The sequence below is a fragment of the Dendrobates tinctorius genome, unplaced genomic scaffold (genome assembly GCF_039654945.1).
Source record: "Dendrobates tinctorius isolate UK_male_01 unplaced genomic scaffold, ASM3965494v1 ptg000211l, whole genome shotgun sequence".
In the NCBI taxonomy this organism is placed as follows: domain Eukaryota; kingdom Metazoa; phylum Chordata; class Amphibia; order Anura; family Dendrobatidae; genus Dendrobates; species Dendrobates tinctorius.
In genome coordinates this window covers 4,494,897-4,783,254 of record NW_027361878.1, presented here as the reverse complement: position 1 = coordinate 4,783,254, position 288,358 = coordinate 4,494,897, and the positions used below count along the sequence as shown (strand labels likewise).

At 43.0% G+C, this 288,358-nt stretch overlaps 1 protein-coding gene across 1 annotated transcript; it reads left to right on the top strand.

The window, feature by feature from the left end:
- The first annotated feature begins 154,876 nt into the window (after positions 1-154,876).
- On the top strand, positions 154,877-280,712 carry LOC141058132 (uncharacterized). The gene is given in 106 exon segments (XM_073554291.1): positions 154,877-154,957; positions 157,365-157,463; positions 157,650-157,712; positions 158,198-158,459; positions 158,556-158,670; positions 158,800-158,890; positions 159,484-159,590; positions 159,931-160,147; positions 160,317-160,442; positions 162,032-162,149; positions 163,188-163,326; positions 163,563-163,673; positions 163,773-163,842; positions 163,929-164,066; positions 164,150-164,314; positions 164,420-164,514; positions 164,681-164,807; positions 165,938-166,193; positions 166,291-166,337; positions 167,169-167,269; positions 167,784-167,935; positions 168,041-168,179; positions 168,262-168,372; positions 168,722-168,901; positions 169,040-169,279; positions 170,015-170,171; positions 170,323-170,451; positions 170,606-170,750; positions 170,903-170,949; positions 174,984-175,178; positions 175,544-178,270; positions 178,365-178,540; positions 178,723-178,897; positions 179,266-179,516; positions 179,744-179,927; positions 180,041-180,236; positions 182,071-182,255; positions 182,589-182,658; positions 183,406-183,506; positions 185,150-185,350; positions 185,538-185,578; positions 185,677-185,805; positions 185,910-186,005; positions 186,326-186,494; positions 186,863-187,113; positions 187,337-187,520; positions 187,624-187,828; positions 190,132-190,316; positions 190,643-190,712; positions 191,400-191,500; positions 192,641-192,672; positions 193,316-193,493; positions 193,577-193,681; positions 193,833-193,873; positions 193,971-194,099; positions 197,246-197,344; positions 197,665-197,839; positions 198,206-198,456; positions 198,684-198,867; positions 198,981-199,176; positions 200,475-200,659; positions 200,990-201,059; positions 201,825-201,925; positions 202,574-202,614; positions 202,713-202,841; positions 202,946-203,044; positions 203,369-203,534; positions 203,903-204,153; positions 204,383-204,566; positions 204,678-204,873; positions 206,170-206,354; positions 206,689-206,758; positions 207,503-207,603; positions 209,665-209,705; positions 209,803-209,931; positions 210,035-210,133; positions 210,457-210,622; positions 210,994-211,244; positions 211,472-211,655; positions 211,768-211,963; positions 213,272-213,456; positions 213,793-213,862; positions 220,523-220,623; positions 220,945-220,976; positions 221,617-221,794; positions 221,878-221,912; positions 222,381-222,450; positions 222,597-222,634; positions 222,729-222,857; positions 222,962-223,060; positions 230,535-230,654; positions 251,524-251,622; positions 251,909-252,028; positions 252,197-252,234; positions 254,981-255,041; positions 256,907-257,026; positions 257,593-257,691; positions 258,007-258,126; positions 258,296-258,338; positions 263,340-263,422; positions 265,011-265,130; positions 274,887-274,985; positions 275,262-275,381; positions 276,979-277,018; positions 277,411-277,528; positions 280,508-280,712. Coding segments are annotated over 106 exon segments (16,476 nt in total). The 5' UTR covers positions 154,877-154,896.
- The last annotated feature ends 7,646 nt before the right edge of the window (positions 280,713-288,358 follow it).

Sequence of the window (288,358 nt, the reverse complement as noted above, 5' to 3'; positions counted from 1 at the left end):
CTTCAGAGTTATAAGAGTTGAGCTCTAGTGCCATTTATTGAAGGTAGCAATCCCAATAGTCAATATTGACCCTTTAACAATCCTTACCAGATGACTTAAGGCCCCGTCTCACATAGCGAGATTTTTAGCGAGATCGCTGAAACATCACAGATTTTGTGACGTAACAGCTACCTCGCCAGCGATCTCGCTACGTGTGACACATAGCGGCAACCGGGCCCCACTGCAATCTTGCTGATCATGCTCGAATGTTCTGGGCCATTTTTTGATTGATGGTGTCCCACTGGCCAGCATGCATTTTTGTTTTTAACGCCGACGAGCGACCTCGTTGGCGACGCAGAACTGAGGGACGCAGGAGTGAGTCATCAGAAAAGCTGCTGTGTGACAAGGTCCCAACGACCGCCGAGGTCTTTATATGGATTGCCGGATCATTGCTGCATCATTGAGTAGATCTGTCTGTTTGACAGCTTACTAGCGACCATTTAGTGACATACCAGCAATCCTTTCCAGGTCGCATCGTTGTCGGGATCACTGGTGCGTCGCTTAGTGTAACGGTACCTTAAGAATAAGGAGCCAAACTAGACACTCCATTTGCAGACTGGTGCTTTGTGGGAGTTTGACCTTCATTAGTGCAAAATAGCAGGTCTGATGTTTCTAAATGGGAGGCCTCTGACAGGAATTTTAAGGGGAGGCTTCTTCATGTAGAGCTTGACAAGCTGGCATAAGGAGACCTATATGTCATGCAAAGCTTCCATGGGAATTTAAATATGCAAACAGACTTTAGAGAGGAAGAAGTGAAGGAAGAAGACTTGCACTCTAGTGCCACTTATTGGCAATAGCAATCGTAAAAATCAATAGCAAACTTTTAACTTGCCTTATCACATGATTTAAGATGAAATGCCAAACCAAATATTCCATTTGCAGTGTTTTAGGGAATTTGACCTTCACCAATCCAAAGCGGGAGCTCTGATTTGGCTGCGTGATAGGTCTCTGATAGGATGTCTAAGGGGAACATTTCCTCTTGTGGTGAATGCCAAGCTGGTGTAAGGATATAGATATAAATATATCCTTATATTTATTAATAGATATTAATAATAGATATAAATTTATCCTATAAATATATAGGCCATCCAATAATCCTCTAGGAAAGCTTCAATAGGACTTTAAGCAAAAAGCACCTTCAGAGAAAAAGAGGACTGGAACTCTTGTGCCACTTACTGGGAATGGGAATGCAGAAACTGGGAGACAAAAGAGTGCACTGGGAAGTCAGTGAGGGATCAGTGACCTGTCATAAGCCATACTGGTGAATACCTAATCAGAGCAGCACATGAGGACCCCCACAGACCACCCCGGAGCACGAGCATATCATTAACTGAAAATAAAGATTAAACAACCACAAGATGGCTTTCATCAACCAAGGTATCATTGTAATCAGTATAAGGGGACCGACCTGACACTGTCTGTAGGTTACTGTGCACAATCCTGGCGACAGGTTCCCTTTAAGGTTACTTAAACATTAATAAAGCTGTATTTGTGTTAAAGCTTTCAAAAAGGGTTCAATATGGTCCTAGAAGACCTCAGAGTGTTATACGGCATGTTTCCAAGCAATTAGAGTCTTTGCAGTTTTGCAATTTGTGGGTAAAATAAATTTGGAGGAAAATTCAGCAAAGCTGGCAAATATTAATTTAAAAAGAACAAACAATAAATAGTAAAGTAAATAAACAAATAAATATATAAACATATATATAAACTTACCATACCCCTCAGGATCAAATGACTATACTGGAAAAGGCATACTATATTTTCGTTCAACCTAATACTAAAATGGAAAAAGAACATACGAAATAAATAAACATTTGTTTTATTAAAATTTCTGTAAAACTGCACAGAAGTACAGCTCAAACCATTGATTCTTTACTCCTTTGATTGTATATTTCTTGTCTGCAGTTTTACACATCAGTAAACGTCTACAACTTGAAAAAGTATTTGGTTTTGCCCTAATCCTTACGTCATGTCACTGTTTACTGATATCGCCGTCCTACTATTCATTGCTAATCTAAGTTTTTTAGAAAAGCTGCCAAGCACAATGTCTCAGTCAACTACTTTGTATGACATTTGACGTAAACTGGAAAGATAACCAGAAAACACAGCTGGCTTCCAAAACTCTACTGATATATAACAATGGAAACGTGAATCACAAACACCCAACAGCCTACTGGGTTTACAGAAAACTCCCCTATTGTATTTTGTGACTGTAGATTTGCTATTATGATGGTAGACTTCATTATGGGGTCAAGTGGTGTAATTTTGAGGTGGGGCCATAGGGGTGCTGCCACTGGGAGCAAAATTCGTAGGGGCACATAATTTCATAAGGATAAAAATAAAGAGTAGCAATGCTATCAGTATCATCAGAGAGAGAACATTGCACACAATCCATACTTTTGGCCAGGTGCGCGAGACTTACAGGCAAGCACCATGAGATCAATACAGTTGGATCCTTTGGTAGAGCAAGGAGTCAAAGGCTCCCTTCCACACCACTCTCTACTCTGCCTATGGCCTACAAGACTTTACCATTACCTTGATGGCTTGCTTTGTGTAAAAGGGAGAACAAAATTCAGTAGCTCGGAATAGGTGAGTATATTCTAGAATTTTTGTGAGGAGTGGCATAAAGGAGTTTTTTTCAATGTTGGAGGGCCAGTAGCGGACATCATTACTATAATGGAGGCAATATGGTGGCATTAATACTTTCTAAAGGGGGCACTTATGGGCAAGGGCAATAATTGTTTCAAGGGGGAACTTTGGGGATATTACTGAGTTATAGAGTGCAATAAGTGCCCTTCACTGACAACGATGGTTATGCCACCGTAATATGACCATCATGCCTGAGCTGCTTTTTCTTACAGTATTTAGAGACATAATTTACAGCAACCTCATGAACCATAAAAAACAACAAACAAATAAAGTTGTACTATGTAAGGCTACTTTCATACTTGCGTTTTTTTGCGCTGCGCTGCGTGCGCAGTGCAGTCGCGCATAAAAAATGCATCATGTGTTTTGTATGCGTTTTCTTGCTTTTTGCCCATGGTTTGTGCAAAAAAATGCATGCTTTTTTTGCACTGATGTGCGCATGACTATGCGCACGTCAGCGCTCCCATAGACTTTAATGTGTTTTAGGGTTAATTTGTGCGCATTGCGTGCGCATGCGTTTTTTTGAGACAGGTCGGATGCACAAAAAATGCAACAGGATGCATTTTGTGCGCCCGGGCGCACACTACAAAAAAAACGCATGCGCATATGGGTCGCCCTCCCAGGGCCGTGAGGTACTCGGTACCGGGCCGGTGTCAGGGGGGATGTGTCACAGCAGCGGTGACCCGGTCCATGGCCCTGGGTGCCCAAGTAATTATGGGTGTTGAATGGTGGTTTGTAGTTAATAGAATAGTTTGTGACGCCATCTGTGGTGTTCGGCAAGTGGTATGTTGGGCTGACGCTGCATGCAGATCCTCTGGGGCTGGTGGTGTGTTGCAGCCAAGATGGTGAAGCTCCCCACAGGTGGAGCTGTAGCCCCAGGGCAGTGTAGATGTAGGGGCAGAGGAGAGGTGCAGGCGGTGTAGAAGCTGAAACCCAGATGTAGTGGTACAGGGTGTGTTGGCGCAGGAATAATTGGAGGACACCAGGGCGTGCAGTTCTAAAGCTTTACTCACAGTCTGTAGCACACACAGATGCCTGCCTCCGTGCTGTGTCCTCCGGGTCAGGGACTCAGTCAACCTCCAGATCAGATGGAATGCTCCCTTCCAACATTCTGCCAACCTGTGCCTTTCTGAACGTCTCCTCTTATAGCGCCTTTAAGTGTGAAGTACTCCTAGTACTGAGTTAGACAGGAGTGCCTCCTGACAGATGTTCCTAAGAACTCTACTTGTACGGCAGACATAAACAAGGGAAATGAAACAAACACACAATATTTGTATATAATGCAATAATCTCAACAGAGTATATAATAATAAAAATATCAAGAGTGTGATAGAACCAATCCCCTAAACAAAGGATGGCAGACCATCCGGATATAAATAAGAAAATTCAAAGATGGATTGGAATAAAGAATCCACAGGATAAAAAAGGTGTAACAATGATGGTAATAAAATAATAACAATAATAATGATAAATAACACAATCTGTTAAAAATAAAAATGCCTTTATTGAAATATTGGCACAACAATTGAGTGCATTAAAAATGTATATATGTATATAATAAAATATACAACCACATAAGCAATATATTTATGGACAATGGAAAAACCAATCCATAACAAAAGGCTTAATTAAGAATCCAGGTACAAAAAGTGCATAAATAAAGTGACACAAAATATCTAATAAATGTGCCCAAAGTGCAAAAAGTGCTGTTGTGCAAAAAAAATTTTTTATATACAAATCGCCATGAGGCGTGTGCAAGACACAAAATATAAAATACCTGTGAGCCAATTGGCGCTATATGGGTTGTATAAGAATGCGCCCCGACGCGCGTTTCGGAAATAAAATCTCCTGCTTCCGGGTATATAGTTTTTAGACGCCGTTACCATGCAAACCAACGGCATTAACAATAACAGATGCATACAATTCAAATGCTTGCTAATCAAAATTAAAATGACAATATATGCAACGGCACACAGATAATCAAACGACGGCATACGCCGATGGCACAATGTTTATGTGATGAGGGAGAACACGGGCAGAGAACATAACGGCGCATGCGCAGACGTGGCAACACAGATCCTGGATGGTAGCAAGCAATGAAGCGCTGCCGCCATACAAAACACCGATGCCAAGAAAGCGCATGCGCACAGTCAAATGCCAATGACTGCCTCAAACAATTTAGAAGGGGAAAACAATTAATAATAATAATAATGATAATTATACCATATGCAATATTGTATGGTCACATAATAATTGTGATATAGTACATATGAATGTGACAAAAAATAAATAATAAATAAATAATCAATGATAAACGGACATATAATGATAATACCGTGAATGCATCATACATGCAAATTACATTTGTGAAAGCAACAGTGCAAGTGTATATAGTGAAATATGTATAATTAAATAAATAATGCCACAATATTGAGGTAATTATAAATGCACAAAAATATATAAAAATATACAAAAAAAAAAAAAAAAATAAGTAATAAATGATAATAAATAAATAAATAAATAAAAAATGTGAACATGTGAAAAAATCTTCATTGTTTCCTCTTTCCAAAATGAATGCAATGGTCCTCATGAAAACACATCCGACATAACACTAAGAAAAGAATAAAAAAAGAAAATGATTAAAATGCACAAAAATTATAAAAATGGAATAAACGAAAGACTCTCATTAAGACCAAGTGGAGACACAGTGCCTAGTGTCCATATCCACTGTGTCTCAAGTTGCGCAAGAAGTTTACTGACATTGCCCCCTCTGTCACCCGTATACACCATATCGATGCCAATTACCTTCAATAATGAGGAGTCACAATTATGGTGTGTTTTAAAATGTCTAGGCAGGGTTTTTAGTGAGGCAATATCTTCAACATCGACAGCTGCCCTTATGCCTAAGACATGCTCCCGCACCCTCACCTTGAGCTGGCGAGTGGTGAGGCCCACATAGATGAGGGGGCAGGGGCAAGTGGCACAATAAATGACAGCCGTTGATGAGCAAGTTATGGATTTTTTAATGTCAAAGACATGAACATTATTGGAGCTATTAAATGTGCGTGCTCTGACAATGTTAGGGCAGGCTATACACTGTCCACATGGTTTACAACCCGTGATTTGTTTAAACTGTGTAATAAAATTATTAACCGGTTTCTGAACATAGTGACTTTTTACTAAGCAGTCACGCAAATTACGTGATCTCCGAAACGTAATGTTTGGATAATCACCAATGTACTTGGCAATAATGGGATCTGCCTTCAAAATTGGCCAAAATTTATTCAAACAAGATTTAAGTTGTTCATTTTGGCCATTGAAGTTAGTAATGAATCTAACTACTTCCTTGGAATTTGATTTCACTTCATTATTGTCATAAAGCACACTATGCCGAGATTGATGTCTTGCTCTATTAAAAGCCCTTTTTACAGCACGTCGACTATAACCCCTCTCAAAAAATCTTTCTTTCAACAATTCTGCTTGTCTTAAAAAATCTGTCTCTGTAGAACAAATGCGTCTTAAGCGCAAAAATTGCCCAATTGGAATGGAATTAATTAGGTTACGAGGGTGTGAAGATGAAGCATGAAGGAGAGAATTAACTGCTGTTTGTTTTCTGAATAAATCAGTTTGCAAACAATCATTACTATCCCTCACCACACGGACATCCAGGAAATCAATAACCTCACAGCTACACCGGAAGGTGAGATGCACATTGATATCATTCAAATTAAGTGTTTCAATAAATTTAAATAACCTGTCGGAGGAACCTTGCCAAATGAAAAACACATCATCGATGTAGCGCGTCCAGAATGGGACGCTCTCAATCGATACATGATTACCAGATAAAAAGAGGTCCCTCTCCCACAAACCCAGGAACTTCTTGCGCAACTTGAGACACAGTGGATATGGACACTAGGCACTATGTCTCCACTTGGTCTTAATGAGAGTCTTTCGTTTATTCCATTTTTATAATTTTTGTGCATTTTAATCATTTTCTTTTTTTATTCTTTTCTTAGTGTTATGTCGGATGTGTTTTCATGAGGACCATTGCATTCATTTTGGAAAGAGGAAACAATGAAGATTTTTTCACATGTTCACATTTTTTATTTATTTATTTATTTATTATCATTTATTACTTTTTTTTTTTTTTGTATATTTTTATATATTTTTGTGCATTTATAATTACCTCAATATTGTGGCATTATTTATTTAATTATACATATTTCACTATATACACTTGCACTGTTGCTTTCACAAATGTAATTTGCATGTATGATGCATTCACGGTATTATCATTATATGTCCGTTTATCATTGATTATTTATTTATTATTTATTTTTTTGTCACATTCATATGTACTATATCACAATTATTATGTGACCATACAATATTGCATATGGTATAATTATCATTATTATTATTAATTGTTTTCCCCTTCTAAATTGTTTGAGGCAGTCATTGGCATTTGACTGTGCGCATGCTCTTTCTTGGCATCGGTGTTTTGTATGGCGGCAGCGCTTCATTGCTTGCTACCATCCAGGATCCGTGTAGCCACGTCTGCGCATGCGCCGTTATGTTCTCTGCCCGTGTTCTCCCTCATCACATAAACATTGTGCCATCAGCGTATGCCGTCGTTTGATTAGCTGTGTGCCGTTGCATATATTGTCATTTTAATTTTGATTAGCAAGCATTTGAATTGTATGCATCTGTTATTGTTAATGCCGTTGGTTTGCATGGTAACGGCGTCTAAAAACTATATACCCGGAAGCAGTTAATCACATGACCTGGATTGGTCTTTGACTTCCGGGTCTTGGTGACGGCGCATGCGTCGTTGCAGCACCTCGTATGCAATTGATTCCTCTATAAATAAACCGTCTATCCACACTACACTGTATCTATCCCCCTGACGAAGGAGATTTTATTTCCAAAACTTGCGTCGGGGCGCGTTCTTATACAACCCATATAGCGCCAATTGGCTCACAGGTATTTTATATTTTGTGTCTTGCACACGCCTCATGGCGATTTGTATATAAAAAATTTTTTTTGCACAACAGCACTTTTTGCACTTTGGGCACATTTATTAGATATTTTGTGTCACTTTATTTATGCACTTTTTGTACCTGGATTATTAATTAAGCCTTTTGTTATGGATTGGTTTTTCCATTGTCCATAAATATATTGCTTATGTGGTTGTATATTTTATTATATACATATATACATTTTTAATGCACTCAATTGTTGTGCCAATATTTCAATAAAGGCATTTTTATTTTTAACAGATTGTGTTATTTATCATTATTATTGTTATTATTTTATTACCATCATTGTTACACCTTTTTTATCCTGTGGATTCTTTATTCCAATCCATCTTTGAATTTTCTTGTACGGCAGACAGCTGTAGCCTGCTTCGGGGACTCTTCTCTCCTGAGTCCCGGCTCACTATTCACGTTGCTGTTGTGCCCCCAAGTCTTAGATGGGAGTAGTGCATTTACAGCCCACTACTCCACTGGTGTCTGCTGCAGGACCTTCAGTATCCATACAACCTCGGGGACCGGGCCCCGGCTTTGCGCATAGAACTTCTAGGCAGGGTTCTCCTCTAACCCACGTCCTCTCTGTTCCCTTTTACTCCTTCGTTCTGTACTAATCCCTCGCTCTCATAGAAGATCAGGTTTCAGTCCAATGTCTTTCTCCTTCTTTCCTTTCCTGTGCCAGCTGGCTCAGATCACTGAGGCAGCTGCAGCACTCCTTCCTCCATCCCTCTTCCAGGGATCCTCACTCCTCTCTGAGTGACTCTCTATCTCTCACTGACTGACTGACTGACTGACTACCTAAACTTTCCCGCTCTTTATATATTCTAAACTCCACCTGTTTCGTGTTCCAAGCAGGGAGCCACCAAAGGTGCTCTGCTACACTCCAAGCAGGGAGCTGCAATGTGGCTTTGCTGAACTACCATGTTGTGTGGGATGCGAGTGTTGGAGCATGTTAAGGAGCCTCCAACTCACCTGGATGGTGGGGTACCACACCTCAGGAGGAGGTGCAGTACCTCTGTGGCAACTGAATCCTCAGGGGCGCCACACATACAAACGTGTACAAACGCATAACAATGCGCACCCATGTTAAGTATAGGAAACAAAACGCATGCGCAAGTATGCGCAAAAATGCAGCGCAAAAAAACGCAAGTGTGAAAGTAGCCTAAGGCATATAATTATAAAATTATATGAAAACTTGAAAATGTAACTATGAAATATGAATAGCATTACCGCTCTAGATAATAAGAAAAAATAGAGATGCTTAGCACATAATTTGGCCAATTCATTAATGCCCAGTAGCCAATGTCAAGGCGATTTCTAGTTTTGCTGGGAACCTGCATAGAGTGAACACCTCTCAGGCTAAAGCCTAAATTTATGGGTAAGTTAGATCCTGACACAATAATTATTTTTTTGTCACGTATAGAGATGGCTACTATTAATTTGCACCTGTTCACTTCCTGATGAAGTTTTAAACGAAACGTGTGTTGGGGCGACGGGGAGCATTCTGACTGATATTACACTGGCCAGTAAGTATCATAACGTCCATATGTGTACTGTGATTTTTTGCATGGTCTTTGTTTAAGCCTTCGAATATCTTGATCTAGATTCCTTTATTGTTGGCCACTATTGTGACTGATTATATCAGTCTCTATGTATAAGTGTACCGTAAAACGAAAAAAGTGTTAGCCAGTAGAATAAAATATATAAAGTGCTCTCAGTGAGAGAAACAAAATAGGAATCTTTTGGGTATGATACCTTTTAATGGCTAACAAATAATAGTAAATGATGTTACAAAGCAAGCTTTCGAGACAGCTTACGTCTCTTCATCAGGCTGATATAACAAAATATTTGAAGAAACCTTATTTATATACAGGTTAAAGCACATGCTAGTGTGATACATGTGTAGGGAAGGTGACCTGGCGGACGGACTTGTCAGTAAGTAGGAAGGAGGGTTTGCACATTTTAGGCAGATAGCAGTTATGACAGTGGGGAAACAGCTAGGAAAGTGTAGGTGACGTGCAGTACATGGGGTTGACCACAAGATGGCAGGGAGGAGTGTGAGTTCAGGACTTGACAGCAGCTTAGGGCTTTAGAAACCGTTGGTCATGGGGGGCGGAGTTACAGGGAACCGGGAAAGTTATAAATTTGACAGGAGGGTTCCAGAAAGTTCCAGTCCCCGGGAGGAGCTCAAGAGGGGAGGAGCCTGTGGCAAAGTGGGTGTTGTGAGGAAAGCTCAACCAGGGGACTGACGAGAGAAGAAGTCAGGGGGGTGGTCCTGACACGAAGTACCGCAGTACAGACGAGGTCCCGAGGGAAAGCATACCGAATTTGATGACGACAGCTGACCAGTAAAATTACTGTTGGTGTACAGGCCTAAGGCGGCCACAGTGGCCAAACTGGCAGGAACATCACTAAGCTGAGAAAGGGATGGTGTGTGTATCTACGTCCCAAGTGAAAGTACGGTGTGTGTGTACCGGGGCCCGGAAACGGAGGGCCGTGAAGGAATTGCGGTGTATTGTCAGAGCCGTCAGTCGGACGGCGGTAAATAAACTTGGACCTGTTGCACCCGAAAACTGCCTCCATCTTGTGTCTGTACGTTACCGCGTTATACTGCGCGGTATACAGAGGGACCACCCCCCAGTCCGGCCCACCGACCCTACACATGGACATTTCAATAAACAAATACTGAGCTAGAAGAGAGAATCCTTAATTAGGTACGATCACATAAGTTGTGTGAAAGTTCTGTGAGATCAAAGGGCTATTTGGAGGAAATAGCTCAGATATGGTAATGGGCCATAAAACCTTCTGACAAATTGAGTCCTGTGTGAATAGAATCAAAGATTGTAATGAATTTGTGTTTCCACAACCTTCGATGCATCTGTGATTTAAAATTGCCTTTTAAAATGACAACTTTCATGTTGTCTATGTTGTGTACTGGATCACAGAAATGTTTAGCAACAGGTAAATGGGGTTTTTTTGTCTGTAATTGTATGACGATGAGACCTCATCCTTGCTCTCAGTCTCTGTCCTGTTTCTCCAACATAGAGGCGACCCACAGGACATATATTGCATTGAATTAAATACACCACATTGGAAGAGGAACATGTGAATGTCCTGGGGATCTTATAGCCCTGCTGTGTGTTGGGAATTTGGATTTTGTCTTTGGTCTCTATATGAATGCAGGTTTTGCATCTTCTCCCATTGCAAGGATATGCTCCTCTTGGTGAATCAGAGGGCATTGAACTTCAGATAATGATGTTTCTTAGATTGGGAGGTTGCCTGTAATATAGCTAGGGGGGTCTTTGAATAGTGTTTTAACCGGTCATCCTTGTGTAGGATATGGTGAAGTTTCTTTGCCATTTTTCTCAGTATTTCAAGCTGTGGGTTGTAGGTCACTACCAGAGGTACACAATGATTTTCCTCTTTTTTTCTGTATTGAAGTACTTGACTTCTAGGGATCCTTGTGGCCCTAACGATCTGATCATCAATGGAGGTGGGATGGTAACTTTGATTTAAAAATGACATTTTCAGCTGGGTTAGGTGTTCACCACTGTCCTTGGGACTGGAACGCACCAGCACCGCTATGGGAAGTAAAATGCACCCCAGTGCGCTACGAAAATATTAGATAGGACTGCTCCGAGAAGGGTATACCGTGATGTGACGGAGTGGCTTAGCGTACATTTTTTTGCAAAAAAACGTATCAACAAAATACCCTGGTTTTGTTAACATCTCTTACTAGCACTTGCTGCTTACTGTTACATATATTTTACAACAGAGTATTTATGCACGTTTGTCATACTGTGTGTTTTTTATGTGTCTTAGTTCTTGGGTAGTGTGAACAGGGTCTTACTGACCTGTTCATTTTCTGTGCATGTGTCATGTGTTCTGAATCTATTGATTTCTTGCTTATGCAACCTTTGGGAGATCCCCACCTCTCTCCTTTGGGACATGCACATAAAAAGCCATTTTGCCCAGCGAGTACGGTCACCACAGTGGCATTACCTTCCTCCTAGGGACTGTGATGTCATGCTTGGGAGCAACGAAGGATCTCTCTAGCAGTTAAACCAACACACAACACAGTTCCCACTCCAGGCCAGCAGGGAGACCTCTGAACCTGACTGCTGAGGAGCTGCTCTCTGCGGTCGGGAGGAGGTAAGTTAGGGAATTCTGTGAAGGGAAGGGGAAGTGTGTGAACGTGAGAAGGGGAGCTGGAGGATGAGCAGAGTTAAGGCTCACTCCTAGCTGGAGCGCATGGTCGGGATTTCGGTCTCCGAGATTGTAGGGACACTGACGGTCCTGCAGCAGAAACCGGAGGAAGTAGCAGCTGTAAATGCTCTGTTCCCAACCAAGGCTCGGAGGCCCCAGCAGCGATGTGTGTGAGCCAGAAGGAAAAGGCTATGGCTGCCTGCCATATGAGAAAGTTCCAAAAAAGAGTCAACAGGGGGAGCTTCAGTGAACTCAGTACTGCGAGTACCTCAGATAAGCGCTAGAACAGAGGCCACGCTACCTATCTGCAGAGAGAGAATTCCTAATTTGCTTCCAGGCTGACCAACTCCTTCTCCATCTGTACTCTGGGTCCTGGACGGCACTTACCAAGTACAGGTAAAGGAACTGCACGACTGTGTCTGTCATCTTTCTCCTGCGCCTGGTGCACGGCTCTGCTACATCCTGCACTGCACACCATCTACCAACTCTTTCATCTGCCCTGCGACTATGGCCCTACCTGTGCAGGGCTTCTACATCTTAGCTGCACCACAACATCTGTCCCAGAGAAGCGACAATGCAGCGCAGGTCAATCTGATCAGAAACCACAGGTGGCGTCATGTATCATTCACCTACAAACGTTATTCACCCTTTTGCATGGACGCCCAGGGCCACGGAACGGGTCACCACCACCAACGTGACACATCCTTCTGAGACACCGGCTCGGTACCGATTAACCCCACTGCCCTGGCTGGCCACCCACACTCCATGTCAGATTCATCTTGGACTGGGGAATTCACGATTTGACTTGATAACCCAGGCATGGTATGATAGAAAGAGCTACATGGACTAATGTGAAGTGTGGCCTGTTGCATCATTCACTTTTGGTGGGGGTGAAGGACACAAGGAAAGGAGTTCTTCCTAACCAGGAGCCGGCACTTGACGACTCAGTGCTTGCATTTTTTGAAACTTCAGAAGAGGAAGGCATATTTGCTGGAGTCTGTTTCAGCAATGTAAGCCAAAACCAGTTCCTGATGCTCCGGCTTTAAAAGTGGTTAACCTACTCCCAGAAAAGGTAGCCTTCCAGGCGTTCCGGAGCCAGAGTATGACGCAGGCTCAACACCTCCTGCCTTAGCTGCTATTGTATTTTTGCCACTACCAGCAGATGCACCACCACCATCAGCACTAGCTAGCCCCCCCCACGCCCATGCCGCGGCCTCTTCCACCAAACTTCAAAATGTTGTAGAAAATGAACCCAAAATAACATCAGATATATGGTACTGTATCAGAAGCGTACAGCTCTATACAGTCAAAGGATGATTGTCAATCTCCCTATATATACCATCAGTCACACAGAGAGGGTCACAGGCTCAGTATGGATTAGACAAGAATATAAAAAGTAGAAAAAGTGTACAGTATCATCAGATAGCAGGTATATATAGTATAGTTTAAACATTCTAAATCTTTTTGAGGCTGCAGACACAGACGCTCTCAGGCTCAGTATGGATTACAACACAATATAAAAAGCCGTAAAACGGTAATGGATCTGAAGAGTACAGCTGTACACAGTGTAGGGGTCATTGTTGTCAATCTCAGTATTTATTTCCACAGTCAGAAAATAACTCTCACTTGGTCAGTTTGGATTAGACCAGAATATAAAAAGCAGTAAATGGGTAATGTATCACAAGCGTAGAGCTGTTTACACTAGTGTTGGGGTCATTTTTAAATGTACATCTAAATTACAGGAGTAACCCACAGACTGTCACATGCTCAGGATGGATCACACGACAATATAACAAGAAGATCCGCAAGAAATAATCACACATGTGGGACAATGTTCCAGGTGTCAATGATACACTTAGAGTGGTGGGTGGAGGAGTACTTCCTGGCAGAAAGGGTACAGTATCACCAGATACCAGGTATATATAGCATAGTTTAAACATTAAAAATGTACGTCTATATATTCAGGAGTAGTGTTGAGCCACCCCGCTAGTGTTCCAGTTCGTTTTGGTTCATCAAACACGAGGCAAGTTCGTTGAATGTTTGTTGAACGTTCGACGAACAACGTCGAACACCATTGAAAACAATGGCAGGCAAACACAAACACATACAAACACATAGAAAACAATTACATAACACCTTAAAACATGTCCCAAAGCAGACAAAATGCTCAGAATACAAAAATAACATATGGAAAACGGCAACTACAGTACATATAGAAAAGAGGTGGAGGAGTAAAAGGAGGAGGAGGAGACACAGATATAGGCATGTCATGCCCTTATGAAGTCAAGAAAGGGTGGAATAAAAATGTAAAATACCAAAAAACAGTAAAAATCTGAAATCGAAGACGATCATATACCGTCGGACTTCCCACCATAAATTAGCCCAACTGCTGATCGGGCGGCGTTATTCCCACGAACCTCCGAACAGCGTCCATGAACGCAAAGTGTTTGGTTTCCAGGGGCAGTATGGTTGCAAAGCTGAACCTTAAAGGAATGTCCAGAAGGGCACCACCAGGAGTGGAGCCTGCAGCTTAATTCGACTCCACCCAGGAAACCTCAACCATGCCAGATACAGAAAGGTTTGACAGATTTCAAGCTTTGTTGATTCTGTGGGTGGTGGTGGATGTCTGTTTTTAGTTGTGCTAGTGATTTGTCAGCTTAATTCTATTAACGATCGAGGCTCCGGCATGTCCCCGCAGTACGCATCAAGCTTACTAGAGGGACACGCGAGGCTCTGGCATGCGAGACCGATCAATAACAGGTCTGTCATGCCCTTACATGTCCGGGGCTGCATGCGAGCTACACTGAAAGGTCCAGCATGTGTCGCTTACAAGTGCAGATAACCCGCTGAACCCCGTTAGTGATGGGGATCTGGGATAACAATTCTTCCCCGCGAACGAGGATTTCCCTGTAAGTGCAGGTCAACCGGAATTCCGGAATTAGGCCTAACCGGCATTCCAGAAAAAATGAAAAAATTAAGTGTCCAAACCACAGGTGCTGTAGCTTGCTTAACAGCTGGGCTCCTATGCTGAGTAGCACGCAGTTCTTACATAAACAGGCGGCATAGCTTGGTTCACTGGTGGGCTCCTCTGCTGAGTAGCAGACAGTGCTACAAGGCCCAAAAGGATTTTCTGGACAAGATGTGGTAAAAAATAATTAGAAACACACATAGTGTAGCTCCTTGACAGGTGTACTACACCGCTTTCTACCACACACCGCTACTATGCCATGAAACAGTCTATTAACATTGAAAACCATTATTAATGTGAAAATGAAGTTACGATTTTGGTGAACAAACCGTTCTCGAACGGAACCTCGAACAGCCGAATTTTAAGCAAAGTGTTCAAGTTCGACAAACGGTTTACCAGAGTTGCTTGTTTGTTAGCCAATATTAGCTCTAGGTTCTCCTGTGGCATGATGTTTTGGAATATGCCTTTATAGCGTGGATCCAGGATGCTGGCCAACCAGTAGTCGTCATCGTTCATAATTTTGGCAATGCGGGGTCCCTTTTTAGGATCTGCAAGGCATAATCAGACATGTGGGCCAATGTTCCAGGTGTCAATGATGCACTGCGAGTGCTGGGTGGAGGAGCACTTTCTGGCAAATCCACATCCCTCCAGTCATACACAAACCCTGTACCTGACCTTGCCACGCCAACATTTTTTCTTGCCCCCTGAGAAGCATCCTCCTCCCCTAAATAATCATCCCCATCATCCTCCTCCTCCTCCTCTTCCTCTTCTTCCTCCACCTCGTCCAGGAGAGTTCCCTGAGCAGACAATGGCTGACTGTCATCAAGGCTTCCCTCCTCCACTTCCTCCTCAGCTGCAGACGCCTGCTCCTTAATGTACGTCAAAGTATGCATGAGCAGACGCATAAGTGGGATGCTCATGCTTATGATGGCGTCGTCTGCGCTAACCAGCCATGTGCATTCCTCAAAACACTGAAGGACTTTACAGAGGTCTTTCAGCTTCGACCACTGCACACCAGACAACTCCATGTCTGCCTGCAAACTGGCTGCCCGTGTATCCTCCCACAAATGAATTACAGCCTGCCTCTGTTCGCACAGCCTCTGAACCATGTGCAGGGTGGAGTTCAAGCTTGTTGCAACGTCGATAATTAGGTGGTGCTTGGGAAGGTGGAGCAATCGCTGCAGCTTCTGCATACGACTGGAATGTACAGGCGAAAGGCGGATGTGCGAGCACAGTCTTCACACCTTTTGGAGCAGGGGTGCTAACTCTGGATAATTATTGAGGAAGCACTGCACGACCAGGTTCAAGGTGTGAGCCAGGCAAGGTATGTGTCTGAGTTTTGAAAGGGCTATGGCGGCCACAAAATTCCGGCCGTTATCACTAACTACCTTGCCTGCCTCAAGATGTAGACTGCCCAGCCATTACTCAGTTTGTTGCTGCAAGTAGTCGGCCAGTACCTCCGCAGTGTGTCTGTTGTCTCCCAAACACATCATCTTCATCACAGCCTGCTGACGCTTACCACTAGCTGTTCGATAGTGGGACACCTCGAGTGCAACACTGGCAGCTGCGGATGGAGTGCTCGTGCGACTGCGCTCTGTGGATGAGCTTTGGCTTCTGGAGGAGGAAGAGGGTCGAACGCCTACAGCCAACTGTTTCCTATACCGTGGGCTAGGCAGCTCTATCCCACCGCCGCTGTCCCCTGTGGACCCTGTATCCACCACATTAACCCAGTGCACAGTGATGGACATGTAACGGCCCTGGCCATGCCTACTGGACCATGCATCTGTTGTGAGGTGCACCTTTCCACTCACTGATTGCTTGAGTGCATGGACAATGCAGTCTTTCACATGCACGTGGAGGGCTGGGATGGCTTTTCGCGAAAAGAAGTGCCGACTGGGTAGGTAATAGCGTGGTACTGCGTAGGCCATGAGCTCACGGAAAGCTTTGCTTTCAACCAACCGGTAGGGCATCATCTCTAACGAGATTAGTTTGGCAATGTGGGCGTTCAAAGCCAGTGTACACGGATGAGAGGATGAGTACTTTCTTGTCCTACTGAGAGTTTCTGGTAGGGTGAGCTGGACTTGAGAACTGCATATGGTGGAACTAGCAGTGGACATGGCGGACTGAGAGAGTGTTAGTGATGGTGATGGTGTTGGTGGTGTTGCTGATGGCCTAGATTCAGTCTTTCGTAGCAATAACATTGTGATTCCATGACTGCTTTGCCCTTTTGACGACATCTCGACATTTGCTGCTGGTGGTGTGCTAACCGGTGGGCTTACAGTGGGGGAAGCGATGTATCGTTGCTGACTACCTTAATTCAGAGCAGGTGCACATGTGGTATGTGAGGTTTGGTAGTCCGTCCACGCTTGCAAATGCATGGTGGTTAAATGTCTAAGCATGCAACTGGTATTCAAATTTCTCAGATTTTTCCCTCGGCTAAAGGTCTTTGCGCACTTCTTACAGATAACTTTTGCCTGATCATTAGGATTTTGTTCAAAAAAGTGTCACACTGCACTCTTCCTACTATGGAAGACATTTTGAGACCTTGCACGCTGTGCTAATTTGACCGTCTTGCCAAGCTGTCCTGCAACTCTTTTGTTTTTGTAACACGTTTTTGGACTGCTACGGTCCTGGCAGATAACAGCTGTTGCGATGTCGTTGCCTGCTGCGGATCCTCCTCTTCCTCTTCTGAGCTATTGGCAGCGGCACCCTCTTCCCCCAATGGATGCCAATCTGGGTCAACAACTGGGTCATCCATCACCTCCTCTTCAATTTCATTTGCACCTTCCTCTGTGTCACCGTGTAAGGTGGTATAGTATGCGGGAAGGGGCAACTGAGTTTCATCAGGGTCTGATTCTGCCTCAGTACACTGCGAGGACAATGTAGTGCTCTGAGTGAATGTACCAGCAGAAAAATCTATCAGTGGCTGTGCATCAGTGCACTCCATGTCAGATTCATCTTGGAATAGGGAATTCACGATTTGACTTGCTAACCCAGGCATGGTATGTGAAAAGAGCTCCATGGAGTAGTCGGTAGTGTGGCCTGCCACATCCTTCACTTTTGGTAGGGGTGAAGGACACAAGGAAAGGTTTGGTTCCTGACCATGAGCCTCCAATGACGACTCAGTTCTTTTATTTTTTGAAAGTTCAGAAGAGGAGGCGATAGAGCTGGAGGCTGTGTCAGCAACGTAAGCCAAAACTTGTTCCTGAAGCTCTGGCTTTAAAAGTGGTTTACCTACTCCCAGAAAAGAGAGCCTTTGAGGCCTTGTGGAGCCAGACGATGACGCAGGCTCAACACCTCCTGCCTTAGGTGCTATTGTGCTTTTGCCACTACCAACAGATGCAACACCACCACCACCACCATCGGGACCAGCTGGCAACCCCCGCCCACTTCCATGGCGTCTTCCACCATACTTCCTCATTTTTGTGAAAATGTACCCAAAATACCACCAGCTATATGGTACTGTAAAACAAGGTAGAAGGTGTATCTACTATTGGTGAGAATTTGAATCTCACTATAGATTTGAGGATGCTGAACTATTGTCTCAGGCCCAGTAGAGATTACACCTCAATGTAACAGGCTGAAATTGGATGGTGTATGACAAGGTGGAGGGTGTCTATAGTATTGGTGAGAATTTGAATCTCACTAGAGATTTGAGGATGCAGAACTATTGTCTCAGGACCAGGAGAGATTACACCTCAATGTAACAGGCTGAAATTGGATAGTGTATGACAAGGTGGAGGGTGTCTATAGGATTGGTGAGAATTTGGATCTCACTAGAGATTTGAGGATGCTGAACTATTGTCTCAGGCACAGGAGAGATTACACCTCAATTTAACAGGCTGAAATTGGATGGTGTATGACGAGGTGGAGTGTGTCTATATTATTGGTGAGAATTTGGATCTCACTAGAGATTTGAGGACGCTGACAATGATGCTCTCAGTCCAAGTATGGACGCAGGCAGCCTAATAAGCAGGACTGCTGCACAGTGCACACACAAAAGGGTGGAAAAATGAACGCTTGGTAACTGTGCAGAAAAGAGGAAGAAAAGTAGTTTTGCTTTTAAAAAAGCAGTTTGCACAGCAGTGTGCAAACAGCAGTACAGCTATCACGGAGCCTTATAAGGCAGCCTAATAACCAACAGAGCTGATGCACAAAAATAGAGCCTCCTCTGTCACTGCACACAAAGTGTTGTGTTGTAAGTGGAAATCGCTAACAGCAGTAGTTTTTTTTTTCTTCTTCCCTGCCTAACACTCTCCCTACAGAATCAGCAGCAGCAGCTCTCCCTATGCTAAGATCGGCATAAGTAAGATGGCCCTCGGCATTCACGCCCTTTTACAGCCCCTGTGATGCCACACAAAGCCAGCCAATCACTTGCATGCCTTTCTCAAAGATGGTGGTGACCGATGCCTATGTCATCGCGTTGCCCACAGTGTGAGTCCTCCATCATTGGCTGAGAAAGGGCGCTGGAAGCATCTTTTGAAACGCGACTTTGGCACTCTGGTCGCCGACCTCGTGGCCGACCTCACGCTATGGTTGGGTTTCGTTTCACGAAACCCAACTTCAGCGAAAGTCGATGACTTTTGAATATGACCAACCCGTTTCGCTCAACTCTACTTAGGACATTCGTGCACGATCAGTGATATCCAGCGGGGGGGCCACCTCCATTTCCTCTGAGAAAGCCACGCTGAGGGTGGCGATACGTGTGGGGTTGTTACCCCCTTGTCTTGCTACACCATGCGGGTATTTGGCTCTATTTTAGGACCTATGCAGGACTCATAATTTTTGTGTCTGCAATCTCTAGGCATTTGGGCATTTTTTTTTTTTTTTTTACATTTTTTTGCATATTTATGTCTCCTATTATAGAGACATTTTTTAAGCCTCTTTTTAAGAGGCTTTGATGATGTATATGAAACCCATCATGTTAATCATAGGTTGTTTACTGGGCTACATACTTTATTGTTTGACCTAGTTTTCTAAAGGTACTGTCACACTTAGCGATGGACCAGCGATCCTGACCAGCGATATGACGCGGTCAGGATCGCTGGTGCAACGCTAAGTGGTCGCTAGTGAGCTGCCACACAGGCAGATCTCACCAGTGACATAGCAGTGGTCGGGGGTCGCTACTTACCTGTCAGACGAGGCAATCCTGACGTCCTCCTGCCCGCGTCCACGCGTCGTTCGCTAGCGCTACAGGAAACGCAGCAGGAAGTTGATGACGAGAAACGGTCCAGGATGTTCTCGCGCGATCAGCGATAACCAGCGGGGAGCTGGTCGGAGGTAAGTATCAGACTTTAGCGATATCGCTAGCAATATCGTTGCTACGTCACAAAAACCAGTGACGTTACAGCGATAGTGCTACCGATATCGCTTAGTGTGACAGGCCCTTAAGTACTAAGGTCTATTTATCTATGGTCAATTGAAAACAAACTCATTTGATTGGTTTTCATGATATGCAAATTATCTATCTTTTGCATTCAATGCCTTGTCATGTTATATCATTTTGTCTAATATATATAGGTCTTAGGCTGGTTTCACATTTGCGTTTTTTAGCGCTGGAAAAAAACGCACATGTGCGCATGCGTTTTTTCCCCTATATTTAACATGGGTGCGCATACCTGCGCGCTTGTAAGCGCATGTATGCGATTTTCATGCGCTGCGTTTTTTTGGGGTGTGCGATTGGATTTTCCAGACGCAGCATGTTGCATTTTTTGGCCCTGCAAAAAAGCGCATGCGCACATATGCACACGTTTTGCGCTAAAAATGGCCATTATAGCCTATGGATGCGCATATGTGCGCACTGGCATGCTCATGTATGCGTTTTTTTGCATATGCGTTTTTTTTTTTTAACCATGGAATTTAGGGGTTTGGGTTAGAGTTAGGGTTAGTTAAGGGGGTTTAGGGTTAGGGTTAGGGTCAGGGTCAGGGTTAGGGTTGGGTTTTGGGTCAGGGTTAGGGTTAAGTATGGTTTGGTTAAGGGTTAGGGTCAGGGTTAGGGTCAGGATTAGGGTTAAGTATGGTTTTGTTAAGGGTTAGGGTCAGGGTTAGGGTTAGGGTTAGGGTTAGGGTCAGGGTTAGGGTTAGGGTTAGGGTTAGGGTTATGGTTAGGGTCAGGGTTAGGGTTAAGTATGGTTTTGTTAAGGATTAGGGTCAGGGTTAGGGTCAGGATTAGGGTTAAGTATGGTTTGGTTAAGGGTTAGGGTCAGGGTTAGGGTTAGGGTTAGGGTTAGGGTCAGGGTTAGGGTTAGGGTTAGGGTTAGGGTCAGGGTTAGGGTTAGGGTTAGGGTCAGGGTTAGGGTTAGGGTTAGGGTTAGGGTCAGGGTTAGGGTTAGGGTTAGGGTCAGGGTTAGGGTTAGGGTTAGTTAGGGTTTAGGGTTTGGGTTAGGGTTAAGTATGATTTGGTTAAGGGTTAGGGTCAGGGTTAGGGTTAGGGTCAGGGTTAGGGTTAGGGTTAGGGTCAGGGTTAGGGTTAGTAAAGTCATGGTTTGGGTAGTGTGAGGGGCCACCTAAAAATGTTGTAAAAAAATGCAAACGCGGTAAAAACGCACTAAAAACGCATACAAACGCTTAAAAACGCTGCGTTTTTTTCATGCATGCTCATAAAAATGCTTGAAAAAAACGCAGCAGTTGTATGCTTTTGTATGCGTTTTTTCAATGCGTTTTTTTGCGGGAAAAACGCGCTGCAAAAAAAAGCAAGTGTGAAACTAGCCTTATGCATATATTTGTATTTTCTATGTATTTTCTATGCATTATTGTATGGTATGCCTTTGCCCAGCATATTGGAGGGAATAAGTATTAGGTTCTTATTGTAGAACCTCTTTTTCTGGAGTGTTATCTATGGCTGATTTGTTTTGGCCTTTTTAATTGTTTTTAATTCGATTCTTGTCACTTGTGCGGCTCTTTTTTGTGTATGCTAATAAAATTTATTATATTTTTTCATATATCATGTTATATCTTTGATTTTGGGGTTGATCGCGTCCATTTTACACACTTCTTCCTCTCCAATTTTTTGCTCTGCTTAATCATGTGTGTGGTCAGCACTCCCCAGTAGATATTCTGTAGTGCCCTCAAGCCTCCTTTGTTTTTTGATCCAGCGGGGGGGCCGGTCGCCGCCATGTGTCACACGTAGCGAGATCACTGGCGAGGTCGCTGTTGCGTCACAAAACCTGTGACGTTCCAGCGATCTCGCTAACGATCTCGCTATGTGTGACGGGGCCTTTTTCCTGTTCACACCAGTTTTCTGATTTGGAAGTTCAGTCAGTCTTTTGTTATTTAACTCACACAATCCAAAATAGCGGCAATGATCCGCCTAAGGAAAAAATGATTCCAGCAATGTATATTAAATCATGAATTCTTAACAAAAATGATAAAAGTTGACAATACATGACAACAAACAGGGTAGGAATAAGCCCCCAAAAGGATGTGGAAAATAAGTCAGGGTCAACTACCGGTTCATGGTTTAAAGGAAACAAGGAGTTTATATAGGTGTCACACCAAAGTTGCACACTAAAGCATGACAGCCAGTCAATGAAGTCTGTACATGAAAAGGCTAATAAATGCTTTTTAGTGAAAAAAAAGGAGCTGATCACTATTTATGAACTGGCTGTCATGCTGGTGCACAGTGGTGTCCTTGCAAGATTACTAAATATATTACACATTTATATAGCGCAGTACAGATGCCAACACATGAAAAGAGGATTGCATCACCTGAACTGGACAATGATCAGAGGATAACCAATGGAGGACCAGGACCGCCGCACAAACTCAAAACCCTACGCCGTTTCTCAAAAGCTTCTTCCGGGAGGTGTGTCATAGGGCAGGGAAAATGCTTATTTTATGTACACAGTTATCTAATGGGAACCGATCTCAGAAAGAAGAAATTTATTAAAATAAATGTCATTGGAGGAATGGGAAGTTGGGGACCATCACAGTTTTTATTGGCGCAACGCGCACTCGCATCCAACCTCAGATGGAAAGGAGCTTCCGCAATGGCGCCACCATGGCACACATGTGGAAGGCATGCGTGTCACGTGATGCAGTGTCACCGGAAGTCCAGAGTAGTGGTGGATTTCCTGCTATAATGAAAATTTTTTAAAGTGATCCTGGATTAAGTAGAAAGAGTAAGTTCACATGGAGTTTTACTTATGTAGATTTCCCTGCATGAAAAATCCACAACAAAGAAGCATAAAAAAGTATGCGTTTTGGTACACTTTTTGGTCAGGATTTTGTAAGGTTTTTTTTGTGTGTGTGTGTGGGATGGTTTTTCAGTGCACTGGTTCTTAATCATAGTTCAGAGTGTTCCTGAACTATGATTAAGAACCAGTCGGTTTAAAACGCGTAATGCCATGAGTTTCTCGGGTTACTTGCCTTTTTTTCTGAACTAATGGTTTTATACCATAATTTTAACCATGTTAGACGATATATTAAAGATTTTTGTTTTTAATTAATTATTCACCAATAGTGTTGAGCTTTCCGATACCGCAAGTATCGGGTATCGGCTGATATTAGCTGTATCGGAATTCCGATACTGACTTCCGATAATTTTTCATATCGGATACCGGAATCAGAAGTTCCCATAATGCTATCAGCCCGCTCGCTTTGATTCAGCCAATGGGAATCCTCAGAAGTGTGGGCACATCCTGTTAGGCATGTAGGCATGTTAACTATTGGCATGGCTGTGATTGGCTGCTGAAATGATGTCATGATGCACTATAAAAGCCACTGCCGCCGCCATTTCTGGTCACTCTGCTGTGAATTCAGTTAGGGACAGGCTGCTGTTGAAGACTGTGAGGGACAGTTAGAAATAGCGATTCTCAAAACAATATTGTGCTTTACCCAGGCTACATAAACCACCACTGTAGCTTTCTTTTCCCTAGCAGCAGTGTTCACAGCTGTCTGCAAGGGCTGTGTGAGTGCAGCTCATGCTGTGGAGTGGGTCCTGCAGCCACGTCTGGTTGTAGGCTGCCCAGCGTGCCTCACTGCTGCCTCATACATATTTTTCTTTTTGAGCTGCTTATTTTTAAAAAATTCTATCTAGTGTGCTTCCATCCGTATCCATATACGTTGGTTGCAAACACTAGTAGTAGACAGTGGAGCCTTTCTGCAGCCTTTCAGTGCTAGTGCCCACTTAGCTGCACTGTTCACGGCTGTCTGAGAGGTCTCTGACTGTGTGTGAGTGCAGCTCACGCTGAGTAGTGTGTCCTGCAGCTACGTATGGTTGTAGGCCACTCAGCGTGTCACTGCTTCACACATTTTTCTTTTATTGCAGCTCATTTTTTCTCCTATTAGTGTGCATCCATCCGTATCCAAATACGGTGGTTGCAAACACTCTAGGAGTACACAGCGGAGCCTTTCTGCAGCCTGTCAGTGTTAGTGCCCTCTTAGCTGCACTGTTCACGGCTGTCTGAGAGGTCTCTGACTGTGTGTGACTGCAGCTCACGTTGTAGTGTGTCCTGCAGCTATGTCTGGTTGTAGGCTGCTCAGCCTGCGTCACTGCCTCACACATATTTTTCTTTAATTGCAGCTCATTTTTTCTTCTCCTATTGGTGTGCATCCATCCATATCCATCTACATTGGTTGATTGCAAACACTATATAGGAGTAGATAGAGGAGCCTTTTTTCAGACTTGTGCCCTTCAGCTGCAGCCAGATTAGTATTACCCAATTTTTTTGGAGCCTCATCTTTTGCATTGTAGGTTACCTGCCTGCATTGTAATAGCTCCAGAAAGTTGGTGATACTCTCTCTTTCAAATCTTTGGTCACATCATTTTAGTTTTTTTTCCCCAAAAAAAAAACAACAAAGTTCATCAAACACTACATTTGAAAGTTGTGTAGGCCACATTAGCTCCCATTAAAGTGTAGTCGACACACACACTTCATAAAATTAGTGTTTCTTATACCTGTAACCAGCTGTTCAGGAATAAGCACACTAAGGCCTCCTTTGTACTTTTCTGCCTATCTTTCTCAGTCTAGCAAGATGAAGATGGCAGGGAGTAAGGCACGTGGGCGTGGGCGTGGAGTTTCAGCAGGGAGAGGACGTGGGGATTCTACAGGGAGAGGACGTGGGGATTCTGCAGGGAGAGGACGTGGGGATTCTGTGCCTGCTGTTGGCACCAGTGAGTCAGCATCCCCCAGTTTTAGCATGTAACAGTCCTTTATGCGCAGCTTTGTAGGACCTCACCGTACCCCACCGTTACGGGAGGAACAAATTGAAGCCGTTGTGGGATGGATGGCAGCTAACGCATTGACTTCAATTACTTCCACATCCTCTCAGGGCCAGAGCACCGAAGAGCAACCATCTGTCTCTTCACCACCTGCCAAAGTGCCCAGGCAGTCAGAGAGCACTGGACAGGAGCCATCACAGTCTCTACTTCTGTTCTCGGAATCTGTTGGTTTGGAAAGAGGGGGCCAGCCAAGCAGCATTCCAGAATGTGAAGAAGAGGGAGTATGCAGTGATGCGCAACTTCTTTGTCCCTCTGAATCTGAAGAGGTGGGTGGGCCAATGCCTATGGTCAGCACACCTCAGTACGCATCAGATGATGACGAGACACAGTTGCCACTTTCTGTTGCGTACGATGCTGGCGAGACAACCCAGGAGAAGCAGGTGTTTGAAGAGGGGAGTGTAGATGATGAGGTCCTTGACCCATCATGGCGTGAGGAACAGGAAGGTGGTGGGAGCAGCTCTGAGGAAGAGATTCCCCAAACGGCCAAAACCGGAGGGAGAGGGAGGGGGCAGACTTGGTTGCCTGTAGCCTCCACTTTGGCACCCGTTAGGAGCATTCCACTTTCAAAAGGCAAAACGGGCGCTCCCAAGACTTGCAGTGCGTGGTCCTTTTTTGACACAGTTGCAGATGGCATTTGCTTTGTCAAATGCAAGCTGTGTCATCAGAGAGTCAAAAGAGGGAAAAATGTCAGCAACCTCAATACCACTAATATGTGGAAACATGTGCGGACCAAGCAAGCACGAGGTGGAGTTACACAGACACAATGAAGACGTAGGCCAACGTATAGCACCACCTACCACCTCTTCAGCTCGTGTTGGGGCCTCTTCCTCCAGCTCACACACAGCTGGTTCGGCTTGCTCACAGGATCGCCAAGGAAGAACCTCTGGCACTGTTGTCCGGAGACCCTGTGGCATTCCACCCACAGCACCACGTTCCAAGTCATCCTCACACTCCCAGGCCACTCGACAGCCATCGGTAGCACAGGCATGGGAGAAAAGGCGGCCATACTCGGCAAACCATCCCTGAGCACAGGCTCTGAATGCTGGCATTGCCAAACTACTGGCACTTGAAATGCTATCATTCAGGCTGGTGGAGACTGACACCTTCCGGGACTTCATGGCATTGGCAGTCCCACAATACACCGTGTCCAGCCACTTTTATTTCAGCAGGCGAGCCGTCCCTGCCCTGCAGAAACACGTGGAGGCAAACATAAAACATGCGCTACTAAACGCCATCAGTAGCAAGGTCCACCTGACCACCGATGCGTGGACCAGTAACCATGGACAGGGATGACACCTTTCCCTCACTGCCCATTGGGTCAATGTTGTGGAGCCGGGTACAGATCTGGAGAGTGGCGCTCTACGTGTTCTGCCAACTCCACGGATTGCAGGAATCCAGTCTGTACACATTGACTCCTCCTCCTACTCAAGTTCCTCTGAAACAGCGCAGCAGGAGCCTGTTATGACCGATATGAGCACAGCCGTGGCCAAACGTCAACAGGCCGTACTGAAATTAATTTCTTTGGGGAATCGAAGCCACACAGCGCAGGAGCTCTGGAATGCCATCAAGCAGGAGAGCGAGGTGTGGTTTCTGCCAGCGAATATCCAGACGGGCATGGTAGTGTGTGACAATGGCCGAAATCTGGTGGCGGCTCTTGGCCTTGGCAACCTCACTCACATCCCATGTCTGGCACATGTGCCCAACTTGGTCGTGCAGAGCTTTCTGAGGGACTATCCGGATCTTGATGCACTGCTGCACAAGGTCTGCATAGAGTGCGCTCACTTGCGGCGTTCTAGCACGGCAAGGTCGCGCCTTGCTGCTCAGCAGCGCCGATTACGCCTTCCGGAACATCGCATCATATGTGACCTACCCACCAGGTGGAATTCTACGTTACATATGTTGGAGCGGTTGTATGAGCAGCAGGCAGCAGTCATGGAGTACCAGCTGCATCAGGCGCAAACAAGTCGCACTGTGCGCCGGTCACACTTCAGCACCACTGAGTGGGCCTCTATGAAGGACATCTGCCTCGTTTTGCGTGCCTTCGATGATTCCACGTGGATGGCGAGTGCAGATGATGCACTAGTCAGCATGACTGTCCCCCTTATCTGCCTGCTTGAAAAAACACTGCAAGCACTAAGGGATGAGGTTTTGGAAGAGGTGGAGGATGAGGAGTCCCAAATGCCATCTGCTTCTGGACAGTCTGTGCTACGTGCTTCTTCACAAAGGCCTAGACAGGGGACACTTTGTGAGGAGGATGAGGAGGAGTCAATGGAGGAGGAAGACATCTCTTCAGAGGAGGGAGGTACACAAAGCTCTAGTCAGTATGTACAGCGAGGGTGGGGCCTGGATCTCCCCAGAATTTGCCAGTCCTCTTCCCGACTAAATAATTGGTTGGCAACTGTTTCCAGGTCTCCTGTTGTGTTCATGTTTCTACCAGCTGAACTATAATCCCTGAGCTTCAACACAGCCAGTTGTCACTCAGATGTGTCATCTGCACAGAGAAAAACACTAGCTCCTGTGTTATTGGGGTTCAGTAATGCCAGCTACTCCCCTGCTGTGTGGACTGCAAAGTCTCCTGCTCCATCCACATTCAAACTACTACTGATTTTTAATCTTGCTCCACTTAGGCCTCTGGCTCCACTGTCTCTAGTATTTCCCCTGGCCTCCAACCCCGCCAGTCGCTGCTCTGAAATGACATCTGCACAATCCACACTTGTTCCTAAGTTACTGTGGCTCAGTCACGTCTGTCCACATTCCCATTACTAGTAGTGGGAATGTGGACAGAGCAGGAGACCTTGCCGGACACACATCAGTGGATCAACTGACGTGACTGAGCCCCAGTCACACAGGAACAAGTGTGGATTGTGCACACGCCACTTCAGAGCAGCGACTGGCGGTGTTGGTGACCAGGGGAAATACTAGAGACAGTAGAGCCAGAGGCCCAAGTGGAGCCCGGTTAAAATCAGTAGTTGTGTACAACCAATATAAAACTAGCTCCAAGTAGGCCTCAGCCTGCTGCGTGATTGACCCCTGGGCTCCAACATCGCCAGTTGCAGCTCAGAAGTGTCTTTGGCACGGGTACTCCCTCCTGCCCAGCCTGGTTCCAGCACCGTCAGCTGGTTCCCGGCAGAGCCTTTGGCCTAGGTGCCTCCTTCTTGGTATCCGAGTTCCAGCAACGTCTGCTGGTCCTTGGTAGTGCTTTTTAGCACAGGTACCTCCTGCTTAGAAACCATGTTCCAGCACTGTCAGCTGGTCCACGGTTGTGCCATTGGCTCTTATTCCTTCTGCTGCCCCTCTGGGTTCCAGCACCATCAGCTGGCTCTCGGTAGTTCCATTGACTCTTGTACCTTCTGCTACCCATCCGGGTTCCAGCACCGTCAGCTGGTTCTCGGCAGTGTCTTTGGCACGGGTACTCCCTCCTGCCCAGCCTGGTTACAGCACGCCTGCTGTTTCCGGGTAGTGTCAACGTCACTTTGCCACCGATACGTTGTCCTGTCCTGTTGCGGTCGGGTTCGCCGAGTCTATGGTGCCTGCAGTTTTGGTGCTTCCTATGTGGGCTGCGGGTTCTGGTAATAAAGGCTGGTTCTGTAGTGCCAATAGGACAAGCACCCCCTGCTGGACTGTGGGTTTCGGAAACTGCATCCTGCTCGCGGCCTTGCATCTTTGTTGATCATGGGTACCTTCTGCTACCCATCCGGGTTCCAGCACCGTCTGCTGGTTCCCGGCAGAGCCTTTGGCATTGTTGCCTCCTTGTCGGTATCCGAGTTCCAGCAACGTCTGCTGGTTCTTGGTAGTGCTTTTTAGCACAGGTAACTCCTGCTTAGAAACCGTGTTCCAGCACCGTCAGCTGGTCCACGGTTGTGCCATTGGCTCTTGTTTCTTCTGCTGCCTCTCCGGGTTCCAGCACCGTCAGCTGGTTCTCGGTAGTTCCATCGAGTATTGTAGCTTCTGCTACCCATCCGGGTTCGAGCACCGTCAGCTGGTTCTCGGCAGTGTCTTTGGCATGGGTACTCCCTCCTGCCCAGCCTTGTTACAGCACGCCTGCTGTTTCCGGGTAGTGTCAACGTCACTTTGCCACCGATATGTTGTCCTGTCGTGTTGCGGTAGGGTTAGCCGAGTCTATGGTGCCTGCAGTTTCGGTGCTTCCTATGTGGGCTGCGGGTTCTGGTAAAAAAGGCTGGTTCCATAGTGCCAATAGGACAAGCACCCCCTGTAGGACTGTGGGTTTCGGTAACTGCGGCCTGCTCGCGGACGTGAAACTTTGTTAATCATGGGTACCTTCTGCTACCCATCCAGGTTCCAGCAACGTCAACTGGTTCCCGGGAGAGCCTTTGGCCTAGGTGCCTCCTTGTCGGTATCCGAGTTCCAGCAACGTTTGCTGGTCCTTGGTAGTGCTTTGGAGCACAGGTACCTCCTGCTTAGTAACCATGTTCCAGCACCGTCAGCTGTTCCACGGTTGTCCCATTGCTCTTGTTCCTTCTGCTGCCCCTCCGGGTTTCAGCACCGTCAGCTGGTTCTCGGTAGTTCCATTGAGTATTGTAGCTTCTGCTACCCATCCGGGTTCCAGCACCGTCAGCTGGTTCTCGGCAGTGCCTTTGGCCTAGGTGCCTCCTTCTTGGTATCCGAGTTCCAGCAACGTCTGCTGGTCCTTGGTAGTGCTTTGGAGCACAGGTACCTCCTGCTTAGTAACCGTGTTCCAGCACCGTCAGCTGGTCCACGGTTGTGCCATTGGCTCTTGTTTCTTCTGCTGCCTCTCCGGGTTCCAGCACCATCAGCTGGTTCTCGGTAGTTCCATCGAGTATTGTAGCTTCTGCTACCCATCCGGGTTCGAGCACCGTCAGCTGGTTCTCGGCAGTGTCTTTGGCACGGGTACTCCCTCCTGCCCAGCCTTGTTACAGCACGCCTGCTGTTTCCGGGTAGTGTCAACGTCACTTTGCCACCGATATGTTGTCCTGTCGTGTTGCGGTAGGGTTAGCCGAGTCTATGGTGCCTGCAGTTTTGGTGCTTCCTATGTGGGCTGCGGGTTCTGGAAAAAAAGGCTGGTTCCATAGTGCCAATAGGACAAGCACCCCCTGTAGGACTGTGGGTTTCGGTAACTGCGGCCTGCTCGCGGAGGCGAAACTTTGTTAATCATGGGTACCTTCTGCTACCCATCCGGGTTCCAGCAACGTCAGCTGGTTCCCGGGAGAGCCTTTGGCCTAGGTGCCTCCTTGTCGGTATCCGAGTTCCAGCAACGTTTGCTGGTCCTTGGTAGTGCTTTGGAGCACAGGTACCTCCTGCTTAGTAACCGTGTTCCAGCACCGTCAGCTGTTCCACGGTTGTCCCATTGCTCTTGTTCCTTCTGCTGCCCCTCCGGGTTTCAGCACCGTCAGCTGGTTCTCGGTAGTTCCATTGAGTATTGTAGCTTCTGCTACCCATCCGGGTTCCAGCACCGTCAGCTGGTTCTCGGCTGTGCCTTTGGCCTAGGTGCCTCCTTCTTGGTATCCGAGTTCCAGCAACGTCTGCTGGTCCTTGGCAGTGCTTTGGAGCACAGGTACCTCCTGCTTAGTAACCGTGTTCCAGCACTGTCAGCTGGTCCACGGTTGTGCCATTGGCTCTTGTTCATTCTGCTGCCACTCCGGGTTCCAGTACCGTCAGCTGGTTCTCGCCAGTTCCTCAGCCTTCTTGTAACTTCTGCTACTTTTCCAAGTTCAAGCTTGTGGAAATGGTTTTTGATTCTCACTCTGGATCTCCATGACAATGACCCTGAAGACGACGACCCTGAAGACCACACAGAAGAATACCTAAAAGATGACCCTGAAGAAGATGACCAAGAGGACAAAGAACAGGAAGACAGCCACCAAGATGAAGAACAACAAGAGACAGAAGACCAAGAAGCATAAAAAACAAAAGCAGAAGAACATTAAGCATAAGACTAAAAATCTGAGCAAATGATATTATCAAATTTATTAGCAGAAGAAGACTAAGCAGTGTATGGGGGTGAGTCCGTTCCTCCTCGTGGTGCCCCTGGAAAAGGCCTGCTACTGCAGGCCAAACTGAACGCGGACAAATCCTGTTGTAAATCTTTTGTGACAGGCTGAACGGAAGGTATAATCTTCAAACTTTTATAGATAACAACTACAGGAATGCCTGACACAAATAAGAATATGATGAAGAAGAATAGGAAGAAGATGAAGAAGTAGAATATGAAGAAGAATAATAGTTGAATAAGAAGAATATGAAGAATGTAAAAAAGAAAAAAGAAAAAGAAGAAGAAGAAGAAGAAGAAGAAGAAGAAGAAGGAGAAGGAGAAGAAGTTGATGAAAAAGATGCTGCTGCTGCTGAGGATGATGAAGGAGAAAGTGTGGGAGAAGTAAAAAAGAAGGTGAAGAGCATGGAAGTAGTGAAACATACATATTTGACAAAAAATTAAAGACTTTAACATAGTCAATATCTTTGTAACTACGAACGTCTTTAAAAAAAAAAAAATCCTGCTATTCCATTTGATTGGGCTAAACCTCTATGGCTTTAATGTCTCCTACACCTCCCACAATACATTCTACATTATTATTAGTTGTTTTTCTTCATGTAGAATTAACCTACAGGGAAAGAAAGGGTTTTTTTTAATTCCGATATTTCTGTTCCTTTGACTTGAATGGGACTTCCGGGATCGGAATCGGCGAAACTTGATACTTTTTTTAGATCGGCCGATCCATTCCGATATAATATTTTTCAGAATCGGGTGGTATCGCTCAACACTATTCACCAATGAATCTGTTGCTGGATACATTTCTTTCTTTGATGTGTGAATAAGGTCTGTCCTGGTGATGGGTTCTTTCTTAAGACTTAATTGAAGACCTTGAGCTATATTGTTTGTTTGATGTCTGTCATTTTGTCATCTTAGCTTTAAGTCGTATGTAAGGTACTTTCCCTGTTTTTCTTTCCTTATCAACCAAATAACAAATAATTTCCGTAGTTGCCACATTCTAATTGAATGCTTCCTTGGCAGTGCCTACTCTGTCTTTTCAGCTAGGCGGTTTGTGAATCATCAAATAATAACATTTTAGTATGTATTATGCAGTACGTTGCGTATTCAACGTTGTGTGGGATTAATACCATACTCCTTAATTGTAATGAAACTGGAAATCTAAATGCCAAAGGTTTGACTTGTCATCATAAATGTTTCTTCCCAGAATCTCATCTATCTTCTGAATATTTTTGTTGATATCATTATAAAGTGTAGAACTGAATTAAGTGACTTTCAGGAATTGTAAAGACATTAAAGGATATGTCCACCTTTGAAGTGTTTCTTTTTGCTTCGATGGATTTATGATTTATTGGAAGCTAAGAAAACCAAAGAAAGATTAGCTTATTTTGGACACATTTTACAGAGCCAATTAATTGTTGGAGAAAGACATCATACTTGGATCGGTCAGTGGTAGAAAAAGAGGATGGCCAAGAACTTGTTGGATTGACACCATCAAGAACGACATGGGAATAAACTGAAAGAAGCAATGCGGGATAGAAATGCCTGTCAAGCAATGATCCACAGAATGGCTAAGGCAGGGTTCAGATTGCGTTATGGCAGTCCGTCTAATGGACTGCGCTACACCGCGGCATTAACGCGATGTAGCACATCCGTTAATGCTGCCATAGATGAACTTCAAGCTCAAGGAACATCAGTGTCAGATTGCATCATCCGTCGTTGTATGAGCCAAAGTGGACTACATGGGAGACGACCAAGGAGGACACCATTGTTGAAAAAAATCATAAAAAAGCCAGACTGAAATTTACCAAACTACATGTTGACAAGCCACAAAACTTCTGGGAGAATGTCCTATGGACAGATGAGACAAAAATAGAACTTTTTGGCAAGGCATATCAACTCTATGTTCACAGACAGAAAAATGAAGCATATCAAGGAATGAACACTCTCCCAACTGGAGGACGCTCTGTTATGTTCTGGGGCTGCTTTGCTGCATCTGGCACAGGGTGTCTAGAATCTGTACAGGGTACAATGAAATCTCAAGACTATCAATTCTAGAGAGCAATGTGCTGCCCGGTGTCAAAAAGCTTGGTCTCAGTCGCAGGTCATGGGTCTTGCAACAGGATAATGACCCAAAACACACAGCTAAAAACACCCATGAATGGCTAAGTGGAAAACATTGGGCTGGTCTGAAGTGGTCTTCTATGAGCCCTTACTTAAATCCTATTGAGCATCTTTGGAAAGAGCTGAAACATGCCGTCTGGAAAAGGCAACCTTCAAACACGAGACAACTGGAGCAGTTGGCACTTGAGTGGGCCAAACACCTGTCGAGAGGTGCAGAAGATTCATTTACAGTTACAGGAATTGTTTGATTGCAGTGATTGCCTCAAAAGGTTGTGCAACAAAATATTAAGTTAAGGGTACCATCATTCTGTCCAGGCCTATTTCATGAGTTTTATTTTTTTTTTAATTCTGTGGAAGTATGGTTGAAAAGCAATGTCTGACTTTCATTTGTTCATTTTCATAGATTTTTTATTCATTATTACTTTTGTCAGATTCAAGTTTTTTCTGTGACCATTATGGGCTTTTCTGTCATTAAACGAGGGGTACCAACAATTTTTTCACCACGTGTGTATATGCCCCCATAGTCACATGTTGCAAAAGAACTACGCAGATGGTGTTGAGGCCAGTAAACGTGTGTTTGCTATCCATATTCTGACAGTTTTTTATTCACACACAGCACATGGACACATTATATCCCATAGGGCTATTTTTAAGTCTGGTTCTTTTTCCAGACCAAGATTAGGTTAAGAAAAAGAGGACATGTCTAACTCTGGTCACTTTTGCAACCGGGAATTGTCCATGCAAGTGAACTTGTCATTAAAGTAAAACAAACAGTGTCACGTCCTCTACCGGTACTGATACTAACCTGCGCGACTCCGTGCGCACCTCCCGGTGTGCATCCGCTCCACGGCGCACTCCCGCTCCTGACATCCAGCCTCGGTGACATCGGACCCGCGCTCCTGCGCTCAACACTCCGTCTAGTTCCTGTGACGTGGTGGCTCCGCCCCCAACATGGCGGCGCCCACCATCTATTTCTTCCCGGCGTCTTCCCTGGTAAGACGCCTGTGTGGTCTCGTTGTGGTCTCGCTGTCTCTTTGACCAGCATTCACTACTCTTCCAGGCCCATTGTCTCTTCCTTATCTGCTTTGCTTGTGCCTTCTTTGGTAGCTGCTGCACGCGTTACCTCGCTACCGCCTTGTCCCTGTTCCTGTCTCGCCTCTGGCTCCTACTCTTGCTTTTGTCTCTGGTGTCCTAACTGTGTACCGCCTGCCCATTGTTCTCTTAGTCCGTTTTACTTCTAGTCCTAATCTCTTTTGTTACTTCTCTCTCTTACAGTCTCCTGCTTTCTCCAGTCATGAGTGCTCCACGTCCGTGTCCCTCTCCAGCTCCGTGTTCACTGTTACCCCACTCTGCTGCTCCGCTGATTCTCCACCCTACTGTCCCTGGTGCTCACCCAGTCGCCCCTTTGGCTCCGGCTGTCATGGTTCCATCCCTTGTGGGCCTGCCCCTAACACTCCCTGTATAGGGGGTGGCTCCACCTGGTCAGCTCGCCCGCACGGGCTCTGGAGCCATGGCCCAGAGGGTCCACTCCGGGTTGCGATAACCTTATCTACCATCCTAGCCCAATCTGTAACAAAAAGCACACTGACACTGACAGCATCCTAGTGCTGTCGAGTGCCGACTGCATTCTATTATGGTCAACAGTTTTTATTTTTTAAGTATGAGAAAAATGTATGATACACAGTTGGTACAAAGACCCTAAAAATGAATGAAGAACAATTAGAACCATGATGGCAAAAGCTACGATGGCAGAAAAATAGGTTCTGAGGCCTGGGCTGTTAGCTTGAAAAACGTTACCCACCATCCAGTACTCTTCTTTCTGCGTTAAGGACTTCTGGCCATGACTGAGGCCTCAGAGGACACTGCACATTTTTGGATCCTGCCTTCACGACTTGTGACACACTGTGACTAAGAAGGAAATTTGAGAATTGGATGGCGGCCAGTGATCAGCGGAGAGGCAAGGCAGTTGAGATGGGAAATGAGTTTGTTTTTGCTGTTCACATCTTACAGCTATCATGATCTGGTGTCTGAAGAGATCTCAGAGCATAATAAATGAAATTCAATTTGCGGAAAATAACTTTGATGCAAATTGAATTTCCTAAGATAATGTTTTGCCTGATCCACTCACAACTAGAAGTAATTTATTAAACTATTGGCACTAGATTACGGTATATAACTCATGCACCATATTGTTTTTTATATCTTCTAATTTTTATGCATCTATAAAATCTCAACAACATGTTTGTCTCAGCTCCTTGCTAGTTTACTGGGCAGTTTCGGAATGTGAAATGACGCTTGCAGTCCACGTTAGTCAGAAGATGAAAACATACACAGCTGGGAAGAGCAAACAAGTGACAAACACAAAAGATATGATTTCTGATGGATTAACCCACTACGCAGTCACTCCCAGCCCTCTGTGGTGTAATGTTAACTCTTCATCTCAAGCCAAAAAAGTAGCTTAGAAATTCCCACACCTTAATTACAATGTGCACCAAATTTCACATTCTTCTTAGGAAGTACTTCAGATGAAAAATAAAATTAAGGGCATAATAGAAATTCCACATAAATAACATTTTGTTTAATTTGCAGTAGTAATACCTGACATTCGCCCTTAAGTTCTAATGGCGGAAACAGAAAGAACAATGTTGTCTATCATTTAACCCTTTCATCAATGCTGAGGCTTGGTGTTCCTGTCAGACTGAGGCCAGAAAAAGATTCCAAAGTTTGTCGTAAATCAGTAAATTTCACATTTTTTTGTATTGTCGCTGACCATCATTCTCAACATTTTCCTAGCTTAGCACCAATTCATACTTCCAAGGGTGGACAGTTGCTAAGAAAAAGTATGGTGAACTTTTTTCTCTGGTTTCCCATTCATTTCAGGGAATGTCCAAGATCAAATTTTTTTCTTAAAAAAGGGAGTAGTAAAAAAAATTCACCTGTATGTACTTTACATCCATGTGACCGCTGCAGACAATCAATGGACTCCACAATTATTCCTTTATGTATTGCATAAGACCACAAAAGCCAGTGATTTGCTGCAGTGGTCAGGTGGATGTAGGGTACATGATTACTCAAGTAAACAGATACTGACGAGGCCCACAAAAGGAGCAACATTCAAGGCGCAAGTAATTTAACAGATGTAGTACCGTGTCTACAGCCTGCTCTAATTTTATATAGAGCCACTCAGAGGTTTCTCTTTTTGGCATACTTTTAGAGGTTATCTAACTTTTACAAAGTTGCCAATACTGTAAAATAACAAAATCAATAGTACTCACCTTTTTTCTCCCACAGCGATCAGACAATAGCCTATTGCAAGGCTCCTGGTCTTTTTATCGAAGCAGGTAGCATATGACTTTTTTAGTTAATCAGTGGCCCCATTGGGCGTATAAGGTACAACTAGAGTTACTGGTCAGTGATGTGAGTCATGGTGCCGGTAATATGGCACATGGCCTCTCTGGCCACTGATTGGCTGAAAAGGTCAAGGACTCAACTGTTTTCATTTAAACTAAGACTGGGAGCAATGCTGGATGCCCATCAATAACGGAGAGAATAGGTAAGTATCAATATGTCACTTAAAAAACAGTTCTTCAAATTGTTAAATAATCCTCCAGTCTCTAATAACCTAAACTGAAGAGCGTTTCAGGTTGCCCAATTGTGAAACAGTGGCAGGATTGGCAGAGACCATTCGATTTGAAATAAATAGCTTGTTGGCTTCCACAATTTCCTCTTTCACTATCATGCATTGAATACATCATTTACAATATGTTACAACATATATATATATATATATATATATATATATATGCTTCATTCTGGTAGCCAATGAGCTACTATTATTCAGTATTACAGCGTCCATGATAATTAATTCTAAAAACAACTTTAATCCAGAATATCTCTTGAGTCATGAGTCATAATTTGAAGGTTATGTGCACCTTTACAATACTTGTCTTTCATGGTTAATTTCCTAAATGCAAACTTTATTGACTTTCTCAATACATTACATAGTTTTCATTAATATGTCCTACCTTTTTACTGCTGTAGATTTTGTCTAACTCCTGTACATAACTGACTGTACGACTCTCAACTCAATATCATAAAAAAAGAAGAAAAAGATGAGCACTAGTGCTAATATATACTCACTTCTTTTATAGCTGCATACTTAGAAGCAGCCTTTGCCCTGATGCACACGGTACCATGTCCAATGGAAAATGAAAAATAAAACTAAATCTGAGATGTGCTCACTAGGGATGAGCGAGTATACTTGTTACTTGAGATTTCCTGCGCATGCTCGGGTGATCTCCGAGTATTTTGGCGTGCTTGGAGATTTAGTTTCTGTCGCCGTAGCTGCATGATTTGCAGCTGCTATCCAGCCTGAACACATGTGGGGTTTGCCTGTCTGTTAAGAAATCCCCACATGTTTTCAGGCTGTCTAGCAGCCACAAATCATGCATCTACGGCGACATAAACTAAATTTCTGAGCACATCCAAATACTCGGAGACCACCTGAGCATGCTCAGGAAATCTTGAGTAACGAGTATACTCGCTCATCACTAGCAGTCACCAGAATTATCAAAGAATTTTCAACAATATAGGAAAGGATAGCCTCAGTGGCTTCCTAACCTGTTTGTGTTATGCTACGGTGATGATCCATCCCAGATGTTGTCACAACAAGTTAGGTGCAGGGGATCCTGCAGCAGTATGATGTCTAAAAGTTTTCCTGATCATGAGAACCCATAATTCTGGTGAGCACATCTCAGATTTAGTTTTATTGCTCTCATGTGAAGTTTATGTTGTTTGCTTTTGGTTTCTGTTTCAGTTTTTGCACTCTGTGAAAACAAGGGAGCGGCCTCCCTTTTCTTTGAGCTGGACATTACGTTTTTAAAGCTCCCCGTTACCTAGTTACTGCATGCCCATTAGATAGGACCTCTGTCCTTCTCAGTCCTTATTGACACTTATGTCATTAGACACAAGGTAAGGTTTTAATACAAGAGGTTATGGAGTGCCCGGGCGCGCGGCAGCATGAGAGCACGCGCGTGGTGCAGGGCCGTGGGATACTCGGTACCGAGCCTGTCGACTTCAACTAGGGACGGTGTCACGCCGTGGCCCTGGGGCGTTCATTAAATGAATTAAATAGGGGAAAAAGGGGAAAGTTGTTGTGATGCTGTTAGATGGGGTAAAAATGAAGATAAAGTTTATAGATGATTAAATACATGATGCCACCTGTGGTATTCTGGTCAGAGATGACCAGCGCTGCGGTGTTGTTCCCCTGAGACTGTTGGCGTGTCGCAGCTGAGGTGAAAATGGCTCCCCACAGGTAGAGCAATAGTCCCAGGACAAAGGTGTTTGATTAATAGTTAGGATGGTTGTGAACGTTGGGGTGCAGAGAAATGAGAGAAGGACACAGAGAGGTGCAGTTTCTTTACCTTTTACTGGCAATTGGTTGCAATCCGGAGTACCACATACAGGTGATGGAATGAGTCCGGGTCGCCTGGAGGCATTCAGGGGATCCACCTTGCCAGGTGGGGGTTTAGGACCTTCCTTCTGTGCTTTGTGTGAGGGTCTCTGCTGTTTATAACTAAGCTGCAACCCTCAATTGGTGATGATTTCACTAACCTGTACAGCTGTCAGCATGAGCCTATTCCACGGGTACCGTCCTTTTCATCGTCAGCCCCAGGCTCCTTATCTACTGCCGTGCGCTCAGGTGTGCAATGTCGCACAGGAATTTACAATTTTCACAGTCTTCTACTAGGCATTGCTCCTACTGGCAAGTTTCCTACTCCACACTGATGAGGGGCAATACCTCGAAACAGCTGTCTGTGGATGGATACCATGTTTTGGCATAGGTGGTTTCCTTCATTGGAGACTGCCCTTCCCGTGGCTGTTCCCGGGGAAAGACCTGGCTAGTCATTGCTTGTGTTGAGAAACATGTGATGGTGTCTCCGCGGCTTGTATTTTGCATATTTTACATATTTCCCATAAGGGATGGGGGAATTGCTCTAGAATCACTGCGTTGAGAAACATGTGATGGTGTCTCCACAGTGTTGGATGTTGATCTCCATGAGTTCATTCATCCTCATTTTTCACAGTCTTCTACTAGGCATTGCTCCTACTGGCCAGTTTCCTACTCCAAACTGATGAGGGGCAATACCCCAAAACAGCTGTCTGTGGATGGATACCATGTTTTGGCATAGGTGGCTTCCTTCATTGGAGACTGCCCTTCCCGTGGTTGTTCCTTCCTGGGGAAAGACCTGGCTAGTCATTGCTTGCGTTGAGAAACATGTGATGGTGTCTCCGCAGCTTGTGTTTAACATGTTTTACATATTTCCCGTAAGGGATGGGGGCATTGCTTTATAATCATTGCGTTGAGAAACATGTGATGGTGTCTCCGCAGTATTGGATGTTGATCTCCATGAGTTCATTCATCCTCATTTTTCACAGTTCAGGAGAGGGAGATGATCTGTGAGGAGTTCAAGACAGGGAGCTGATCTGTGAAGAGGGAACAGACGCGAGCAGAGACAGAGAGGCTCTGGGGAAGCTAAGAACTGCATATAGCAGACCCCAGAGCGAAGCGCTAATAGAGAGAAAAGGGACGCCAAAGTCCTTGGTGGTCAGGAGCTGTATGTCCTGATCGACGAAACTGAAAGTACAGAGGATTGTAAATTCCTGTGCGACATTGCACACCTGAGGGCACGGCAGCAGATAAGGAGCCCGGGGCTGACGATGAAAAGGACGGTTGTTCCTTCCCGGGGAAAGACCTGGCTAGTCATTGCTTGTGTTGAGAAACATGTGATGGTGTCTCCGCGACTTGTGTTTTGCATGTTTTACATATTTCCCGTAAGGGATGGGGGCATTGCTCTAGAATCATTGCGTTGAGAAACATGTGATGGTGTCTCCGCAGTGTTGGATGTTGATGTCCATGAGTTCATTCATCCTCATTTTTCACAGTTCAGGACAAGGAGCTGATCTGTGAGGAGTTCCAGACAGGGAGCTGATCTGTGAAGAGGGAACGGACACGAGCAGAGACAGAGAGGCTCTGGGGAAGCTAAGAACTGCATATAGCAGACCCCAGAGCGAAGCGCTAATAGAGAGAAAAGGGACGCCAGAGTCCTTGGTGGTCAGGAGCTGTATGTCCTGATCGCCAAAACTGAAAGTACAGAGGATTGTAAATTCCTGTGCGACATTGCACACCTGAGGGCACGGCAACAGATAAGGAGCCCAGGGCTGACGATGAAAAGGACGGTAGTTCCTTCCCGGGTAAAGACCTGGCTAATCATTGCTTGCGTTAAGAAACATGTGATGGTGTCTCTGCGGCTTGTGTTTTGCATGTTTTACATATTTCCCGTAAGAGATGGGGGCATTGCTCTAGAATCACTGCGTTGAGAAACATGTGATGGTGTCTCCGCATTGTTGGATGTTGATCTCCATGAGTTTATTCATCCTCATTTTTCAGTCTTCTACTAGGCATTGCTCCTACTGGCCAGTTTCCTACTCCACACTGATGAGGGGCAATACCCCGAAACAGCTGTCTGTGAATGGATACCATGTTTTGGCATAGGTGGTTTCCTTCATTGGAGACTGCCCTTCCCGTGGTTGTTCCTTCCCGGGGAAAGACCTGGCTAGTCATTGCTTGTTTTGAGAAACATGTGATGGTGTCTCCACGGCTTGTGTTTTGCATGTTTTACATATTTCCCATAAGGGATGGGGGCATTGCTCTAGAATCACTGCATTGAGAAACATGTGATGGTGTCTCCACAGTATTGGATGTTTATCTCCATGAGTTCATTCATCCTCATTTTTCACAGTCTTCTACTAGGCATTGCTCCTACTGGCCAGTTTCCTACTCCACACTGATGAGGGGCAATACCCCGAAACAGCTGTCTGTGGATGGATACCATGTTTTGGCATAGGTGGTTTCCTTCATTGGAGACTGCCCTTCCCGTGGTTGTTCCTTCCCGGGGAAAGACCTGGCTAGTCATTGCTTGCGTTGAGAAACATGTGATGGTGTCTCCGTGGCTTGTGTTTTGCACCCTCTCCTGAACTGACAGGATTTTCCAGAAAGATCTTTTTACCTCACATTTAACTATCTTGTCATTTTCCTCACAGCTCACAGCTGCTTTCGTTTCCATAGCAACTCCCTCAGCTCACTTCTAGCTGACTAACCAACCCCCTCTGCTAGCCATAATTTATAAGGCTGCTCCCTTTTCTGACCTGCAGAAGGAATTGTGATTTAATCTATGTTACCTGGCATGGGGGGCCCCTTTCTGCCTCCAAGCATGACTTCACCTCTTAGAGGGAGGCAATGTCACTGTGACAACCGGACTCTGGGGTGTCACAGTTAGGACTGTTGCAAATAGGGTTACCATGACATGGTTGGATGGGCTTTTACCTTTTTTTGATCAAAATTATGTTAACCAAGCACTATATATTATTTTCATGCACTATTTCAGTTTTTTTTTCACTGCAGGGTATTTGATTATTTTGTTTTTGCTTTTGTTTTTGTCTCTTTAGTGGACAGTGTGAACATGCACCTATACGCTGTATGCACACCAACTTATATTCCAGCTTAGTGCTTTTAGTTTCTAATAGTGCACAGCTTCTGGCTGCTCTCAACTCAAGTTGATGTTATTTCCTATTACTTCTTTAACCCTGCCCATTCAATGCTTTCTTGTTTTGCAATAAAATGTTTCAGACAACAAACTGGAAGAAAAAGATAAGTCTAAATTATAGCATACGGAGAAGACATGGCAAGAGCAGGGGTGGGGGGTGGTCAAACAGGCAGCATTAGTGTATGTAGAGTAGTATAAATGTGGCAGCAGAATCTAGTGGATGATGACCAGAGAAATTACATTTACAGCATCAGTACTGGATGTCTATATAGTAAAGACAAGGTCACACAAAGACAGAAATAGAAGGAGAAATCAGTACAGAAATCAAGTTGTGCTAATACATGAGAGCTAGTGAAGACAACAGCATCCTGGATCCACGAATCTGATATTCCACTTGTTACTCAAAGTGACACACCAACATGATGTAAATTTGAAACTAAGGACAATGTTTTTCATACAAGGTAACAATTTACAGCTCACAGCGGTCATGGACTGCTCCTGCCAGAAATTCTGCTGCTTCATGTCAACAGAGCAGCTCATCCTCCACCAGTCTACTCTGTCGATGGGACATGACTGACCACATCATAATTGAAAGCCAGCTTCCCATCAATAGAGCAGAATGGAAGAGAAGGTTCTGCTCTGGTGATGTGACGTCAGTGGGAGATGCAAAGTAGCCAGCAGGAGCACTCTGTGTCCACTCTGTGATCGCAAAAATTTGTGGTGGGCAGAATAAGAAGGTAGTTAGGAACTACCTTCCCGTTAGTCTTTAAGCTCATATTAAAAAATTGAAATAGACCCTGATAAACACTTTAAGTCATCAACAAAAATGTGTTTTTGCTATGGGGATTTAGTATGTCTCTTAAGGCAACCCCCATATTAAACAAGGAGTTTACCCAAGGCGGCAGTAAAGTAAAATAATCTGCCAAGCCAGCCCTACATATAAATATAATTCCCCATTGATACAGCAAGATCGCAAAATCCATAAAATCCATTGTGAAGGTTATCTGTTTAACTTGATCTCTGCTACGTATCTGCACTCTTGTGTGATAAAATAAGTTATAAGGAAGCAAGATAAATTTAACAAGATAAGGCACATAGCTACCTTTTTCTTACGTTTTAATATTATTTTCCCTTGTGAATTCTAAAACATTTTTCAGAAAATTGAAAATATGTTAGACATACTAACTTCTTTCCCCAATATGGTAAACTGGATGTGATTCATTTTAATATGGATTACTTTTATCTTTGCCTGCACTCATATTGGCCAACATTTATTTGTGCTCCTTTATAGCCCTGTAATTGTTAAAAAAAAACAGAGCTTTCATTGAAAAAAGTGAAAGGAGAGGCTAAAAATAAAACAAATCTGCTCCAAATAAAAGAAAAACTCTCCCAGCTCCATACCTATTCAGTGCAGTTTGATGTGGGCTCCATTTGTTGCCCTACACACATCCAAATGATAGTGAAGTTCTTGCCACACAGGGGTAAGGACGTCTGGTGTAACAGAATGAATTACGTCTGTGATTCTCTGTTTTAAGTGATTAATGTCGTTGATAATCTCAATGTATACCAGTTGCTTCACATAACCCCAAAAAGTAAAAGTCTAAGGGCGTCAGATCCGGGGATCGTGGTGGCCATGACTTGACAGAACCCCTACCTATCCACCGTTGGGGATATGTTCTATCCAGAAACTCACAAACAATGATAGTGTAGTGTGGAGGAGCGCCGTCCTGTTGAAAGATGACAACTTCTGGGAATTGTGGCACTGCATACAATGCCAACATGTCAAGATACGTGTTTGCCGTCACAGACTGCTTCGCGAAAAAAAATGGGCCTATCACCTTATCATGTATCAGGCCACACCACACGTTCACTTTAGGGGTGTTACATTAGTACTCAATGTAGGCATGAGGATGTTTAGCAACCCATATTCGGACGCTATGGCGATGAACATGTCCACAGATATAGAAGGTCACCTCATCGCTAAACACAATCTTCTTGCTTAGGTGTAATAGTCGAGCACACACAAGCACAGATTTTTTAGTGCTCCTTAGGTAGCTATCCCTTTTAGCCTCTACAGAATCGTCACTGACTGATGGCCTACCAGAACGGGGTTTCTCCACCAAACTGCCAGCTTCCTTCAACTGCTTCTCCCACCGAGTAATGTTATTCCTATGTGGTGGTGCTTCGTTATAAACGCGCCGATATTCATGTAGCACTTTGGTCAAGCATTCGAATTTAGCGAGCTACAGAACACACTGAACTTTCCTCTGTACAGTCCACATCTCCACTGGCATGGGCTGCTCCGCTGTATACACTGTGTTACGTCAATATCTGCGCATGTGCACATGCTGCCACATCGTCCTACAGAAACTGGGAGGGTTTTCCTTTTATTTGGTGCAGATTTCACATTTATATCATCCTTTGTTGCTTTCCTGTGACTGGTCAAAAGTGCACCATGACTTTATGGACACACTGTATATCGTCTTCATTCTCATTCTTCCTCCCATAAATAACAGACAGGTAGTAGTAAAGCATAAAGAAATTATTTAACCAAATAATTCAATAAGGGAACTCCAGATATTGTCCATGCTGAAGACTTTTATAGGGTTGCCCTGTTATTATCAGGAAAAGATGACATAATGGCACTTAGTACATCACTGACAAAAGTAAAACACACATTTGATTCAACATTTGAACATTTTATTCATGAAAAAATAAATATACTTCATATGTATGTCACAGAAAGTGTGCTTCCGGGATTGTAAGGTTAGCAGGCCATAACTTTGAACAAGAGAAAAAGCTCTATAACATGTAACTGTAAACAAAACTGTAAACCGCACTGGGGATGCAGTTTGCTCGGAAGCAGTTTACACTGCTGCTATCCTATGGAAATTGATTACTGATCTGGCCATTGAATCAGACTCTTAAAAATGCATTCACTCATCTTTAGGTTAATAGAATTTATCTGTGTGTGTGTTGACTGGCCGACATGTACATGATGCACACAAACATCTTATACAGAAAGGCGTGTTATGGAAACATATATGTATTTCATATAGATCTCACTTGCCTGCTATAGGCTATATACTCATGTACTCTTATATAGGCTATATACTGCTATATACTCATATATACTGCACACAGATACATATTCACAGTTTGAACCTTATAACTAGTTGGTGGAAATAACCTGCTACCCAGTCATCTCATTGTCTTGTGATTTGAGAAATATCTAGCAGACATAGGGAATGAGGAACTTAGGCCAGGTGGTCCGGCCGATATTGGAGACTTGCTGACAAGTGCAAGACTCCGGACAGTAAATCATGTGGTGTCTAAATAACCCCAGGTCGGACACCCATATCTGTTCGTGCATTTAAACTGACCAATTAGCTAAGAAGTAAAGCCTTTATGTTAATGAGTAACCACTCCTTTATACGAACTGATAAAAGACCATATATGAATAAAGTTTCCAGAGTTCTGCTGGAATGAGTTGTTGCTAACTACGTGTACCTTCCTCTTTTCCTTTGAGCGCTCAATAAGACTCTGTCTAATCAGGACAGGCCACAGTATGCACAGGGGTAAATCTACCCAAATCAAAAATAAATCCACAACAAGTGGCGCCCAACGTGGGGCCGTGGACGAAAACGCACGGGGATCCTGCTGACCGGAGAGGACAGAGGTGCCGGCCAAGGTCTTGGCTCATGGGAACGGAGAGTTGCGCAACTCCATAAGTAAGGTAAGAAAATCTAGTTATCTTACCTGAATGTTCCCTGTGCCCAGTCCGGGTCAGCAACTCTAGCCGGTCAGTGTGGTCACCAAACCCAGGTAGTGTTGAAAAGTCCACGAGGAAATGCAAACCCTGGGATAAGCTAAGTGTCTACTGTGATCCTGTGTGTCTGAGATTCGGGTGAGAGAGTTGGTGGAGACTGTGACTTAATTTGTAGCTGCTGAGACACCGATAAGACTGAGTCTCTCTGACTAAGTCAGATCACGTCCCTGCACCATGCGGAGGTTTTGACTTAGACGAGGTATCACAGGTGAATCCCACCCCACGGCTGTCACGGTCCCCGCACACATACACGGAGGTGTCAGCTTAAGGGAGGCATCACAGGTGAATCCCTCGGCTGCCACAGTCCCCGCACACACGCGGATGCGGCAGACTGGGGGGATATCACAGACTGATCACTGGAGAGATTATCACGGTTCTCGGGTGCACACGGAGGGGAGATAATCTAATCGGATATCACGGCTCCCATCTCCCAGCAGACGGAGGGTGATACATCCCGGTGCTAACCAAAGCGCCATGGGTGATTGGCAGTTACCGGTTGTCAGCAGCTGTTTGACGTGTCGCAGAAGGGCTTTCGATCTCTCTCCCTGGACGTCTATATGTGAATTTATTGCAGGTTTCCGCAAAGATCTGAAGCAGATTATATTTTGGACTCTGTTCTTCCCTATTTTATCTTTTATTTTGCATTTTTAGTAGAGGCTTTTGTTACTGCAGTATGAGAATTTTCGGGAAAGCTGGGTCATTTTGAGTCTGTTTTTTTTGGTTTCCCATTGTTCTCAGATTTCACTGAGAGACTCAGGCAAGGAAAAAAAAAAAAAAAGAGGAAATTGGGTGCCTACATTCTACATTAACCCTTTTATTGTTGGTTTTAAGTTTTATATACTATATACTTTTTGATTTTATCCATTTTTTGGGGGGGTTTCATCCTTTAAAAATCTTTTTAAGGACAAAAAAAAAAAGAAAGAAAAATGTTTCCTTTTTTCCTTTTTTATCTCTTTTAATTTTTCTTCCGAGTTTTTCTTCCACGTTTTTGTGACATATTTTATCAGTTTTTTTTTAAGTTTTAGTTTTCACTTCTTTCTTCCAGTTTTGTGTTAAAAAAAGAATTTTGAATTTTTACCTGCTTTGGTAATTCCTGTGTTATCTTGCCAATTTTTGATTTTCCATATTCTTGTTTTCTTTTTGTTCCCTTTTAAGCAGGTTAAAAGGGGTTGCAAGGTGTTAAAAGGTTTAATCACTTACCTTTTTTTGAAGTTTTTGGAACAGACACAGTAGGTGTTATTCAGAAAGTTAAGCATGTCGGTTTCTACGGGCAGCTCCATATGCTGTACAATGGCATAATGTATTGAAAGGAAAAAAGGGAAGTAGCTAGTTGAGCTCAATTGCAGTCTGCATTTCTTAAAGTGACAGAGCATTTAACACCGCAGTAAGTGCTAGCAGATAGTGTGAACAAGACAGGATTGTTTTTTTTTGTTTTACGTGTAGGAAAAAGTGTTTTCATAGTAATCTGTGCCATCTGAGGAGGACCACAGGTCGAAGAATGCCTTCCGTGACGGCAGGGGGGGGAGCAGTCCGCCCCCCATCTCCTCTCTCCTCACTCTTCCCTCCTCCCATCTCACTCCTCCCTCTATCTCCGCTATTTTCACAACCTCCTCCCCTCTCATCTATTTCTCCTCCTATACCTCGTCCTCCCTCACCATCTCTCCCTCCTCTATCTTCTTCACCTCTGCCTATCTCTCATCCTATCCCTTCTCCTCCTCCTCCTTTTCTCTCTCCTACCTCTCCTCCCTTTCCATCTTCATCACCAACGCCCACCTCTCATCCCTCTCATCCACTGCACCCGTCTCCTCTTGCCTCCTCCTTGTCTTCACCATCTCCTCCACCCTTTCTTCTTCTTCTTCTTCTTCTTTTTTCTCACCCACCTCTCAGTTCATCGTCACCCGCTGGCCCAGTGCCAGATCCAGACAATGGAGTGTCCCTAGTTCCACAGGGGACTCTCTCTAAAGAGACAGTTATGTCACCGGGAGAAGAAAGTGAATCACTCCCCACACATGACAACACAGGTGACCTCCCGATACAACAGATAGCAGAAGGGAGGTGTGGGCCATCAGACACTGCACCTGCTAACTCTGAGACTGAAGATCCTATGTGCCACACGGAGCTCCAGTCTCAAGGGGGGAAGTACACACACACACACACAGAAAGACAATCACACAGTGGCACAGTTCCTCCTCTGATGACATGAAGAGGAGATTATGCTGCATAGTAGGCAGGGGCAGATAGAGCCAGAACTCTTACACTATGTGCCCTTCACCCCTAGTCAGGTGTTCAGTATTCTAAAATCATAAAAGAACACCTCAAGCTTCCATCAGAATCAGATGTGCATTCCTGGAAACCAGGATCAAAGCTAATTGAACAGCTTAGAGAGTGGGCCAACACCAGACAAGCACTCAGCCTGCATAACATGAGACAAGCCGAGACAGAGTCTCTAGACAGGTTTCATGGCAGAGTGAGGCAAGTATTCCAAATTTTAGGCTTCACTATTCATGATCAGGTACACGGACAAATGTTGGCACAGGCCTTTGTGCATGGACTAAGTGACCCAATCAAGAAACTATTGATAGTGGCCAGGCCTGAGTACAGGACAATAGCAGTAGATGTACTGCTTACAGTAGCCAGAAGAATTGAGTCCCTCCCAGGAGTACGGAGGACAGGCCCTCCCGTGATGGCCACTGACGTGGAGGAGCAACCACCCTGCAGAGACAAGACCTGTCAGTTGTTTCAACTGTGGCAACCTTGGCCATTTCCGGAACCAGTGCACAGCACCCCGGCAACCCATGTCATCACGCAGAGGAGTAGGCCAAGAAAGAAACACAGAAGACAATGAAGAACCCTGTCCATAGGACAGAGGCAAACCAGGTCCGCCAGACGTCACGCCCCTGACATGTGAAACCCCATCAGCGAACCCAATACCTCAAATCACTGGGGGATGTCATATCTTTCCTTGTGGACACTGGTGCAGTCAGAAGTGAAAATCCCCTACACCACCAGTCTATCAGAACACTCTGTGTCTTGTATGGGGATTTAAGGTCAAGACAGAGGTTCCCCAGCTTGCAAGCCCCTAAGCATGAGGACACTGCCAGGTCACTCCATCCTGTTCCAGTTTACGGTGGAGACCTGCCCACCCCACCTGATGAGTGCAGACCTACTGCAGGAACAGAAGGTGACCAAAGTGTCCCATGAAGATGTGACCTTGACCACCTCTCCACCCCAGGCCCAAGAAGAATCAATCATGCTGGTGGCCCTACAAGAGCCTCGCTCGAACAACCGGTGCAAGCCTACCCAAGAGGTGCTGGACATGGCACCCAGAAGCCTATGGCCCAAGGGAGACTTCAAGTTGCGCCAGTGCGGGTGTCACTCAAGTCTACAACCCCGGACGCTCCGAAGGCCCAGCATCCGCAGTTCATCACCTAGAGCTAAACTGACTCTGACCAGCTGGAGGTCTAAGTGGAACTGCTGTTCAAGAAACGGCCTAAGAACTTTGGCATGGGCCAGGAAAACTCTCAACCCAGAGGGACCACACCCGCTTCGTGAAATGGCTGCACTGCTTCCGGCTCCAGCGCCAGAGGATCATCTTGGACAAGATTCTGAAGGTGCTCCCTGAAGTTAATCCAGGCCCTGGACCAGAAGACAGCCACTCAGCTCCTCAAATTGGTTAACAAGATGCTGACCAGAAATCAAGCTGGGTGAAAGGAGCTGCTGCTGTCTGGTAAAGAAGATGCCCCAGCAAGAAGACATCCTGTGAGAGCAAGAAAGCTCAGCTGAACGTCACCTCTGACGAAAAATAAGGACCCCAGCAAACGGTTTGGTTTCCTGCCAGCCCTGTGCCAGAAGATGGGAGTCGCTCACAGCACTGTGAAGAGCAAGGCCAGATTGAGCCGCCTCACCCACGGGAATCATCATGCGGTCCCAGCTTCTCTCGATCAAGAGGAAGACTGTGAAAGGAGAACCAGATCAGATTGAATGGTGTATAACCTGAGGACTGTGAGCGAAGCAACCGTGTTTGAAACCCCAGTTGTGCCAGATCTGCACACTCTGCTGACAAATGTGCCAGCCACAGCAACGGTGCTCATGGCAATGGATCTGCCCGAAGCTTCCCTCAATGTTCCCCCCCACCTGGACGACCAGTTCCTGAAAACGCACACGGGGGTGCGGAACAAGCGGACAGTGAGACCCAAGAGGGCCCAGAACAGCTTTTCACAGCTCGCCAGAGCATTGTCCTCCATCCCCGCCATCTGGATTGCGGAGCATGCAGAAGTCATCAACATCGCTACCTGCACAGCGCTTTCCATGTCTCCTCTACTCTGCCTGGCAGAGCAGCAACGTAAGTTCTGCAAAACAGAGTCCAGTGGTGTCAAAAGCAAGTTCCTGAAGACACTGTATCGCCCACTAGACGAAACACTTGACAGATGACCGGAGGGCCGCGGAGGAGAAGATGGCTCCCTCAACAACTCCGAAGATGCAGTCCTTCCTTAGTCTAGTCTCGTACTGCAGAACTTGGATCCCTGGTGCTCCAGGCTTAATGCAGCCTCTGTACAATTGCATCAACGCATTGCAACCTTCATCTCGTACAGGAAACTGAAAGACTTCATAGTCTCTGCGCCAACTCTAGGCCTCCCTGACTACGAGAAGCCATCCCGTCCTGACCAAAATGGAAAAAGAAGGACCAAGATGGAGAAGGTCATGCTACTGGCCAGGCTTAAAACAGACCCACGGAGGAAAACCAGAGGCCTCTAGACTACCTCTCAGCTGGCCTGGATCCAGTTGCAAGGTGGGGGCCCTCCTGCATGAAAGCAATACCCTCAGCACACGCCCACCTGACAAGGCTGCTCTCCACCACTCTTCAGTGCTCGCAGTCGTTACCTGTCTCTACTCTCACTCCCAAGGGGGGATGCGGATACGGACCCTCCGATGAAAAATCTGCAAGATACCGTACATGGCTCCAGCCTTGCAAATGATGAAGGAAAGTTCCACACGGGATGTGCAGCGACCAGCAATCAAGACATTCTATGGTCCAGAAGGTTGTCAGCCCAAGAGCCCAAGAAACGGAGCTGATAGAGCTGATGAAAGACCTGCCAGATTGCGAAGAACGAAAACTTCCAGGTACTCGCATGACATGGCACCTGACTTTGGACCCATCTGGGCTGCAAGAAACTTCATCACAGCAAGCGGATCGACCGTGAAAAACCATGGAGCCATCAGAGACCTGCTGGACGCTCTTCAACTACTAAAAGTGGTGGCAGTGCTGAAGGCCAAGGCACACGGAAAACTGAACACAGTAGAGACACGGGGCATCAACAGCAGACGTGGCAGCCAAAGAAGCAGCCAGAGGAAGACAATATGGAAAATGGGAGAGGTCGTAGAGCCGGACGGCTACTACATGACGACTGAAGACGAGAAAACCTGGCAAACAGAAGTCAATGGGAAAACCGTTGAAGATGCCATCTCTGAATTGGACAGAAGTGCTGCCTCCTCCTCCACCAGCCAACAAGCTGAATCACTTCCAGGACGAAGACTCTGACGTGGATATGAATTTTGAGGCAGAAGAATGGTGCCTATCTTTCCAGAAAGGACGTATTTGATGGAGAACATTCCAGAAGATTGTCCTCCACCATCCTCTCGTGGGGAAGCTTCTCCTCCAGCACAGTCCTACGATTGGCAGTCCACGGCAACACTCCCCGAGACGAGCTGCATCAGTCCGAAGGCATCCCAAGGCTACAACAGTTTGACCTTCCCCCTCATCCCCAGAGAATACCGGCTGGACCTGTACCAATGCAAAGAGTCCCAAGTCCTCCTCTGACACAGTCTAACCTGAGTCTTCATACAGAGGGAGGCGCGGACAGAGACGAAACCTCAGCTAAAATCCCACCATCAGCTCAGAGAATGTCAGTTATCACAACCCAGTCACTAAACCTGACAAGATGACTTCCTGAAACCTGTACAAGAAGTAACAGGATCAGACTCGGAAGGAGGAGAAGCAGAGCTGGATGCTGAAGGCCAAAAGCACTGGGCTCCAAGAAACCGTCTACATCAAAACGTCTACCTCAAGACAGGCCTAGTCTACCTCATACTGTCTACCTCAAACCGCCTACCTCAAACCGTCTACCTCAACACAGACCCAGTCTATCTCAAAGTGTGTACCCTACGGTGGTTCAATGGACAGTGAGACCTACGGAACAAACGGACAGTGAGACCCAAGAGGGCCCAGAACAGCTTTTCACAGCTCGCCAGAGCATTGTCCTCCATCCCCGACAACTGGATTGCGGAGCATGCAGAAGTCATCAACATCGCTACCTGCACAGCGCTTTCCATGTCTCCTCTACTCTGCCTGGCAGAGCAGCAACGTAAGTTCTGCAAAACAGAGTCCAGTGGTGTCAAAAGCAAGTTCCTGAAGACACTGTATCGCCCACTAGGCGAAACACTTGACAGATGACCGGAGGGCCGCGGAGGAGAAGATGGCTCCCTCAACAACTCCGAAGATGCATTCCTTCCTTAGTCTAGTCTCGTACTGCAGAACTTGGATCCCTGGTGCTCCAGGCTTAATGCAGCCTCTGTACAATTGCATCAACTCATTGCAACCTGCATCTCGTACAGGAAACTGAAAGACTTCATAGTCTCTGCGCCAACTCTAGGCCTCCCTGACTACGAGAAGCCATCCCGTCCTGACCAAAATGGAAAAAGAAGGACCAAGATGGAGAAGGTCATGCTACTGGCCAGGCTTAAAACAGACCCACGGAGGAAAACCAGAGGCCTCTAGACTACCTCTCAGCTGGCCTGGATCCAGTTGCAAGGTGGGGGCCCTCCTGCATGAAAGCAATACCCTCAGCACACGCCCACCTGACAAGGCTGCTCTCCACCACTCTTCAGTGCTCGCAGCCGTTACCTGTCTCTACTCTCACTCCCAAGGGGGATGCGGATACGGACCCTCAGATGAAAAATCTGCAAGATACCGTACATGGCTCCAGCCTTGCAAATGATGAAGGAAAGTTCCACACGGGATGTGCAGCGACCAGCAATCAAGACATTCTATGGTCCAGAAGGTTGTCAGCCCAAGAGCCCAAGAAACGGAGCTGATAGAGCTGATGAAAGACCTGCCAGATTGCGAAGAACGAAAACTTCCAGGTACTCGCATGACATGGCACCTGACTTTGGACCCATCTGGGCTGCAAGAAACTTCATCACAGCAAGCGGATCGACCGTGAAGCACCATGGAGTCATCAGAGACCTGCTGGACGCTCTTCAACTACTAAAAGTGGTGGCAGTGCTGAAGGCCAAGGCACACGGAAAACTGAACACAGTAGAGACACGGGGCATCAACAGCAGACGTGGCAGCCAAAGAAGCAGCCAGAGGAAGACAATATGGAAAATGGGAGAGGTCGTAGAGCCGGACGGCTACTACATGACGACTGAAGACGAGAAAACCTGGCAAACAGAAGTCAATGGGAAAACCGTTGAAGATGCCATCTCTGAATTGGACAGAAGTGCTGCCTCCTCCTCCACCAGCCAACAAGCTGAATCACTTCCAGGACGAAGACTCTGACGTGGATATGAATTTTGAGGCAGAAGAATGGTGCCTATCTTTCCAGAAAGGACGTATTTGATGGAGAACATTCCAGAAGATTGTCCTCCACCATCCTCTCGTGGGGAAGCTTCTCCTCCAGCACAGTCCTACGATTGGCAGTCCACGGCAACACTCCCCGAGACGAGCTGCATCAGTCCGAAGGCATCCCAAGGCTACAACAGTTTGACCTTCCCCCTCATCCCCAGAGAATACCGGCTGGACCTGTACCAATGCAAAGAGTCCCAAGTCCTCCTCTGACACAGTCTAACCCGAGTCTTCATACAGAGGGAGGCGCGGACAGAGACGAAACCTCAGCTAAAATCCCACCATCAGCTCAGAGAATGTCAGTTATCACAACCCAGTCACTAAACCTGACAAGATGACTTCCTGAAACCTGTACAAGAAGTAACAGGATCAGACTCGGAAGGAGGAGAAGCAGAGCTGGATGCTGAAGGCCAAAAGCACTGGGCTCCAAGAAACCGTCTACATCAAAACGTCTACCTCAAGACAGGCCTAGTCTACCTCATACTGTCTACCTCAAACCGCCTACCTCAAACCGTCTACCTCAAGACAGACCCAGTCTATCTCAAAGTGTGTACCCTACGGTGGTTCAATGGGCACATGACCCCCCACACAGAATCGAAGACACAGATGAATGACCTGATTGGACTCAACTCACATCTAAACAGCGAAGATTCCCAGCAGCTGTTCAGCCACCGACAAATTTAACATAGGACAAGCGGGAAAAGTTCCCCCACATTGTCTGGCCTGAAGACTTCCCAGTAAGGAACCAGTTGGCGAAGACTACTGCAAAGAAGCTACTCTCAAAAAATAGTGTGCAGATATGGGGTTTCCAGAAGCAATAGCAAGTGATCAGGGACCCGCATACACAGCAAACCTAACACAAGAGACCTGATCAGCAGTAGGGTCAGACTTAGGCCTACACACTACTCACCATCCCACACCATAGATTAGGTGGGACACTTAAGAGCAGCATGCTAAAAATTTGCCTAAGAGACAGACAAACCCTGGCATTAGACACTCCCGTAGGCTCAGAGAAAGCTGTCACCAATATGAGACTTTATTTGGGTAAAAAACCCAGTTTAGGGGTATTCTTTACTTAGCAGTTGACTATGCAATATGATACTTTGTCTGCATGTGTAGTTGAATTTATCAAGAATTTTGCTAATGTCCATTCTCAAGTTTCTCTCCTTCATTGCCAGGTCCAGATTCGGTGCCTGGTATACACGTCCTGAAGTCAGGAGACTGAGTGTGGGTGGAGAAAGTCTGTAAAGAGAAGCACTCGATCCCAGATCCGATGGCCCTTCACCAAGTGCTGACGCTGCCGACCTGGAGAGAAAACCCCACCTGGATCCACGCATCGCATTGCAGGAAAAGGCCTTCATACCAGAAGATACACCTGAGCTGGAATGATGCTGTGGATGACCTCCCTGACTGAATAAATTACCTACCTGACGGAGAATACACATGCACTGACTGCATAGACTGCTAGCTAAGAGACTTTGATTACATTGCACCACACCCCCTTTAGGGACAGATCTCCTGACCGCCCATTTGCGAAAGTCTGTACAGAAGAGGATGTATGCACTAGGCATATGTCAGTCCACTGGCAGCATAGAAGAGTTGCAGCGCTTTGGGCCAGGAGCAGGGTTTTAGGGCAAGTGATATCTAAGGGGGGATTGTTATGGAAACATATATGTATTTCATATAGATCTCACTTGCCTGCTATAGGCTATATACTCATATACTCTTATATACAGTGGGGAAAAAAGTATTTAGTCAGTCAGCAATAGTGCAAGTTCCACCACTTAAAAAGATGAGAGGCGTCTGTAATTTACATCATAGGTAGACCTCAACTATGGGAGACAAACTGAGAAAAAAAAATCCAGAAAATCACATTGTCTGTTTTTTTTTCATTTTATTTGCATATTATGGTGGAAAATAAGTATTTGGTCAGAAACAAGCAATCAAGATTTCTGGCTCTCACAGACCTGTAACTTCTTCTTTAAGAGTCTCCTCTTTCCTCCACTCATTACCTGTAGTAATGGCACCTGTTTAAACTTGTTAGCAGTATAAAAAGACACCTGTGCACACCCTCAAACAGTCTGACTCCAAACTCCACTATGGTGAAGACCAAAGAGCTGTCAAAGGACACCAGAAACAAAATTGTAGCCCTGCACCAGGCTGGGAAGACTGAACCTGCAATAGCCAACCAGCTTGGAGTGAAGAAATCAACTGTGGGAGCAATAATTAGAAAATGGAAGACATACAAGACCACTGATAATCTCCCTCGATCTGGTGCTCCACGCAAAATCCCACCCCGTGGGCTCAGAATGATCACAAGAACGGTGAGCAAAAATCCCAGAACCACGCGGAGGGACCTAGTAAATGAACTGCAAAGAGTTGGGACCAATGTAACAAGGCCTACCATAAGTAACACACTACGCCACCATGGACTCAGATCCTGCAGTGCCAGACGTGTCCCACTGCTTAAGCCTGTACATGTCCGGGCCCGTCTGAAGTTTGCTAGAGAGCATTTGGATGATCCAGAGGAGTTTTGGGAGAATGTCCTATGGTCTGATGAAACCAAACTGGAACTGTTTGGTAGAAACACAACTTGTCGTGTTTGGAGGAAAAACAATACTGAGTTGCATCCATCAAACACCATACCTACTGTAAAGCATGGTGGTGGAAACATCATGCTTTGGGGCTGTTTCTCTGCAAAGGGGCCAGGACGACTGATCCGGGTACATGAAAGAATGAATGGGGCCATGTATCGTGAGATTTTGAGTGCAAACCTCCTTCCATCAGCAAGGGCATTGAAGATGAAACGTGGCTGGGTCTTTCAACATGACAATGATCCAAAGCACACCGCCAGGGCAATGAAGGAGTGGCTTCGTAAGAAGCATTTCAAGGTCCTGGAGTGGCCTAGCCAGTCTCCAGATCTCAACCCTATAGAAAACCTTTGGAGGGAGTTGAAAGTCCGTGTTGCCAAGCGAAAAGCCAAAAACATCACTGCTCTAGAGGAGATCTGCATGGAGGAATGGGCCAACATACCAACAACAGTGTGTGGCAACCTTGTGAAGACTTACAGAAAACGTTTGACCTCTGTCATTGCCAACAAAGGATAGGATATATCACAAAGTATTGAGATGAAATTTTGTTTCTGACCAAATACTTATTTTCCACCATAATATGCAAATAAAATGAAAAAAAAAACAGACAATGTGATTTTCTGGATTTTTTTTTCTCAGTTTGTCTCCCATAGTTGAGGTCTACCTATGATGTAAATTACAGACGCCTCTCATCTTTTTAAGTGGTGGAACTTGCACTATTGCTGACTGACTAAATACTTTTTTTCCCCACTGTAGGCTATATACTGCTATATACTCATATATACTGCACACGGATACATATTCACAGTTTGAACCTTATAACTAGTTGGTGGAAATAACCTGCTACCCAGTCATCTCATTGTCTTGTGATTTGAGAAATATCTAGCAGACATAGGGAATGAGGAACTTAGGCCAGGTGGTCCGGCCGATATTGGAGACTTGCTGACAAGTGCAAGACTCCGGACAGTAAATCATGTGGTGTCTAAATAACCCCAGGTCGGACACCCATATATGTTCATGCATTTAAACTGACCAATTAGCTAAGAAGTAAAGCCTTTATGTTAATGAGTAACCACTCCTTTATACGAACTGATAAAAGACCATATATGAATAAAGTTTCCAGAGTTCTGCTGGAATGAGTTGTTGCTAACTACGTGTAGCTTCCTCTTTTCCTTTGAGCGCTCAATAAGACTCTGTCTAATCAGGACAGGCCACAGTATGCACAGGGGTAAATCTACCCAAATCAAAAATAAATCCACAACAAGCACAAATACTCAGGGTGCAGATTAGACCTCATTGACACGTGGTCAGTATTTTACATCAGTAATTGTGCGCCAAAACCAGATATCGGTGCAAAATACAGAAGTAGTTTGCGTGTTTCTGTTGCACCTTTCTTCTGACTACTCCCCTCCTGATTTTGGCTTACAAATACTGATGTCAAATACTGACCAAATACGGAATGTGTGAACGTGGCATTCAGCATACACACTGTAATAATCAAGTCATCATCTTCCTCTTTCTTCATGAACTGCATCTGCTTCCCATTGCTGTAAGACAACCCTTGTGTTATCTCTATGTATAATATGGACACTACCCATTGTCTTAAGCCCCCGGCTCACATAGCGAGATCGCTGTTGCGTCACCGATTTTGTGATACAACAGTGATCTCACCTGCGATCTCGCTACATGTGACACATAGCGGCGACCGGGCCCCCACTGCGATGTCGCTGATCGCGCTCGAATGTCCTGCGCCATTTTTTGATCGCTGGTGTCCCGCAGGCCAGCATTCATCGCTGTGTTTGACAGGGACAATGACGAACAACCTCAATACTACAGGTCTGAGAGACAGGGTCCCAATGACTGTCGTATTGTTCTGTATCATTGCTGCATCGCTGTTGAGATCTGACTGTTTGACATCTCACTAGCGACCTCGTAGCAAGGCACCAGCGTTCCCTACCAGGTCGCATCGTAGTCGGGATCGCTGGTGCATTGCCAAGTGTGACGGTACCCTTAGACATTGGACCTCCTGTGTTTCGTGGCAAGTATAGCTCTAGGTAGTCGTTTGGTAGTGACCAACAGAACCCATGGAGCTGTAAGAAACATCTATACTGAGTGATTGGTTTAACCGTGTGAGTCGCTAGGTACAGTAATATGGGTGAAAGCCAACAACTACTTTGGAAAAACCTGATTGTACTGGAATGTCTGGCAATTATAAAGGTCTGGAATGAGGAACTCTCAGTAAGTATTAGCATAACTGATGACAACCGATGAGAACATGAAAATTAATTGTTCTCCTGCATCGGCGACATTTTTAAAGAAGCTCCTCTTATAAAAAAATTATATCTACCTTCCTACATGTAAAGTTAACTTAATTCATCAATGATGTGAATATCATACCAACTTACAGTAATACATAAGTGAGGGGTATGAACATAAAAAATTTCCAGAAACAAATGATAATCTTTCAAAGAGCATCTGCCTTCACAAGTCTGTTTTAACAAATACTTATACATTTCATGAACTAGCAGAGGCAAAGTATTGTAGTTCATTGTACTTTTGATCAAACAATCACAAAATATACAAGTATAAATCTTCCCCCTTTTCCCATCTTTTCAGTTATCTCCTGGGGAAAGGCGGTGATCATATGTGAAGGACAGATGTTCAGTCTATCTTCGTGGAGAGGTGGTGATCAGATGTGGAGGAGAAACTATTCAACTGACTGATGAGGAGGATGGGGGATAATGGCTATTCATTCCCCCGGTACTGAGTAAGTTTTGGATAGTTTGCCAACTCAGTATTTTGGACAAAGCTACTTGTGGTGGTGTCAGCTGGCACTCGTTTGTTTTTCTGTTTAGCTGGATACCCTTTTGCTATTTGTGACACAAAAATTCTAAACAACAATAAAAAATAACCATAAACTTTGTGAAATATTATGCTATTTTTTTGCCTAGTGTACACAAGAAATAAATAAAAAAAAGCCAGATTGCTATTTTTCCTCACATCATTCTCTCATTCCCAAAAAGTTAATTAATAGTAATAACAAAGTGATACATGTCTCAAAATGGTACAGCTGGGTTCACATTGTGTTTTAACCTACGGTTAGTGGCTTCATCGGGGTACACATTTGAAGACTTGCAAAACTGGATTCAGCCTTTTCACTGAAGGGGTCATTGATTGTAATGATGTAGATAGAGTTACTGTGCGCTCGTTTGGACATAATTTTTTTTTTGAGGTGGGCTTCAAGACATGGTTGACTCCATTTTGGAACACATATAGGTGGAGCAGATGAAAATTATGTCCAACAGAGCAGACAGTGACTCCATTTGCATCATTACAGGCATTGGCCCTGTCATCGCAAATGTCCAAATGCTATTTTTCCAGGTATCAGACATAAGCCCCAACAGAGCCACCGACCGTAGGCTACAGCGCAATGATAACCCAGACTACCAAAAAACACCTATAGGTTGCAGTGAACAAAAAACAGCTTTGTAAAAAAAAATTGGGGGAATATGGTGACATGAACCAAAATATTTTTTTTTCTTCAAAATATTTTTAATATTATAAGAGTATCAAATCATAAAAAATATACATTTGATATCGCTTTAATATATTGCCTTGCATTAGAATAAAGTTAACGTATCATTTTTATCTCATACTGAATGTTGGGACAGAGAAACCCCTAAAACAATGACAGAATTGCTGTTTTGTTTTCCATTCCAGCTCACTAAGTACAGTGGGGAAAAAAAGTATTTAGTCAGTCAGCAATAGTGCAAGTTCCACCACTTAAAAAGATGAGAGGCGTCTGTAATTTACATCATAGGTAGACCTCAACTATGGGAGACAAACTGAGAAAAAAAAATCCAGAAAATCACATTGTCTGTTTTTTTTTTCATTTTATTTGCATATTATGGTGGAAAATAAGTATTTGGTCAGAAACAAAATTTCATCTCAATACTTTGTGATATATCCTTTTTTGGCAATGACAGAGGTCAAACGTTTTCTGTAAGTCTTCACAAGGTTGCCACACACTGTTGTTGGTATGTTGGCCCATTCCTCCATGCAGATCTCCTCTAGAGCAGTGATGTTTTTGGCTTTTCGCTTGGCAACACGGACTTTCAACTCCCTCCAAAGGTTTTCTATAGGGTTGAGAACTGGAGACTGGCTAGGCCACTCCAGGACCTTGAAATGCTTCTTACGAAGCCACTCCTTCGTTGCCCTGGCGGTGTGCTTTGGATCATTGTCATGTTGAAAGACCCAGCCATGTTTCATCTTCAATGCCCTTGCTGATGGAAGGAGGTTTGCACTCAAAATCTCACGATACATTGCCCCATTCATTCTTTCATGTACCCGGATCAGTCGTCCTGGCCCCTTTGCAGAGAAACAGCCCCAAAGCATGATGTTTCCACCACCATGCTTTACAGTAGGTATGGTGTTTGATGGATGCAACTCAGTATTCTTTTTACTCCAAACACGACAAGTTGTGTTTCTACCAAACAGTTCCAGTTTGGTTTCATCAGACCATAGGACATTCTCCCAAAACTCCTCTGGATCATCCAAATGCTCTCTAGCAAACTTCAGACGGGCCCGGACATGTACAGGCTTAAGCAGTGGGACACGTCTGGCACTGCAGGATCTGAGTCCATGGTGGCGTAGTGTGTTACTTATGGTAGGCCTTGTTACATTGGTCCCAGCTCTTTGCAGTTCATTTACTAGGTCCCCCCGCGTGGTTCTGGGATTTTTGCTCACCGTTCTTGTGATCATTCTGAGCCCACGGGGTGGGATTTTGCGTGGAGCACCAGATCGAGGGAGATTATCAGTGGTCTTGTATGTCTTCCATTTTCTAATTATTGCTCCCACAGTTGATTTCTTCACTCCAAGCTGGTTGGCTATTGCAGATTCAGTCTTCCCAGCCTGGTGCAGGGCTACAATTTTGTTTCTGGTGTCCTTTGACAGTTCTTTGGTCTTCACCATAGTGGAGTTTGGAGTCAGACTGTTTGAGGGTGTGCACAGGTGTCTTTTTATACTGATAACAAGTTTAAACAGGTGCCATTACTACAGGTAATGAGTGGAGGAAAGAGGAGACTCTTAAAGAAGAAGTTACAGGTCTGTGAGAGCCAGAAATCTTGATTGCTTGTTTCTGACCAAATACTTATTTTCCACCATAATATGCAAATAAAATGAAAAAAAAAAACAGACAATGTGATTTTCTGGATTTTTTTTTCTCAGTTTGTCTCCCATAGTTGAGGTCTACCTATGATGTAAATTACAGACGCCTCTCATCTTTTTAAGTGGTGGAACTTGCACTATTGCTGACTGACTAAATACTTTTTTTCCCCACTGTATATTTCAGCTATTTAAAACTATGTATGGTAAATGAAATGGTGCCCTTAAAAATGTCAAGTTATTCTGCAAAATACAATCCCTCATTTTGTTACGTTAGTGGAAAAATAAATATGACTTTTGGAAGTTGAGGGTGTAAAAAAGGAAAGTGAAAAATTAAAAATGGCTGAAGCGCTAAGATGTTAATTGGCATTCAAAAGTTCATCTTCAGTTTGTCTTTTACGCTCTTTCAACTTATCTATCAGAAGCCAATTATTCACTCCATGACTCATACAGTGTCAGTGTCATTTAAGATGCCTTCATCTATACCTCTATTTAGGATCTGCCTATGGTGCTGGTTGAATCGAGAGAAAGAAAGTCAGACGCTTATAGCAATTTGTATCTCTCAATCATCTAAATGCTCCTTATTCATCGTCTAAAAGAACTCTGTGTAAATCTTTGTGATCTACTCCACTTATCATATTTAATTGTTTCTGGAATTTTCTTTAATTCTGCACTAACCAGTTTGCAAAAGAATTCAATGTTGAGACAAGTGGGAAAAGGGTAATTTCTTTTTCCTAGGAATTAATACCTTAGGGACTTACCGACCTCTTCTCCATCTTGAATTTCAAGTAATTCTGCCAATATCTTATTTGCTTTTTGTTCATACGCCCTTGGAAAATAAGTATGAAGGTTCTTATATTGGAGTTTTTTCAAAAGTGGTTTGCATGCGGACAAATGTAGATATATTATCTCGGAAAAGCAATCAAAGAAGGCTAAACATCAATCTGTGTTAATAAATTGTCATACATTCAGTTACTGTAGTTACTAATCATTGGCTGTAGAGATAGCCGATGCACAGATTGTTGTTTAAAGTAAAGGCCCCGTCACCCGTCACACACAGCGAGATCGTTAGCGAGATCGCTCTTTTTGTGCCGTCACAGCGATCTCGCCAGCGACATCACTGTGTGTGACACACATCAGCGACTGGCCCCCCTGCCGGGTATCGCTGATCGTGCAGGATCGTCCTAAGCTATTTTTTGATCATTGGTCTCCCGCTGGCAAGCACGCATAGCTGCGTGTGGCAGCGGGAGACAAACGATCAGCGATGCTGCACGCTGGTATCTAAGGTAAACAGCGGGTTTCGTAGAGCCGCATGACTCTTGGATACCCGCTGTTTACCCCGGAAACCAGCGTGCACGCTGGTATCTAAGGTAAACAGCGGGTATCCTAGAGCCGCGCGGCTCTTAGAAACCCGCTGTTTACCTTAGATACCAGCGTGCACGCTGGTCTCCATGGTAAACAGCGGGTATCCAAGAGCCGAGCGGCTCTTAGAAACCCGCTGTTTAGCTTAGATACCAGCTTACTCGCTGGTCCTGATCGCTGGAGGGGCTTTCTATGTGACAGCTCACCAGCGATCAGCCTAACAAAGTCCCAATGATCCCATCCATGTCGGATCATTGGTGGGATCGCTGGGACATCGTTATGTATAACGGGGCCTTAAGGGATTACCCCACATATTTTTCTGTGGGAGTTTTAATATGCTAAAAAATTGAATTCAGTCTAAAAATCTGTCACACATGTAGCTGCCCTTGAGAATGAACAAGGTCCACCTGAGCAAGGAAGCTCTTTTTTTTTTTTGAATAATTTACTGGATGTTATAATGGCTTTCATGGTCCTGGCCTTCCTGAAAATAATTTAAAGATTTTCATCTTCAATTTTGAAAGTGGTTAATTAAGGAAGCCCTATCTGCCATTTATTGAAACATCATTTGCTCTAAATTGAGAAATGTAAATTTTCGAGTCTGTTTCGGCACACTTGTTTAATTGCTAAATTGTCCGCAAGTACCCGCCACACCTATACTACATGCATGCTGTTGTTGCATTAGTCTTTTTGGCAATTTTGCATACTGTACCTAGCATTTTTGGAACTGGCATTTGTGGCACTGGCAACACATGTAGTAGTGGAAGAAATAAAACCCCATATCATGGCTTAATATCTGGTAGCAGCTAGTAGCAGCAGAGAGACTGCTCCTTTGGCCTCCTTTGCATCAGGCAATCAAATTGGTGGGAAGGAAGCAGATGGCATAATGGAATATATAGTACATTACTCATCTCAGTCACTGCAGGATAATGTTATCGCTGACAGCAACACAGTCAGTTTGAGGCAATGTCCTATATAGTCAACCCCCAATGCCACCAAAATACTTAATCTTTTACATAGAAAAATCGAGATGTTTTGAAAATTTAATTTCCATTTTTTCTTATTTGCAAATCATTAACATTTCTATCAATCAGGTGATTTCCCTAATTCCAGAAAGTTTGTTTTTTTGGTGTTGCAATTTCAGTGTTGAAGAATGTATATAAATATGTTATGAAAAAAATTGGATTTAAATTAAGAATTACCATTGTGAATAATACTCTTCTTAGTAATCTTCAAAAACTTCAAAATATTTTGGCATGGTTCCATCATTCCATGCGGATAATTAATATACATTTTGTTCGTGTCAAGTACCAATCTTTGGAATGTGACCAACTTGACTCATGCTAATCAGGGAAGTGGTGTATTTGCCAGAGGCTCTATCAGCTTATGTCAAGAAAAGCCCAAAGAATATCTACGTCAGAAGGACATTTGTTGTCATTGGCTGAGTGACATGTTTCAGATTTGAGATGATTTATCTTGCACTGTTCATAAAACGCTTATGAGGCCATAAACTATTTTATTACTCAGAATATTTTTTTAATCATCTCGCTCCATAGAAACATTATTAATTATGTTCATATATCAAGACTTTCTTTTCCCCTAGAATGAAGGGAGTAACTTGTAGCGACTGGTTCCCAAAGCAAAATCTATAGCACATGCCACCTACCATGTCACTTATAATGCTAATAAATTCTTGTTCTTCCTCAGACCCAATATTCTTCTTACTACCGCTATGTTTTCACTACCTATTGAAACGCTCCTGTTTATTCCAAAGTCCATAATAAAATGGATTAAAGAGGTTCATTGGGATTCTCATTTCTCACACATATCTCAGATATGATATAAATACATACCACATATAAATTCATACCATCTGAGAAACCTTGGAAAACATAAAATAAATCACAGCATGTTCCTTCAGATGTCGAGTATGGGAGTCCACTCTAAAAAGTACTTATTGAGTGTTTCTAGAGAACAGTGTAATTTATAAAACTTAACCTTAAAGAGAAATAAGTAGCCAACACGATAGTGTTCAATACAATTCTGGATTACACATTCATGAGATCTTAGGTTTTCCATGAACTAGTAGGGTTTTTATAGGTTACTTCAATGGTATCAAGTAATGCATATGGAGTCGGACCTGGCATAGGTAACTGAGACCATATAATCAGAGCTAAATGTATGGTTGGCACCCTGGTTAATTTCCTGGTGCCCTGACCATACAATTATCTCAGTTTATTATATTATTTCTAGAGCACCAGGATAAATGTCTACATCTGCATTTTCTTACGATACAACTGTCAACAATATTCTGTCTACAATTATCTCTACAATGTTAATTCTACAATATAAAGACAATTTCTTTATATTCCTTCAAGAAAACTCAAAATATGTGATTAGGATCGCAAATGGAATAACTACTCCGCTCTACCCTAGTAGAATACTTTAAGCATTTAGCACTAAATGTATCACCTATCTCTTATTAAGTACTGAAAGTGTATTCATTATCTTTAATGAGAATGTGCTGTTACAAAAAATAAAAATAGATCTCAAATGACTCAATAAGGGGAATCATTGTAAAACAAATCTTTCAGGATACCTTTTCATAATTCTTTATTCCGTACAATTTGATGATTTTTTTTCTACAATTTGAAAGATTGAATACAAATTTTCTACTTTTATGTCACCCTGTCTGTGATAATCCTGTGTCAAAAGCCACTGTGTATTCTTTTACCTCTGTCTGTTGGCTTACTCTTTCAAAATCTGTTGTGTGTATTCTTAAACCCATATTTGTAGGAGTATTGTGCCAAAAGCTACTTAGTGTTTAACCCATATCTGTGAGAGTACTGTGCTTTTAAGCCGCTCTGTGTACTTTGCAACTATGTCTGTGGGGATACTGTGACCTATTGTCTGGTTGTTAAATTTTTAATCAGCTTCTGTGTAGAAGATGTGAAAACCTGCTCTATGGGTGAAATTTATCAGCTTCTGGGGGGGGGAAATGTGGAAACATTGACTGTGGGTGAATTTTTTTTAGCTTCTGTGGGGGTACTGTGCCCCCTGCTCTGTGGGTGAAATTTGTTAGCAGCTTCTGTAGAGGTACTGTGCCAAAAGCAGCTGTGTGTATTCTTTAACCCATACTTTATACATGGGAGTAAAGGTACAATACCTTTAAGCTGCTGTCTGTACTCTGCAATCCTGCTTGTGTGGGTACTGTGCTCCATTGTCTGGGTGTTACATTTTTAATCAGCTTTCTGCTTGAAATTTGGAAACAAGCTCTGTGGGTGAAATTTGTAACAGCATGGGAAGATGTCGCTCTGGAAAAAAGCTTGGACTGGAGGTAGCATGCCTCACAGTGGACTACCAGCTCGATTCAAGATCATACTACCAGCTTTTCATCGGTGGCATTTGTAATGTACACAAATGGAGCTAAAATTTTGGAGCTGTGGGGGAACTGTGAAAATATACTCTATGGGTGAAATTTGTAATATGATTCTGTGGGGGTGCTCTGCCCCATGCTCTATGAGTGAAAATTGTAATAACATTTTGTGGGGTGTGGAGGTAATTTGACTCATGTTCTATGAGTGAAATATGTTATAAGTTTCTCAGGGGTTCTCTGCCAAATGCTCTGTGGTTGAAATCTTTAACATGACTTCGGGTAGCAAGCCTTGCGTTGGACCACCAGCTTGATCCAAGATCATACTACCAGTTTTTTGTCAGCGGCTGCTTGTATGCTACTGTAGATAACATTTTGGAGCTGTAGGGGAAATGTGAGAACATGCTTTGTTGGTCAAATGTTTAATATGATTATGTGGGGGTACTGTCAACCATGGTCTGTGGGTAAAATTTTTAAGAAGATTCTATGGGGGTACTCTGGCCCATATTCTGTGTGTGACATTTTTTATAAGATTCTATATGGGTACTGTGCCCCATGCTCGGTGGGTCAAATTTGTAAGCTGGTTCTGTGAGGGTACTCTGCCCTATGCTCTGTAGGTGAAATTTGCAAGCTGTTTCTGTGGGGGCACTCTGCCCTATGCTCTGTTAATGAAATTTTTAACTGGACTGGTGGTAGCCAGCCTCAGTCGCTGTGGGGTACTGTTCAAATTTTTATGTTATTCATTTACTCCCTATTTTACCATGATTGATATGGTGACAAAACCCCTTTAAGTCATTTTTCTGACCACATTTGTTTGCAGGGCAAGTGTCCTGCTTTTACCCCAATTTTGCTTCCTTATGTAGCCCCCAACCCTCACTGTGACCACTATACAACCATTTTCCGTGCAGAAGTTTGTGTACCCATTGTCTTGAATTGGGTTCAAAGTCAAGTTCGGGTCTGAAATCTTTTTAAAAAGTCCGCCTGAAACCAGCCAACCCAAATATCCACACTTTTATTCATCAGTATTATTTATAAATGCATTTAAAAAAAAAACCCAGAAAAGTGTTCCCATTCTTCATTTATTGATTTATTTATCTGAATGGGTGCAGTCATGCTAATTGGAGCAGCAATGTAGACTAATATGTCATTGTGAAAAATGTACAACTAAGCAATATATTTTACCTATCACAGCCAAAGGCATTATATATTAACTAGCTGAAAACTACTGATATGATTAGAATGCAACCAAAATAATATTTATTTCACTTTGGCAGGAGACATTGAAAAAACAATTATTTAAAGGATTGTAAACCTCAAATTACCAGTATTTTTTAGCTGCCTACAATGATCTAAAACAACTACTAGAAAATATGGAAGATCCTTCCTTAGTCATGCAGTTGTGCTCAAAAGTTTACATACCTCTGCAGAATTTTTGCTTTCTTGGCCTTTTTTCAGAGAATATGAATGATAGCACCAAAAATGTTTCCCCACTCATGGTTAGTGGTTGGGTGAAGCCATTTATTGTTAAACTACTGTGTTTTCTCAATTTAAATCATAATGACAACCCAAAACATCCAAATGATCCTGATCAAAAATTCACATACCTTATTTCTTAATACCGTGTATTGCCCCCTCTAACATCAATGACAGCTTGAAATCTTTTGTGGTAGTTGTGGATGAGGTTCTTTATTTTCTTGAATGGTTAAGCTACCCACTCTTCATGGCAAAAAGCCTCCAGTTCCTGTAAATTCCTGGGCTGTCTAGCATGAATTACGTGCTTGAGATCTCCCCATAGTGGCTTAATGATATTCAGGTCAGGAAACTGAGATGGCCACTAGTGATAAGCAAATTTGTTCAGAAAACAATCGCCAAACATAAATTCGGCATCAATATGATACATTCGGATTCATGATTGGAAACACGAGCAAAATGTTATAAAATCGGAAAAAAAATCAGTAACATTTGGTAAAAAGTGCGGGAAAGTATTTGCATTGCAACAAAAGTATTTTCTGAACTTAATCAACAATAATAATGGTGTATCATGAGTGTTTGGCATGTGTAGATGAAGGGAGGGTATTTGCAAAGCTCAGAGGTGCGGCGTTCTTGTAAACAGTCTTTTTTTCCCTAACTTTATGTGTGCACATTGCGGCTAGCCAATCAGGGAGCAGGAAACACCCACAATGTCCTGACACAATGGCCTGTGTCATTGGCTGCTGAAATCACATGTCCCGTTCCATATAAATAGCAGACATCTTGTTCTAGCGCCATTGAGGCTGCTCCTAATGCTGACACTGTTAGAAGCAAGATTTTCGCTAGTTAACTAGGCAGTTGTATATCAGTCAGATATTGCTGTTAGCTAGTGTCCAGTGTAGCTGTAAAATTTACCTTCCAGCACTTTTTTGGGCCATTAGTGAGGTCCACAGACAAAGCCAGCAGGGCTCATGTCCTACAAGTGTGTTGCGCACTGCTTCTATTGTGCTCCATGCACGAGTATAGCATTCTAAATAATATTTTTTAACTAGCTAAATGAGAAACACGTTCCTCCTCTTCCTCCACCTCAACATCACACCCAGTGCAGTCCACAGAGGTGGCACCCAAATTTCCCTTGCTTCTCCCCGCATCCCAACATTCCAACCATACAACTGACTGTACAGAACCACAGATAGGTGAGTCTACAGAGCTGTTCACACATTATATGCCATGGTCATCAGAAGAGTACTCAAAAGCTTCACAGTGTCAAGAGGAGGAAATCTGCACCAATGCCCCAATTTTTGTTAGCTCGGATCAGGGCAGTACGAAGTAGGGTCCGAACAGCATCCTGACCCTCCTCATCAGATGTTAACCCCTGGTGGGAAGTGATCCTGATGAGACTCAGATATCTTAGGCTCACACAGACTGTACTGTGCTATCAGGGCAGGAAGAGGAGGAGTGTAACTACAAGAGTGAGAAATGTGATAACACAGAGGATTATGATGAGGTGTTAGATTTCAGTTGGTGTGAACATAGAGGCACACAGCTGAGTAGAGCATCTGAGAAGGAAGTCGAGGAGGTTACGTTGCGACGTACGTCGCAGACACATACTGATGCAGCCACGACGAGCAAGACATTCTCAGCCACAACTGTGCCTTTGACCAGCAGCATTTCTGGAAAATGGCCAAGAAAGCAAAAATTCTGCTGGGGTGTGTAAACTTTTGAGCACATCTAAGCAGTTTGTATGGCAAGCATTATTATCACAGCTTTTTACACTGCATAGTGGCCATTCTCAGGTACTGTGGCTCATCTCCCTTTGAAGAATAGGTCATCACTATTAGGGCCTACAAAACCATTCCCAAAAAAGGAACATACATCACAAATATTTCATTAAATGGGTTTCCTCTTGGAAACAGCATATTTTGATATTTTGATATCGTAGACGGGTCTTTGTGTTGTAACCTCCTTTAATAAACCAGGATGAAAAACCTGTAATATAGAGTGTGTATTGCTATGTATGGGAAATACAAAGCTGGACAACCCAACAGTGAGTAAAGTAGATCCTGAAGTCTTAGGACCAGACCAAAACCTCCGATGATCAACTAAAAGTCATTATTTCCAGAACATGAGTTATGCTCAAGGGAAATTATTTTATTGAGGTTGACTAGTTGCGCCTTTTTTTTTGGCAAATTAACAAAAATAGTGATATATAAGGCAGGTGCAGGTGACCATATTATTGGTCCAATTGTGATCTGATAAAACATCCGATTGCATTCAAACCAATGTTAGTCTATGGGGCCATGCATGTGTCCGATTTTTACCTCGGGCCGAGCCTGTCTGAGACAAAAATTGCAACATGTCCAAGTTTGATCTGATATTTAATGAATCCGTGGAGACCATTGGACTGTGCTCGAATGATATCTGAATGCAGTCTGATTTCCATGGACTCACAGAATGGAAAAGATAGAGAATTTTTTTTCTCCATCTTCTCATATGAGAGAATTGTATCAAACTGAGATCACACTCTAGTCAAGCTTTGATCAAAATTTGTTTGGAATGTCACTTGCATAATCAGTCTGATTTTCTTGGATGAGAGAATATACGGCCATCTACCCTAATGATATCTGTATCATCTCTGTCATGTAGAAGTTAGTAATTGTCCATGCAAAGGAAATCCCTGGTTATTGCTCAAAAAAAAACCTTTAGTAGAGTTACCCAAATTGCAATGTTACCATTAAACTACTTGAAAACAAATCCATTTTAACAAACTCCTTGTACTTGGCTTGGTGCTTCCATTTAGTAAAGTTCAACTTGTTCCAATATCTCATTTTGTAAGCGGTGGAATCCCATTTATTGCTAAGCACGTAAAATCCGGATTTTTATAAGTTGTTTGCTCAGTTTTGTGTTTCTAATCTCTTGTTCGGTAGAAGCCTCCTGCGTAGTCTGTGAATGTGTGAACTTTTGTGTATACAAAAGATTTAGCTGATAGTAAAAGTCAGCTACAGGTAGCCAGAAAATAAGTATGACTTTTTTGTTAACGGGGCATAAAACAACCATTAAGGGCCTTTCACACTAAGCGATATCGCTAGCAATATCGCTATAACGTCACTGGTTTGTGTGACGTTATAGCGATATTGCTAGCGATATAGCTATGTGTGATACTTACCTCCGACCGCTCCCCCGCTGGTTATCGCTGATCGCGCGAGAACGTCCTGGACCGTTTCTCGTCATCAGCTTCCTGCTGGGCTTCCTGCTGTGGAGACGAGCCACGCGTGGACGTGGGCGGGAGGACGTCAGGATCGCCTCGTCTGACAGGTAAGTAGCGTCCCCCGACCCCTGCGATGTCGCTGGTGAGATCTGCCTGTGTGGCAGCTCACTAGCGACCACTTAGCGATGCACCAGCGATCCTGACCGCGTCATATCGCTGGTCAGGATCGCTGGTGCATCGCTAAGTGAGACAGTACCTTAAGTCTACAGGCAAAAATGCTTCATAAAATAACATTATTATAATTTTCTGTTCAATCAATAGCTGAAAAGTAATTAAATGTAACTAATTAAACCAGTTGTAGACACAAAGAGTTGCAGAGTTGATCAGTACATAGCTTAGGCGGTTACTTTATATATTCAGACTACTTAATAAAAACAAACAGAAAGGAATTCCAGAGAGGCAGCAGGTACATGAGAGATAAAATCCATGATTTATTAGGTACTTTAAAACAGTGGCAATTCCTCCAGTAGCTTAATGACTTACGCATTTCGGCTTTCAATGAGTAAGACTTTGTAAGCTGAAACGAGCAGGTCATTATGCTATTGGAGGAACTGCCACTATTTTAAAGTACCTAACAAATTGTGGATTTTATCTCACACATACCTGCTGCCTCACTGGAATTCCTTTCTCTCTGCTTGGCTATTCAGCCCATTGAAGGGCTGCTCCACGGGAGGGTACAAGATGGTCTGGTCTTGCTGCAACTTTCATGGAGTGCTGACTTTCCACCTCCCCTCCCTCGGTAATGTGACTTAATATTAACAGTAGTGATGAGCGAACGTGCTCGCCACTACTCGTTACTCGCCCGAGTATCACGGTACTTGGTGTACTCGGCGAGTACCGAGTGTTTCCAGGATTACTCAGCGGGAACTCGGGTCTCCACCCAGCTTTTTTGGCAGACTTTGGAGACCCAATCACAAAGCAGGGATTGTCTGCCAAGTAATGGAACGCCGCAGCCATCTTTGTTGTGGTCTGCAGTGATTGACTGGCTGCACAGCATCATCAGGGGTATAAGAGACCAGACGCCGCCCAGCTCGGCGCATTCAGCTCCGGATTTAGATAATGTAGGGAGAGCTGCTGCCGAGATAGGGTCAGAATTGGGGATTTATTAGTTAGTGTGAGCTTACCATTGTAAACTACTGAAATCCAGATAAACAAATAGTCCTAAGGACTAATTACGGAGTATATAGGTTCCAGTGTTAATTGCACGTCGCTCTATACACATCAGTGCAAGGCCTGCAGGCACTGCATGTGTATATATAGATCATTGCATACATCAAGAGGGTCCATTCCCTTCCTGTGTTCTGGTGCTGCTGCTACCTCTAGGATATATTGGCTGTATATACCAAGCCCTAGGTATTTTTGGCTTTGAAATTTTTTTGGGCCAGGGCTAATAGAGCTTATTTATTGCAAAGCAATCCAGAGCCCTTTTTTTCCTCTATTAACTTTTTGACAGTGCACAATACAGTCAGATCCTTTTCCTAGCACAGCGTTAAAATCCAGCTATTTTAAAGGGGTCCCAAAAATCACTTTTGAATGCGCAGAGAAATATTTAATTTTTATGTGGTATGGTTGAGTAGATTTTTTTTTGAGTCTCTTACACAATTTCTTGACACTATTTTGCTGAACCCCCCCCAAAAAAATCATACAGGCCACATATTTTACAGTGTGGTATATCTGTGACACGCCTCATCCATCCGTCTGCTAAAAATCTTGGTCTTTTTAGCCCTAAATCAATTTTTTTTGCTGTCTGGCACTGTACCTATATACAACAGTAGTTAGCCAAAAAAATACCACAGATTTGTCATAGCGGTATCTCTGTGCCAGCTGATATCTGTGAATGCTGAAAGTTTGGCCAGTTTACGGCAGTTTTCTTTTTTTGTCCTGGGTGTCACTGTACTTATATACAGCAGTATTTGGCCAAAAAATTAAAAAAAGGACAGGCCTTTGTCATAGTGGTATCTCCATTCCAAATCATATCTGTGCTGATGAAAGTTTGACTAGTTTGCAGCGGTTTTCTTTTTTTGTCCTGGGTGTCACTGTACTTATATACAGCACTATTTAGCCCCCCAAAAAACAAAATACAGGCCACACATTTGTCGTAGTGGTATCTCGGAGCCAGCTAATATCTGTGCATGCTCAAAGTTTGGCCAGTTTACGGCGCTTTTCTTTTTTTGTCCTGGGTGTCACTGTACTTATATACAGCAGTATTTAGCCAAAAAAATTAAAAAAAGGACAGGCCACACATTTTTTGGTGTGGTATCTCCGTGCCAGCTGACATCTGTGTGCGCTCAAAGTTTGGCCATTTTAGGCTGGTTTTTCTTTTTTTGGCCTGGGTGTCACTGTACTTATATGCAGCACTATTTAGCCACAAAAAAAACAAAATACAGGCTACACATTTGTCATTGTGGTATCTCCATTCCAACTCATATCTGTGCTGATGAAAGTTTGACTAGTTTGCAGAGGTTTTCATTTTTTGTCCTGGGTGTCACTGTACTTAAATACAGCAGTATTTAGCCAAAAAATTAAAAAAAGGACAGGCCACACATTTTTCAGTGTGGTATCTCCGTGCCAGCTGATATCTGTGCGTGCTCAAAGTTTGGCCACTTTAAGGCGGTTTTGTTTTTTTGTCCTGTGTGTCACTGTACTTAAATACAGCACTAATTAGCAAAAAAAAAACAAAATACTGGCCACACATTTGTCGTAGAGGTATCTCCATGCCTGCTCATATCTGTGCATGCTCAAAGTTTGGCATGTTTACGGCGCTATTCTTTTTTTGTTCTGGGTGTCACTCTACTAAGACATGTTAATGTGAAATGCAAGAAGTGTGAATAGTGTAATGGCTTTTCAAATTTAGGCAAAACACATGAGATACTTAGCACAAAATTTAGCCAAAAAATGTGAGCCCATTCACCAATGTCAAGGTGATCTCGTTGATTGGGTCCCTGACGTGACTGCCTAGTGTGAACACTTACCTCTGGCTAATAACTTGGTAAAACCTATATTTATAGGAAGGTTGGAACCAAATGTGATTGGATGGAATTAAAATCACAGCATGATGATTCCAACAATTCCTTTGTTTGGCCTGGGTTTCACAGTACTTATATACAGCACTAGTTAGCCCAAAAATAAAAATATCAGGCCACACATTTGTCGTTGTGGTATCTCCCTAACAGGCCTCAATTATCATTGTCAAAAATTTGACCATTTTAGGCCTACACATTGAATTTGTTTTGCAGTCTGCTAACGTACTTATTAAATAAGGCAAAACACATTTTTACCTAAAGTCCAGATAGGTAAAATTTTGTTTTTCCAGCACACGTATCGCATACAAGTTGCCTCCCAAATCACCCTTTTGTAGTGAATGTGTATAATATGCTAGTCCATTTACAACGGGCAAGGTGTTTGGCAAGGGACGGGGAAGTGGACAAGATGGTGATGGTGCAGGCCGAGGCCGTGGGCAAGCTGAAATTGGCCCACCAAAAACACCCACAGTCCTAGGGGACTGCGGCAAGACAGTACTATTGAAGCCCAAGCAGTGAGAAAAGGTTGTTGGTTGGATAGCAGATAACGCTTCAAGTTACTTATCCACCACCACGAGCACCCTGTCTTCAACACGGTCAAGTCACATTAACCATGATTATGGACTGCATATTCCTCACCCTGATCCTCCTTCTTCCCACCATGCCGAGTACCCTGAGACAACTGATCCCACACTCGGACACTCCGAAGAGCTGTTCAGTTTTCCATTGGGAGATTCTTGCCTCTCGCCCGGTCCACTTGAAATGGGGAAAGATGATATTTCATGTAGCGATGCACAAATCTTTGAGCACCCACGGTCACAAGAGGTGGACGATGATGAGACACAGCTGCCGGAAAGTCAGGAGGAGGACCAGGGTGTGGAAGTGGAAGATGAGGTGGTGGATGATGTAGTAACAGCCCCTACCTGGCAGGAGGACATGCATATTGAAGACAGCAGCACACAGGGGGGGTAGGCGTGGCACCACTTCAGGCAGGAAGAAGCAATGTGGTGGCTGCAGACAGAAGGCGTGCAACCATTCCCTGTAACACCAACCAGAGGTAAGTTGCCAGTCCAACTGTTATGTCTTCCTAAGTCTGGTAATTTTTTAAAGGCTCTACCGATAACCCCAAACAGGCCATTTGCAACACCTGTCATGCCAGCATCAGCAGGGGTAGCAAAATTACCAGCCTTACCACCAACAGCATGATCAGGCACATGGCAGCAAAGCATCTGACTTTGTGGGCCCAACCCCTTGCTGCAGGAACAGTGTCTGCGGGTCACACCACAGCTTCTTCCAGTGTTGTGTGTGCAAGCCAATCCCCTGCCCACGGTGCATGCAAAGATGTCTCCTGCCCTGCACCTGCCGATGCCCACAGTCAAATAGCACCATCATCAAGCACGTCCACGTACTTGTCCTAGCGCAGACTTCTGTTGTCCATACCCCAGTCATTGGAACATAAGCGAAAATATGCATCCAATGTCCCACAGGCCACAGTACTCAATTCTCATATTTCTCATCTGCTTGCGGTCGAAATGTTGCCTTTCAGGCTCGTGGAGACGGAAGCTTTCCGCAATCTGCTGGCGGCGACCATTCCAAGGTACTCTGTCCCCAGCCACCACTATTTCTCCCACTGTGCCATCCCGGCATTACACAAGCACGTGTGCCACAACATTACCTGTGACCTAAACAATACAGTTACTGGGAAAGTACACCTAACCACGGACACATGGACAAGTGCTTGCTGCCAGGGACGGCACACTGGGTTAACATAGTGGAAGCCGAGACCTAGTCAGACCTTGGGATGGAACATGTCCTCACGACGCCAAGGATTGCGGGTCCTACGTCAATCGGAGTTGACCCCACTGTGTACAACTCCTGCACCTCCTCTTCCTCCTCCTCCTCTTCTTCAGCCTCAATGTCCGAAATGAGCAAATCATTCACAAGATGCAACCACTGCAGCATTGCCAAAGCAAAGCGGCAACAGACTGTGCTGAAGCTAATTTGCTTAGGTGACAAACCGCACAATGCTGTAGAGATGTTGATAGCTCTGAAAGAGCAGGCAGATGTGTGGCTGACTCCGCTGAATCTCCAGCCAGGCATGGTTATGTGTGACAATGGCAGGAACCTGATGGCGGCTTTGAGGCGAGGCGAACTGACACACGTATCATGCCTGGCCCATGTGCTGAACCTCATTGTTCAACATTTTCTAAATACCTATCCGGAGCTGGCAGATCTGCTGGTTAAAGTACGCCACCTGTGTGCACATTTTAGAAAGTCAGCTACAGCTTCAGCCGCCCTTGCCATGTTTCAGCAGCGATTGCAGATTCTGGCTCACCGAATGGTATGTTATATCCTCACGCGTTGGAACTCTGCACTGCATATGTTAGAAAGGATTTCTGAGCAGAAGCAGGCAGTTGTTGAATACCAGCATCAACAAGGCCATCGTTTGTCAGGTTTGACTCCACACATAAGACCTCAGGAGTGGACATGTATGTCAGACATATGTAGCATCCTTCAAAACTTTGAGGAGTCCACCAAGATGGTGAGCGGCAATGACGCCATAATTAGCATCACCATTCCGCTCATCTGCATTCTGAAAAGCTCTCTGCTCACAATGAAAGAGGAGGCATTGCAGGGGGAACAGGAGGACATGGATCAAGGAACCATACAGGGTGATTACACACAGCCCAGCCTCGTGTCTTCCAATGTGGATTGGTTGACAATGAGGAAGAGGAGGAGGAGGAAGAACAGGAGCGACTTTCATGCGCTATAGATGGAACTACAACCACAACTGTCATACCGTCTGTTCAGCGTGGTTGGCCTGAGGACAGGGAAGAAGAGGAAGAGGAGGAGGACACCTTGTTCAGTCATACTGTTGGTGAGGACATGGAAGGCTTGCCTGTTACCAGTCTGGCATGCATTGCTGACTTTATGTTGCACTGCCTTTCCCATGACCCTCATATTGTTAAAATATTGGGTATCACTCATTACTGGCTAGTGACACTTTTAGACCCATGGTACAAGGATAACTTTCAATCTCTTTTTCCAGAGGCAGACAGGTATACCAAAATGGTGCAGTACCATAGGGCCATTGTTGCAGAATTATTAAAAAAAATTCCCATCACAAAACGCTGGCGGCAGAGATAACAGTTCATTGGCCAACCAAGCAGGACTGGCGAGACATACACAAGTCCACTCTAGCAGAGACAGGGGAACACTGGCAAAGTTCTGGGACAGTTTTCTAAGACCTTCCCATCGCCCATGCACGGGGTAATCTCACAAGGAATGCAATCTTTTCTAAGATGCTGAGGGAATACCTTGCTGACCGTACCAATGTCCTCCGTGATTCCTCTGGGCCTTTTAATTATTGGGTATCCAAGCTGGACACGTGGCATGAGCTGGCGCTCTACGCCTTGGAGGTCCTGGCCTGCCCTGCCACTACTAGAGTTTTGTCCGAGCGTGTTTTTAGTGCTGCTGGTGGCATTATCACAAATAAATGCATTCGCCTTTTTGCGGAAAATGCAGACAGGCTGACTCTTATAAAAATGAACAAGGGATGGATTGGGCCTGACTTCTCAACACCACCAAATGATGAGAGCGAAGCTTAAAGTCCAATGTAATGTTTTTTTTGGGAGGTGTATTCCCATGCACCTCTTCACAACCAAACATGGATATACGCTTCCTGATTTGGGCTAATTTGTGTCCTCCTCCTCCTTTTCCTCATCCTCATCGTCCACCACCACTTGAACACCAGGGTGAATGTATTCAGTCATGCTCCGGCCACTCTATGTTTTGGCAAGGGTATTATGATGCCCGTCACCAAAATACAAAAAATATGTACACCCTGAAGGGGAAATGCTTGCCTGCCCATAAGCTAAGTGTATGGGCATTTCAAGTCTAGGAGACCCGCTCCTAGAAATTGGACCTATTTTTTAATCAGGCCTTCCTCCAAGTCTCATCATCCACCGCCACTAGATCAAAAGGGTTTACGTGTTCCATGCTTCTACAGTCAGTGTCGAATTATTAACAAGGTTGGGTGGTTATGCTGTGCAGAAAATACTTGTTCTGAAAATGGTTGAGGTGTGCTCCACAGGGGAAAATGTTTGACAGCCAATACACTAAGTGTATGGGCATTCCAAGTCTAGGAGATCTGCTCATAGAAATTGGGCCTATTTTTTAATCAGGCCTTCCTCCAAGTCTCATCATCCACCGCCACTAGATCAAAATGGCTTATGTGTTCCGTGCAGCTACAGCCAGTATCGAATTATTAGCAAGGGTGGGTGGTTATGCTGTGTGTAAAATACTTGTTCTGAAAAAGGTAAATGTTTGGCAGCGCATACACTACAAAATGAATAATGTGAAGTGGATTTTCCAGTCGCAATCCAGTACATGGCTTGAAAAGCTTATTGGTGTGCATGTAACTTTGGGGCAAGCCAGGCCTTGCATTCGATGCAACATTTTTTTCTGGATGCCCTCCTGTACCTCTCGTGAAAGGGGTATTGTGGTGCGTTGTAATTCTTGGCAGCCCATCCACTCACTGCATAGGCAATAACAGTTTATGATACCCACTGTTTAATAATGGCCCTTTAAGAAGATTAATGCCTCCTAATCCCCCGGTAAAAATAGGCGCTGTGACTTAAAGAGTCACGCCTTCAAAAATGAAACAAGATGTGTCTTCTTATCTGTCACACACCACATGGTCAGCTAGGGTTGTTAAATGTTACAATGATATTTCCAAGTAAATGCATTTGTATTGGTTGAAAGCAATGTTAAAGTTGAAAACCGCTTCAAAAACGCTGTGTCTGAACATAGTCCAAGTGGGGGAGGAACATTTTGGTCAGGGGTTAATTATTTTGCCTTATATACATGTCATTAACCTGGAAAGGATGTACCTTTACATATTTCCCAACAAAATCCGTTTTGGTATGTTTTTTGATGCACCGGTAAAAATGGCATGAAACTCTGACAACATTGCTTAAAGCTGTGAACTAGGAGTCAGAAATGCTTCCAGGGGCGATCTCCATGATGTTCCCGTGTCATTTGAGCAGTGTTTCCATCATTTTCAGATGTTTTTAAATCTTAAAAGGACCCCTGGGGGGATCGCAGTAAAAATGCTCGGGTCTCCCATCGACTTACATTGCGCTCGTTGTTCTGTCCGAGTACCCGAGTATTTCAATTTGCTTGACCCGAGCAATGAGCACCCGAGCATTTTAGTGCTCACCCATCACGAATTAACAGTACAGAACAAAAAAAAATTGCTAAAATCCTACAATAAAAAAAATGTGGTGACTTTTCTGCCTTCTGCTCCTCAACACATGGTGACCTCGCTATTTATTATTATTATTATTATTATTATTTATTTATATAGCACCATTAATTCCATGGTGCTGTACATGAGAAAGGGGTTACATACAAAAGTTATAGATATCGTTAACAGTAAACAAATTTACAATGACAGACTGTTGCAGAGGAGAGGGGACCCTGTCCTTGCGGACATACATTCTATGGGATAGTGGGGAATAGAGAGAAGGTCGGGGGTGCAACAGCTCTGGTGGTGATGAGGCGGCAGCTCGGGCGATGGTGAGGCGGCAGAGTGATTATTGCAGGCTGTAGGCTTTCCTGAAAAGATGGGTTTTCAGGTTCCGATTAAAGGATCCAAGGGTGGTAGATAACCGGACGTGTTGAGGCATGGCGTTCCAGAGGATGGGTGATATTTGGGAGAAATCTTGGAGACAGTTGTGTAATGAACGAATAAGTGTGGAGGAGAGTAGGCGGTCTTGGGAGGATCGAAGATTACGTGAGGGAAGATATTGGGAGATTAGTTCAGAGACATAGGGAGAGGAGGAGAGTGTTGCAGTAGTCAAGGTGGGAGATGATTAGGGCATGTACAAGAGTTTTAGCAGATTGAGGGCTGAGGATGGGACGGATTCTGGAAATATTTTTGAGTTGGAGGTGACAGGAGGTGTCAAGAGTTTGGATGTGTGGTTTGAGGGACAGGGCAGAGTCGAGAGTTACTCTGAGGCAAAGGATTTCAGGTGCAGGAGAGAGTGTGATGCCATTTACCATAATAGATAGATCGGGTAGGGAAGATATGTGAAATGGAGGAAAGATAATGAGTTCAGTTTTGTCTACATTGAGTTTTAGAAAGCGAGAGGTGAAAAAGGAGGATACGGCTGATAGACACTCCAGGATTCTGGACAGCAGAGAGGTGACATCTGGGCCAGAGAGGTAGTGTCGTCCGCATACAGGTGGTACTGGAAGTCATGGGACATTATGAGTTATCCTAGGCCAAGGGTATAGATGGAAAAAAGTAGGGACCATAGGACAGAGCCTTGGTGGACTCCAACAGAGAAATGGCAGTATGAGGCGGTAGTGTGGGAGTGGTAAACGCTAAATGTGCAGTCAGAAATGTATGAGGCAATCCTGGACAGGGCAAGGTCTTTGTTGCCCAGGAAAGAATGTGTAGCAGTAGGCAGTGGTCGACTGTGTCGAAGGCAGAGGACAAGTCAAGAAGGAGGATGATGGAGAACTGTCTGTTAGCTTTGGCTGAGAGTAAAGTCATTAGTAATTTTAGTCAGGGCAGTTTCAGTGGAGTGGTGGGGGCGGAAGCCAGATTGGAGGATGTCGAGGAGAGAGTTAGATGAGAGGTGGGAGGAAAGTTGAGCATGGACGTGCTGCTCAAGGAGTTTGGAAGCAAATGGGAGCAGTGATATGGGGTGATAGCTGGGCATAGCAGTTGGGACAAGGTTTGTTTTTTTGAAGATGGGTGTGATGGTGGCATGTTTGAAGGTAGAGGGGAAGGTACCGGAAGATAGCGATAGGTTGTATGTAACTTATGTTATGTAACGTTGCGTGGTCTCCACTTCGTGGCTGAGTTGCTGTGGTTCCTTTAATTTCTCAGGCTATTATGGAATATTTAGGAGGGTAGAAATGGGATGAACTGACTTGTTATAACAGTGACTCCTATTAGAAGACCACGCTGAAATTGAGAATGCTCATGAAAGAGCTTTTTTTCACAAATGTTTGGAAGGACAGATGGCATGGCGAAGGACTAGATTTTTTACACTGAATGGAACTGAATGAAAAACCTTTGAATGAATGAAAAAATACTTTTGTCCATATAGTGTATATCCTTTTGGGGTAAAGTTTCACAGGAAAGGGTTTAACTTAGCTGGAAAGTGTTTGCAGCTTAAAGTGAGCGTACTTGCACCCAAAATTTGTCATCATAAATTTGGACTAAGGTCTCGTACAGATGCCCTTATTTTCGGTGTGAGTGTGATCTGGCAAAACATTGGATTGCATTTGGACCAATCTTATTCTATGTTATTCTATGAGGTCATGCACATGTGTGCTTATTTCCTATGACTGAGCGGGTTTGAGGAAAAATCACAGCATGCAGGAGTTGGATCTGATTATTGATTTACACTCGGCAATGCAAGTCAATGAGTCCATGTAAAACATCACACTTCACTCGGATGACATTTTTTTTTTGTGGGGCCATGCACATGTCTGTTTTTTACCTCGGACCGAAACTGTCTGAGAATAAAATGGCAGTATGCATCCAATATTCAGCTAGCACTCGGTCATGCAAGTCAGTGAGTCAGTGGAAAAAAATTGGGCTATACTCGGATGTTATCATCGATTTATATGGACTGACAGAATGGAGAAGATGGAGAATTTTTTTTCTCCATCTTGTCCTCATCCTAGAGAATTGGATCACACCATGATAACACTATGATCAAACGCTGAGAAATAATGCAGAATTGTGATCGTGGCCTAAGAGTAAGCAAACCAAGAGTGATGTAAAGTTAGAGAAAAGTATCTAAAGACAAGAAAAATGCAACCTCCAGCATGAGCTTTGGTGATATATTTGATGCATTTTCTAGTTTAAGTTTATACTGTCTATATATTAGGCATGTTTAGTAATACTATCAGAATGGTTGAGAAAAGGGAGAAGACTGAGCCTGTCTGCACAAACTTGTATATGTAGAGATTATAGCAGTATGTATTATATTATTTCACACCTGAGCATGACGTTAGAGAAGGGGAAATTGGTGTAAGGGCAGAGACACACTGGCGTATTTTTCGTCCGAGAATCGCATCGTAAAACTCGCACTGGCTGTCTGCTCTCCTGACCTGAGCTTGACAGCTGCATAGTAATCCATCACGCTGTCATGCTCAGGTCAGGAGAGGTGCCGGTCAGTCCGTGCTATGTGATGCGATTATCGCATGAGAAATTCGGCAGTGTGACTCTAGCCTATCTTTTGAAATGTTAATCTATCGTCATGTTTGTAGTTTACTGTTCTAGGTAATTTGTGAAATATTTAGTTAATCCTGGAAAATCCCTTTACTACTTCTTTTTATTCCTTGAAATACTTTTTCCGATTTATCAATTAAGCTGCCTCTGTGCACTGCCAACAAGGTCTTTGGTAGTGTTTTTCTTCCATTCCAAATGTTAAAATTGCATAACACGGCTTTATTCAATTTATTTTTAGAACAGAAATTGACATTGTGCTAAAGAAACTGAAGTAGGGGTGGTACAAGTAAATGCGGAAAGAGAGACATCAGGGAATTCCCAATCGTGATTAGCCTACTTGGCCAGGTATACGTCAAGCAAACTGCTAATTTTCCAGTTCCTTCATTCATAAGAAAGAACTATTATACTTAAAGGGAACATCTCATGTCAAATAATGCTATTAACCTGCTGATATGGGGTTAATCTGCAGGCTATTAGCATTCTAATACCATGCGGTGCTAGCACTGAGAACTCCGCTGCCTGGACTAAATTAACTTTATTCCCCCTGGCTTCCTTGGACCTAGCCTCTTCTCTCTACATATAGAGATTGAATGCTCTCTGAGTCTGGAGAAGCAAACATGGTTAGAGCTTTCACATCTGTATACGCAGTGTTTGCATATAGCAATAAAGAAGGCAGACATGATAATTAGTGTTGAGCATTCCGATACCGCAAATATCGGGTATCGGAATTCCGATACTTTTTGCATATCGAATACTGGAATCGGAAGTTCCCATAATGCTATGAGGCAGTTTGATTTGATTCAGCCAATGACAATCCTCAGAAGTGTGGGCACATCATGTTAGGCATGTAGGCATGTTAACTAATGGCATGGCTGTGATTGGCTGCTGAAATGATGTCATGATGCACTATAAAAGCCGCTGCCATTTCGGGTTCACTCTGCTGTGAATTCAGTTAGGGACAGGCTGCTGTTAAAGACTCTGAGGGACAGTTAGAGATAGCGATTTGCTATATCATATTGTGCTTTACCCAGGCTACATTATCAATCAGTGTAGCTTTCTTTTGCCTTGCAGCGTTGTTCACAGCTGTCTGTAAGGTCTGTGTGAGTGCAGCTCATGCTGTGTAGTGTGTCCTGCAGCCGTGTCTGGTTGTAGGCTGCTCAGCGTGCGTCACTGCCTCATACATATTTTTCTTTTACTGCTGCAAATTTTTCATTAATTCTCCTTTTAGTGTGCATCCATCTGTATCCATATACATTGGTTGAAAACACTATAGGAGTAGACAGCTGAGCCTTTCTGCAGCCTTTCAGTGCTAGTGCTCAGTTATCTGCACTGTTCACTGCTGTCTGAGAGGTCTCTGTGTGTGAGTGCAGCTCACGCTGTAGTGCGTCCTGCAGCCACGTCTGGTTGTAGGCCGCTCAGCGTGCGTCACTGCCTCACACATATTTTTCTTTTATTGCAGCTCATTATTCATTAATTCTCCTATTAGTGTGCATCCATCCGTATCCATAAACATTGGTTGGTTGCAAACACTATATAGGAGTAGATAGAGGAGCTTTTTTTTCTGGCTTGTGCCCTGCAGCTGCAGCCAGATTAGTATTACCCTATTTTTTGGAGCCTCATCTATTGCATTGTAGGTTACCTTCCTGCATTGTAATAGCTCCAAAAAGTTTGTGATACTATTGCTTTCACATCTTTGGTCACATCCTTTTTGTTTTTTTGAAAAAAAACAAACAAAATAAAGTTCACCAAACACTCCACTTGATAGTTGTGTAGGCCACATTAGCTCATATTAAAGTGTAGTCCACACACTTTATAAAATTAGTGTTTCTTATACCTGTTAGCAGCTGTTCAGGAATAAGCACACTAAGCCCCCCCTTTGTACTTTTCTGCCTATCTTTATCAGTCTACCAAGATGAAGAAGGCAGGGAGTAAGGCACGTGGTCGTGGGCTTGGAGTTGCAGCAGGGAGAGGACGTGGGGATTCTGTGCCTGCTGCAGGCAGTGAGTCAGCATCCCCAAGTTTTACCAGGCAACAGTCCTTTATGCACAGCTTTGTAGGACCTCGCCATACCCCACTGCTGCGGGATGAACAAATTGAAGCCGTTGTTGGATGGATGGCAGCTAACACATCGACTTCAATGACTTCCACATCCTCTCAGGGCCAGAGCACTGAAGTGCAACCATCTGTCTCTTCACCACCTGCCAAATTGCCCAGGCAGTCAGAGAGCCCTGGACAGGAGCCATCTCAGTCTCTACTTCTGTTCTCTGAATCTGTTGGCTTGGAAAGAGGGGGCCAGCCAAGCAGCATTCAAGAATGTGAAGAAGAGGGAGTATGCAGTGATGCGCAACTGCTTTATCCCTCTGAATCTGAAGAGGCGGGTGGGCCAGTGCCTATGGTCAGCACCCCTCAGTACGCATCAGATGATGAGACTCAGGTGCCACTTTCTGGTGCATATGGTGCTCGCGAGACCACCCAGGAGAAGCAGGAGTTTGAAGAGGGGAGTGTAGATGATGAGGTCCTTGACCCATCATGGCGTGAGGAACAGGAAGGAGGTGGGAGCAGCTCTGAGGAAGATATTCCCCGAATGTCCAAAACAGGAGGGAGAGGGAGGGGGCAGACTTGGTTGCCTGTAGCCTCCACTTCGGCACCCGTTAGGAGCATTCCTCTTCCAAAAGCCAAAACAGGCGCTCCCAAGACTTGCAGTGCGTGGTCCTTTTTTGACACAGTTTCAGATGACATTTGCTTTGTCAAATGCAAGCTGTGTCACCAGAAAGTCAAAAGAGGGAAAAGTGTCAGCAACCTCAATACCACAAATATGTGGAAACATGTGAGGACCAAGCACGTGGTGGAGTTATAAAGACACACTGAAGACGTAGGCCAACCTACAGCACCACCTACCACCTCTTCAGCTCGTGTTGTAGCTTCTTCCTCCAGCTCACACACAGCTAGTTCGGCTTCCTCACAGGATCGTCATGGAAGAACCTCTGGCACTGTTGTCCAGAGACCCAGTGACATTCCACCCACAGCACCATGTTCCCGTTCATTCTCACACTCCCAGGCCACTCTACAGCCATTGGTAGCACAGGCATGAGAGAAAAGGCGGCCATACTCGGCAAACCATCCCCGAGCACAGGCTCTGAATGCTGGCATTGCCAAACTACTGGCCCTTGAAATGCTCTCATTCAAGCTGGTGGAGACAGACACCTTCCGGAACTTCATGGCATTGGCAGTCCCACAATACACCGTGCCCAGCTGCTTTTATTTCAGCAGGCAAGCCGTCCCTGCCCTGCAAAAGCATGTGGAGGGAAAAATTAAACATGCACTACTAAACACCGTCAGTAGCAATGTCCACCTGACCACCGATGCGTGGACCTGTAACCATGGACAGGGACGATACCTTTCCCTCACTGCCCATTGTGTCAATGTTGTGGAGCCGGGTACAGATCTTGAGCGTGGCACTGAGCGTGTTCTGCCAACTCCAAGGATTGCAGGAATCCAGTCTGTACACATTGACTCCTCCTCATACTCCAGTTACTCAGAATCAGTGCTGCAGGAGTGTGCTACAACCGATATGAGCACAGCCGTGGCCAAACATCAACAGGCCGTACTGAAATTAATTTCTTTGGGGAATCGAAGCCACACAGCGCAGGAGCTCTGGAATGCCATCAAGCAGGAGAGCGACGTGTGGTTTGTGCCAGCGAATCTCCAGCCAGGCTTGGTAGTGTGTGACAATGGCCGAAATCTGGTGGCAGCTCTGGGCCTAGGCAACCTCACTCACATCCCATGTCTGGCACATGTGCTCAACTTGGTCATGCAGAGCTTTCTGAGGGACTATCCGGATCTTGATGCACTGCTGCACAAGGTCCGCATAGAGTGCGCTCACTTGCGGCATTCCAGCATGGCAAGACCGCGCATTGCAGCTCTGCAGCGCCGATTATGCCTTCCGGAACATCGCATCATATGTGACCTACCCACCAGGTGGAATTCAACGTTACATATGTTGGAGCGGTTGTGTGAGCAGCAGACAGCAGTAATGGAGTACCAGCTGCATCAGGCGCAAACAAGTCGCACTGTGCGCCGGTCACACTTCAGCACCACTGAGTGGGCCTCTATGAAGGACATCTGCCTCGTTTTGCGTGCCTTCGATGATTCCACGTGGATGGCGAGTGCAGATGATGCACTAGTCAGCATGACTGTCCTCCTTATCTGCCTGCTTCAAAAAACACTGCAAGCACTAAGGGAGGAGGTTTTGGAAGAGGTGGAGGATGAGGAGTCACAAATGCCATCTGCTTCTGGACAGTCTGCGCTACGTGGTTCCTCACAAAGGCCTAGGCATGGGACACTTTGTGAGGTGGATGAGGAGGAGTCAATGGAGGATGAAGACATCTCTCCAGAGGAGGGAGGTACACAATGCTCTAGTCAGTATGTATAGCGAGGGTGGGGTGATGCAGAGCAGGCAGAGATGACGCCTCAAACAGGGGACAGCGTTTCTTTGGCAGTTGGGAGTCTGCAGCACATGGTTGATTTCATGCTGCAGTGCCTGAGAAACGACCGCCGCATCACCCAAATTCTCAACACGGCTGATTATTGGGTGTACACCCTCCTAGATCCTCGCTCCCGGCACAACTTACAAAGCCTCATAACACCGTTGAACCGGGAGCGTAAAATGCGGGAGTACCAAGAGACACTGGTGCATTCCATCATGTTCTCCATTCCACCCGAGAGCAGTGCTGCTAGTGCTTTACAAAGCAGCTCAGTGCGTCGAGGCAGTGGAGGAAGCTCTGCACAAACAGGGAGCAGAGGCAGCGCCCAAGCACAAGGCAAGACCAGTATGGCCCAAATGTGGCAAAGTTTTGTGTGCTCTCCACAAATGTCTACACTATCACAGACAGCTCCAGTCAGCAGGAGGCAACGTTTCCGTCAGATGGTGACAGACTACATGTCTTGCCCTGTCAGTGTACTCCCAGACGGCTCTTCCCCCTTCAAGTTTTGGGTCTCAAAGCTGGATACATGGCCAGAGCTTAGCCAGTATGCATTGGAGGTGCTGGCTTGCCCTGCTGCTAGTGTATTATTGGAACGCGTCTTTAGTGCCGCAGGTGGTGTACTAACAGACCGTCGCACGCGACTATCCTCCAATAACGTTGACCGGCTTACTTTTCTGAAAATGAACAAGGCCTGGATCTCGCCAGAATTTGCCAGTCCTCTTCCAGAATAAATAATTGGTTGGCAATAGTATAAAGGTCTCCTGTTGTGTTCATGTTTCTACCACCTGAACTGTAATCCCTGGGCTCCAACACTGCCAGTTGTTGCTCAGAAGTGCTGTCTGCACAGAAAAAAACACATGCTCCAGTGTTAGTGGGGTTCAGTAACGCTAGTTGCTCCCCTGCTGTGTGTCCAGCAATGTCTACTGATGCCTCCACATTCACACTACTACTGATTTCAAACTTGCACCAATTAGGCCTCTGGCTCCACTCTGGCTCCTGTGTTAGTAGAGTTCAGTAAAGCCAGCTGCTCGCCTGCTGTGTGTACGGCAAAGTCTCCTGCTGCCTCCACATTCAAACTACATCCGATTTTACACTTGCTCCAAGTAGGCCTCAGCCTGCTCCATGATTGATCCTGGGCTTCAATACAGCCAGTTGTTGCTCAGAAGTGCCGTCCGCACAGAAAACAACACTAGCTCCTGTGTTAGTGGGGTTCAGTAACGGCAGCTGCTCCCCAGCTGTGTGTTCAGCAAAGTCTCCTGCTGCCTCTACATTCAAACTACATCCGATTTTACACTTGCTCCAAGTAGGCCTCAGACTGCTCCATGATTGATCCTGGGCTTCAACACAGCCAGTTGTTGCTCAGAAGTGCCGTCCGCACAGAGAAAAACACATGCTCCAGTGTTAGTGGGGTTCAGTGATGCCAGCTGCTCCCCTGCTGTGTGTCTGGCAATGTCTACTGCTGCCTCCACATTCACACTACTACTGATTTTTAACCGTGCTCCAAATAGGCCTCTGGCTTCACTGTCTCTAGTATTTACCCTGTCCTCCAACAACGGCAGTTGCTGCTCAGAAGTGCCGTCTGCACAATCAACACTTGTTCCTGTGTTTCTGGGGCTCAGTAACTTCAGTTGATCCCCTGATGTGTGTCCGGCATTGTCTCCTGCTCTGTCCACATTCCCACTACTAGTAGTGGGAATGTGGACAGAGCAGGAGACATTGCCGGACACACATCAGGTGATCAACTGACGTTACTGATCCCCAGTAACACAGGAACAAGTGTTGGTTGTGCAGACAGCACTTCTGAGCAGCAACTGCCGATGTTGGAGGACAGGGTAAATACTAGAGACAGTGGAGCCAGAGGCCTAATAGGAGGACGGTTAAAATCAGTAGTAATCTACAACAGATATAAAACTTGATGAAATTAGGCCTCAGCCTACACCCAGATTGACCCTGGGCTCCAACATCGCCAGTTGCTGCTCAGAAGTGTCTTCGGCACGGGTACTCCCTCCTGCCCAGCCTGATTCCAGCACGCCTGCTGTTTCCGGGTAGTGTCAACGTCACTTTGCCACCAATACATTGTCCTGTCGTGTTGCGGTCGGGTTAGCCGAGTCTATGGTGCCTGCAGTTTAGGTGCTTCCTATGTGGGATGCGGGTTCTGGTAATAAAGGCTGGTTCCGTAGTGCCAATAGGACAAGCACCCCCTGTAAGGACTGTGGGTTTCGGTAACTGCGGCAGGCTCGCGGCCTTGCAACTTTGTTTTTCATGAGTATCTTCTGCTACCCATCTGGGTTCCAGCACCATCAGCTGGTTCTCGGTAGTGCCTTTGGCTGAGGTGCCTCCTTCTCGGTATCCGAGTTCCAGCAACGTCAGCTGGTCCTTGGTAGTCCTTTCTAGCACAGGTACCTCCTACTTAGTAACCGGGTTCCAGCACTGTCAGCTGGTCCTCGGTAGTGCCATTGGCTATTGTTCCTTCTGCTGCCCTTCCGGGTTCCAGCACCGTCAGCTGGTCCTCGCTAGTTCCATTTGCTCTTGCAGCTTCTGCTACACATCCGGGTTCCAGCACCATCAGCTGGTTCTCGGCAGTGCCTTTGGCTTAGGTGCCTCCTTCTCGGTATCCGAGTTCCAGAAACGTCTGCTGATCCTCGGTAGTGCCATTGGCTCTTGTTCCTTCTGCTTCCCCTCTGGGTTCCAGCACCGTCAGCTGGTCCTCGCTAGTTCCATTTGCTCTTGCAGCTCTGCTACCCATCCGGGTTCCAGCACCATCAGCTGGTTCTCGGCAGTGCCTTTGGCTGAGGTGCCTCCTTCTCGGTATCTGAGTTCCAGCAACGTCTGCTGGTCCTTGGTAGTGCTTTCTAGCACAGGTACCTCCTGCTTAGTAACCGGGTTCCAGCACTGTCAGCTGGTCCTCGGTAGTGCCATTGGCTCTTGTTCCTTCTGCTGCCCCTCCGGGTTCCAGCACCGTCAGCTGGTCCTCGCTAGTTCCATTTGCTCTTGCAGCTTCAGCTACCCATCTGGGTTCCAGCACCATCAGCTGGTTTTCTACAGTGCCTTTGGCTGAGGTGCATCCTTTTCGGTATCCGAGTTCCAGCAACGTCTGCTGGTCTTTGGTAGTGCTTTCTAGCACAGGTACCTCCTGCTTAGTAACCGGGTTCCAGCACCGTCAGCTGATCCTCGGTAGTGCCATTGGCTCTTGTTCCTTCTGCTGCTCCTCCGGGTTCCAGCACCGTCAGCTGGTCCTTGCTAGTTCCGTTTGCTCTTGCAGCTTCTGCTACTCATCCGGGTTCCAGCATTGTCAGCTGGATCCCGGCAGTGCCTTAGGCTGAGGTGCCTCCATCTTGGTATCTGAGCTCCAGCAACGTCTGCTGGTCCTTGGTAGTGCTTTCTAGCACAGGTACCTCCTGCTTAGTAACCGGGTTCCAGCACCGTCAGCTGGTCCACGGTTGTGCCATTGGCTCTTGTTCCTTCTGCTGCCCCTCCGGGTTCCAGCACCGTCAGCTGGTTCTCGGCAGTGTCTTTGGCATGGGTACTCCCTCCTGCCCAGCCTGGTTCCAGCACGCCAGCTGTTTCCGGGAAGTGTCAACGTCACTTTGCCACCAATACGTTGTCCTGTTGCGGTCGGGTTAGCCGAGTCTATGGTGCCTGCAGTTTTGGTGCTTCCTATGTGGGCTGCGGGTTCTGGCAATAAAGACTGGTTCCGTAGTGCCAATAGGACAAGCACCTCCTATAAGGACTGTGGGTCTTGGTAACTGCGGCCGGCTTGCGGCCTAGCAACTTTGTTTTTCATGGGTACCTTCTGCTACCCATCCGGGTTCCAGCACCGTCAGCTGGTTCTCGACAGTGCCTTTGGCTGAGGTGCCTCCTTCTTGGTATCCGAGTTCCAGCAATGTCTGCTGGTCCTTGGTAGGGCTTTCTAGCACAGGTACCTCCTGCTTAGTAACTGGGTTCCAGCACCGTCAGCTGGTCCTCGGTAGTGCCATTTGTTGTGAGTTCATTTTCCCCTTCACCATTGAGGTCTGATGAACTCCCTCTTCTGGTGAAGGGAGGTAGTGAGGCTGATTACCAAGCACCTGAGCAGAATGGTGATGACTGGGTGACTGGAATTGCTGACTGGATATAACGCAGCTGACGCCCTTCTGCCTTGCGGGTGATTTCTCTGAGGGATTCTAGGAGACCAGTCTGATTCCTGCTCCTCAAAAGCTAAGTTTTCTGCTCTGCTTTTTGCATTTGTGTTTTGGTTTTGTTTTGCCTTATTTTCTGGATTTCTGCCATTCCCTGCTGGGGTGAGCTGAATTCCTTTTTGCTCTGTCTTCAGAAAATACCTGAGTACTGATATAGTCTTTTTGAAGCCTAACGTCTTCAGGGCTTTTTTCCCTATCAGTCTGTTGGCTCTTGTTTTCATAGGGTTTTGGCGGATTGCAGACAGCAGCTTTTCTATCCTGTCCTATTTAGTTAGCTTGGGCCCCATCATTTGCTCAGCCTATCTTTCTATCTGTGTAAGTGTTAGTTCATCTTGCTTCACCGTCATTATATGTTGGGGGCTGCCTATTGCTTTGGGGTCTGCTCTGGGGCAGTTTAGATTTCCCTTTCTGTCTTTAGGCTATTTAGTTCTCCGGCTGTGATCGAGGGGTCTAGGGCACCGTAGGAACCCCCCACGGCTACTGCTAGTTGTTGTTGATAGGTTCAGGGGTCTGCAATCTGATAGCTGCCAACTTCTCTGGTTTTCTGGACTTAGCTAGTATTTCTGTTTTTGCCTCCTACGGTGACTCATTCACCGTAGGCATTCTGGCATGCCCCTCCGGGTTCCAGCACCGTCAGCTGGTCCTCGCTAGTTCCATTTGCTCTTGCAGCCTCAGCTACCCATCTGGGTTCCAGTACAGTCAGCTGGTTCTCGGCAGTGCCTTTGGCTTAGGTGCCTCCTTCTCGGTATCCGAGTTCCAGCAATGTCTGCTGGTCCTTGGTAGTGCTTTCTAGCACAGGTACCTCCTGCTTAGTAACCGGGTTCCAGCACCGTCAGCTGGTCCTCGGTAGTGCCATTGTCTCTTGTTCCTTCTGCTGCCCTTCCGGGTTCCAGCACCGTCAGCTGGTCCTCACTAGCTCCATTGGCTCTTGCAGCTTCGGCTAACCATCCGGGTTCCAGCACCATCAGCTGGTTCTTGGCAGTTCCTCTGCCTTCTTGTACCTTCTGCTACATTTCCAAGTTCAAGCTTTTGGAAATGGTTTTTGTTTATTATCACTCTAGATCTCCCTGACGACAACCCTGAAGACGACAACCCTGAAGACCACCCCGAAGAAGACCAAAAAGATGACCCTGAAGAAGATGACCAAGAGGGCAAAGAACATGAAGACAACCACCAAGATACAGAACAACAAGAGACAGAAGACCAAGAAGCAGAAGACAAAGAAGCTGCAGAACAAAAAGAACAACATTAAGCATAAGACTAAAAATCAGAGCAAAAGTTATTATCTAAAGTATAAGCAGAAGAAGACTAAGCAGTGTATGGGGGTGAGTCAGTTCCTCCTCGTGGTGCCCCTGGAAAATGCCTGCTGCTGCAGGCCAAACTGAGCGCGGACAAATCCTGTTGTAAATCTTTTGTGACAGGCAGAACGGAAGGTGTAATCTTCAAACTTTTATAGATAACAACTACAGGAATGCCTGTCACAAATAAGAATATGATGAAGAAGAATAGGAAGAAGATGAAGAAGTAGAATATGAAGAAGAATAATAGTTGAATAAGAAGAATATGAAGAATGTGAAAAAAAGAATAATAGGAAGAAGGTGAAGAAGAAGATGAATAAGGTGAAGAAGAAGTTGATGAAAAAGATGCTGCTGCTGCTGCTGTTGAGGATCATGAAGGAGAAAGTATGGGAGAAGTAAAAAAGAAGGTGAAGAGCATGGAATTAGTGAAACATACATATCTGACAAAATATAAAAGAGGTTAACATTGTCAATATCTTTGTAACTCCGAACGTCTTTTAAAAAAAAAAAATATTCCTGCTATTCCATTTGATTGGGCTAAACCTCTATGCCTTTAATGTCTCCTCCACCTCCCCCAATACATTCTACATTATTCTTAGTTGTTTTTCTTCATGTAGAATTAACCTACAAGGAAAGAAAGGGTTTTTTTTAATTCCGATATTTCTGTCCCATTGACTTGAATGGGACTTCCGGTATCGGAATCAGCGATACCCGATACTTTTTGGATATCGGCCGATCCAATCCGATCCGATATTTCTCAATATCGGATGGTATCGCTCAACACTAATGATAATAAACCATTTCTGTCTTCTCTGTAGGGAGTCTGGCTGTGTCAGGCAGCTGGTCTCAGGCCCCCTCAACTGCACAACAATGCTGCAAAATAGAACAGGGTCGCCCAGATAGTTATGGTCTCCTTAAGTAGTAAAGAATGCTCGTTCATGATTATCTTTGTGTAAAATCAACTTTAGTCGCATTAATGCACAATTAATCCTACGTAAACACTGGCCACAACCCTGAGCTATTACCTAATTATTGACATAAAAGTTGCGCTGACATGCAATTGCCTCTGGATTAACCAGCATACTAGAAATCTGGCTGGAAAAGTAGACAGTTACTTTAAGCATAAGTGTAATATAAACATCTCCTCAACAAAGATGACCCAAATAGATTAACCGCGCTGTCTAAATGTTTTGCAACACTGGAAGGACAACACCTCGATTGGGTTTCCTCATTGCTAAGCTCTTACTGTAAAAAAGTAAGAGTCAATGGCTGCTATTTGCCTATTGCTTGTGTGCTTATAAGGAACAGTGACAATTGTCAGGAACAGTTATGTCAGCCAGATAACTCTCTGGCATTTCCAACCTAAACTACATGGCCTAGAGCAGTAAGAGTCACTGTCAATGCAGGAAAGTCCTGACATTGTTTTCTTAGCTTATGTAAGATTACCACTGAACGAATGAAATGCTCCAGGTATTAGTAAAGGGCTCATGTTCCAGTGGTGGCACTGACATCATCTGCAGTTAAATTTACAGAAATCATACAAAGCAGATTAATTCCGTACCCTACTGACTCCAAATATAAAGCCTTTTTTTAAAAGGGAGTTTCAAACTTTTTAAAAATTGAAAAAGTACAGAGGTCGATAATCACTTTTTTTTATCTGCTAGTAAGTGTAATTGTATAAAATTGCCTAATGCAGTTTTTTTGGGATAAAAGTTATCTCAGTGAATCCATTTTAGGAGTAGAGGAGGACGATATCATGTCGAACAGACTTTGCTGGGATAAATGAAACTCATTTTACTTTCCAAAATGGATCTTTATTGTCCAACACGTTTTGGCACCAGACCGGTGCCTTTCGTAAGGTAAAAAAAAATCAGTCACATTTTTTATCTCGAAAAGGAGCTGAAACGCGTTGGAACAATAAAACACCTTTTTTAACACAAAAGACTTCTCGTTTAACACAGTGCAGCCTATTCAATGTGATATCATCCTGTACTGTTTTTCAGCTGGAGGAAGTTTCCCCGTCCAGTCACGGGGCCGCAGCAGACATTACACACGTCTACAGGTGTCTCGTCCTCACGCAATACCACCAGGTGACCACATACTCCTACCTTTCATTATCCTCACCAGGCAATACTTCTCTTTGTGTGTGAGCTTTTGTCCCCAAAACAATTCTTAATTTCATTTTAGGGGCTCTGTCATCAATGTTCACAATCCAAACTGAATAGATTATTAAGTATATATGCTAGTCCTGCAAAGCTGGTGTGGATATTTTTTAAATATATGCCAGAATGGCTGAATAATAATAATAATAATAATAATAATAATAATAATAATAATAATATTTAATGAGCTATTACTAAACTCTTTAAATTCTCCTTTCAAAATAGCATGAAACATATTATACAGTCATTCTGACACGGATTTTCAGCACACCAGCCTAAGGCCTAAAATATATATATATTTTTTTTCTAATTAATTAATGAAGTTTTGACTATGAAATCTGGTGGTGAATCATTTTTAAAGATCCCCTGTAACTTAACATAAATATATATTTTTTTCTGGTGTAAATGCTGCTGTTCTCTTTAACCCCTTTCCGACATCGGGCGTAATATTGTAAGCAGGTTGCGGGATGCAGTGACGTACAGGAGACAGAACAAGGGTTAACACGTTTAACAATTTAATTTGACAGAGTATAAGCTCTTCGCAGGGAGATTAAGGGTTCAGGAGTTAATGCAAGAAACAAAACAGAGGGTAAAGAATGCAGAATAACAGCAGTCCAATTGTCAAAACTTATCATGTCCCTTAGCATCTCCCTCAGCTGATCCCGCAGGGGTTGTGGCACCGGCAACGACTGGGTAATGGTTTACAGATGGGGTCCTTTAAATGATGGTCCATCTTCTGGTGGCAGCGGTCAGTCTCTGGTACCTTCCGCTGAGCCCCCATTCCATTAACTTGTGCGGCCAAAGTAAAAAGAGCTGCAGTCTTTACAGGCACAATCATGGGCTGAAGTGCAGCAACCGCCAGGGCTCATCTGGCACCCGGTTTTCTCCCTTCTGCACATGCGCGGTACTCACAGTCACAAAGCGCACAGAGTCTCTCTCTCTGATGGCTCCACTACAGACGGTGGGAGTCGGCAGGCATGACTGGTCACAGCGCCGGTGCTCAGGGGATTGAGCACCCTGCTGCATGCTGCTGGTTTGCGCCAAAACTCCTGCCGCCATGCACGCTTTGCTTTTATCTGGCCCCTTCTACCTGGGTCATGAGGTTGGTCTGGTCCCCCATTGCATACCCAAGGCAACATGGGCGGCAGCCTCAACAGTTACGCACCCGGCTCGGTACAGGTACCCACAGCCTGGTCCATCTCCTTGCAATAGTACGCCAATGTCGGACACCCTGCCTTTGATGTGGGCTCCGGCGGTGAACCCATATCTTTCCCGGCACTTCAGCTGTTTTGAACAGCTGACATGTGCATGCAATAGCCATGGGTGGAATTGAGATCCACCCGCTGCTATTAATCCATTAAATGCCGCTGTCAAATGCTGGAAATCCGCCCGCTGGAGACCTCCGTCACGTGATTGCGGGTCACCGGTTGGTTGGCCTGACAACCAGAGGTCTCCTGGAGACCTCTATGGTTGTCACTGCCGGCTTGCTGTTAGCACTGCCCAGTGGTCAGAAAAGTGAGTAATTCAGTTACATATAAGCGATCTGATAATCGCCGGTATGTAGCAGAGCCGATCAGGTTATGTCAGCGTCTAGTCTCCCATGGAGGCTCTTGAATCATGCCAAAAGTTAAAAAAAATTTTTTAAAAATAAAAAAATATAAAAGTTCAAATCACCCCCTTTCGCCCCATTCAAAATAAAACAATAAAAGTAAAATCAAACATACACATATTTGGTATCACCACTTTCAGAACTGGGCAATATATAAATAAAAAAATGGATTAACCTGATCGCTAAACTGCGTAGCGAGAAAAAAAAGTCAAAATGCAAGAATTATGGGTCGAAAAAAAAAAAGGATTTGTAGTTCCAGCTGCGTTAAAACACTTTGGTTTGCTTTATTTGTTTTCAATAAAACCATATGTCAAATGACAAGAAAAACTCTCCAGAAAATGCTGCCAATGCACGTGGGACAAGCTTTACGTGTTTCGATCTACAAGATCTTTGTCAAAAGCCATGTCAGTACCTCTACACACACTTTTAAAAAGAGAAAATTAACCAATGATGTTGCATTGTAAAATCACATGATATACATACATGTGAACATAAAGGAAACCAAAAAACAGTCCCTAAAAGATGAAAAAATTAAAACTATTCTTTTATAAGTTTTAGACCATGTCACATATAAAACCGTGCATCTAGCAATAGTGTAGCGCCAGATCATTTCGTTTATTTAAACCATATGGAAATCTAGTATTAAGGCGGTATATCCAATACACTTCCCTACTGAGAAGACGTCGTCTAGCATCGCCTCCTCGGAAGGGTAATTTAACAATTTCAATACCGTGTACCTGAAAACTATTAGTGCTCCTGGCATGATGAACAATAAAATGATGTGAAGCCGCAGAAACATTTCTCTCGGCGGTATTTGTACTTGTAATATCATATAAGTGCTCCCTTACATGGGCTTTTAATTTCCTAGACGTGCATCCAATATATGATAATTTGCAGATTTTACAACTTATCTTGTATACCACATTTGTGGAATTACAGTTAATGTAGCTTTTAATTTTGAATTTATTCAAATCACCATTTGCAGAAAAATCCTTAGTCACTATCGCATGTGTGCAAGTTTTATAATTGTTGGAACTGCACCTATAAAAACCTTCACAATTTAACCAGTTCTTTGGAGGTTTTCTTTTATGTAAAAAAACATACTGGGTGATAATTTGTTACCCAAAGTGGGCGCTCGTCTGGATACTACATTAACACCTGTATGCAACACTTTACCTAATTTCTCATCCTCATATAATATCGGTAAGTATTTATTTATAATTCCTTTGATATGTGTAAATTGTGGACTGTATTGAAGACATACATAAGGTTTGCTATTCCATTCTTTACTGTGATCATTCTTAACATTGGGCATGATTAATTCCGCACGGCTTTTATTCTGCACTATATTTTGAGCCCTGTTCAGCGTCCATATTGGATATTTGCGGTTTTTAAGTTTTTTTGAAACCTGCTTAAACTCCCTTTCTAAATCAGAATTTTGGCTACAATTGCGTTTTATTCTTGTATATTCTCCCATATTTTCAGCATCATATTTGTATGTGAATTTAATATTATATTCATTAAGGTTCAAATAATTTATGAATTCCGGTATGGTAGATACATTTCCACCCCATATTATAACGGTATCATCAATGCATCTACCATACCAGATAAGGTGTTCCAAATATGGATTTGATGCCGAAAAAATAAATTGCAGCTCCCAAAACGACATGACCAAATTAGCCAATGAAGGCGAGAATTTAGCCCCCATGGCCACGCCTGTTTTTTGTAAATAATATTCCCCATTAAATGCAAAGAAATTGTGGGATAATAGAAAACTCACCACTTGTAGAATGTAGTCGATCAAATTAACTGTATAGTTACAAAATTTATGCAGATAAAATCGCAGTGCTTGAATAGCCAAATTATGGGGAATACAAGTACACTACATCACAACATAGCTAAGTATATGCAGATGACCAGGTTCTTTCAGAAAAAAATTCTAAAACTTGCTTGGAATCTCTAATATAGCCGGGGGATTTTTTTTACAAGTGGTTGGAGTAATGAATCCACCCATTGGCACAGATATTCATTTGCAGAACCTATTCCCGAGACTATGGGACGCATTGGAGGAATACCCTCTTTTTTGTGAATTTTAGGAACCCCATGAATAATTGGTAGAATTGGATTTTTAACTTCCAAAAATTCTGCTTGCTTGGTAGTCAAAACTCCCAAGCCCAAACCATCCCTAATAATCATGACACTTTTGTCCCTAAATTCATTAAGGGGATTATGAGTTAATTTTTGGTATAATAATAATAATAATTTTTATTTATATAGCGCCAACATATTCCGCAGCACTTTACAATTAAGCGGGGACATGTACAGACAATAAATTCAATACAAGTTAAGACAATTCAAACAATGACATTAGGAGTGAGGTCCCTGCTCGCAAGCTTACAATCTACAAGGAAATGGGGGGACACAGTAGGTGAGAAATGCTTGTTAATTCAGGTCTGGCAATTATAATAGGGATTTTCATATAAAGCTGCATGATCCGGTCATCAGCCCGTGTGTTTAAGTGCAATAGACAAGTATCAAGTGCAGTTATCATGTGCATGAAGGGTGTGGAGACAGATGAATAGTAGGGTGCAGATTCAGAATAATATTTGGAAGGAGGGAACAGGGCAAAGTTAGCTTGCTGAGTAGTTGATGTGATAGGCTTCTTTGAAGAGATGGGTTTTCAAAGCGCGCTTGAATAGGTCAGGGCTAGGTATCAGTCTGATCGTCTGGGGAAGTGCATTCCAGAGAGCTGGAGCAGCACGAGAGAAGTCTTGGAGACGGAGGTGCGAGGTTCGGATTACGGGGGATGTTAGTCTTAGGTCATTTGTAGAACGGAGGGCACGTGTAGGGCGATAGACAGAGATGAGAGAGGAGATATAAGGCGGTGCAGAACAGTGGAGAGCTTTGTGGGTGAGAGAGATGAGTTTATACTGGACCCTGTAGCGAATAGGTAGCCAGTGTAATGACTGGCACAAGATGGAGGCATCGGTGAAGCGGCTGGACAGAAATATGACCCTGGCTGCCGCATTCAAGATGGATTGGAGAGGAGAAAGTTTGGTAAGAGGGAGACCGATCAGAAGAGAGTTGCAGTAGTCCAGACGAGAATGAATAAGAGCGACAGTAAGAGTCTTAGCAGTTTCAAAGGTGAGAAAAGGTCGGATTCTGGAGATGTTTTTAAGATGCAGGTGACAAGAGCGACTGAGTGATCGGATGTACGGAGTAAAGGAAAGTTCAGTGTCGAATATGACCCCAAGACAGCGGGCATGCTGCTTGGGAGTTATGGTTGAACCCTCCAGGGTTATTTCGATGTTAGGTAGAGTGAGGTTAGTAGAGGGGAGAAACACAAGAAGTTCAGTTTTAGAGAGATTTAGTTTCAGATAGAGGGAGGACATGATGCTAGAGACAGCAGACAGACAATCCTTGGTATTTTGAATTAGGGTAGGGGTGATGTCAGGGGAAGAAGTGTATAATTGGGTGTCATCAGCATAGAGATGATACTGGAACCCAAATCTGCTGATTGCTTGTCCAATAGGGGCAGTGTATAAAGAGAAGAGGAGGGGGCCTAGGACTGAGCCCTGCGGGACCCCGATAGTAAGGGGACGAGAAGAGGAAGAGGAGCCAGAAAAAGATACAGTGAAGGAGCGGTCAGAGAGGTAGGAGGAGAACCAGGAGAGGGCTGTGTCCTTGAGGCCTATAGAGCGGAGCATAGTGAGGAGGAGCTGGTGATCCACAGTGTCAAATGCGGCAGAGAGATCCAGGAGAATCAGCAGGGAGCAATGACCTTTCGATTTAGCTGTTATTAAATCATTAGAGACTTTAGTGAGGGCAGTTTCAGTAGAGTGTAAAGAGCGGAAACCAGATTGTAAGGGGTCGAGAAGAGAGTTATCCGAGAGATAGCGGATTAGACGGGAGTGGACCAGGCGTTCCAGGAGTTTAGAGATGAAGGGAAGGTTAGAGACAGGTCTGTAGTTAGCAGTGCAGTTCTGGTCCAGGGATGGCTTTTTAAGTAAAGGGGTTATGATGGCATGTTTAAATGAGGAGGGAAATATACCTGAAGAAAGAGAGAGGTTAAATATTTTAGTCAGGTGAGTGGTGACCACTGGTGAGAGAGACTGCAGGAGCTGTGAAGGAATAGGGTCACTGTTGCAGGTTGTAGGCCGAGCAGAAGCGAGGAGCTTGGAAACTTCTTCTTCTGAAACAGGCTCAAAGATGTCTAGTGAGCTTGAGGTGCGGCAGGGAAGAGGATCCAGGCACTGAGGAGATAGGGCTGAGATATCCTGATGGATGTGGTTGATTTTTTCTAGGAAATAAGTGGCCAGATCCTCACCGCTGAGGTTGGTGATGGGGGCCTGTACTTTAGGTTTCAGGAGGGAGTTTAAGGTTTCAAAAAGCGCTCTTGGGTTGTTGGATAGTGAGGTGATGAGGGTGGTGAAGTAGGATTGTTTGGCCAGATGAAGGGCAGAGTTATAGGTTTTGAGCATGAACTTATAGTGGATGAAGTCTTCTGCTAAGAGAGATTTTCTCCACTGCCGCTCTGCACACCTCGAGCAGCGCTGAAGAGAGCGTGTTTGCGTTGTGTGCCAGGGCTGCTTTTGTCTGTGTCGGGTCTTTCTGCGTATAGAAGGTGCTGCTTCATCTAGGGCATTCTTCAGTGTATTATTGAAGTGTGACAATGCTATGTCTGGACAGGAGAGGGTGGAGATGGGGGCTAAAGATGTGTGGAGATTGTCCCTAAGGTGTTGGGTATTAATGGTACGTGTATTCCGATAAGTGTGGTAAGTGGGGGTGTCCCGGGTGAGGAGACAATTCTTGACAGAGAAGGAAAGAAGGTTGTGGTCCGAGAGCGGGAGAGGTGAATTAGTAAAGTTGTGCAGCGAGCCGGGACGGGAGAAAACCAGGTCCAGAGTATTCCCGTCCTCATGTGTAGGAGAATTAGTAAACTGTGAGAGGCCGAATGAAGAAGTTAGAGAAAGAAGATGAGAGGCAGACTGGGAGAGCGGATCATTGATGGGGATGTTAAAGTCTCCCATGATGAGGGTGGGGATGTCACAGGACAGAAAGTGAGTAAGCCAGGTGGTGAAGTGGTCTAGAAACTGGCGGGAGGAGCCTGGAGGGCGATAAACGACCGCCACTCGTAAGGAGAAGGGCTTAAAGAGTCTGACGGCGTGGACTTCAAAGGAAGGAAATGTAAGTGATGGAACCGGGGGGATGACCTGGAAAGCACATTGTGATGAAAGGAGCAAACCAACACCTCCACCCTGTCTGTTCTCAGGTCTGGGGGTATGTGAAAATTTCAGCCCACCAAACGAGAGAGCGGCAGCAGCGGTGGTGTCTGAATGCTGGATCCAGGTTTCTGTAATAGCCAGAAGGTTAAGGGAATTAGAGAGAAAAAGATCGTGAATGTAAGTCAGTTTGTTACACACAGACCGTGCATTCCAGAGAGCACATTGGAAAGTGAGAGGAGAAGGCATGCACTGAATGTTAATAAGATTAGCAGGGTTTCTATATGCAGCTGGAGGAGAGTAATGTATGCTGGTGGAGGGAGGCCCAGGGTTGGGGGAGATGTCACCTGCAACTATTAAAAGGAGAAAAAACAGAAAAAGCAGGTGGTGGGATGATTTGTATGAACGTTTGGAGTGCTGCATGGAGGTTTTGGATGGTTTGGTGTGGGTAAGAAATGTCAATAGAGCCTCAGAGTTAAACATGGGAGAGGGGAAAAGGGAGGGGTGGATATGCAGAGAGTGCACAGAATGTGTAAAAGGGCAGGCGAGTTGTTAAAAAGCAGAAGTGAAGACAAATAAGCAGCAGGTTGATATGATCAATGCATATTTAGTACAACTGACCAAGAAGCAAGCGTGCATGAAAAACTTATGCACCTTACCTGTCTCCTGCCCTGTCCAACTGCATTGTATAACTGCAAAACACTTGATCCTGTTGCACGTGTGAGCCCGCACGCGTGCTATCCCAGCCAGAGCTAAATATATATGAAATGAAATGTCTGCTAGCTTCAGCCACCAAAAGGCCACAATCAGTAATTAACCAATTAGCACAAGGCCAGAGCAGGCATTACTATGCAGGGTAAATAACTAACGCTGGACAAGGCCATCAAACTGAGAAAGGGAAAAAAAAAAAAAAAAACACACCTTTCTACACTTCAAAGCAGAAACCAAATAGATAAAAAATAAAGACCCACCACAGGAGTGATGGAATGAAATACCATAAAAATATCTGGCACTATATGATGCAGTTCACACTTGTCAGACAGCACACATGGATGATGGAATGAAATACCATAAAAATATCTGGCACTATATGATGCAGTTCACACTTGTCAGACAGCACACATGGATGATGGAATGAAATACCACAGGAGTGATGGAATGAAATACCATAAAAATATCTGGCACTATATGATGCAGTTCACACTTGTCAGACAGCACACATGGATGATGGAATGAAATACCATAAAAATATCTGGCACTATATGATGCAGTTCACACTTGTCAGACAGCACACATGGATGATGGAATGAAATACCATAAAAATATCTGGCACTATATGATGCAGTTCACACTTGTCAGACAGCACACATGGATGATGGAATGAAATACCATAAAAATATCTGGCACTATATGATGCAGTTCACACTTGTCAGACAGCACACATGGATGATGGAATGAAATACCATAAAAATATCTGGCACTATATGATGCAGTTCACACTTGTCAGACAGCACACATGGATGATGGAATGAAATACCATAAAAATATCTGGCACTATATGATGCAGTTCACACTTGTCAGACAGCACACATGGATGATGGAATGAAATACCTGTGTGAAGAAGAGAAGAGAGGAACATCAGCTTCAATGCATTGTCTAACTGCAAAACCTAACTGATCGGACAATAAATGCATCATACTGTCATAATAATCTGTCGAGGTAAAAACGACTACCACTCCTCCCTTATCTGACATTTTTATAGTCAGATCAGTCATTTTTTGTAACACCTTCAAGGCTGTATGTTGAGCCCTAGAAAAATTCCTGTTTAATTTTTTATATTCGTGAGATCTAATTTTGTTATACAACATAAGCAATTCTTTTTCCACTAAATCTTGAAAACGGCCCATACAATCTGATCTGGTCTGGACTGGGTAGAAATAAGGATTTTTTGTGGAAAAATTATATGACTGATCAATGACTCTGTTGTTAATTGAAGATTCCGTATCCAAAAGCTGCAAAGAGACTAACGCAGCTTGCTCTTTAAAGTCCATATTGAAGAATTCATTATGCGTTTCTTCTGCAACGTTGGTAATAGCCTGAACATGTTCTTCTTCTGATTGTGAATCATTTAAAAAATGCTTCTTAATAGTCAAGTTGCGCATAAATTTGTTAATGTCCAAAATAGTGGTGAATGGATCAAAATCTTGGTCAGGCACAAAATTTAAGCCCAATGATAAGACTTGTGTTTGAGTTGGAGTTAAACTTCTCGAAGATAAATTCAATACTTTAGTGCACTCCACTATTTGCTCAGATTCTTCCTCCTTCGTGTAATTATTCCTAAATCGTGTGTGGTGTTTTCTACCACCATGCCTCTTGCGTTTTTTGATTGCCGATAATCTTTCTTTGACACTGCTGTAGTGCTCTCATTTAAAGAAATGTCCAAAGCACTTAAGTGATTGTCTGAGGAGTCCAGGTCTGATGATGTAAAATAAACGTGAGGTATGGTTTCTTTTTTGGAGTTTTTCCTATACCGAGCATGGCTAGATTTCAAAATAGACCTGAGAGTTCTATTCAAACTTTCCCAGTTCCCCCAGTCATAGACCTTATTGGTGGCATAATCATTAAGGTCTCGGGTAAACTTTCTTTTTCTACGATCCATGATTTCTTCTTCCAATATTGTAATATTTTTGTTCATGGCTGCAATCGATGAATCAAATTGCGCTAAGGATTTAAATTTAGTCATGGAGGAATTCAAAGCTTCCATTTCTTGCTGTACATCTTTTAATTTAATCTCCTCATTTTTAGTTATCAAGCGCATTAGATTCAGTGAACAATTGCTTAAAGTCTGATTCCAATCCATGATAAATTCCTCTGAAAACATGGTAGTCTGTATTTTTTTGATGCGTAAGCCTCTCGGGATCATATCCTTGGCCAGATAATTATTCAATGTTGCATGGTCCCACCACTTTAGTTTCATGTGTCATAAGTCTCTCCAGTTTACCAAGACTCTCTTTAAAACCTGGAACACCTGCATTGCTATCAGGTTGATCAGAAAACACATGTGCTGCCTTGCTAGACCGATCCCTGGTCAAGTCAGTGGCCATGGTTAAACAATGTAATTCTTAAAAACAAATGAAGAACCTTTCGTGTAGGCAATTTAAATAATTCAAATTCAAATGTGCATTTATAATATTGCTGGAGAGCAAACTGGGGGCATGGCTGTCAACATGCAAGACACAAAGAAATAAAGTACTGCCAGCTCACCAGTAACCACTGCAGAGATCTCGGAACTCCATTGGAGTTGGGGTGGAAATGTATCTACCATACCGGAATTCATAAATTATTTGAACCTTAATGAATATAATATTAAATTCACATACAAATATGATGCTGAAAATATATCATTCTTGGATTTGGAATTGACTGGTATATCTGGTCAAATTATTCGTTCTAAAACTCATCATAAACCGCTCAGTGGAAACACAGTTTTACATGCTACCAGCAGCCACAGCAAACATACGATTAAATTTATCCCTGTGGGAGAATATACAAGAATAAAACGCAATTGTAGCCAAAATTCTGATTTAGAAAGGGAGTTTAAACAGGTTTCAAAAAAACTTAAAAAACGCAAATATCCAATATGGACGCTGAAAATATAGTGCAGAATAAAAGCCGTGAGGAATTAATCATGCCCAATGTTAAGAAAGAGCACAGTAAAGAATGGAATAGCAAACCTTCTGTATGTCTTCAATACAGTCTGCAATTTACACATATCAAAGGAATTATAAATAAATACTTACCGATATTATATGAGGATGAGAAATTAGGTAAGGTGTTGCATACAGGTGTTAATGTAGTATCCAGACGAGCGCCCACTTTGGGTAACAAATTATCAGCCAGCAGGTTTTTTTACATAAAAGAAAACCTCCAAAGAACTGGTTAAATTGTGAAGGTTTTTATAGGTGCAGTTCCAACAACTGTAAAACTTGCACACATGCGATAGTGACTAAGGATTTTTCTGCAAATGGTGATTTGAATAAATTCAAAATTAAAAGCTACATTAACTGTAATTCCACAAATGTGGTATGCAAGATAAGTTGTAAAATCTGCAAATTGTCATATATTGGATGTACTTCTAGGAAATTAAAAGCCCGTATTAGGGAGCACTTATATGATATTACAAGTACAAATACCGCCGAGAGAAATGTTTCTGCGGCTTCACATCATTTTATTGTTCATCATGCCAGGAGCACTAATAGTTTTCAGGTACACGGTATTGAAATTCTTAAATTACCCTTCCGAGGAGGCGATGCTAGACGACGTCTTCTCACTAGAGAAGTGTATTGGATATACCGCCTTAACACCAGATTTCCATATGGTTTAAATAAACGAAATGATCTGGCGCTACACTATTGCTAGATGCACGGTTTTATATGTGACATGGTCTAAAACTTATAAAAGAATAGTTTTAATTTTTTCATCTTTTAGGGACTGTTTTTTGGTTTCCTTTATGTTCACATGTATGTATATCACGTGATTTTACAATGCAACATCATTGGTTAATTTTCTCTATTTAAAAGTGTGTGTAGAGGTACTGACGTGGCTTTTGACAAAGATCTTGTAAATCAAAACGCGTAAAGCTTGTCCCACGTGCATTGGCAGCATTTTCTGGAGAGTTTTTCTTGTCATTTGACATATGGTTTTATTGAAAGCAAATAAAGCAAGCCAAAGTGTTTTAACGCAGCTGGAACTACAAATCCTTTTTTTTTTCGGCATTGTTTTCCCGTCTGTCCAACAGAGTTCAGAGGTCTCTGCGGTGGTTACTGGTGAGCTGGCAGTACTTTATTTCTTTGTGTCAAGAATTATGGGTCGCCCTCCCAGGGCTGTGGGGTACTCGGTACCGGGCCCTATGAGCTTCAATGGGAGATGTCACTGCAGCTGTGACCCGGCCCTTTGGCCCTGGGCGCCCATTGTGAAAGGGGGGTTGTTTCAGTGTGCTTGTGGTAGTGAAAGTTTATAAATGATTCGTGACGCCACCTGTGGTGTTCAGCAATGTGAATGTAAGCCGGCGCTGCAGACAGTTCCTCTGGGACAGATGATGTGGAGCAGAAATGATGTTATAGCCCTCCACAGGCAGGGCTGTAGTCCCAGGGCAGTGTAGGTGAGGTGACACGCAGATGGTGTAGTGTCAGGTGCAGAGGATGCAGCAGTAATGGGCAGGTTCTCACAGGAATGAGTGGAGGACACCCGAGCATGTAGTTCCAAAGCTTTACTCACAGTCTGTTGTACAAACAGATGCCTGCCTCCGTGCCGTGTCCTCCAGGTCAGGGACTCAGTCAACCTCCCGGCCAGATGGAATACTCCTTTCCAACACTCCACCAATATGTGACTTGCTGAACGTCTCCCCTTATAGAGCCTTTAAGTGAAGTACTCCTAGTACTGAGTTACACTGGAGTTCCTCCTGTCCAATGTTCCTTTGAACTCTATTTGTATGGCAGACAGCTGTAGCCTGCTTCGGGGACTCCTTGCTACTAAGTCCCGGCTCACTATCCAGTTGCTGTTGTGCCCCCAAGTCTTGTGTGGAAATAAAGTGGTCACTACTTCTATTCCTCCAGTGTCTGCTGCAGGACCATTTGTATCCATACAACCTCGGGGACCGGGCCCCTGCCTTGCGCTTAGAACTTCTAGGAAGGGTGCTCTTCTAAACCCACGCCCTCTGTTCTCTCTTACTCCTCACGTTCCGTGCTTATCTTTCCTGCTATGGAGAATCAGGCTTTCAGTCTACATTGCTCTTTCTCTTCCTCTCCCGTGCCAGCAGACCGAGGTCACTGGGATCCGCTGCAGCACCTCCATCCTTCCATTCCTCTCTCCGGGGATCTTCTCCTCTCCAACTCTCTAACCAGCTGACCTCTCACCCTAAACTCTTCCCGCTCCTTGTAATGTAAATTAACTCCACCCATCTCCCAGCACGTTTCGTGTTCCAAGCAGGGAGCCACCAATGGGTGCTGTGCTATACTCCAAGCAGGGAGCCGCCGAAGGTGCTTTGCTACACTACTTTGTGGTGTGGGGTGCAGGTATTGGAGTGTGGTCAGGAGTGTGGATGGTAGGATACTACACCTCAGGAGGAGGTGCAGTACCTCTGTGGCGACTGAGCCTCAGGGGCGCCACAATTACGTTTTTTTGGTTGCCACAAAATTGCATTAAAACGCAATAACGGGCAATCAAAAGATTGAATCTGCTCCAAAATGGAATAATTAAAAACGTCAGCTCGGTGCACAAAAAATAAGCCCTCACCCAACCCGAGATCACGAAAATTGGAGACGCTACAGGTATCGGAAAATGCTGCAATTTTTTAACAATGTTTGGAATTTTTTTTACCACTTAGATAAAAAAAAGAAGCTAGACATGTTTGGTGTCCATGAACTCATAATGACCTGGAGAATGATAATGGCAGGTTAGTTTAGTGAACTTAATAAAAAATCCAAACAAAAAACAAGTGTGGGATTGCACTTTTTTGCAATTTCACCGTACTTGGAATTTTTTTTACCATTTTCTAGTACACAACATGGTAAAACCAATGGTGTCATTGAAAAGTACAACTCATCCCGCAAAAAACAATCCCTCACATGGCCATTTTGATGGAGAAATAAAAAAGTTATGGCTGTGGGAAGAAGGGGAGCAAAAAACGAAAAAGCTAAAACGAAAATACCGCTGGGGGTTAAGGGATTAATCTGTTAAACAGTATTTTTGTTCCCTTGCCTCTCTAGTCCTTAATTATGATCCACTTTTCCCTGAATAATAACCTACTCATTATCTAAGCCAGGGTTCCCCAACTCCAGTCCTCAAGGCCCACCAACAGATCATGTTTTCAGGATTTCCTTTGTATTGCACAGGTGAAGCAATTATCACCAGAGCAATACTAAGGAAATCCTGAAAACATGATCTGTTGGTGGGCCTTGAGGACTGGAGTTGGGGAACCCTGATCTAAGCCAATTTTTAAGAGGATGGAAAGGTTGGGCTTGTTTAGTTTAGAAAAAAAGACGCCTCAGATTGGACCTCATTTATATGTATAAATATATGTGTGGTCAGTACAAAAGACTGGCACATGACTTATTCCTTCCAAGGACCGTACTAAAGACCGGGGGGAACTCATTACAGGTGGAAGAAAGGCGATTCTGGCAGCTAAATAGGAAAGGGTTCTTTACAGTTAGAGCAGTCAGACTGTGAAATGTCGACCACTAGAGGTAATAATGGAAGACACTATAAAAGCTTTTAAAAAAAGGTGCTGGATGATTTCCTCAGTACACATAACATTGTGGGGTATAGATAATTTAGTGACAAAATGAACAACTGGTGGAGAAAGGTTGAACTTGATGGATCCAAGTCTTTTTTCAGCCTAGAAAATGTGCAATTAACCACAAAGATGGGAATCCTTTAACCCCTTTCTGCCATGTGATGTACTATCCCGTCCATGTGCCCTGGGACTTAATTCCCAGGGACGGGATAGTACGTCACAGCAATCAGTGGCGCCCACTTGGTGAGCGCCGCTGATCGCGGCCGAGTGTCAGCAGATTATCACAGCTGACACCCGGCACAATGTGTCAGGGACGTCACGGACCGCCCCGACACGTTAACCCCTTGCACACCGCGATCAAACACGATCGCGGTGTATCGGGGGTTAAAGGGAAGCATCGGCAGGGAGGGGGCTCCCTCTGTGCTTCCCTGAGCCCCCCACAGCAGCGCAATGTGCAGCGCTGCTGCGGGTGGCTCCTTCCCTGCAGGTCCCCGATCCAAGATGGTGACGGGGACCTTCGGGGGCCTGCAGGGAGCTGGCTTCCTCAGTGACTGCAAAGCGCAGGCAAGAGGAAGTCTGCTTCAATGCCTGTGACAGATCGCTGATCTGCCACAGTGATCTGTGATGTAACAGATCAGCGATCTGTCACAGGACAGTGATGTCCCGCCTGGGACAACCTAATACAGTTAAAAAAAAGTGTAAAAATAATTTTTACAAAATTGCTAAATAAATTTAAAAAAAATAAAAAATTCCCTAATAAATTCATTTTTTGGAAATAAAAAAAAACAATAAAAGTACACGTATTTGGTATCGCCGCATCCGTAACGACCTGCCTTATAAAAAACTGTGCCATTAGTTAACCCCTTTAGCGAACCCCTTAAAAAATAAAAATAAAAAACGAAGCAAAAAATAATGCTTTATTATCATACCGCCGAACAAAAAGTGCAATAACGCGCGATCAAAAAGACGCATATAAATATCCATGGTACCGCTGAAAATGTCATCTTGTCCCGCAAAAAACGAGCCACCACACAGCATCATCAGAAAAAAAATTAAAAAGTTATAGCTCGCAGAATAAACTGATGCAAAAATAATTATTTTTTATATAAAATTGTTTTTATTGCATAAAAGCGCCAAAACATAAAAAATGACATAAATGAGGTATCACTGTAACTGTACTGACATGAAGAATAAAACCACTTTATCAATTTTACCGCACGCGGAACGGTGTAAACACACCCCCCAAAAGAAATTCATGAAACGCTGGTTTTTGTTCATTCTGCGTCCCAAAAATGGGAATAAAAAGCGATCAAAAAATGTCACGTGCCCGAAAATGGTACCAATAAAAGCGACAACTTGTCCTGCAAAAAATAAGACCTCACATGACTCAGTGGGTCAAAAGATGGAAAAATTATAGCTCTCAATATGTGGTGATGCGAAAACTATTTTTACAATAAAAAGCGTCTTTTAGCGTGTGACAGCTGCCAAACATAAAAACCGCCATAAATAGTAAATCAAACCCCCCGTTATCACCCCCTTAGTTAGGGAAAAAAATAAAATTTAAAAAATGTATTTATTTCCATTTTCCCATTAGGGTTAGGGTTAGGGCCAGGGTTAGGGCTAGGATTAGGGCTAGGGTTAAGGCTAGGGCTAGGGATAGGGCTGAGATTAAGGTTAGGGGTGTGTTGGGGTTAGGGTTGGAGTTAGAATTGGGGGGTTTCCACTGTTTGGGCACATCAGGTGCTCTCCAAATGCAACATGGCGTCTGATCTCAATTCCAGCCAAGTCTGCGTGGAAAAAGTCAAATGGTGCTCCTTCCCTTCCAAGCTCTGCCATGCGCCCAAACAGTGTTTTACCCCCACATATGGGGTATCAGCCTACTCAGGACAAATTGCAAAACAACTTTTGGGGTCCAATTTCTCCTGCTGCCCTTAGGAAAATAAAAAATTGGGGGCAAAAATATCATTTTTGTGGAAAAAAAATATGATTTTTTTATTTTCACGCCTGGCCGTTATAAACTTCTGTGAAGCATTTGGGGGTTCAAAGTGCTCACCACACATCTAGATAAGTTCCGTGGGAGGTATAGTTTCCAAAATGGGGTCACTTGTGGGAGTTTCAATAGTTTAGGCAAATCAGAGGCTCTCCAAATGCACATGACACCCGCAGTCCATTCCATCAAAGTCTGCATTCCAAAACGTCACTATTTACCTTTCGAGCCCTGACGTGAGCCCATACAGAAGTTTTCTCCCACATATGGGGTATCCGTGTACTCAGGACAAATTGGACAACAACTTTTGGGTCCAATTTCTCCTGTTACCCTTGGGAAAATAAAAAAATTGGGGACTAAATGATCATGTTTGTGGAAAACTACGATTTTTTTATTTTCACGCCCGGGCATTCTAAACTTGTGTGAAGCTCTTGGGGGTTCAAAGTGCTCACCACACATCTAGATAAGTTCCTTAGGGGGTCTAGTTTCCAAAATAGTGTCATTTGTTGGGGGTTTCCACTGTTTAGGTACATCAGGGGCTCTCCAAAGGCAACATGACACCCGCAGACCATTCCATCAAAGTCTGCATTCCAAAGCATCACTACTTCCTTTCCGAGCCCCGACATGTGCCCATACAGTAGTTTTCTCCCACATATGGGGTATCAGTGTACTCAGGACAAATTGGACAACAACTTTTGGGGTCCATTTTCTCCTGGTACCCTTGGGAAAATAAAAAAATTGGGGACTAAATGATCATGTTTTTGGAAAAAATACGATTTTTTTATTTTCACACCCGGGCGTTATAAACTTCTGTGAAGCACTGGGGGGGTTCAAAGTTCTCACCACACATCTACATAAGTTGAAATATCATAGTAGAAAAAGACAGCAGGATGGCACTCACCGTTCTCTTGAAATGATTCACTTTATTTCATATTGACAAAGCATAGGCATCGGCACGGGAGAGATGTAAAAAGACGGACAACAGCCATTTCGTACACAATGCACTTCAACAGGTCCTATGCTCAGGCTCAAGGAAACACTAATTTATACCACATATGTGAACAAAAAAACTCCACCCTTTACCTGAACGTGTCCTAAAAAAAAACCTAAAATAAAAAATAAAATTAAAAACAAGCATAATTTACATACACCATATGCAATAAAACTAGCAATCATAACCGCTTCAGAGAAATACGGACATATCCACTTTTTCATTTAGACCCAAAGGGCCTGTGGCTTTTGTATGGAGGATCCATTTGGCCTCTATTTGCAAAAGATGTTTTTTATGATTCCCTCCATGCTGCGGTGTAGAGACCCTTTCAATGCCAGTAAACCTTAATGCCTCCGCATTCCCTCCATGTACTTTCCTCATGTGTTCTATAAGTCTAGGGACACCCTTTCCTGTGCTGATAGAATTAAAATGTTCCCTGAATCTTACGCAGAGGGGATGAATCGTTTTCCCAATGTATAAAAAAACCACATGAGCAAAACAATGCATACACTACAAAGGTGGTCTTTTTGGGTCCTGTTACCCTTGGGAAAATAAAAATTGGGGGTTAAAAGATCATTTTTGTGGAAAAAATATGATTTTTTAATTGTACCGCTGTACGTTATAAACTTCTGTGAAGCCCTTGTTGGTTCAAAGTTCTCACCACATATCTAGATAAGTACCTTGGGGGGTCTAGTTTCCAAAATGGGGTAACTTGTGGGGGGTTTCCACTGTTTAGGTACATCAGGGGCTCTCCAAACGTGACATGGCGTCCGATCTGAATTCCAGCCAATTTTGCATTGAAAAAGTCAAACGGCGCTCCTTCCCTTCCGAGCTCTTCCATGCACCCAAACAGTGGTTCCACATATCAGGTATCAGCGTACTCAGGACAAATTGCACAATAACTTTTCCAGTCCAATTTCTCCTTTTACCCTTGGTAAAATAAAACAATTGAACCTGAAGTATTTTTTGTGAAAAAAAGTTGTGTTAATTTTTTTTTTAAATATTAAAAAAATTCCTGTGAAGCACCTGAAGGGTTAATAAACTTCTTGAATGTGGTTTTGAGCACTGTAAGGGGTGCAGTTGTTAGAATGTTGTCACTTTTGGGTATTTTCTATCATATAGACCCCTCAAAGTGGCTTCAAATGTGATGTGGTCCGTAAAAATAAAATGGTGTTGCAAAAATGAGAAATCTCTGGTCAACTTTTAACCCTTATAACTTCCTAACAAAATAAAATTTTGGTTCCAAAATTGTGCTTATGTAAAGTAAACATGTGGGAAATGTTACTTATTAAGTTTTTTGTGTGCCGTATCTCTGTGATTTAAGGGCATAAAAATTCAAAGTTGGAAAATTGCAACATTTTCAAAATTTTCGCCAAATTTCCATTTTTTTCACAAATAAACGCAAGTTATATGAATTAAATTTTACCACTAACATGAAGTACGATATGTCACGAGAAAACATTGTCAGAATCACCAGGATCCATTAAAGTGTTTCAGAGTTATTACCTCATAAAGGGACAGTGGTCAGAATTGTAAAAATTGGCCCGGTCATGAACGTGCAAACCACCCTTGGGGTTAAGGGGTTAAAGGGAATCTGTCAGCAGGTTTTTGCTACCTCTTTTGAGAGCAGCATAATAAAGGGATAGAGACCCTGATTCCAGTGATGTATCACTTAGTTTACAGGGTGCATCAGTTTTGATACAATCACAGTTTTTATATGTAGCATGTAGCAGTGCTCAGAAAGTTAACTGCGCCCACACTGCTGATTAGCAGCTTTTTGTGTGCATTATTTATTGACAGCAAGTTGCTAATCAGTGTGGGTGTGAGTGGGTGGTTGAAGATTCCCACTCCACACCTTTTTACAAGTGTAAACATAAAACTATCACGATTCTGTCAGTGCTGGCAGACTGCCGTGGCTGAGCAAGGTAACTCACCCAGACTACGGGAGAGTCTGGGGTCCGATACTGCAGGGAAAGTTCCAAGAACGGGACCTGCGACACTAAAGGTAGAAAAGTGTACAAGGACCTACGATCATGTGACCACAGGGGGCGTAGCTTAGCGTCCTGCTGCAGGAGATGACTGTAGGATTCTATTACAGGAATCCTGGAGTAAAGACTAGGGAAACTCAGGTCAGACAAACTGGTGGGAGTCATACACAGAGAGGGCGGCGTGGTACCAGAGGAGCAAGCAGAGAATAGTCAGAACGTAAGCAATGAGTCATACACATAGCAACGCAGTACAAAAGGAACAGGCAGAACTCGTAACAGGGACAGAACCGGATCAAAGCCAAACAAGCATAAAATATCACAGTCACAAAGCACACCAGGGTCACAAACACTCGGCCAAGGTCTGAGTATAAGCGACGAGGAATGAGCCCACAATGAGGCTATAAAAAGCCTCCTAGAATCTCAGAGTGAGGCCGTCCAGATTAACCTCTGAACTACCTAATCCCATGAACTAAGCAGATCAAGACAAAAACATGTTATTGGTGTTTTAGCCACTAGATGGCAGCGGTTTGCAGATTCATACGACTGTCGCCTCCAGCGACAGTTGGAAAACTGAAGGATGACTGAGAGCTGTAAGCAGCCATCTTGGAGTGCAGTGTGCTAGGAGCTGGTGAAATTACCCAGGAAAGGTGCAACTGTCCCTGTGATTCCTGTCAGAGAAGAAGAATCATGTCGGGGACATGACTGCAGTTGGATACAGAGTTAGATTTCACTCAAAGTATCGGCTGTGACGTGAGTGGCCTTCTGCTATCCTGTCAGGTAAAAACTACAGGTGACAGGCCAAGGATCCACTCCACGGTTTCCCAGCTAAACGGCCTTTCTGACCATTAGACAGCCACTTCTGTGTTCAGTTAACGTCTGGTAAGTCCTGAGCTCAGGCCCCACCACAGGGATCCCGGGGTAGCGTGCACGCAGGCTTCAGAGAGATCTTTCAAACAAGGAGAAACAACGAGCATATATTGCCAAAAATTCAATGAAATGTATATATCAAAAATTATTTTAATAATTTATCAATAAATTGTGCAGAAATTATGTAATATATTAATTACAAAAATGCATCAGCATGTATCAAAATCTTGTGACTAACTCCATGGGTCAATGAAATGACCAGAGAGTATGGGACCAGACTGCATTACAACACATGTATCAATAAAATTATCACCAATGAGGTTCTTAAATCATTCCAATACATGTGCTTAGCGGTATAGAAAAACAATTGAATAAATGAAAATAAATCGTGCTAAAACTACCTAGTTCATATCAATCATAATACCGCTAAGTAAACATCACATGATAAGGGTAAATAATTATTACCAATACTAAGATAACCTCATATTGACACAGTGTTGTGCCTTTACATATACATCATCTAATGCATTGTGAGAGAGGAAATAGTAAGGAATATTTACCCATAACGGTGTGTATAAAGACCAGGGTCATATACCCCGACGCGCGTTTCGCAACGCAGGATGTCGCTTCCTCAGGGGGTGTGGCCTAATCCCGGTCTCAGTCGGGTATTTATAATGATTAATTCCGGTCATGTGACCGAAGTGAGAAGTGACCAGTGCGCAGACGTGGAACGCGGATGTGCCCTACCCACCGCTACCAAACCTCTGTCTCAGCACGCAAAAATACCTCTGCACAGTTTTATAAAAATCAGCTTCTCTACATGTCTGACAACCATTCCATTCCAGTGTCAGATGAATTCCAGCCAGAGTACACCTCATTCTACTTAATGTGCCTCTGATTAGGTGATCACCTGAACCAAATCTTATTTAATGAAGGAAAGTATAAAAAACCCTGCTATGGTGTTCACAATCCTCTTGCAATAGAACAGACTGGATGGCAAAACAAGTGCTAGTAATATCCCAAAAGTAGTAGGAATGAAAAAATAACTTTTAACCATGCCAAAGGAGTTGAAAAGAAAAGTCTTGAGTGAGGAAAAGAAGGGCTCAATTCTGGCTTTACTAGCAGAGGGATACAGTGAGCGTCATGTTGCCTCCATCCTTAAAATTTCCAAGACAGCAGTCCATTACAACAAGGTCAAGCAGCAGCATTGGGGGCAACAAAACTACAGACCGGCAGAGGACGAAAAAGACTCTTGACTGACCAGGATGACCGTCATCTTATTCGAATGTCACTCAGCAACCGCAGGATGACATCAAGTGACCTACAAAAGGAATGGCAAATAGCAGCTGGGGTGAAGTGCACAGCAAGAACAGTTTGTAACAGGCTGTATATATAAATACAGTGGGGAAAAAAGTATTCAGCCAGCCATCAATTGTGCCAGTTTTTCCGCTTAAAAAGATGAGAGGGCCTTGTGTAGAAATCGCAGGAACGTGGGGATGCAGTGACGGACGGGATGCAGAGCAAGGGTAAACAGATTTATTTACAGGGGAATACGCCACGCAGGGAGGTAGAGGGTTAAACAAGAAATTCACAGTTTAAAAGCAAAGGGTATAGTGAAGGGGAAAAAACGACATTACAGACAACGGCAGTTCATTAGCACATGCGTCAGGAAGTCCTTAAACTGCAGCTCCTGCTGCGAACTCAATAGCGCCGGCAACGGTGGGTGCAGTGTCTTTTCCAGAATCATGCTGTAGTCGATGGTCCGTCTTCTGATGGCAGTGGTCAGCCTCCGGTACCTTCCATTGCCCCTAGTCCTTATTCTGATGCGGCTAACAAAGAAATGGGCCAAAGTCCTGTACGAGCCAATGTGGTTCCTAAACTATCTTCACTGGAGAAGTCAGGTCACAAATGTCAGGGCAACTATCTGCTGACAACGTCAGGGCGCAAGTGTCATCTGGTATGCGGTATCTCTTGGGCAGCGCATGTGCGGCACTCACGTTGTTGTAGTGTACAGAACCCAGTTCTCTGTCAGTCACTGGACACACACTGCACGTCCTGCTCTCTGCGTGGCACTGGTGCTTCCAGGATGGAGCACTTCTCTCTGTGGCTGCTGCAACACCTGGCTCAGCTCTGCTCTGTGTGCATGGCTCGGCACTGCTCTACACGGCTCTGCACAGCTCTGCTCTCTCTGGCTCTGCTCCGCATGGCTCTGCTCCCTCTGGCTCTGCTTTGCATGGCTCTGCTCTCTCTGGATTACTGCTGGGCACACTGCTTCCATCAGCACAGAAATCCCTGCCCTGCTGGTTGTCTGCAGCACTGTCTGTCGCAGCGCCAGTACTCTGTGTTGTGAGTGGAGCACACCATTCACCTGACTGTGCGCAGCGCGCTGCTCTGCCCTGGTGCCACACTACCATGCTTCGCATGCTTTTTCCCTCTTTTGCACTGTTGCTGCATATGCTTTTTAGGCTCTCTCCACCCCCTTTGGACAGGAGGAAGAGCCTGCTCACTCAGGCTTCCCCCAGGCTGCAAGTGAAGGTCTCCACTTCAAACTTCCCCCCAGGAACAGTGGATACAGCCTCTCAAGTTCTGGACCAGGCACGCAGGTACTCGCTGTTTCTTCGCCCCCCCATACCTGTAAGTTGACATCATAGGTAGACCACAACTATGAGAGTCAAAATGAGAAAACAAATCCAGAAAATAACCTTGTCTGATTTGGCAAGATTTATTTTTCAAATTATCGTGGAAAATAAGCATTTGATCATTAACAAAAGTTCATCTCAATATTTTGTTATATATCCTTTGTTGGCAATGACAGAGGTCAAATGTTTTCTGTAAGTCTTCACAAGGTTGGCACACACTGTTCGTGGTATGTTGGCCCATTCCTCCATGCAGATCTCCTCTAGAGCGGTGATGTTTTGGGCCTGTAGCTGGGCAAAACGGATTTTCAAATCCCTCCAAAGGTTTTTTCTGGGGTTGAGATCTGGAGACTGGCTAGGCCACTCCAAGACCTTCATATGCTTCTTACAAAACCACTCCTTCATTGCCCTGGTGGGTGTGCTTGGGATCATTATCATGCCGAACTACCCATCAACTTTTCATCATCAATGGCCTTGCTGATGGAAGTCGTCCTGATCCCTTTGCAGAGAAACAGCCCCAAAGCATGATGTTGCCACCCCCATGCTTCACAGTAGGTATGGTGTTCTTTGGATGCAACTAAGCTTTCTGTCTCCTCCAAACAAGACGAGTTTTGTTTCTACTAAACAGTTCTACTTTGGTTTCATCAGATGATATGACATCCTCCCAATACTCTTCTGGATAATCCAAATGCTCTCTAGCAAGCTTCAGATGGCCCAGACATGTACTGGCTTAAGCAGGGGGACACGCCTGACAATGCAGGATCTGAGTCCCTGGCGGCGTAGTGTGTTACTGATGGTAGCCTTTGTTACGGTGGTCCCAGCACTTTGCGGGAAATTCACTAAGTCCCTCCGTGTGGTTCTGGGATTTTTGCTCACCGTTCTTGTGATCATTTTGACCCCACGGGGTGAGATCTTGCATGGAGCTGCAGATAGAGGGAGACTATCAGTGGTCTTGTATGTCTTCCATTTTGTTATTATTGCTCCCACAGTTGATTTCATCACACCAAACTGCTTGCCTATTGCAGATTCAGTTTTCCCTGCCTAGTTCAGGGCTACAATTTTGCTTCTGGTGTCCTTCAACAGCTCTTTGGTCTTCACCATAGTGGAGTTTGGAGTGTGACTGTTTGAGGTTGTGGACAGGTGTCTTTTATAATGATAACAAGTTCAAACAGGTGCCATTACTACAGGTAATGAGTGGAGGACAGAGGAGCCTCTTAAAAAAGTAGTTACAGGTCTGTGAGAGCCAGAAATTTTGCATGTTTTTTTTAGGTGACAAATACTTATTTTCCACCATAATTTGAAAGATAAATCTTGCCAAATCATACAAGGTGATTTTTTCTGGATTTGTTTTCTCATTTTAACTCTCATAGTTGTGGTCTACCCGTGATGTAAATTAAATATATATATATATATATATATATATATATATATATATATATCCCCTTTCACATAAATGAGCCCTCCTTTTGAAAGTGTCCAAGTTAGGGAGATAAAAACAGTCTCTTAATGTAAAAGTCCAGAAAACTTATTTTAAACTGATAATATTAGCTAATGTTACTGTGATGCAGCGTTTGTTATTGAGTAGGACAGACATGCTTTTCTTTGGTGAATCAAGAGTCATAGGCCATTGTTCATATGAGCTAAACATTTGCAACACAGGCACACGGCTGCAGTGACAGAGAAGCACAGAGTAAGGGTTAACATTTATTCCCTTTATCAATACAGGGATGACCTCCTCACAGGGAGAAAACTAGGGAAATACAGTTAATGGGCTGAGGGTTAAACAGGGTAACGGTAATTCAGATTAACAGTCTATATATCAGTTTCACTTATCATGACTCGGTTGTCCGTTTCTCTCTCAGAGTCCGATTGGCTGCCGGCTGAAGCCGATGCTGAGTCTTCCGGCTTCCCCGTCTAACAAACGATCTTACTTCTGGTGGCAACGGGCGGTCAGCGGTTTTGCCCGCTGAGCCCCTTGTCCATTCAGCTGATATGCAAGAGAGTGGAGTCCTCCACAATCCTCCATTCGGCGTGCATTTCTTTGCACATCTGCCAGTACTTGAGAGTCCTTACCGCACTCATCCTAGATTCTGCTCTGTGGCCTATCTATCCCCACAGTCCGGCAACGGTCCTCACTCGCGCTGCTCTCTAGCAGGAAGCCCCTTTCCTTTCCCTCTCTCTCTCACCACGCCCCCTTTACCTAGGTTGTGAATCCGCTCCATCTCTAATCTCCTTCCCTCTCGCAACAAGAGACTCGGCCCCAGCAGTTCCAGACCCCGTGCTCTGTTAGTACCTACAGCCCGGTCCTCTCTTCTACACATTGACTCTTGAATTGACTATTGTGTTACTATCCTTGGAGGACAGGGATGCTGGGTAATTGATCAATTGTTGTTTGCTAATATGTAGATTACCCATTGTACCAGTCCATGCAGTTTGTTGACATGCAGAAGGTGAAGGATAGACAATGCAAACTGATTGAATACTCGAACAATGATAGATGACCTCATGCCACTTTCCACCTGCCCTGTATATGATAGCCTGAAGAACAGCTGTGAACTATAAAAGGGGGGATCTTCCTCTGGATGCCAGCTTAAGGGACCATGGCCCTAGCTGGAGGAATACAGATCTGCTCCATTGACCATTACTGAACCCTCAAAGACATTTGGAGAATCCCAGGTTGGAGGAATCAGGTCACCTTGCCACATGCCTTACTGCACTTGGTCAGCTTCCTAAGCTTCCCGCTACATCCTCTCTGTGGGTGCCCACCAAAAGAGAAGGGCAACTGGTTGTGGTAGTAGGCTCTGGATGCCACGAAGTTGCAGCTGCTCTAATTTGCTGGGACTGGTTTATATGTTATTGTTTAATGATCATTCTTTACATCACTTTCATACTGTTTTACCCTCACCCTGTGTTGTCTGAGTAGTATTCTGCCCACTGGAAAGTAGTGTGGGCATTCAGTGGGATGAGCCCTGGTTCATGTGTTTTTAAAGACAGCCGGACCAGCGAGCGAGAGAACCAATTGACCCTCGTGTCTCCACAATTATTTTAACTCATTATTTTTTTGTACAGACGGAAGAACTAACTGAAGGTCACACAACGCTATGCTGTCAAAATTCCTAGCTCAGGTGAGTTTATCTCACACAAGCTATTGAACAATAGGACTTTTTACACAAGTGCCATTCTATGGAAAAAGCATTCTTTCCAGGTTTGGATCCACACCCCTGAAACACACAATGAGCTTATTATTATTTCCACTACTGGAAGGTCAGCTAGACAGTATATACACAAAAAGAATATGTCCACGGATAAGGTTGTGATTGAATACATATTTACTTTAGTATGTGTGTATATATAAGTAACGATATGTAGATGTATATCTTTGATAGTGATACTCTACATTGCTTTATGATCCAACCCACAACGTATTCCAAATGATAATGTGTATTGTAGGCTCACCAGATTCCCCATCCTGTACAATCCGATAAAACACTTATGGCTACTGGCACAAAGATTGGCAAATGGGAACTTTTAAAGTGGTGTAAACCATAACCTTTTCTATGTTTAATGTTCTTTTTTTGCCATGCATGTATTTGGAAAATAATGGGTTTTACTTTCAGGCTTCATGGGTTTCTGAAGATTTGCAAAATTAATTAATCAGTATGTTAAATGTTAATATAATTATTCTGCATAAAAAGCAAAAAAGAATTTAAATCTTGGTTTCTAATATTCACGTGATCATCATTGAGTCCCTGAACTTCCCCAGTTTCTTATTCTGGAGCACCATTCATTGAAAATTTGAATTGTTCTGTTCTTAATACATTTAATTAAATATTTAATATATATCAGTTTTTTTTGTTGGAAGTTTCTTTCTCTCAATTTTAATGGCTTTACTATTAAATGTTATGGTTGATTATTGATCCAATTGAACGAGACAGTGAATTATCATTATGCTGTTCCTCCGTTATTTCTCCTTGAAAATATTATTATTTTTTATTTAAAAATGGGTGTTATTAATCCTTTTGTCAACAGGATGTGTCACTTTACACTCTTACATGGTCTGCTCTGATTGGGCAGTATCTGACTGCCTAATAGTCACACTCCATTGACTAAAGAAATGGTACAAGCAATTGCGAATATCTGTATTTGCAAGAGGAGTGTGCATAGAAGAGTTTAAGAAAAGATGCTCCTGAATTCCTTCCAAATATCCTTGGGGGAAGGTAGAGTTCACTAAAATAGTCATGTCTAGAGAGCTTTGTGAAGACCACATTCAACCAATCTCATGTCTAGAGAGCTTTGTGAAGACCACATTCAACCAATCCACACCAGTGTCACACATAACCTAATTTACGCACAGGCGTAGGAATTGGACCAACTACTTGTGCATTTAGGACCATATTTTAACTTTCACATCTAGCATGTAATGTCATGTGCTCATTTCAACCCAAATACAATATTAAAAAAGTTTCTATGTTTTGGGTTTTTTTTTAATTAAGGCTAGGGTGAGACGGCGGTACATTCTGTTATCGAAAATGAGATGCAACTGTTACTCTGATCAAACTCTAATCGGAGTTTGATCAGAGTAACAGCATAGTGGGATCTGATTCTCTTGGATGTGAGAGTCGGAAGACATTGTGAGGAGAAGATGAAGAACAAAATGTTTCCATCTTCTCCATTCTGCCAGTGCGCAGAAATTGGACAGTACACAGATGTCACCACGAGTGCTGTCTGATGATTTCCACAGACTCATTGCACTGCCTCGTAGAATAACACTGTTACGAGTACAATCTGATGTTTTGTTGGATTGCACTCAGATGGATGACGGTGGTGTGCGCGAGCCCTTATGATAAGCACTACTTAACATATGCATCAGATCAGTGTGGACTGCTGGTCCTGAGACCCCCAGTGGTTGCTCAAAAATTTGCTATGTGATGCACTGCTCAACAACCCAAACTGCTGATCTTCTGCCTTAGTTCAAGGACACAAAGCTGTCTAGGCGTAATCGGTTTGTCTATGAGCTTGTACACAGAGTGGAGAATGGGTTCACATGGCCTGACTCACTACAGTATTATGCCAGAATTCCAGTTTAAAACACTTTAATGAGCAAGAGTATTTTAGCACAACTCGTAAGTTGCCCAAACATATTGCGACCTTTGGCATTTATACTTCAGACTTGCCCAGCTATGCCAATATGGGCATAGTATATACAGGACATTGGCAGGACAGAGTGTTGCTATGCCTGACCGTCAAATTTATGTAAAGTCATGAAAAGTCTCTGATTGTTGTACATTTCGGGTGATTGCACTTACCAGTTAACAGATGCATCTAATTCATTATGTGGCACGTACCTCTTAATAAATTAAGTGCATTGCTCTCCAATGAGTGCCTTTATTAAGACTGGTGGACACAGCGCAGATGTTAATGAGTTGGCCACAAAGGCTTTCTACCTCTACATCACTCTGGGCACGCTCAGACAGAAGCGCAATATTTCAACTGGTTTAGCTAAATACTGCACAGCGTCATTTTGAGTGACAGCTGGGGGGCGTCTCGTCCTGGGCATGTCTAATAGAAAGTTTATGAGCCCATTCTCTACTCTATATACAGGTTAAAAGGCTTTTTATTGAGCCCATACATTACTCTGTGCATGTAGTCAGGCTGAAGCTCTGTGCTTCTACTTGCAAAGCAAGTTTTCTAGTGACCCATTGGGGACCTAGGATATGGATACCAGACAATTTGCTGCACCTGTGAGGCAGTACTTAAAAAACAAAAAAAAGATAGGAACTTTTTTAAAAAATCAGAGTCTTTCACATATACATCAGCATCATGATTACATAAAATGACAATTCTGCACATTTCTACATAAGCTGCTATAGACTGTCATTGATAGAGATCCAAATTTTGCCTCGGACTCTAGCTATGCCACTGCTTAAAGAGGTTGTCCAGGTTTGGGGTACAAGTCTGCAGTCACTCTGTGTGATTGCAGACTCATGAATCCATACGGTCTGCACAGTGCTTGCTCTCAGGATTCTCTGCTGCTGACTCTGGGAGCGAGCAAGTGCCTGGCCGTATGCGATATGAATACAGGCAGTAAAGTGAAGACTAGATGTGTGCAACGTTGCTCAATACAAGTGCATTGAACAAGGCCAGACACGTCTAGTTGGAATTGGCCGGACGTATGGAGAATCCTGATATGTATCCTCTACATCTAGCTTGTCTATGTAAAATATTACTCTCATTTTCTGAAAATTTTAATAAAGTTATTTGGAAAATGGAGAATCCTGATAGCATGCACTGTGCACGCTGTGAGGATTCCCAAATCTGCACTCATATAGACTGACTTCAGATGTGTACTCCAAGCCTGAACAACCCCGTTCAAAATGGATTGCTACTTACTCAGCTTACAAATCTATAAATCTCTTAGAGGAGCACCAAAAAATTAGCAGGACCGTGCGATGCAGGCAGGTTAGCACAGGTTCACAAGGCATGGATCTAATGGTCCTAATCTTTTGTCAACTATTACATTTCTATCTATCTATCCAAAGAAAATAATCTGAAGCAGCACACCATCTCAAGTGAAAAAAGGTGTTGTTTAATTGCCCATCATGTGACATTTCGGCTCCATGTGTCAGCCTGTAAGGAGGAAGACTGGGCCGCGGGTACTTGTACCGAGTCTGGAACTGATGAGACTGCCTCCCTTATTGCCTGGGGGAAGGAATGAGGAGCCGGGCTGACCTCATGACCCGGGTAGGAAGGGCAGCTTAAAGAGCAAAGCACATGCAGCCGCAGGCAGTTTGGCGTGAACAGGCAGCGCTCGGCACACTGAGCAGCGTGCTCCGTCCCCCGAGCTCCAGCGCTGCGACGGTCTGTGTCTGCTGGCTTCCACCACCACTAAAGTGTCTGTGAGAGACCGAGATGCTGGGTGCCCTGCATCTGTCAGAGAGCGAGGTGCTGTGCACAACGTGACTGTGAGTACTGCGAACGTGCAGAACAGAGAAGGCCAGGTACCCGGCATATACCTGCGGCCTTCCTTGCCAGTGAACATTGATTGATCCACGTTGTACTTGGAAAGAGCTGCGGCCTTGATTGCTCCGGCCACAGGAGCTTATGGACTAGGGGCTCAGCAAGAGGGTACCGGAGACCGATTGCTGCCGCCAGAAGACGGATCATCATTTTACATTAAGGACCCCATCTGAGTACATCATCTGGCCACTGTCAGTTCTACAATTCACCTGAGGGACCATCTTCTGCAGAGGAGCAGACAGGACATGATAAGTTCCTTCACTGGACTGTTATTGCTTACATTTGTTATCCCTATTATCCCTCCTTTAACCATTAACCTCCTTGCCAGGAGTGAATACCGTGTTCCATGAAATTGTTACATTTTGATAACCCTTGCTCTGCCTCCTGTCTGTCACTGAATCCCGCAACCTGCTTACACTTGGTGTAGTTGGCAGGATGCAGTCCACAAGCACAGAGGTGGCAAACCAAGCGGCTGTGGGGGTGCCAAGGTCCCGCTTACTGCTGGGGGCCATGCTCAGCAATCTGCCAAAGGTTACAGCGATATACTTAGTAGGAAAGTAGGATCATCACCGTTCTGCCGTACATTGCATATGGTATGTCCTGATGAAGGGGTCACCTGAACCCTGAACCGCATTGAATAAACCATGTTGAATCCTTACTACTTCTAGAATTCTTCTTGCGGCAGCGCGTTGATGATCCTCCTTTCTTACTAAGTATATACTTTTATCTGCTGATCCATTGACCTGTGGATCTGCATCAGCCGCCATCACTACATGTCCTTTTTTCAGTCTCACCAGGTGAGTAGTTCTCTTGGTGGGTTAACCCTGTGTAACGTGAGATAAGACACTATTGCGCTTTTGTGTCTCCCTTTCTTTTTCTGAAAAGGTTACAGGGAGCAATTTACTTTTATGGGACTGGTCCGAGAGAGTTAAAGGTATGCTAAGGATGCACCCCATGGCCCCTGCTGTGCAGGCAGAGATTGCTATGATGGCCCTAGAAGGGGAAGCCAGATGTTCTGTCATGTTCTGGCCCACACATGAGCAGAACACTTTCACCAAAGTGTTACAGATCTTGGAGGAGATGCAAGGATATCAGTGAATTGCGGATGCGCTTGTTTGGCCACTTCCAAAGGGAGGGGGAGTCTGTGACTCAATACATGAACGTGCTGCAGGAGATCCACACCGCAATTGCTAAGCGGAATGATGTGGGTGTGGGCCCCTTGATATAATTTTGAGGGACCAACTAGTGGCAGGCCTCAGGGATGCACTGCTCAAACAAGTCCTGCGGTAGCGCTTGCAAGTCAGTCCAGGTATGTGCTTTCTAAAAGTTGAGGCGGAAGCGCTTGCGCGCAAGCATGAGCAGGAGATGGCAGCCTCGGCAGGGAAGGTCCGGAGTGGGGAGGTATCTGCTCCGCCCACAGCTGAAGCAGGTTGGGTGAGAGAAAAGTGGAAGGAAATTCAGGACATGCAGGAAGAGTGGTCCGACTTAAGAAAAAAAACCCTAGTGAACCCGAGCCCCTCAGGAGGCAGAAGTGACCCTGAGCCCAGTCAGAAAATGGGACAATCTTGTGCGGAGAGATAGCTGATTTGTTTTAGGTGTGGACACACTGGACATATTGCTCAAGGATGCGTACTTTCGGGGTAGACCACTTGCCCGTTGGCCATTAAACTAGTGGGCACCGTGACTGGGCGACACCATCCGGAGCCTGAGCAGTCAAGGAGAGAAGGAAGTCCCACAAGTTTAGATTCCCTGTGCCCCCTTGCATGGGCAGAAATGGATGGCCGAGCCGTCCGTTGCTTAGTTGATACCGGTTCCCAAGTGACTACCATGCCAGAAACTTATTTCAGATGTTACTTTTCTAGGGCAATGTGGCCTGTATGTGGCCCAGTGATCAAGTTGACAGCGGCCAACCAATTACCCATCCCGGTCGCAGGGGTGGTCTGGATGCAAATTACCGTGTGTGGCAAAGATGTGGTCCAAAACGGAGTAGTGTTGACTGCCGGAGACCCTGGCAATGGCACTGCAGTGACGCTAGAGATGAATGTGCTGAAGGATCTTGGACCATCCTAGCCAATGAGTCACCAGATGCTTTCCTCAATCGATGGAGCCCCTGCACCCCCCAAAGAAAGGTGTTCCAGCAGCTGATACGGGTAGCCCAGGCTCAAGAAATGACGAGAGAAGGAAAAGACCTAGGGAAGGCTGTTCCGGCTGCTGCCAAGCTCGTTTCACCACCTGAACAGACTGTGCTCATGCTGCCCGTGCAAGCTTATTCACCCCTCAAAGGAGTGGAATTCCAGATAGAGCCTGCACTACTAGATCAACTGTCTTCAGGACTCCTCATTGCTAGGACATTAACCACCATCCATGATGGTAATGTAGTGGTGCGATGTGTTAACTTAGGGAGGATGATCTCAAGCTCTCACCCAAGAGTGAAGTGGCCCAAGTACTGGGTATGCAGGAGGAAATGACACCATCAGAGGCCGTTCAGTTAGTGGTGAATCAAGGAGATCCCTGAACTGTAGCCCTCACCATGTCCTCAGAGCCATCATCCAGTATCATGAGAGAAGGGCGCCGAAACCTGGAACGGATGCGGGCTGAACTGATGGGACTCTCGTTGCAACAGGTGCAAGAAATGGAAGCTATGCTGGGGTGGTACAAAGATGTCTTTGCCTGTCATAATGATGATTTCAGGTGCAACACAGCCATAACTCACGAGATCCCCACAGGATATGCCGCAACGGTTCGGAATCGCTATCGACAGATCCCGCCACAAATGTACCAGGAGGTGAAAGAAATGTTGGCACACATTCTGCAGAGTGGGGTCATACAGGAGAGTCATAGCCCATAGGCAGCCACTACCATTCTATTTTGAAAAAGGATGGAATCCTGCGTTTTTGTGTTGACTACCGTCGACTAAATGCCTGTACAGTTCGGGACTCTTATCCCCTACCAAGAATTGAGGAGTCATTGTCTACCCTGGGAAAAGCTAAGTACTTCTCAACATTAGATCTGACCAGTGGATATTGGCAAGTGCCCATGGCTGAGCAAGACTGGCCGAAGACAGTGTTCGTACAGCCCATGGGGTTGTTCAAATTCAACCAGATGCCCTTCGGTCTTACCAACGTGGCTGGAACCTTTCAGCAGCTGATGGAACGGTGTTTGGGAAACCTGAACTTTGAAGCTGCACTCATTTATCTGGATGACATCATTGTCTATGCAGCCACTTTTGAGGAACATCTTCGGTGGCTGGAGCAGGTGTTGAGTCGGGTACAAAAGCACAGCCTGAAAGTGAAGCCTCACAAGTGCCACCTTTTCTGCCAGCAAATTGAATACCTCGGACATGTTGTATCTGCTGAGGGAATAAGACCTGCCCATGAGAAGATAGCGGCAGTACAGGATTGTCCCACACTGAAAACAGTGAAGGATATGTGGGCCTTTCAGTGGCTTATGTGGTACTATCGACGGTTTGTGAAAGACTTCACTCACATCGTCAATCCACTGCTGGAGTTATTGAAAGGAGTGGCGTCTGGTGTGAAGATTTGGACCATCCAGTGGGGGAATAGCAAGGAAGAAGCCTTTTGAGCCCTGAAGATGGCCCTGACTGAAGCACCCACACTGGCCTATGCAGACTTCTCTCAACCTTTCATCCTTCACACCGATGGAAGTCTACAGGGATTGGGGCTGTATTGTCCCTGGTACAGGACGAAAAGGAACGAGTGATAGCCTATGCGAGCCGATCTCTCCACTACTCAGAACGAAACCCAGACAACTATAGTTCCTTTAAGCTGGAGTTACTGGCGTTAGTGTGGGCGATGACCGAGAAGTTTTCCGAGTACCTCTCGGGATCCGAAATCTTGGTGCGCACTGACAACTGTCAGAGACACCACACTACACTCGCTCACAGAGCCAGTGCGTGTGTCCTGAGTACAGAAACAGTGCTAAAAGATACCTGTGGAGCAGGGCAGCAGAGGTGACAATGCGTGCTTCAAACTATTAGTGTCAGGGTCCAGTCAGCGCCAAAAAGCAAAGAGGCACAGGACCTGCGGACACTGAAGTTAGCAAGCTGGCACAGGACCTATGGTCAGGTGACTGCAAGGGGGCGGGGCTTAGTGTGCTGCTTTCAGATATGACAGGACACCATACAACAACTCAGAGTCAGGCAAAACGGAGGTCACAACAGTACGGACAAACAAGGCACAGGAGGGACAAACAGACGGGTAGTCAGACAAAGCCAAAGGTCATACACAAGAGGGCGATGTGGTACCAAGGGGACGAGCAGAGAGAAGTTGGGTTACAACCAGAGAGTCATACACGAGAGGTAGCGCAGTACAAGAGGGGCAGGCAGAACTTGTAACAGGGACAGAACCGGATCAAAACCAAACAAGCAAGCAAGATATCAGGCACAAGGCACACGTGCGCACAAGGTCAACTAACTCAGCCGAGGGCAGGAGTATAACTGACACTGGACCTAGGTCCAGTCAGAATTAAATAGCCGCCCTCTGCCAGAGAGAGGCGGAACAACTAACCCCCCAGTCTGATCAGGACGGGCCAAAGCGAAACCCTGTACTGGATCATGACAGTACCCTCCTCTCAATGGGGGGCCACTGGACCCCCAGGTCTCTCAGGGTACTTGACGTGAAAGGCCCTGACCAACCAATCCGCATGGACCAATCGAGCAGGAACCCACGACCATTCTTCAGGACCGTAGCCTTTCCAATGTATCAGATATTGAAGGGCACGATGGACCAACCTAGAGTCCACGATTCGTTCCACCTCGTACTCCGACTGCCCGTCTACCAAAACCGGTGGTGGGGAAGCTGATGATCCCTCCCCACCGGACCTCACAGGTTTCAAAAGGGCCTTATGGAAAACATTTGGGATCCGCAGAGATGGCGGGAGCTGCAACCGAAAAGCCACCGGGTTAACTGCTTCGGTAATTACATAGGGACCTATAAACTTGGGTCCAAGCTTCGCAGAGGGGACCTTGAGCCTTATATTCTTGGTGGACAACCATACCTTATACCCAATCTGAAACACCAGTCCCGCGGATCGTTTTTTGTCCGCAAAAAAAATAAATTTGTCCTGGGCCTTCGTAATGTTACTCTGGACCTCCCACCATACCTCCCCCAACCGCTGGATCATCTCATCCGCCCCAGGACACCCAGAATTCAAACGGGAAAATTCTCCAAAATGAGGATGAAACCCATAATTACAGAAAAAGGGAGATGTACCCGTAGACTGGTTAATGCGGTTGTTAAATGCAAACTCGGCCAACGGTAGCACAGAACACCAATCATCCTGTCGGGCTGAGGTCAAGCAACGCAAAATTTGCTCCAGAGATTGATTGGTCCGCTCGGTCTGCCCATTAGTCTCAGGATGATAAGCGGATGAAAAGGACAGACCAATACCCAACCTCTTGCAAAAAGCCCTCCAAAATCTGGAAACAAATTGCACTCCTCTCTCAGACACCACATTCAAGGGTACCCCATGCAACTGCACCACATGCTCAACGAACAATCTGGACAATGTTTCCGCATTAGGTAGAGCTGCCAAAGGTACAAAATGTGCCTGCTTACTAAACCTGTCCACCACAACCCAAACGACGGTATTACCCCTTGGAGGGGGGAAGGTTGGTGATGAAATCCATGGACAAATGAGTCCATGGTCTCTCAGGAATTGGCAGTGGTACCAATTCCCCAGCCGGCCGGTTATGGGGGGTTTTTGCACGGGCACAAACATCACAAGCAGACACATATTCCCCAACATCAGAGGCTAAAGCAGACCACCAGAATACTCTAGCAATGGCCTTCCGGGTAGCTGAGATCCCTGGATGTCCACCCAGAACTGAGTCATGGAACTCCCGGAGGACATTGAGGCGAAACTGAGCTGGCACGCAAAGCTTATCCACCGGCTTATTTGGAGGTGCCAGAGACTGAGCCTCCTGAATCTCCCGTTCCAACATATCAGAAATATCTGCCACCACCACCCCGGGCTGAAGAATGGAGGACGGAGGTTCCGGGGGGGACTCCGGATCTAGACTGCGTGACAAGGCATCCACTCTGACATTTTTAGATCCTGGCCGAAAAGTAATCAAGAAATTGAACCGGGAAAAAAAAAGTGACCATCTAGCCTGTCTGGGAGTCAACCTTTTAGCTGACTCAATGTAAGCTAGGTTTTTGTGGTCCGTAATTACTGTTATAGGATGGACAGCCCCCTCCAAAAAATGCCTCCATTCTTCAAAGGCCAGCTTTACGGCCAGAAGTTCTCGATTCTCCACATCATAGTTTCTCTCCGCAGGGGAGAACTTCTTTGAGAAAAAGGCGCAGTCTCAAATTAGTCAAAGTGGCGGGTCGCTGGGACAATACCGCCCCCACCCCCACCTCTGAGGTGTCTACCTCAACAATAAATGGTTCCGACGGGTCCAGTTGAATAAGAACCGGGGCAGACATGAAACATTTTTTTAAAAACTGAAACGCCGCTACCACTGCGGTTGACCAATTCTTGATATCGGCCCCCTTTTGAGTCATGTCTGTGAGGGGCTTAACCACCTGTGAGAACCCTCTTATAAATTTACGGAAGTAATTTGCGAATCCTAGGAAATGCTGCAGAGCCTTCAAATCACAAGGCTGGACCCACTTGACAATGGCCTGCACCTTAATAGGATCCATGCGATACCCCTCAGCAGACACAATGAACCCCAGAAAAGACAGTTGCTGGACAAAAAATAAGCATTTTTCAAATTTAGCAAAGAGACAGTTCTCCTGGAGCCTTTGGAGAACTGCCGGAAAATGACCAATGTGAGCCTGTTTATCAGGAGAGTAGATCAATATGTCATCCAAATATACCACCATAAAACGTCCAATGAAATCAGAGAACACATGATTAATGAAATTTTGGAAAACCGCTGGAGCATTGGTCAGACCGAAAGGCATGACCAAGTTTTCAAACAACCCTTCAGTAGTGAGAAAAGCGGTTTTCCACTCATCTCCGTCCCAGACTCGGATAAGGTTATACGCTCCCTTGTTATGGATGAGTCACCGAAGGAGGAAAAAACAAAAATAATAGCTAAGTCCAGAAAACCAGAGAAGTTGGAAGCTATCGGATTGCAGGCCCTTGAACCTATCCACAACAACTAGCAGTAGCCGTGGGGGGTTCCTACGGTGCCCTAGACCCCTCGATCACAGCCGGAGAACTAAATTAGCCTAAAGACAGAAAGGGGAAATCTAAACTGCCCCAGAGCAGACCACAAAGCAATAGGCAGCCCCCAACATATAATGACTGTGAAGCAAGATGAAAAAACACTAACACAGATAGAAAGATAGGTTGAGCAAGTGATGGGGCCCAAGCTAACTAAATAGGACAGGATAGAAAAGCTGCTGTCTGCAATCCGCAAAAACCCTATCCAAAAATGAACCAACAGACTGATAGGAAAAACAGGCCCTGAAGTCGCTAGGCTTCAAAAAGACTATATCAGCACTCAGGTATATTCTGAAGACAGAGCCAGAGATCAACAGATCAGAGACAAAAATGGAATTCAGCTCACCCCCGGCCGTGGATGACTGAACTCCAAAAAACAAGGCAAACAAAACCAGAACTCAAGTGTACAAAAGGCAGAGCAAAACTGAGCTTTGAGAAGCAGAAATCAGACTGGTCTCCAAGAATCCAGCAGGAAAATCACCGGCAAGGCAGCAGGGCGTCGGCTGCCTTATATCCAGTCATCAGTTCCTGTGACCCAGTCATCATCTACCTGCTCAGCTGTTTGGTAATCAGCCTCACTACCTTCCTTCGCCAGAAGAGGGAGTTCATCAGACCTCACTGGTGAAGGGAAAAATGAACTCACAACAGTACCTCCCCCTTGAGGAAGGGTCACCGAACCCTCATCCATGCCACCAGGGCGATCAGGGTGAGCCCGAGAAAGGCACGCACCAATCTTTCGGCATGAATATCAGAGGCAGAGACCCAGGAATTATCCTCCTGACCATAACCCTTCCACTTAACCAAATACTGGAGTCTCCGTCTAGCCAGACGGGAATCCAGTATCTTCTCTACCTCATACTCCATGTTACCTTCAACCAATACAGGGTCAGGAGGTGCCACCCCAGGAACTACTGGTTCAACAAACCTCTTCAAAAAGGACTTATGGAACACATTATGAATCTTAAACGTGACAGGAAGAGCCAACCGAAAAGAGACCGGATTAATAATCTCCAAAATCTTGTAAGGTCCAATAAATCTAGGCTTAAATTTAGGAGAAGCCACCTTCATAGCGATATTTTTTTATGACAACCAAACCATGTCACCCACCTTAAACTGGGGACCAATGGTCCTATGCCGGTTGGAAAACCGCTGGGCCTTTTCCTGGGAGAAAGACAACTTATCCACCACTTGGTCCCAGATCTGGTGCATTCTCTCCACCACAGTGTCAACACCTGGGCAGGCAGAAGGCTCCACCTGCCCTGAATAAAATCGAGGATGAAACCCAAAGTTACAAGAAAAAGGTGACATCAAAGTGGCAGAACTAGCTCTATTATTTAAAGCAAATTCGGCCAAGGGCAAAAATGGAACCCAATCATCCTGATCAGCCGAAATAAAACATCTCAAATACGACTCCAAAGTCTGGTTTGTTCTCTCCGTCTGCCCGTTCGTCTGAGGGTGAAACGCAGAGGAGAAGGACAACTGAATTCCCAGCTTGGAACAGAAAGTCCTCCAAAATCTAGACACAAACTGAACTCCTCTGTCAGACACAATGTTCTCAGGAATCCCGTGCAAGCGAACTACCTGTTGCAAAAACAAGGGCACCAACTCAGAGGAAGATGGCAACTTAGGGAGTGGTACAAGATGGACCATCTTAGAGAATCTATCACAAATCACCCAAATAATGGTCATTCTCTGAGAGACAGGCATATCAGAGATAAAATCCATTGAAATATGGGTCCATGGCCTCTTGGGCACCGGCAAAGGCATCAACAACCCACTAGAGCGAGAACAAGGTTTAGACCGGGAGCAAGTCCCACAGGACTGCACAAAATTCCTGACATCACGAGACAAGGCGGGCCACCAAAAAAAACGACTCACCAGATCTCTAGTACCAAAAATACCTGGATGACCAGCCAATGCAGAGCAATGAACTTCAGACATCACTCTCTTCCTCCACTGGTCAGGAACATACAACTTTCCACTGGGACAATGCTCAGGTTTGTCCTCCTGAAACTCTTCCAGAGCACGTCTCAAATCGGGCGAGATGGCAGAAAGAACCACCCCCTCGCCTAAGATGGCAGCAGGCTTGGTCACAACAGGAGAATCAGCAAAGAAACTCCTAGAGAGGGCGTCTGCCTTGACATTCTTAGTGCCAGGAAGAAAAGAGACCACAAAATCAAAACGTGTGAAAAACAAGGCCCACCTAGCCTGTCTAGGATTCAAGCGTTTGGCCGACTCCAGGTAAATCAAATTCTTGTGGTCAGTAAGGACCACGACCTGGTGTTTAGCTCCCTCCAACTTTCGGGAAAAGAAAGCACAGGGATTCATTTTAGATGTCACAGGTAGAGTTGAGCGACTTTTGGTTTTTTAGGGTCGCGTTTCGTTTCGTGAAACCCGACTTTTCCAAAAGTCGGGTCGAGCAAGATCGTCCGATTATAGGGAAAAGTCGGGGTCGTCCCGAAACACGAAACCCAATGTAAGTCAATGGGGAATAAAAGTCGGCAGTGAGAGGAGGACAGGAAACACACCAACAGTGCCCATTTGAATGCCAAAAGCATCAATTCTTCTTACTTAAGCTTGTCAACCTTAATTAACTTCATAATACAAGTAACACACTGAAAAATGGGGGTTATTTGGCTACAGTTGTGGGGGGAGGGCTGGCTCCAGGTTTTCATGTGCCCTGGGTGAAAGAGCGCTCCTTTAACACATACCACAACTCATCATGCTCCGATACGGCAGAGAAATAGCGGTATAGTACAATGAAAAATACTTCACTTTTTACAGCTCATGACAAGGCCCATCTATTTCTCCATACAGAATCATTGGTCCCATATAATGTTTGAAACAGTATATGATGAGCTCCACATAATGCTACAGTATATGTTGGTCCCCATGGATGAAGCTCCACTGTCTTATGGGCCCAAATAATGCTCCAAACATAATGGGCCCCATTTCTAATGCTCTAGTGTATAATGGGCCCTGTAAATGCTGCTCCAGTGTCTGATGTTCACCTTTGGAATGTTCCAGTGTATGGTGGGCCCCATCTATCATTCTCCAGAGTATAGTGCTCCCCAAAAATTGCTGTCCCAACATTGAAAACAATCAAATAAGTCTCCTCGCTAGGGAATCCCTGTACTAGTCTGGACTCCTCGTCGTTCCCATCTTCCATCTCACTGCACAGTATTTCAACCTTGCAAGTGCTGTGATCCTGAGCAAGCAGGGGGGGCCCACTCGTTGGCGATGGCACTGGCACAGGGCCCCTGATAGTACGGTGGTGTGTCTGATGGCGGGTGGGCCGAACCTGCAGTTTCATCTGCAGCTTCCTCTTTGTCACCGTGTAAGATGGAACTGTATATGGGAAGGATAACCTGAGTTTCATCAGGGTCAGATTCAGGCCGTGTAGCGTGCGAGGGGAATGTAGTGGTCTAGGTCAATGTACCAGCAGATTCATCGAGCAGTGGCTGGGCATCAGTGCACTTGTGTCGCCCCCAGGAGTACGGTCGCCACAGTGGCATTACCTTCCTCCTAGGGAGTTTGATGTCATGCTTGGGAGCAACGAAGGATCTCTCTAGCAGGTTAACTGATTGGGCGGCGTTATTCCCATGAGTCATGACCCTCCAAACAGCGTTCATGAAGGCAAAGTGTTTGTTTTACGTGGGCAGTATGGTTGCAAAGCTGAACCTTAAAGGAATGTCCAGAAGGGCACCACCAGGAGTGGAGCCTACGGTTTAATTCGACTCCACCTGGGAAACCTCAACCATGCAAGCTACAGAACAGATGCACACATTGCAAGCTTAATTCCGTTAACGAACGAGACTCCGTCATGCCCCGCGGTCCGAGTCCTGCTTACTAGAGGGACACGTGAGGCTCTGGCAAATGAGATTGGCCAATAACTGGTGTGTCATGCCCTTATATGTCCGTGGCTGCATGTGCGCTACACTGAAAAGGCCAGCGTTTGTCGCTTACAGGTGCAGATAACCCGCTGAACAACGTTAGTGATGGGGATCTGTGATTACAATTATTACCCGCGAACAATGATTTCCCAGTAAGTGCAGGTCAACCGCAGTTCCGGAATTAGGCCTAACCGTCATTCCTGAAACAATGAAAAACTTACGTGTGCAAACCACAGGTGCTGTAGCTTGCTTAACAGCTCGCCAGCCGTTCTCAGGCCCAGTATGGATAACACGTGATTGCACAAAGGTGAGAAAGGGTACCGTATCCCCGGATAACATGTATGGATAGCATAGTGTACACATTCAAAAGATATGTCTATACATCAGGAGGCAGGCTCAGACGGTGTTAGGCCCAGTATGGATTGCACGTGATTGCACAAAGGTGAGAAAGGGTTCCGTATCCCCAGATAACATGTAGGGATAGCGTACACATTCAAAATATATGTCTATACATCAGGAGGCAGGCTCAGACGGTGTCAGGCCCAGTATGGATTGCACGTGACTGCACAAACGTGAGAAAGGGTTCCGTATCCCCAGATAACATGTATGGATAGCGTACACATTCAAAATATATGTCTATACATCAGGAGGCATGCTCAGACGGTGTTAGGCCCAGTATGGATTGCATGTGATTGCACAAAGGTGAGAAAGGGTACCGTATCCCCAGATAACATGTATGGATAGCGTACACATTCAAAATATATGTCTATACATCAGGAGGCAGGCTCAGACGGTGTCAGGCACAGTATGGATTTGACGGCCCAGACTACACAGCGGAGGAGCAGGGAGAGGTAAAGATTGCAAATGCTGGGGCCCTGCCCAAGCAAGGGGGGCCCACTCGTGGGCGTCAGTACTGGCACTGGGCCCCTCATAGTACGGCGGTGTGTCTGACGGCGGGTGTGCACCACCACCGTCAGAGACACTTGATTGCCCTATGAGGGACCCTGTGCCAGTGCCCGCGCCCAAGAGTCGGCCTACCCACCTGTCCAGGGCAACGGCACTCGCACGGTGTCGTGCGCTAGGTGGTATGCAAAACAGAAGCCGCGGAGACACCATCACGTGTTTCTCAACGCAAGCAATGACCAGCCAGGTCTTTGCCCGGGAAGGAACAACCACGGGAAGGGCAGTCTCCAATGAAGGAAACCACCTATGCCAAAACATGGTATCCATCCACAAACAGCTGTTTCGGGGTATTGCCCCTCATCAGTGTGGAGTAGGAAACTGGCTGGTAGGAGCAATGCCTAGTGCGCTAGGTGGTGACCCCGGCCATGGGGGGGGAGGCAGCACAGTTAGGGAGTTTTAGAAAGTGGCATATGTTGATGTTGGACATTCAGCTGATGCAAAAGGTGAAATAGGTCAAGTCCCAGGAAGAGGTGGACCAAAGCAAGCCATTTTTCTGTCACCCTATGTGTCATCAGGGGAAGGTGGGACAAAATCCTTGGAAACCCATGCGTGGTTCATTTTAATGAAGGTTAGATCATCCACATTTTGGGTTGACAGACGGGTCCTTTTTTCTGTCAGGATTGATCCAGCTGCACTGAAGACTCTTTCCGATAGCACACTTGCAGCTGGGCAAGCGAGCTCCTGTAAGGCATATTGGGCCAATTCAGGCCAGGTGTCCAGTTTAGCGGCCCAATAGTCAAAGGGGAATGACCTGTGTGGGAGAACATCGATATGGGAGGAAAAGTAGTTTGTAACCATAGTTGACAACTGCTGTCTCCTGTCACTTTCCATCGATGCAGTATTACCAGTTGTGTGAGCGGTACTTGAAAAATCAGTCCACAACATTGTCATGAAACCCCTGTCTCCAACGCCACTTCTGCTGTGTGCACCACGAACACCTCTGCCAAGCTGACCCCGGCCCGTACTGCTCGTGTGAGAACCATCACCGCTGCTGTGTGCTGGGAATGCGTCAAGCGACCGATTTACCAGAGTTGCTTGTTTATTAGCCAATATTAGGTCAAGGTTCTCCTGTGGCATGATGTTTTGTAATTTGCCTTTATAGCGTGGATCCAGGATGCTGGCCAACCAGTAGTCGTCATCGTTCATCATTTTGGCAATGCGGGGGTCCCTTTTTAGGATCTGCAAGGCATAATCTGACATATGGGCCAATGTTCCCGGTGTCAATGATGCACTGCGAGTGCTGGTTGGAGGAGCACTTTCTGGCAAATCCATATCCCTCCAGTCACGCACAAACCCTGTACCAGACCTTGCCACGCCAACATTTTCACTTGCCCCACGAGATGCATCCTCCTCCCCTAAGTAATCATCCCCATCATCCTCCTCCTCCTCTTCTTCCTCCACCTCGTCCAGGAGAGGTCCCTGAGCAGACAATGGCTGAATGTCATCAAGGATTCCCTCCTCCTCTTCCTCCTCATCAACATTGGCTGCAGAAGCCTGCTCCTTAAGGTGCATCAAAGTTTGCATGAGCAGACGCATAAGTGGGATGCTCATGCTTAGGATGGCGTCGTCTGCACTTACCAGCCGTGTGCATTCCTCAAAACACTGAAGGACTTTACAGAGGTCTTTCAGCTTCGACCACTGCACACCTGTCAACTCCATGTCTGCTCTCAAAGTGCCTGGCCGTGTATCCTCCCACAAATGCATTATGGCCTGCCTCTGCTCGCACTGCCGCTCCACCATGTGCAGGGTGGAGTTCCACCTTGTTGCAATGTCGATAATGAGGCGGTGGTTGGGAAGGTGGAGCAGTCGCTGCAGCTTCTGCATACGAACGGAGTGTACAGGCGACCGGCGGATGTGCGCGCACAGTCTTCGCACCTTTTGGAGCAGGGCTGTTAACTCCGGATAATTTTTGAGGAAGCACTGCACCACCAGGTTCAAGGTGTGAGCCAAGCAAGGTATGTGGCTGAGTTTTGAAAGGGCTATGGCTGCCACAAAATTACGCCCGTTATCACTAACTACCTTGCCTGCCTCAAGATGTACACTGCCCAGCCATGACTCAGTTTGTCGCTGAAAGTACTCGGCCAGCACCTCGGCGGTGTGTCTGTCGCCCAAACACATCATCTGCAACACAGCCTGCTGACGCTTTCCACTAGCTGCTCGATAGGGGGACACCTCGTGTGCAACAGTGGCAGCTGCAGATGGAGTGCTCGTACGACTGCGCTCTGTGGACGAGCTTTCGCTTCTGGAGGAGGAGGAGGAGGAGGAGGGTCGAACGCCTACAGCCAACTGTTTCCTATACCGTGGGCTAGGCAGCACTGTCCCACCACCGCTGTCCCCTGTGGACCCTGCATCCACCACATTAACCCAGTGCGCAGTGATGGACACGTAACGGCCCTGGCCATGCCGACTGGACCATGCATCAGTTGTGAGGTGCACCTTTACGCTCACTGACTGCTTGAGTGCATGGACAATGCGGTCTTTCACATGATGGTGGAGGGCTGGGATGGCTTTGCGAGAGAAGAAGTGGCGACTGGGTAGGTCATAGCGTGGTACTGCAAAGGCCATGAGTTCGCGGAAAGCTGCGCTTTCCACCAACCGAAAGGGCATCATCTCAAACGAGATTAGTTTGGCAATGTGGACGTTCAAACCCAGTGTACGCGGATGAGAGACTGAGTACTTTCTTGACCTACTCATAGTGTCTGGGAGGGTGAGCTGGACTTGAGAGCTGCATATGGTGGAAGTAGCGGTGGACAGGGCGGACTGAGAGAGGGTTGATGATGGTGATGGAGTTGGTGTTCTTTCTGATGGCCTAGAATCAGTCTTTCGTTGATATAACAGTGGGATTCCCTGACTGCTGTGGCCTTGCAACGACACCTCAACATTTGCTGCTGTGCTAACCGGTGGGCTTACAGTGGGGGAAACAATGTAGCGTTGCTGACTACCTTCGTTGTGATCAGTTGCACATGAGGTTTGGTGTTGTGTCCACGCTTGCAAGTGCATGGTGGTTAAATGTCTAAGCATGCAACTGGTATTCAAATTTTTCAGATTTTTCCCTCGGCTAAAGGTCTTTGCGCACTTCTTACAGATAACCTTGGCCTGATCATTAGGATTTTGTTCAAAAAAGTGCCACACTGCACTCTTTCTACTATGGAAGACATTATGCGTCCTTGCACGCTGTGCTATTTTGACCGTCTGGCCAAGCAGTCCAGCAACTTTTCGGCTTTTTGTAACCCGTTTTTGGACTGCTCCTTGCCTGCCAGATAACAGCTGTTGTGATGTCGATGCCTGCGGTGGATGCTCCTCCTCCTCTTCTGAGCTATTGGCAGCGGCACCCTCTTCCCCCAATGGATGCCAATCTGGGTCAACACCTGGGTCATCCATCACCTCCTCTTCAATGTCATGTGCACCTTCCTCTGTGTCACCGTGTATGGTGGTATAGTGTGCGGGAAGGGGCACCTGAGTCTCATCAGGGTCAGAATCTGGCTCTGTACACTGCGAGGACAATGTAGTGCTCTGAGTGAATGTACCAGCAGAATCATCCATCAGCGGCTGTGCATCAGTGCACTCCATGTCAGATTCATCTTGGCCTGGGTAATTCACCATTTCACTTGATAATCCAGGCATGGTATGTGAAAACAGCTCCATGGAGTAATCAGTAGTATGGCCTGCGTCATCCTTCAATCTTGGTTGGGGTGAAGGACACAAGGAAAGGTGTGGTTCATGAAAATGAGCCTCCAATGACGACTCAGTGCTTTTACTTTTTACAACTGAAGAAGAGGAGGCGATAGAGCTGGAGGCTGAGTCAGCAATGTAAGACAAAACTTTTTCCTGATGCTCTGGCTTTAAAAGCGGTTTGCCAACTCCTAGAAAACTAAGCCTTCGAAGCCTTATGGAGCCAGACGATGACGCAGGCTCAACACCTCCTGCATTCGGTCCTATTTTGCTCTTGCCACTACCATCAGATCCACCACCAACACCATCATTACCAGCTGCCAACCCCCGCCCAATTCCACGGCCTCTTCCACCAGCCTTCCTCATTTTTGGTAAAAATGTAGACAAAATCCAACAAACTATATAGTAATGTAAAACAAGGTACAAGGTGTCTATAGGACAGAGGAGATTTTGAATTTCTGCTCACACTAGTGGACACTGGACACTTTTGGATTGTGTGAGGCCCAATGAATATCTGAGCGCTATGTGACAGGCTCGATGGCACAGCTGTGACCAAAGTGACTAGAGGATAAGTGAGATTTTGAATTTCAGCAGACACTTGTGGACACTGGACACTTTTGGATTGTGTGAGGCCCAATGAATATCTGAGCGCTATGTGACAGGCTCGATGGCACAGCTGTGACCAAAGTGACTAGAGGATAAGTGAGATTTTGAATTTCAGCAGACACTTGTGGACACTGGACACTTTTGGATTGTGTGAGGCCCAATGAATATCTGAGCGCTATGTGACAGGCTCGATGGCACAGCTGTGACCAAAGTGACTAGAGGATAAGTGAGATTTTGAATTTCAGCAGACACTTGTGGACACTGGACACTTGGATTGTGTGAGGCCCAATGAATATCTGAGCGCTATGTGACAGGCTCGATGGCACAGCTGTGACCAAAGTGACTAGAGGATAAGTGAGATTTTGAATTTCAGCAGACACTTGTGGACACTGGACACTTTTGGATTGTGTGAGGCCCAATGAATATCTGAGCGCTATGTGACAGGCTTGATGGCACAGCTGTGACCAAAGTGACTAGAGGATAAGTGAGATTTTGAATTTCAGCAGACACTTGTGGACACTGGACACTTTTGGATTGTGTGAGGCCCAATGAATATCTGAGCGCTATGTGACAGGCTCGATGGCACAGCTGTGACCAAAGTGACTAGAGGATAAGTGAGATTTTGAATTTCAGCAGACACTTGTGGACACTGGACACTTTTGGATTGTGTGAGGCCCACTGATATCTGAGCGCTATGTCACAGGCTCGATGGCACAGCTGTGACAAAAGTGACGAGAGGATAAGGGAGATTTTGAATTTCTGCAGACACTTGTGGACACTGGACACTTTTGGATTGTGTGAGGCCCACTGATATCTGAGCGCTATGTCACAGGCTCGATGGCACAGCTGTGACAAAAGTGACGAGAGGATAAGGGAGATTTTGAATTTCTGCAGACACTTGTGGACACTGGACACTTTTGGATTGTGTGAGGCCCACTGATATCTGAGCGCTATGTCACAGGCTCGATGGCACAGCTGTGACAAAAGTGACGAGAGGATAAGGGAGATTTTGAATTTCTGCAGACACTTGTGGACACTGGACACTTTTGGATTGTGTGAGGCCCACTGAATATCTGAGCGCTATGTCACAGGCTCGATGGCACAGCTGTGACAAAAGTGACGAGAGGATAAGGGAGATTTTGAATTTCTGCAGACACTTGTGGACACTGGACACTTTTGGATTGTGTGAGGCCCAATGAATATCTGAGCGCTATGTGACAGGCTCGATGGCACAGCTGTGACCAAAGTGACTAGAGGATAAGTGAGATTTTGAATTTCAGCAGACACTTGTGGACACTGGACACTTTTGGATTGTGTGAGGCCCAATGAATATCTGAGCGCTATGTGACAGGCTCGATGGCACAGCTGTGACCAAAGTGACTAGAGGATAAGTGAGATTTTGAATTTCAGCAGACACTTGTGGACACTGGACACTTGGATTGTGTGAGGCCCAATGAATATCTGAGCGCTATGTGACAGGCTCGATGGCACAGCTGTGACCAAAGTGACTAGAGGATAAGTGAGATTTTGAATTTCAGCAGACACTTGTGGACACTGGACACTTTTGGATTGTGTGAGGCCCAATGAATATCTGAGCGCTATGTGACAGGCTTGATGGCACAGCTGTGACCAAAGTGACTAGAGGATAAGTGAGATTTTGAATTTCAGCAGACACTTGTGGACACTGGACACTTTTGGATTGTGTGAGGCCCAATGAATATCTGAGCGCTATGTGACAGGCTCGATGGCACAGCTGTGACCAAAGTGACTAGAGGATAAGTGAGATTTTGAATTTCAGCAGACACTTGTGGACACTGGACACTTTTGGATTGTGTGAGGCCCACTGATATCTGAGCGCTATGTCACAGGCTCGATGGCACAGCTGTGACAAAAGTGACGAGAGGATAAGGGAGATTTTGAATTTCTGCAGACACTTGTGGACACTGGACACTTTTGGATTGTGTGAGGCCCACTGATATCTGAGCGCTATGTCACAGGCTCGATGGCACAGCTGTGACAAAAGTGACGAGAGGATAAGGGAGATTTTGAATTTCTGCAGACACTTGTGGACACTGGACACTTTTGGATTGTGTGAGGCCCACTGATATCTGAGCGCTATGTCACAGGCTCGATGGCACAGCTGTGACAAAAGTGACGAGAGGATAAGGGAGATTTTGAATTTCTGCAGACACTTGTGGACACTGGACACTTTTGGATTGTGTGAGGCCCACTGAATATCTGAGCGCTATGTCACAGGCTCGATGGCACAGCTGTGACAAAAGTGACGAGAGGATAAGGGAGATTTTGAATTTCTGCAGACACTTGTGGACACTGGACACTTTTGGATTGTGTGAGGCCCACTGATATCTGAGCGCTATGTCACAGGCTCGATGGCACAGCTGTGACAAAAGTGACTAGAGGATAAGGGAGATTTTGAATTTCTGCAGACACTTGTGGACACTGGACACTTTTGGATTGTGTGAGGCCCACTGATATCTGAGCACTATGTCACAGGCTCGATGGCACAGCTGTGACAAAAGTGACTAGAGGATAAGGGAGATTGGATTGCTTTTAAAAAAGCAGTTTGCAGAGCAGTGGGTAAACAGCAATGCCAGCCTGTCAGGAAGCCTTAAAAGGCAGCCCAACAACCAACACCACTGATACACCACAATATAGCCTCCCCTTGCACTGCACACACAGTGACTGGTGTGTTGTGCAGGCCAAATCGCTAGCAGCAGAAGCAGTTTTTTTGTCTTCTTCCCTGCCTAACGCTCTCCCTACAGAATCAGCAGCAACCTCTCCCTATACTGAGATCGGCAGAAGTAAGATGGCGGTCGGCGTGCACGCCCTTTTATACCCCCTGTGACGCCCACCAAAGCAAGCCAATCACTTGCATGCCCTTCTGAAAGATGGTGGTGACCCGTGCCTATGTCATCACATTGCCCACAGTGTCCATGGATCCTGATTGGCTGAAAAAGAGCGCAAAACAAACTTTTGAAACGCGACTTTGGCGCGTAAGTCGCCGACCTCGTGGCCGACCTCATCCTAGGGTCGGGTTTCGTTTCATGAAACCCGACTTTGCCAAAAGTCGGCGACTTTTGAAATTTTCGACCCGTTTCGCTCATCCCTAGTCACAGGATCTTTTTGGGACAAAACAGCTCCTGCACCAATCTCAGAGGCGTCCACCTATACCTGAAACGGGAGTGAGACATCAGGTTGCCGCAGAACCGGAGCAGAAGTGAATCTTCGCTTCAGCTCCTGAAAGGAAGAAACAGCCTCCGGAGACCAATTCAGCACATCAGCACCCTTCTTAGTCAAATCAGTCAATGGCTTGGCAATACTAGAAAAATTAGCTATAAATTTCCGATAAAAATTAGCAAAACCCAAAAACTTCTGGAGGGCCTTCAAAGAAGTGGGCTGAACCCAATCGTAAATGGCCTGTACCTTGGCCGGGTCCATTTCAATAGTTGACGGAGACAAAATGAATCCCAAAAATGAAATCCTCTGTACCCCAAAAAGGCACTTCGATCCCTTGACATACAGGGAATTCTCCCTCAAAATCCGGAACACAGTCCGAACATGTTCCACATGAGAGTCCCAATCCTTGGAAAATATCAAAATATCATCCAGATAGATAATCAAAAATGTATCCACAAAGTCTCAGAAAATATCGTTCATGAAGGATTGGAAGACAGAAGGGGCATTAGTGAGCCCAAAAGGCATCACCAGGTACTCAAAATGTCCCTCAGGAGTATTAAATGCCGTCTTCCATTCATCCCCATGCTTAATGCGAATAAGATTATACGCCCCCCTGAGGTCAAGCTTGGTAAACCAGCAAGCACCTTTAACTCTGGAGAATAGATCAGAAATCAGGGGTAACGGATACTGATATATAACAGTAATTTTGTTGAGGGCACGATAGTCAATACAAGGCCTTAATGAACCATCTTTTTTAGCCACGAAAAAAAAAAACAGCACCTAAGGGTGAAGAGGATGGTCTAATATGACCCTTCTCCAACGACTCCTTAATATAGGATCGCATAGCCTCGTGCTCGTGTACAGATAAATTGAAAAGCCGACCCTTGGGAAATTTACACCCCGGGCTCAGCTCAATTGCACAGTCATAACTCCTATGAGGAGGCAAAGACGCAGACTCATTCTCACTATATACATCATAAAAGTCAGCCAAATAGTCAGGAACATTATGCGACTGGGGAGAGGTGGAGAAAACAGGGGCATCACTAAGGGCACACCGACAACCCCAACTCACCACAGACACAGATTTCCAATCCAAAACTGGATTATGGATTTGCAACCAGGGAAACCCCAGAACAATGGTATCATGCAAATTATGCAACACCAAAAATCTGCAATTTTCTTGATGGTCTGGGGCGACCCGCATTACCACCTGGGTCCAAAACTGAGGTCTATTTTTCGCCAAAGGAGTCGCATCAATACCCCTCAAAGGGATAGGCATCCGCAAAGGATTCATAGGAAATCCACAACGTTTAGCAAAATCCAAGTCCATCAGGTTCAGAGCTGCTCCTGAATCCACAAAAGCTTTGGCGGAAAATGTGGACAGGGAGCAGATCAGAGTAATTGCCAGAAGAAACTTAGGTTGAACACCACCCACAGAAAACGTGTGAGCACAACATTTCTCTCGTTTAGGGCAGACAGAAATAATATGCGAGGCATCTCCACAAAAAAAAACACAGCTTATTATGCCTTCTGAACTCCTGACGTTGCGCCCTGGACAAAACTCTATCACATTGCATAGGTTCAGACATTTGTTCAACAGGTGGCAACACCTCTCGTGCAGTCCTGCGTTCACATAAACGCCGATCAACCTGAATGGCTAATGACATAGAATCGTCAAGACCAGAGGGAACAGGAAATCCCACCATAGTATCTTTTACGGTTTCTGACAAACCTTTCCGAAAGAGAGCTGCCAAGGCATCATCATTCCAGGTAGTAAGGACCGCCCACTTTTGGAATTTTTGACAGTACAACTCTGCAGAATCCCGACCCTGGCTCAATGCCAACAGGGCCTTTTCAGCCTGTTCAATAGCATTAGGTTCATCATACAACAACCCCAATGTTTGAAAAAATGTATCCACATTATTTAGAATAGGATCATCAGGTTTCAAAGAAAACGCCCAATCCTGGGGATCGCCGCGCAGCAAAGAGATGACAATTTTAACCCGCTGCGCGGAGCTCCCCGACGAGTTAGGCTTCAAGGCAAAAAATAATTTACAATTATTCTTGAAATTCAAAAATTTAGACCTATCCCCAAAAAACACATCATGAGTGGGGATCTTTGGTTCAGCAGCATGTGAATGAGTAAGATAGGCGGAAATTCTCCGCACTTCCGCAGCGAGCTGCTCCACACGATCAGACAATTGCTTCATCTCCATTGAGAGAAAAAAAAAATTCCCCCTACGGCCTCAGAGATATAGAGGAAAAAATATACACAAAGAAATTCTGACAATATAAGGGTTACTCTTGTCCCCGGGGGCCATCCCTGAAGAAGGAATCAGTGAATTCCGCAACACGTAGGATTTGCAATTGTATTCTGGCCCCTTCAGCGCCTCATAGCGCTTCCCTGCCTGTCACGTGACCTCCCACGTGACTATGACGTCACGCAAGGTCCCTTAGCGTTTTTGGACCTTGCAGGCCTGCTTTTGCAAGCGGCGACTGTTACCTGCACAGTCTATCGTATTATACCTCCAGCTGCACGCCAGTCACCGGCCGGGACGGCGGCATGCTAGGAGGTAGCACCCTTTAGCTTCAGTGACTTCATATATTTTTATGCCGGGGATTTTCTCTGGGAAGGACCTGGGAATTTATCTGTCTTCTGAAGACTGTTCTCCGTTCCTGCCAGTTCTAGCACCATTGAAGGTAACAGATCTCTTCATATGATATTTCTCTTCATTTTTATGTTTTTCTAACCAGGACACATTCAATTAGCGCAAGTTTATACAAGGTTAACTTATTATTAAGAAATTCTGACACCTTTTTTTTTTTTTTCATACAATTCTTTCCTGCTATTGAGTACCCTAGGATCTGTGGTATGGCCGTTGATTCTGTTATGGCACAGAAGGAGGAAAAAACAAAAATAATAGCTAAGTCCAGAAAACCAGAGAAGTTTGAAGCTATCGGATTGCAGGCCCTTGAACCTATCCACAACATCTAGCAGTAGCCGTGGGGGGTTCCTACGGTGCCCTAGACCCCTCGATCACAGCCGGAGAACTAAATTAGCCTAAAGACAGAAAGGGGAAATCTAAACTGCCCCAGAGCAGACCACAAAGCAATAGGCAGCCCCCAACATATAATGACTGTGAAGCAAGATGAAAAAACACTAACTCAGATAGAAAGATAGGTTGAGCAAGTGATGGGGCCCATGCTAACTAAATAGGACAGGATAGAAAAGCTGCTGTCTGCAATCCGCAAAAACCCTATCCAAAAATGAACCAACAGACTGATAGGAAAAACAGGCCCTGAAGTCGCTAGGCTTCAAAAAGACTATATCAGCACTCAGGTATATTCTGAAGACAGAGCCAGAGATCAACAGATCAGAGACAAAAATGGAATTCAGCTCACCACCGGCCGAGGATGGCTGAACTCCAAAAAACAAGGCAAACAATACCAGAACTAAAGTGTACAAAAGTCAGAGCAAAACTTAGCTTTGAGAAGCAGACATCAGACTGGTCTCCAAGAATCCAGCAGGAAAATCACCGGCAAGGCAGCAGGGCGTCGGCTGCCTTATACCAAGTCATCAGTTCCTGTGACCCAGTCATCATCTACCTGCTCAGATGTTTGGTAATCAGCCTCACTACCTTCCTTCGCCAGAAGAGGGAGTTCATCAGACCTCACTGGTGAAGGGAAAAATGAACTCACAACTCTCCCCGTAGATCTAACTTTGAAAACCACTTAGCTCCGGACAACTGATTGTATAAAACAGGAATAAGTGGAAGGGGATACGTATTCCTCACAGTTATTTTATTTAACTCACGAAAATCGAGGCATGGACGTAAACCACCGTCTTTTTTCTTTACAAAAAAGAACCCCGACGCTACGGGAGAAACAGAAGGACGAATGTGTCCCTTACGGAGACTCTCGGAAATATATTCTTTCATCGCGGCCCGTTCTGGACCCGAAAGGTTATACAAGTGGGCTTTGGGCAATTTAGCACCTGGAACCAGGTCAACGGCACAATCAAATGGGTGGTGTGGTGGTAAAACCTCAGCCTCTTTTTCAGAGAAAACGTCCGTATAGTCTTTCAGGCACTCCGGAATACCTTCCAGACCCACGGACGACACAGACACCGTAACAAGACATGTTTCAGAACAATAGGGACCCCATTTAACAATGTCCCGATATTCCCAATTAATTACAGGATTATGCAATTGTAACCAGGGGAACCCTAACACCAGTCCCGCAGGCAGGTTGTACATAACAAAACATGAAATATGTTCCTGGTGTAAGGAACTCACTTTAAGGAGAAACTCTTCAGTGCGAAACATAACGTTATTCTTAACCAGTGGTGTTTTGTCAATGGCAACAATGTGAATAGGAGTCTCCAACCTAACTGTCCCTAACTTACACCTGGCCACCAAGTCCGAGTCAATAAAGTTAATTGATGAACCGCAATCCTTGAAGGCAGAAGTGGATGTAGAGACACTCCCACAGCAAAGTTCCACTTGTAACAACATTTTAGAGAAAGCAGAAAAGGGTACCTGAGAGCCTGGGTGACCTCCATGACAATCACCCGGGCTCAGTCGCTTGTTGGTCAGTGGACCGGAGGGGCAATCCTTTTTCCAATGTCCAGAATCACCACAGTGAAAACAGCATTTTACCATGCGCCGTTGTCTCCTTTCATTTTCTTTGAGGTCAATGGTTCCCATCTCCGTGACTTTCAATGTATGACTGGCTCCCCTTTCTTGGGAGAATAACGGTCTCTCAATTTGCACCACTCCCCTCGCCCGTAGCCTGCGATACATTCGGACGGCCTGTGTCAGCCTCTTCCAGGGAATCAGGCGGAGGGTGGAGAGCCAAGGCATCTTTCAGATGTTCAGACAGGCCTCTACGGAACAATCCCCAGAGGGCGGCGTCATTCCAGCAGACCTCAGCAGCCCAGCGTCTGAACTCTGAGCAAAACCACTCGGCTGAGTGCTTTCCCTGGCACACACTTACCACCATGTCCTCAGCCATACGCATTCGATCAGGCTCATTATAAATATGCCCCAGGGCCTCAAAAAATGCATCTACCATCATACGCTCAGGGGCCGTGGTCGGAAGGGAGAAAGACCAAGCTTGGGTGCTCCCCATAACAGAGACATAATGACCCCCACTCTCTGACCTTCATCCCCAGAAGAGTGTGGTCTCAATGAAAAAAAAGCTTACAGTCCTCCTTGAAAACTCTGAATTTCCTTTTATCTCCAGAAAAGGTATCTGGTAACTTAACTGGAGACTCAGGGGAAACTAATGTAACATCCTGAGCCCCCGATGAGAATACCCCCTGCACAGTGTCAGCGATCAGCTGCTGAGACTGAGCCAGGACTCGTTGTTCTCCAAGGAGTTTCTGAGACATCTGAGTCAGGTGCCTCACCTGCTCAGAATGAGCGTGCATAGGATCCACACAGGAGAATGGGAGTAGAGAAAAAAAAAATGGTATGGGTCAGTTATAATGTCAGAGACACCGCACTACACTCTCTCACAGAGCCAATGCACGTGTCCTGAGTACAGAAACAGTGCTAAAAGATACCTGTGGAGCAGGGCAGCAGAGGTGACAATGCGTGCTTCAAACTATTAGTGTCAGGGCCCAGTCAGCGCCGGAAAGTAAAGAGGCACAGGACCTGCGGACACTGATGTTAGCAAGCTGGCACAGGACCTATGGTCAGGTGACAGCAAGGGGCGGGGCTTAGCATCCTCCTTTCAGATATGACAGGACACCATACAACAACTCAGAGTCAGGCAAAACGGAGGTCACAACAGTACGGGCAAACGAGGCACAGGAGGGACAAACAGACGGGTAGTCAGACAAAGCCAAAGGTCATACACAAGAGGGCGACGTGGTACCAAGGGGACGAGCAGAGAGAAGTCCGGTCACAAGCAGAGCGTCATAAACGAGAGGTAGTGCAGTACAAGAGGGGCAGGCAGAACTCGTAACAGGGACAGAACCGGATCAAAACCAAACAAGCAAGCAAGATATCAGGCACAAGGCACACGTACGCACAAGGTCAACTAACTCAGCCTAGGGCAGGAGTATAACTGACACCGGACCTTGGTCCAATGAGCATTAAATAGCCGCCCTCTGCCAGAGAGAGGCGGAACAATTAACCCCCAGTCTGATTTCGCCAAAGCGAAACTCCGTCCTGGATCATGACAACAACATTCCTCTAGCCCACCTAGAAAATGTGAAACTGGGGGCTTTGGAGCAAAGATGGGTGGCCCGTATGGCAAAATACCGATATAAAATTGCATACAATAATGGAGCTGAGAATACACATGCCGACGGCATGTCCAGAGTGACTCATGAGTGACATGGCCGGGACCGAGATGAAGAGTTGGAGGCAGAAGAGATCGCTGGGTTCCAGAACCTCGCCACGATGTTGACGCGGGAACAGGTCAAAGAGGCATCGGTAAAGCACCTGTTAGGACAACCTCGAGATGACTGGGTGCGGCTTCAGCAGGAAGACAGGGAACTCGCTCAGTTGAGACAATGGATGGTCCTAAAACAACTACCCAGCCAGAGTGAGTGAGATGTCCTGTCCTCGGGGATGGTGCAGATTCTCCGACAATGGGAAAGGCTTCAACTGGAAGACGGTTTGCTGTATCGGAAGGTGCAGTTGGTCTGAGAATTGAGCATCACCTGGCAGGTGATGCTCCCATAAAAAGTGATCAATGAGGTGGCCATGGAAGCTCCTGTAAGAGGGGCTCACTTCGGTCTGGAGTAGACGTTTCAGTGGTTGCAGAACCTGGTCTATCGTTCTCGATTGAAGACTGCAGAGGAAGAGGCCTGTCGACAATGTCGAAGCTGTGAATTGACTAATCATCCAGAACAGAGAGATCCTATGCAGACCATTGTGACCTCCGCTTCCTTGGAACTGCTAATGATTGACTACTTGACCATGGGTCCGGCCCATCTCAGATATGAACATTGTCTTGTGATGACCGATCATTTCACTAAGTTTGCTGTGGTGACTCCATCCCAGCATCAGATGGCTCAGCTGCACAGGCCATCTGTTGAGATTTCATCCAGATGTATGGATGCCCGAAAAGGATCCATTCTGATCAAGGTGCCTGCTTTCATGGTCGAGTGATGGAGGAGCTTCATCGCCTGTATCGGATTGAAAAGTCCAGGATGATACCTTACCATCCACAGGGGAATGGAGCCTGTGAATGTTTCAGGACATTGATTCAGATGTTGAGAACATTGGAGGAAGACAGAAAAGTCAGTTGGCCTGAGTATGTCGCTGAGTTGGACTGGGTGTAGAAAAACCGAGGGCACAGTACAACTGGATACAAGCCATACACCCTGCTGTTCGGACAACAAGGGCGAGAGATTATTGAGCTGGAGTTGGACCCAAAGGAGGACTACCCACAGACGGGGTGTCCACCTGGGTCCATGAACATTGACATCTCTTGCAGACTCTGCATCATCTAGTACAGACCAGGTTTCGAGAACATGAGCGCCATGAGACGATGCATCTGCAAGGGACAGCTCTCAAGGCTGGGGACCGAGTATTGTTCCGAAACAAGCGACCTTGAGGCAATTTAGAGCATCGATGGGAACAAATGCCATACTGGGTGAAAAGCCGAATTGGAACTGATGGACCCTTCTATGAAGTCCAGCATGAGGGAAAAGAAGGGTCCCCTACCCGAGTAGTCCACTGAAGCATGCTACGTCCTTGCCTGTCACGAGATCCCAAAAGAGAAGGAAGAGCACTAAGTGTTCCCGAAGTGTCCACTCCAGTGACCTTCGTTTGTGATGAAGAAGAACCTGCCTTACCCTCTGATCTGGATGCTCCGTTACCCACTGGCACAGGGGAAGTGCGAGAACCTGAAACTCCTGATATGGCTGCTCCACCATACCCGGACGCGTCCCCGTCCTCAACTGCCCTATCTGACTCGACTACCCAACCTGACTTACGCCGCACAGAATGAACGATAGTTGAAATACATCCCAACCGTTATGAACAAGACCAATTTATTTGGCAGTGGATCATATGAGAGATGGAGGCGTGTCAATGCCTGCTGCAATAACTCTCGCCGGTGGAATGGTGAGCTAAAGGAGAGGGCGAGTGAAAGGAAGAAGACCGTGCTGCGGGTACCTGTACCGAGGCGGGTCCGGAACTGTTGAGGCTGCCTCCCTTGTTGCCTTGGGGAAGGAATGAGGAGCCAGAAAGACTTCATGACCCGAGTAGGAGGGGCAGCTTAAAGATCAAAGCGTGTACAGCTGCAGGCAGTTTGGCGTGAACAGGCAGTGCACGGCAGGCTGAGTGGCGTACTCCGCCTCCCAAGCTCCAGCGCTGCAATGGTCTGTGCCGCCGAGCTCCCGCCACCACGAGAATGACTGTGAGAGACCGATCTGCCGGGTGCCCTGCGTCTGTCAGGGAGCGAGGTGCCGTGCACTCCATGACTGTGAGTACTGCACACATGCAGAACAGAGAAGTCCGGGCACCAGGCATATACCTGCTGCCTTCCTTGCCAGTGAACATTGACCAATCCACCTTGTACTTGGAAATAGCTGCAGCCTTGATTGCTCCTGCTGCAAGCGCTTATGGACTAGGGGCTTAACGGAAGTTACCGGAGATCCACCGCTGCAGCCAGAAGATGGATAATCGTTTTAAGGACCCCATCTGAGGACGTCATACGGCCACTGCCGGGTATACCTCCTTTAACCATTAACCTCCCTGCGAGGAGTGAATACCTTGTTCCATTAAATTGTTACATTTTGTTAACCCTTGCTCTGCCTCCTGTCTGTCACGGTATCCCGCAACATGCTTACAAGCCTACTTCAAGCCTAAAGCTTGAAGTCTCACACATGGAGCTGAAATTTTGCTAAACAACACCTTTTTACACTTGAGATGGTGTGCTGCTTCAGATTATTTTCTTTATATAATGACAACTGGTATGTACCTTTGCACTCAAAACCTGTTAGAGACACTGCTCTTTTCTATCCATTGATTTATCTATTTATTTATATATCTATCTACCTTGCTATTATCTATCTAGCTATCTATTTATCTATATATCTATCAGAGATCAGCGAGAACTAAAATGCTTGGATGCTCCTTAGTTACTCGAACTAAGCAATTTCTAATGCTCAGATACTCGTCTCGAGTAACGAGTATCATGAAAGTCCATGGGAAATCCAAGCATTTTTCCGGCAGACCTTACATGGAGGTCTGGGGGGCAGTGACAATGTTGAAATGGATAGAAAAAGTGCTGGAAGGAGAGCAGCGTGGGGATGACCCCTGCATCTCTGACTCCCAGATCGCTGCTGAGAACAATGGTGTCACACTTTTATTCCACTTTAAGGGCTGACAATAAAACATTTAAAATTAACAAGAAATTGGAGTTTACAGAAAAAAAAGATAATTTTTTTTTCCTGTATAATGACTATATAAGACAAAATTTGAAAAGGATTTTTTAAAAATGTATAATTTAAGTAAAACAAAATTTTATTTTTTTATTAAAAAATTGGAAATTTTAGTGTATTTATGAAGGAAGCAAGATCTGCCAAAATGTGATGGAAGTGGGACTCAGATGCACCCTGCATTAGACATAATGGATGGCCTCATACACATTCTTCAGAGGAATTAGGGAGTATGCTGGTTTAGTCGGCAAAGTATTGCTTGACCATGTTTAAAAACTTTTCCTAAATACCCAGTCATCAGGACCTGTACATTGGGAGGGTGTCATGAAATTGACCCAGGCAATTGGCAGTGTAATCTCTGCCTCTGCTGTGTGTGGTGTGTCACCCTCGTCTCTTCTCTTCACTTGAGCAAGGAAACTTTCCTCTTACTGCTAGAATTGTCTGATGGGAATTATTTCTACATATTGTAGACAATGTACTTCTGGTATAGCACCATTTTAGGAGACCTCTCCACCTCAGGAAGGAGAGATGCAAAGTTCTCTTTGTAGCGTGGGTCTAGCAGGGTGAACAATTAACAACTCTTATTGGCCAAGATGAATGTAAATTGAAGGTCACAGGAATGGCATAGGTACATAAAGTCTGCCATATGTGCCAAGGTCCCTACAGCCAAAACTTTCCTGTCTCCACCATGATGACTACTCTTCATCTCCTCCTCCTTTTCCTCCTCCTCATTCCCGTACTCTGTCCATCCAAGTAGGAGAGATGGGATGAAGCTTGTGTAGGTACTAGCCTCTGTTGCTCCTGTTCCTCCTCTTCCTCAGCCTTCACACCCTTTTTATTATCCAATCTGCGCTAAGCAGATGAGATGAGGGTGGGCTAAGTAGGATACCTCTGTCTCATGTCTTCCTCTGTCTCCACCTGGTCCGCATGCAAAGCTTCATGCTTAAATGTCAGCAGTGACTAATAAGTAGGCCCAGAAGGAGGATTCTTACACTGATGATGGTGTCATCGCTGCTCACCATCTTGTTAGAGTCTTAGAGAAGTGCTCAAATGTCAGACATCCATGCCCAGTATTCAATTGTTATATTTGGAGGCTGACGTAAATACCGACGTGTGTGTTGGATCTGGTATTCCACAACTGTCCTTTGATGCTCACAAATCCTTGCCAGCACGTACAGTGTGGATTTCCAGCTCGTGGTTACATCGCACACCATTTGATGAGCTGGCACCTGCAAGCGCTGCGGCAGCACTGCCAGAGCGGCGGCAGCCGTAGCTGGCTTGCAGAAGTGGGCGCTGACACAGCGTACCTTGACCAGAAGTTCTGGCATATTTGGCTAGGTTTTCAAAAACCGCTGAAGTACCAAGTTGGACACGTGGGTTATGCCTGGTATGTCTGTGAGCTTGCCAAGCATCACAGCCGCTACCAGGTTACACCCATTACCACACACGACCATGCCTGGTTCAGTGACGAAAGCCACAGATCTGTCTTGGCGGTTATTCTTTTTAATAACTCTGCCATGGTGTGCAGTTTGTCTCCTAAACAAATTAGCTTCAGCAGAGCCTGTTGCTGCTTTGCTGAGGCAGCGCTGCAGAGCTTCCGGCTTCTGGCTGATGTGGCCGACGTGCTCTGAGATAGCAAATCAGAGATGGACGATGAGGAGGAGCAGGAAGGGGTGCAGAAACTGGCATAGGAGATGAAGGAAACCCTGATAGAAGTAGGGCCAGCAATCCTCAGCGTCGACAGCACATATGCCGTGCCATGGTGGAACTCGGCCCTGGCCTCCACAATGTTCAACCAGTGTCCTGTCAGGGAAATGTAGCATGTATTGCCACTAGTCATTATCCACGTGTCAGTGAAACAGATAATCAAATGATATCCGGGTATCACTGAGTGCATTAATTCATCCCTAATATCTATCTAATGTGCTATTATCATCTAGCTATCTGTTATCTATTTTTCTATTAAATCTATTGTCTGAATATCTACAGTATATATTCATCTATTTTCTATGTATCTATCAATTATTTTTCTATCTATCTATCTATCTATCTATCTATCTATCTATCCCATATCTATATATCTATCCATCTTGCTATTATCTATCTAGATTATCCATTTTTTATATAACAGTATCCCAAATTAACAAAGAGTTAATGATGATGTATGTAATAGACCAAATCAATACAGACAAGGACACAATCTATTTCTACAGACCATGAAATGTATGTCAAAGAGGCATGGCATAGCCAAACACACACACATACAGTATACAGTCCACCCCTTATTCCAGCATCCTCTTGTGCACCTGCAACTAGTGGAAAAAACTACAGCTCCACCCTAATTACCTGTGTGGAGCAATCCTGGCACAGAGCTGAGATGCTTTTACAAGTGTATATAAAGATCACCACCAGACAGACCACCCTGTTCCTTGCCTCTCCTCCGCAGTAGTGCCACAGCTACTAAGAAGATGGGAACCTTCCATAGGCTCCCGCTGTGGATCCTACTGGTCATCTTAGGCCCATTGAATGGTAAGTATTTATTCTAGGGAAACATAATTATTATTCTTAATAACTGGAGACATTAACTTTACATATTACATTTTTCCAATCATTTATTGCATGTGTTCACATATTCTAGTTTAAAGTTTATGGATCATAAATCTTGTTCAATATGGAAAATAATAAGAAATTTTAAATACTAGGGGAAAATCTACAGGTTCCAATATATCTATATATAAAACTGTCAGAGCTGTCAAATATTGGCTCATATGTATTTTATTATTGCATAAGAAGCATTAACTGTAGATTCTGCTATTCTATTTTTTATCATTTATTATTATTTTGCCCCGATTTGTAACCGTACATGACCCATCTCTATGTATTGTTCAACTATTGTATCATTTAAACATTGTGACTATAGCTCCAATGGGATATTTTTAGGTTTTTCCAGCAAATCTGTGTAGAATTATAATAAATTGCATGTTATAAAATGTTAAAATCTTAATTCTTGTGTGTACAGTTCATGGACCGACCCTGTAAGATTGTATATAGCAAAGGACAGGAGAAATAAACATTCTAATATTAATAAAGAATTCATTTAGAAAATCAAGCCATACTATTGAATAATAAGCCATTATTAAACGGTTTATCTGCATGTTTAAAACAATGAAAATACCAAGTGTCTCAAATAGGCTGAAATCTCAGTGACAGTGTATCTTATTTCCAATCAGCAGGAGCTCCGAAAACAGGTGTATGATTACATCCCAGCATATCTAGGCATGGGCTATAGGAGAACATGTGTAATATTGAGGGTTTTTTCAACATCTTTTGGGCAAGAGAAAATGAGAAAATCAGAAAACCTAAACGTGTTCAGATTTGATCTTCAAACTGTTTAGATCAGGGTTCCCCAACTCCGGTCCTCAAGGCCCACCAACAGGTTATGTTTTCAGGATTTCCTTAGTATTGCCCAGGTGATAATTGCATCACCTGTACAATACAAGGGAAATCCTGAAAACATGACCTGTTGGTGGGCCTTGAGGACCGGAGTTGGTGAACCCTGGTTTAGATAACAATGAGATTGTAAGCAGATTGCAGATTGGTTTTACTTCTGAGCCACTCATATTGCTTTAAGTTTTCTCTTGTGACATCTTTATTTGGCAAAATACAATTTTTGAATGTCTAATATTTATAACAGGTTCTTGTTCACTTAGGTTAGTTTCACACATACTGTGCATTCTAACACTATGTTAATAATTCTGTTGGAATCCCCCCCAAAACTTGACATTGCTCCAGTGGAGCCATTTAATCAAATAAAGCAGACAGAGTCACTATATGGCCTCCATCCTGGATGGAGGCTTTGTCAGCTTCATCTAAGTGAATGGCACAGTTGGGACCTACCAACTATGTAGGTGAATGGCCCAATTAGGGTTATGTAAGGTAATGGCACATTCGGGACTATGTAGGCAAATGGCCAAGTTGGGGTTATGTAAGATAATGGCACAGCTGGGGCTATGTAGGTGAATTGCCAAGTTGGGGTTATGTAAGATAATGGCACAGTTGGGGCTATGTAGGTGAATGGCACAGTTGGGTCTATGTAGGTAAAAAGCACAGTTGGGGCTATGTAGGTGAATGGCCCAGATGGGCTTATGTAAGGTGATGGCACAGATGGGGTTATGTAGGTAAAAAGCACTGTTGAGGTTATGTAGGTGAAAGACACTGTTGGGACTATGTAGGTGAAAGGCACAGTTGGGGCTATGTGTAGGTGAATGGCACAGTTGGGGCTACATAGGTAAAAAGCACTGTTGGGGCTATGTAGGTGAAAGGCACAGTTGGATCTTCGCTTGAGTTTCGGTTGAAATACAATATGTCAGGGATTCTGACCAACACCTAGATAAAGTGCTTGACGGAGTTTAAGTGTGAACCTACCCTTATAGTTGCATGGTTAGACACCATCATGTTCACTCTAAAAGATGTTATTTAAGACTAGTCAAATATTTGTTTGCATATGTTGAAATTTACAGGAATATATTATAGATCTTTAAAAGTGGGTAATACTAACCTCTACCACTGGAGAGAAATATAGATGCAAGAAGGGAAATAGGAAATTATACTTTTTCCTTTTTTCTCCCTATTCTCAAATTTGATGAATCTAAGATAGGCATGCTTCACAGTAGTACACTAAAATCTCAACTGATTTTTTGTTCTTTTAATGCAAGATAGAAAAGAAAATCTACTTTAATATACCAGCTAGTAAAGTAACAAATATTTTGTCTTACATTTATTAATACATGTAGTTGTAATAAGCTATAAACCGTAATAAACTTGATATCTGATTTTTATGGTTAACTTTAATCGGTTCTACACAATAAATCTGCAATATGTCTTCCTTTTTAAAATGTCATTTTGTTAAATGTATCTTTATTTTAATTTTTCCTAGCTCAAGAATATGGAGACTACAATGTTGATGAGACAATTGACTACACCATTGAAGAGACAATGCAAAGACAGCAAAATCAAGAGCACCAACAGCCAGCCAGTAAGTGTTAGATATCGATGTCATAAACTTTTATTATATTTGTCAAGCTAATAGTTACAAAATAGTATACTATGCCAACATGTTAGAATAGCTACTGGAAGATATATGTAAACCATCAATGATACAATGATATTGACACCAAACATTATAAATTGCTCTCCTAACATCCTCTCTAATTATTTGTAGTTTTATTAACTGGACCTCCAAGAGTATCAGTGATCCCAGTGGCTTCAAACACTGTAGTGAGAGGTAAGTCAATGAGCTTACATTAATATTCTACAAGTATGCTAGTAATTTGGTAAACTCTCATTGTACATTTACTATTCAAAGTCATATAAATCATAAAGGCGAGTGCTATGGGGACCCTTGGGCGATAGGGCAGAGTCAAGGTAGTCCCCATTTCCATTAATGTTGAGTTTTGAGTGCCTGTGAAGGAAATCTATAAAGGACTCTTCCCTACAGACACAAAACAAGGGTTATGGAAATGGTTGAGGAGGGCAACTAAGCCCCAACTTCTTCCATCTTGGTATGACCAAGATTCATAAGGGGTGCCCAATTTATTCACTGCTTCCTCTAAATACAGTATATCCCTCCTACTATTATGTAAGTTATCAGTATGTCATTGGTGCTCATGCTGAACTGGTGCATCATTTATTCAATGTTTTCTATTATTTTACTTGCTGGTATAAATATGTTACCTGCAATCATAGTTACGTTAATCTTTTTACTTGCAGCTATCAACACAGATCACAATAACAGAGTTTGCAGCACCTGGGGGAACTTCCATTTCAAGAACTTTGATGGAGACATATTCTACTTCCCCGGTACTTGTAACTATGTCTATGCATCTCACTGTCATAGTACATATGAGGACTTCAATATCCAAATCCGTCGTGCCGTTGTGGACAACACTCCAGTCGTTGACAAGATCACCATGAAAATTGATGGACTTGCAGTGCAGCTCAATCACAATACCGTCTCAGTAAATGGACAAGAGTGAGTGGCCTTATTATTCTAGTGTGCTAATACAAAATTAGAAATAATGCGAGTGTCATGTTTTGTATTAACTGCTGATCTCCTGTTCTTATACAGAGTCCAGCTGCCTTTCACTGGTTCTGGCATTCAGATTGAGAAACACGGTGTATATCTCTCAGTGACCTCCAAGCTTGGTCTGGTCTTCATGTGGAACGATGATGATAGTCTACTGGTAAGAACATCAAATTGACAAATTGACATATCTCCACTATTGTAGAAGGTGGAAAGATGTAGAAGGATTTATCTTGACCTCTAGTAGTTTGTGCTTAACAAGATCTTTTACTTTTACCTTTTTGTGCAGCTGGAACTGGATCAAAAGTACGCCAACCAGACCTGTGGGTTGTGTGGGGATTTCAATGGCATCTCTATCTACAATGAGTTCATTTCCAATGGTTAGATTTTATGCTTTCTATTATAACATACTTGTAATATACATTATTTTTCAAGTAATATTTTAAAGGGGTTGTCTGGTCTTGAACTACAAGTGTGCAGTCGCTTTATGTTAATGTAGACTTATGAATCATCACTTCAAGTGCCCTGCTCGCTGTGAGAGCTTTCTGGTGCTGGCAGTGGTTGTTATGTGACTACAACTATGCGATATGCATACTCCTGGCCACATTCTGACTAGATGTGCACAGTCTCGCTCAATACCACTTTATTCAGCGAGGTTGGAAACAGTCTAGTTGGAATGTGGCGGGAGTATGCATAACGCATACTTGAGGTAACATAAAAACTCTTCCCGGCGCTGACACCGGAGAATCCTCACAGCGCGTAGTGCACACGACGGGAGGATGCACAAGACTGAAGAAACATAGAATGACTTCAAACTTGCAGTTTAAGACAAAAAAAACCTTTAATGAATGTAGATTACTCTCACACATCAATATTACTTTGTGCAACTGATCCAGAGTCTACCGTGCATTAAACAATTCTTATCTTACACATGGCAAGTTTGGATTCATCTTATAATAAATTATGTCTCTAGGCGTGCAAATCACAGAATCCCAGTTTGGAAATCTCCAGAAGTTGGATGGACCCACAGAACAGTGCCAAGATGTGCTTCCTACAGCCAAGAGCAATTGTACTGATTATGTAAGTAGAAGATCATAGCCATGGCTTTTGTGTTAAAGCAACTCATCTAGTGCTAAAAGTATGAAAGAAAATCTATAGATGCTCTGTCTTTATAAGCATCATAGAGGGATGTTCATTCTTAGGACCATTTGTATTAGCTACAATGAAAGTCTACAGTTTTCTCCTTTCATAGGTGATATCGTGGATTTTCTTCCACCATAAATGAGCAAATAATTTAAGAGTAAGACCAGCTTTATATTATATATTTGGAGCTTGTGCAACAACATAAATGTTTTTTGGAGACAATTCAGTCACATTAAGTTTTTAGAAGTCTTAAAGATCCTCTTTTTGTTCATTATAGGAGAACATCTGCGAGTCGATTCTTCTGGGTCGAGAATTCTCAAAATGTCATTCATTGGTGGCTGTCAATCAATACATTGAAGCTTGCGTGCAAGACCTGTGCGGTTGTGATAGCAATACTGTTGCTCTTTGCTTGTGTGACACTTTTGCTGAGTACTCCAGGCAATGTGCTCATGCTGGAGGTGAACCAAAGAACTGGAGAAATGAAGATCTGTGCCGTAAGTGTCTTCTGCAGTTGTGTTTGTACAGATACAAGTATTTTGTACAATGTATGCAAGAAACAAAGGTAATAAAGGTCACAGTTGTGGATGCTCTGACCTTGCTCATTAGGTACAAGGGACTTTATCATTGTCACCGGCCCTAATATAACACTTTTATTCATTTCAGCTAAATCATGTCCATACAACATGCAGTACCAGGAATGTGGATCTCCATGTGCAGACACTTGCACCAACCCAGAGAGAAGTACTTTATGTGAAAATCACTGCTTAGAAGGCTGCTTCTGCCCCCCAGGTATGTATTTGGTATATTATAAAGGACAAGGTAAAATAAAGTAGCTACAAATCTTTTATGATGTAAGCAAAGGATGCTTTCCTATCAAATCAATGCAAGTATTTCATGCCTAGTCCTAAAACGACACCATTAGAACTGAGTGGAACGTGCAAAATTCAAATTCACACAGATTTTCCTAGAAAATTTGCAGCAAAGTTATTACCTGCAAATTGAATTTCTCTTATTATGCATAATAATAAATCTAAGATGTAGAAAATAAGACAAAATACTTACACTCACCTTACCGCTGACCTCTCCTGTCCCCTAAACTTCTCACTGTACCCTTTATACAGGAAAGATGTATATCTTTGTACCATGTTAGCCAGTAGACAGAAAAATATTTGAAATTGAAAGTCATCAGTGGCTGATACCTTTTAATGGCTAACTGAAAAGATGGTAACAAATTGCAAGCTTTCGAGATTACTCAGGTCTCTTCATCAGGTATATAAACTAATACAAAATCTGAAGAATCACATATTTATTTACAACACAGCACAGAAAGAAATAATGCAATAGAGGAGACAAATGACGTGAAGCTGAACTATCATTATGGGAGAGTGATAAACAGTTTTGTCCATAAATATTTGAACAGTTCATAGATAAGGAGTGAAAGTTTTATTGTCCTCTAATTGTGGGGGCATCACAACACAGAACCAGACCCCAATCAGAGGACAATAAAACTTTCACTCCTTATTTATGAACTGGTCCAATATTTATGTTTATCCCTCTCCCATAATGATAGCTCAGCTTCACGTCACTTGTCTTATCTATTGCATTCTTTCTGTGCTGTGTTGTACATAAATATGTGATTCTTCAGATTTTGTATTAGTCTAGCCTGATGAAGAGACCTGAGTAATCTTGAAAGCTTGCAATGTGTTACCATCTTTTCAGTTAGCAATTAAAAGGTATCAACCACTGAGTGAGGACTCTCAATTCCAAATTTTTTTTTGTACCCTTTATAGTCCTTGGTGTAAGTTCTTATCACCTCCGCCATGTACTGAAACCTTGGGGGCTCTTCATAGTAGGCCAAGACTTCTGAATCTGATGAGCCTTGGGACATTTCTACACAACTGCGGGTAAGAACATGATGTCATGACTTTATGACTTGTGCCGTGACTTGCGCGGAAACATCCTGGAACCTCATCTGAGTCAGAAGTCTTGGCTTAGTGTCAAGAGGCCCATGGTTTTAGCACTCAATTACAGTGATATGAAGATGATTCAAGGACCAAATGCATAACTGTGAAGATTGGAAAGTCTAGAGAGATGAGTAGTAAGATAAATGTAAGTAATTTTTTTAACATTTTTACCTTTTATGGACATTTACGGCGGAAGTAAATTACAAAAAAAAATCAGCATTTTGACGAATACGAATTTTTAAAATATTCAATTCCACTTGAATATATTCCCTCATCTCTCATATTTAAGGTTGCAGTCATTTGAGAAACCCCTTAATATATTCCAATGAACCCTAATTGGTTCCACAGAACCCTGTTTGGAAAGAAAATGCACTCCTCTTGGGAAAAATCACCTTATTTTTCTGTTTGTTGTAGGTACCATATTTGATGACATCAACAACTCCGGTTGTGTCCCACTTGAACAATGTGCATGTACATTCAACAGTAACAGTTTTGCTGCCGGAACATCGTACAGCACAACCTGCAGCACTTGGTGAGTATATAATATGGCTTAATAACAAAAAATAATGTGCACCAGTTCCGTCATCTGAATATGATAATTAGACACTTGGATTGAAATGATTCATAATATTAGCCTGCATTCGGATTAATAACAACACTCTTCAATCAAATAATAAGTGATTAAGTGCAAACTCTCCTCTTTGATTGATAGATAAGTAATATGACATTGAGGGCTTGTAAGACATCGCCACCCTGATATGCATTGTTCACTACTTGGCTCTAATCTTTTGAGTGTTGACTTTGGCTTAGACAGATAAGAACTGGTTCTTGAAAATTGTCAGCTTTACATTACCTCTCTGTACATTTTGGAAGAAAGAAACCAAACCACCAAACGTTATTTAATAAAAAAAAATTCTAAAGGCCCCGTTACAAGCATCAATGTCCCAGCGATCCCACCAACGATCCAACGTGGATGGGATCGCTGGGACATAGTTAGCTGATCGCTGGTGAGCTGTCACATAGACAGACCCACTAGCGATCAGGACCAGCGAGCAAGCTGGCATCCAAGGTAAACAGCGGGTATCTAAGAGCCGCGTGGCTCTTCGATACCCGCTGTTTACATTGGAAACCAGCTCCCAGCATTGCTGATCGTTGGTCACTCGCTGTCAAACTATTTTCTCTTTCCTCTCTGAGACTGTACATTGTTTCTCCCCTTTCCACACTGAAGAGATCTGTGTACAGCCTGCTGCTATGTATAACACTGAGAGTAGGGAAGGGAGAGAAAATATAGAGACCCATCAGAACCAGAGGCTTTGACAGATTTGTAACATTTTTGTTAAATATTTAGCTACGAAAAGGACTTACAGACTGTTGCAGCAGAAATTTGGAAAGTTGCTTAACTTTGAATTCAGGAAGAAAATGAACAATGAAAAAAATAGTGGCATGCATAGCCATTAAATAATACCTTTTGTTCAAAAACCCACCAGGACAGGCCCTTATATATGTATTTTAGACGTGTTGTCTATTATTTTGCATCTGTGTGACACTGGGTTGCTTATATTTTGTGCAGTTTGTGCGCAAGAGGAAAGTGGAATTGCAATAACTTGCCTTGCTCTGCAACCTGCTCTATTGATGGAGGATCGCATATTACAACTTATGATCAAAGTCATTACAACATACATGGAGACTGTAACTACGTGATGAGTAAGGTGAGGCAAGGCAATCCGCAACTAGTTTGTCTAAGAGCAACACAATTATGATATGTAAATACATATAATAATATGTAAATCATATATACATACATACTGTTAATACATCCTATCTATCTATCTATCTATCTATCTATTTATCTATCTATCTATCTATCATGAGAGATCTAGTGTATCATGCAGCACAATAGCATCATTATGTTCTGTAACATTAAATATCAATTTTCTCCATGCAGGACTGCAATGGAAATTCTTTTACTATATTGACAGAGCTGCGTAAATGCGGTTTGACTGAAAGTGAGACTTGCCTTAAGAGTGCTACTCTTATCATTAATGGAGGAGAAACAGTAAGTAACCGTCAAGCTGAGTTTCCCAGAATCCAGCATAATGCCTATTTCCATGTTCTTTCGCACAATCACCAATCTCCTAACTTCTTACCCAAACAGATCATTGTAATCAAGCCTTGTGGTAGCGTCTTTATAAACAGCGTCTATACTCAGCTGCCGGTATCTGCAGGTAGGTTATCACATTGAAATTATTTGGTGATTGTCGTGGTCATTTCATCTGCAAAGTTTTTTAAACTGTACCACCTTTTATTTCAGCCAATATAACCATCTTCAGACCTTCATCGTTCTACATAATTGTTGAGACAAACCTAGGAGTACAAGTCGTGGCTCAGATGACTCCATTTATGCAGGTTTATGTGGAATTGAACCCATCATACAAGGGTCAGACATGCGGTAGGTTTGACTTTCCTTTAATGATCTTACCTTTGCAATCGCATTTTGGAGGACATTCTTCTTACACATGTTCATCTTCTTAGGTCTCTGTGGAAACTTCAATGACAAGCAGTCAGACGACTTCCAGACCATCAATGGTGTCATTGAAGGCACAGCTGCATCCTTTGCCAACACATGGAAGACCCAAGCAGACTGTGCAAATGTTAAGAACGTCTATGGAGATCCTTGCTCTCTGAGTGTAGAAAATGGTAAGATTGGCATCAGTTAAGTTGCCGATAAGGAAACTGTGGTTAGAGTTGAATTTTGAACTAATGAATATATTGTATTATATTTGCTATTCTCATATATCACAGAGCAATATGCCCAGCATTGGTGCAGTTTTATATCCGATCCATCTGGTCCATTTGCTGCCTGCCATGCTACTATCAATCCTAAGGTTTACTACCAGGTATGGTTATACAATTTGGACCCATGACAAGTGGAAAAATGAATTCTTGTTCATTTAAGAGGAGGTCATTAAAAAAAAAGAATATATATATATATATATATATATATATATATATATATATATATATTTTACAATAATCGATAACTATGGTTTTTGTTTTTCTCAGAATTGTTTGTTTGACACCTGCAACTGTGAGAAAAGTGAAGATTGCATGTGTGCATCCCTGTCATCCTACGTCCACGCCTGTGCGATCAAAGGAATCATATTGACCGAATGGAGAAGTGATGTCTGCAGTAAGTCATTGAGAAATAAATATAATGCATATGCTTATAGATCCAAAGAGATTAATGGCTTCATGTACCAATTCTCAAAAGAACCAGACTCCATTTTTTACACTTTGCACTACTTTTTTCCCATAAGATAGCTAAGTTCCATTAACATATCATATTAGTGTTCATCCAATTTAATAGCACATCAGATAAATGTATATAAACGCAATAAATATTTGATTGAGATGCACAACTACACAGTAAAAATAAAAGATAATAGTAAAAACAAGGAACAATGAATGCAAGGCGAGGCCGATGAGAGACAAAGAATCATTACAATGCAAAGGGTAGCCATCAGATGACAAAATGCTAACAAGGAGTAATCATAACAGGCATGTATAGGTACTTATAGATACAGAAATTAGATTACCATGCAATTCTGTGAGTTAAGCCCCCGTCACACACAGCGAGATCGCTAGCGAGATCGCTGCTGAGTCACAAGCAGCGATTTCGCTATGTTTGACAGGTAGCAGTGACCAGGCCCCTGCTGTGAGATCGCTGGTCATGTCGGAATGTCCTGGACATTTTTTTTATCGTTGAGGTCCCGCTGGGTAGCATGCATCGGTATGTTTGACACCTTTTACCAACGACCTCATCGGCGACTCAGAAGCAAGACACATGGCGTGACATCGTTACAAAGGACGCTATGGGTCGCCAGATCGTTGTTGCGTCATTGGGAAGATCTGACTATGTGTGACGGGGGCTTTAGATATATCAAGATGTGGTGCAATAAAATGCACAAAAATAAAACCAATAGTGAAAAAATAAGATACAATATAGTCACACATACCCCCCAAAATAACAATAGAATGTGTCATCACATAGTCCTCCTCCACAGACCCCGATGCGCGTTTTGATTCTACTTCATCTGGGGCTCAAAGAGCTATGTCCCATTAATGTGTTGAGTGTTCATCTGCAGTACCATATACAACTTACAAAGTTTTTGGAAAAAAACTGACTCTTTTCATAAAAAATATCTTACATAAACTTTTTTGAAACTGATTGATTCACAGTAACCTTAACTTCCTTTAATAATATATAGAATTGAATTTTCATATATATTATCCATTTTTAATAACTCTTTTCATACACAGGTAAATACATGAACAACTGCCCCAAAACATTGAGCTACACCTACTCTACCAGTACTTGCCAGCACACCTGCCGATCCCTGAGTGAGCCTGATGTCACCTGTAGCATCAAATTTACCCCTGTGGATGGCTGCACTTGCGCCAAAGATTTCTACATGGATGACAGCGGCAAATGTGTTCCTGCCGAAGCTTGCCCATGTTACTTTAAAGGTTCCGCTGTACCTTCAGGAGAAGTTGTCCACGACAATGGGGTGATGTGGTGAGTGTGCATGACCATACAGATGAGCATTTTACACCGATTATAATACAACTACTGCATTTATAAAAATATGATTTTAATATTCTCTCATTTACAGCACTTGCAATCTGGGAAAACTCACCTGTATTGGAACAGTTGAACCAAGTAAGAACATTAGTTTTTCAACCTCCTTATAGTTATAACTATACTATCCTGCACCTGGGACATGGGAAATTTCCCTTATAATGTTAGATGAATCATACATTGTGATTTTTTTAAGATCTCTGCATCATTTTGTGTACGCCTACAGGAGGTGGACACTCAAACGCAGTCTAATACATCTGTGTATCCGCCTCCTGTAGGCGTACACACCCAAAAATGATACATATCATAGCTTACGTTCGCTCTGTCGTCATCATTACAGTCTATGGTCCCATCTGCGCATGAGTCAGAATCCTGTTTTGCGGGAGATTTTGGACATACGTCCCGATGGGGACACACAATGAAATGTGATAGCACCCTTAAAAAAGTGAAATTTTTACAATATCGAGAGTTAACAGGAAGTGATTGGTCTCCACTTTTTCAAAAGATTTAATAGTACTGAAATCAGAAAATTGTGCAAATTTTTACACAAATCTACACTTTCGAATAGTTTTTATATAATACATTTTCAGACCTTAGGTTAGTCCAAAATATGCCAAGTGTATTAAGAGGCATGTGCTAGTGAACTTCAGTACTCTTTTATACTGGTGAATGAAATATCGATTATAATCAATCAACTTGATAGATTTTCTGCCATAGCCTTGTATATCCATACAATGGCCAAAACATAAATGCTTTCAGGCACCCCAATTTTACCATTACGCTCTACCGCTGTTGGATTATTCTCATGAAGTTCCTTATTTTGCCATAGTATTTCTCATTATCGTTCTGATTTATTTCACATTTTTATCCTATTGGGATACTTATCTTATGTTTCGTACCTTATGTTTTCAGCTTGCACTGCTCCTATGGTTTATTTTGATTGTAAGAATGCTTCAGTGGGGACCAAGGGTGCGGAATGCCAGAAGAGTTGTCAGACCTTGGATATGGCTTGTGTGAGTATTTCTGACAGATGAGATGCAGAGAAAAAATAAATATACAACATGCTGACTCTATAACATTTCTAATGAGGAAATAATCCACTTTTATTTTAACATAACACATTAATGAGAATGCCAGCTTTCTGATACTGCTCCTTAATTGGCCTGTATAGGCAAAAAGCTAATTTATAATGTTCTCTCTGCATGCAGTCACCACTAGAGGGAGCTTTATAGCTAACTGCATACTGGTTTATTATTGAATTCAATGTATGAGTGGTATGATGGAAAGGAGGCATCCATGCTGTCTAAAGAATATCAAGAATTCTTTTATGTTAGAGGCTAAAGCAGTGAGATTATGGCACTAACTAAGTCAAGATGATGGAGGATTTGTTAAATGCTTGAAAGTCATTTAGGTGCCTTCATTGAAACATATTACAAGTTATGTGTACTAGATTATTGGAGATGGGTGCTTCATCCATATTAGATCTGCTATGTTAATTAAACATGTTTTTTTAATTATATTTTACAGTACAGTGCAAAATGTGTATCCGGCTGTGTGTGCCCTGCAGGACTGGTCTCAGATGGCAAAGGCAGGTGCATCAATGAAGAAGAGTGCCCATGTATTCACAATGATGCCACATATCAACCTGGCGAGAAGATTAAGATGAAATGCAATACTTGGTAAGAAAATTCATTTCTGGTCAAGAATAAACCAACCTTACCAATCCTTAATACCTAAAAGTATGTGGAAATTGTCATTTCTAATTTTTCTCTATATGTTATTAGTACCTGCAAAGACCGTATGTGGGAATGTACCAATGACCCCTGTCTGGGTACCTGTGCTGTGTATGGTGATGGACATTACATTACCTTTGATGGAAAACGCTACAGCTTTAATGGAGGCTGTGAATATACACTTGCCCAGGTAAAATACACTATATGACTTGAGCCTATATGTTCGTGCTCATTAATTTGCTTAATATAGATATCTATTCTGGGAATTTTAGGATCACTGTGGCAAAGACGGAAGCAGCAACAGCTTCAGAGTCATCACTGAGAACATCCCATGCGGAAGCACTGGAACCACTTGTTCTAAAAGCATTAAAGTCTTCCTGGGGGTAAGAAATTGTTTTTAAGGCAAAATCTTGAGCTATGTTAAGAACTATTACCCAGACCTAAAGATTTCATACAGATGGTCCACATACGTGGGTTTCCTATGTACGTAGAATCTCCCACAGCCTGAACATGGCCCATCAATAAAATTTATGAATGATCATTCTTACAATACTGTCATCCTGAACTGGCAAAACCAGATGGTCTCTAAGGTTTCCAAGATGTAGATCTGTGTGATCAGTTGATTGCCATCTTAAGCAAAAGGGTTGTTGGGACTGTCATGTGACATCTTCTTTAGCGAAAGGGTTCTTTGCATAGATTGTCATGAACTAGAAATTAATTTTCCATTTGCAGACCTTTGAGTTAATTCTTACTGAGGCGCACATTGAAGTGGTAGAACGAGGAATCGGAAAAGTCGCTCCATACAAAGTCAGGAATATGGGTATTTACTTGGTCATTGAAGCTGATAATGGTCTCATACTCATGTGGGACAGAAGGACCAGCATTTTCATCAAGCTCAGTAAAGACTTTGAGGTAAAACTTTTCTGTGCATCATTATGCTTCAATTGTTTCTTTTTTCTTTTCTTCATATGAAGAACAACATAGACCGAGTTGTAGAATGTCAACGTCAATGGTTTAAACCTTAATAAATTGTATAAATCAATATTACAGGGTAAAGTTTGTGGTCTGTGTGGAAACTACGATGGAGATGGAAACAATGACTTCACCACAAGAAGTCTGTCTGTGGTTGGAGATGTTACAGAGTTCGGAAACAGCTGGAAGATGTCACAAACATGCCCTGATGCCATTGTACCCAAAGATGCCTGCAGTGCCAACCCCTACAGGAAATCCTGGTCACTGAAACAATGTAGTATCATCAACAGTAAAGCCTTTTCTGCCTGCCATGCTCAGGTAGGAGCTCTATAGTATTTCAATTACTTTTTTCTTTCTTAATTTACTTCTGTATGGAGATATTTTCCATTTCTATTCCATATCGTGATTTACTTTGTATAATGTTGGCAAACTCTACTCCATAGATGTCCTAGCTTAAGTTGAAATTTAGTATTTATCTAACTCAAAGTTGAATTTTGAAAATTCTTGAGAAGAGAATACAGTGATACATAACTTGCTATCAGAACAAACTCATTATAATACTCTGCGCTTTAGAGATTTAAGATTGTCAAATTTTCATTAAAACCCTAGTGAAAAAATGCCTTTTAGCCAAAAGTACATGCATTTAAGTAAAAGATCATCCCAACGTCAATCATAACTTCATGGATACCCATATCATTTAGGCTGGTTCTAGATACCTGAAGAAAAAAAATCATAAGAAGATTTTGGTTGCATTGGTTCAAATGGGTTTCAGGACTCTCTGGATCTCCCTTGGCAGAGAAGCTGCATAAAGAGGGCTCTGGCAGAGGTTTATTCCCATTCTTAAATTTAATCACCATGCACAGAGTTGGGGGAACATTTATCAGTTGTGTATTACTTCTTCAAATCAACAGAAGCTTAAAAAAGTCACAATGAGGGTGTAGAAATAAACATAAAACACTCATGAGCAAATTATAAATTAGAGAATACTAGAATTTACATAAATGTTTCACTGTCCTGATCAATTAAAAAAAAAATTTATTATTATTTTTTCAGATTGACCCCTCTAAGTACTATGACGCCTGTGTCACAGATTCATGCGCTTGTGATACTGGTGGAGACTGTGAGTGTTTCTGTACAGCGGTGGCAGCTTACGCCCAGGCATGTGGAGAATTTGGAATCTGTGTTAGCTGGAGATCCCCCAACATCTGTCGTGAGTAGTATAATTATGCACAATGTCATGTTCTATTTAGTCACTTTCAGGGTCGTAAGTTTCCATAGAATTTATTATCATTTGTTTATAAATATTTGTTTAGTTATGTGCTTATCTATATGTAAACCAAGATTTTTGCTTTGTTCTCTAGCTCTTTTCTGCGATTATTACAACCCTGAAGGAGAGTGTGAGTGGCACTACAAACCTTGTGGCGCTCCATGCATGAAGACCTGTAGGAACCCAAGTGGAAGATGTGTGCATGATCTATCTGGTTTAGAAGGTAAGAGAACATTTCATATTTCAACTATAATCTACTATCAACTATAATCTTATAATATGATAATGTCCAGCGTTATCACATGATGAAAATGGTGTGTACCTGATCTCCATTTTTGGTAAGCTAACACCACTTTTACTTTCTCGTAACTGATAAGGATGTTACCCAAGTTGTTCGGAAGCTAAACCATTCTTCGATGAGGAAAACATGAAGTGTGTGGCTCAGTGTGGCTGCTATGATGATGAAGAAAATCACTACAAAGTTGGACAAGATGTACCTACCACTGAGAACTGTAAGACCTGGTAAGTGATCCGGCTGACAGTTCATAAAAAAAGGACTATATTACTGTGGAAATATAATATATAGAAACTTATATGTACTGTATACCTTACATCTTCTAAAGTATCTCTACCTACTCACATACTTACAAAATCCTGAATTTTTCTATCTACAGCAAATGCAGTATGTCAGGACTTGTAGAATGCAAGCACCAGAAAGAAGGTAAATGTTCATTTCAATATAAGAATATACAATTAACTATGTAAATTTATGTCAGCCACAGAATATTAAAAGAAAAAGAGAAAAATATATATATATACACTGCTCAAAAAAACAAAGGGAACACTAAGATATCATATCGTAGATATCACTGAATGAAATATCGCAGCTACAAATCTCTATTCATTACATAGTGGCACGCGTTGAGATCAAGAAAACATAAAAATGATCAATGTAAATCAAAATTAATATCCCATGGAGGTCTGGATTTGGAAGGATACTCAAAATCAAAGTGGAAAATCAAATTACAGACTGATTCAACTTCAGTTGAAATGCCTCAAGACAAGGAAATAATGCTCAGTAGTGTGTGTGGCCTCCATGTGCTCAGTGTGAACCTGCTTTCATCTGTGAAGAGCACAGGGTGCCAGTGGTGAATTTGCCAATCCTGGTGTTCTATGGCAAATGCCAAGTGTCTTGCACGGTGTTGGGCTGTGAGCACAACCCCCATCTATGGACGTCTGGCACTCAGACCATCCTCATGAAGTCGGTTTCAAACCGTTTGTGCAGACATTTTGCTGGGCTCTGGCAGTGCTCCTCCTGTTCTTCTTGCCCAAAGGCTGAGGTAATGGTCCTGCTGCAGGGTTGTTGCCCTCCTGCGGCTCCCTCCACGTCTCCTGGTGTACTGGCCTGTCTCCTGGTAGCGCCTCCAGCCTCTGGACACTACGCTGACAGACACAGCAAACCTTCTTACCACAGCTCGCATTGATGTGCTATCCTGGATGAGCTGCACTACCTGAACCACTTGTGTGGGTTGTAGAGTCCGTCTCAAGCTACCACAAGTATGAAAGCACAACCAATATTCAAAAATGACCAAAACATTAGCCAGAAAGCATTGGTACTGAGATGTGGTCCCCATCGGCAGAACCACTCCTTTATTGAGGGTGTCTTGATAATTGCCAATAATTTTCATATGTTGTCTATTCCAATTGCACAACAGCATGTGAAATTGATTGTCAATCAGTGTTGCTTCCTAAGTGGACAGTTTAATTTCACAGAAGTTTGATTTACTTGGAGTTATATTCTGTTGTTTAAGTTTTCCTTTTATTTTTTTGAGCAGTGTATATTATATACTGTATATACTGCTGAAAAAATTAAAGGGAACACTAGACACTCTTAGGGTACCGTTACACTTAGTGATGCACCAGCGATCCCGACAACGATATGGATGGATCGCTGGTGCATCGCTAAGTGGTCGCTAGTGAGCTGCCACACAGGCAGATCACACCAGCGACATAGCAGCGGTCGGGGGTCACTACTTACCTGTCAGACGCGGCGATCCTGACGTCCTCCCGCCCGCCTCCATGCGTCGCTCGTCGGCGCCACAGGAAGCGCTCGACGAGAAATGGTCCAGGACGATCTCGCGCGATCAGAGATAATCAGCAGGGGAGTCGGTTGGAGGTAATAATAATAATAATAATCTTTATTTTTATATAGCACTAACATATTCCTCAGCGCTTTACAGTTTGCACATATTATCATCACTGTCCCCGATGGGGCTCACAATCTAAATTCCCTATCAGTATGTCTTTAGAATGTGGGAGGAAACCGGAGTACCCGGAGGAAACCCACGCAAACACGGGGAGAACATACAAACTCCTTGCAGATGTTGTCCTTGGTGGGATTCGAACCCAGGACCTCAGCGCTGCAAGGCTGCAGCGCTAACCACTGAGCCACCGTGCCGCCCAAGTATCACACATAGCGATATCGCTAGCGATATTGCTGCTGCATCACAAAACCAGTGATGTTACAGCGATATTGCTAGCGATATCCTATGTGTAACAGGCCCTTTACTGAGCAGACACATGGATGATAGTGATCTTCCTATCATTTCTACCTGTTGATTATTCCATTGGCACAACAGCAGGAGAAATTGTATCACAATCAGTGCTGATTTCACAGAAGTGTGACTGACTTTGAGTTATATTTTGTTTTTAAGTGTTCCCTTTATATATATATATATATATATATATATATATATATATATATATAAAAAATCAAAAAAGGGCAGCACTACCAAAATTAAATAGTTGGTGCAAAACCTATTCAGCAGTGTCCCAACAGCCAAATTAACAAAAGTAAAAAAAATAGGCAGCACTCAAATTAAATGTGAAAAAAAGTGGATACTTTACTGATCCTCAAGCCACTTGAGGATCAGTAAAGTATCCACTTTTTTTCACATTTAATTTGAGTGCTGCCTATTTTTTTTTACTTTTTTATATATATATATATATATATATATATATATATATATATATATATATATATATAAACTTCCTTCTCACACCCCCAATGGCGGTGGTCTTTTTTTGTCCTTTCTCATTCTCGGGTACTGTAACAGAGACCAGGGAGTTTGAGGGTTCTGCGCAGGATCTTAGCTGTTCCCAGCATTGCGTTTTTCTGGACAGAGAGCTCAGATGTTGCTCCTGGGATCTGTTGTAGCCATTCTTCCAACTTAGGGGTCACTGCTCCAAGTGCTCCTATCACTACTGGAACTACTGTTGCCTTCACCTTCCAAATCTTCTCCAGTTCTCCTTTGAGGCCCTGGTATTTCTCCAGCTTCTCATATTCCTTCTTTCTGATGTTGCTGTCACTTGGCACTGCCACATCTATTATCATATATTGGCTGGTATAGTGTAATGATTAAGTGAACAGCCTATGACATGGGAGCCTGGGGTTCAAATCCTGGCTCCTAACACCGTAATACACTATAATACCTACCTTAGGTGGTTGTTATAGCGTAGTGCTTAAAGTGCACAACCACCAATGTGGTAGACTGGGGTTCCTATCCTGGCTCTGCTCTGTTGGATATAATATACCAGTAGTGGTCCTCGAGCAAGACTACTAACACAATACCTCAACAAACATGAGAGTGTCACAAACAAAGAGAGTCATGCTGGCTCGGACATTGCCCGGATTAACAAGGTCCACGTCAGATGTCGAGGAACCAGGACAATCTGATGATAAATGGGTTACTGGAACAAACCATATATGGAAAAGGTAATATATTACATATATAAATGTTAACTACGGCAATATCTGATTGACTATGTTGGGACACTGGTTAAACACTGTTGTCTTTATATCTGACTTACTCACAAAAAGTGATATATATATTTTCACAAAGCATATTTTTTTAATCTGAGAAGGTCCACATTATTTAATCTGTTATTTTCTTAATATATCCTTATAGTGAATAGAGCTGATTTTCTGGTATATAGTTCCCAATCCTATCTTAACGTTCTGCCTGCAGCCATCACTTCACCCAATAACGAGACAGTATCCAGTAAGCTCAGTTTCTCCCTCTAGTGGTGACTTCAGGCAGAGAGAATCTTGTGAATGAACTCTCAGTATTTGGAGCTCTGTATGAGGAAGACACCTACATTCTATAGACAGAATCATGTGGTAATCTTATCTTACTTGATAAAAAGACACATTTAGTTATAATTGTTAAATCACATCCTGTATATGTCATTATTTTTTTGTATAGGTTCACTTATTCATTCATCTCCCAGAGTTTATATGGTGCTGCAAAGTTTGCTTTCCCTAACTCACAAATACTTAAAGGGGTTGTCCAGACTGGTGTAAAGAGACAAAAAAAATCAATCATTGCCTCCTGGACTTGTGCTGCTCTTCTGTTCTCAGCACTGTGTTCTCCACTGGTCTCCTGAATTCCGTTTTAGAGGAGCACAGTGCTTTTGAGGTTTGGATGTGAAGGCTGCAGCCAATCGGTAGTTGTTTATTGGTTTCACCAGTCTTTTGTCATCTCCAGCTGGAAGAGGAGGCCAGGATATCTGGTTGGCTGATTTAAAAAGGCCATTAAATGACCTCCAATTGGTTTGCATGTAGCTGATCATCGGTCATTTAACAGCCATGGTTGGCCCATCTTTATAGGCTCTTTGTCTTAATATTCTGTTTATGAGTTATTCATAAATATTATTGATATATTACCAATTCTATTCACATTCTGTTTTTTACAGCATGCCATTGTGAATACAATGGTAAAACTTATCAATACAATGATGTTATTTACAACACCACTGATGGCCTTGGAGGCTGTATGATCGCGATCTGCAGGGAAAATGGCACCATTTTAAGGGATATTCATGACTGCCATGTTACTACAACAACACCCTTTACATTTTCGTCAACACACTCCTCTACCCCTACTACAGGTACAGTTCTTGATCCTGAAAAAATGTATAGAGATTGAATCGCCTTTAAATATCCACATGTTTAATAAACACTGACGTTCAATGAAACTGATTAATTATGCCAAATTATATAGGAACATACTATTCTTCATGCATAATAAACTGGTCTCACAAAGTCAGTGGCGGGCATAGCAAACAGATTGCAGGTTTGTTTTTTATGAGACAAAAATTGGAAGTGAAATTAAATTTTACTCAAGTTTTCTTGGAAATAATATATTTGTATTACAATAGTTTAGATCTATTATATCTCTTTCTACGTGCTTTTGATTTCATTTATATATTAACCTACACATTTTCAAGTTTAATTTATGCCTTTTTGTCTATAGGGACAACAACTGTGAGTACAATATGTGTTGAAGAGGTCTGCAAATGGTCAGAGTGGATTAATTCCAGTTACCCTGAAGGCGGAGAACATAATGGAGATTTTGAAACCTATGATAATATAAAAAATAATAATTTTTCTATATGTAGTCATCCACAAGATATTCAGTGCAGAGCTGAGAGGTTTCCTGACACACCATTAGCAGAACTTAAACAAGTTGTTGAGTGCAATGTGTCATTTGGACTAATTTGTAATAATATTGATCAGCTACCTCAGCCTCCTATCTGCTATAATTATGAAATCAGAGTTATGTGTTGTAGCTTTGAAAGGTGTAATACAACACATCCTACTACCACAAGACCACCTACTACTACAACACCAACTACTACCACTACTACTACAACTACTCCAGTGCCCCCAACTACAACAGAAACCACAACTACAACCACCAACACACCTACTACTACAACAACCCCAACTACTACTACAACAACTCCAGAGCCTCCAACTACAACCACTACCACACCTACTACAACAACAACACCAACTACTACCACTACTATTACTCCAGTGCCACCAACTACAACAGAAACTACGACTACTACCACACCGACTACTACTACTACCACTACTACTACAACTACTTCAGTGCCACCAACTACAACAGAAACCACAACAACCTCCCCCACATCTACTACTACAACAACCCCAACTACTACCTCTACTACTACTACAACTACTCCAGTGCCTCCAACTACAACTGTGAGTACAATTTGTGCTGATGATGTCTGCAAATGCTGCAACTGGTCAGACTGGATTGATGCCAGTTACCCTAAAGATGGGAAATATAATGGAGATTTTGAAACCTATGCTAATATAACAAAGAAGGGATTTTCTATATGTAGCCATCCACAAGATATTCAGTGCAGAGCAAAGAAGTTCCCTGACACACCATTAGCAGAACTTCAACAAGTTGTTCAGTGCGATGTGTCATTTGGACTAATTTGTCAGAATGTTGATCAGCTACCTCCTATCTGCTATAATTATGAAATCAGAGTTATGTGTTGTAGCTTTGAGTGTAGTACAACACATCCTACTACTACAACACCACCACCTACTACTACTACTACTACTACAACTACTCCAGTGCCACCAACTACAACAGAAACCACAACAACCACCACACCTACTACTACAACTCCAACTAGTACAACTACTCCAGAACCTCCAACTACGACCATTACCCCACCTACTACTACAACAACACCAACTACTACCACTACTATTACTCCAGTACCACCAACTACAACAGAAACCACAACAACCACCACACCTACTACTACAACTACTCCAGAACCTCCAACTACGACCATTACCCCACCTACTACTACAACAACACCAACTACTACCACTACTATTACTCCAGTGCCACCAACTACAACAGAAACCACAACAACCACCACACCTACTACTACAACTCCAACTACTACAACTACTCCAGAACCTCCAACTACGACCATTACCCCACCTACTACTACAACAACACCACCTACTACCACTACTATTACTCCAGTGCCACCAACTACAACAGAAACCACAACAACCACCACACCTACTACTACAACTACTCCAGAACCTCCAACTACGACCATTACCCCACCTACTACTACAACAACACCAACTACTACCACTACTATTACTCCAGTACCACCAACTACAACAGAAACCACAACTACAACCACTACCACACCTACTACTACAACAATCCCAACTACTACTACAACTACTCCAGTTCCTCCAACTACAACCACTACCACACCTACTACTACAACAACACCACCAACTACTACCACTACTATTACTCCAGTGCCACCAACTACAACAGAAACCACCACTACAACCACCACCACACCTACAACAACAACCCAAACAACTCCAGTGCCTCCAACTACAACAGAAACCACAACTACAGCAACCACCACACCTACAACAACACCAACTACTATTACTCCAGTGCCACCAACTACAACAGAAACTACAACTACTACCACACCGACTACTACTACTACCACTACTACTACAACTACTTCAGTGCCACCAACTACAACAGAAACCACAACAACCTCCCCCACATCTACTACTACAACAACCCCAACTACTACCTCTACTACTACTACAACTACTCCAGTGCCTCCAACTACAACTGTGAGTACAATTTGTGTTGATGACTGCAAATGGTCAGACTGGATTGATGCCAGTTATCCTAAAAACGGAAAAAATAACGGAGATTTTGAAACCTATGCTAATATAACAAAGATGGGATTTTCTATATGTAGTCATCCACAAGATATTCAGTGCAGAGCTGAGAAGTTCCCTGACACACCATTAGCAGAACTTGAACAAGTTGTTCAGTGTGATTTGTCATTTGGGCTAATTTGTCGGAATGTTGATCAGCTACCTCCTATCTGCTATAACTATGAAATCAAAGTTTTTTGTTGTGAAAAGTGTAATACAACACTTCCTACTACTACAACACCACCACCTACTACTACTACTACTACTACTACTACTACTACTACAACTACTCCAGTGCCACCAACTACTGCAAAAACCACAACTAGAACCACCACAAAGGAAACAACTACAACAAAACCTCCAACAACAACTGAGTCTACACCGACACAGACTACAAAATGCTTCTGCCTTGTCGAAAGCAAACACTTTTTACCAGGTAAGTGTAATGTTTTTTATTGCTTTGATTGATTCAATATATTGATAATTATGTTATTAACACTTAGTTCCATCTCTTATTAATTATTTTTTAGGTGAAATCATCTATAACAAGACTGACGCAGAAGGGTGCTACTTCTATGCAAAGTGTAATAACTATTGTGAAGCTGAAAGATACACAGGACCTTGTATAGTTACAACCACTGTAAAATCCACCACAACCACTGTACCTACAGTGACACCAAAACCAGACTGCCTGCCTTATATGATGGTAAAAATGTTAACGTAACTAAAATCAGCTGTTTTATAAGGACTTGCTTAATTGAAGACAACAACTTCAAGAGTCCTTTACATTTTGGGGGGTAGAATTATTGATATCATTTTGTATTAATTTGACCTAATTCGATACAATGGAATTAATATTTCTGTTTCATTGTATTTTACATTATCTAGATTAATGAAACATGGATGATTAATAACTGTACAAAGGCCACATGTCTTGGAAATAATGTTGTTACCCTCGAGCCAGTGACTTGTCCGGAAAAAAAGAAACTGTCCTGTGCTAATGGATTCCCCGCTGTGGAAAAGATAAGCGAAGATGGATGCTGTTCATATTATGAATGCGATTGTGAGTTTTACAAAATGGTCCTTTTCCATTCAAGTAATAATAATGATAAGAAAAATTCATAAGACGCTGTTTACACTAGAAATCTAGGCTCTTTAAAGTGAGCAGTAATTGCAATGTTAGAACTTCTTTCAAATAAATCTTTCTAATAACCTAACATCAAAATATCCAAAGAATAAGTGAAAGCGCCAAATTACCTTAGTACTCCCTGGTGAGAGGAGTCTAAGGTAAGTTAGTATTAATGAGGTTGGGCATCCAAAGCCAATTAGATTATATAATGTTTTTTTTTCAAATAAAGATCTAAGTTTTTTTTATTAGACATAAATGTTCAATGATCTAAATCTGATTTCGTTCTTTTTGACTTCCATTAGGTGTGTGTAGCGGATGGGGTGACCCTCATTATATCACCTTTGATGGCACCTATTACACTTTCCTGGACAATTGTACATATGTTCTTGTGCAGCAGATTTCTCCCAAATATGAAAACTTCCGGGTCCTTATTACCAACTATTTCTGTGACGCTGAAGATGGTTTGTCCTGTCCACAATCTATCTTGATTTACTACAAATCTGCTGAAATTGTTTTGACACGTATGATGTACGAAGGAAAAATGCAAAACAGGGTAAGAAAACAAGTCGAAAATCCTGATTCAAATTTTCCTACAAAACCAATTAACAATGCCAACTTCCAAAATCTCCATATCCATATGGCCTTTGAATCATTGTATGTACTATAAGCTACATTGGTTTCTTATTCTCTGATGATGACCATTTTGTCTATTTTGTTACATTGTAACTACATTGACTGTTATCTATTTGCCGCTTAACAATTTCCAACCATTGTCTACAGATAAGATTGAATAATGACTGGGTAAATCCAGGGTTCACCAAGAATGGCATTACTATATCTAGTGCTGGCATTAACATGAATGTGGCGATCCCAGAAATTGATGCATTCATCTCATTCAGTGGAATGATCTTTGTTATCAAACTGCCATTCAGTAAATTTGGCTACAACACTGAAGGACAGTGTGGTACGTGACATTTTAGATACTTTTAAGATTTTTTTTAAGCTTTAGATATATATATCTCCAAAAAACAGCAGGCATGAGCATGAACATATATTTCACATTTTGTTTCAACTTAGGTACTTGCTCAAACAACCCCACCGAAGACTGCAGATTGCCAGGTGGTAAGATAGTGGAAGATTGCTCGCTGATGGCTGACTACTGGAAGGTCAATGTACCTGGCCAGCCAAACTGTCCTTCACCTCCAACACCTTCACCACCTACTCCTCCTCCAACATGCCCACCATCAGAAGTGTGTGATATCATCTTAAGCAAGTAAGTTGGAATGTAATTGTTCAATACATTTCATATCACACTGTACATTGTAGAATAAAAATAAGGCTGTTTTTGTGTTTTTTAAAACTTTTCTGGTAAGTATGAAAAATCCAATTTTTTTTTCATAAACGTCAATACTCTTTGTCCATAGGTTGAGCCTGGTATTACAACTTAAACAATAAATATAATTTTTATTTTTATTTCATAAATCACGAGCACGCATGAATCTAACCATTCTTGTCACATATCTCATCACAGAATTTTGTTACTTTCACCTCATGGGACTGATCTTTCACTCTTAGTTCATGGGTAATTCCTGCACTAAGTAAAGGCAAATTTTCAGATTAATGAGACAGGAGATGGCAGTTGCTGCTCGTACAATTCTATGGAGAGGGATAGGTAAGAAAAGGAAGGCGCTAATGGCAGAAGCAGAAAATTTGCTGCAAGTTCTCCTGACAGTGGCACTTTAAGCAAAGGGGCTGAGCTGCAATGCTAGTGTACATAATGGCATATATACTATAATACATTTTGAGAAAGGGAAGGTGGCGGCAGGTTGATAGCAGATTGGCTGCTGTGCTGTCTCAGACAGACGAAAGCGGTGCGCAGGCTGGAGCAGATCCCAGTGGTAGATATAGACAAGGACGGGGTGTATGTACTCATTCAGGTCAACGTGACGGAAGGGTTAGACTAGTACAAGGACATCATGGCTGGGCAGATCACGCTGATATCTATGACAAGGCAGCTTCAGAGGTCGAGAAAGATTGGGTCTGTGAATGTGAATGACTAGCAGAAGGCAAAACTTACTACAAGAGCAGCACCAGGAAAATGCGCATTTATGGCTACTCATTGGGTTTTGGCAGGATCAAACATGCATTGACCATGGAATTAATAAAATTAAAATATCCAGACGATGAAGTGACCTGGTCGGATGAATGATACTAAATCCAGGAGCACATTTTCACTTTTCACTGATCACACATGTTCTGAGGAGCTTTTTCTGCAAGCCTTGCTCACAAGGGGCCAGCGATGTATAAAATAACTAGCCAGAAGGATAAATTAATTGTCCCCACAGGGGACTGTGACCAGGTCCGGTGTGAGGATCACATGTGTCAGTGTACTGGGTGGTGGTGTCATTTATCAGAAAATGCATCACACCAAGCATGTACTTTTCCTTTATTACTTCACTGCCTGCAGCCGACACAGGGCTGTAACCACCCCTCATACTAGTAATGACTGTCACCTTGCGTGTATTGCATAGAGTCCCTTGCTCCTGGTACCTCCATGTCTGATTTTTGCCATTGTGGATTAAACACTATAAGGGTATGAGCACACATTGCGGATTTATGTGTTTCCGCAGTGTTTTTGGATGCGCGGAATTGCATCAAATCCGCAGTGTAATGCACAGCCAATGTAATTCAATGTGAAATGAAGAATTGCTGTGCACATGCTGCGGAAAAATCTGCGCAGAATTGCAGCATTTATTTTTCCGCGGCATGTCAATTCTTTTTTGCGGATCTGCAGCGTTTTCAGTCAGGCACATATATTCTCTCTCTCCTCTGTCTCTTTCTCTCCTCCAAAAGGAGCACAATGGAGAAAGTTCACAGACCGGATGCAGTCCCAGTACCACCTAACAAATCCACACAGCAAAAATGAAATACAATCCGCATCAATTCCGCATGAAATCCGCAAGCATTTTGGTCTGCGTTTTCTGCCAAGAGATGCGGATTCTCTGCAGAAAATTCTGCAGGCTAATCTGCAACGTGTGCGCATACCCTGATACTGGTATCAAGTAATATACATAAAATAATATATGTATTTTCCTCTGTTTTTAAAGGGTCTTTGCTGATTGTCACAAAATTATTGATCCAAAACACTACCATGAAGCATGTGCCTTTGATGCCTGTCGTATGCAAAATAGGTCTGAGCAAGTAATGTGTTCCAGTTTGGAGATTTATGCCTCTTTGTGCATTGCCAATGGTATTTGTGTGGACTGGAGAGACAAGACTGAAGGACATTGTTGTAAGTGTTTTTCAATTTTTTTTAACATTTTATATGATTTGTAGCCACAGGGAAAGATCTATAAAAATCAGTTTAAGGGAAAACATTTTTAGCTACTGCCCTACTGATGAGATTGTACTTTCATTTGTTTTTCCCTTATTATAATGTCTTATCGACTGAATTGGTTTCGAGCACCGATTTCATAAGTTTTTCTGTGCATTGGTATATACTGTATATCCTTCATTGTGTCTTTCCTTACTTATAATACTTAAAGCATTTTATATAATTGGCAATGTCAGTTGTACGTTGTAAAGATTACAATCTAATTTGCTCTATTTTTTTTCTGAAATGTAGCATACAATTGCCCTGCTGGAATGGCGTATAACCCTTGTGGACCAATGTATGTCGAGACCTGTGCCAACAAGTAAGAATTCTTTCAAAAAAAATCTCCATATATTATTTCTGCAAATATGAAATGAAAACTGATTCATTTGATCTGTAAATTAGTTAAGATTTTAGGGACTGACCCATCACTTACATCTTCTGAGTACTTATGTGAGGCATTGAGGGCAATCCCCTGGATAAAAACCTCCCTCTATTAAAGAGATGGACGGGGCCTTTAAAATTGATGGCCTATTATTTGGATATGTCATCAAAGTCTGGGGTACGACACCCAGTACCCACACCAATTGGTTGTTCCTGGTGTCGGAGGCAGCTACATCAACCGTTTAGTAGCCATGGCTGGGTACTGCACGTCCGCTCCTTATTTAATTAAGCAGGGGACAGATGTGCATTTTCTGGCGGAGGCCATTATTCCGTTAACGGAGCTGTGCTGAGCAATTCCAGCAGCCACTGACAATGGGAACAGCTGATCGGTAGGGGTACCGGGTCTCATACCCCACCAATCAGAAATTAATGACCTATCCTAAGGACAGGCCATTAATGTTCACGTCCCTTTAACTAAATTTATCTTCCCCTTGCTTCACACTGTATGACCGGACACAACTTCCCTTAGCAATAACTGTAGTAGCGGCAATAAATAGATCTCCATGTTTGATTCAATGTGTAGATGAAATTATCTTCATGGGACATCCCCTTTAAGACTGAGGACTGGTTAGCATTTAGTAATATATGACACCTATGTACATTTATATTTTTACTTTCATTGCAGAGAAGTTCAGAACTCTAAGTACGACCAAACTGAAGGCTGTTTCTGTCCTAAAGGAACCATACGGTTCAACTCTTACACCGATGTCTGCGTTAAGGACTGCAGTATGTATCTACATATACAATCAAAGAAATGTTTATAAAAAATTATTGGAAAAAAAAACAATTTTTAAATAATCCAGACCTATATATTAACGCATATTCTGATGATATACGTTGTGAGTGAATTAAACTAAATCTAAAAATGTACTTTTGTAGCTCATATTGTGCATATAGTTAGTCATAGAGAACAAAGACTTGGCTAGGAGAGTAAAATATTGAAAAGTACAGTATATCTTAAATGGGAAAAAGTGTAGAGCACTAATTATATTTCCAAAATGTATATTTACATACCTGACTGCAGAGGTATCAGGCGGCCAAATATAATTATTTATAGCTTTAAAAATGCCTGGTTATAGCTGTAATTTTGTATTCTGAATGTTATTATATGGAGTCCACCTAAACCCCAAACTGCACAAACTATTAAAGTATATGCTCACGATAGAATCTGAAATGTGATTCCTTTTTTCTTCCAGCTTGCTCTGGCCCTGACGGAATGCCCATATACGTGAGTGCCATATAATTGTTTTATAAACTGAAATGGCAAAAAATCTATGTTATAACAAAGACAGTCAAGAAACAGAGGAGATAAAGCAGAAAGCAAGCCCAAATGACGTGCTCGGATAGTCAAAAAGGAGATGAAATTAAAGACGAGAGGGAGTCTCATCTTCTTTAAAAGGCAAAATTGCAGAGTGCTTGCAAAAACAACTTTGCAATTTACCATTTAAAAATTTTCTTAATTCTCAAGAATGGAAGGCTATTAAATGTCACCGTTTGCCTATTTTTGGGTGGGTTACTGGCCACTACTAGTGACTAACAATCCCCACATGTATTCAGGCTGTCTAGTAGCCGCAAATCATGCAGCTGCGATGACAGAAACTAAATCTCCGAGCACATCCAAATACTCCGATACCACCCTAGTATGCTCGGGAAAACCTGAGCAACGAGCATACTCGCTCATCACTAGCCACTACTGCTGTCAGTGGTGGCCAGACTTCTAGGCAAGGAGTGCAGTGCTCTAGAGTTTGCAAGCACCGCTCTGCTCTGAAGCTAGCCGGGTTTGGACAGCTTCAGCGCCCCCTGCACCTCTGATGCTGCAGATGAAAAGCCGCCTCTGCTTGGAGTTTGGAAGTTTGGAACAATAGTACAACCATGCTGCTGATCCAAACTGTTAATCATGATGAGCACATTGCCTGCTTATGAAGCAGGATGCTTGGGAGGCTGGGAAGCTTTGTGCTCCTGAGGAATGATAATAGAAAAACACTTTTAGGCTGTGTGCCCACGTTGCATTTTTTAAGCGTTTTTGAAGCGTTTTTCAGGGTCAAACCGCTTCAAAAACGCTTAAAATAAGCATCACATTAATTTTAATGCATTTTGGTCTTTTTGTGCCAATTGATGCATTTTTTTCCACATAGGAAACGCTTAGCGTTTAAAAGTGCAGCATGCTCATTATTTTCCGCTTCAGTCTGCATTTTTAGCTGTTTCCTATGAGTCCAGAAGACGGGCGGAAAAAAACGCATCAAAAACGTGCGTTTTTTTGTGCAAAAAACATGCATTTTCCGGGAAGAAGTCCGGTTTTGTATCGGTTTTAAAACGCTAACGTGGGCACATAGCCTTAAGCTGTAACGTTTTACATCACATTAAAACAGTTCCTGTACTTTCATGTTCACAGCCTGGACAGACCTGGACAAGCCAATGCAAGGAATGTACATGTGATAAGAAGTCTCTTACTGTTCAGTGTCAGAACATGACATGTCCTCCATTAGCTGAGTTATCTTGTGAGAAAGATGGATTTATCACCAAGGAGCGACCCAATCCCGAGCAGCCATGTTGCATGATTAATGAATGCAGTAAGTAAAATACTCTTAACATTTTTGATAGCTGAATGTCAAAAAATGCCATAGATGACTACATAATGTTTTTGCCAGGTTTCTATATACTATATTATTTTATTGGTGAATAAGAGCTATTCTTTTTATATTGAAATAAATGTATTGCATATATTATTCTAATAAACGTTTCGATCTTCTAAAACAGTTCCAACAGAGGTCTGTGTGTACAATGGCACAACATACAAAGTAAGTGCAAAAAGCGAAACTTTTAACAGCTGAAATGAAAGAATAAAATCATAGTTGGACAAAAATAAATGAATTTTTTTTTTTCCTTCTTTTTATAGCCTGGAACTAAAATCCCACAACTCAAAAATGTATGCGAGCAATGTTCTTGTACGCATGAGATAGATCCAGAGACCTCACTATACAACGTCTCATGTCAACCTATAATATGCAATAAGAAGTGTGAACTGGTCAGTACCATGAATACAAATGTCCTTATCTATTCACAACTCATTTTACATGGGCATCATATTTAAATGTATTTATTATTTACCAATTATTTTGCATCTTTTAGGGAACGGTACTTGTACATTCTGACGTTATTTGCTGCGAATGTATACGTACTACTTGTGTACTGAAAGGCAAAGACAACTCAACAATCATTATGCAGGTATTCTAATTCATAAATACTCCAAAACTAATGTCAGCTGTCAAATATGAACTTTATATGGTTACAAAACATTGAGATACAGCACCTCTGTTTCATAATCTGTGTCTGGTAATGCCACATGACCCTATTTAGGTAAAATTGCAAATACAAGACATAATCTATTGACAAGAGTGATGCCAGTTTTGCCTAATTGCAGAGGTCAAGAGTCCTTTACATTTTTGGGGGTAGAATTCTTGACACCATTTTGTATTAATTTGACCTAATTGGATGTAACAGAACTATTCTAATTTTTCTGTTTCGCTGCATTTTACATTATCTAGATTAATGAAACAGTGACTTTGAATGACTGTCAAAAGGCCACATGCCATGAAGATAATGTTGTTACCCTTGAGTCAGAGATTTGTGCGGAGCCAAATCCACAGTCCTGTGCTAATGGATTCCCCGCTAAGTTAATCAAAGATGGATGCTGTTCACATTATGAATGCGAATGTGAGTTTTACAAAATGCTCATTTTACATTCAAGCAATAATAATGATAAGAAAAATTCATAAGACACTGTTTGCACTAGAAATCTAGGCTCTTTGAAGTGAACCATAATTGCAATGTTAGATCTGCTTTCAAGTTATTTTTTCTAATAACCGAACATCAAAATAGCCAAAGATTCATTGAAAGCCCCAAAATACCTTATTACTGCCTGGTGAGAGGAGTTTAAGGTAAACTATTAATAATGAGGTTAAAGCATCCAAACCAATTAGATTACATTATGTTTTTCTTTAAATAAGGAGCTAAATTTTTTTTTATTAAAAATAAATGTTCAAGGTTCTAAATCTGATTTAACTCTTTTTGACTTCCATTAGGTGTGTGCAGCGGATGGGGTGACCCTCATTACATCACTTTTGATGGCACCTATTACACGTTCCTGGACAATTGTACATATGTTCTTGTGCAGCAGATTACTCCCAAATATGAAAACTTCCGGGTCCTTATTGACAACTACTTCTGTGACGCTGAAGATGGTTTGTCCTGTCCACAATCTATCTTGATTTACTACAAATCTGCTGAAATTGTTTTGACACGTATGATGTATCAAGGAAGAATGCAAAACAGGGTAAGAAAACAAGTTGAAAGTCCTAATTCATACTAAAAAAAACAATTAAAAATGCCAACTTCCGAAATCTCCATGTCCATATGGCCTTGAAATCATTGCATGTAGTAAAGGCTACATTGATTTCTTATTCTCTGATGTTGACCATTTTGTCTATTTTATTTCATTGTGACTACATTGACTGTTATCTATTTGCCATTTAACAATTTCTAACCATTGTCTACAGATTAGATGGAATAATGACTGGGTAACTCCAGGGTTCACCAAGAATGGCATTACTATATCTACTGCTGGCATTAACATGAATGTGGCGATCCCAGAAATTGATGCATTCATCTCATTCAGTGGAATGATCTTTGTTATCAAACTGCCATTCAGTAAATTTGGCTACAACACTGAAGGACAGTGTGGTACGTGATATTTCGGATATTTTTAAGATTTATTTAGATATATATCTACGAAAAACAGCAGGCATGAACATTAACATATATTTCACGTTTTGTTCCAACTTAGGTACTTGCTCGAACAACAGCACCGAAGACTGCAGATTGCCAGGTGGTAAGATAGTGGAAGATTGCTCCCTGATGGCTGACAAGTGGAAGATCAATGTACCAGACAAGCCATACTGTAATTTACCTCCACCAACTTCACCACCAACTCACACTACTCCACCTCAAACATGCCCACCATCAAAAGTTTGTGATATCATCTTAAGCAAGTAAGTTGGAATGTAATTGTTCAATACATTTCATATCATACAGTACATGTATAATAAAAATAATGTTCTTTTTTGTGTTTCTTCAAACTTTAGGTATGAAAAATCGTATTTTTTTTTCATAAACATCAATTCTCTTGTCCATAGGTTGAGCCTTGTATTTCAACTTAAAGAATAATAATAATTTTAATTTTTATTTCATAAATCAAAAGTACTCATGAATCTAACCATTCTTGCAATATATCTTATCAGAGAATTTTGCTTCTTTCCCCTCATAGGACTGATCTTGCACTCTTATTTCATGGGTAAATTCTGTATTCAGTAAAGACAAAAGCAGAAGCAAAAATTCTGCTGCAAGTTCTCCTGACAGTTGCAGTTTAAGCACAATGCCTGAGCTTCAATGCTAGTGTACATAATGGATTATATACTATAATGCATTTGGTCAAAGGGAAGGTGGGGGCGGGTTGATAGCGGATTGGCTGCTGCGCTCTCCCTTACAGTTGACGGTGGAGTGCAGGCTGGAGCAGGTTCCAGTGGTAGATATAGACGCGGACGCGGTGTTCAAGTATGTACTGGCTGGGCAGATTCCGCTGATATCTATGACACGGCAGTTTCAGAGACTGAGAAAGTTTGGGTCTATGAATGTTCGTGTCTGGCAGGAGGCAGAATTTACCACAACAGCAGCAGCAGGAAAATCCACATTTATGGCTAGTCATTGGGTTTTAGCAGAGTCAAACATGCATCGACCATGGAATTATTAAAATTTAAATAGTTCAAGGGTAATTTCTGTATTCAGTAAAGACAATGGCAGAAGAAGAAATTCTGCTGCAAGTTCTCCTGACGGTTGCACTTTAAACAAAATGGCTGAGCTGCAATGCTAGTGTACATAATGGCTTACATACTATAATACATTTGGTCAAAGGGAAGGTGGGGCGGGTTGACAATGGATTGGCTGCTGCGCTGTCCCGGATAGATGATGGCGGAGCGCAGGCTGGAGCAGATTCCAGTGTTAGATATAGACGCAGATGGGGTGTTCAAATATGCACTGATCAAGGTCTACGTGATGGAAGAGTTAAACTAATAGAAGGACATCATGGCTGGGCAGATTCCGCTGATATCTATGACACGGCAGTTTCAGAGACTGAGAAAGTTTGGGTCTATGAATGTTCGTGTCTGGCAGGAGGCAGAATTTACCACAACAGCAGCAGCAGGAAAATCCACATTTATGGCTAGTCATTGGGTTTTAGCAGAGTCAAACATGCATCGACCATGGAATTATTAAAATTTAAATAGTTCAAGGGTAATTTCTGTATTCAGTAAAGACAATGGCAGAAGAAGAAATTCTGCTGCAAGTTCTCCTGACGGTTGCACTTTAAACAAAATGGCTGAGCTGCAATGCTAGTGTACATAATGGCTTACATACTATAATACATTTGGTCAAAGGGAAGGTGGGGCGGGTTGACAATGGATTGGCTGCTGCGCTGTCCCGGATAGATGATGGCGGAGCGCAGGCTGGAGCAGATTCCAGTGTTAGATATAGACGCAGATGGGGTGTTCAAATATGCACTGATCAAGGTCTACGTGATGGAAGAGTTAAACTAATAGAAGGACATCATGGCTGGGCAGATTCCGCTGATATCTATGACACGGCAGTTTCAGAGTCTGAGAAAGTTTGGGTCTATGAATGTGAGTGTCTAGCAGGAGGGAGAATTTACCACAACAGCAGCAGCAGGAAAATCCACATTTATGGCTAGTCATTGGGTATTAGCAGAGTCACACATGCATCGACCATGGAATTAATAAAATTTAAATTTTCAAACTATGAAGTGACCTGGTCAGATGAAGGATACTAAATCCAGGAGCACACCGTGACTTGTCCCTGATCACACATGTACTGAGGAGCTGTTTCTACAAACCTTGCTCACAAAAGAGCAGTGTTGTATTAAATAACCAGCCAGAAGGAAAAATTAATTGCCCCCAAGGGACTGTGACAAGGCTCGGTGTGAGCATCACATGTGCCAGTGTACTGGGTGGTGGTGTCATTTATCAGATAATACGTCACACCAAGCTTGTACTTTTCTTTTATTACTTCACTGCCTGCAGCCGACACAGGGTTGTAACCAGCCGTCATACCAGTAATGACTGTTGTCTTGTGTGTTATTGCATAGAACCCCTTGTTCCTGCTTCCTCCATGTCTGATTTTTGCCATTGCGGATTCTTATGTAAATAAATGCTATAATACTGGTATCTAGTAATATACATAAAAATACATATAATAATATATTTATTTTCTTCTAATTTGAAAGGGTCTTTGCTGATTGTCACAAAATTATTAATCCAAATCACTACCATGAAGCATGTGCCTTTGATGCCTGTCGTATGCAAAATAAGTCTGAGGAAATAATGTGTTCCAGTTTGGAGGTTTATGCCTCTTTGTGCATTGCCAATGGTATTTGTGTGGACTGGAGAGACAAGACTGAAGGACATTGTCGTAAGTGTTTTTCAGTTTTTTTTCATTTTATTTGATTTGCAACCACGGGGAAGATCTATAAAAATCAGTTAAAAGGGAAACTTTTTTAGTCATAGCCCGACCAATGAGATTGTTCTTTTTGTTTTCCCTTATTATAATGTCTTATCAACTGAATTGGTTTCAATCACCAATTTCAGGAGTTTTTCTTTGCATTGGTATATACCGTATCTCCTTCATTGGGTCTTTCCAAACTTAAAATACCTATAGCATTTTATATAATTGGCAATGTCAGTTGTTGTACGTTGTAAAGATTACAATCTAATTTGCTCTTTTTTTCTGAAATGTAGCATATAATTGCCCTGCTGGAAAGGTGTACAACCCTTGTGGACCAATGCATGTCCAGACCTGTGACAACAAGTAAGAATTCTTTAAAAAAAAATCTCCACATATTATTTCTGCGAATATGAAATGAAAACTGATTCATTTGATATGTAAATGAGTTAAGATTTTAGGGACTGACCCATCACTTACCATCTTCTGAGTACATATGTGAGGCATTGAGGGCAATCCCTTGGTTGAAAACTTCCTTCTATTAAAGAGATGGTCTGTGCCTTTAAAATTGATGGCCTATTATTTGGATATGTCATCAATATCTGGCGTGCGACACCCAGTACCAACACCGATTGGTTGCTTTCCGGAGTCGGCGGCAGCTACATCAACCGTATAATAGCTGCATCCGCTTCTTATTTAATTAAACAGGACAGATGTGCATTTTTCGGCGGTGGCCACTATTCTGTTAATGGAGCTGTGCTGAGCAATTCCAGCTGCCACTGACAATGGGAACAGCTGATCGGTTGGAGTATCAGGCCATTAATGCTACAGTCCCTTTAACTAATTTTAGCTCCCCCTTGCTTCACAATGTATGACTGGACACAACTTCCCTTAGCAATAACTGTAGTAGCTGCAATGAATAGATCTCCATGTTTGATTCCATGTGTAAATTATTTTATCTTCATGGCACATCCCCTTTAAGACTGAGAGGATGGATTAACATTTAGTAATATATGACACATATTTAAATTTATATTTTTACTGTCATTGCAGATATGTTCAGAACTCTGAGAATGATAAAACTGAAGGCTGTTTCTGTCCCGAAGGAGCCATACAGTTCAACTCTGCTACCGACGTTTGTGTTAAGAACTGCAGTATGTATCTACATATACAATCACTGAAATGTTTATAAAAATTATTGGAAAAAATACAATTTTTAAATAATCCACATCTATTCATTAACACATATTCTGATGGTATACGTTGCGTATGAATTAAACTAAAACCACAAATATACTATTCTAGCTCATATTGTGCATATAGGTAGTCACAGTGTCAGGACTCTAATGTCAGGATCCTGTCAGCGTCGGCAAACTGCCATGCAGAGCAGGGTGACCTACCCACACTACGGGGGAGTACGGAGTCCAATACTGTAGTGATGGTTCAAGCACACAGGACCTGCAGCACTGAAAGTAGTTAGGAGTCCCAGGACCTACGATCATGTGACTGCAGGGGGCAGGGCTTAGCAACCTATAGCTGCAGATGATGTAATGTACCTACTGCAGGGAAACTGTAGTTTGAGGAAAACGCAGGTCAGACAAGCGAGGGTCATACACAGAGAGGGCTGTGCGGTACCAAAGGGACGAGTAGAGAATAGTCAAGTCACAGGCAGAGGGTCATACACAGAGACAGAGCGCAGTACAAGAGGGACAGGCAGAACTCGTTACAGGGACAGAACCATATCAAAACCAAACAAGCAACAAGTTATCAGGCACAAGGCACACGTACGCACGAGGTCAACTAACTCAGCCGAGGGCAGGAGTATAACTGACACTGGACCCAGGTCAAGTGAGCATTAAATAGCCGCCCTCTGCCAGAGAGAGGCAGAAACAATTAACTCCTGTCTGACCAGGATGGGCCAAAGACAAACCCCATCCAGGATCATGACACACAGAGCACAAAGACTTGGCGAGGAGAGCAAAATATTGTAAAGTGCAATATATCTCAAATGAGAAAAAGGGTAGAGCACTACTTATATTTCCAAAATATATATTTATATACCTGACTGCAAAGGTAGCAGGCGGCCAAATATAATTATTCATATCCTTGAAAATGTCTGGTTATAGTTGTAATTTTGTGTTCTAAATGTTAATATATGGAGTCCGCCTAAAGCCCAAACTGCACAAACTATTAAAGTATACGCTCATGACAAAAAGTGAAAATAATTATATCATATCACAATAAAATATTTTTGATGACAAAAACCTAATGTGATTTCTCTTTTTTTCTTCCAGCTTGCGTTGGCCCTGAAGGAATGCTCGTACACGTGAGTGCCATAGAATCTTTTTATAAACTGAAAATGACAAAGAAACTATGCTATATCAAAGACAGTTAGGAAAAAGACGGGATAAAGCAGAAAGCAAGCCCAGATTGCCCACAATAGTCAAAAAGGAGTTGAAATTAAAGACGAGAGGGAGTCTCATCTTTTTAAATAGACAAAATTGCTAAGTGCTTCTAAAAACAACTTTGCAATTTACCATTTGTAAATTTTCTCCATTCTCAAGAACAGAAGGTTATTAAATGTCATTGTTTGCCTTTTGTTGGGTAGGTTACTGGCCACTGCTGCTGTCTCTCAGTGGTAGCCAGACTTCTAGGCAAGGAGTGCAGTGCTATAGAGTTTGCAAGCACCGCTCTGCTCTGAAGCTAGCTGCACTTGGTCAGCTTGAGCACCCCTCTGCACCTCTGATGCTCAAGAGGAAAAGCTGCCTTTGCTTGCAGCTTGGACCAGCGGTGCAACCATGCCATTGATCCAAGCTGTTAATCACCATGAGCACATGGCCTGCTTAAGAAGCAGGAAGCTTGGGAGGCTGGGAAGCTTCATACTCCTGAAAAACGATAGTGGAAAAACACTTTTAAGCTATAAAGTTTTACATCACATAAAAATAATTCCTGTAATTTCGTATTCACAGCCTGGAGAGACCTGGACAAGCCAGTGCATGCAATGCACATGTGAAAATAACTCTCTTACTGTCCATTGTCAGCCATTGACATGTCCTCCATTAGTTCAGTTATCTTGTGAGAAAGATGGATTTATCACAAAGGAGATACCAGACCCCAAGCAGCCATGTTGCACGATTAATGAATGCAGTAAGTAAAATACTCTTAACATTTCTTGACAGCTGAATGATTTCTTGATTTGGCATTGGACTCAGCCATCTCTCTGTTTGTAGTATGTAACGTCAGCTACTGCTTGGAGAAGGAGAAGAAGTGTCCTCTTGGATTTGAGATTGCCGCCGAGCTGTTAGCAGATGATTGCTGCCCATCATATAACTGCAGTAGGTGTCATAGATCACTACATAATGTTTTTGCCAGGTTTTTATATCTTATAATGTTTCATTGGTGAAGAACCTCTTTTCATTATACAGTATATTGAAATAAATGTATTGCATATATTATTCTAATAGATGTTTTGATCTTCTAAAACAGTTCCAACAGAGGTCTGTGTGTACAATGGCACAACATACAAAGTAAGTGCAAAAATCGAAACTTTTAACATCTGAAATGAAAAAATAAAATCATAGTTGGACAAAAATAAATGATTCTGTTTTTTTTTTCTTTTTATAGCCTGGAACTAAAATCCCAAAAACTGAAAATGTATGCGAGCAATGTTCTTGTACACATGAGATAAATCCAAAGACCTTACTATACAATTTCTCATGTCAACCCATAATATGCAAAACGGAATGTGAACCGGTCAGTACCATGAATACAAATGTCCTTGTCTATTCACAATTGATTAGAGATGGGCGAACCGAAACAGTAAAGTTCGGCATCCGTACCGAACACCTACTGTTCGGGCTTGGACACCGAACATAGAATTACCAGGAAGTCGTGTTCATCTGTGATCGGAGGTATACAGTTTACCTCTGGTCACTGGTGTCAGCTGCTGAGACTACTGATCCCATCATCCGACAACTGCAACCGCTAATTACAGTGAGAGCAGGAGCGGCGGATGGGAGTTTTCATCAGCTGCTGCTGCGCTGCAAATAAATAATTAAAAGAAAGCGACATGGGTCACAGCTGGGGGCTGCAACCCTCACCTTTCAGCTTCAGCAAGGCTAGTTATCAAGAATAGTGGGGTCCCCATGCTGTTTTTTAAATAATTAAAAAACTGGCATGGGGTCCCCCCATTTTTGACAACCAACCTTGCTGAAGCTGACAGCTGGGGGGGCTGATATTGGGCCCTCCAGCCTAAAAATAGCAGATGGCAGCTGCCCAGAAAAGGCACATCTATTAGATGCGCCAATTCTGGCACCTTGCCCAGCTCTTCCCACTAGCCCTGTTGTGGTGGCAAGTGGGGTGATAATTTGGGGGGTTGATGTCACCTTTGTATTGTCAGGTGACATCAAGCCCCCAGGTTAGTAATGGAGTGGCATCAATAAGATGCTCCCATTACCAACCCCATAGTCACATTGTAAGAAAACACAGACACCAAGAATAAAGTCCTTTAATTGAAAAAATGACAGACGCCTTCAATAATCTAAATTAAACAGTACTTACAACCTCACCTAATTCCTCCGAAGCCCTCGATCTCCTGTAGTAAAACTAAAATAATAAAACAACAATATAACATACCTGTCCATTGTTCTGTCCCATGCCATAATCCATGTCTGGGGGATAAATAGTTTTCAACCTGGACAGTGCCAAGATGTGACTGCCCCGGCTGAAAACCACTGGTGAATGAGATGCTGCGATCGCAACCTGAGTGACTAGCGGTGACGTCACTGAGGCTGCGTTCCCAGCCGGGCTGAACTGCGGTGACTTTGGTGAGATTCCTGCTAGCACTGTGAGAAAATCTCTCACGGTGCTAACGGGGATCTCACTGAGGTCACCGCAGTTCAGCCCGGCTGGGAACGCAGCCTCAGTGACGTCACCGCTAGTCACTCAGGCTGCACTCGCAGTATCTAATTCACCAGTGGTTTTCAGCTGGGATGGTCGCATCTTGGCACCGTCCAGGTAGAAAACTATTAATCCCCCAGACATGGATTACGGTGTGGAACAGAGCGGACAGGTATGGTATATTGTTGTTTTTTTATTTTACTTTTTTACAGTAGAGCAAAGGCTTTGGAGGAATTAGGCATTTAAATAAAATTGTAAAACTGTGTTTAGTTTTACTTCAAATAAAGGACTTTATTCTAGCTCTGTCTTTATTTACCATACAACTATAGGATTAGTAATGGAGAGGTGTCTTATAGACACCTCTCCATTACTAAGAAGTGGGCTTGATGTCACCTGACAATACAAAGGTGACATCATCCCCACAAATATCAACCACACTTGCCACCGATACAGGGCAAGTGGGAAGAGCTGAGAAAAGTGCCAGAATTGGCACATCTAAAAAATGTGCTTTTTCTGGGCAGCTGCGTGCTGCTATTTTTAGACTGGGGTGGCAATATCCATGGCTCCTTACCAGCCTGAGAATACCAGCTCCCAGCTGTCAGCTTTAGCAAGGCTGGTTGTCAAAAATGGGGGGGACCCCCACACCATTTTTTAAAATATTTATTAAAATAATTAAAAACCAGCATGGGGACCCCTCTATACTTGATATCTAGCCTTGATGAAGCTGACAGCTGAGGGTTGCAGCCCCCAGCTGTGAGTTTTGCCTGGCTGGTTAGCAAACGTACAGGGGAACCCACGTCATTTTTTTTTATTATTTTTTTATAGCACAGGAGCGGCAGATGAACACCATCATCCGCCACTCCTGCTCTCACTGTTATTAGCGGCAGCAAGTGTCGGATGATAGCAGTTGTCTCATCAGTTGACACCAGTGACCGGAGGTAAACTTTATGAGTCCGATCACAGCTGATCACTCACGCTGTTTTTGACAGCATGGGAACCGTGGCTCTCTGACCGGCGGGGATGATTTCACCGCCGATCAGAAGAGGTGTTTGCCGCGCTGTCGTGCACATTACTATTGAAAAGACGAAATGGAGGGCAACATCCACAGATATTAATAATGTAGGAGGGATCTGCCTATAGCAAATGAATAGCAGGATGCAACAAAGAGAAAAGACATGCTATAATGGCGATCAGCCTGAAAAAATGTATATAAAGTATAAGTACAAAATACAAATTTTATTTGGCAAAAGCAGAAAACACACAAAAAATCCATTAAAATCCACTAAAAACAATTAAAACCAAATGCCCAAAAAAAGATATGGGTTTTAACCCCACAGACACAAGGAAAGTATCATAGTCAATACAAATAACAATTTTTTGGCACCTTTACTAAAGACGGTAAAATACTGAAATAATTATTTGCTACATGTAGCAAGACCTAAATAGAAAAATACAGTGTATAATGCTAGACAATCCCAGCCGAAAGGCATATAACATTTCAAAGAAGGTCACTAAGTGCTTTAAATAGTGCAAAAGTGGACTGGCAGAATTATAATAAATCCTTGCCAAAACAGCCCCACAAACAATTAAGGGGGTACATATGAAGAGACGCAAAGAAATAATGACAGTGAGCAGCAGTTAGCTACCACAAAAGGAACAAAATCCTAGTGGGAAAAGCTGCCACAGCATCCCTTGAGAACGACCAGAAGGACTGCTAAATGAAGCATGAAGGTGCCAAAGAGTCAGGGGGCATAAAGAGCCCAATGTGTGTCGCCACACAAGGTGGCTTCGTCAGGGGAAAATGTAAACAAGACTGCTTGCTTTTGCTGGTAAAACTGTTTGGGTTCGGGTACTGTTCTGGTACCTGAACTTTTTGTAACTGTTTCCACCGAACCAGCCAGACCCAAACATGGAGGTGTCCGCCCATCTCTACAGTTCATTTTACATGGCCATCATATTTAAATATATTTTATATTTACCAATTATTTGTCATCTTTTAGGGAATGGAACTCGTATATTCTGAAGGTGAATGCTGTGGAATATGTATACTTAATGATTGTACAATGAAAGGCAAAGACAACTCAACAATCACTTTGAAGGTATTCTAATTCATAATTACTCTAAAACTAATATCAGCAGTTTTATATGGACTTTGTAATATTACAAAACATTGAGATACAGCACCTCTTTATTTCCTAATCTGTGTCTGGTAATGCCACTTTACCCTATTTAGTTGGGAATACGAGACATAATCTATTGACAAGAGTGATGCCAGTTTTGCCTAATTGCAGACAACGTCAAGAGTTCTTTACATTTTTGGGGGGTAGAATTATTGACACCATTTTGTATTAATTTGATCTAATTGGATGTAACAGAACTATTCTAATTTTTCTGTTTCATTGTATCTTACATTATCTAGATTAATGAAACAGTGATTATTAATAACTGTACAAAGGCCATATGCCTTGGAGGTAATGTTGTTACCCTTGAGTCAGAGACTTGTCCGGAGCCAAAGCCACTGTCCTGTGCTAGTGGACTACCCCCTGTGAGCAAGACAAGTGAAGATGGATGCTGTTCATATAATGAATGCGAATGTGAGTTTTACAAAATGCTCCTTTTCCATTAAAGTAATAATAATGATAAGAAAAATTCATAAGAAGTTGCTTACACTCGCAGTCTATGCTCTTTGAAGGGAACCATAATTGCAATGTTAGATCTGCTTTCAAATTATTTTTTCTAACAACCTTACATCAAAGTAGCCAAAGACTCAATGAAAGCCCAAAATACCTTATTACTGCCAGGTGAGAGGAGTTTAAGGTAAATTATTATTAATGAGGTTAAGCATCCAAAGCCAATTAGAGATTATATTATGTTTTTCCTTAAATAAGGATCTGAGTTTTTTATTAGACATAAATGTTCAAGGTTCTAAATCTGATTTCGCTCTTTTTGACTTCCATTAGGTGTCTGCAGCGGATGGGGTGACCCTCATTACATCACCTTTGATGGCACCTATTACACTTTCCTGGACAAATGTACATATGTTCTTGTGCAGCAGATTACTCCCAAATATGAAAACTTCCAGGTCCTTGTTGACAACTACTTCTGTGATGCTGAAGATGGTTTGTCCTGTCCACAATCTATCTTGATTTACTACAAATCTGCTGAAATTGTTTTGACGCGTATGATGTATCAAGGAAAAATGCAAAACAGGGTAAGAAACCAAGTCGCAAGTCCTGATTCATACTCTCCTACACCACCAATTAGCAATGCCAACTTCCAAAATCTCCATATCCATATGGCCTTTGAATTATTTTATGTACTATAAGCTATATTGGTTTCTTATTCTCTGATGATGACCATTTTGTCTATTTTGTTTCATTGTGACTACATTGACTGTTATCTATTTGCCACTTCACAATTTCCAACCATTGTTTACAGATTAGATGGAATAATGACTGGGTAACTCCAGGGTTCACCACTGATGGCATTACTATATCTACTGCTGGCATTAACATGAATGTGGAGATCCCAGAGATTGGTGCATTCATCTCATTCAGTGGAATGATCTTTGTTATTAAACTGCCATTCAGTAAATTTGGCTACAACACCGAAGGACAGTGTGGTACGTGACATTTCAGATATTTTTTAAGATTTTTTTAGCTTTAGATATACTGTAGATCTCCAAAAAAAGCAGGAGTGAACATTAACATATATTTCACGTTTGTTCCAATTTAGGTACTTGCTCGAACAACCCCACCGAAGACTGCAGATTGCCAGGTGGTAAGATAGTGGAAGATTGCTCCCTGATGGCTAAAGGCTGGAAGGTCAATGTAAAAGGCCAGCCAAACTGTGATTCAACTCCAACAACTTCACCACCTACTCCACCTCCAACATGCCCACCATCAGCAGTTTGTGATATCATCTTAAGCGAGTAAGTTGGAATGTAATTGTTCAATACATTTCATAACATGCGGTACATGTATAATAAAAATAAAAAATAATGCTCTTTTGTGTTTCATCAAACTTTTCGAGTAGGTATGAAAAATCCTTTTTTTCATAAACATTAATACTCTTATTCATAGGTAGAGCCTGGTATTACAACTTGAAGAAGAAACTAAATTTTAATTTTATTTCATTAATCAACAGTACCCATGAATCTAACCATTATTGTAATATATCACATCAGAAAATTTTGCTTCTTTCACCTCATGGGACTGATTTTTCACTCTTAGTTCATGGGTAATTTCTGTATTCAATAAAGACAATGGCAGAAGAAGAAATTCTGCTGCAAGTTCTCCTGACAGGTGCACTTTAAGCAAAATGGCTGAGCTGCAATGCTAGTGTACATAATGGCTTATATACTATAATACATTAGGTCAAAGGGAAGGTGGGGGCGGGTTAACAACGGATTGGCTGCTGCGCTGTCCCGGATAGATGATGGCAGAGCGCAGGCTGGAGCAGATTCCAGTGTTAGATATAGACGGGGATGGGTTGTTCAAATATGTACTGATCCAGGTCAATGTGATGGAAGAGTTGGACTAGTAGAAGGACATCATGGCTGGGCAGATTATGCTGATATCTATGACATGGCAGCTTCAGAGACCGAGAAAGATTGGGGCCATGAATGTGAGTGTCTAGCAGGAGGCAGAATTTACCACAACAGCAGCAGCAGCAGGAAACTCCACCTTTATGTTTACTCATTGAGTTTTGGCTGATCCAAACATGTATCGACCATGGAATTAATAAAATTGAAATATGCAGACTATGAAGTGACCTGGTCAGATGAAGGATACTAAATCTAGGAGCACACCGCGACTTGTCACTTATCACGCATGTACTGAGGAGCTGTTTCTACAACCGTTGCTCACAAGAGAGCAGCGTTGTATTAAATAACCAGCCAGAAGGAAAAATTAATTGTCCCCAGGGGACTGTGACCAGGTCCAGTGTGGGGATCGCATGTGCCAGAGTACTAGGTGTTAGTGTAATTTATCAGAAAATACGTCGCACCAAGGCTGTACTTTTCTTTAATTGCTTCACTGCCTTGTAGCTGACACAGGGTTGTAACCACCCCAGTAGTGATTGTCACCTTGTGTGTAATGCATAGCGTCCCTTGTTAATGGTACCTCCATGTATGATTTTTGCCATTGCGTAATCTTATGTAAATAAATTTTATAATACTGGTATCTAGTAATATACACATAATATATGTATTTTCTTCTACTTTTAAAGGGTCTTTGCTGATTGTCACAAAATTATTAATCCAAATCACTACCATGAAGCATGTGCCTTTGATGCCTGTCGTATGCGCAATACCTCTGAGCAAGTAATGTGTTCCAGTTTGGAAGTTTATGCCTCTTTGTGCATTGCCAATGGTATTTGTGTGGACTGGAGAGACAAGACTAAAGGATATTGTCGTAAGTGTTTTTTAGTTTTTTTTACATTTTTATAAGAGTTGCACCCACAGGGGAAAATCTATAAGAATCAGTTTAAAGGGAAACATTTTTAGTCATTACCCTACCGATGAGATTGCTCTTTTTGTTTTCCCTTATTATAATGTCTTATCAACTGAATTTTATTTCGAGCACCAATTTCAGGAGTCTTTCTTTGCACTGGTATATACTGTATCTCCTTCATTGTGTCTTTGATTGCTTATAATACTTCTAGCATTTTATATAATTAGCAATGTCAGTTGTTGTACCCTGTAAAGATTATAATCTAATTTGCTCTTTTTTTCTGAAATGTAGCATACGATTGCCCTGCTGGAAAGGTGTACAACCCTTGTGGACCAATGCATGTCCAGACCTGCGAAAACAAGTAAGAGTTCTTTAAAGCAAAAAAAATTTGCATATATTATTTCTGCAAATATGAATTTAAAACTGATTCATTTGACCTGTAAATGAGTTAAGATCTTAGGTTTTATCCCTTCAGTTACCATCTTCTGACTACATATCTGAGTCATTGAAGGCAATCCTCTGGTTGAAAACCTCCCTAAAGAGATGGACCGGGCCTTTAAAATTGATGGCCTATTATTTGGATATGTCATCAAAGTCTGATCGGTGGGAGTGCGATACCCAGTACCCACACCGATTGGCTCTTTCCGGTGTCGGCGGCAACTACATCAACCGCATAGTAGTTGCTGCTGGGTACTGTTAATTAAACAGGGGACAGATGTGCATTATCCGGTAGTGGACAATATTCTGTCAACGTAGCTGTGCTGAGCAATTCCAGCAGCCACCAACATTGGGAACAGTTGATCGGTTGGGATGACGGGTGTCATACCTACACCAATAAGAAATTGATGACCTATCCTAAAAACAGGCCATCAATGCTCAAGTCCCTTTAACTAAATTTAGCTCGCCCCTGCTTCACAATGTATGATTGGACACAACTTCCCCTAGCAAAAACTGTAATAGCTGTGAATTGCAAAGCAAGACTCAACGGCAATGAATAGATCTCCATGTTTGATTCAATGTGTAAATTATATTATCTTCATGGAACATCCCCTTTAAGACTGAAGACTGATTAACATTTAGTAATATATGACACATACGTACATTTATATTCTTACTGTCATTGCAGATATGTTCAGAACTCTGAGAATGCTAAAACTGAAGGCTGTTTCTGTCCTAAAGGAACCATACGGTTCAACTCTATCACCGATGTCTGCGTTAAGGACTGCAGTATGTATCTACATATACAATCACTGAAATGTTTATTAAAAATTATTGGAAAAAAACAATTTTTAAATAATCCAGATCTATTCATTAATGCATATTCTGATGATATATGTTGTGAGTGAATTAAACTAAAACTACAAATGTACTTTTCTAGCTCATATTGTGCATATAGTTAGTCATAGAGAACAAAGACTTGGCTAGGAGAGTAAAATATTCAAAAGTACAGTATATCTCAAATCGGAAAAAGGGTAGAGCACTAATTATATTTCCAAAATATATTGTTATATACCTAACTGCAGAGGTATCAGGCAGCCAAACATAATTCTTTATAATCTTAAAAATGCCTGGTTATAGCTGGAATTTTGTGTACTGAATGTTAATATATGGAGTCCACTCAAAGCCCAATCTGCACAAACTATTGAAGTATATACTCTTGATAAAAACTTAAAATAATTGCAGCATATCGCTACATATACGCTTAACTTTTTTTAACAGCTGAACGTCAAAAAATGCCGTAGATCACTACATACTGTTTTTGCCAGTTTTCTGCACCTTAAACTATTTCATTAGTGAAGAAGCGCTTTTCTTTATATATGAAAATAAAAGTATTGCATATATTACTGTAATAAACATTTCGATTTTCTAAAACAGTTCCAACAGAACTCTGTGTGTACAATGAGAACACGTACAAAGTAAGTGCAAAAAGCGAAACTTTTAACATCTGAAATGAAAGAAGAAAATCATAGTTGGACAAAAACAAATGATTCTGTTTTGTTTTTCCTTTTTATAGCTTGGAACTAAAATTCCACAAGACGAAAATGTATGCAGGGACTGTTATTGTACACATGAGATAGATCCAGAGACCTCACTTTACCAAGTCTCATGTCAACCTATACAATGCAAAACGGAGTGTGAACCGGTCAGTACCATGAATACAAATGTCCTTTTCTATTCGCAGCTTATTTTACATGGGCATCATCGTTAAATGTATTTTATATTTGCCAATTACTTTGCATCTTTTAGGGAACGATACTTGTACATTCTGAAGATGATTGCTGTGGCAAATGTATACCTGATACTTGTGAAATGAAAGGCCAAGACAACTCCATAATTATTATGAAGGTATTCTACATCATAAATACTCCAAAACTAATGTCAGCTGTCTAATATGGACTTTATAAGGTTGCAAAACATTGAGACTCAGCACCTTTATTTTTCATAATGTGTCTGGTAATGCCACTTGACCCTATTTAGGTAAAATTGTGAATATTAGACATAATCAATTGATAAGAGCGATGCTATTTTTGCCTAATTGCAGACAACGTCAAAAGTCATTTACATTTTTTGGGGGTAGAATTGTTGACACCATTTTGTATTTATTTGACCTAATTGGATGTAACAAAACTATTCTAATTTTTCTGTTTCATTGTATTTTACATTATTTAGATAAATGAAACAGTGATTTTGAATGATTGTACAAAGGCCATATGCCGTGGAAATAATGTTGTTACCCTTGAGTCAGAGACTTGTCCGGACCCAAATTCACAGTCCTGTGCTAATGGATTCCCCCCGCAGAAAAGCAAAGATGGATGCTGTTCATATGAATGCGATTGTGAGTTCTACAAAATGCTCATTTTACATTTAAATAATAATAATGATAAGAAAAATTCATAAGACGCTGTTTACACTCGCAATCTAGGCTCTTTGAAGGGAACCATAATTGCAATGTTAGATCTGCTTTCAAATTATTTTTTCTAATAACCTAAAATCAAAATAGCCAAAGACTCAATGAAAGCCCAAAATACCTTATTACTGCCTGGTGAGAGGAGTTTAAGGTAAACTATTATTAATGAGGTTAAGCATCCAAAGCCAATTAGAGATTATATTATGTTTTTCATTAAATAAAGATCTGAGATTATTAAATTAGACATAAATGTTCAAGGTTCTAAATCTGATTTCATTCTTTTTGACTTCCATTAGGTGTGTGCAGCGGATGGGGTGACCCTCATTACATCACCTTTGATGGCACCTATTACACTTTCCTGGACAAATGTACATATGTTCTTGTGCAGCAGATTACTCCCAAATATGAAAACTTCCGGGTCCTTGTTGACAACTACTTCTGTGATGCTGAAGATGGTTTGTCCTGTCCACAATCTATCTTGATTTACTACAAATCTTCTGAAATTGTTTTGACACGTATGATGTACGAAGGAAAAATGCAAAACAGGGTAAGAAAACAAGTCGCAAGTCCTGATTCAAACTTTCCTACACCACCAATTAGCAATGCCAACTTCCAAATTCTCCATGTCCATATGGCCTTTGAATTATTATTATAATTATTGTAGCTTTATTGGTTTCATATTGTCTGATGATGACCATTTTGTCTATTTTATTTCATTGTGACTAAATTGACTGTTATCTATTTGCCGCTTAACAATTTCCAACCATTGTCTACAGATTAGATGGAATAATGACTGGGTAAATCCAGGGTACACCACTGATGGCATTACAATATCTAGTGCTGGCATTAACATGAATGTGGAGATCCCAGAAATTGGTGCATTTATCTCATTCAGTGGAATGATCTTTGTTATCAAACTGCCATTCAGTAAATTTGGTTACAACACTGAAGGACAGTGTGGTATGTGACATTTCAGATACTTTTAAGATTTTTTTAGCTTTAGATATATGTATCTCCAGAAAACGGCAGGAATGAACATTAACATATATTTCACGTTTTTTTCCAACTTAGGTACTTGCTCGAACAACAGCACCGAAGACTGCAGATTGCCAGGTGGTAAGATAGTGGAAGATTGCTCCCTGATGGCTAAAGACTGGAAGATCAATGTAACAGGCCAGCCAAACTGTGATTCAACTCCAACAACTTCACCACCTACTCCACCTCCAACATGCCCACCATCAGCAGTTTGTGATATCATCTTAAGCGAGTAAGTTGGAATGTAATTGTTCAATGTATTTCATATAATACTGTATACAGTATGTATAATAAAAATAATGCTCTTTTTGTGCTTTTCAAACTTTTCAGGTAAGTATGAAAAATCCATTTTTTTCTCATAAACATCAATTCTCTTATCCATAGGTAGAGCCTGGTATTACAACTTAAAGAATAAACATCATCTTAACTTTTATTTCATAAATCATCAGTACCCATGAATCTAGCCATTCTTGTAATATATATTATCAGAGAATTTTGCTTCTTTCACCTCATGGGACTGATCTTGCACTCTTAGTTCATGGTTAATTTCTGTATTCAGTTAAGGCAAAGGCAGAAGCAGAAATTTTGCTGCAAGTTCTCCTGACAGTTGCACTTTAAGCAAAATGGCTGAGCCACAATGCTAGTGTACATAGTGGCTTATATACTATAATACATTTGGACAAAGGGAAGGTGGGGGCGGGTTGATAGTGGAATCACTGCTGTGCTGTCCCGGACAGACGATGGTAGAGCTCGGCTGGAGCAGATTCCAGTGATAGATATACTGTAGATGCGGATGTGGTGTTCAAGTATGTACTGATCCGGGTCAACGTATCAGAAGGTTGGACTAGTACAAGGACATTATGGCTGGGCACACTATGCTGATATCTATGGCATGGAAGCTTCAGAGATCGAGGATGATTGGGTCTATGTATATGAGTGTCTAGCAGGAGGCATAATTTACCACAACAGCAGCAGCAGGAAACTCCACCTTTATGGCTACTCATTGAGTTTTGGATGGGCCAAACATGCATCAACTGTGGAATTAGCAAAATTGAAATATCCCAACTATGAAGTGACCTGGTCAGATGAAGGATACTAAATCTAGGAGCACACTGCGACTTGTCCCTTATTACACATGTACTGAGGAGCTGTTTCTACAACCCTTGCTCATGAGGGGGCAGCGGTGTATTAAATCACCAACCAGAAGGATAAATTAATTGTCCCTAGGGGTCTGTGGCCAGGTCCAGTGTGAGATCACATGTGCCAGTGTACTGGGTGGTGGTGTCATTTATTAGAAAATACGTCATAAAAGCTTGTACTTTTCTTTTATTACTTCACTGCCTGAAGCCGACACAGGGTTGCAACCACCCCTCATACCAGTAATGAATGTCGCCTTGTGTGTATTGCATAGATTCCCTTGTTCCTGGTAAATCCATGTCTCATTTTTGCCATTGTGGAATAAATGCTATAATAATAGTATCCAGAAATATACATATAATTATCTATGTATTTTCTTTTAATTTTAAAGGGTCTTTGCTGATTGTCACAAAATTATTAATCCAAATCACTACCATGAAGCATGTGCCTTTGATGCCTGTCGTATGCGCAATACCTCTGAGCAAATAGTGTGTTCCAGTTTGGAAGTTTATGCCTCTTTGTGCATTGCCAATGGTATTTGTGTGGACTGGAGAGACAAGACTAAAGGACATTGTCGTAAGTGTTTTTGAGGTTTTTTTTTTACATTTTATATGATTTGCACCCACAGGGAAAGATCTATAAGAATCAGTTTAAAGGAAAACATTTTTATTCATTGCCTGAATACTGAGATTGTTCTTTTATTTGTTTTTCCCTTATTATAATGTCTTATCAACTGAATTGGTTTTAAGCACCAATTTCAGGAGTCTTTCTTTGCACTGGTATATACTGTATCTCATTTATTGTGTCTTTGCTTACTTATAATACTTCTGGCATTTCATATAATTGGAAATGTCAGTTGTTATACGTTGTAAAGATTATGGTCTAATTTGCTCTTTTTTCTGAAATGTAGCATACGATTGCCCTGCTGGAAAGGTGTACAACCCTTGTGGACCAATGCATGTCAAGACCTGCGAAAACAAGTAAGAATTCTTTAAAGCAAAAAAACTCCATATATTATTTCTGTAAATATGAAATGAAAACTGATTCATTTGATCTGTAAATGAGTTAAGATTTAAGGGATTGACCCATCACTTACATCTTCTGAGTACATATGTGAGTCATTGAGGGCAATCCCCAGGTTGAAAACCTCCCTCTATTAAAGAGATGGTCCGAGTCTTTAAAATTGATGGCCTATTATTAGGATATGTCATCATTGTCTGATCGATGGGTGAACGACACCCAGTACACACATTGATTGGCTGCTCCCGGTGTCGGCGGCAGCTACATCAACCGCATATTAGTTGTGGTTGGGTACTGTTAATTAAACAGGGGACAGATATGCATTATCTGGTGGTGGCCACTATTCCGTCAATGGAGCTGTGCTGAGCAACGTTGGTTGCCACCGACAATGGGAAGAGCTGATCGGTTGGATTACCAGGTGTCATACCCCCACCAATCAGAAATTGATGACCTGTCCTAAAGACAGGCCATTAGTGCTCAAGTCCCTTTAAGTAAATTTATCTCCCCCTTGCTTTACAATGTATGACTGGACACAACTTCCCATAGCAATAACTGTAGTAGCGGCAAAGAATAGATCTCCATGTTAGATACAATGTGTAAATTATGCTATCTTCATGGAACATCCCCTTTAAGACGGAGAGGACTGATTAACAATTAGTAATATATGACACATACGTACATTTATATTCTTGCTGTCATTGCAGAGAAGTTCAGAACTCTGAGAATGATAAAACTGAAGGCTGTTTCTGTCCTGAAGGAGCCATACAGTTCAACTCTGTCACCGAAGTCTGCGTTAAGGACTGCAGTATGTATCTACATATAATACAATCACTAAAATGTTTATAAAAAATATTTGGAAAAAACTATTTTTATATAATCCAGATCTATTCATTAAAAACATATTCTGATGATATATGTTGTGAGTGAATTAAACTATAAGTAAAATATACCATATATACTTGTGTATAAGCTGAGATTTTCAGCCCATTTTTGGGGGCTGAAAGTCCCCCTCTTGGCTTATACACGAGTCACATACCATATAGGAGTGGGCGGGGGAGGGGGAGCGGGGGTGTCAGAGACCATACTCACCCCCTCCTGGCACATCTCTGCAGCCCCTGTTTCTCCCTCGGTGGTCTGCTTCCTTCTTTCAGCGGTCACGTGGTACCACTCATTAAACTCTTGAATATGCGCATATTTATGAGTTTAATGAACGGTACCACGTGACCGCTGAATGCAGGAAGCAGACCACCGATGGAGAAGTAGGGGCTGCAGAGAAGACCGTGTGCAAGGAGGAGGCGAATATGACGGGGCAGAGCAATATTCACCTGTCCCCGTTCCATCGTCGTCACCGCTGTGTCTCCGAGTCCTCCTACTGTGACATTCAGGTCAGAGGGTGCGATAACATAGTCAGTGTGCGACCTCTGCTAAACGTCACTTCAGAGAGCCGGGAGACACAGCAGTGGACGGCAATGGAACGGGGACCGGTAAATATCGCCAGTGCCGGGGGCTCAGGACACCAGCACCTGGCCTCCAGCGACGGAGAGTTGAGTATGTCTTTTTTTTTTTAATTGCAGCAGCGGCAGCAGCAAATAAGTGGTATTTATGGATCATCTTATGGGGCAGCATTAACCCTTGTGCAGCAGCATATTATGGGGGTATTTATGGAGCATCTTATGGGGCAGCATTAACCTTTGTGCAGCAGCATATTATGGGGGTATTTATGGAGCATCTTATGGGGCAGCATTAACCCATGTGCAGCAGCATATTATGGGGGTATTTATGGAACATCTTATGGAGCAGCATTAACCCTTGTGCAGCAGCATATTATGGGGGGTATTTATGGAACATCTTATGGAGCAGCATTAATCCTTGTGCAGCAACATATGGGGGGTATTTATGGAGCATCTTACGAGGCATCAATAACCCTTGTGCAGCAGCATAAGGGAGAGTATTTATGGAGCGTATTATGGGGCAGCATTAACCCTTGTGCAGCAGCATATGGGGTTATTTATGGAGGATCTTATGGGGCAGCATTAACCCTTGAGCAGCAGCATATTATGGGGGTATTTATGGAGCATCTTATGCAGCAGCATTAACCCTTGTGCAGCAGCATATTATGGGGGGTATTTATGGAGCATCTTATGGAGCAGCATTAACCCTTGTGCAGCAGCATATGGGGGGTATTTATGGAGCATCTTCTTGGGCCAGCATTAGCCCTTGTGCAGCAGCATATGGGGGGGTTTATCTAAGGAGCATCTTCTTGGACCACCATTAATCCTAGGCTTATACGCGATCAATACGTTTTCCCAGTTTTTTTGTGGCAAAATTAGGGGGGTCGGCTTATACACGAGTATATATGGTACTTTTCTAGCTCATATTGTGCATGTAGGTAGTCATAGAGCACAAAGACTTGACAAGGAGAGTAAAATAATGAAAAGTACAGTATATCTCCAATGGGAAAAAGGGTAGAGCACTAATTATATTTCCAAAATATATTTTTATATACCTGACTGCAGAGGTATCAGGCAGCCAAAAATAATTCTTCATAATCTTAAAAATGCCTGGTTATAGCTGGAATTTTGTGTTCTGAATGTTAATATATGAAGTCCACCTAAAGCCCAAACTGCAGAAACTTTTGAAATATATACTCTTGATAAAAACTGAAAATAATTGCAGCATATCGCTACATATACTCTTCTTTTTTTAACAGCTGAATGTAAAAAAATGCCGTAGATCACTACATACTGCTTTTGCCAGTTTTCTATATCTTATACTATTTCATTGGTGAAGAAGCGCTTTTCTTTATATATTAAAATAAATGTATTGCATATATTATTGAAATAAACATTTCGATTTTCTAAAACAGTTCCAACAGAAGTCTGTGTGCACAATGAGAACACGTACAAAGTAAGTGCAAAAAGCAAAACTTTTAACATCTGAAATGAAAGAAGAAAATCATAGTTGAACAAAAATAAATTATTCTGTTTTTTTTTTCTTTTTATAGCTTGGAACTAAAATTCCACAAGATGAAAATGTATGCGAGCAATGTTCTTGTACACATGAGATAGATCCAGAGACCTTACTATACAAAGTCTCATGTCAACCTATAATATGCAAAACGGAGTGTGAACCGGTCAGTATCAAAAATACAAATGTCCTTATCTATTCACAACTTATTTTACATGGGCATTATAGTTAATGTATTTTATATTTACCAATTATTTTGCATCTTTTAGGGAACGATACTAGTACATTCTGAAGATGATTGCTGTGGCAAATGTATACCTGATACTTGTGAAATGAAAGGCAAAGACAATTCCACAATCATTATGAAGGTATTCTACATCATAAATACTCCAAAACTAATGTCAGCTGTCTAATATGGACTTTATAAGGTTGGAAAACATTGAGACACAGCACCTTTTTTTTCATAACGTGTCTGGTAATGCCAGGTGACCCTATTTAGGTAAAATTGTGAATATGAGACATAATCAACTGATAAGAGTGATGCTATTTTTGCCTAATTGCAGACAACGTCAAGAGTCCTTTACATTTTTGGGGGGTAGAATTATTGACACCATTTTGTATTTATTTGACCTAATTGGATGTAACAGAACTATTCTAATTTTTCTGTTTCATTGTATTTTACATTATCTAGATTAATGAATCAGTGACTTTGAATGAATGTACAAAGGCCATATGCCGTGGAAATAATGTTGTTACCCTTGAGTCAGAGACTTGTCCGGATCCAAATTCACAGTCCTGTGCTAATGGATTCCCCCCGCAGAAAAGCAAAGATGGATGCTGTTCATATGAATGCGATTGTGAGTTTTACAAAATGCTCATTTTACATTCAAATATTAATAATGATAAGAAAAATTCATAAGACGCTGTTTACACTCGCAATCTAGGCTCTTTGAAGGGAACCATAATTGCAATGTTAGATCTGCTTCTAAATTATTTTTTCTAATAACCTAAAATCAAAATAGCAAAAGACTCAATGAAAGCCCCAAAATGCCTTATTACTGCCTGGTGAGAGGAGGTTAAGGTAAACTATTATTAATGAGGTTAGGCATCCAAAGCCAATTAGAGATTATATTATGTTTTACTTTAAATAAAGATCTGAGATTTTTTTTATTAGACATAAATATTCAATGATCTAAATCTGATTTCTCACTTTTTTGACTTCCATTAGGTGTGTGCAGTGGATGGGGTGACCCTCATTACATCACCTTTGATGGCACCTATTACACTTTCCTGGACAAATGTACATATGTTCTTGTGCAGCAGATTACTCCCAAATACGAAAACTTCCGGGTCCTTGTTGACAACTACTTCTGTGATGCTGAAGATGGTTTGTCCTGTCCACAATCTATCTTGATTTACTACAAATCTGCTGAAATTGTTTTGACACGTATGATGTACCAAGGAAAGATGCAAAACAGGGTAAGAAAACAATTCGCAAGTCCTGATTCAAGCTTTCCTACACCAACAATTAGCCATGCCAACTTCCAAAATCTCCATATCCATATGGCCTTTGAATTATTATATGTACTATAAGCTATATTGGTTTCTTATTCTCTGATGATGACCATTTTGTCTATTTTATTTCATTGTGACTACATTGACTGTTATCTATTTGCCGCTTAACAATTTCCAACCATTGTCTACAGATTAGATGGAATAATGACTGGGTAACTCCAGGGTTCACCACTGATGGCATTACTATATCTAGTGCTGGCATTAACATGAATGTGGAGATCCCAGAAATTGGTGCATTCATCTCATTCAGTGGAATGATCTTTGTTATTAAACTGCCATTCAGTAAATTTGGCTACAACACTGAAGGACAGTGTGGTACGTGATATTTCAGATACTTTTAAGATTTTTTTAGCTTTAGATATATGTATCACCAAAAAACCAGCAGGCATGAACATTAACATATATTTCACGTTTTTTTCCAACTTAGGTACTTGCTCGAACAACAGCACCGAAGACTGCAGATTGCCAGGTGGTAAGATAGTGGAAGATTGCTCCCTGATGGCTAAAGACTGGAAGGTCAATGTAACAGGCCAGCCAAACTGTGATTCAACGCCAACAACTTCACCACCTACTCCACCTCCAACATGCCCACCATCAGCAGTTTGTGACATCATCTTAAGCGAGTAAGTTGGAATATAATTGCTCAATCCATTTCAGATCATACTGTACATGTATAATAAAAAATAAAAATAAAAAATAATGCTGTTTTTACGTTTCTTTAATCTTTCCGGATAGTTATGAAAAATCCTTTTTTTTTTCATAAATATCAATACACTGGTTGACAGGTAGAGACTGGTATTACCACTTAAAGGATAAAAATAACTTTAATTTTTTGATAAATCAACAGTACCCATGAATCTAACCATTATTGTATTATATCTCATCAGAGAATTTTGCTTCTTTCTCCTCATGGGACTGAGCTTTCACTTTTAGTTCATGGGTAATTTCTGTATTCGGTAAAGACAACAGCAGAAGAAGAAATTCTGATGCAAGTTCTCCTGACAGTTGCACTTTGAGCAAAATGACTGAGCTGCAATGCTAATGTACATAATGGCTTACATACACACATACAGAACATTTGGTCAAAGAGAAGGTGGGGGCAGGTTGAAAACGGATTGTCTGCTGCGCTGTCACAGATAGATAATGGCGGAGCGCAGGCTGGAGCAGATTCCAGTGTTAGATATAGACGCGGACGGGGTGTTCAAGTATGTACTGATCCATGGCAACGTGATGGAAGAGTTGTACAAGTAGAAGGACATCATGGCCGTGCAGTTCACGCTGATATCTATGACACGGCAGCTTCAGAGACCGAGAAAGATTGAGTCTATGAATGTGAGTGTCTAGAAGGAGGCAGAATTTACAACAACAGCAGCAGCAGGAAAATCCACATTTATGTTTACTCATTGAGTTTTGGCTGATCCAAACACGCATCGACCATGGAATTAATAAAATTGAAATCTCCAGAAAATGAAGTGACCTAGTCAGATGAAGGATACTAAATCCAGGAGCACACCGCGACTTGTCACTTATCACACATGTACTGAGGAGCTGTTTCTACAACCGTTGCTCACAAGGGAGCAGCGTTGTATTAAATAACCAGCCAGAAGGAAAAATTAATTGTCCCCAGGGGACAGTGACAAGGTCCGGTGTGAGGATCGCATGTGCCAGAGTACTAGGTGTAAGTGTCATTTATCAGAAAATACATCATACCAAGGTTGTACTTTTCTTTTATTGCTTCACTGCCTGCAATCAACACAGCGTTGTAACCATCCCAGTAGTGACTGTCACCTTGTGTGTAAAGCATAGCGTCCCTTGTTAATGGTACCTCCATGTCTGATTTTTGCCATTGTGAAATCTTATGTAAATAAATAGTATAATACTAGTTTCTAGTAATATACATATAATATATGTATTTTTTTCTAATTTTAAAGGGTCTTTGCTGATTGTCACAAAATTATTGATCCAAATCACTACCATGAAGCATGTGCCTTTGATGCCTGTCGTATGCGCAATACCTCTGAGCAAATAGTGTGTTCCAGTTTGGAAGTTTATGCCTCTTTGTGCGTTGCCAATGGTATTTGTGTGGACTGGAGAGACAAGACTAAAGGACATTGTCGTAAGTGTTTTTCAGTTTTTTTTTTATTTTAATTTAAAAGATTTGAAACCACAGGGGAAAAACTATAAGAATCAGTTTAAAGGGAAACATTTTTAGTCATTGCCCTACCGATGAGATTGTAGTTTTATTTGTTTTCCCTTATTATAATGTCTTATCAACTGAATTGGTTTCGAGCACTAATTTCAGGAGTCGTTGTTTGCACTGGTATATACTGTATCTCCTTCATTGTGTCTTTGGTTACTTATAATACTTCTAGCATTTCATATAATTAGCAATGTCAGTTGTTGTACCCTGTAAAGATTATTATCTAATTTGCTCTTTTTTTCTGAAATGTAGCATACGATTGCCCTGCTGGAAAGGTGTACAACCCTTGTGGACCAATGCATGTCCAGACCTGTGAAAACAAGTAAGAATTCTTTAAAGCAAAAAAAATCTCCATATATTATTTCTGAAAATATGATATTAAAATGGATTCATTTGATATGTAAATGAGTTAAGATTTTAGGGATTAACTCATCACTTACCATCTTCTGACTACATATCTGAATCATTAAAGGCAATCTTCTGGTTGAAAACCTCCCTCTATTAAAGAGATGATCCGGGCCTTTAAAATTGATGGTGTATTATTTGGATATGTGATCAAAGTCTGATCGGTGGGGGTACGACACCCAGCACCCTCACCGATTGGCTCTTTACGGTGTCTGTGGCAGCTACATCAACCGCATAGTAGTCGCTGGTGGGTACTGTTAATTAAACAGGGGACAGATTTGCATTATCCGGTAGTGGACAATGTTCTGTCAACGGAGCTGTGCTAAGCAATTCCAGCAGCCACCAACATTGGGAACAGCTGATCGGTTGAGGTACGCGGTGTCATACCCCCACCGATCAGAAAATGCTGACCTATCCTAAGGACAGGCCATTAATGCTCAACTTCCTTTAAATAAATATATCTCCCCCTTGCTTCACAATGTATGACTGGATACAACTTCCCTTAGCCATAACTGCAGTAGCGGCAATAAATAGATCTCCATGTTAGATTCAATGTGTAAATTATATTATCTTCATGGAACATTCCCTTTAAGACTGAAAGGAATAATTAACAATTAGTAATATATGACACATATGTACATTTATATTCTTACTCTCATTGCAGATATGTTCAGAACTCTGAGAATGATAAAACTGAAGGCTGTTTCTGTCCTGAAGGAGCCATGTTGTTCAACTCTGTCACCAATGTCTGCGTTAAGGACTGCAGTATGTATCTACATATGCAATCACTGAAATATTTATTAAAAATTATTGGAAAAAAACTATTTTTAAATAATCCAGATGTATTCATTAATGCATTTTCTGAAGGTATACGTTGTGAGTGAATTAAACTAAAGTTACAAATGTATTTTTCTAGCTCATATTGTGCTTATAGGTCAGTGTTCCCCAACTCCGGTCCTCAGGAGCCACCAATGGGTCATGATTTCAGGATTTCCTTAGTATTGCCCAGGTGATGGAATTCATGCCCATGCAGACTGTAATTATCACCTGTGCAATACTAAGGAAATCCTGAAAACATGACCCGTTGGTGGCTCCTGAAAACAGGAATCGGGGAACACTGATATAGGTAGTCATAGAGCACAAAGACTTGGCGAGGAGAGTAAAATATTGAAAAGTACAGTATATCTCAATATCTCAAATAAGGAAAAAGGTAGAGCACTAATTACATTTCCAAAATATATTTTTATATACTTGACTGCAGAGGTATCAGGCGGCCAAACATAATTCCTCATAATCTTAAAAATGCCTGGTTATAGCTGGAATTTTGTGTTCTGAATGTTAATATATGGAGTCCACCTAAAGCCCCAACTACACAAACTATTGAAGTATATACTCTTGTTAAAAACTGAAAATAATTGCAGCATATCTCTACATATACTCTTAACATTTTTTAACAGCTGAACGTCAAAAAATGCCGTAGATCACTACATACTGTTTTTGCCAGTTTTCTATATCTTATACTATTTCATTGGTGAAGAAGCGATTTTCTTTATATATGAAAATAAAAGTATTGCATATATTATTGTAATAAACATTTCGATTTTCTAAAACAGTTCCAACAGAAGTCTGTGTGCACAATGAGAACACGTACAAAGTAAGTGCAAAAAGCGAAACTTTTAACATCTGAAATGAAAGAAGAAAATCATAGTTGGACAAAAATAAATGATTCTGTTTTTTTTTTCCTTTTTATAGCTTGGAACTAAAATTCCACAAGATGAAAATGTATGCGAGCAATGTTCTTGTACACATGAGATAGATCCAGAGACCTCACTATACAAAGTCTCATGTCAACCCATAATATGCAAAACGGAGTGTGAACCGGTCAGTATCAAAAATACAAATGTCCTTATCTATTCACAACTTATTTTACATGGGCATTATAGTTAAATGTATTTTATATTTGCCAATTATTTTGCATCTTTTAGGGAACGATACTTGTAGATTCTGAAGATGAGTGCTGTGGCAAATGTATACCTGATACTTGTGAAATGAAAGGCAAAGACAACTCCACAATCATTATGAAGGTATTCTACATCATAAATACTCCAAAACTAATGTCAGCTGTCTAATATGGACTTTATAAGGTTGGAAAACATTGAGACACAGCACCTTTTTTTTCATAATGTGTCTGGTAATACCAGTTGACTCTATTTAGGTAAAATTGTGAATATTAGACATAATCAATTGACAAGACAAGAATGATGCTATTTTTTGCCTAATTGCGGACAACGTCAAGAGTCCTTTACATTTTTTTGGGGTAGAATTGTTGACACCATTTTGTATTAATTTGACCTAATTGGATGTTACAGAACTATTTTAATTTTTCTGTTTAATTGTATTTTATATTATCTAGATTAATGAATCAGTGACTTTGAATGATTGTACAAAGGCCATATGCCGTGGAAATAATGTTGTTACCCTTGAGTCAGAGACTTGTCCGGATACAAATACACTGTCCTGTGCTAATGGATTCCCCCCTCAGAAAAGCAAAGATGGATGCTGTTCATATGAATGCGATTGTGAGTTTTACAAAATGCTCATTTTACATTCAAGTAATAATAATGATAAGAAAAATTCATAAGACGCTGTTTACACTCGCAATCTAGGCTCTTTGAAGGGAACCATAATTGCAATGTTAGATCTGCTTTCAAATTATTTTTTCTAATAATCTAAAATCAAAATAGCCAAAGACTCAATGAAAGCCCAAAATACCTTATTACTGCCAGGTGAGAGGAGGTTAAGGTAAACTATTATTAATGAGGTTAAGCATCCAAAGCCAATTAGATTGTGTTATGTTTTACTTTAAATAAAGATCTGAGATTTATTTTATTATACATAAATGTTCAATGATCTAAATCTGATTTAATTCTTTTTTGACTTCCATTAGGTGTGTGCAGCGGATGGGGTGACCCTCATTACATCACCTTTGATGGCACCTATTACACTTTCCTGGACAATTGTACATATGTTCTTGTGCAGCAGATTACTCCCAAATATGAAAACTTCCGGGTCCTTATTGACAACTACTTCTGTGATGCTGAAGATGGTTTATCCTGTCCACAATCTATCTTGATTTACTACAAATCTGCTGAAATTGTTTTGACACGTATGATGTACCAAGGAATAATGCAAAACAGGGTAAGAAAACAAGTCGCAAGTCCTGATTCATACTCTCCTGCACCACCAATTAACAATGCCAACTTCCAAAATCTCCATATCCATATGGACTTTGAATTATTATTATTATTATTATTATTATTATTGTAGCTTTATTGGTTTTTTATTGTAAGATTATGATCTTTTGTCTATTTTATTTCATTGTGACTACATTGACTGTTATCTATTTGCCGCTTAACAATTTCCAACCATTGTCTACAGATTAGATGGAATAATGACTGGGTAAATCCAGGGTTCACCACTGATGGCATTACTATATCTACTGCTGGCATTAACATGAATGTGGAGATCCCAGAAATTGGTGCATTCATCTCATTCAGTGGAATGATCTTTGTTATCAAACTGCCATTCAGTAAATTTGGCTACAACACTGAAGGACAGTGTGGTACGTGACATTTAAGATACTTTTAAGATTTTTTTAGCTTTATATATCTCCAGAAAACGGCAGGCATGAACATTAAAATATATATTTCATGTTTTGTTCCAACTTAGGTACTTGCTCGAACAACACCACCGAAGACTGCAGATTGCCAGATGGCAAGATAGTGGAAGATTGCTCCCTGATGGCTGACAAATGGAAGGTTAATGTACCAGGCAAGCCATACTGTTATTCAACACCAACACCTTCACCACCTACTCCACCTCCAACATGCCCACCATCAGAAGTTTGTGATATCATCTTAAGCGAGTAAGTTGAAATGTAATTGTTCAGTACATTTCATATCATACTGTATATACTGTATATATATATATATATATATATAATAAAAATAATGCTCTTTTTGCATTTCTTCAAACTTTCCGGGTAGGTACAGTATGAAAAATACATTTTTTTTCATAAACTTCAATACTCTTGTCCACAGGTAGAGACTGGTATTACCACTTAAAGAATAAACATAATTTTAATTTTTATTTCATAAATCAAGAGTACCCGTGAATCTATCCATTCTTGTATTATATATCATCAGATAATTTTGCTTCTTTCACCTCATGGGACTGATCTTGCACTCTTAGTTCATGGGTAAATTCTGTATTCAGTAAAGACAAATGCAGAAGCAGAAATTCTGCTGCAAGTTCTCCTGACAGTTGCACTGTAAACAAAATGCCTGAGCTGCAATGCTAGTGTATATAATGGCTTATATACTATAACACATTTTGACAAAGGAAAGGTGGGTGCGGGTTGGTAGCGGATTGACAGCTGCGCTGTCCCGAACAGACAATGGTAGAGTGCAGGCAGGAGCGGATTCCAGTGTTAGATAACCACGTGATATTCAAGTACGTACTGATCCGGGTCAACATGACAGAAGGGTTATTACACTAGTAGAAGGACATCGTGGCTGAGCGCACTTCGCTGATATCTATGATGGCAGGGCAGCTTCAGAGATTGAGAAAGTTTGGGTCTATGAATGTTAGTGTCTGGCAGGAGGCAGAATTTACAACAGAAGCAGCAGGAAAATCCACATTTATGGCTACTCATTGGGTTTTGGCTGGGTCAAACATGCATCGACCATGGAATTAATAAAATGCAAATATTCTGACTATGAAGTGACCTGGTCAAATGAAGGATACTAAATCCAGGAGCACACCGTGACTTGTCACTTATCACACATGTACTGATGAACTGTTTCTACAACCCTTGCTCACAAGTGATGAATGTTGTATTAAATAACCAGTCAGACAGATAAATTAATTGTCCCCAGGGGACTGTGACCAGGTCCGGTGTGAGGATCATATGTGCCAGTGTACTGGGTGATTGTGTCATTTATCAGAAAATACATCACACCAAGCTTGTACTTTTCTTTTATTGCTTCACTGCCTGCAGCCGATACAGAGTTGTAACCACCCCAGTAATGAATGTCGCCTTGTGTGTATTGCATAGAGTCCCTTGTTTCTGGTACCTCCATTCCTCATTTTTGCTCTTGCGGAATCGTTTCTAAATAAATACTATAATACTGGTATCTAGTAATACACATATAACAATATATTTATTTTCTTCTAATTTTAAAGGGTCTTTGCTGATTGTCACAAAATTATTAATCCAAATTACTACTATGAAGCATGTGCCTTTGATGCCTGTCATATGCGAAATACCTCTGAGCAAGTAATGTGTTCCAGTTTGGAAGTTTATGCCTCTTTGTGCATTGCCAATGGTATTTGTGTGGACTGGAGAGACAAGACTAAAGGACATTGTCGTAAGTGTTTTTAATTTTTTTTTAAATTTTATATGATTTTCAACCACAGGGAAAGATCTATGAAAATCAGTTTAAAGCAAAACATTTTTAGCCATTGCCCTACCGATGAGATTGTACTTTTATTTGCTTTTCCCTTATTATAGTGTCTTATCAACTGAATTGGTTTCGAGCACCAATTTCATGAGTCTTTCTTTGCATTGGTATATACTGTATCTCCTTCATTGTGTCTTTGCTTACTTATAATACTTATTTCATTTCATATAATTGGCAATGTCAGCTGTTGAATGTTAAAGATTATGATCTAATTTGCCCTTTTTTATCTGAAATGTAGCATACAATTGCGCTGCTGGAATGGAGTACAACCCTTGTGGACCAATGTATGTCCAGACCTGTGCCAACAAGTAAGAATTCTTTAAAGCAAAAAAAATTCCATATATTATTTATGCAAATATGAAATTAAAACTGATTCATTTGATATGTAAATGAGTTAAGATTTTGTGGATTGACCCATCACATACCATCTTCTGAGTACATATGTGAGTCATTGAGGGCAATCCCCTGATTGAAAACCTCCCTCTACTAAAGAGATGGTCTGTGCCTTTAAAATTGATGGCCTATTATTTGGATATGTCATCCATTTCTGGGGCACGACACCCAGTACCCACACCAATTGGCTGTTCCTGGTGTGGGCGTCAGTTACATTAACCGTTTAGTACTCACGGCTTGGTACTGCATGTCTGCTTCTTATTTAATTAAACAGGGGACAGATATGCATTTTCTGGTGGTGGCCATCATTCTGTTAACGGAGCTGTGCTGAGCAATTCCGGCTGTCACTGAGAGTGGGAACAGCTGATTGGTTGGGGTACCGGGTGTCATACCCCTACCAATCAGAAATTGATGACCTAAGGACAGGCCATAAGTGCTGAAGTCCCTTTAACTACATTTATCTTCCCCTTGCTTCACACTGTATGACCGGACACAACTTCCCTTAGCAATAACTGTAGTAGCTGCAATGAATAGATCTCCATGTTTGATTCAATGTGTAAATTATATTATCTTCATGGGACATCCCCTTTACGACTGAGGACTGATTAACATTTAGTAATATATGAAACATATGTACATTTTTATTCTTACCGTCATTGCAGAGAAGTTCAGAACTCTAAGAATGACCAAACTGAAGGCTGTTTCTGTCCTGAAGGATCCATGCGGTTCAACGCTTACACCGATGTCTGCGTTAAGGACTGCAGTATGTATCTACATATACAATCAAATAAATGTTTATAAAAAATTATTAGAAAAAAAAACAATGTTTAAATAATCCAGATCTATTCATTAATGCATATTTTGATGATATATGTTGTGAGTGAATTAAACTAAAACTAGAAATGTACTTTTGTAGCTCATATTGTGCATATAGGTAGTCATAGAGCACAAAGATTTGGCTAGGAGAGTAAAATATTGAAAAGTACAGTATATCTTAGATGGGAAAAAGGGTAAAGCACTAATTATATTTACAAAAAAATATTTTTGATGGCAAAAAATAAACGTGATTTCTTTTTTCTTCCAGCTTGCGCTACTTTTGAAGGAAAGGTTGCAAACGTGAGTGCCAGAGAATCGTTTTATAAACTGAAATGACAAAGAAACTATGCTATAACAAAGACAGTAAAAAAATAGCAGCTAAAGCAGAAAGGAAGCCCAGATGGCCTGCCCAGAATAGTCAAAAAGGAGTTCAAATTAAAGGCGAGAGGGAGTCTCATCTTCTTTAGAAGTCAAAATTGCAATGTGCTTGTAAAAACAACTTTGCAATTTACCATTTATACATTTTCTTAATTCTCAAGAACAGAAGGTTATTAAATGCTATAGTTTGCCTTTTGTTGGGTAGGATACTGGCCACTGCTGTTGTCAGTGGTGACCAGACGTCTAGGCAAGGAGTGCAGTGCTATAGAGTTTGTAAGCACTGCTCTGCTCTGAAGCTAGCCACACTTGGTCAGCTTGAGCACCCCTCTGCACCTCTGCTGCTCCAGTGGAAAAGCCTCCTCTGCTTGCAGCTCAGACCAGCGGTGCAACCATGCCATTGATCCAAGCTGTTATTCATCATGAGCACTTTGCCTGCCTAACAAGCATGAAGCTTTGTAGGCTGGGAAGCTTCATACTCCCGAAGAACGATAATGGAAAAGCACTTTTAAGCTATAAACTTTTACATCACATAAAAACAATTCCTGTATTTCCATGTTCACAGCCTGGAGAGACCTGGACAAGCCAGTGCATGCAATGTACATGTGAAAAGGACTCTCTTACTGTCCAGTGTGAGCCATTGACATGTCCTCCATTAGTTGAGTTATCTTGTGAGAAAGATGGATTTATCACCAAGAAGATACCAGATCCCAATCAGCCATGTTGCATGATTAATGAATGCAGTAAGTAAAATACTCTTAACATTTCTTGACAGCTGAATGATTTCTTCATATGGCATTGGACTCAGCCATCTCTCTGTCTATAGTATGTAATGTCAGCTACTGCACAAAGATGGCCGGGGTCACACTAGCGTAGAATACGGATGAGTGCTATGCGATAAATCATCGCATAGCACTCCGACCACTGTTAATCTATGGGGCAGCTCACAACACTGTTTTTTTTCTCGGCCAAATTTAGCGTGAGACTGAAATCATAGCATGCTGTAATTGTCACCCAGACTCGGCCGAGTCTCAGCTCACTCACTCCCATATCATTCTATGGGTGCGAGTGATACAGCGCACATCACTTGGATATCATCCGATTGCTGGGCAATACGCGCTGACCCCTGCAATGGAGGAGATGGAGAAATTAGTTTCTCTGCTTAGTCCACAGCTGTGCTCCGATCCTCTCTGTGCGATAGGCTCGGAGCACAGTCGCATGACACTCGGCTCCCGCTCGCAGCAGAGTAGAAGCCGAGGGTCATTAGCATATCGCATCCAATGCCCTCGCATTGGATGCCATAAGCTAGTGTGACCCCAGCCGAAGGAGAAGTGTCCGATTGGATTTGAGATTGCCGTCGAGCTGTTAGCAGATGATTGCTGCCCATCATATAACTGCAGTAAGTGCCATAGATCACGACATAATGTTTTTGCCAGGTTTCTATATCTTATAATGTTTCGTTGGTGAAGAACCTCTTTTCTTTATATATTGATATAAATGTATTGCATATTTTATTCTAATAAACGTTTCAATCTTCTAAAACAGTTATCTCGAAGTGTGAATACCAGAACAACACGTACGAAGTAAGTGAAAAAATAGAAACTTTTAACATCTGATCAGAAATGAAAAAATAAAGTCTTAGATGGACAAAAATAAATTATTCTATTTCTTTTATAGCCTGGTACTAAAATTCCACAAGACAAAAATGTATGCAGGGACTGTTATTGTACACATGAGAAAGATCCAGAGACCTCACTATACCAAGTGTCATGTCAACCCATAATATGCAAAACAGATTGTGAACCGGTCAGTACCAAAAATACAAATATCCTTATCTATTCACAGCTTATTTTATGAGGGCATCATATTTAAATGTATTTTATATTTACCAATTATTTTGCATCTTTTAGGGAACAGAACTCGTACATTCTGAAGGTGAATGCTGTGGAATATGTATACCTTATGCTTGTGTAATGAACGGCAAAGACAACTCCGCAATCATTTTGAAGGTATTCTAATGCCATTACTAGAAGCAATTCACTGCATTAAGATTTATTTTTGCATATAAAGAAAACTGTATAGATTCCTAAGTATTGAGCTTCCCTCGTAGTAAATAGCATATCTGTACTTTGACAGCACAGGGTCACCCACATTAAACCCATTTTTGTCCAAACTAACCCGGATTCCTTGGTGCTAACCCTTAAAACCTTGAGCATTAGGCAGGGTGCATACAACTGTATTTTCTATCATCCAATAAAATTGGGTCAATTATGCAAATGACAATCACTCGAATCAGAGTTGGATCAGAGTGTCAACATAGTGGGATCCAATTCTCTTGGATGAGAAGATGAAGAAAAAAAATAAGGATTTTCTCCATTCTGTCAGTCTGTGGAAATCAGACTGCAATCATTTGTCAAGCGAGTGAAGTCCAATGTTTTCAGTGGTCTCAATGGCTTGTATGGCCGGGTGTGATCCAATATTGGATCAAACTCAGGCATACAGCGATTTTTTCCTTCGGTAGACTTTGTTAGAGGAAAAGTTTTTGCTTGTGTGCGGCCCCATAGACTAACACTGATCCGAGTGTGATTTGATGTTTTGTCGGATCACACTCGGATCAAATATATGTTTGTTGGCACGAGCCCTTATAATTTAGTACCTTATAGTCAAACTAGTTTATTCTGAATAATGTTTATCATGCACTTATATAATGCACGATGAACATTATTATCATATATGCATAATGCATATATGATATAGAAAGACATGCCGAAATTCCATACAATTCATATAGAAGGTTGGCATCAGAGGTTGTCATACTGTCTACATTTCGGGCATCAAGGCGCTGGTAAAACTTTATTTAAACATCCTGCATTACCCCTGGCATGGTTTCCATGTCTTATACTGATGAGAGCTGAAAAGTCTATAGTTAAAGGACTTGTCTTTGATATGAACATTGATTTATTATCCTTATAATAGGTCATCAATGTCTGATCTGTGGGGGTGCAACTCTCTGCACCCCCGTCGGTCAACGGCTCTAGTTCACAGCGGCAGCTTGAACTGCCCAAATATGAGATGAACAACTTTTTTGAAGGTATAGTGTCCATGGTCACAAACTATACATCCACACCAAATAGATTTGAATAGGGGGCTAATGTGCAGTACATACAGTAGACAGAGCTGTGCAGATCCATAACTGAGCAGTTCCAGTCACTGCTGGAACAGCTGACCTGCAGGGGCGCTGGGTGAAACACCTCCATTGATCAAACGATGATGACATATCCTAAACATAGGCCATCACTGTTAAAGTTCCGAGCAACCTCTTTAAGTCTATACTTGGTATAAAACCCTTTCAACCTATACATTGCAATACTGCTATACATCTTTAAATCTATTGGCTGCAGATGGCCACCAGAGCACAAAAAACAATTATCTTGAGGGATTTGTTCAATTTAACATATTAATAACATCTATGGTATGAGATTAGTGGGGCCCCAGTACACCCACAATCACTTACATGGGAAATAAACTGCAGTACTTGGTCTACAGATCATTTATCCATCAATTCTCAATGTCTCGGGTCCGAGCCAAAGGCCGATAAAAAAACCCCCAAATCTCGGTATTAGATGCTAAACAATGCATCAAGCTGTGGTTTTCCATGCTGTACACTTACACTATCTGGCTGCTGCTTGAACAGCTAGAATTTCAGTGTTGGGGAAGTCAGCTCTGTCAGCTCTGTCCTCCACCGATTTCATATTGATGACATATTCCAGTGGAAAAATATAACTATATTAGTCCAATACTTTCAGTTTTGAATTCTCCATTTTGTGCACACATTTGGATTTGTAAATTCTCATATCTGTATAGTATCTCATGTTACTGTGTTTTTACAGCCTGGTGAGACATGGAGCTCCCCTGATAAGCCATGTGAACAGAATGAGTGCCACCACATTGAAGATCAGTATGTGCCTGTTGCAGTCAGAACAGTTTGTGCCATCGAACAATGTGAACAGGTACGACCAGTTTAGTATTATAATCTCTCTAAATCACAGTGTCCATGTGCAAACAAGAGTGGAAAGTAGCACGCCAATTTTTTTTTTTAAATGTTGGGATTTAGTCACCAAAGCTTCAGAGTCTTGCTTAAGTTTGGAGAATAAATCACAACTCAACTCTGAAGTTCAGAAGGTTGCTCTTCTTTCCCTTACATGAATTATTTGGGAATCTGAGTCAACTCTTGGAAGTTCTGCACCCACTTAGGTAGAACAAGCTTGTAGTGCTAGTCCCAATTTGGTTTCTTGGGACTTTCTGATCTATAGACTTTAGAAACTAAGCAAATATCTTGTTCCCCAGGGTTACGAATACGAGACAGTTCAAGGCGAATGTTGTGGAAAATGTGTAAAGAAGTCCTGTGTGATGTATATGAGTGACAGCACAACCAGAATTATCAAGGTATGGTCAAAAATAATAACAATATATGATTTGTTTTGCTCAAAGCATGTTTTAATTGTATGTAAAGATAAAAATGAAACTTCAAAACTCTATTCTGCTCCTGAAACCTTAATTTTGATTTCTCCTGTGCTCATTATCTATTGTGAAAAATTTATTTTGAGTGACCTTCCAAAAAAAGTCAAAAGCTCCTTTTTAGCTTCTGTATTCTACTTAAATACACTAGACATATTGACATTAGTCGCCATTTTGTATCATTTTGTGCATAATTCAAAGGATGTTTTAAATTACTCATGATATTATTTAACTAATTTTCAGCCTGAAGAAAATTATGTTCCACCAGAAGATAAGTGCTCCATCTACACCTGTTCCAGCACCTACAATATTGAGAAGAAAAGCATATCGTGCTCAGTTCCCGACGGTTCCAAATGTATCGAGGTTTGTTCACCTACATCGTCATATTTTATTGTGTAATTTAAATAAATTTGGATTAAAAAGGAAGTATGGAGTATGCACTAGAAAAAAAGATTATCTATTCCCTGATTCATCATCAGCAATGTTTTTCTAGTCACTTCTCTTTTTTGTCTTACTACTTTGCATATTTTAGAGAACAGAACTCGTACTTTCTGAAGATGATTGCTGTGGCAAGTGTTTAAAGGTCGGCCAAGGCCGTATTTGTGGCTGAGTTAATTGAGCCTTGCGTGCCCTGACCTCCCAACACATATGAATCATTTTTCACTGTCAGCTTACTTGTCTCTCCATCCTCTGCGCTATCAGGGCCTTTTTCTCATTTCTTAAGGTCGCCTCTGTCCGCTTGTGAACAAACAGAGACACAGTACACCTTACTTCATCTTTCCCTGTACTCCTCTCCATGCCGTACAGCACGTGCCCGGGTCGGACCGTTTCATACGGCTGCTCAGCGTCCTCCCTTCCTTTTACAATGGTTGTCCCTTTACCATGTCTTACTTAAACTTTACTGTTTCAAGTAAATACTCCATGCAGGGAGGATAAACAAGTAAACAAAAGAACGCTTTCTTCATTCCTCTGTATTTACAAGCAAGTGCCTTGAAACAATCCATCTGTTTGCACCGTCAGTCCGTAGATAACGCAATTTAAACCTGCACTTCCAGGTACTTTGTTCTTAAGGGAGATGTCCCCCTCCCTTTGTGTATGGCACGGCCCTATGCGCCATGTGCAGGCTGCCTGGTCCTAGAACGCAGTCTGTCGCTGCAGCCTCACCTGGTCCATTAGTCCAAGGGCCCGTTGTTCCACAAAGGCAAAGTCCTGCTGTTCAGCAGAAAGGGCGCAACAGGCCCAACAAAAACATAATGACAAAACAAACTTCTCTCCTGGCCGTAATGGCAGCATGGCTCCCGACTCTGGGAGTGTATCAGGGCTCCTTCACCCGCAGAGATGCAGAACAGTCTTGTGTACTGCTTATATGACAATAGTGCAATGAGCACAACTTTTCACATTTACATTTTTTCCTGAATTCAAACAGCTCAACTGCACGCATCCTGTGCCGCTTTGTCATAAGTGTTCCATGCCCTAGTACGAGCGGAAGAGGACTGTGTAGCCCCAAAGTCAATGGGCTGCCAGGATGCAGCAGGAGCAGTGCTGGACGTAGTGGAAACACGGGGAGCCGACTGCTCCTGACTTGGGCCCGCATATAGTCCAAGGCTGCCAACCTCCAGACACAATGTCACAGCTACCGTGAAATAGCCCCTTGAGCAGTCCTCCTTAAAGTAAGAGACCCAGTCCCCTTGCAATAGGGGTCTCCTGTGTTTCATGGAGGGAACGATAACGTAGATTTTTACATCAGTTCCTGCCTCCCGGATAAAGCCATGTCCTTGTTCCACGTTGGCGTAAACCAGATGCCCATGAGAGTGGCGCCCATCCATAGTCTTGGTGCAGCTAGTCCAAAATTTATTTCTCTCACTGTTTCTTCCTAGCGTTAATGTCCACAATGCAGACGGACTGTCCAGGGATGGGGGACGGGCCCTGTACTGCTTTGCAGACCCGTGGAGTGCCCAATTCTACACTTGCACTCGACATGGGCCTGGCCTCCTGTCCCTGATGACTGTTGGACAAATCAAGGGGCTCGCTCCCCGAGACAGAGGGCCGAGGAACAGTTCAGCCTGGCAGGGTAGAAGGCCGTGGCAAGGATCAGCCTTCCTTTGTCACAGGTCATGGTTCACTCACCATTAGTGACTTTGGGGATCTGGTCGCACTTGTCCCACGAGTGCTGAATCCTTCCGTGGACACTGCGGCGCTCTCCGGCTCCCGATGATGAAGTGCCAGCTTGGCCTTTACTTCCAGTTCAGGCTCCTCTAGGGTCGTCACTGGCTCCATTCCCCGCTGCTGCTGTAACGCTGACTCTAGGTGAGAAGGTTCCGCCTTCCAATAATGCTCCTGCTCTGGTCGTCGTAGAAGCTTCTGTTCGGTGTATTGTGACTCCGGTTCAGCACTTTCTCTTGGCGAGGGCTCCTTCGCTGTCTCCTGCTCCTGGCATTGGCGTTCCCGCTTGCGATGAAGTGGTGGCTCGGGCTCCAACACGCGCCCATGACTCCCCTCTGCAGGTGACAGGTACCATGCAAGAGGGTCGTCTTCCTTACGTCCAGGCCTGGCTTTTTCCTACTCCTTCTACCACTTCCATTCCACGCAGCCTATGCCTCCACAATGATGGGTGCAGGAGTGGTGCATCACTGCCGGCGCTGTATCTTGTAATGACGCCATGCAGCTGCACACAGGATTGTCTTCTGGGCTCCACCCATTCCAGGGTGGGGTTGTTTCCAGCCGCTCCACCCATTTCCTTGTAACCTGTTGTAAGGTGTGAGTTCTCCTTCTTCTCCGATGCACCCTTCAGGGACAGGCACCATGGTTAGGCCACAGACTAGGCCAGACAGCTTCTCATGCCAATTCTCCATCAGGACGCCGGTGAAGGGTGGGATCAGAGCTGTTGTCCTTCATTTGCACGCCATTATCCACCATCTTTAGAGCCACCATCTCTGTCATCACAATGTCAGCCTCATTAAAGGTTCTAGACAAGTCCAGTTTATCAGTCACATCTGGCATTTCAGTAGCATCCACAATAACTTCATCTCTTTCCTTTCTGGTCACATCAATGACATCGTTCACGGGTTTCTCACGTGGCATGTTTGCGGCATCCTGCCGACTACGCCAAGTGTAAAGGTCCGCCAGGGCTGTAGTTGTAGCTGAGCTTATCAGGCCTTGCGTGCCCTGGCCTCACAAAACATATAAATCATGTTTCACTTTCAGCCTACTTGTCTCTCCGTGATCTGCGCCATCAGAGCCTTTTCTTCATTTCTTAAGTTAGCCTGTGGCCTCTGGTGAAGAAACAGATACACAGATCAGATGCAACTCAAACCGTAAAACTTTGCTCTCATGTCTTCGCAGCACATCCAGATTCATTACAGCATTATCGACAGATTTCACATTACTCGTTACTTCATCTTTCCCTGTACTCCTCTCTCTGACAAACGCCACATGCCCGGGTCGTACCATTTCACACGGCTCCTCAGCGTCCTCCCTGTCCAGACACACTGCGTATGGGGGTTCCCAAAGCCATTTCACCCTGGTTCTGAGGGCATCAGCCCAAGCAATGACCTGCCACTTGTTGAGCGACCTGCCCTGATGAGCTGCAGTGACTTGTCCTGTAGCCCTAGTTCCTGTAGCTGCTGCCTCTGCTGTATCTGTAGCTAGGCTGGCTCACTGACTCTGGATGGCTGGGCTTCTTGTTAAATGGACGTTCCAGGGTCTCTGCTTTGGCTGGGCTTTAAGCCCATCTGAGCTCTATGGGTGCCCTGGTCCTTCTCCCTCTAACCAAGAAGCTCCCCTCTCCTAACTATTATGACCCCCTCCTATCTTAATTATTACCTAACCTATGTTCACTAACGTGCCCGATCTAGTGGCCTATAAAGAGCACTACACTTTCCCTATTCAACACTATAGTCATATATATACATAGCAGTATTATGCACATTGTATATCATCATAGCATTTCACAATTACGCATGACCTATACATACACTCCAAACCGGGACGTGTTTGGGGGTTCAGGACGGCTTCTGTGACCCCCTTACAAATTTATACCTTATGCTTGTATAATGAATGCCAAAGGCAACTAATCATTTTAAAGGTATGCTAATGCCATTACTAGAAGCAATTCACTGCATTAAGATTTATTTTTGCATATAAAGAAACTGTATAGATCCCTAAGTATTGAGATTACCTCGTAGTAAATAGCATAACTGAACTTTGACAGCACAGGGTCACTCACAGTAAACCCATTGTTCTCCAAACCAACCAGGATTCCTTGGTGTTAACATTTAAAACCTTCAGTATTTGGCTGGGTGCATACAACTGTATATTCTCTCATCCAACAAAATTGCGTCAGTTATATAAATCACAATCAGTCGAATCAGAGTTTGATAAGCGTGTTAACATAGTGAGATCCAATTCTCTTGGATGAGGAGAAGATGGAGATAAAAAATCAGCTTTTCTCCATTCTGTCATTCTGTGGAAATTGGACTGCAATAATTTGTCATGCGAGTGAAGTCTGATATGTTCAGCGGACTCAATGGCTTGCATGGCCAGGTGTGATTGAATATTGGATCAATCTCAGGCATACAGTGAAATTAGTGTGGCTCCACTACCCCCACAATCACTTACATGGGAAATAAACTGCATTACTTGGCCTACTGATCATTTATCCATCAAGTCTCAAGGTCTCTGGCCCGAGCCGAAGGCCGATAAACCCACCCCCAAAACTCGGTATTCGATGCTAAACAATGCATCAAGCTGTGGTTTTCCAGTATCTGGCAGCAAGAATTTGAGTGCTGGGAAAATCAGCTGCTCTGTCGTCCACCGATTTCATATGGATGACATTTCCCAGAAGAAAAATATAAATATATTAGTCCTAGACAACCCTTTTAACTTTGAATTCTCCATGTTGTGCACACATTTGGATTTGTAAATTCTCATAACTGTATAGTATCTCTTTTTACTGTGTATTTACAGCCTGGTGAGACATGGAGCTCCCCTGATAAGCCATGTGAACAGATTGAGTGCCACCATATTGAAGATCAGTATGTGCCTGTTGCAGTCAGAACAGTTTGTGCCATCGAAGATTGTGAACAGGTACGATCAATTTAATATGAGAAACTCTCTAAATCACAATGCCCATGTGCAAACCAGAGTGGAAAGTTGCACACCAATTTTTTTATTTTTTTTTAAATGTTGGGATTTAGTCACCACAGCTTCAGAAACTTGCTTAAGTTTGGGGAATAAATCACAGCCCAACTCTGTAGTTCAGAAGGCTGCTCTGCTTTCCCTTAGGGTGGCTCATACTTACTTCTCTCGCATGAAAACCCGGCAGAGCCGCCAGCACTGGGACCGGAGAGTGGGGTTACATGTATTTCTATTCAGCCGCACGCTCCGATCCCAGTGCCGGCGGCAGTGCCAGGTTTTCGTGCGAGAGACTCGCACGAGAATTGTGCAAGTCTCTCGCAAGTGAGTATGAGCACTCACATGAATTATTTGGGAATCTGAGTCAATTCTTGGAAGTTCTGCACCCACCTAGGCAGAACAAGCTTGTAGTACTAGTCCCAATTTGCTTTTTTTTGCAGGAACCCTGACCTATAGACTTTACAAACTAAGCAAATATCTTGTTCCCCAGGGCTACGAATACCATACAGTTGAAGGCAAATGTTGTGGAAAATGTGAAAAGGTGTCCTGTGTGATCAATATGAGTGACAACACAACCAGAATTATAAAGGTGTGGTCAAAAAATAGTAACAATATATGATTTGTTTTGCTTAAAGCATGTTTTAATTATATGTAAAGATAAAAATGAAACTTCAAAATTCTATTCTGCTCCTTAAACCTTAATTTTGATTTCTCCGGTGCTCATCATCTATTGTGAAAAATGCAATTTGTGTGACCTTCCAAAAAAGTGATAAGCACCTTTTTAGCTACTGTATTCTACTTAAATACTCTACACATATTGACATTAGTCGCCGTTCTGTATCATTTTGTGCATAATTCAAAGGATGTTTTAAATTACACATGATATTATTTAACTAATTTTCAGCCTGAAGAAAATTATGTTCCACCAGAAGATAATTGCTCCATCTACACCTGTTCCAGCACCTACGATGTTGAGAAGAAAAGCATATCGTGCTCAGTTCCCGATGGTTCCAAATGTATCGAGGTTTGTTCACCTACATAGTCATATTTTATTGTGTAATTGAAATAAATTTGGATTAAAAAGGAAGTATGTAGTATGCACCAGAAAAAAAGAATAATTATTCCCTGATTCATCATCTGCAAGTATTTTTTAGTCACTTCTCTTTATGTCTTACTATTTTGCATCTTTTAGGGAACAGAAGTCTTACATTCTGAAGATGATTGCTGTGGCAAATGTGAAAAGGTCGACCAAGGCCATATTCTTGGCTGAGTTAATTGAGCCTTGCGTGCCCTGGCCTCCCAACACATATAAATCATGTTTCACTGTCAGCTTACTTGTCACTCCATCCTCTGCGCCGTCAGGGCCTTTTCTTCGTTTCTTAGGCTATGTGCACACGCTGCGGTTTTTGTTGCAATTCCGCTGCGGTTTTGGCCCTGCGGAACCGCAGCAGTTCTGCAGACATGGTACTTTACCATGTTAGCCTATGGGTTTTCAAAACCGTAGTGCTCACGCTGCGGTTTTTTCCTCGCGGTTTTGCTGTGGGTTTTTTTCCGCAGCATGTCAATTATTTCTGCTGATTCTGCTGCGGTTTCACAACTTTAACATAGTAGAGGTGTGAAACCGCAGGGCAAAACCGCAGGCCAAACCACAGCCAAACCGCAGGTCACTTTACCTGCGGTTTTACCTGTGGTTCCGTGGGAAAAAACCCGCAGGTGAATCTGCAGTGTGTGCACATAGCCTTAAGGTCACCTCCGGTCACTTGTGAGCAAACAGAGACATAGTCCAGGTGCAACTCAAAACGTAAAACTTTACGCTCGTGTCCTAGCAGCACATCCAGATCCGTTACAGCATTATCAACAGATTTTACTTTACAAGTTACTTCATCTTTCCCTGTACTCCTCTTCCTGCCACACGGCACGTGCCTGGCTCCTCAGAGTCCTCCCTTCCTTTTTACAATGGTCGTCTCTGACCATGTCTTACTTAAACTTTATTGTTACAAGTAAATACCCCAAACAGGGAGGATAAACAAGTAAACAAAAGTACACTTTCTTCAATCCTCTGTATTTACAAGCAGGTGCCCAGAGACAGTCCATCCGTTTGGACCGTCAGTCCATCGATAAATACGCAGTTCAAGCCTGCACCTTTTAGGTACTTTTTCCTTAAGGGAGATGTCCCCCTCCCTTTGTGTATGGCACGGACCCATGCACCATGTGCAGGCTGCCTGGTCCTAGAACGCAGTCTGTCGCTGCAGCCTCACCTGGTCCATTAGTCCAAGGGCCCGTTGTTCCACAAAGGCAAAGTCCTGCTGTTCAGCAGAAAGGGCGCAACAGGCCCAACAAAAACATAATGACAAAACAAAGTTCTCTCCTGGCCGTAATGGCCGCATGGCTCCCGACTCTGAGATTGTATCAGGGCTCCTTCACCCGCAGGGATGCAGAACAGTCTCGTGTACTGCTTATATGACAATAGTGCAATGAGCACAACTTTTCACATTTACATTTTTTCCTGAATTCAAACAGCTCAACTGCACGCATCCTGTGCCTCTTTGTCATCAGTGTTCCATGCCCTCGTACGAGCTGAAGAGGAATGTGTAGCCCCAAAGTCCATGGGCTGCCAGGATGCAGCAGGAGCAGTGCTGGACGTAGTGGAAACACGGGGAGCCGACTGCTCCTGACTTGGGCCCGCATATAGTCCAAGGCTGCCAACCTCCAGACACAATGTCACAGCTACCGTGAAATAGCCCCTTGAGCAGTCCTCCTTAAAGTAAGAGACCCAGTCCCCTTGCAATAGGGGTCTCCTGTGTCTCATGGAGGGAACGATAACGTAGATTTTGACATCAGTTCCTGCATCCCGGATAAAGCCATGTCCTTGTTCCACGTTGGCGTAAACCAGATGCCCATGAGAGTGGCGCCGATCCATAGCGCCCTCCCCGTCTTGGTGCAGCTAGCCCAAAATTTATTTCTCTCACTGTTTCTTCCTAGCGTTAATGGCCACAATACAGACGGACGTTCCAGGGATGGGGGACGGGCCCTGTACTGCTTTGCAGACCCGGGGAGTGCCCAACTCTACACTTGCACTCGACATGGGCCTGGCCTCCTGTCCCTGATGACTGTCGGACAAATCAAGGGGCTCGCTCCCTGAGACAGAGGGCCAAGGAACAGTTCAGCCTGGCAGGGTAGAAGGCCGTGGCAAGGATCAGCCTTCCTTTGTCACAGGTCATGGTTCACTCACCATTAGTGACTTTGGGGATCTGGTCGCACTTGTCCCACGAGTGCTGAATCCTTCCGTGGACACTGCGGCGCTCTCCGGCTCCCGATGATGAAGTGCCAGCTTGGCCTTTACTTCCAGTTCAGGCTCCTCTAGGATCGTCACTGGCTTCATTCCCCGTTGCTGCTGTAACGCTGACTCTAGGTGAGAAGGTTCCGCCTTCCAATAATGCTCCTGCTCTGGTCGTCGTGGAAGCTTCTGTTCGGTGTATTGTGACTCCGGTTCGGCACTTTCTCTTGGCGAGGGCTCCTTCGCTGTCTCCTGCTCCTGGCATTGGCGTTCCCGCTTGCGATGAAGTGGTGGCTCGGGCTCCGACACGCGCCCATGACTCCCCTCTGCAGGTGACAGGTACCATGCAAGAGCGTCGTCTTCCTTACGTCCAGGCCTGGCTTTTTCCTACTCCTTCCGCCACTTCCATTCCACGCAGCCTATGCCTCCACAATGATGGGTGCAGGAGTGGTGCATCACTGCCGGCGCTGTATCTTGTAATGACGCCATGCAGCTGCACACAGGATTGTCTTCTGGGCTCCACCCATTCCAGGGTGGGGTTGTTTCCAGCCGCTCCACCCATTTCCTTGTAACCTGTTGTAAGGTGTGAGTTCTCCTTCTTCTCCGATGCACCCTTCAGGGACAGGCACCATGGTTAGGCCACAGACTAGGCCAGACAGCTTCTCATGCCAATTCTCCATCAGGACGCCGGTGAAGGGTGGGATCAGAGCTGTTGTCCTTCATTTGCACGCCATTATCCACCATCTTTAGAGCCACCATCTCTGTCATCATAATGTCAGCCTCATTAAAGGTTCTAGACAAGTCCGGTTTATCAGTCACATCTGGCATTTCAGTAGCATCCACAATAACTTCATCTCTTTCCTTTCTGGTCACATCAATGACATCGTTCACGGGTTTCTCACGCGGCATGTTTGCGGCATCCTGCCGACTACGCCAAGTGTAAAGGTCCGCCAGGGCTGTAGTCGTAGCTGAGCTTATTAGGCCTTGCGTGCCCTGGCCTCACAAAACATATAAATCATGTTTCACTTTCAGCCTACTTGTCCCTCCATGATCTGCGCCATCAGAGCCTTTTCTTCATTTCTTAAGTTAGCCTCTGGCCTCTGGTGAAGAAACAGATGCACAGATCAGATGCAACTCAAACCGTAAAACTTTGCTCTCATGTCTTCGCAGCACATCCAGATTCATTATAGCATTATCGACAGATTTCACATTACTCGTTACTTCATCTTTCCCTGTACTCCTCTCTCTGACAAACTCCACATGCCCGGGTCGTACCATTTCACATGGCTCCTCAGCGTCCTCCCTGTCCAGACTCACTGCGTACGGGGGTTCCCAAAGCCATTTCACCCTGGATCTGAGGGCATCAGCCCAAGCAATGACCTGCCACTTGTTGAGCGACCTGCCCTGATGAGCTGCAGTGACTTGTCCTGTAGCCCTAGTTCCTGTAGCTGCTTCCTCTGCTGTATCTGTAGCTAGGCTGGCTCACTGACTCTGGATGGCTGGGCTTCTTGTTAAATGGACGTTCCAGGGTCTCTGCTTTGGCTGGGCTTTAAGCCCATCTGAGCTCTATGGGTGCCTTGGTCCTTCTCCCTCTAACCAAGAAGCTCCCCTCTCCTAACTATTATGACCCCCTCCTATCTTAATTATTACCTAACCTATGTTCACTAATGTGCCCGATCTAGTGGCCTATAAAGAGCACTACACTTTCCCTATTTAACACTATAGTCATATATATACATAGCAGTATTATATACACTGTATATAAACATAGCGTTTCAAAATTACGCATGACCTATACATTCACTCCAAACCGGGACGTGCTTGGGGGTTCAGGACGGCTTCTGTGACCCCCTTACAAATGTATACCTCATGATTGTATAATGAATGCCAAAGGCAACTCAACAATCATTTTAAAGGTATGCTAATGCCATTACTAGAAGCAATTCACTGCATTAAGATTTATTTTTGCATATAAAGAAACTGTATAGTTCCTTAAGTATTGAGATTACCTCGTAGTAAATAGCATAACTGAACTTTGACAGCACAGGGTCACTCACATTAAACCCATTGTTCTCCAAACCAACCAGGATTCCTTGGTGTTAACATTTAAAACCTTCAGTATTTGGTTGGGTGCATACAACTGTATATTCTCTCATCCAACAAAATTGCGTCAGTTATGTAAATCACAATCAGTCGAATCAGAGTTTGATAAGCGTGTCAACATAGTGAGATCCAATTCTCTTGGATGAGGAGAAGATGGAGATAAAAAATCAGCTTTTCTCCATTCTGTCATTCTGTGGAAATTGGACTGCAATCATTTGTCATGCGAGTGAAGTCTGATGTGTTCAGCGGACTCAATGGCTTGTATGGCCAGGTGTGATCGAATATTGGATCAATCTCAGGCATACAGTGATTTTTTCCTTGGGCAGGCTTGGTTAGAGGAAAAGTTTTTGCTTGTGTACGGCCCCATAGAATAACACTGAGCCAAGTGCGATTTGATGTTTTGTCGGAATACAGTCAGATCAAAAATATGTTTGTTGGCACGAGCCCTTATAAATTAGTAACTTATAGTCAAACTAGTTTATTCTGGATAGTGTTTATCATGCATTTATATAACGCACGATGAACAATACTATCATATATGCATAATGCATATATGAAATAGAAAGACATGCAGAAATTCCATACAATTCATATAGGAGTTTGGCATCAGGGGTTGTCATACTGTCTACACTTTAAGGCTCTAGTAAAACTCTATCTAAACATCCTGCATTTGCCCCTGGCATTGTTTCCATGTCTTAAACTGATGAGACCTCTAAATTCTATAGGTAAAGGACTTGTCTTGGACATTAACATTGATTTATTATCCTTATAATAGGTCATCAATGTCTGATCTGTTGGGGGTGCAACACTGTGCACCCCCGCCGGTCATCAGCTCTCATTCATGGCGGCAGCTGGAACTGCCCAAATTTGAGATGAGCAACTCTATCGAAGGTATAGTGGCCATGGTCACGTGCTACAGTTCCACACCCAATAGATTTGAATAGGGGGCGGATGTGCAGTAAACCTACATGTTGCAATACTGCTATAAATCTTTAAATCTATTGGCTGCAGATGGCCACCAGAGCACAAAACAACAATTATCTTGAAGGATTTGTTCAAGTCAACATAATAATAACTTATCTATGGTATGAAATTAGTGTGGATCCACTACCCCCACAATCACTTACATGGGAAATAAACTGCATTACTTGGCCTACTGATCATTTATCCATCAAGTCTCAATGTCTCTGGCCCGAGCCGAAGGCCGATAAACCCCCCCCCCAAAACTCGGTATTAGATGCTAAACAATGCATCAAGCTGTGGTTTTCCACTATCTGGCAGCAAGAATTTGAGTGCTGAGAAAATCAGCTGCTCTGTCGTCCACCGATTTCATATTGATGACATTTCCCAGAAGAAAAATATAAATATATTAGTCCTAGACAAACCTTTTAACTTTGAATTCTCCATGTTGTGCACACATTTGGATTTGTAAATTCTCATAACGGTATAGTATCTCTTTTTACTGTGTATTTACAGCCTGGTGAGACATGGAGCTCCCCTGATAAGCCATGTGAACAGATTGAGTGCCACCACATTGAAGATCAGTATGTGCCTGTTGCAGTCAGAACAGTTTGTGCCATCGAAGATTGTGAACAGGTACGATCAATTTAATATGAGAAACTCTCTAAATCACAATGCCCATGCGCAAACCAGAGTGGAAAGTTGCACACCAATTTTTTTTATTTTTTTTTAAATGTTGGGACTTAGTCACCACAGCTTCAGAGACTTGCTTAAGTTTGGGGAATAAATCACAGCCCAACTCTGTAGTTCAGAAGGCTGCTCTTCTTTCCCTTAGGGTGGCTCATACTTACTTCTCTCGCATGAAAACCCGGCAGAGCCGCCGGCACTGGGACCGGAGAGTGGGGTTACATGTATTTCTATGCAGCCGCACGCTCCGATCCCAGTGCCGGCGGCAGTGCCAGGTTTTCGTGCGAGAGACTCGCACGAGAATTGTGCAAGTCTCTCGCAAGTGAGTATGAGCACTCACATGAATTATTTGGGAATCTGAGTCAATTCTTGGAAGTTCTGCACCCACCTAGGCAGAACAAGCTTGTAGTACTAGTCCCAATTTGTTTTTTTTTGCAGGAACCCTGACCTATAGACTTTACAAACTAAGCAAATATCTTGTTCCCCAGGGCTACGAATACCATACAGTTGAAGGCAAATGTTGTGGAAAATGTGAAAAGGTGTCCTGTGTGATCAATATGAGTGACAACACAACCAGAATTATAAAGGTGTGGTCAAAAAATAGTAACAATATATGATTTGTTTTGCTTAAAGCATGTTTTAATTGTATGTAAAGATAAAAATGAAACTTCAAAATTCTATTCTGCTCCTGAAACCTTAATTTTGATTTCTCCGGTGCTCATCATCTATTGTGAAAAATGCAATTTGTGTGACCTTCCAAAAAAGTGATAAGCACCTTTTTAGCTACTGTATTCTACTTAAATACTCTACACATATTGACATTAGTCGCCGTTCTGTATCATTTTGTGCATAATTCAAAGGATGTTTTAAATTACACATGATATTATTTAACTAATTTTCAGCCTGAAGAAAATTATGTTCCACCAGAAGATAATTGCTCCATCTACACCTGTTCCAGCACCTACGATGTTGAGAAGAAAAGCATATCGTGCTCAGTTCCCGATGGTTCCAAATGTATCGAGGTTTGTTCACCTACATAGTCATATTTTATTGTGTAATTGAAATAAATTTGGATTAAAAAGGAAGTATGTAGTATGCACCAGAAAAAAAGAATAATTATTCCCTGATTCATCATCTGCAAGTATTTTTTAGTCACTTCTCTTTATGTCTTACTATTTTGCATCTTTTAGGGAACAGAAGTCTTACATTCTGAAGATGATTGCTGTGGCAAATGTGAAAAGGTCGACCAAGGCCATATTCTTGGCTGAGTTAATTGAGCCTTGCGTGCCCTGGCCTCCCAACACATATAAATCATGTTTCACTGTCAGCTTACTTGTCACTCCATCCTCTGCGCCGTCAGGGCCTTTTCTTCGTTTCTTAGGCTATGTGCACACGCTGCGGTTTTTGTTGCGATTCCGCTGCGGTTTTGGCCCTGCGGAACCGCAGCAGTTCTGCAGACATGGTACTTTACCATGTTAACCTATGGGTTTTCAAAACCGTAGTGCTCACGCTGCGGTTTTTTCCTCGCGGTTTTGCTGTGGTTTTTTTTCCGCAGCATGTCAATTATTTCTGCGGATTCTGCTGCGGTTTCACACCTTTAACATAGTAGAGGTGTGAATCCGCAGGGCAAAACCGCAGGCCAAACCGCAGCAAAACCACAGGTCACTTTACCTGCGGTTTTACCTGCGGTTCTGCGGGAAAAAACCCGCAGGTGAATCTGCAGTGTGTGCACATAGCCTTAAGGTCACCTCCGGTCACTTGTGAGCAAACAGAGACATAGTCCAGGTGCAACTCAAAACGTAAAACTTTACGCTCGTGTCCTAGCAGCACATCCAGATCCGTTACAGCATTATCAACAGATTTTACTTTACAAGTTACTTCATCTTTCCCTGTACTCCCCTTCCTGCCACACGGCACGTGCCTGGCTCCTCAGAGTCCTCCCTTCCTTTTTACAATGGTCGTCTCTGACCATGTCTTACTTAAACTTTATTGTTACAAGTAAATACCCCACACAGGGAGGATAAACAAGTAAACAAAAGTACACTTTCTTCAATCCTCTGTATTTACAAGCAGGTGCCCAGAGACAGTCCATCCGTTTGGACCGTCAGTCCATCGATAAATACGCAGTTCAAGCCTGCACCTTTTAGGTACTTTTTCCTTAAGGGAGATGTCCCCCTCCCTTTGTGTATGGCACGGACCCATGCACCATGTGCAGACTGCCTGGTCCTAGAACGCAGTCTGTCGCTGCAGCCTCACCTGGTCCATTAGTCCAAGGGCCCGTTGTTCCACAAAGGCAAAGTCCTGCTGTTCAGCAGAAAGGGCGCAACAGGCCCAACAAAAACATAATGACAAAACAAAGTTCTCTCCTGGCCGTAATGGCCACATGGCTCCCGACTCTGGGAGTGTATCAGGGCTCCTTCACCCGCAGGGATGCAGAACAGTCTCGTGTACTGCTTATATGACAATAGTGCAATGAGCACAACTTTTCACATTTACATTTTTTCCTGAATTTAAACAGCTCAACTGCACGCATCCCGTGCCGCTTTGTCATCAGTGTTCCATGCCCTCGTACGAGCTGAAGAGGACTGTGTAGCCCCAAAGTCCATGGGCTGCCAGGATGCAGCAGGAGCAGTGCTGGACGTAGTGGAAACACGGGGAGCCGACTGCTCCTGACTTGGGCCCGCATATAGTCCAAGGCTGCCAACCTCCAGACACAATGTCACAGCTACCGTGAAATAGCCCCTTGAGCAGTCCTCCTTAAAGTAAGAGACCCAGTCCCCTTGCAATAGGGGTCACCTGTGTCTCATGGAGGGAACGATAACGTAGATTTTGACATCAGTTCCTGCCTCCCGGATAAAGCCATGTCCTTGTTCCACGTTGGCGTAAACCAGATGCCCATGAGAGTGGCGCCCATCCATAGCGCCCTCCCCGTCTTGGTGCAGCTAGTCCAAAATTTATTTCTCTCACTGTTTCTTCCTAGCGTTAATGTCCACAATACAGACGGACTGTCCAGGGATGGGGGATGGGCCCTGTACTGCTTTGCAGACCCGGGGAGTGCCCAACTCTACACTTGCACTCGACATGGGCCTGGCCTCCTGTCCCTGATGACTGTCGGACAAATCAAGGGGCTCGCTCCCCGAGACAGAGGGCCGAGGAACAGTTCAGCCTGGCAGGGTAGAAGGCCATGGCAAGGATCAGCCTTCCTTTGTCACAGGTCATGGTTCACTCACCATTAGTGACTTTGGGGATCTGGTCGCACTTGTCCCACGAGTGCTGAATCCTTCCGTGGACACTGCGGCGCTCTCCGGCTCCCGATGATGAAGTGCCAGCTTGGCCTTTACTTCCAGTTCAGGCTCCTCTAGGGTCGTCACTGGCTCCATTCCCCACTGCTGCTGTAACGCTGACTCTAGGTGAGAAGGTTCCACCTTCCAATAATGCTCCTGCTCTGGTCGTCGTGGAAGCTTCTGTTCGGTGTATTGTGACTCCGGTTCAGCACTTTCTCTTGGCGAGGGCTCCTTCGCTGTCTCCTGCTCCTGGCATTGGCGTTCCCGCTTGCGATGAAGTGGTGGCTCGGGCTCCGAATCGCGCCCATGACTCCCCTCTGCAGGTGACAGGTACCATGCAAGAGCGTCGTCTTCTTTACGTCCAGGCCTGGCTTTTTCCTACTCCTTCCACCACTTCCATTCCACGCAGCCTATGCCTCCACAATGATGGGTGCAGGAGTGGTGGATCACTGCCGGCGCTGTATCTTGTAATGACGCCATGCAGCTGCACACAGGATTGTCTTCTGGGCTCCACCCATTCCAGGGTGGGGTTGTTTCCAGCTGCTCCACCCATTTCCTTGTAACCTGTTGTAAGGTGTGAGTTCTCCTTCTTCTCCGATGCACCCTTCAGGGACAGGCACCATGGTTAGGCCACAGACTAGGCCAGACAGCTTCTCATGCCAATTCTCCATCAGGACGCCGGCGAAGGGTGGGATCAGAGCTGTTGTCCTTCATTTGCACGCCATTATCCACCATCTTTAGAGCCACCATCTCTGTCATCACAATGTCAGTCTCATTAAAGGTTCTAGACAAGTCTAGTTTATCAGTCACATCCGGCATTTCAGTAGCATCCACAATAACTTCATCTCTTTCCTTTCTGGTCACATCAATGACATCATTCACGGGTTTCTCACGCGGCATGTTTGCGGCATCCTGCCGACTACGCCAAGTGTAAAGGTCCGCCAGGGCTGTAGTCGTAGCTGAGCTTATCAGGCCTTGCGTGCCCTGGCCTCACAAAACATATAAATCATGTTTCACTTTCAGCCTACTTGTCCCTCCGTGATCTGCGCCATCAGAGCCTTTTCTTCATTTCTTAAGTTAGCCTCTGGTGAAGAAACAGATACACAGATCAGATGCAACTCAAACCGTAAAACTTAGCTCTCATGTCTTCGCAGCACATCCAGATTCATTACAGCATTATCGACAGATTTCACATTACTCGTTACTTCATCTTTCCCTGTACTCCTCTCTCTGACAAACGCCACGTGCCCAGGTTGTACCATTTCACACGGCTTCTCAGCGTCCTCCCTGTCCAGACTCACTGCGTACGGGGGTTCCCAAAGCCTTTTCTCTCTGGATCTGAGGGCATCAGCCCATGCAATGACCTGCCACTTGTTGAGCGACCTGCCCTGATGAGCTGCAGTGACTTGTCCTGTAGCCCTAGTTCCTGTAGCTGCTTCCTCTGCTGTATCTGTAGCTAGGCTGGCTCACTGACTCTGGATGGCTGGGCTTCTTGTTAAATGGACGTTCCAGGGTCTCTGCTTTGGCTGGGCTTTAAGCCCATCTCAGCTCTATGGGTGCCCTGGTCCTTCTCCCTCTAACCAAGAAGCTCCCCTCTCCTAACTATTATGACCCCCTCCTATCTTAATTATTACCTAACCTATGTTCACTAACGTGCCCGATCTAGTGGCCTATAAAGAGCACTACACTTTCCCTATTTAACACTATAGTCATATATATACATAGCAGTATTATATACACTGTATATAAACATAGCATTTCAAAATTACGCATGACCTATATATTCACTCCAAACCGGGACGTGCTTGGGGGTTCAGGACGGCTTCTGTGACCTCCTTACAAATGTATACCTCATGATTGTATAATGAATGCCAAAGGCAACTCAACAATCATTTTGAAGGTATTCTAATGCCATTATTAGAAGCAATTCACTGCATTAAGATTTATTTTTGCATATAAAGAAAACTGTATAGATCCTTAAGTATTGAGATTACCTCGTAGTAAATAGCATAACTGAACTTTGACAGCACAGGGTCACTCACATTAAACCCATTGTTCTCCAAACCAACCAGGATTCCTTGGTGTTAACATTTAAAACCTTCAGTATTTGGTTGGGTGCATACAACTGTATATTCTCTCATCCAACAAAATTGCGTCAGTTATGTAAATCACAATCAGTCGAATCAGAGTTTGATAAGCCTGTCAACAAAGTGAGATCCAATTCTCTTGGATGAGGAGATGGAGATAAAAAATCAGCATTTTCTCCATTATGTCATTCTGTGAAAATCGGACTGCAATCATTTGTCATGCGAGTGAAGTCCGATGTGTTCAGTGGACTCACTGGCTTGTATGGCCAGGTGTGATCGTATATTGGATCTATCTCGGGCATACAGCGATTTTTTTCTTGGGTAGGCTTGGTTAGAGGAAAAGTTTTTGCTTGTGTACGGCCCCATAGAATAACACTGAGCCAAGTGTGATCTGATGTTTTGTCGGAATACACTAATATAAAAAATATGCTTGTTGGCACGAGCCCTTATAAATTAGTAACTTATAGTCAAACTAGTTTATTCTGGATAGTGGTTATCATGCATTTATATAATGCACAAACAACACTATCATATATGCATAATGCATAGGGCATTATGCATTAGGGCAGCACGGTGGCTCAGTGGATAGCACTGCAGCCTTGCAGCGCTGGAGTCCTTGGTTTCAAATTCCCCCAAGGACAACATCTACAAGGAGTTTGTATGTTCTCCCCGTGTTTTCGTGGGTTTCCTCCGGCTTCTCCGGTTTCCTCCCACATTCCAAAGACATACTGATAGGGAATTTAGATTGTGAGCCCCATCAGGGACAGAGATGATAATGTGTGCAAACTGTAAAAGCGCTGCGGAATATGTTAGCGCTATATGAAAAATAAAGATTATTATAATGCATATATGATATAGAAACACATGCAGAAATTCCATACAATTCATATAGGAGTTTGGCATCAGGGGTTGTCATACTGTCTACACTTTGGACATCAAGGCTCTAGTAAACTTCTATCTAAACATCCTGCATTTGCCCCTGGAATTGTATCCATGTCTTATACTGATGAGAGCTGAAAAGTCTATAGATAAATGACTTGTCTTGGACATTAACATTAATTTATTATCCTTATAATAGGTCATCAATGTCTGATCTGTTTGGGGTGCAGCACTCTACACCCCCGATGGTCATCAGCTCTCATTCATGGTGGCAGCTGGAACTGCCCAAATTTGAGATGAACAACTCTATCGAAAGTATAGTGGCCATGGTTGTGTGCTACACATCCACAACTCAATAGATTTGAATAGGGGGCGGATGTGCAGTACATACAGTAGAAAGAGCTTTGCAGATCCATAGCTGAGCATTTCCGGTCACTGCTGGAACAGCTGATCAGCAGGGGCGCTGGGTGACACATCTCCATTGATCAAACAATGATGACCTATTGTAAACATAGGCCATCACTGTTAAAGTTCCGAAGTTCCGAGCAACCTCTTCAAGTCTATAATTGGTATAAAACCCATTAAACCTACATGTTGCAATACTGCTATAAATCTTTAAATCTATTGACTGCAGATGGCTACCAGAGCACAAAACAACAGTTATCTTGAAGGATTTGTTCAAGTCAACATATTAATAACTTATCTATGGTATGAGATTAGTGGGGCGACACTGCTGCCACAATCACTTACATGGGAAATAAACTGCAGTACTTGGTCTACTGATCATTTATCCATCAAGTCTCAATGTGTCGGGTCCAAGCCGAAGGCCGATAAAAAAACCACAAAAACTCGGTATTAGATGCTGAACAATGCATCAAGCTGTGGTTTTCCACTCTGTACACTACCACTATCCGGCTGCTGCTTGAGCAGCTAGAATTTAAGTGCTGGGGAAGTCAGCTGCTCTGTCCTCCACCGATTTCATATTGATGACATTTCTCAGAAGAAAAATATAAATATATTAGTCCTAGACAACCCTTTTAACTTTGAATTCTTCATTTTGTGCACACATTTGGATTTGTAAATTCTTATATCTGTATAATATCTCATTTTACTGTGTATTTACAGCCTGGTGAGACATGGAGCTCCCCTGATAAGCCATGTGAACAGATTGAGTGCCAGCACATTGAAGATCAGTATGTGCCTGTTGCAATCAGAACAGTTTGTGCCAGCGAACATTGTGAACAGGTACGATCAATTTAGTATTTTAGTATTAGAACCTCTCTAAATCACAATGCCCATGTGCAAACAAGAGTGGAAAGTAGCACTCCATTTTTTTTTTTTTTTTTAAATGTTGGGATTTAGTCACCAAAGCTTCAGAGACTTGCTTAAGTTTGGTGAATAAATCACAACCCATCTCTGAAGTTCAGAAGGTTGCTCTTCTTTCCCTTAGGGCTCATACTCACTTATGAGAAACTCACACAATTCTTGTGCGAGTCTCTCACATGAAAACCTGGGACAGCCGCCGGCACTGGGAACGGAGCGTGTGGCTACATGTATTTCTACATGAGAATGGTGCGAGTCTCTCACAAGTTAGTATGAGCCCTCACATGAATTATTTCAGAACCTGAGTCAATTCTTGGAAGTTCTGCACCCACCTAGGTAGAACAAGCTTGTAGTACTAGTCCCAATTTGCTTTCTTTGCAGGAACCCTGACCTATAGACTTTAGAAACTAAGCTAGTGTCTTGTTCCCCAGGGCTACGAATACAAGACAGTTGAAGGTGAATGTTGTGGAATATGTGAAAAGGTGTCCTGTGTGATCAATATGAGTGACAACACAACCAGAGTTATGAAGGTATGGTCAAAAAATAATAAAAATATATGACTTGCTTTGCTCAAAGCATGTTTTAATTGCATGTAAAAATAAAAATGGAACTTCAAAATTCTATTCTGCTCCTGAAACCTTAATTTTGATTTCTCCTGTGCTCATTATTTATTGTGAAAAACGCATTTTGTGTAACCTTCCAAAAAATAGTCATGAGCTCCATTTCAGCTATTGTATTCTACTCATATACACTAGACATATTGACATTAGTCGACGTTTTGTATCATTTTGTGCATAATTCTAAGGATGTTTTAAATTACTCATGATGTTATTTAACTAATTTTCAGCCTGAAGAAAATTATGTTTCACCAGAAGATCAGTGCTCCATCTACACCTGTTCCAGCACCTACGATGTTGAGAAGAAAAGCATATCGTGCTCAGTTCCCGATGGTTCCAAATGTATCGAGGTTTGTTCACCTACATAGTCATATTTTATTATGTAATTGAAATAAATTTGAATGAAAAAGGAAGTATGGAGTATGCACTAGAAAAAAAGAATATCTATTCCCTGTTTCATCATCTGCAAGGTTTTTTTAGTCACTTCTCTTTTTTGTCTTACAATGTTGCATCTTTTAGGGAACAGAACTCATACATTCTGAAGATGATTGCTGTGACAAATGTGTAAAGGTCGGCCAAGGCCGTATTCGTGACTGAGCTTATTGGGCCTTGCGTGCCCTTGCCTCCCAACACATATAAATCATGTTTCACTGTCAGCTTACTTGTCTCTCCATCCTCTGCACCGTCAGGGCTTTTTTCTTCCTTTATTAAGGTCGACTCCGGCCGCTTGTGAACAAACAGAGAATCCATCCAGGTGCAACTCAAAATGTTAAACTTTAATCTCGTGTCTTCAAAGCACATCTAGATTCGTTACAGCATTATTGACAGATTTCACTTTGCACCTTACTTCATTTTTCCCTGTACTCCTCTCCCTGCCACAAGGCTCATGCCCGAGTTGGACCGTTTCATAGGCTCCTCAGCGTCCTCCCTTCCTTTTACAATGGTAGTCCCTGACCAAGTCTTTCTTAAACTGTTTATACTCCACTCAGGGAGAATAAACAAATAAACAAAAGAACACTTTCTTCATTAATCTGCATTTACAAGCAGATGCCCAAAGACAGTCCATCAGTTTGCACCGTCAGTCCAAACACAATGCAGTTCAAACCTGCACCTTTCGGGTACTTTGTCCTTAAGGGAGATGTCCCCCTCCCTTTGTGTACGGCACAGTCCCGTACGCTATGTGCAGTCTGCCTGGTCCTAGAATGCAGTCTGTCGCTGCAGCCTCACCCGGTCCATTAGTCCAAGGGCCCGTTGTTCCACAAATGCAAAGTCCTGCTATTCAGCAGAAAGGGCGCAACAGTAGCAACAAAAACATAATGACAAAACAAGGTTCTCTCCAGGCCGTAATGGCCACATGGCTCCCGACTCTGGGAGCGTATCAGGGCTCCTTCACCCGCAGGGACGCAGAACAGTTCCGTGTACTGTTTATATGACAATAGTGCAACGAGCACAACTTTTCACATTTACATTTTTTCCTGAATTTACACATTTCAAAGGCACGCGTTCCATGCTGCTTTGTCATCAGTGTTCCACGCCCGTGTACAAGCTGAAGATGACTCTGCTGCCGCAGAGTCCATGGGCTGCCAGGATGCAGCAGGAGCAGTGCTGGAGGTAGTGGAAACACCAACTTGGGCCTGCATATAGTCCCAGGCTGCCATCCTCCGGACACAATATCACTGCTACCGCGAAATAGCCGCTTCTGATGATGAAGTGCCAGCTCGACCTTTACTTCCTGTTCAGGCTCCTCTAGGGTCATCACTGGCTCCAGTCCCTGCTGCTGCTGTAATGCTGGCTCTTGGCGAAAAGATTCCGCCTTCCGATATGCTCCTGCTCCTGTCATCATAGAAGCTTCGGCTCGGCGTTTCGTGGCATCGGTTCGGCACTTTCTACCATTGTATGCTCCTTCGGGTGGTCGCTGTCTCCGACTCCTGGCCTTGGTGTTCCTGCTCGCGATGACGTGGTGGCTCGTGCTCTGTCAGCTGCCAGTGGTTCCCCTCCGCAGGTGACAGGTTCTATGCAACACCATCATCTTCCTTATGCCAGGCCGGGTTCTTTCCTCCTCCTGCCACCTCTTCCTTTGAACGCAGCCTATGCCTCTGCAGTGAAGGGTGCAGGAGTGGTGCATCACTGCCTACGCCGTATCTCATAATGATGTCATGCAGCTGCACACAGAATTGTCTTCTGGGCCCCACCCATTCCAGGTTGTGGTTGCTTCCAGCTGCTCCACCCATTTCCTTCTAACCTATTGTAAGAGGCAAGATCTCATTCTTCTCAGACACACCCATCAAGGGCGGGCACTATGATTAAGCCACACACTATGCCAGACAGCTTGTCGCGCCAATTCTCCATCAGGACGCCCATGAAGGGTTGGATCAGGGCTGTTGTCCTTCATTTGCACACCATTATCCACCATGTTTAGAGCCGCCGTCTCTGTCATCACATTGTCAGTCTCATTAAAGGTTTTAGACAAGTCCAGTGTATCAGTTACATCCGGCATTAGAGTAGAATCCACAATAACTTCATCTCTTTCCTTTCTGGTCACATCAATGACATCGTTCACGGGTTTCTCACGTGGCATGTTTGCGGCATCATGCCTACTATGCCAAGTGTAAAGGTTGGCCAGGGCCGTAGTCGTAGCTGAGCTTATCAGGTCTTGCGTGCCCTTGCTTCCCAACACATATGCATCAAGTTTCACTGTCAGCGTACTTGTCTCTCCATCCTTTCCGCCATCAGGGCGTTTCCTCGTTTCTTAACGTCACCTCCGGCCTCTTGTGAAGAAATGGAGACACAGTCCAGGTGCAACTCAAAACGTAAAACTTTACTCTCGTGTCTTCGCAGCACATCCAGATTTGTTACAGCATTGTCAACAGATTTCATGTTACTCATTACTTCATCTTTCCCTGCACTGCTCTCCCTGACAAATGGCGCATGCCCAGGTCGGACCATTTCATACGGCTCCTCAGTGTCCTCCCTGTCCAGACTCACTGCGCACTGGAGTTCCCTCAGCTGTTTCACCCCAGATCTGATGGCATCAGCCCAAGCAATTACCTGCCACTTGTTGAGCGACCTGCCCTGATGAGCTGTGGTGACTTGTCCTGTAGCCCAAGTTCCTGTAGCTGCTGCCTCTGCTGTATCTGTAGCTATGCTGGCTTACTGACTCTGGATGGCTGGGCTCCTTCTTAAATGAACATTCCAGGGTCTCTGCTTTGGCCGGGCTTTAAGCCCATCCGAACTTTATGTGCGCCCTCCTCCCTCTAACCAGGAAGCTCCCCTCTCCTAACTATTGTCACCCCTCCTATCTTAACTATTACCTAACCTATGTTCACTAACATGCCCCATCTAGTGGCCTATAAAGAGCACTACACTTTCCCTATTCAACACTATAGTCATGTATATGCATAGCAGTATAATGTACACTGTACCTAGACATAGCATTTCACAATAACGAATGATCTATACATACACTCCACACCGGGATGTGCTTGGAGGTTCAGGATGGCTTCTGTGACCCCCTTATAAATGTATACCTTATGCTTGTATAATGAATGCCAAAGGCAACTCAACAATCATTCTGAAGGTATTCTAATGCTATTACTAGAAGCAATTCACTGCATTAAGATTTATTTTTCCATATAAGGAAAACTGTATAGATCCCTAAGTATTGAGATTACCTCGTAGTAAATAGCATGACTGTACTTTGACAGCAGAGGGTCACTCACATTAAACCCATTGTTGTCCAAACCAGCCAGGGTTCCTCAGTGTTAACCCTTAAAACCTTCAGTATTTGGCTGGGTGCAAACAACTGTATTTTCTCTAATCCAATAAAATCGGGTCAATTATGCAAATCACAATCACTCTAATCAGAGTTTGATCAGAGTGTCAGCATAGTGGGATCCAATTCTCTTGGATGAGGAGAAGATGGAGAAAAAAAATCAGGATTTTCTCCATTCTGTCATTCTGTCGAAATCGGACTGCACTGAATGGTCATGCGAGTGAAGTCCGATGAGTTCAGCTGACTCAATGGCTTGTATGGCCGGAAGTGACTGAATATTGGATCAAACTCAGGCATACAGGGATTTTTTCCTTGGGTAGGCTTGGTTAGAGGAAAAGTTTTTGCTTGTGTGCGGCCCCATAGACTAACACTGAGCCGAGTGTGATCTGATGTTTTGTCGGATCACACTCGGATCAAAAATATCTTTGTTGGCACGAGCCCTTATAATTTAGTAACTTATAGTTAAACTAGTTTATTCTGGATAATGTTTATCATGCATTTATATCTCCATTGATCAAACAATGATGACCTATCCTAAACATAAGCCATCATTGTTAAAATTCGGAGCATCCTCTTTATGTCTGTAATTGTTATAAAACCTTTTCAACCTATACATTGCAGTACTGCTATACATCTTTAAATTTATTGACTGCAGAGGGACACCAGAGCACAAAAAACAATTATCTTGAGGGATTTGTTCAAGTTACCATATTAATAACTTATCTATGGTGTGAGATTAGTGGGGCTCCACTACCCCCACAATCACTTACATGGGAAATAAACTGCAGTACTTGGTCTACTGATCATTTATCCATCAAGTCTTAATGTCTTGGGTCCTAGCCGAAGGCCGATAAAAAAACCCCCAAAACTTGGTATTAGATGCTAAACAATGCATCAGGCTGTGGTTTTCCACTCTGTACACTACCACTATCTGGCTGCTGCTTGAGCAGCTAGAAGTTGAGTGCTGGAGAAGTCAGCTGCTCTGTCCTCCACCGATTTCATATTGATGACGTTTCCCAGAAGAAAAATATAAATATATTAGTCCTAGACAAAACTTTTAACTTTGAATTCTCCATGTTGTGCACACATTTGGATTTGTAAATTCTCATAACTGTATAGTATCTCATTTTACTGTGTATTTACAGCCTGGTGAGACATGGAGCTCCCTTGATAAGCCATGTGAACAGATTGAGTGCCAGCACATCGAAGATCAGTATGTGCCTGTTGCAGTCAGAACAGTTTGTGCCATCGAAGATTGTGAACAGGTACGATCAATTTAATATGAGAACCTCTCTAAATCACGATGCCCACGTGCAAACAAGAGTGAAAAGTTGCACGCCAATTTTTTTTATTTTTTTTTACATGTGTTGGGATTTAGTCACCAAAGCTTCAAAGACTTGCTTAAGTTTGGGGAATAAATCACAACCCAACTCTGAAGTTCAGAAGGCTGCACTTCTTTCCCTTAGGGCTCATATTTACTTGCGAGAGACTCTCGCGATTCTCGTGCGAGTCTCTCGCATGAAAACCTGGCAGAGATGCCGGCACTGGGACCGAAGCATGTGACTGCATGTATTTCTATGCAGCCGCACGCTCCGGTACCAGTGCCGGCGGCAGTGCCGGGCTTTTGTACGAGAGACTCGCACGAGAGTCGTGCAAGTCTCTCTCAAGTGAGTATAGGCCCTTACATAAATTATTTGGGATTTGGAGTCAATTCTTGGAAGTTCTGCACCCACCTAGGTAGAACAAGCTTGTAGTACTAGTCTCTCCTCGCTTTCTTTGCAGGAACCCTGACCTATAGACTTTACAAACTAAGCAAAAATCTTGTTCCCCAGGGCTACGAATACCAGACAGTTGAAGGCGAATGTTGTGGAAAATGTAAAAAGGTGTCCTGTGTGATCAATATGAGTGACAACACAACCAGAATTATGAAGGTGTGGTCAAAAAATAATAACAATATATGATTTGTTTTGCTCAAAGCATGTTTTAATTGTATGTAATGATAAAAAAAACCTTAATTTTGATTTCTCCTGTGCTCATTATCTATTGTGAAATATGCATTTTTGGTGACCTTCCAAAAAAGTCATAAGCTCCTTTTTAGCTACTGTATTCTACTTAAATACTCTAGACATATTGACATTAGTCGCCGTTTTGTATCATTTTATGCATAATTCTAAGGATGTTTTAAATTACACATGATATTATTTAACTAATTTTCAGCCTGAAGAAAATTATGTTCCACCAGAAGATAAGTGCTCCATCTACACCTGTTCCGGCACCTACGATGTTGAGAAGAAAAGCATATCGTGCTCAGTTCCCGATGGTTCCAAATGTATCGAGGTTTGTTCACCTACATAGTCATATTTTATTGTGTAATTGAAATTAATTTGGATTAAAAAGAAAGTATGGAGTATGCACTGGAAAAAAAGAATATCTATTCCCTGATTCATCATCAGCAAGGTTTTTTTAGTCACTTCTCTTTTTGTCTTACTATTTTGCATCTTTTAGGGAACAGAACTCGTACATTCTGAAGATGATTGCTGTGGCAAATATGTAAAGGTCGGCAAAGGCCCTATTCGTGGCTGAGTTAATTGAGCTTTGCATGCCGTGGCCTCCCAACACACATAAATCATGTTTCACTGTCAGCTTATTCTTCTCTCCATCCTCTGTGCTGTCAGGGTCTTTTCTTCATTTCTTAAGGTCGCCTCCGGTCACTTGTGAACAAACAGAGACACAGTCCAGGTGCAACTCAAAACGTAAAACTTTACTCTCGAGTCTTCGCAGCACATCCAGATTCGTCACAGTATAATCGACAGATTTCACGTTACAAGTTACTTAATCTTTCCCTGTACTTCCCTCCCAGCCACACGGCACGTGCCTGGGTCGGACCTTTTCATACGGCTCCTTAGCGTCCTCCCTTCCTTTTACAATGGTCGTCCCTGACCATGTCTTACTTAAACTATATTGTTTCAAGTAAATACTTCATGCAGGGCAGATAAAAAAGTAAACAAAAGTACACTTTCTTCATTCCTCTGCATTTACAAGCAGGTGCCCGGAGACAGTCCATCCGTTTGCACCGTCAGTCCATAGATAACGCAGTTCAAACCTGCACCTTTCGGGTACTTTTTCCTTAAGGGAGATGTCCCCCTCCCTGTGTGTACGGCACTGTCCCCGTGCGCCATGTGCAGGCTGCCTGGTCCTAGAACGCAGTCAATCGCTGCAACCTCACCCGGTCCATTAGTCCAAGGGCCCGTTGTTCCTCAAATGTAAAGTCCTGCTTTTCAGCAGAAAGGGCGCAACAGTAGCAACAAAAGCATAATGACAAAACAACGTTCTCTTCTTGCCGTAATGGCTGCATGGCTCCCGAGTTTGGGAGCGTATCAGGGCTCCTTCACCCGCAGGGACTCAGAACAGTCCCATGTACTGCTTATATGACATTAGTGCAACGAGCACAAATTTTCACATTTACATTTTTTCCTAAATTCAAACAGTTCAACGGCACACATCCCGTGCAGCTTTGTCATCAGTTTTCCATGCTTGCATACAAGCTGAAGAGGACTCTGCAGCCGCAGAGTCCATGGGCTGCCAGGATGCAGTAGGAGCAGTGCCTTCTGATAATGCTCCTTCTCTGTTCATTATGGAAACTCCTGTTCGGTGTATTGTGAATCCGGTTCTGCACTTTCTCTCAGTGAGGTCTCCTTCGCTGTCTCCTGCTCCTGGCGTTGACGTTCCTGCTCATGATGACGTGATGGCTTGGGCTCCGGTAGCCGCCCGTGACTCCCCTCTGCAGGTGACAGCATGCAACAGCGTCGTCTTCCTTACATCCAGGCCTGGCTCTTTCCTCCTTCATCCGCCACTTCCATTCCACACAGCCTATGCCTCCGCAGTGATGGTTGCAGGAGTGGTGCATCACTGCCAGCTTCGTATCTTGTAATGATGACATGCAGTTGCACACGGAATTGTCTTCTGGGCTCCACCCATTCCAGGGTGGGGATGCTTCCAGCCGCTCCACCCATTTCCTTGTAACCTGTTGTAATGGGCGAGTACTCCTTCTTCTTCAACACACCCCTCAGGGGCGGGCACCATGATTAGGCCACAGACTATGCCAGACAGCTTCTCACGCCAATTATGCATAAGAATGCCAATGAAGGGTGGGATCAGGGCTGTTGTCCTTCTTTTTCGCACCATTATCCACCATCTTTAGAGCCACCATGTCTGTCATCACAATGTCAGTCTCATTAAAGTTTTTTGACAAGTCCAGTGTATCAGTCACATCAGGAATTTCAGTAGCATCCACAACAACTTCATCTCTTTCCTTTCTGGTCACATCAATCACATCGTCCATGGGTTTCTCATGCGACACGTTTGCGGCGTCCTGCCGACTACGCCAAGTGTAAAGGTTTGCCAGGGCTGTATTCGTAGATGAGCTTATCAGGCCTTGCGTGCCCTGGTCTACCAGCACATATAAATCATGTTTCACTGTCAGCTTACTTGTCTCTCTGTCTTCTGTGCCATAAGGACCTTTTCTTCGTTTCTTAAGGTCGCCTCTGGTGAAGAAACATATGCACAGACCTGGTGCAACTCAAAATGTAAAAGTTTACTCTCGTGTCTTCGCATCACATCCAGATTCAATACAGCTTTATTGACAGATTTCACATTACTCATTACTTCATCTTTCCCTATACTCCTCTCCATGACAAATGGCACGTGCTCGGGTCAGACCATTTCGTACGACTCCTCAGTGTTCTCCCTGTCCAGGCTCACTGCGAACGGGCATTCCCTCAGCCGTTTCATCCTGGATCTGAGGGCATAAGCAATGACCTGCTACTTTTTGAGCGACCTGCCCAGATAAACTGTGGTGACTTGTCCTTTAGCACAAGTTCCAGTAGATGCTGCCGCTGCTGTATCTGTAGGTATTGCTTACTGACTCTGGATGGCTAGACTCCTTCTTAAATGAACGTTCCAGGGTCTCTGTTTTGGCCTGGCATTAAGTCAATCTGTGCTCTATGGGCGCCCTGACCCTTCTCCCTCTAACGAGGAAGCTCCCCTCTCCTAAATATTGTGAACTCTCCTATCTTAACTATTACCTAACCTATGTTCACTAACATGCCCCATCTAATGGCCTATAAAGAACACTACACTTTCCCTATTCAACCCTATAGTCATGTATATGAATAGCAGTATTATGTAGACTGTATATAAACATAGCATTTCACAATAGCGCATGACCTATACATATACTCCAATCCGGGATGTGCTTGGGGGTTCAGAATGGCTTCTGTGACCCCCTTACAAATGTATACCTTATGCTTGTATAATGAATGCCAAAGGCAACTCAACAATCATTCTGAAGGTATTCTAATGCTATTACTAGAAGCAACTCACTGCATTAAAAATTATTTTTTCATATAAAGAAAACTGTATAGATTCCTAAGTATTGAGCTTACCTCATAGTAAATAGCATAAGTGTACTTTGACAGCACAGGGTCACTCACATTAAACCCATTGTTGTCCAAACCAATCAGGATTCCTAGGTGTTAACCCTTAAAACCTTCAGTATTTGGCTGGGTGCAGGCAACTGTATTTTCTCTAATCCAATAAAATCGAGTCAATTATGCAAATCACAATCACTGGAATCAGAGTATGATCTGAGTGTCAGCACAGTGGGATCCAATTCTCTTGGATGAGGAGAAGATGGAGAAAATAATCAGGATTTTCTCCATTCAGTCATTCTGTGGAAATCGGACTACAATCATTTCTCATGCGAGTGAAGTCCGAAATGTTCAGCGGACTCAATGGCTTGTTTGGCCGGGTGTGATCAAATATTGGATCAATCTCAGGCATACAGTGATTTTTTCCTTGGGCAGGCTTGGTTAGAGGAAAAGTTTTTGCTTGTGTACGGCCCCATAGAATAACACTGAGCCAAGTGCGATCTGATGTTTTGTCGGAATACACTCAGATCAAAAATATGTTTGTTGGCACGAGCCCTTATAAATTAGTAACTTTTAGTCAAACAAGTTTATTCTAGATAGTGTTTATCATGCATTGATATAAGGCACGATGAACAATACTATCATATATGCATAATGCATATATGATATAGAAAGACATGCATAAAATCCATGCAATTCATATAGAACGTTGGCATCAGGGGTTGTCATACTGTCTACACTTTGGACATCAAGGATCTGGTAAAACTCTATCTAAACATCCTGCATTTGCCCCTGTCATAGTTTCCATGTCTTATACTGATGAGAGCTGAAAAGTCTATAGTGAAAGGACTTGTCTTGGACATTAACATTGATTAATTATCAGTATAATAGGTCATCAATGTCTGATCTGTGGGGGTGCAACACTCTGCACCCCTGCTGGTCATCGTCTCTCCTTCACCTTGGCAACTGAAACTGCCCAAATTTGAGATGAACAACTGTAATGAAGGTAGAGTGGCCATGGATAATTGCTACACTTCCACACCCAATAGATTTGAATAGTGGGCGGATGTGCAGTACATATAGTAGACAGAGCTGTGCAGATCCATAACTGAGCAGTTTTGGTCGCTGCTGGAACAGCCGAACGGCAGGGGCGCTGGGTAACACACCTCCACTGATCAAACAATGATGACCTATCCTAAACATAGGCCATCATTGTTAACGTTCCGAGCAACCTCTTTATGTCTATAATTGGTATAAAACCTTTTCAACCTATACATTGCAATACTGCTATACATCTTTAAATTTATTGACTGCAGATTGCCACCAGAGCACAAAAAAACAATTATCTTGAAGGATTTGTTCAAGTTACCATATTAATAACTTATCTATGGTATGAGATTAGTGGGGCTCCACTACCCCCACAATCACTTACATGGGAAATAAACTGTAGCACTTGGTCTACTGATCATTTATCCATCAATGTCAGAAGGCCGAAAAAAACCCCCAAAACTCGGTATTAGATGCTAAACAATGCATCAAACTGTGGTTTTCCACTCTGTACACTAACACTATCTGGCTGCTGCTTGAGCAGCTAGAATTTGAGTGCTGGGGAAATCAGCTGCTCTGTCCTCCACCGATTTCATATTGATGACATTTTCCAGAGGAAAAATATAAATATATTAGTCCTAGACAACCCTTTTAACTTTGAATTCTCCATGTTGTGCACACATTTGGATTTGTAAATTCTCATAACTGTATAGTATCTCATTTTACTGTGTATTTACAGCCTGGTGAGACATGGAGCTCCCCTGATAAGCCATGTGAACAGATTGAGTGCCAGCACATTGAAGATCAGTATGTGCCTGTTGCAGTCAGAACAGTTTGTGCCATCGAACATTGTGAACAGGTACGATCAATTTAATATGAGAACTTCTCTAAATCACAATGCCCATGTGCAAACAAGAGTGGAAAGTAGCACTCCAATTTTTTTTATTTATTTTTTTTAAATGTTGGGATTTAGTCACCAAAGCTTCAGAGACTTGCTTAAGTTTGGGGAATAAATCACACCTCAACTCTGAAGTTCAGAAAGCTGCTCTTCTTTCCCTTAAGGCTCATACTCACTTGTGAGAAACTCGCACGATTCTCGTGCGAGTCTCTCGCATGAAGACCTGGCAAAGCTGCTGGCACTGGGACCAGAGCGTGCGGCTACATGTATTTCTATGCAGCCGCATGCTCCGGTCCCAGTGCCGGTGACAGTGCCGGGCTTTCATGCAAGAGACTTGCACGAGAATCGTGCAAGTCTCTCGCAATTGAGTATTAGCCCTTTCATGAATTATATGGGAATCTGAGTCAATTCTTGGAAGTTCTGCGCCCACCTAAGGAGAACAAGCTTGTAGTACTAGTCCCAATTTGCTTTCTTGGGACTTTCTGACCTATAGACTTTAGAAACTAAGCAAATATCTTGTTCCACAGGGTTACGAATACGAGACAGTTCAAGGCAAATGTTGTGGAAAATGTGTAAAGAAGTCCTGTGTGATGTATATGAGTGACAGCACAACCAGAATTATCAAGGTATGGTCAAAAAATAATAACAATATATGATTTGTTTTGCTCAAAGCATGCTCTAATTGTATGTAAAGATAAAAATGAAACTTCAAAATTCTATTCTGCTCCTGACACCTTAATTTTGATTTCTCCTGTGCTCATTATCTATTGTGAAAAATGCAATTTGTGTGACCTTCCAAAAAAGTGATAAGCTCCATTTTAGCTACAGTATTCTACTTAAATACACTAGACATATTGACATTCGTCACCGTTTTGTATCATTTTGAGCACAATTCTAAAGATGTTCTAAATTACACATGATCTTATTTAACTAATTTTCAGCCTGAAGAAAATTATGTTCCACCAGAAGATAAGTGCTCTATCTACACCTGTTCCAGCACCTACGATATTGAGAAGAAAAGCATATCGTGCTCAGTTCCCGATGGTTCCATATGTATCGAGGTTTGTTCACCTACATAGTCATATTTTATTATGTAATTGAAATAAATTTGGAGTAAAAAGGAAGTATGGTGTATGCACTAGAAAAAAAGAATATTTATTCCCTGATTCATCATCAGCAAGGTTTTTCTAGTCACTTCTCTTTTTTGTCTTATTATTTTGCATCTTTAAGGGAACAGAACTTGTACATTCTGAGGATGATTGCTGTGGCAAATGTGTTAAGGTCGGCCAAGGCCGTATTCGTGGCTGAGTTAATTGAGCCTTGCGTGCCCTGGCCTCCCAACACATATAAATTATGTTTCACTGTCAGCTTATTCGTCTGTCCGCCCTCTGTACCGTCAGGGTCTTTTATTTGTTTCTTAAGGTTGCCTCTGGCCGCTTGTGAGCAAACTGAGACACAGTCCAGGTGCAACTCAAAATGTAAAACTTTACTCTCATGTCTTCGAAGCACATCCAAATTCGTCACAGCAGTATCGACAAATTTCACATTACAAGTTACTTCATCGCTCCCTGTACTTCCCTCCCTGTCACACGGCACATGCCTGGGACGGACCTTTAATACGGCTCCTTAGCGACCTCCCTTCCTTTTACAATGGTTGTCCCTGACCATGTCTTACTTAAACTTTATTGTTGCAAGTAAATACTCCATGCAGGGAGGATAAAGTAAACAAAAGAATGCTTTCTTCATTCCTCTGTATTTACAAGTAGGTGCCCGGAGACAGTCCATCCGTTTGCACTGTCAGTCCATAGATAACACAGTTCAAACCTGCACCTTTTGGGTACTTTTTCCTTAAGGGAGATGTCCCCGTCCCTTTGTGTATGGCATTCCACAAATGCAAAGTCCTGCTATTCAGCAGGAAGTGCGCAACAGGCGCAAAAAAAATAAAATAATGTCAAAACAATGTTCTCTCCTGGCCGTAATGGCCGCATGGCTCCCGACTTTGGGAGCGTATCAGGGCTCCTTCACCCGCAGGGACTCAGAACAGTCCCGTGTACTGCTTATATGACATTAGTACAACGAGCACAACTTTTCACATTTTCATTTTTTCCTGAATTCAAACAGTTCAATGGCACGTGTCCCGTGCAGCTTTGTCATCATTTCTCCTTGCCCGCGCACGAGCTGAAGAGGACTCTGCAGCCGCAGAGTCCATGAGCTGCCAGGATGCAGCAGGTGCAGTGCTGCATGTAGTGGAAACATGGGGAGCCGACTGCTCCCGACTTGGGCCCTCATATAGTCCCAGGCTGCAATCCTCCGGACACAATATCACCGCTACCATGAAATAGCCCCTAGAACAGTCCTCCTTAAAGTAAGAGACCCAGTCCTGTTCCAATAGGGGTCTCCTGTGTTTCATGGAGCAAGCTTTAATGTAGATCTTGTCATCAGTTCCTGCCTCCCGGATAAAGCCATATCTTTGTTCCACATTGGCGTAAACCAGCTGCCCATGAGAACGGCGCCCGGCCATAGCGCCCTTACCATGTTGGTGCAGCAGGGCCCAAATTTCTTTCTTTCACTGTTTCTTCCTAGCGCTTATGTCCGCAATCCATATGGCCTGTCCCGGGGTGGGGATGGGCCCTGTACTGCTTTGCGGACCCGGGGAGTACCCAACTCTACACTTGCTTTCGACATGTGCCTAGCCTCCTGTCCCTGATGACTGTAGGACAAATCAAGGGGCTCGCTCCATGAGACAGAGGGCTGAGGAACAGTTCGGCCTGGTGGGGTAGAAGGCCGCTGCAAGGATCAGCCTTCCATTATCAAAGGTCATAGTTCACTCAACGCTAGTGTATTTGGGGATCCGGTTGCACCTGTTCCACGAGTGTTGGATCCTTACGTGGACGCTGCGGCGCACTCTGGCTCCCGATGACGAAGTGCCAGCTCAGCCATTACTTCCAGATCAGGCTCCTCTAGGGTTGTCACTGGCTCCATTCCCCGCTGCTGCTGTAATGCTGTTTCTGGGCAAAAAGGTTCCGCCGTCTGATAATGCTCCTACTCTGGTCGTCGTGGAAGCTCCTGTTCCTTGTGTTGTGACTCCAGTTCGGCACTTTCTCCCGGTGAGGGCTCCTTCGCTGTCTCCTGCTTCTGGCGTTGGCGTTCCTGCTCACGATGACATGGTGGCTCGGGCTCCAGTACCCAATTGTGACTCCCCTCTGCAGGTGACAGGTACCATGCAACAGCGTCGTCTTCCTTACGTCCGGGCCTGGCTCTTTCATCCTTCTTCCACCACTTCCATTCCACACAGCCTATGCCTCCGCAGTGATGGGTGCAGGATTGGTTCATCACTGCCGGCGCTGTATCTTGTAATGACGCCATGTTGTTGCACACAGGATTGTCTTCTGGGCCCAACCCATTCCACGGTGGGGATGCTTCCAGCTGCTCCACTCGTTTCCTTGTAACCTGTTGTAAGGGGTGAGTTTTCCTTCTCCAGCGCACCCATCAGGGGAAGGCACCATGATCTGGCCACAGACTATGCCAGTAGCTTCTCACACCAATTCTCCATCAGGACGCTAACGAAGGGTGGGATCTGGGCTGTTGTCCTTCATGTGCACGCCATTATCCGCCATCTTTAGAGCCGCCATCTCTGTCATCACAATGTCAGTCTCATTAAAGGTTTTAGACAAGTCCAGTGTATTAGTCACATGCGGCATTTCAGTTGCATCCACAATACCTTCATCTCTTTCCTTTCTTGCCACATCAATCACATCGTCCACAGGTTTCTCACGGGGCACGTTTGCGGCATCCTGCCGACTACGCCAAGTGGAAAGGTTGGCCAGGGCTGTATTCTTAGCTGAGCTTATCAGACCTTGCATGCCCTGGCCTCCCAACACTTATAAATCATGTTTCACTGTCAGCTTACTTGTGTCTCCGTCCTCTGTGCCATAAGGGCATTTTCTTTATTTCCTAAGGTCGCCTCCAGCCTCTGGTGAAGAAACAGATACACAGACCAGGTGCAACTCAAAACGTAACAAATATGTTACAGCATTATCGACAGATTTCACATTACTCATTACTTCATCTTTCCCTGTACTCCTCTCCCTGAAAAATGGCACGTGCCCAGGTCAAAACATTTTATACGGCTCCTAAGCATCCTCCCTGTCCAGACTCACTGTGTACCGGCATTCACTCAGCCATTTTGCCCCGGATCTGAGGGCATCAGCCCAAGCAATGACCTGCCACTTGTTGAGCGACCTGCCCTGATGACCTGCGGTGACTTGTCCTGTACCCCAAGTTCCTGTAGCTGCTGCCTCTGCTGTATCTGTAGCTATGCTGGCTTACTGACTCTGGATGGCTGGGCTCCTTCTTAAATGAACATTCCAGGGTCTCTGCTTTGGCCGGGCTTTAAGCCTATCCAAGCTCTATGGGTGCCCTGACTCCTTCTCCCTCTAACCAGGAAGCTCCCCTCTCCTAACTGTTGTCACCCCTCCTATCTTAACTGTTACCTAACCTACAGTTGTGGCCAAAAGTATTGACACCCCTGCAATTCTGTCAGATAATACTCAGTTTCTTCCTGAAAATGATTGCAAACACAAATTCTTTGGTATTATTATCTTCATTTAATTTGTCTTCAATGAAAAAACACAAAACAGAATGAAGCAAAAAGCAAAACATTGATCATTTCACACAAAACGCCAAAAATGGGCCAGACAAAAGTATTGGCACCCTCAGCCTAATACTTGGTTGCAAAACCTTTAGCCAAAATAACTGCGACCAACCGCTTCCGGTAACCATCAATGAGTTCCTTACAATGCTCTGCTGGAATTTTAGACCATTCTTCTTTGGCAAACTGCTCCAGGTCCCTGATATTTGAAGGGTGCCTTATCCAAACTGCCATTTTTAGATCTCTCCACAGGTGTTCTATGGGATTCAGGTCTGGACTCATTGCTGGCCACCTTAGAAGTCTCCAGTGCTTTCTCTCAAACCATTTTCTAGTGCTTTTTGAAGTGTGTTTTGGGTCATTGTCCTGCTGGAAGACCCATGACCTCTGAGGGAGACCCAGCTTTCTCATGCTGGGTCCTACATTATGCTGCAAAATTTTATAATGCCATGCACACGGTCAAGCAGTCCAGTGCCAGAGGCAGCAAAGCAACCCCAAAACATCAGGGAACCTCCGCCATGTTTGACTGTAGGGACCGTGTTCTTTTCTTTGAATGCCTCTTTTTTTCTCCTGTAAACTCTATGTTGATGCCTTTGCCCAAAAAGCTCTACTTTTGTCTCATCTGACCAGAGAACATTCTTCCAAAACGTTTTAGGCTTTTTCAGGTAAGTTTTGGCAAACTCCAGCCTGGCTTTTTTATGTCTCGGGGTAAGAAGTGAGGTCTTCCTGGGTCTCCTACCATACAGTCCCTTTTCATTCAGACGCTGACGGATAGTACGGTTTGACACTGTTGTACCCTCGGACTGCAGGGCAGCTTGAACTTGTTTGGATATTAGTTGAGGTTCTTCAGCCAACATCCGCACAATCTTGTTTTGAAATCTCTTGTCAATTTTTCTTTTCCGTCCACATCTAGGGAGGTTAGCCACAGTGCCATGGGCTTCTTGATGACACTGCGCACGGTAGACACAGGAACATTCAGGTCTTTGGAGATGGACTTGTAGCCTTGAAATTGCTCATGCTTCCTCACAATTTGGTTTCTCAAGTCCTCAGACAGTTCTTTGGTCTTCTTTCTTTTCTCCATGCTCTATGTGGTACACACAAGGACACAGGACAGGGGTTGAGTCAACTTTAATCCATGTCAACTGACTGCAAGTGTGATTTAGTTATTGCCAACACCTGTTAGGTGCCACAGGTAAGTTACAGGTGCTGTTAATTACACAAATTAGAGAAGCATCACATGATTTTTCGAACAGTGGCAATACTTTTGTCCACCCTCTTTTTTATGTTTGGTGTGGAATTATATCCAATTTGGCTTTAGGACAATTGTTTTTGTGTTTTTTCATTTAAGACAAATTAAATGAAGATAATAATACCAAAGAATTTGTGTTTGCAATCATTTTCAGGAAGAAACTGAGTATTATCTGACAGAATTGCAGGGGTGTCAATACTTTTGGCCACAACTGTAGTGGCCTATAAAGAACAGTACACTTTCCCTATTCAACACTATAGTCATATATATGCATAGCAGTATTATGTACACTGTATATAAACATAGCATTTCACAATAACGCATGACCTACAGATACAGTACATGCACTCCAAACCGGGACGTGCTTGGGGGTTCAGGACGGCTTCTGTGACCCCCTTACAAATGTATACCTTATGCTTGCATAATGAATGCCAAAGGCAACTCAACAATCATTTTGAAGGTATGCTAATTCCATTACTAGAAGCAATTCACTGCATTAAGATTTATTTTTGCATATAAAGAAAACTGTATATATCCCTAAGTATTGAGCTTCCCTGGTAGTAAATAGCATAACTGTACTTTGACAGCAGAGGGTCACTCACATTAAACCCATTGCTGTCAAAGCCAACCAGGATTCCTAGGTGCTATCCCTTAAAACCTTCAGTATTTGGCTGGGTGCAGACAACTGTATTTTCTCTAATCCAATAAAATCGTGTCAGTTATGCAAATCACAATCACTCGAATCAGAGTTTTATCAGAGTGTCAGCATAGTGGGATCCAATTCTCTTGGATGAGGAGAAGACGGAGAAAAAAAATCAGCATTTTCTCCATTCTGTCATTCTGTGGAAATTGGACTGCAATCATTTGTTATGCAAGTGAAGTCCGATGTGTTCAGCGGACTCAATGGCTTGTATGGCCGGGTGTGATCGAATATTGGATCAAATTCAGGCATGCAGCGATTTTTTCCTTGGGTGGGCTTAGTTAGAGGAAAAGTTTTTGCTTGTGTACGGCCCCATAGACTAACACTGAGCTGAGTGTGATCTGATGTTTTGTCAGATCACACTTGGATCAAAAATATGTTTGTTGGCACGAGCCCTTATAATTTTGTAACTTATAGTCAATCGAGTTTATTCTGGATAATGTTTTTGTCATGCATTTACGTAATGCACGATGAACATTATTATCATACTGTATATACATAATGCATATATGATATAGAAAGACATACAAAAATTCCATACAATTCATATAGAAGGTTGGCATCAGGGGTTGTCATACGGTCTACACTTTGAACATTAAGGATCTGGTAAAATATCCTGTATTTGCCACTGGCATGATTTTCATGTCTTATACTGTTGAGAGCTGAAAAGTCTATAGTTAAAGGAGTTGTTTTGGACATTAACATTACCTTATTTTATTTATAATAGGTCATCAATGTCTGATCTGTTGGGGGTGCAACACTCTGCACCCCCACCGGTCATCGGCTCAATTAACAACTCAATTGAAGGTATAGTGGCCATGGACGCGTGCTACAATTCCACACCCAATAGATTTGAATAGGGGGCGGATGTGCAGTACATACAGTGTAAGGAGCTGTGCAGATCCATAAGTGAGCAGTTCCGGTCACTGCTGGAACACTTGATCAGCAGGGGTGCTGGGTGATACACCTTCGTTGATCAAACAATAATGACCTATCCTAAACATAGGCAATCATTGTTAAAGTTACGAACAACCTCTTTATGTCTATAATTGCTATAAAACCTTTTCAACCTATACATTGCAATAATGCTATACATCTTTAAATCTATTGACTGCATATGGCCACCAGAGCCCAAAAAAAAATTATCTTGAAGGACTTGTTCAAGTTACCATATTAATAACTTATCTTTGGTATGAGATTAGTGGGGCTCCAGTACCCCCACAATCAGTTACATGGGAAATAAACTGCAGTACTTGGTCTACTGATCATTTATCCATCAAGTATCAATGTCTCAGGATTTGTAAATTCTTATATCTGTATAATATCTCATTTTATTGTGTATTTACAGCCTGGTGAGACATGGAGCTCCCCTCATAAGCCATGTGAACAGATTGAGTGCCACCACATTGAAGATCAGTATGTGCCTGTTGCAGTCAGAACAGTTTGTGCCATCGAACGTTGTGAACAGGTACGATCAATTTATTATGACAACCTCTCTAAATCACAATGCCCATGTGCAAACAAGAGTGGAAAGTAGCACTCCAATTTTTTTTTTTAAATATTGGGATTTAGTCACCAAAGCTTCAGAGACTTGCTTAAGTTTGGGGAATAAATCACAACCCAACTCTGAAGTTCAGAAGGTTGCTCTTCTTTCCCTTAGGGCTCATACTCACTTGCGAGAAACTCGCACGATTCTCGTGCGAGTCTCTCGCACGAAAACCTGGGACAGCCGCCGGCACTGGGACCGGAGCGTGCGGCTACATGTATTTCTACATGAGAATCGTGCGAGTCTCTCTCAAGTTAGTATGAGCCCTCACATGAATTATTTGGGAATCTGAGTCAATTCTTGGAAGTTCTGCGCCCACCTAGGTAGAACAAGCTTGTAGTACTAGTCCCAATTTGCTTTCTTTGCAGGAACTCTGACCTATGGACTTTAGAAACTAAGCTAATGTCTTGTTCCCCAGGGCTTTGAATACAAGACAGTTGAAGGCGAATGTTGTGGAAAATGTGAAAAGGTGTCCTGTGTGATCAATATGAGTGACAACACAACCAGAGTTATGAAGGTATGGTCAAAAAATAACAATATATGATTTGTTTTGCTCAAAGCATGTTTTAATTGTATGTAAAGATAAAAATAAAACTTGAAAATTCTAATCTGTTCCTGAAACCTTAATTTTGATTTCTCCTGTGCAAATTATGTATTGTGAAAAATGCAATTTGTGTGACCTTCCAAAAAATAGTCATAAGCTCCTTTTCAGCTATTGTATTCTACTTATATACACTAGACATATTAACATTAGTCGTCGTTTTCTATAAATTTGTGCACAATTCTAAGGATGTTCTAAATTAATCATTATATTATTTAACTAATTTTCAGCCTGAAGAAAATTATGTTCCACCAGAAGATAAGTGCTCTATCTACACCTGTTCCAGCACCTATGATGTTGAGAAGAAAAGCATATCGTGCTCAGTTCCCGATGGTTCTAAATGTATCGAGGTTTGTTCACCTACATAGTCATATTTTATTGTGTAATTGAAATAAATTTGGATTAAAAAGGAAGTATGGTGTATGCACTAGAAAAAAAGAATATTTATTCCCTGATTCATCATCAGCAAGGTTTTTTTAGTCACTTCTCTTTTTTGTCTTACTATTTTGCATGTTTTAGGGAACAGAACTCGTACATTCTGAAGATGACTGCTGTGGCAAATGTGTTAAGGTCGGCCAAGGCCGTATTCATGGCTGAGCTTATTGGGCCTTGCATGCCCTGGCCTCCCAACACATATAAATCATGTTTCACTGTCTGTCAGCTTACTTGCCTCTCCATCCTCTGCGCTGTCAGTGCTTTTTTCCTCATTTATTAAGGTCGACTCCAGCCGCTTGTGGACAAACAGAGACACAGTCCAGGTGCAACTCCAAATGTAAAGCTTTACTCTCGTGTCTTCACAGCACATCTAGATTCATTACAGCATTATTGGCAGATTTCACGTTGCACCTTACTTCATTTTTCCCTGTACTCCTCTCCCTGCCACACGGCTCATGCCCTAGTTGGACCGTTTCATATGGCTCCTCGGCGTCCTCCCTTCCTTTTTTCCAATGGTCGTCCCTGATCAAGTCTTACTTAAACTTTATTGTTACAAGTAAATACTCCACACAGGGAGGATAAACAAGTAAACAAAAGAACACTTTCTTCATTAATCTGCATTGAAAAGCAGGTGCCCGGAGACAGTTCATCCGTTTACACCGTCAGTCCATAGATAACGCAGTTCAAATCTGCACCTTTCGGGTACTTTGCTCTTAAGGGAGATGACCCCTCCCTTTGTGTATGGCATTTGCAAGCTGCCTGGTCCTAGAACGCAGTCTGTCACAGCTGCCACACCCGGTCCATTAGTCCAAGGACCTGTTGTTCCACAAAGGCAAAGTCCTGCTATTCAGCAGAAAGTGCGCAACAAGCGTAACAAAAACATAATGACCAAACAAGGTTCTCTCTTGGCCGTAATGGCTGCATGGCTCCTGACTATGGGAGCGTATCAGGGCTCCTTCACCTGCAGGGACTCAGAACAGTCTCATGTACTGCTTATATGACAATAGTGCAATGAGCACAACTTTTCACATTTATGTTTTTTCCTGAATACACAGAGTTCAAAGGCACATGTCCAATGCCGCTTTGTCATTAGTGTTCCATGCCCGTGTACGAGCTGAAGTGGACTCTGCAGCCCCAGAGTCCATGGGCTGCCAGGATGCAGCAGGAGCAGTGCTGGAGGTAGTGGAAACACGGGGAGCCGACTGCTCCTGACTGTCATCCTCCGGACACAATGTCACTGCTACCGCAAAATAGCCGCTCCCGATGACGAAGTGCCAGCTCGACCTTTACTTCCGGTTCAGGCTCCTCTAGGGTCATCACTTGTTCCGGTCCCCGCTGCTGCTGTAATGCTGGCTCTGGGCGAAAACGTTCCTCATTTTTCAATCTATTGATTGCATATGGCCACCAGAGCACAAAAAAAACAATTATCTTGAAGGATTTATTCAAGTTAACATATTAATAACTTATCTATGGTATCAGATTAGTGGGGCTCCAGTACCCTCACAATCACGTACATGTGAAATAAAGTGCCGTACTTGGTCTACTGATCATTTATCCATGAAGTCTGAATGTCTCGGGTCCGAGTCGAAGGTCGATAAAAAAAACAAAAACCCGTTATTAGATGTTAAACAATGCATCAGGCTGTGGTTTTCCACTCTGTACACTACCACTATCAGGCTACTGCTTGAGCAACTAGAATTTGAGTGCTGGGGGAGTTATCTGCTCTGTCCTCCATCGATTTCATATTGATGACATTTCCCAGAAGAAAAATATAAATATATTAGTCCTAGACAACCCTTTTAACTTTGAATTTTTCATTTTGTGCACACATTTGGATTTGTAAATTCTTATATCTGTATAATATCTCATTTTACTGTGTATTTACAGCCTGGTGAGACATGGAGCTCCCCTGATAAGCCATGTGAACAGATTGAGTGCCAGCACATCGAAGATCAGTATGTGCCTGTTGCAGTCAGAACAGTTTGTGCCATTGAACATTGTGAACAGGTACGATCAATTTAGTATTAGAACCTCTCTAAATCACAATGCCCATGTGCAAACAAGAGTGGAAAGTAGCACTCCAATTTTTTTTTTTAAATGTTGGGATTTAGTCACCAAAGCTTCAGAGACTTGCTTAAGTTTGGGGATTAAATCACAACCCAACTCTGAAGTTCAGAAGGTTGTTCTTCTTTCCCTTAGGGCTCATACTCACTTGCGAGAAACTCGCATGATTCTCGTGCGAGTATCTCGCGTGAAAACCTGGGACAGCCGCCGGCACTGGGACCGGAGCATGCGGCTACATGTATTTCTACATGAGAATTGTGTGAGTCTCTCTCAAGTTAGTATGAGCCCTCACATGAATTATTTGGGAATCTGAGTCAATTCTTGGAAGTTCTGCGCCACCTAGGTAGAACAAGCTTGTAGTACTAGTCCCAATTTGCTTTCTTTGCAGGAACTCTGACCTATAGACTTTAGAAACTAAGCTAATGTCTTGTTCCCCAGGGCTATGAATACAAGACAGTTGAAGGCGAATGTTGTGGAAAATGTGAAAAGGTGTCCTGTGTGATCAATATGAGTGACAACACAACCAGAGTTATGAAGGTATGGTCAAAAAATAACAATATATGATTTGTTTTGCTCAAAGCATGTTTTAATTGTATGTAAAGATAAAAATAAAACTTGAAAATTCTTATCTGTTCCTGAAACCTTAATTTTGATTTCTCCTGTGCAAATTAGGTATTGTGAAAAATGCAATTTGTGTGACCTTCCAAAAAATAGTCATAAGCTCCTTTTCAGCTATTGTATTCTACTTATATACACTAGACATATTAACATTAGTCGTCGTTTTCTATAAATTTGTGCACAATTCTAAGGATGTTCTAAATTAATCATTATATTATTTAACTAATTTTCAGCCTGAAGAAAATTATGTTCCACCAGAAGATAAGTGCTCTATCTACACCTGTTCCAGCACCTATGATGTTGAGAAGAAAAGCATATCGTGCTCAGTTCCCGATGGTTCTAAATGTATCGAGGTTTGTTCACCTACATAGTCATATTTTATTGTGTAATTGAAATAAATGTGGATTAAAAAGGAAGTATGGTGTATGCACTAGAAAAAAAGAATATTTATTCCCTGATTCATCATCAACACGGTTTTTTTAGTCACCTCTCTTTTTTGTCTTACTATTTTTTATGTTTTAGGAAACAGAACTCGTACATTCTGAAGATGACTGCTGTGGCAAATGTGTTAAGGTCGGCCAAGGCCGTATTCATGGCTGAGCTTATTGGGCCTTGCGTGCCCTGGCCTCCCAACACATATAAATCATGTTTCACTGTCTGTCAGCTTACTTGTCTCTCCATCCTCTTCTGTCAGCTTACTTGTCTCTCCATCCTCTGCGCTGTCAGTGCTTTTTTCTTCATTTATTAAGGTCGACTCCAGCCACTTGTGGACAAACAGAGACACAGTCCAGGTGCAACTCCAAATGTAAAGCTTTACTCTCGTGTCTTCACAGCATATCTAGATTCAGTACAGCATTATTGGCATATTTCACGTTGCACCTTACTTTATTTTTCCCTGTACTCCTCTCCCTGCCACACGGCTCATGCCCTAGTTGGACCGTTTCATATGGCTCCTCAGCGTCCTTCCTTCCTTTTACAATGGTCGTCCCTGATCAAGTCTTACTTAAACTTTATTGTTACAAGTAAATACTCCACACAGGGAGGATAAACAAGTAAACAAAAGAACACTTTCTTCATTAATCTGTATTTAAAAGCAGGTGCCCGGAGACAGTTCATCCGTTTACACCGTCAGTCCATAGATAACGCAGTTCAAATCTGCACCTTTCGGGTACTTTGCTCTTAAGGGAGATGTCCCCTTCCCTTTGTTTATGGCATTTGCAAGCTGCCTGGTCCTAGAACGTAGTCTGTCACAGCAGCCACACCTGGTCCATTAGTCCAAGGACCTGTTGTTCCACAAAGGCAAAGTCCTGCTATTCAGCAGAAAGTGCGCAACAAGCGTAACAAAAACATAATGACTAAACAAGGTTCTCTCTTGGCCTTAATGGCTGCATGGCTCCTGACTATGGGAGCGTATCAGGGCTCCTTCACCCGCAGGGACTCAGAACAGTCTCGTGTACTGCTTATATGACAATAGTGCAATGAGCACAACTTTTCACATTTACATTTTTTCCTGAATACACAGAGTTCAAAGGCACACGTCCCATGCCACTTTGTCATTAGTGTTCCATGCCCGTGTATGAGCTGAAGTGGACTCTGCAGCCCCAGAGTCCATGGGCTGCCAGGATGCAGCAGGAGCAGTGCTGGAGGTAGTGGAAACACGGGGAGCCGACTGCTCCTGACTGTCATCCTCCGGACACAATGTCACTGCTACCGCAAAATAGCCGCTCCCGATGACGAAGTGCCAGCTTGACCTTTACTTCCGGTTCAGGCTCCTCTAGGGTCATCACTTGTTCCGGTCCCCGCTGCTGCTGTAATGCTGGCTCTGGGCGAAAACGTTCCTCATTTTTCAATCTATTGATTGCATATGGCCACCAGAGCACAAAAAAAACAATTATCTTGAAGGATTTGTTCAAGTTAACATATTAATAACTTATCTATGGTATGAGATTAGTGGGGCTCCAGTACCCTCACAATCACGTACATTTGAAATAAAGTGCCGTACTTGGTCTACTGATCATTTATCCATGAAGTCTGAATGTCTCGTGTCCGAGTCGAAGGTCGATAAAAAAACCAAAAACCCGGTATTAGATGTTAAACAATGCATCAGGCTGTGGTTTTCCACTCTGTACACTACCACTATCAGGCTAATGCTTGAGCAGCTAGAATTTGAGTGCTGGGGGAGTCATCTGCTCTGTCCTCCATCGATTTCATATTGATGACATTTCCCAGAAGAAAAATATAAATATATTAGTCCTAGACAACCCTTTTAACTTTGAATTTTTCATTTTGTGCACACATTTGGATTTGTAAATTCTTATATCTGTATAATATCTCATTTTACTGTGTATTTACAGCCTGGTGAGACATGGAGCTCCCCTGATAAGCCATGTGAACAGATTGAGTGCCAGCACATCGAAGATCAGTATGTGCCTGTTGCAGTCAGAACAGTTTGTGCCATCGAACATTGTGAACAGGTACGATCAATTTAGTATTAGAACCTCTCTAAATCACAATGCCCATGTGCAAACAAGAGTGGAAAGTAGCACTCCAATTTTTTTTTTTAAATGTTGGGATTTAGTCACCAAAGCTTCAGAGACTTGCTTAAGTTTGGGGAATAAATCACAACCCAACTCTGAAGTTCAGAAGGTTGCTCTTCTTTTCCTTAGGGCTCATACTCACTTGCGAGAAACTCGCATGATTCTCGTGCGAGTCTCTCGCACGAAAACCTGGGACAGCCGCCGGCACTGGGACTGGAGCGTGCGGCTACATGTATTTCTACATTAGAATCGTGCGAGTCTCTCTCAAGTTAGTATGAGCCCTCACATGAATTATTTGGGAATCTGAGTCAATTCTTGGAAGTTCTGCGCCCACCTAGGTAGAACAAGCTTGTAGTACTAGTCCCAATTTGCTTTCTTTGCAGGAACTCTGACCTATAGACTTTAGAAACTAAGCTAATGTCTTGTTCCCCAGGGCTATGAATACAAGACAGTTGAAGGCGAATGTTGTGGAAAATGTGAAAAGGTGTCCTGTGTGATCAATATGAGTGACAACACAACCAGAGTTATGAAGGTATGGTCAAAAAATAACAATATATGATTTGTTTTGCTCAAAGCATGTTATAATTGTATGTAAAGATAAAAATAAAACTTGAAAATTCTAATCTGTTCCTGAAACCTTAATTTTGATTTCTCCTGTGCAAATTAGGTATTGTGAAAAATGCAATTTGTGTGACCTTCCAAAAAATAGTCATAAGCTCCTTTTTAGCTATTGTATTCTACTTATATACACTAGACATATTAACATTAGTCGTCGTTTTCTATAAATTTGTGCACAATTCTAAGGATGTTCTAAATTAATCATTATAATATTTAACTAATTTTCAGCCTGAAGAAAATTATGTTCCACCAGAAAATAAGTGCTCTATCTACACCTGTTCCAGCACCTATGATGTTGAGAAGAAAAGCATATCGTGCTCAGTTCCCGATGGTTCTAAATGTATCGAGGTTTGTTCACCTACATAGTCATATTTTATTGTGTAATTGAAATAAATGTGGATTAAAAAGGAAGTATGTAGTATGCACCAGAAAAAAAGAATATTTATTCCCTGATTCATCATCAGCATGGTTTTTTTAGTCACTTCTCTTTTTTGTCTTACTATTTTTCATGTTTTAGGGAACAGAACTCGTACATTCTGAAGATGACTGCTGTGGCAAATGTGTTAAGGTCGGCCAAGGCCGTATTCATGGCTGAGCTTATTGGGCCTTGCGTGCCCTGGCCTCCCAACACATATAAATCATGTTTCACTGTCTGTCAGCTTACTTGTCTCTCCATCCTCTTCTGTCAGCTTACTTGTCTCTCCATCCTCTGCGCTGTCAGTGCTTTTTTCTTCATTTATTAAGGTCGACTCCAGCCACTTGTGGACAAACAGAAACACAATCCAGGTGCAACTCCAAATGTAAAGCTTTACTCTCGTGTCTTCACAGCACATCTAGAATCATTACAGCATTATTGGCAGATTTCACGTTGCACCTTACTTCATTTTTCCCTGTACTCCTCTCCCTGCCACACGCCTAGTTGGACCGTTTCATATGGCTCCTCAGCGTCCTTCCTTCCTTTTACAATGGTCGTCCCTGATCAAGTCTTACTTAAACTTTATTGTTACAAGTAAATACTCCACACAGGGAGGATAAACAAGTTAACAAAAGAACACTTTCTTCATTAATCTGTATTTAAAAGCAGGTGCCCGGAGACAGTTCATCCGTTTACACCGTCAGTCCATAGATAACGCAGTTCAAATCTGCACCTTTCGGGTACTTTGCTCTTAAGGGAGATGTCCCCTTCCCTTTGTTTATGGCATTTGCAAGCTGCCTGGTCCTAGAACGCAGTCTGTCACAGCAGCCACACCTGGTCCATTAGTCCAAGGACCTGTTGTTCCACAAAGGCAAAGTCCTGCTATTCAGCAGAAAGTGCGCAACAAGCGTAACAAAAACATAATGACTAAACAAGGTTCTCTCTTGGCCGTAATGGCTGCATGGCTCCTGACTATGGGAGAGTATCAGGGCTCCTTCACCCGCAGGGACTCAGAACAGTCTCGTGTACTGCTTATATGACAATAGTGCAATGAGCACAACTTTTCACATTTACATTTTTTCCTGAATACACAGAGTTCAAAGGCACGCGTCCCATGCCGCTTTGTCATTAGTGTTCCTTGCCCGTGTACGAGCTGAAGTGGACTCTGCAGCCCCAGAGTCCATGGGCTGCCAGGATGCAGCAGGAGCAGTGCTGGAGGTAGTGGAAACACGGGGAGCCGACTGCTCCTGACTGTCATCCTCCGGACACAATGTCACTGCTACCGCAAAATAGCCGCTCCCGATGATGAAGTGCCAGCTCGACCTTTACTTCCGATTCAGGCTCCTCTAGGGTCATCACTTGTTCCGGTCCCCGCTGCTGCTGTAATGCTGGCTCTGGGCGAAAACGTTCCTGATTTTTTAATCTATTGATTGCATATGGCCACCAGAGCACAAAAAAAACAATTATCTTGAAGGATTTGTTCAAGTTAACATATTAATAACTTATCTATGGTATCAGATTAGTGGGGCTCCAGTACCCTCACAATCACGTACATGGGAAATAAAGTGCCGTACTTGGTCTACTGATCATTTATTCATGAAGTCTGAATGTCTCGGGTCCGAGTCGAGGGTCGATAAAAAAAACAAAACCCGGTATTAGATGTTAAACAATGCATCAGGCTGTGGTTTTCCACTCTGTACACTACCACTTTTAGGCTACTGCTTGAGCAACTAGAATTTGAGTGCTGGAGGAGTCATCTGCTCTGTCCTCCATCGATATCATATTGATGACATTTCCCAGAAGAAAAATATAAATATATTAGTCCTAGACAACCCTTTTAACTTTGAATTTTTCATTTTGTGCACACATTTGGATTTGTAAATTCTTATATCTGTATAATATCTCATTTTACTGTGTATTTACAGCCTGGTGAGACATGGAGCTCCCCTGATAAGCCATGTGAACAGATTGAGTGCCAGCACATTGAAGATCAGTATGTGCCTGTTGCAGTCAGAACAGTTTGTGCCATCGAAAATTGTGAACAGGTACGATCAGTTTAGTATTAGAACCTCTCTACATCACAATGCCCATGTGCAAACAAGAGTGGCAAGTAGCACGCCAATTTTTTTTTTTTTTTTTGAAATGTTGGGATTTAGTTACAAAAGCTTCAGAGACTTGCTGAAGTTTAGGGAATAAATCACAACCCAACCTTGAATTTCAGTGGGCTGCTCTTATTTCCCTTACATGAATTATATGGGAATCTGAGTCAACTATTGGAAATTGTGCACCCACCTAGGTAGAACAAGCTTGTAGTACTAGTCCCAATTTGCTTTCTTTGCAGGACCCTGACCTATAGACTTTAGAAACTAAGCAAATATCTTGTTCTCCAGGGCTACTCATACAAGACAGTTGAAGGCAAATGTTGTGGAAAATGTGAAAAAGACGCCTGTGTGATCCATCTGAGTGACAACACAACCAGAATTATGAAGGTATGTTCAAAAAATAACAACATTATACCCTATGATTTGTTTTACTCAAAGCATGTTTTAATTGTATGTAAAGATAAAAATGAAACTTAAAATTTCTTTTCTGCTCCTGACACATTGATTTCTCCTGTGCTCATTATCTATTATGAAAAATGCATTTTGTGTGACCTTCCAAAAAAAGTCATGAGCTCCTTTTCAGCTACTATATTCTACTTAAATAAACTAGACATATTGACATTAGTCGCCGTTTGTATTTGATATTATCTAACTAATTTTCAGCCTGAAGAAAACTATGTACCACCAGAAGATAAGTGCTCCACCTACACCTGTTCCAGCACCTACGATGTTGAGAAGAAAAGCGTTTTGTGCACACCTCTCGATCATTCCAAGTGTATTGAGGTTTGCTCATCTACATTGTCATATTTTATTATATAATTAAAATTAATTTTGATTAGAAAGGAAGTATGCCCTAGAAAAAAAAAACATTTATTCCCATTTTTTTTGTCATTTCTTTTTTGTGTCTTGTAATATTCACAGAGGTTTTTTTCGCCTAGTTCTAAAAAATGTGTCACGTGGATTCATGAAATTAGCGCAAAGTGAAACAAAGGTCATCTTTCCTTTAACTTTGAGCTAAAAAGTTACATCTTTTTCAAAATGTCACAAAAGATGCAGGTTTTGAGAAAAAGAGTAAAACTGCTGCGGGGAGCGACTGGACTAGAGTTGCCCCAAGTGTTATGACTTTTTAAAACGATCGCAAATGATGAATCAGTCAAAAACAGATGTAATTACTAAACTTCACTCACAAAGCGGAAACCAAAAAAATCAAACAAACAGGCGAGCACATATAAACTAGACTTTAAAAAAAGAGATGAATACAATAATGAATTGGGTGCAAAAGAAAAGCACCCAAATAGGACAAACAAACAGGCGTAAAAGCAATGATGAATTGTGGCCTTAATGTTCTTGTCATTTCAGGTGACTTCTCACTATAACCTGATGTGTATGTTCATACTGTATATGACATCTATCCTGCATTTTCCAGCAGTTTTTTTCCCTGTCCATGTTCTATTTCTAATTTACAGGTGTCTAGAGCTAGTGGGTAGAGACTAGTTAGTACTATATCTTCTATACACAATTCCCATGCATACTCCCTATGTAGCATAACACCAACAGCAGTGTAATTATGAATCTAGAAAACTACTATAAAACAGCAGCATGACCTGTCTGTGTCTCTGTCTCTCTCATTCTGCTACCCCTTCACCCTCCTTACTCCATTGCCTTCAATAGGCAGCTGTAATCTGATCCTTCAGTGATCTGCAGCAAATGGGAGCAGGACATATTTTAGCAGTTTTTCAGAATGAGTAGTCAATTAAGCAATTAGTAGGAAGAATAAGTCATGTCGCTCATAAAGCATAATTCCCTGTCAACATATATTACAAAGTTTCCTTTAGTTGCTTGTACTATTGATATATGCCAAGTGTGTTGAAATAACAGTGCCCATTTAAGTGAAAGAATTTCTTTTAATATCATATTTTATTGCTTCTTAGGGTTCAATAAAAATTAGTCACTATTCATCTTCCAGCTTCATTGTTTTAAAAATCTAAAAACTGTTTTCTGATTAAATTCTCAATTTATCTTAATAGTCGTTAATGCCCTTTTTTCCAACACAGAGCATGGAATCCCATAGATAGACATAGAAGTATATGAGAAAATGTTATTTTTTATGCAAAAAAAAAATCACCTGCTCCCTTTATTAACAATATAGGGATCCATCCAGATAATTAGCATTTATCTTGGTGTGTGTATCGGGATTTAGAACTCCATATGGAAAATCAGAGCTTCAACCGAAAAGGAAATGTAATAAGTTATTAAACAACAAATAATGTTGGTCCGAGATGTTAAAAGGTGCATGTTCGTTTTAGGTGTTTTTTCTTTATTTTATGAAAAATAAAAAACTAAATTCATATTCATTGTGATCTATGTGTTTGTTGTGCAGGGTACTATCAAATCTGATGGCTGTTGTGAGTCTTGCGAACGTAAGTAATTTCTTATCAGTCCTACAAGTCTTTAGTAATTAGTTAATTTCCAGTAGTGTATTTGTGCTCTATAAGCATTACAGTTTAAACCTCTATAGTCAACAGCATAAGGGCAAAAAAAATGACCTTACAAAAAGAGAATAAGCCCTCCCCCGAGGTACTTCACAGCTTTATTTGTATACTTAGAATTTTGCAGAAGTTACGCACAAACGCATGAATAAATTACTGTTACATTATTAATAACACTTTTTATGCAATAATTATCACTTCCAAAATAACAATAGGAACCACTGATACTTGCTGATTTATAAACTAGTTATACCAATGCTTTCAGAGCAGAATACGCCTGTAATACTTACATGTTAGTAATCATATTCACATTCCTATTATAGCTGTCCTGTCTGGATGTGGGGTTCATAAACAATCCGAGCGTATCAAGACCAGCTTTTGCGAATCAGACCAGGTTGTGGAGCTGTCCTTCTGTGGTGGAGCCTGCATGACATCTTCTATGTAAGTTGAAAGTGTTGTTAATCCTTCACATTTATAACTTTGTAAGCCACTAGTGTGACAAGAAGACATACAGTATCTGTGTGCAAGGAGACATGTCTGTGTGCAAGGAGACATGTCTGTGTGCAAGGAGATATATCTATATGCAAGGAGACATATGTATGTGCAAGGAGACATGTCTGTGTGCAAGGAGATATATCTATATACAAGGAGAGAAACATTATTTATCTGCAAGGAGAGTTACAGTAATTATGTGCAAGGAGACATATTCATATATATAAAAATGAATGTATGTGTGTGTATATATGTGTGTATCAGCCACGCCCACTCCACATAGCCCCACCCAATCACTAAGCACCTTTCATTTCACCAGAGCGGTTTAAAAGAAGCTGAGCTGTGATTGGTTGCTATGAGCAACAGTTTTCCCACTCCAAAACACCTCAGAAGACGATGACCAGGTGGGAGAAATCTAGGATCCCCGGGAACATAAGTTCCGAGCCATTGTCTGCCCCCAAAAAGGAGCAGAGAGCACATGACAGAAATGAGTCACCCCCTCCCGTACCCATATACCCATCACACATCCTCCATCCCATAGGCACATCTTCCTTCTTAAAGGGATCTCCGATATGGAAGTGAGGGCAAATCCCTCAGTGTTCTGATATTGACCCCAGACTTCTATTAAAGGGATCTTTGGTATGGAAGTCAGGACAAATCCACTCTGCGCTCTGGTTCCGATGCCAGGCCTCTCTTAAAGGGATCCCCGGTATGGAAGTAAGGTCAAATCCACTCAGCGCTGTGGTTCTGACCCCAGGCTGACAGGATGTTGTGGCATATTAGGGGTAATAGTCCACTGGATTTGACGGGATGATGTGAGATATTAGTGGTAGTAGTCCGGTAGCTCTAGCTGACAGGATGATATGGGATATTAGGGGTAGTAGTCCGGTGGCTGTAGCTGATGGGATGATGTGGGATATTAGTGGTAGTAGTCCGGTGACTCTGATGGGATGATGTGGGATTTTAGGGGTAGTAGTCCGGTGGCTCTGATGGGATGATGTGGGATATTAGGGGTAGTTGTCTGGTGGCTCTGACGGGATGATGTGGGATATTAGTGGTAGTAGTCTGGTGCCTCTGATGGGATGATGTGGGATATTAGGGGTAGTAGTCCGGTGGTTTTAGCTGAAGGGATGATGTGGGATATTAGGGGTAGTAGTCTGGTGGCTCTGAGGGGATGATGTGGGATATTAGGGGTAGTAGTCCGGTGGCTCTGATGGGATGATGTGGAATATTAGGGGTAGTAGTCTGGTGGCTCTGACGGGATAATGTGAGATATTAGTGGTAGTTGTCCGGTGGCTCTGGCTAACGGGATGATGTGGGATATTAGTGGTAGTAGTTCAGTGGCTCTCGCTGACGGGATGATGTGGGATATTAGGGGTAGTAGTCCGGTGGCTCTGGCTGACAGGATGATGTGGGATTTAGTGTTAGTAGTCCGGTGGCTCTGATGGGATGATGTGGGATAATAGGGGTAGTAGTTCAGTGGCTATGGCTGATGGGATAATGTGGGATACTAGGGGTAGTAATTCGGTGGCTCTGACGGGATGATGTGGGATATTAGGGGTAGTAGTCGGGTGGCTCTGATGGGATGATGTAGGATATTAGGGGTAGTAGTCTGGTGGCTCTGACTGATGAGATGATGTGGGATATTAGGGGTAGTTGTCTGTTGGCTCTGGCTGACATGATGATGTGTGATATTAGGGGTAGTAGTCCGGTGGCTCTGACGGGATGATGAGGGATATTAGGGGTAGTAGCCCAGTGGCTCTGGCTGACGGGATGATGTGGGATATTAGGGGTAGTAGTCCAGTGGCTCTGGCTGACGGGATGATGTGGGATATTAGGGGTAGTAGTCCAGTGGCTCTGGCTGACTGGATGATGTGGGATATTAGGGGTAGTTGTCTGTTGGCTCTGGCTGACACGATGATGTGAGATATTAGTGGTAGTAGTCCGGTGGCTCTGACGAGATGATGTGTGATATTAGGGGTAGTAGTCCGGTGGCTCTGGCTGACGGGATGATGTGGGATATTAGGGGTAGTAGTCCGGTGGCTCTGACGGGATGATGAGGGATATTAGGGGTAGTAGTCCAGTGGCTCTGGCTGACGGGATGATGTGTGATATTAGGGGTAGTAGTCCGGTGGCTCTAGCTGACGGGATGATGTGGGATATTAGGGGTAGTAGTCCAGTGGCTCTGGCTGACGGGAGGATGTGGGATATTAGGGGTAGTTGTCTGTTGGCTCTGGCTGACACGATGATGTGTGATATTAGGGGTAGTAGTCCGGTGGCTCTGACGGGATGATGTGGGATATTAGGGGTAGTAGTCCGGTTGCTCTGTCAGACAGGATGATGTGGGATATTATAGTGAATGTGGCTATGCGGAGTGGATGGGACTATACACTCAGTTTTAAATATATAGATATAACCATTATAATTTGTTATTACTAACCGTAGTTAGTTACTATGCCCAGGCAACGCCAGGCTCTTCAGTTAGTCTATATATAACAAGACATATCAATGTGCAAGGAGACATATGTATGTGCAAGGAGATATACAGTATCTATGTGCAAGATTACATATCTATGTTCAAGGAGATATACAGTATCTATGTACAAGGTGACTTATCTATGTGCAATGAGACATATATATGCTCAACGAGACTTACAGTATCAATGTGCAAGGAGAGATACAGCATCTATGTACAAGGAGACATTTATGTGGAAGGAAACATACTGTACAGTATCTATATGCAATGAGACGTACAGTATCTATGTACAAGGAAAAATATCTATGGGTGTCGTTAGGTGTACTCTAGACAGTTGTCTACATGTGATGGTTGAAAATATCTTCAATTTTTATATGAGTTACCGTTGATCAGATCATAACTTTAACCTGGACAATCCTGTTACCATTTCTAAAATGTGTCCTCTTTCACAGATACTCTGCTGAGGCAAACCAGATGGAGCACACATGCAGCTGTTGTCAGGAAGTGAAGACCAGCAAACGGGAAGTAAACCTGAAATGCCTGGATGGAACCAGCACTGTCTATACCTACATATATGCAGAGGAGTGCGGCTGTACCCACACTGAATGCCAAAGTGATGTCCAGACCTCCAGCGCACAGCAACATCAACTGGTCTAATGTAAAGAGGACCTTCACCAGGACCTCCAGAAGCATCAAATCAACTGAATGACAGTATCAATCTGGCTAAATTAATTACACTGAATCAGAACTTTAATATGAACGCTGACTGAATATTGTACGTGACATCTGAATACTCTGGAAAACTAAACTCTACCAATGGGCTTCTAATGACAAGGTTTGCTTTTTGACTGCCAAGATCTCTTCATCGAAGCCTCCAACCTCTACTTATTTATCTCTATGTATCACAGGGCTTTAGTCAAATGAGCTAATTCTTGAGATTAAATAGTTTAAACCTTTAATTTTGCACAATAACATTATGTAAAACCTGTTTCCCATATATTGGAATTGAACTCGAGTACACAGGTTATCATATTTTAACTCCTTGATAGTCATTGTTATCAACATTAAAGCAGATACTCCAATACTACATTTAGATTACTTTTAATCTAGAGGACACAATATATTGCATAGATGTGTCTCTGAAAAAAAAGATACTAACAGAAGGCTCATCTTCAGGTCCATATAAGCATTTCATGATATGAAGGCAAATATACTGCTGCTCTATGTCATCCTGTTTACAGAATAGCTAAATTAGCTAAAGTTAGTTAATTTATCTGCAATTAGCTAATAGGAATATAAATAGGACTGCGCTATTGTTTTACTTTTATTGAATGTTTTGATTCATGGATGTCAGATTCTTGTTTTTTTTAATTTCTAAAGCTATGATCTTGTATGTATTTATTGCATCTGGTTGGAGATTTCACACATGTATTTGTTTTGTTCTTTTGCTATTGGCATTAGAGAATTATGAGTTTTTGTATTTCCAGAGTATGAAATATGATTTAAATTAAAAATCTTTTAAGCATTGTAGAAAGTTTCTGAGCTTGGTTTTATGTTCAGTTCATCTGCAGAAAGAAAAAAGAAAAAGAAAAAAAAGGTCTAATGAATATTAGTATTTTGAATTTTTATTGCATTTGCACACTGTATGTTATCGAAATACTGCACATGGAGCCCTTAGGCTTCATATTACCATCACAAAGGCACCCGATAACCCACTATACGACACTATATGACATGACTCAGTGACAGCATATTATTCCCTAAAGGTACTGGCTCCTGGGAAGAATATCTTCATTATATGACTAAGAATATGCCATCATATCAGAGCCATTCAGAGGTAATAAGATAGGCCCATAGCTATCTATGATATAGAATAATAACATCGCAATGTGAACAAGCATGAATAAATTAGTCTTGAATGGGTCTAGGTCTCTTGGTCTTTACGTCTGGCTTTCTAATGAACTCTTAAAAATTTAAAAGCACATCCAAATGAATGAGATGCCACATAGAGGGACAAAGGAGGGTATTATTAATTCATGGAAAACAGGAGAAGTCCCAGAAGATTGGACAAGGGCAAATGCTGTCCCTATCTTCAAAAAAGGAAAGAAGATGGAGCCAGGAAATTACAGGCTAGTGAGCCTTACTTCTATACCTGGAAAGATATTTGAACAAATTATCAAACAAGTCATGCCAGACTAATCTAATTTCCTTCCATGATGGAGTCACTGACTGGGTGGATCAGGAAAATGCGGTAGATATAGTATATTGCTACTTCAGCAAAGCATTTGATAAAGTATCTCATACTATCCTTATTGATAAAATGACCAAGTATGGAATTGACAAGCCTACGGTTAGGTGAGTAAGGAGGAGATAGCTGAATAAAAGGTTAAAAAAATAGAAGTAGAATTGATTAGAAGGATAAAAAATAAACTTTATTAAGACAAAATGGTAAAAGGTGCACAGAAGATATAAAAAAGGGGATAAATATGTATTGTAATCAAAATATGTCAACCAAGAAGGATGGTAACAATATATAAGAATATAGTTAAAGCAACTGACCAAATGTAAATGGAGTACTCAAGATATATACATAAATGTATCAAACAGTGTAAAATATAAACACAGGGTGGGCAATTTATATAGATACACCTAAATAAAATGGAAATGGCTCATGATATCAACTTCCTGTTTGAGGAACCTCAGTATATGGGAGGGGGAAAACTTTTCAAGATGGGTGGTGACCTTGGTGGCCATTTTGAAGTCGGCCATTTTGGATCCAACTTTATTTTTTCAATGGGAAGAGGATCATGTGACACATCAAACTTATTGAGAATTTCACAAGAAAAACAATGGCATGCTTGGTTTTAACGTAACTTTATTCTTTCATGAGTTATTTAAAAGGTTATTACCACTTATAAAATGTGTTCCAAGTGCTGCCCATTGTGTTGGATTGTCAATGCAACCCTCTTCTCCCACTCTTGACATACTGATAGCAACAGTGCAGAAGAAATGCTAGCACAGGCTTCCAGTATCCGGTGTTTCAGATGCTGCATATCTCATATCTTCACAGCATGCACAATTGCCTTGAGATGACCCCAAAGATAAATGTCTAAGGGGGTCAGATCAGGAAACCTTGGTGGCCATTCAACTGGCCCACGATGACCAATCCACTTTACAGTAAACTGTACATGTAGGAATGCTTGGACCTGACACCCATAATGTGGTGGTGCAGCACTGGGGGGACAGGCATTGCCAGGGAGGCACATAGATCTCCGGGTGTGGCTCATAGATCACCGGGGGGACACAGAGATCACCAGGCGGTGGCAAGAAGGTCACAGGGGGTGCACAGAGATCACAGGGGGTACAAAGATCACAGGGGGGGCACAAAGATCACAGGGGGCACAAGTATCACAGGGAGGCACAAAGATTACAGGGGGTGCAAAAAGATCACCGGGGTGGCACAAACATCATAGGAGGCACAAATCACAGGAGGGCACATAGCTGGGGGGCACATAGCTGGAGGGGATAGAGATCAGAGGGGGCACAGAGATCACATACGAGCAAAAATATCACAGGGAGGTACATAGCAGGGGGGTACATGGATCACAGGGGGGCACAAAGCTGGAAGCCACAGAGATCACAGGTGGCATAAAGCTGGAGGGCACAGAAATCACAGAAATCACAAGGGTTCACATAGCTGGGGGCACAGAGATCAAAGAGGGCACATAGTTGGGGGGCACAAAGATCATAGGGGGCACATAGCTGGGGCCACAAAGATCACATGCGGGCACATAGCTGGGAGACACAGAGATCACAGGGTACATATAGTTGGGGGCACAGAGATCATATTGGGGCACATAGCTGGGGCACAGAGATCACATGGGGGCACAAAGCTGGGGCCACAGAGATCACAGGGGGCAAATAGTTGGGGGGCACAGAGATCATATTGGGGCACACAGCAGGGGGGGCACAAAGATCATAGGGGATGCGTATAGTTGAGGGGCACAGATCACCAGCAGACAGGCGCAGAGCTGGCGGCACAGAGATCGCTCTGGACTGTCTGGCAGCAGCTCCTCTTCCGGTACAGGAGGACGGGAGCGCACTGGGTGCTAACCTCGCCCACCCTGATTATGTAAACCCCACCCACCCTGATGACATCATCATTCATGTGCAGGCAGGCAGCGCTCTGTAATGAACGCTGTCTACCGTGCACTTGGGAGTTAAAGGGCCGGCAGCTGATAGGATACGGCTGCTGCCCGAGGATTGTGGACTCCGGGGACCTGTCCGCGGGCTGCAAGAAAAGTCACCACGGGCCACCCCGGCCTTACAGCCTCTTAGCGTGTGTTGGCAGTTTCAAGGATGAATGCTAGCAAGGGTATTAATGTAATCAAAAGGGAGTCTTTACTGTATTCACTTCACAATACATAGTCCATAGGTCCATAGCAAAGGTATCACAGTCTCTCATACAAGCTTGAAATTTAAGGTAGGAAGAGAGATGGTGACCATGACGTTTAAGATGGAATCTTCCCAGTTAATGGCTTGAATAAAGTGATCGGCTGACTGCTAGTTATATACTGGGTTACTATCTTAATTCACACAGTCCTTGAGTTATATTACTACCAAGGATGAGCCTACACAGTTTGGTTCACTGTGGAAATAATGTTCACTGCATACTCACAATTAAGTCCTGATACAGTTCCCTATCACAGGGTGTACAGTAGAAAATGCAGCAGAACATGAGGCACTCACGCTGGCTGGCAGAACCATTAAAGGCGTGGAGTGTAGCAGAAGAGCCCTTGTACAGCTCTATCTCTTCTGTCTCTATGAAGATTGAAATTTAAGATGCCCTCCTGGCGTAGGCTGTAGCAGTATCCTGGCAGATTGAAAATTAAGGGAAGCGGGACCTAGGATAAAGGCAGAGCAGCCTAGGAAGTTGACCTGTCCTCACATCGTGCCTCACGAGAAGGACAGGAACTCCTCCCCGACTCTTACCTCAGCAGCTTCTAGAGGCTTCAGCAGGAAACTGGGCTGAAAGTCATGTGACCAAAACTCTTGCACCTTTATACTTTGCACAGTAGATGGCAGTATAGGGCAATTTATCGAATAAACCACATAACAGGACAAAGGTTTTTGGTAACCATCTGACAACTATTTGTTTGCAACAAATAGGAGGAGGTACTGGAACACTACAAACTCCCCCTCTTAACATAAGCCATCCTCGGCGACTCTTGGAGGATGGTACCTAGACAAAATAGCAACGGTAACAATTTGTTCAGCATTAACCTAGAAACACAATTAAGGTAGAGTCTTTTAAGGCAATGGTAAATTGTCCATTAATGTCACTTTACAGCACATAACATACTTTAAATAAAATGTAAAAGTAAATAAACTTTTGGTTTGAAACTAGGCACATGCATAAACTAATTAGAGAATTTTAAATTATAGCTACGTTAAATTTACATATATTCACTCCTGATAACAGACAGGTGGGATACATTTCATACTTCGCTCTGATCGCCTCAGCACTTGCTCTTCTGCGGGTGCAGGAAAAGACTTGTCTCTAGTATCTGTGGTGGCAGGAAAAGTACAGTCTCTATTGTCCATTGGTGCAGAGACTGTAGTAACTGCAGTTGACACAAATGGGTAGCAACCAGGAACGAAAAGTTGTGGAACCATTAGGAAGCCATCAGAATGATTTGGTTGAACCATGGGTTCACTTACAGGTACATAAGTAGGCACAATCTGCTGTTGAGATGTAGGCTGGTTTGGCAGCTCATTTTTAATGCAAATTTTCAACGATTGCAACCTGTGGAATTCTTCCTGGTTTTTGTACTTCATAGACATCCAATTCAGGGTAAGGAATGGCTGTAGTGGTGTATGGTTCTGTTTCCCAGAGTGGATCTAGTTTTCTCGAATGGTGAAACTTATTCAGCCATACTTTATCTCCAACCTGTAATGGTTGTGCTTGAGCTCGCAAGTTGTATTCTTCTTGTTGTCTTCTTCAAGCTTCTTCCATGCGACAATCCTCAATCTCTTGTGCTTCAAGCCTTTTACGCTGATGTTCAGGAACTCTATCAGTTTTTAGCAAAGGGTTCATGGAATCTGGCAGCTGAATTCTTAGTGCAAGGTCCTTCGGTAGTTGACCTTGTTTTCCGATCATGAGATAGAAAGGTGTATAATCTGTAGAACAATGGGAGGTGTTATTATAGATTTCCACTAGTTCATCAAGTAATTCAGGCCATTCTGCTTGTTTGGCGACCGAAGCAGTACGTAGAATATTGATGAAGGTTTGATTTACCGTTTCACAAAGGCCATTTCCTTGAGGATGGTAATCTGTTGTTCATACATTTTTGCACTCATGAAATTGGCAAAGTTCAGGAAATAGTTGAGACTCGAAGGCTGGTCCACGATCTGTGAGGACAGCTTCTGAACATCCATAGTGTTTCACATTCTCATGGTAAAAGGTGATGGCAATTGTATGTGAGGAGAGATCTTTGAAAGGTATAATAACAACCCATTTGGAATAGTGATCCACCATAGTAAGGGCATAAGTGTAGCCTGCACGAGAAGGAGCAAGTGTCACATGGTTCGGAGCTACTAGCTTGTTTGGTTTGTGAGAACAGATAGAATATAGAGGTGCTCTTGCATCCTTCTTTCCTGCTTTAGTCAGATTGCAAGCTGGACATTCACTACACCAATTTTTGATATCTTCTTGCATTCCAATCCAGTATAAGCATCGACGGATGGTAGGAGCTTCTGTTTTGTGCACACTAAAGTGTCCAGTTTGATCATGGTAAGCATCAAAGATTATTATAGCATCTCACATTGAATTGAGAATTTGAAGCAGTCTCTCACGTGTGACAGGGTCCAGGGTATTTCGCATGACTAACCTTTTTAGAAGGAAGAGACAATTGCTTTGTCTCCACAGACGTTTTTGTTCAATGTCAGGAACTGAACTGTAAAGTCGAGCTGGAATTCTTCCAGAAGTTAGAAAGTCATGGATTTCTCCTAGGACAGGACTCTCACTTTGAATGGTTTTCCACATGGAAGAGTCCTGGAGGGGTTCAGCTTTCCTCTGCAAGGTTATATCTGTCTCTGTGGTAGCAGAGATGATATTCTGCTGAGCGATCCTAATCCCAGGTGTCATCTTGGGGAGGTTCTTCCTCAACTTGCAGTCGGGATAATTCATCTGCATTGACATTGTTTTTGACTCTTGCGTCATTCATGGATTTTATATTAAATTATCTTTTTGCATTAATAGGTTTGTCTTCAATGTACTGTTGATTTTGATCATAAGAACCTTTGGACTTATCATATGATACATGCCCCTGCTTTATTAGCTAATGCTATATTTATATTTGTGCGGGGGATATAGGGCGGGAGTATCTTTTTTGTTTTTTATAAACCTCCTCTATATTCAATTGGGGATGTTTGTCTTCATATGTGCACTTCCTCCATTTTGTTCTGGCACACGTGCTACCCATTTCTTATATTTGGCTATATGAATCAATTTTGATTCATATACTACCTAGAGCTGTAGTGTTGCGGCACCTGTCTCCTGCTGGCACGCAGGCGTGAGCTGAAAGCTCCTCTGGTACTCTTATATGACATCTCCTCATGGTTCTCTAGTGCGCACGTGCCGACTTTGGAACTATATTCCTTACATGCATGCAACTTTTCTGTACCTAGTGACGTTCACGTTGTTAGCAACGGCGCTTCCACGCATGTGTTGGTCCTGGCCAGGGCAACTTCCGCTCTAACTCACCATATGCCGACTGCTGAGAGTGCACCGGTAAATTATTGTACCTAATTATCTTCTCTATATATTATTTGACTGACTATCACTCCTGATACTTCCCCTGATGAAGCTGCATTTTGCAGCGATACACGTTGGGCTTCCCACATTGCTCTGGTCCCGGGACTATCTTGCCCTTGACATGGACATCCCTGACGTTTATTGATTGATCACCTCATGTGGTGACTGCTGAATTTATCTTTCTTTTCCACATTAGTTTTCTTTTTTCTTCTCATACTCTATGCATACCCTATATTGATATGCCCCCTCTTCATTAACGCATACTTACCATTATTGCTTGGCTAATTGGGATTATATTTCTTCTTGATATACACTGGGATGTTATCTCTTTCTAATAGGTCCTTTGCTGTTTTGTATGGGGCTTCTATCGGCTCTGGGGATGCCCAGATCTGATTATATATGGATTTATATGGTGTTGTTTGGTTTTATTTGTCTAATGAGAATAATACCATCTATACTAATGTGGTTTACTCTCAGGGATGACTCC